We start from the raw sequence: 236359 nt of genomic DNA, 5'->3' as shown, positions 1-236359 counted from the left end.
GAGGCTTAGCTTCCATAATAATAAAAATATGAGCACGTAGTATTTAACACGCATTTCCACGTACGTATACTTATATATCATACTTAGATACCACTACGTATTACTACTGAATTTTTTGAAACCGACAAAACAATTTATTTATCTAGTCAAGTTTCAAGAACAATAAAACTATTAGCTAATACTTTACCATTCTATTGACTATAGGAAGGTACCGGAGCCGCGAGCTACCTAGGTGGTTGACCGGGGCTCCGATTTGAAAAGCTATAATAGGAATGGGGTGGTTTTTAGGCAGTAAAAGTCTGATCTCCCTCTCACTTCGCCCAAGGTGGGAAAAGACACTGGAAGAGTTTTCCACAAAAAAGGGTAGGATGATTACTGAATATCGAAGTTTTTATACCTTTTCCAATTTTCAATTTACGTTCTTACATACTGTTCCACCAGGATTTTCCGAAATTGTGGTTTCTCTTGTATATTCATACGCTTTGGACACCTCATACACGTAGTGAATGTAGTGTACATACATATTAAACACATAGATGGAGGCATATATGAACGTATGTACGATATTCTATCAGACACAGTTAATGGCATTAGGCTGTACAGTCATCAGCAGAATACTACACTGGAATACAATTCCATATTATATTAATTACTATTCTCTTAAAAGTTATTACTTATATTTGTAGTGTCACTTAAATTTAATTAATTTGGAACATTTAGTTAAATATTTTCTTCCATATTTTTACCCAAGGATGTCATGTCAAATAAAACCGATAAAGGAAAGTAGATACCTACAGTAGTTCAATTTACAAATCCCTACATTTAGACATACTAGTTAGTACCTAAATAATATTTTGTACGTAGGTATGTACATAGCAGAGCGTATTGATTAAGTCTACCGACAGAGCGTGTACCCGTTGTCAGCCGTCAGACGTCGAGTCCTTTAGGAGCATTCAAATTGGCGTAGCAAATTAGTTGTTGCTTTGTGCGTTTGTGTAGGAGCCCCTATTCAGCCGGGACGTCATAGACCGTCAGGTTCTCGAATACAATATGCACGTACGTACATTCGTACCTAGATGTCATTCAATACTCGATATCAAAGAGTCTGCACCGGGACTGGCGTTTGTATGCAGCTTCTGGTATGTAGGACGGACGAACCGAACTAATCCGTTGATGTTATGACATACTAAGTGAATTATGTTCGCATTGATAAATATTGCAAATAGTAAATATAGGGATGATGACGGGGTAAAAAATTTTTAATCTACCTATTTAGTTCGTCAGTTAGGTAATGACAGAATATTAGACACATATTTTTTTTTTATAATATAAGATAACAATACTTAGATAAAAGGAATCAAAGATTAGGAGTGGGAGCAAATACTTTCTACTTATAAATTGTACTTAAAAGTGAAATCACACCATATTTCAAATCGGTATATTTACGAAAGTATTTGTTTCCATAAGAAAATAAAAAAAAGTGCTTAATATTATAAATTAATCTACAAGACGCATATTAAAATAAAAATTTGTCATGTACCCGATTGACAATATTTACAATAAGGTAAAAAACTCACTTCAGGTGTGGTCATGGCTTTGGTTGCTTCATTGACTGCATGATTGGTGTGGTCTTTGTGTGATCCACAAATTGTTGTTTCGGGTCTGGGTGTCATGTGTATGTGAAGTTGTATGTTTGTAAATGCAACCACGACACAGGAGAAAGGACAAGTGCGAGGCGATGTTGAAAAAAAAAGAAGATAAAGATGTCTATCCAACATCGGAAAACGATCGACATCAATCAGCATCAGTTGGAAGACATTCCCTGTTAAATATTGATGTAATGATTGGGGATGACACATCTCAGGATGTTGCTGCAATCTCCATCGGTGGTCAGTTGCCATGTAGGAGACGTCATCGTCCATGATATGACAATAGATTTTTGAATAGGGTGCGGTGGCAGGGTTCTGTAATTTATTGAAAGTTGGAGAGAAGAAACGGGGCCACTAGCGCTGTTTTCTTTTTCATTTCTTAATGAATATTATCTTATACAAGCATTTTATTAATTGGTTGCCATTAAAAAGTAATGCCGTTTAAAAGCCAATTTAATTACCTTTTAAATTAAAGTATTTTGTTGTAAAACGAAACGCTAGTGGCTCCATTTCTTTGCTCCTAAGTGTAGTTATCCTTCATAATTATTATAACTTTCAATATTTATTATATTTCTGTACAGTAATTTAGTATTGATGTAACCTCAAGTCTATACATACACTGTATACAAATTAGGGCGCAGCGTGTCGGACGAGGCTCCATTAACTCCCTCTTATTAGATTAGTTCTCGGTAACAAGGTTGTGAATATGTGGGTACCTTAGTTTCATAAGTAATAGATGGATGTGGTAGAAAATAACTTATACTAAATATCTAATTTATTGAAGGAGCGGTATGGAAAGATTGATTGGGATCGTTGTGTCTTTCTTGATTGCTTTTATCGCTGGTACAATTATGTAAGCAGACGAAGTATCTATATATTATGAACAACTTTAACCTACACCGATCACCTTGAAATAATTTGTTTTTAGTATATTACGTGAGTTGAGATAATATGTGCAAACATTACACAGACTACCTGGAATTCTCAGTGTGTTATTTTTGCCCTGAGTTTATTTTTATTCTTCCACAGTAATTGCTCGTGGATCCGTTCGTGTTAAAAAGTTTTTCCAAACATTGACGTTACCTACTTACGTGGTTAGCAATCGATTGATTCGTACAGTTGTTTTTCTTGTTGTGAACTAGCGAGAAGATTAAACAACGGATACTGAGGTTATTTTGATACAAACTTATCAGATTATTCTTAAACTTTTCTAGAAAACGCTTTGAAAACAGTGTGTGTTGTGGCATAATAACATTACCTGTGTAAGTACATAGTAATAGTACCTACACCGACATTCAATGCATAAGAGCAAGCGTATATTTGCTTGTTTACCGGACATTTCGAATTTCGAATATATCTAATTTTACCTACCTAATATGTACTTTGCAACCAAATTCAGACCGCTAGTATCACGCAAATAAGCTTTGAAGAGCTTACTGAAACATGCTTCATAATTTCAAATTATGATTTTGAATTTCTGAACTACGTTATTCAAATGTATTTTGGACATAGATGTAAAACTGCTATGCTTAATTGTATGTATGTAGGTATATTTATATAATAAAATGTAGGTTTTGGATATCACTTTAGAGATGCAACAAGTGTGGTGTGATCTAAAAAGAAGGCACAGTGTTATTCAGGTTATTCTCAGACATTACGAGCTGACAAAACAGTGTAGGTAACTTATATTGAGTAATAATGTTTTCTAAATCCGACCGCGTCCAGAATTAACATCAGAAATACAGGTGTATGAATACCGAACACCGTGAATGTGTAGGTATTATAAGTGCTCGCTATGAATCAGACTGTTTTCCACTAATTGAGAGTCGGTATGTCGTAAGTCCGCCAATAAATTCATTTTGAAATTACAATCCTATTCCATAGATCATATCGTTTAAAATGTATGTTCGCGATATGAATATCATTGTGAGCAGTGCGCGCGCGCAACCGACCTACATCTCCTGGATCGGCGCCAGAGCATAAATACCTAGTGAGACCACCACTCGTCGTCAAGGTGACATTGTACATATGCCAAAAGATCTACAGAACTTGTCGAAATGTTTATAGCGTTGTGTACATTAAAGTTATTAGCGTAAGGACTAAAATTGCAACAACACTTGAGTTTTAAAGGGACGTCTTATGGGATGTCTGCTCACAGAAGGCGAGAAAGAATAATATAGCCGAAGAGTAATTAATACCTATCTTAATTATGTTCGTAGTAATTTGATCGTCATACTGGCAGGTTAGTGAACACGGATCGAGTTCATCAGCCTACAGCTAATATTAAATGGAGATGGAAATATCTACATCTACGTGTCAACACTTATTTTCCTCTTATTTTTTGTGATTGATTCATTTGTACCACATTCTTCAAAAAAAAAAACACCAAAAGTGTACCTATGATTTTTTTTACTAATCGGCTAAGAACTAAACTAGCTAATAAAAATATTAAAAAGTTTATTTGTTTGACACGTAATAAGTGGAAAACGTGAAAATACTTATATTTTAGGAAAATATCATCACAATAATATACGACGGGCCGCTCCGGGCTGCACGGCTGCAATTACCTGAATTTCCCTGTGGAATTTCTTTCAAATAGATCGTGCCTCGACAAATACTTAGGAAGGCAAAACTGTCAGCCAGATCACTCAAGTGATATTCCGGTGTTAATGTAAAATAATTTGTATTTATTCAAATAATTATTGTAATGCAACCTCATGGGATTATCAGACGTCACGAGTCACGAGCAGCGGGCCAGTCATCGTGCAGTCACTCCTCGCGTTAAGCTAGTTTTTGCTGCAAATGAAAGTCGTTTCTATCACTCATTATCTTTCTGCCGATAGATATCTACTCGGGAACGAACTAGCTAAACAGACAAACAAATAAACACAATTCACGAATTAAATGTGTACCTGTAAAGTAACTTACTTCACGCAAAGGTATTCAATTTAATACTGCCTACTTCTTTAATACTCCGAAAAAAAAAACGTTGTGAATTTATAAAATGTAAATTTAATTTTCAATGTTCCTGAATAAAATAAATGTTAACGTGAATAAAATAAATAAATAACCATGTTTGCAGAAATGCAAAATGTAATTTCATATTGCTTTTATCGGAAGCTAAAGTTGTAGCAGAAATATAGAGCTGTTATATTTGTGCAACAACTTTACTGTATTTTAAATTCAACATTTTAAAATGATTCGTTCATTTTATTCCTGATAGCTCTTACTGCTATCGTTTTATTATTGTATCAAGTAAAACAGTTTGCAAAAGCTGGATGCTAGGTGTTGCGGAATAAATTTGTGTAGCAAAAGTCAATATTTGAATGAAATAAATATTGGAATAGTTTGCAAACCCGGGCCGTCATACGGTCTGTTAAATAACGATACACTTGGCAAACCATTTTTTTCCTGTCTGACCGGGAGTATTTTTGAAATAACTATTTTTCATTTCAAAGCTTAGGTATTTGTTTGTTTTTCATGCTTTGCCGATGTACCGTAATAGAAAACATGTTGTCTTTGGTGAGAGGAAATTAAGAGAATTAACAGCAAAATTATACTAATATCTTTGCTTATAGTTAGTTTAATGTCTAGAAATCTTATGCCCTGCTGCCCTAAGTACTTTTTATAGTAAGTATGAAAAAAAAATGGTTAAATTAACTTGGCATTATTATTTAATACATTGGGAATTAGCGCAATAACATAGGTACGATACCAGTAAAAGGTATTGTGACATCGTCGTAGTAATTTTCAAAATGTAAAACAAATATCATTTGTGTAACGTAGAAGCAGGTTAACAAGCAGTACTAAATTCTACGTCGACCTCAGAAACCCATTGCGTGCAAACATTAGTTACTTAATTAAAGTTATCATTTATTTAGGTACATTAACGCCACACAAAATATTGTTTTACAAAATTCACATGAAAAGGATATCGAGGTACAGGGTGTGGCGAAAATAATGGCTTGCTGTATACTTCGATAATGTTGGAGTTTTAAGCTTATATTTATTTTTTAAATTAATGGTATTTAAACCAACAGTTTGGTAGATAAAACTTTAACCTTTTGCGCTTGGTATATTCGTAAACTAAAATGTTTAATTTTGATCTGATCCGGAGTTGCGGACTACCTAGCTGGTTTAACGAGGCTTCGGCTCGAAAAGTAGAATAAGGAACGGGGTGGTTTTTAGTCAGTAAGAGTCTGATACTCCCTCTCGCCTCGCTTAAGGCGGGAGAAGTCATTAAATGATTTCCTCCCCCCCACCAAATGATTGCGTTTATAATTAAAGATGTATCAAGGTAAAAGGAAGTATATAACCATAAAATGTGATGCCATTACGGCATGATTTAAACAGCCAAATTAACAAAATAATTAATTGATTTCTACTATGTAGTGAGTGCTCCGTAGATACTCATGTCACTGTTAATCACCATAATGTGTCTTCCGCTACATAGTTTAGGAGAATGCACTTCGAGTTGCAATATAATTAATATTAAGTTATAGTTTGAGTGTTCACCATTGGCACTACGCCATTACACCCTCTACCAAATTGTAGTTAAGTGAAGTTACCACCTAGAACTATAAATAATTCGATGAAATAAAAGTATGACATCAAAATATTGACTATATTTTAGTAGACAGTCGCGATAAATGTTTATTTTTAAAATAGTGCAAATAAAAATTATTTGCAGCAGACATTATTACACTTTTTATTAAAATAGCATCGCAAATCAAGGTGAATGACATCACAAACATATGAGGCATTCAGTCGCTTTTATTATGGACGATTTTAAACTGAAAAATACTGTGTTTAACTGGAGTCTTTCCAAAAACATGGCGACAGAAAAAAACACAAACGCATCTACGAATCTAGAAATGTTCATGTCTATAGTATAGTTATAGGTATAGTTCGTTTTGTTCTATTCGGGGCAGATATAGATATAATGAAATAGATGTATGAAATATATAAACCCAAGATCTAAATGTTTAAAATAGGTACCTGTGTTGCAAACAGTGTTTTAAGAAGAAGTGATTATGACTGATTAGTGTTAGTACACGCGCCGGCATTCATATTCAGCCACAGCCAAATATAAAACTGAAAGCTCGTTAGTCTGCTGACTATACCAGCTGCTACTTGCAGACAGATACGTGCACATATTACAATTATATTTAACTATAATTGCGATTCTCAACCTACAGCGCAATCGGTACAGTATTGAGATCACCCATATGATTTAAATGAAACTACAAGTATGTACTACAGTACTCGTTCACAGAGGCATACCTACCTAATACAACTAAATATTTCAATAAAAACCGAAAATTCAAGAAATGTTATTGTGGAACAAAATAAATAATGAAATTAATCAAGTATTAAATATAGGATCTGTAGGATAATAAGCTTCATGTTTCTTGATCACAGAAGAGCTGTAATGTTGTAGGTTGCCTAGGAATGTTACGGTACGGACATGCGACACGGCTGGTATAATGCCATATTTGTAAAGAATGTTAAAATTAACTCAATGAGTAAAATAATGCACTTTTTGACTTAATTACTGGGCCTTTTGCTCATTTTTTGTATATTGTCAGCCAAGATGATAAAAAATATGTGGTTTAAATTAAGTCATAAGAGATCTTCCCATACGGTATATTTAAAATTTTGTATATCTTGACTATCCTTTACGACTCTGATTAATGAGTCCATCACCTCTTAGTGATCATGCTCATAACTATAAGCTAGCTCAATAGCTCTCTACTTGCTTTATTCTATATAAAATAACTTCATCGGTACAAAATAAAAATAGCGAAACACACGATGCACAGACACAATAAGTACCTAGTCGGTCTTGTACAACAGACTTCAGAACACAGTTTCCTAAGAAGACTTAGTCGCCGTAGCTCCACAAAGAATAATGAAATGAAAATAGAAATATTCTTTCAAAGCTTCGCTTCCACTCTTGTAATAATGGGATCAATTTAAGAACACAATCACACCGCACCGTGCTGTTTCATTATGTAACATATTCTTTGATAAAATTGATCCTCAAGGCATCTTTGAAAATTCTCTTTGTTGCTTGCTTTAGTTGGCTACTGGAGAATTTCTTCATATTATTTGTTGTCGAAGGAAAATACTTAGGAGCGTAGTGTTTTTATGTTATGTTTTTTTTTTAAACGCCACGCCTTTCTCCTCGAATGGTTAGACCGAGGTGCACATTACCTCAGAGGTACGCAATGCCGCTATACAATGTAGGTACACCCACTTTTCATCATTTGTGTTATGTCCCATGTAATAGGGGTGTACCTATTGCCATATAATGAGACATAACATACTTGGTATAGATCCAGACTCCGTACTGCTACTGAGAAATTTTCGAAAAACCGAAAAAAAACCAGTAATTCTTGTCCGACTCAGGAATCGAACCCGAGACCCCTTATCCGGCAGTCGCACTTGCGACCACTCAACCAACAAATGTTGGTTGAAATTATTATGAAATTGCTGTTGAATCTTAGAAGCTTTAAAGGTTTAAGTGCGTAAGAACGTATTTACAAAGGTGCTTACTACGTCTTTATCGAAGGAGAATATTGTTGAGTAGCAATCTCTGCAAACAATAAGATCGGGGTGGTTGTCTCCGTTTACTGCGGTTGCCTCCATGAGTGTATTGTTGTTTAATGTCTGTAGACGTGCAGACGTGTGGCCGACTCGACAATAGGTCACGGAGGAATGAACAAGGATAACAAGAGTAGAGTTGCTGACTGTGTTTGCCGTATTCGTGATCCCGGGGATAATGTTCATATTATAGTCGTTTACGGAGCAGAGAGTTTACCTACACGTACCACCAGCAAATACAATACAACGTAATACAAAACTTTAACAATAAATGTGATGGTTCATTAATATTTTTGTTACATAAAATATGTATTACTTATAGTGCGATCACTACTGAGCCATTAATGAACTTATGAAAACCGATAATCTGAATCACTTACGGACGCTTATTTTATTCATGATTTTTAATCCTCGCCGTCGGTGTTTTAAGCCAATATATTATGCACTTATGTTGTAAGTATTTTGTATAATCCCATTTAAATTGATTTATTAATAATGTGGTTACTGCTTTTTGTATCGTAGAAGAAAATCAACATTTTAGTGTATGCATGCAGTTCCAAGGAAAATCAAAGTGAGATCATTTATTTTAATTAGACTCAGAATGTGTGCGTCGGTCGGTCAGCCTCTTACTGAAGAAGCATGGAACTAAAGAGTTTTCCTAATGAGTGTAACAGGCTTTTGGTATATAAATAATATACCTACACGTCTATTATGCACGTAATGGGTCTCACCTGCTGTTTCCCGCAGGAGTCGCTAGACGTGTAGGTGTCTAGCCCTGGAATATCCAATTTACGCCAGTTATAATGTTCCGCGTAATTGGAGGCGCGCTTGATGCCAGCCGGTTCTGCTTTGTGTATGTGTGTCTAGCTTTTGTTCATGGCTACAACAATAGCGCTTAGAAAGGATGTAAAGTTTTGTATTTTGACATGAGTCCTTGTGGTTTTTTGATCCTCACATGGGTAGGTACTTCTTTAACCTACTCATTCATGCATCTAGTCCTACAAACATGATGGAAAATGTATCAGAATAACTTCTACTTTGCAAGCTTTTATTTATTTTTTTTATTTTTGTAGTTGTTTATTATCCCTTAATAAATAAAATAAAATAAAACTTGATTCAAGAATATTTGGAAAGGAATTTTCGTGACAAACCGAACAATAAATGCTACCATTACTAATACCTCGTTATTTTTATATTGTACATAGTCAGCTGGGAATAGGTAACGATGTCTAAACGTGAACAAAGAACGCTGACTATTTTAGGAGCACTGTCATCAATATTTGGCGTTGGAGCGTGTGATTATTTTGACGGCGAGGCTACGGAATATGGAATACGATGACGTTCGACAAACTATGCAGACTATTGGCGACATTTTGGCCAAATTATACTCTTGTGCCGTGTACTAATACCAAGTAACGAGCTGACTTTACCTCTGTTTGCAAAGAGAACTGTTGCCACCATCAAAAACCTAAATGCTATGCAAAGCATATCCCTTGGCTTTAATGTATTTATTTTACATCGATCGTTATTCAATACCAGGGCTTGTTAATGTGTAGATTTCCATGCTACTTTATACTCATGTTCGTGTAATGTTTTCAAATTATTAAACACTTTCTTAGTATTAGTACAGATCCTAAAATTATATCCTCTTTACACTGGGACTCACAACATAAAAATGACTGGTCAAAATCAAACTAGTCAAAGGTGTTTTGATAATCTAAATAGGTATGATAATTTCAAGTCACCGCCAAGTTTTTTGCGTTTTATTAAGACATGTCACGTCAATTACATCGAAGACAAAATTAATGTCTTGTAACACTATCCAGGCTCGTTCTGTAGTTAAGTAGTCCGTTCAAATTGAGTGCATCGTATCAACTGCTGTCGCCTGCCGCATTCTGCTTCAACCAACCAAATTAAGCAGTTTGTGTTGCATTCCATATACATAATATATTATTATTTATGGTTATTTCACTCTGTAAAGCGTTAAAAAAATCGAATCAAAAACATTAGGTTGATCCAGGACTGATATTGAGAAATGTCTTTCGGTTTTACTCGATCTGTGTACCTACTGGTAATGTTTCAGTTTCGATTTTAGAAATTCTCAGTAATGACATTTGGTTGACTTTCTACACTATCATCTTACTTATCATATCAACTGCCTATAAGTGGCCACTGTTAATCTAATGCCTTTTCTCACACGGAGACGGTTTGAGTATTAATCACCACGTTTGCTCAATGCGGGTTGAAAACTTATAATTAGAAAATATAAGCCCATGTTTCCTCATCATGTTTTCCTTCACCGTTTGTCAATGGTGTTTAATTAATCTTAGAAAGTACATATAACTCGGAAAAAGCCACATTGGTACTTGCCGATTGTAGGTTTTCAATCCACACCCTCATACATGAGAAGCGGGCGTCTTAAACCTCCGGGCCACCACGACGTAATCATCATCATCACAAAATAATTTAATATCATCGTTATCAAGAACTCTCTTCTCAAAAGAGGTATGCTATAATCCCCATGTTTGTCAGGGAACAGGAAATTTCCAAGATGCTTCTGTCCAATCCGCGCTTGCTGGTGACAGTTTGAGGACATACCGGTTGTCCGTACATTTCATTCATTATCTATCAGATAGACAGAAAAATACTTGCAAAATTTTCGGTCGCTCTCCCCTATTAGTTTATTTTAGTAAATAGGTTAACAAATTCTTTGACATGCTGTGTAAATAAATTAAACTTACTTGAAGTTGACATTTTTCACTGGTTTTGCTAGTTGCTAAATCTAATAACGATATAGTTTATTATTGTCGATGTGTGATGTAGTACCTTTTACACTGGAAATAAAAATAATATCGACCTTAATTAAAAATCGAATCTGTGCGATTTGTTTGACAAAAACTCCATGCACCAGATGTTGATAAATAATCGATCGTAAATCAAAGATTGAGATCGATTGTTAATTACGGCAGATACACATGCGATACGGAGGTTTTTTCTGGTCGTTATAAACCAGGAGAAAGGAGGAGCATTTTGCATACCGAAAACAAGGTTTCCTACTAAAAACAAGGTTTTCTAGTAAAAACATACAATAGTCAAAACCATCGATTTTCCCAATATCTATTCTTCTGTAGATATATTTATCACCTAAATAGTTCATTCAATAACTTCTTAAATAGTAATTATTTACTTATTTATTCGTATTTGTAGTGATTCATTGAAACATGTGAAACCATTATAGATACTCAAAACAATACAATAATCAATTGTCACATTTATTCGTCGGTATGTCGCATGTTTCAAGCAGTTCTGACAAATTGGACACTTCGCATCAGTTTCATACAAATACTGAAATCATTCGTTACCACAAAATGTACAGAAACACGTCCATTGCGTTGTTTTCGAGTAACGTCGTTTTTCTATTAAATATGATCTTGTCAATGGAAATGACTCTAGTTCACCACGAAGAAGCGTTCGTGACAAACATTAAAATAATTTTAGAGGAACGTCTCATCGGCAGAACGCAAAATAGTTTGAACTAATGCCAACGAAACGGGCAATTTTCCAATGTGCTGGGATTTAATATAGGGTGAAAAGCTCAAGTTGCAGGAAACCGCCGTCTGTTGTTGATCGACCAATCAAGTTAACACCAACTCCAAAACTATTGTTTTCACGCCACATTATCAGGAATAATGTTTTCTAGTCCAACCAAATTTAAAATCAGCCGAGATTTTAGAACAAAACTGTTACAAAATATTGCATCATCATTACGCGATGTTTCCATTATTATTTATATGGTTCGATGTACCTATTTTCGGCTTGACTGTATTACATTGAAAAATAACGTTTTGTTTTTAGTGATAGGTATTAGGAAAATTGAAATCTGATATTCCATTTTTGATTGGTTTTGTGTTAGAAATGGATATGTTAGCGGATTCGTTGAACGCTGGAAGTTTAAACTTTATTTACGATAAAGCTTTTATGGCCCGTAAATGTTCAGCTCTGGAATGTGGCCTTTTGACTCCTCCACATTTCACCAATTACGACTTATAACTCAGATGGATCCTAATAAACATCACAATTAAACTTGATCGTAATTCGTAAAACTGATGTCATTATTAATGGATATGTAATCTTGATGTTTTAAGTATTCTCTATTTTCTATTGAACAGCATCATATTAAGAGCTGATAATTTGAATGTAGATACATACTAATTTTATATTAAGTTGTAGTCGTGATCAATGGTTGTAATTCGACTTATTAATATAACCGGTTCTGTTTTGAACAAGCATAAATATGTTTTTGAAAGTTCGCAAGTTTTCGTAAACGTAATCCGGTTCGACTGTTATTTTGGTATGTGTTTGTAATGTAATTGAACATAATATGTACGTACGGGTAAACTTTTCAAGTTTCTGGAATTTTCTATTGCATCATAAAACGCAACACGAGATTGGACGCAGCTCGGATCGCATTCCTAGCCGACGTCAAGGATATTCTTTTTCTATCGCCATAAACTGCTTCACATGAATGCATTATTATTTCAGTGGTTGCAAATAAAATGGGCGAGGCCAGGCCGCGGCTCACTCCTCCGTGTTTCTACATCATACTTTCTGCTTTACTACATAATTGTGGCATTTATTTATATGACATATTATCACCGTAAATTAGTTCATTAAAACACGAATTTCGTACACTAACACAATTCTGGAAACGATACGAAATTAGAATGCTTTGTACTTATTGCAATATTTGCAGATATATGTCTTGCATTTTTTTGCTATACATAAATGTATTTTTACACAATAATATCATTTTGATTAGTGGAAACATCTCACGAACTACTTAGAATCAATGAAAATAAACATGTTCCTAGAAACGTAGTTTACAAAGTTTGATTGAATAGTGTCATTATCTCCGCATTTACTTTAGTGATCTGAGGACTATTTTTTAACATGTTTTTCTATATAGAAATATATTTGTAAGTAATTCTGTGTTAATAATTGTATTGAATATTTTTGGTGATATATAATTATTTCCGCATCTTTGTAAAAAAGTCCCCTTTCGGTTTCCATACCCATTTATTTATTTATACCCAATGGTAGTAACAACTTAGTTGACCAGTGCTCCGCACTATCTGGTCTGTCTGTCACTAGGTTGTATCTCACGAATCGTGAGAGGTATCGGATGTTACCACACATGATGTATTTTTGCTACTAAATATTTAACGGCCCCCTAACTTTCTAATTTTATAGATTCCGTACTGAGTCATTCGTGTTGCATTTTGTAGTACTAAGGAGTCAGTTTTACCAGGTCTCCGGCTCGAAAAGCAGGAGTAGGAACGGGGTGGTTTTTAGTCAGTAAGAATCTGACACTCTCTCACGGCTCACTCAAGGCGGGAGAAGTAATTGAATGATTTTCCCCCCTTAAAGAACAGGGGTCAGCTTTTCGTGAATCAATACTTAGTAATATTTTATCAACACACTTATATACTTACCACCTATTAATATGATGAATGAGTTTCTCCTATATATGTAGATATAGGTAGAGTATGATGATTTCCGTGGCATTGCAGCTGGCAAGCAATCAATACGTTGGTAAATTGTTACGGATGGACAATGCAGTTATGAATGGAGAGATATATTATGTGCACAGAAGATTAACAATAGCAATTCAACCGAGGACCTCTAGGTCACATCAATGATACTTAAGTATGTACTAGGCTTTAAAATCCACAAAGACTATTGCGAGACATACTAAATTAATTAAAAATGTATTATTCACGTACATTAAGAGAAAAGCTCTACTAGTTTCGAGTCGCAGAGGGACTCTTCATCACGAGCAGCGTCCACAGACGCTAGGCGTACGTGATTTTTAGTTAATCCTCAAGGACATTGACTACACAGTACTCTTTGTTTTGGGGTCCAGACTGAAGTAATAAAAGTTCATAAACTGGCCAGCCAATGGCGGGTAATTTAGGATTATTATGATTTACATAAGTCACGTTCAACCAAGACGCCTGTGTCTACGTTATTATAATTACTTCGCTTTAGTCATCGACGCCTAACGTCTGTGTCACACACACAACAATGTAATTAGGTTTGTATTTTGACTATAATTAAATATAGATTTAAAATGTAGATTTGCTTATTGATACCTATTGAAACCTTAACAATTTGATTCACATTAAAATTAATAATACTTTTTATTTAATTTAATTGTAATAATAGTTTTATAAAAAAAAATTAGGTCGATTGACTACTATTATCACAGTACCTACCTATTTAATGCATAAGCGAAAAAAAGTATTTCCACTAAACATAATTTTAATTGCACAGTATTGCATTGAATTACAAGATCAAAAATGGGGCAAAAATGCTGCATCTGTAGCCGTCAATCACAGGCACAATTCGGAACACACAATATTCGACAAAACTGTTTCACTGGTTTACGAGAGCAATTATAAAAATAATATTTATTCATTTTGGCACCAACTCAGCACTGCTGTGTAAATAACCTATATGTATCTAGTATCTACTTACGGGCAAGTCACAGGAGAATCGTCGTAAAATTGATCTCATACAGCATGCATAGCTATGAATAGTTCGAGTTATTCATCATTCTTGTGTAAAATTGAAGGTGTGTGTGATATATAGAAAGATCAGGTAGGTACACATGTGTAATGTTTGGCAGCTTTCGTTAGTAGGTGGTCGATATTCTGGTCGAAAAATAAAAAAAAAACGTATGAGTCGCCCACGGGCGCACACTCGCCCGCTGACTACAGCCTGGTGGCATTCAATGAGTAACCCTTTGCGCAATACAGGTGACCTTATTTTACATACTGGAATGTGTTATCCAGAGTAACGGTAAAAGTATTTTATCAAAGATGTTTTTATTCTAATGGCACGGGGGTGACTGCTGAATTAAATATATATATAGCCTCTAAGAACTGAATAAAAAAAAGCTTTAGTGAGATGAGAAATCAGCATTTTTGGGAAATGCATTTAATTTTGAAATAGTCTTCATTTAGTAAGAAGGTAATTTGGAAAAACGAGAAAAAATATTGTGTAAAAACAAGTGAAATACGATGCGATCTCGTGAATCCGAAGTGGGTTTAATATAGCCGTGCTCTTATTAATACACGGCCCACCTAGAAACAAGCGGCATCGCATAATTCCCCGTGTCTACCTGTGCAACCCGAGAGCCGACACTCGCTCCAAAATAGCGCACTCGCATGAAAAACATGTCCAGTAACCAGCTATTGTGATATGATCACTTATTTTTTTTACATTTAATCTGTTGGCAGCTTTCATCCTCGCCAAGTCATTGTTTGCGTTTTATGACAATATAAATCTAAACATAGAGCAATGATCATCGTTACTCGCCGAAACATAAGGCACTGGGCTGCGGCCAAGTATCTCGTCATAAATTAACGAATAGCTAATCGAGTTGTAATCCAATCGATTACAGTTACACTGTCTACGTACCGATGACGATGCACGATGATTCCATCTAGTGGCTTGTAAACAAACCTGAACATGAGTCGCATGTGCTTTCATATTTTATTCCTATTTTAGGCATGTGTGTCATTCGTAATTGACCAATAAGCAGTGTATATGTGAGTGCATGAGTAGTTAAACTTCTGTAGGTATGTACTATGATTGACATGGACAAAAGTGCATTGGGATTTACGATACAAATTCAGTTCTATGATAGGTTTTGCATTATGAATAACCTTTATAACTTGAAAAACAATTAGCACGATTGAATACAAGTTGTACCAAAATAACAAATAACAATGTCATCAGCTCGAAAAAATGTTAGAGTACATGTTTAGTGTGTAAGTCAGCATACCACCGGCGTCTTGTTTATGTGTATGCGTAAAGTAACAAGTCCACATAAACTTGCAGTCTTCGTTTGAGCCAGTAATAACAGCACACCCCCTTTCCCTGCATTGCGCAGGACCCCACTCCGCAATCGTCCGACAGCTGACTCTTGCATTTCAGCCCGAAATAACCCGTAAATATGCGTCAGCGCATGACTGATCTCGCGATTACTTATGAGAATAACTTGGTGCACTACCAGCGCCATGCAGTGCGGTGAATCAATCTGAGTTTCTTTTTTCAATGACACATTATGATATTTATATTGGTGACAAAGCAATGCGTATGATCTGGATCACAAAATGGACTCACTGAAATACACCCTGTGTAGCACATATAAATAAGCTTGCTGTAATGAGCTCTTGGGATTAATATACAAGTTCATTTATTAAATATTAATATGATGCTTTATTAATATAATGGTTGTAATTTACTGAGAGCGTATTATAATTATACAATATAATTACATTATAATTATAATACGCCTCCCGTAGGTTAATTTCTGGTTGAAAAGTAGAAACAAGGAGTTCTGTTATTTGATTCGCACTTTTATTACCATCTACAATAATTATTTTTAATGATAAAAATGGAAAATTCCTTGGAAACGTTTTGTACAAGAAAATCAAATGCTTATTTGATGCAGACAAAATGACCTGAATAATCTTTGCGCATATTTTCTCTTTAAGTACAGCTTTACGTTAAATATTTCAAACTGAGATCAGGAAACATAATGTAGGTGTATAAGAAGTTCTCCTCCTTCTGCGAAGCAGTTATGCTAGCTAAGGAGGTGGCGGAATGATCCTCCTCACGCCCCAGCCGCCGGCCGCAGAAGACACTTCGGGCGTCGGTGATCGCGTGACGATCTCCGGCCACCGTAAGTGCGGGTCTGCGGACGACGAGCAAGGGTAGCTCGCCGCCGCCGCGCGCGCCTCAAAGAGCCAGACCACCACAGATGGGGCCCAGTAGGACTGATGCCCGATCCGGAGCTGCGGACAACGTAAAAGGTTACCGGGGCTCCGGCTCAAAGCAGGAGAAGGAACGGGGTGGTTTTTAGTCAGTAAGAGTCTGACACTCCCTCCCGCCTCACCCAAGGCGGGAGAAGTCATTGAATGATTTTCCCCAGTCAAAAAAAAAAAAAATAATAATAATAAAAATAAAAAGGTGTATAAGAAGTTCGTTATTACCTGCTCATAAACCACATAGACGAATTAATTGGACTTGTTAAAATTGTTATTTTTTCTTTACGACTGCTTTGCATCTTTTTATGAGTATGAGCGGTTAGCCGCTGTCAGAATTGGAACACGATGGTACTGAAATAAAAAAATATACTTTCTGTGTCAGCCAGTAGATACCCAGTAACCGGCATACGGTCGAACGTGAATCTGTATGCTTTTCCTTAATAGATTCTTAACTTTATTGAAGTGATTTAAGGCCGATAATCCCTTGGAGTTGGTATGTGGTATCCGTCCATACTTCGTCTTCCCTGTTTGGAGTTCCGTACCAAATGCTATGGAAAGTTTAGGTTAGAACTATACAGCCTTAGATGTTTAGGCTTAGCACTATAAAGACCTGCCTAACCGATTACTCATTGTGTCATTAGCTTTATATGTGAAAAGGGCTAAAAAGTATTTTAGTTATATCTATTTTAGTTGTCAACCAAATATTTTATTTAAGGCCCGAACCTAAACTGAATATTGCCAATAAATGCAAAACATTGAAAAAGCGTGTATTTATAAAATTCCTACGAATTCGAATCAAAAGAGCAAAACGTCAGTTTTAATAAAAACTGACTGGGATCTGTTGAAAACTGCGATTCATATTTTTATTGAAGGATCAAGCATGAAATATCAACAGAATTCAATCAACGTCACTTGAAATTTGTGTTTTTATTTTTATCGTTTCACTGCGCCCGAAAGTCACTGTTTTATATTTTTTATAAAACGAAAACGTAGTGAGGCAAACAATTTTCCCAGTAGCTTTATAAAAACACAGCAATATTTTTATTTAAAACTTTATAAATAAACATATTATATATGTACATACAGGACACGTTTAATGCTTTTTGGTATTGTGTAACGGTCGATCTTAAGGTAATATTGTTGTGTATGTGTGATTAACTTACGTATATGCAATTGTGTCGGTCTCGCGTGGAAGTTTTATTTCTCCATTTTGAGTAACTCTGACAATGACATCTTATAAATATCTATTGATTGGACCCAAATACGGCGAGGCCCATAATAATTAAGGAGATCCCTCTATTGAGCTACTGCTGTTGAGCTCGCGTTCTGTAGAATAAAACTGAAAAATAAAGATTTTTTTCTACGTATTTTTCAAGGATAAAAAGTATCCTATTTTATGCTCAGGATAGTAAGGTATAATTATACCAAGTTTCATCGAAATCGAACCGTTAGTTTTCACGTGATGCCTGAACATACAGACAGACAGACAGACAAAAATTTTTTTAATCACATATTTGGGTTTGATATCGATCCAGTAACACTCCCTTTTTTTTTTTTTTTTTTTTTTTTTAACACTCCCTGCTATTTATTCTTTCAATATTTTCGATGTACAGAATTTACCCTTCTACAGATTTATTCTAATAATATGAATGAATGAATGAATGAATGTGTTATAAACGTAAGAGTAGAGAAATATAAATCAGAAAGCTCCGAACTGCTAAGCTATCGAGAGTTATACGTGTTATTGTGAGTCAACCATAAGAGATAGACATTTGCTGTCGTGGAATATTTTTTAAACAATTTTAAGGAGAACATTTCCGTCATACATTATTTCTGTGTAGCTTTAACCATTTAGGCTGCACAGGCGACGGAAGCTTAAAAATCGAGTAAGTTCTCCTGTTTTTCCAACATTTCTCTTCACTGCTCGGCTCCTATTGATCGTAGCGTGATGAAAAGTATCCTATTTTATGCCCAGGATAATAAGGTATAATTATACCAAGTTTCATCGAAATCGAACCGTTAGTTTTCACGTGATGCCTGAACATACAGACAGACAGACAGACAAAAATTTTTTTAATCACATATTTGGGTTTGATGTCGATCCAGTAACACCTGCTATTTATTTTTTCAATATTTTCAATGTACAGAATTGACCCTTCTACAGATTTATTATATGTATAGATTCTTCTGTAAGTGTGTAAGTCTCTGAACTTCTTTTAAACGACGGGACGGGACCGATTTTGATGAAATTTTTTATGTGTGTTCAAGGGGATCTGAGAATGGTTTAGATTCACAATTTTGTCCGCTGGACAAAGTTTTTTTTAATTAATTTCTTATTTATTAGTAGTTGTTGATTTTGGAATGTTTTACATTGGATCCGACAAATTTTCAAATTAAAGACGTGTAGACAGGGCAACGTCTGTCGGGTCCGCTAGTTATTTTAATAAGAATAAAATTGTTGAAATATCTATAGGTATATATCTAGGCAATGGTATCCATCGTAAGCTATGGTATGGGTGACAAAGCACAATATTTTAGTCTAGATTAAAAATTGTGTATGTACAAGTACTTTCTTTAGTGATACATGCCTGTGTACATTCATACATAGTATTATCCTCTGCTACCTTAAATAAGGGCAAAATGTTCTGTTGTGATTCATCTATTAAAACTGTTGACTACCATTTAAATGAAAAGAGACAATTAGTTACATATGCAATAGTACGTATTCGTAGCTGTCACCACAGCAATCCTTCCGATCGGTTGAGTTTGACCACAGCGCGAGGCGACAGAGGTACGAACGCGAATACCAGTTGACAGTTTTGTGGTTTCTTTTGTGCTCAGATGAATACGCTTTCTAGAGTAGGTACTGAGTTAACATAACGGTAGAATAAATTACATATGTATGTTTTAAAGTACATTAAACAAAATTAAGTTAGGTAAGTACATAAATTAAAGTATAATAAAAAAATATAAAAGCCTAGTTACGGTCTGCTCGTAATCGGCACAAATGTTTGACGATAGAAGTAGGCATGCATTATACTAGTGAGTGAAGCAAGTGTTGTAAGAATACTTATGTTCCAATGGTTTCTGCCTAAAGGTTCACATCACACACAAGATTAATTTGTATGGGAATTTTACCTCAATACACCACTCCGGTGACCAGCACTTTTTATAGAATAGGCCGTTAAACTAGTAGTAATAAAGTCAATAAATCGGCCGGCCAAGCATTTTTTCTAAGGTGTAAAGATGTAAATTATTTCTGTGTGGTTGACTAGCCAGTTGAATCCACGATTTGCACGTCACCCCTGCAAGAATAATAGTGGGAAAACGTTTCTACGTAGCGACGTCTTCGCGTAGTGTGGACTACGCGCTACGACATACGATATATGCTGTAGTATTTTGCAGGAACTTATGCAAATGTGTATTAGGTCTTGTAGATTTAAGGTTGGATTAGAAATTGATTAGACGATTAGAAACCATGTAAGTACTGATTTCTTTCTGATATAGTAAGATATATATATAATAATATATATAAAAATGGTCTGGTCTTTTACACAAAAAGGTAGCGCTTCGAGAAAAGGTAGGTACCGTAGTTGCGCTTAGCTTAGCTCGTCTTGGCACTTTCGTGTCCCTAGCTGTATTAATTTTTATTGTAAGTAAATGTTGTAATGTTATACAACTTCTACAATACAAAAGATAATCTGATAATAAAATAAAAATTCTTATACAAAATGTTTAAATGCCGTACAAATTCAGTGATGATTACAACGTATCAATTTACTTGTATCTACATAATATATTTCAGTTAATTAATCAAACCAAACAACAACATCAACTTACATATACTCTGATATTCGATTGACATTATGGTAAACAGGATTATCATGTTGGTTCGTGGTTCAATGAATACTATCGCAATTAGGCCGCTGAAATTAATGCAGTGGTAGGTATGATCTGACGTTACCTGTCCGTTAGGGCTTAATAGCATAAGCTTATTGCCAGCATGGTCCATATCGATAATTGAGCAATGGCTCGTAGAGATTAATCTTGTTTGGTACGATCAAACTGAGATTAGGAAGCCAAGCTTATACTGCAGGTGTGAATATAATCGACGTAAATTCCGACAATTTAAATGATTAATAGGTAGGTATATAATTTTATTTTTACATTTAGAAAACTTACAGCTAAAATAAACAATTGTCCATGTAACCATGATTAAATAAAGCTCAATTACAAGTTTTCGCATATATGTACATTTATGTACATATGTAGGTGAGTATTATGATTTGCTGATAGTAAAATACTATGTAGATATATATTTTTCGAATTGTAGCCACGCGCTAGGGGCACGGTAATTGACATTTAACTGGGAGATTAAATGATTTAAACAAGTATGTAGCAGGAAACAAGTACACAAGTAAGCAGTGAGTGTTCTACTGTCAGTCTGTGATAATGATATTTTTTTTTATCTTCATGCCTCTTATTTCCGTAGATGTAAGCAAGGGTGCACATTACGGCATGTAATGCCACTGTACAACGTACATCCACTTTACACAATTTATGTTGTAAGTCCCATGTATTAGGTGGTGAGCAATCCTGCACGGTATATGGCAATAGTTCCATATACCGGGCAAATTTCATATTTATAAATATAAATAAATACGGCAGTTATGTGATGTGAACAGGTACAGATATCTATATTTTGATGGCTTTCTAACTTTTTTATGGCATAAGCCGGCAAACGAGCAAGCGCTTCACCTGACGATAAGCAATCGTCGCCGCCCATGGACACTTGCAACACCAGAGGCGTTACAGATGCGTTGCCGGCCTTTTGGGGGTTAGGAATTAAAGGTAGGTTATTGAGGAATCGGGGATTGGAAAGGGAGGTAACTTCTGAATTAATGCAATATTTATAAAAAGTATTGTCTATAATTCATTTCAAAGGTGACCTACGTTAGCGGAGTCTTTGCCTTCAACAGTTTCTGGCGGCAGGCAAAGGATTAATCGAAGAATTCAGGTAATAAAATTTCCGACAGTTCTCAAATAATTTATAATTAAATCTTGTTGACTGAATTGATTATCTATATTAGTAATATACCTAATAGTGCGAATGCTGATGTTATAGAATATACCAATTTCTTACGCTAAAAATGAAAGAGAGTTATGTTATAGCTTTCAATAGAAAAAATGTATTTATAAATTTGTAAAACATTTTAAGTTTTTAGCATTAAATATTATACAGGCAACATTACAGTTTTGTGAAACAAAATAAAACACATGCTGTTTTGTAAGAATTATGTTTGTTTTAGATCTAAGATTAGTGTTGAAGAACATTTGCTTCATTGAATTCTTAGATAACTAATATAAATGTTTTGAAATTTCACAACTTTCGTGTTTTCAATTGAAAGAGAAGTTTAAAAAAGAAATATTGTGATGAAATCTTTATAGTTTATAGTTACGCAACATTATAGGATCACCTAATACATTGTTGATTTCAATCTCGGGACGCGGGATTGCCCCCCGCGAAGCAAACAGCAAGGGCACTGCTACCGACCTTTTCTCGGGATGTGTTTCTTTGTATTATATTTTATACTTACACAACTTTTATTATAATTACAAAGTTATATAAGATCTTTAAAAAAATCGTACGATAATCCAATTAATCTAATAATACTATTTTTTATTTTATTTTATAATGAATAATTAATCAGTAAGAGTCTAAAAAACTACTTTTTAGACTTAATGAAACTGCATCAAAAATTCTGTCACGTACACTCGACAACACTGATTAGTTAACAGGCCACACATGAACATTGGACAATACTATCTTTTACAGCGTTATACCCTATACATGATTGGGTAATTTCATACTAATGTGCATAAAATGTTTGTTAAGCTGGAGAAGAAAGTATTGGAAGTAATCCGAATCATCCTTGCATTCGGGCACAATGTCGTGGTGGCTAGACGATGAATTCATCTCTGGGTTTATTTCACGGTTTCGATGTGTTCTATGTCCCATGTTTCCAGAACTTCTATATCAGCCGATCCATTTCTGGACTCAGTGGATATAAAACAAATCAGTAAATTATATAATCATCATTTTTTCTATATGATGTAAATAACGTTATATATTTACATAGACTTCCATTGGTTATATATTTTAGTTAATATGCTTATTATTATATAGACTTATCTTTATATAAATAATTCTTCTGTAATATATTCTTCTGTAAGTGTGTATGTCACTGAACTTCTCTTAAACGACTGGACCGATTTTGATGAAATTTTTTGTGTGTGTTCAAGGGGATCTGAGAATGGTTTAGATTCACAATTTTGTCCGCTGGACAATGTTTTTTTTATTAATTTATTAGTAGTTGTTCAAATTAAAGACGTGTAGACAGGACAACGTTTGTCGGGTCCGCTAGTAAATATATATAACCATGGATATTTAACTCAAGTTAGTTAGATTGATTTATTTATATAAAACATAAAAGCATAAAAAAATTAATAAAATAAATGAAATAGTTATTTGTATAGGTAAAGGACTGTTACTCACCGATATTCTTAATCGCCTTAGAATTTCTTATTACTACGTTTTGTATTTTTAATTTTAATTTGTATGGATAGATCAAAGAAATTAATTTGGCAGGTAGATCTACACTCGCGAGCAACCAAATCGACTCAACCTACCTACATGTGCGCACTCGTAGATGTTTTCTTAAAAAAATACTGAATTGTTTTTAAAAACCGATATACCATTAGAAAGCTTACAATTTCAGCTTTATATTGGTACCATTATTATAAAAATTGCATTAGCACTTTTTAAAATATTTAACTTAATTCAGCGGACAAGAGTATTTGCTCATTACGACTCCAACAAGTTATAACACAAACTACCCCTATAAAACCTCCACATTAAGGTTAACTTTATCTGTAGCTTATCGAAAGTTGATCGTACACATCTCCGCAAAAACGCTTCATTTTATTTCCAAAAATTATGGATAGGACACCAGAAGAAGCCGCTCAACTCGTTGCTCTACTGGAACAAGGACTTAGTCAGCGAAGAGTTGCTGCTCCGCTGAGTTTGAGCCAATCTGCAGTATCAATAGTGTACAGAAGGTATCAAGATACTGGTGCCTTCAATCGAAGACCAAGAATAAGCCGCCACCGGTCCACCTCGGAGAGAGACGACCGTTTTATTATTTCAACTTCACTACGAAATCGTCTCTTGGCCGGTGTCGATGTTCAACAGAAACTCAGAAGAGTTCGAGGAGTGGCTGTTAGCGAGTGGACAGTACGAAGACGGTTGAAGGAAGCCAACCTCACCCCTAAACGGCCTGCCACAGGCCCGAAATTGACGACCCGCCATCGGCAAGCGCGCCTTCAATTTGCCCGAAAACAACTCGATGTAACAATGAACTTACCAGCGGAATACGAACAATGGATTGGCCAGCACTTAGCCCGGACATGAATCAAATTGAACACTTGTGGGACGACTACCGTGCAGACACATTCTGCATTCGTCAGTAAATAAGACTGGGCTCCATTGGTCCATGCTCCAATCGAGTTGTTCTCGGGCAAATTGAAGGCGCGCTTGCCGATGGCGGGTCGTCAATTTCGGGCCTGTGGCAGGCCGTTTAGGGGTGAGGTTGGCTTCCTTCAACCGTCTTCGTACTGTCCACTCGCTAACAGCCACTCCTCGAACTCTTCTGAGTTTCTGTTGAACATCGACACCGGCCAAGAGACGATTTCGTAGTGAAGTTGAAATAATAAAACGGTCGTCTCTCTCCGAGGTGGACCGGTGGCGGCTTATTCTTGGTCTTCGATTGAAGGCACCAGTATCTTGATACCTTCTGTACACTCTTGATACTGCAGATTGGCTCAAACTCAGCGGAGCAGCAACTCTTCGCTGACTAAGTCCTTGTTCCAGTAGAGCAACGACTTGAGCGGCTTCTTCTGGTGTCGTATCCATAATTTTTGGAAATAAAATGAAGCGTTTTTGCGGAGATGTGTACGATCAACTTTCGATAAGCCACAGATAAAGTTAACCTTAATGTGGAGGTTTTATAGGGGTAGTTTGTGTTATAACTTGTTGGAGTCGTAATGAGCAAATACTCTTGTCCGCTGAATTAAGTTAAATATTTTAAAAAGTGCTAATGCAATTTTTATAATAATGGTACCAATATAAAGCTGAAATTGTAAGCTTTCTAATGGTATATCGGTTTTTAAAAACAATTCAGTATTTTTTCAAGAAAACATCTACGAATGCGCACATGTAGTTTGAGTCGATTTGGTTGCTCGCGAGTGTAGAAACTTGGCGAAACCTGACAGATGCCTTTACAACATAACTACTCATCTTGACAACATTTTACATGGAAATGTTTTTGGTAACCACTGGTGGCAATTTTATCTGAATAAATTGCTCCTTTCCCCAATTTCCCCATTCTCAAATACTCTGTAACTCCTCTGGTGTTGCGGGTGTCCATGACCGGTATCGATTGCTTACCATATCGGGTGATACTTGCTTAGATCTAAATTAGGGCCTTGTCGTACTCTCGGTAGCCCTCAGAAGTCCTACACGGTTTTCATTCTCCATTAGATGTTTTTTTTATTAAGATATTATATTTATTTTAATTGATGTTTTCTAACTTCATATTTCGTGCTCATGACTTTAAATAGATACATTTATTCTAAACTAAATAGGATCCCATCAATGTTAACAAACAACGCGCGTAAATAGATAATTAGGTAATTATAACTGCTGTAAACGACTATCTCACAATAGCTGACATAATTAAATACTGAATTCAAACCAAATACGTACGGTAAAAATTTCAAATTAAGAACAATATTTTATTACTTCATTCTTTCTGGGCATACTTATAGGTATGTACATTAATGCCAAGTAATTTGCGATATCTTCTAATAATGAAAGTGTGAAGAGAGAACATTATTTTAAGGAATAGGACCCTTGTACTTGAAACAATGTTTTGATCGGATAGTGCATTGTTTTGTTGGGTTGTTTAGCAATGCAAAATTAGGGAGAGAGGGGGGCCCGACGACGGCGGCGCCCAGTGCTGGCATGCGCGGGAGTGGGGCGCGTGGAGGAGGCATGCGGGAGTGCGCTCGGCTCGAAATAACCCGTCGTATTTCGGTCGAGCCGCCCCCCGCCGCCGCCCTCGCAGCGCCGCCGGCGCAGCGCGCGTTTCTCGTACACCGCACTATCCGCTAACTATTCGCAATCGACCGACGTCTTGGTTGTTGGACTTGGGTTATAATGACTTGACTTCTGCTAAATGAACCCGTGTACTAGTATAAGTTTTTCGCAGTGGCGTATTTATTTCTTAATACACGAGCGCCGAAACGAGGATTGTTGTACAATAAGGACTAGAAGCGTCGAGTGAGAGTTTTTTGTGCGTTGTGCTGCAGTGGCGGCAAAATGGAGAAGCAGTCGAGGTGGTCGGAACAGCGATCGGAACAGCGCGTGCAGCAGCACTCCGAGCGGCGCGAACAAGTGGTGCAGCAGCAGGAGCGCGTGCAGCGCACCGAACAGCACTACACGCGCCAGATGCTCACGCAGCAAGGTTTGTCAGCTTTCTTGTACTACCCGACATTCTGACCCTCACACAAAATCATGCTAATAGCATTGTACTAACCGAGCTGTAAAATTAAGTCTTACTAACTTTTATCATTGCTAATGCGAATATTTTAATGTCATTATCCTGAAATTCATCATGATTGATTGTACTGTGATTGTGGGAGCGCGGCGGGCGCGAGGCTGCTCGCGCGCGCCCACGCCTGCGCCCCAGAATAGCCGTCCTATCTCGCTCGCGGTGGAAAAGCGCTATGCACAAATAAAGTTACGCACCAGGAAGAAACTAAAGACACTCGCAAGCGGGTCGCCTCGCGAGACGGCTCGCTAATCGGGAGTCCCAGTTATCCCACATGACCCATTTATGACTCATAAAAAAACAATGTATGTTTTTACTTCAGCCAAATTTGCAATACATAAGCAGCGAATTGTCTTTCTCTGAACTTGATTATTGACAGGTGAATTCACAGCTGATAACATAAAGCCTTATAAAACTGGTAAAGCCCTGCATATTACTAAATTGAAAACATTGAACCGGCACCAGATCGTGAGTTCGCTCGTCTCTCCATCACAGTTGCATTGCGAACTTGTTTTAGCATTAAGAACTTGTTTACGTATAAGGAGCAAACTCTGATCCTTATATGGAATCTGAACAAATATGTTTCCATTCAAGGATTACTTTTTACCAATACGGCTACTTTAACCTCTAACTTAAGTTGAACAATCGTAATTAAGCTCTAATACACATAATGTACATACACACAACATAACACTAACAACATAAGTTTGCATGTTAGTACTTAACGGGTTTAAATTAGGTGTCTGGATTGAGATCAACATGTTTATATGACGTAAATACTCTTGGATATTAATCTGATATTTCGAGACTTCCAAAAATATAAATGAAAACAGCTCATCTTGGATATTTGATTACCATCAAACAGCTTAACATTTTTATCGCGCGCTATGTCGGAGAATCTTTGTATTTTTGCTCGAAAATTGGCAGCCATACAATTTTTTTTATTTTTCAAATTTGCCGTACAGTTTTATGTGTCATTACTTTTCTTTGAATTTAACAAATCTTGATATAAAGATGAAGCCATGTTTTATTTGTGAAAAAATAAGTAATTGTTATAATGGCACGAAATTGTATGAATGTAACGAGTAGACACTCATCATCGACAGTTGTTCAAACTGAGCGCCGTATTTAGCTTTAATTACTTATGTAAAACTGTAACAGTGAATACAGCACAATACACACACGCTATCACTTAGACACGTGCGTGACTCACACGTGAAAAAACTTGAAGTTGTATCATACAATATCATCACACAAGACCGTTAACAATGAATCAAATTGTAAACATTAAAAATATAAATGTAACTGTAAAATTATAAACATAGTGGTGTGTTAAACTAGATATCTCTTCATCAAGTATCTAATATTTTACAGCCGATATCAATACCTACTTAAATTTTAAAGCATGAGATATGCATCGTGGCTTATACCAACAAAATAAAACTTAAATAACCGATTCTCCTCGACCCATAATAAGACCATAATCTACATATATACGAGTGCAGCAGACATAACAGGGCGTGGCACGTCTAGTTTTTGCTTTGATCAGTTTAATTATCGGTTTTCTATTTCGTCGTATGACTGAGAACTATAGAATAATAGCATCATTAAAGTATGACGTGAAAAACGCCGGTAAAATGCCATCAAGCAACGTTTTCACTCTTTCTTCGCGATCGACGTTCAATAGAAACGGTATAAAATACCTATCTTCGTGAATCACATTCACTTTTTACATTGAACAAACAACATAGCATGTATGCGATGGGTGAATGGATGCAATCGATTATTTCATTTAAAGCTATGTCAATATGACGTACCATGTGACGTTGAGATAATAAAATGTAACCGGTACAGGTTGCTGTTCATACATTTCTGTGTTCATTCGGTACATCCCGCTGGACTAGATGGAGATTATAAAAGAGCGCTTCTCGGCCAACGGTCGGCGCCACAGCTAGATGATCATCTCGATGTGTTTCTGTGTTCCGTCTAGCGCGTAGCTGGAACGTGTTCACCATCCATTATAACGTAACACGTTAACTGTAGCGCGTCGCGGTGCCTGGTGCCTGCTCATTACTCCACAACAAAAATTATACGCAGCTAAAACAAAAAATGATTCGCAAGATTACCTTGACTAAGCACACCACTTTGTTTATAATGTGTTGATTTTTAGTTTACATTAAAAAATAAAAATAATCTCTATATAAAACAAGGAATACTGTACTAAGTTTCATTCGTACATATGTATCAATATACGAATGTATTTATATAGAGACATTAGAAACAAATCATTAAAATGCATCTCGAGAAAAACTTATTACGTTAATGTGAAAATAATATTCGCGTAGATCAATGTCTTCAATTTCCAGTCTGGGAGCGATACAGTGATTTAAATTTCACAACGAAAGTGCAAGTTAAAACTTTCGACCACGCTTACTCCACGGCTGGGAACTATAGATAGATAAGAAATTATTCACGATGAATACTTCTTTGAACAGCTGATTCAGTAATGAACAAAGCATTAGAAAACACTTTTTGCTCAAATGGTCATTGTTCAATTCAATGCGATCGCTTCATAGTATGATATGCCGTGAATTTTACTGACTAACTATTATTATGGAGACACGGATGTTAGTTGACATGCAGATAAGTCACGAATCGTAAACTATTCGAAAGCTCGAGCTCACATACACACTTCGTGGTCAAGATAATGAAATTACGTTCTGTGTCGAGTTCACCGTTCGCAAATAATATGTAACACGGACGAGACAACAGCAACAATGTTCATAGCGCACTTACTTTTACCGGCTACTCTTATCTCCAAATATATAATCTGAGAGAACAGTTAAAACCGTGCTCGGTGGAGCCACTTTCGCTCAATCCGTAATGATTTGCCTATAGAGTTACTTGAAGCGTTATTTTTACCATTGTATTATAATTGATGACGGCCTAAATAACCATACTGTTAAGCTTTGAAGATCTCTATTAAATTTGGCTTTCTTTGTTAAACGAGAATCAAGCTCATTATTACTTAATATCGTCATACCTAAGTACCTACATCAACTTGTAATTAGCTGTCAGCAAGATTCTTAGTAGTAAAAGTATTGACAATGAGCAATGATGTTTAGTATGTGTTATCTTAATTATTCATACATTATCTAAGGTTAATTCGTAATGATTGTATTATTATTCCTGTCAAAATATTTATAGGAAAAGGTTTATATTGATGTTAGGTGTACTGTTTTGTAATGCATTGATTTTTTTATATATACAACTAGCTTCGTCTGCGGTTTCGTGGGCTAAAAAGTATCTTATGTACATACTCGTATATGTATGGTTATGTATTGTTCCGGATCTCCCCTGTTCCAAAATTCATTCCGATTCATCCAGCTATTTTGACGTGTTTGAGTAACAAACTTACACGCAAACTTACACACAATCTTTCACATTTATAATATTAGTAAGATTATCCTATTTTGGATTCGGTCGAAATATATACACAGAAACAGCTCGCACGTCTGATTTGTGACTCACGCAAAAATATATGTTTTTTTACGTGAAATGCTTTCTTATATAAAATTTTAACTAACTGTCATCGTTCCTAGTACCTAACAGGCTCCCGTTATCGAAAAAAAAACCGTTTGTCTTACTGAAGTACTTTTGTCAACAACCAGTTACACTATAGCTGTTGTTTTGTTAAGGTTAAATAAATTCATTAGTATGTACCTATTTATTTACAATTAAGTTTGTTATTAAACCTTTTTATACAAACAACACCTATAGTACAGTAACACTCAGTAACATCCGAGTCTGGGCAAATATAAAGTTTGTAAATGTAATGTTCTAGACATATGAGCTCCAGCCAGGTGGATAGTGCAATTTTAGTAAAAGTTCCTTTGAATATTTTGTTTCTGATGTATCTAGTTACATGCCATGCAAGTTTAACGTGACTTGCTCCGTTTAGGGTTACGTGAATCTCAGTTATTGTCTCGGGCTCGGTAAATTCAAAGTTATAGAAAATAGACCTTTATTTTTAATATTTAGTATTAATATTTAATATTTAGATTTTTGGGTAGAAAGACTAAGTAGTGTAGGATTTTGATCTTACTACAACTCCTCTATATAACCACCATCTGCACCTATATGAGGCTACTCTTATAAGACCAAACCCGGAGGCCCTACTGTGCAATGCCGGTTACGGCATCCCTAGGGAGACGTGCGTCTTCCTTGAGTCTCGCTGTATACGGTAGCTCGTGACGTATGTACCATCGTCTTCTCCGATAACACTGGGTCTCCACTCCGATTTGTTATTTGCTAATGTTACTGCACGTTTATGTTTATTATCTTTAATTAGATTTTGAGCAGTAAAACTAAATAGTCCAGAAAACTGATCATATCGTAGATCCTTCAATTCATTAGTGAATTAACTGTTGGAATGGTGGAATTATCTTCGTTTTAATAAATCTACGTTAGATTAATTAGCGATCTATAGATGTACACGCACTCGTTGTTCAGTAAACGACTAGTGACAGGTATACACATGTATATACGTTTATTTATCTAATACTAGCGACCCGCCCCAGCTTCGCATGGGTGCAATGGTGATATATTATACCTGTATTATACATAAAAACCTTCCTCATGAGTTACTCTATCTATTAAAAAAAACCGCATCAAAATCCGTTGCGTAGTTTTAAAGATTTAAGCGTTCATAGGGACAACATGACACATGACAGAAAAAGCGACTTTGTTTTATACTATGTAGTGAAGTGTACATTTATTTTTATTCAGACGCGTTAGCATGTGAACTTTTAGGCTTTAGGCTGAATAAAATGCATGTAGTTGATGTAGTTGTAAGCGTGTGCCATCAAAACGCTCTCTGAACGCTGGCCTTGTGATCATACACTAATAAAATTGTTGCAGTGTATATTTTTACACTTTATATCGTTAATTTACAGAATTATAAGCTAACTTTTGAATTTAGGCAATCAATATGTTAGATACATTTCTTTTTAATGAGGCCAATTCAAACACCCGAGCAATTCAAATTATAATACTTTCCTCTCTTTTAGATACCTATAAGAAAGTAATACTCTTGTACATATTTCAAGAAAATAAATAAGATACTTTGTACAAAACGATGTTTACCAGTGAACGTTAAAAAGGCCAGTTACAAGGCAGACAAGAGGTATAAATAAAAATGATTAAATTAATTGGTATTAAGAAGCGGTCCGCAATTTCTTTTACGCGCGCCAAGTAGCGGGGCAGGCAATTATATCGGCTGTAATAACTTTGATAGTTGCCCGAGATAGCAGTAGAAAAACATGAAATTTAAAAAAAATGCTTCTATTAATAATACGTGTAAAAAGTGGATACAGTGATGGGCTTGTTTCTAGTTAGGATGAAGTATGTATATACTTAGGTATTCATAAAGGAATTATCTACCTACGTCGCTCGAGTGCTACACAGTCATGTTTTGGCTACTAATGACCATTATTTTAATTCTGTTTGTTTGTAACACATAGGTACGCTTTATGTCATTTAGAATTTCTGAAATCAGAAAGTATGGCACTTTTTCTTTCGAAAAATTAACTGCTAACACGATTTTTATAGCATTACAGACGTAATTTTATTTGATTGTCTTTTGTTTTCCGATTTTACAGAGAAATAGTGGTTGATTCCGATTAGTCTCACCTTTGTGAGTTGCATGTTCCTAATAGCATCGACTTTAGTATTTCTTCTCATAAGAACATGCATTGATACAGAGTTCACTTATATGAGAAATACATTTAACATACTATGTGTAGTGTACGGTGCGTAGTGTTCACCGCGGCTCAAATATTTTACGGCTTAATACCTAAAATGCATTTTAGGTACAATTTTTTATTATAACAATGCCGGTATTACCATATATGTATAAGTTGACTGCTAGTGTTAGGTATTGCTGCTGTTAGTTAGCTGATCGCATTTATTATTCGTGCACGACTATATAATATACACAAAGATATCACCAAGAATACCATCCCCATCGCAAAATTTCAAGTGTTGTGATTATTTTGATCGAACACCACTTCGGATTATAAATATTGTTCTATAAGTACTTAGTAAGGGGTAATAATTTAAAGAATTCCGAATGACTAAAATTTTGTATATATTTATCTTATCTATATGTTATTGATTATTAATTAGGTTTTTACCTGAATATGGTCACAATTGTTTTCGGATTTGTAATTTTATAGTATGGTGTGATTTCTATTGTATGGAATACACTGTATGATTTTATTATGTTTGGTTTCTAAGGCTATGCGAGTAAGACTTTTTTGTTTAGAGGGTACGGCATTTTCTAGTTTGCTTATTAGTAAGCAAACATTTTATTTTTAAAATAAGAAACTATTCGCTTAGTAAATTTAGGCCCTTCTGAGCGTAATCATTTTGATAAAACGTGTTTTACAATACATAGTTTCGTAGAAAGGCGCGTAAGTAATAAAACTAAATTAACGTATGTCTCGTATTCGCCGAGTACATGTATGATTCATAGCGAGGGCCAGTGACCATATGGTGCGCACTGGGTCAGGTTTGACTGTGGTCCGATTGCGGGCGACTGTGTGCCGCTTTAGGGCGCGATGACAACAATAACTCGAATAACTTACCGCCGAAATAAATAACTGATTTTATCCAAAATCTCTGCATCGATTTTGAGTATTAATTTTATTGATATCGAAGTTAAAATTTATATCCAATATGTCTTAATAAGTAATTACATTTCATTTTAATGGCGTATATTTCGAGATGGATGGACAAGCAGTTGAACCAGTTCGAGGCATCTGAATTTATTGAATTTATCATTGTTGGTCACGTGGCCCCAAGTACAACTACCGAACTTCTCGAATTCGAATCGTCTCGTTTAAAGAACTATTGCATGGAAATAAGTTCACCATCTATTATATGGGACCAAGTTTCTTTTTCCGCAAAGAGATTGCGAGAAGAGCACGGAAAATATTACAATAATTAAAACGCGATTCTAGAATAATAAAACGATTTATTGTACATCGATAACCTACATTACTATTTATTACTAAATAGATAAATAATCACATATAATTAATGAAGATTGTAGATTATTTAGATATCATTAATTTCATATTCACTTTATTTGAACTTATAAATACTAATTGTCTTACTGTTTAATTGAAAGTGCCAATAGTTTCCAAACATTCAGCGTAGCGAAGCGGCGAACTTAAATTACTAATTAAAGCGTCTGTTTAATATTGACCGACCAAGGCTTATTTAGGTATTTTCTATACAAAACATGACATGTGTCAGTTAAGCTAACTGCAACTTAAACTAATTAGACATTGTGAAACTAAAGCCTAGTTTACTTACTACCTTTTTTATTTCTACACAATTTCGCACATACCCAATCGAGCTTTGCAATTATTTCATAAATTTTGTGGCTTAGTGCGATTCTATCGTAAAAGTTGGTGAGCTGCCAATTCGGTCCCGGCCACGATAATTATTTTCATAATAGCAAAACATCTGCTGTTACACATACATAAAATGGAAAATTTTCTAATTCAGTCAAGTTCTCGTATGTTTTGAGAAATAAAATAGCTAAATAACGAATTCACATTGCACAGCAGTAGATCTTTTTTAAAAGTAACATGTTTATGAACCCTGTGACCTTGACCTAAAAAGTAAACCTTGAATAGTTAGTTGCCTTGCGTAAACTATGTCATTCGTTATTCATACTATTATGGAAGTCGTACTGGTACTCGTAGTACCTTCGTTTACTTGTTGATACATTGAACTGTTGAGGTGGTCAAATAGAAAAAGCTTGTACTTTTCTTGGAATAAATAATATACCGTATAGCCGCTATGGCATCTATCTCGAGCACCTAATTAGTATCTGCTTGGTGTTCAGTTGTCGTGAGTAAATCCAGTGAGGACAAGTTTCACGACCGACGCGAGACGCCTGCTTGACATAACACCAGCAACGCAGAACCGGTCCTCAGTTCCATGACTTCATCGCGAACTGCTGTCCATTCCTAAATTGAACATTTTACTAAACAAAATATGTAGAATTAAGACAGTCGCAAACAATCTGGACGTTTTGTAAAAAGCAAAAATTTTTCGTTTCATATATGACTTGAAATCTTTTCTTAATTTTAACTACATTGGTATTCTCCAATTACAATGTTTACGGTTAATCGTCACACATGTTACAGATTTATTTTGATATTCAAGGTTTAAAGAACATAAATTAAAGGTATAGAGTGATAGACTTAATGCCAATTATCAAAATGTAGCTACTTAATAAATAGCTACATTGAACAAAAATATAGGTATCTACAAAGGTCTAAGTAGAGAATACTATATAGCTATTCATAGAGAGATATTTTTAATTTAAAAATGTTGAAATCCATAGTTACAGTTGTACGATTTATTTCGGATTTTAACGATCTTTCGAATATATAAGAAAGCGAAAGAGTCCACTAAAATGGTGATCGTAACAAGATCCCAGTGGTGGATACTAAAATAGACGCGCGAAAAGAGCTCGCTCGCCTCGTCACAACCGTGACTCACGCGGTTCGAATCCGAACAGAGAGCTGGAATACCGATGTGCGCGCGTTCCAGGAACATTTCATATTTATTACACGACTATTTACGAACATGGACTACTTTCACATACAAATAAATAAGATACGTAATCACAGCCAAATGTAACCTTTTTTGCATATTTTTACTTTTATAAACAATTCCCAATATTACTTTAGAATTAATTAATATAATCGTCAGTTATTGTTTTTGATTGCGATTGCTGCAACTATGAACCTACCTAATATTAAGTTGAGATTTTCATTATATATTTCTTTGTTACACACAGACAATAACATACCACGTACCCATCTATGTAAAATACTTTTGATTTTGATTGAACCTTATTGGCTATGGTGTCAATGTGGTTACATACAATGTATTTCAAACTGAAGAATATTGGCACCAAAGCAGTAATTAGATATAAGTGTAAGAATTTACTTTAAGTTTAATAGTTTAATTTCCGAAAAATATAGAGGTATTTACATTTAACTAACAGATAAAATAAAAGAAAACTAAATATTACTTACTATTGACAAAGCATCACATTAAAGATATTTATATTCTTTCATTATTTTTTTAGCTTTTGTATAAATTATTTTATGATACCACTGACACTACGTTTGCATCGAGCGAAGTACTACCTTTTCACGCATTTCCATACTACCTATTTACATAGGTACTTATTTACAAAATGTTCATTTCTCTGAAACTTTACAAATGCAAAATATTTATTTTCAATTATTTCTATTGTTACAGTTGAATCTGCTGGCGACCGCTTGCCTGTCACACTAGGCAGGCCTGGTGACCCTTCTCCTCCAATCTTTGAGCAAATCTTCAAAAATGCAAGATTCGCGCAAGGAGGAAATGCAAAATTCGAGGGAAAACTTAGAGGCAATCCTACCCCTGTTGTATCGTGGACAAGAAAGAAAGCACCCCTGGTGGAGTGCAATAAGTATAGTATGAGCTACAACGAACAAACCGGCGATGTGTCTTTATTAATTAAACAGATAGGCCCGGGTGATGAAGGCGAATATACATGCACGGCTCGCAACCAATATGGCGAAGCTATCTGTTCTGTGTATATTCAGCCTGAAGGCGTCCCGGTGCCTGCGCATCAGAGCTCGCAGCAACAAAGCTATAGACACGTCAGTGAGAGCGTGGAACACAAATCGTATGGTACACAGGGGTACTCCACAGAACAGTCCAGTAAAACACAGAAAGTCTCTTACACCAACGGCGCAGACTATTCATCCACAGAAGATTTCAAAGTAGACACCTTTGAGTACAGACTTTTGAGGGAAGTATCATTCAGAGAAACTATCACTAAGAGATATGTCAATGAGAGTGATATTCATATTAGCACGGAGGTTGACAAAACGCTTGGACCAGTATCTCCACCTAAAATTGCACAAAAGCCGAGGAATTCCAAGTTACAAGAAGGTGCAGATGCACAGTTCCAGGTACAACTTTCGGGCAATCCGAGGCCGCGAGTGACTTGGTTCAAAAATGGCCAACGGATAGTGAACTCCAGCAAACACGAAATTATTACAACACAGAATAATACAACTCTTAGGGTAAGAAACACACAAAAGTCTGACTCAGGCCATTACACTTTATTGGCTGAAAATCCAAATGGTTGCATTGTAACGTCTGCATACCTCGCCGTTGAATCTCCACAAGAGACTTATGTGCAAGATCAGAGATCACAATATATCATGGACACTCAACAAACAGGAGTTGAAGAAAGAGTAGAAATAAGTGAAAAAGCTCTCGCTCCGCAATTTGTAAGAGTCTGCCAAGACCGCGATGTCACAGAGGGAAAAATGACGCGATTCGATTGCCGCGTCACTGGCAGGCCTTACCCAGAAGTCACGTGGTTCATTAACGATAGACAAATACGAGACGATTATAATCATAAGATATTAGTAAACGAGTCAGGTAATCATGCACTTATGATTACAAACGTCGAACTCAGTGATAGTGGTGTAGTTACCTGTGTAGCACGCAACAAGAGCGGTGAAACATATTTCCAGTGCAGATTAAATGTCATCGAGAAGGAACAAGTAGTTGCACCAAAGTTTGTCGAAAGGTTCAGCACTTTAAGTGTACGTGAAGGAGAACCTGTTATTTTAAACGCCCGTGCAGTTGGTACACCTACACCACGAATCACATGGCAGAAGGACGGCGTTCCGATAATACCCAATCCAGAATTACGAATTAATACCGATGGTGGGGCCTCGACGCTGGACATTCCGCGAGCCAAGGCGTCGGATGCGGCATGGTATCAGTGCACAGCCCAGAACGTCGCAGGCTCCACAGCTACTCGGGCCAGGCTCTATGTCGAAGTACCAAAAGAGCCACCGCCCGAGCTAAAGCGTCTGCACTTGCCCCGGCCAACAAAGATTATCGAGCCAGAGTAAGTTCTTTTTAGAAATTAAAAATTAGGTTGTTATTTATTTGTGTGGTGTAAGGATGCTTTAAAGTTTTGCTTATATTTTACAGGCCTGCGCCTGGACCGGAAATCATTTACTTGAGGCACGTGGAAAGGGCCAGACCTTACATTCCTCCAGGTGAGGAAGATCGAGTTTATCCTCCGCCGCAGTTTATTGTGCCACTCAAGAGTATTTCCCAGATGGAAGGTGGCAAAATTCACTTTGAAACGAGGATAGAACCTGTCGGCGACCCAACGATGAAAATCGAATGGTTGAAAAATGGACAAAGTATCGAAGCCAGTAAGTAAAATCTTTTATTATCTGATTTATAGATAGGGGTACGTGTCATTTAATATTCTCTAAATTGGGCCTTACACATTGTTCAAGTAGTAGTAAGCGCTACTTACCTACCTACCTTATTTAATTAAATGGATCAAAAGCTACAATATAGGCACACATTTAACAAACCCGATTTTTACTCTCAAGAAGAAGTGACTAGGAGTGTAAATACATCAAAGATTGTGTGGTTGTGGAACAAAATGTATAATGTCATGTAACATTATTATCTTTTTTTGCAGGTTCTAGGTTTACGTCAATATTCCGCTTTGGATATATTTCTCTTGATATGCTCAGTCTAAATATTCAAGATAGTGGAGAATATACCTGCCGAGCTATTAGTGCTACAGGTGTTGCAGAAACTAAAGCAATGCTGCAAGTAACTCCACGAGCGACTATTGAACGAACGAGTCAGCATCCAGAGAGTTTGCAATACATTCAACAGTTGGAAGATTATTCAAGGTATCAACATCAAGAGTCAATAGAAGAACAAATTTCACAGAGGCCTCAATTTATTAGGCCATTGCAAGAACTTGGTGAATTACAAGAAGGCAAAAATGCGCATTTTGAAGCACAACTGACTCCTGTTAGTGATCCTACAATGAGAGTAGAGTGGTACAAAGATGGCAGACCAATTACAGCTAGCTCGCGAATCACGTCAATCTTCAACTTCGGTTACGTCTCCCTTAACATCATGCACCTACGGGCTGAAGATGCAGGTTCGTATACAGTGAGAGCTGTAAACAAATTAGGGGAAGCCATTAGTACTGCTTCTATCAGGGTAGCTGCTAGGAGTACAGTTACAGCAGATCTTGGTATACCAGAACAGCGACGATACATTGAAAAGACTGAACAATTAGAAGCATATCAGCAACAGCAACATCAAAAGTATTATCAGGAAGCTCCTGAAAGTACGCAACGACCTGAGTTCAAAACACCAATCAAAGATCAAATTAACATTAAAGAAGGTGGGTTTGCTCATTTCGAAGCTCGCCTTGAACCAGTAGGCGATTCAACTTTAAGAGTAGAATGGTTAAAAGACGGACGTCCAGTTGAAGCCAGTTCAAGAATTACTACATTCTTCAACTTTGGATACGTCGCATTGACTATAAAATCCGTAACTATACATGATGCTGGTCACTACACTTGCAGAGCCTACAATGCTTTAGGACAGGCAACCACTAATGCCAATCTTACTATTGTGACCCGAAAAGATATAATTGCGGAATCGCAACATCCAGGAGGATATGAAAAAATCCAACATCTTGAAGATTCCAGTAGATATTCAAGACGCGCAGAAGAGGAGGTGAAGGTTACACAAAAGCCTCGATTTTTGGGACCACTTAAAGGCACTAATAAAATAGTGGAAGGACAAAGTGCTCACTTTGAAGCAAGAGTTGAACCACAGAGTGATTTGACTATGACAGTAGAGTGGTATTTCAATGGAAAACAAATCAAGAGTGCCAATCGTATTCAGACATACCATGATTTTGGATATGTAGCGTTGGATATTGCTAGTGTACGCGCCGATGATACCGGTGTTTACACAGTTGTAGCTCGCAATGCAGCTGGAGAAGCTCAATTAAGTGCTTCTATGACTGTCGAAAGTAAGTATTTAGTTATTAAATAATGAGGATAGTATTGAGATTAAGAGAGAGAATTTTAATCAATTTATTTAAATACAAACAGTGAATCCTTTGTTTATAAACGATAATATAATCAGATTCCAGTTAAAGTTAATCAATTTAGTTATTTTTATGCCGAATATTAATTCGAGGGTTTCATTTTCAGCACGTTCAAGTATTGATACGTCAAGTATTCACCGTGGCTTGTATGAAAAAACTCGGCATATTGAAGAATCTAAGTTTGTCGAACCCATGTACGAAATTGAAGAAATTTCTAAGTCGAAACCAGTATTCGTGCAGCCTTTGTCCGATCCAGCACCTATATCTGAAGGAAAGAACATTCACTTAGAGTGTAGGTTGGAACCAATGGGCGATCCGACCATGCGTGTGGAATGGTTCCACAATGGCAGAGCTGTGACAGTTGGCTCCAGGTTTAGGACTTATTATGACTTCGGATTTGTTGCACTGGACATTATCCATGCAACATCCACAGATTCTGGAGAATACACAGTTAGAGCTGTTAACCACTTGGGTTCTGCTCACACTTCTGCCATGGTCCGCGTCATTGAGCGATCGGATATTGTCACGGACACTCAAAATGAACAAGCTGTCGAGCAGATACAAATGTTGGAAGACGCTGCGCGTAGATCGCGTCAAGTTCATGAAGATATAACAGTAAGGCAGGCACCTCAATTTTCAAGAGCCCTACATAATATTGAAACTGTGGAAGGAACTAATGTGCATTTGGAATGTAGACTACAGCCTGTTGGTGATCCAGCCATGAGAGTAGAATGGTTCTGTAATGGAAAGCCAATAAAAACAGGCCACAGGTTTAGGCCAGCCTATGAGTTTGATTACGTGGCTCTTGATTTATTAAGTGTTTATCCAGAAGATTCTGGTGTGTATACATGCCAAGCTACGAATCAACTCGGAGAGGCAGTAACTTCATGTGCTTTACGTGTTATTGCTAAAAAAGACCTAATATTTGAATCTCAGCACCCCTCAGGCCTCGAGAAAATTCAATATTTAGAAGATTCTTCACGTTACAAGAAGAGCGATGTGGTTGATGAATCTATAAACATTAAACCACGCTTTATTACGAAGCCAAAATCTATTGATAATGTTGTTGAAGGTCACCATGTACATTTTGAGTGCAAACTGGAACCAGTAACCGATTCGAACCTGAAAGTAGAATGGTTTAAAAATGGACAACCAGTAACTATTGGTCATAGATTTAGACCTATTCATGATTTTGGTTACGTCGCACTCGACATTATTGATTTAATTGCTGAAGACTCTGGTATTTATACATGCAGAGCTGTTAATCTACTTGGCACAGATGAGGTTAGCTGCAGATTAACTTGCCGTAGCACTGCTGACATTATAAGAGCAACACAAAATGAGGCTGGCCTCAACCAAATTCAGGTATTGGAAGACAGATCGAAATACCATAGGACGGATTATGTTGACGAAGTTACAACACAGGCTCCAATATTTACAACTTCATTGAAAAATATTGAAATCAGAGAGGGTCAAAGAGCACACTTCGAATGCAGACTTATACCTGTTTCTGATCCCACTATGAAAGTAGAATGGTACCATAACAACAAACCTCTAAAGAGTGGATCAAGATTTACAGAAACGAACAACTTTGGTTTCGTTGCCCTAGATATTATGTCTTGTTTGCCCGAAGATTCTGGAACTTATACTTGCCGAGCGATTAATGCTCTTGGTGAGGCGGTTACATCCGGAATTGCTATTGTACATTCTAGGAAGTCTATCTACTTAGAATCACAGCACGAAGGTGCACTTCCAAGATTAAACCAATTGGAAGATTCTTCGAGATATCAAAGACACAGTGCTCAAGAAGAAACTATCACACAAGCACCTGTGTTTACTATGCCTATGAAGGATATACGTGTCGCTGAGAACCAAGCAGCGCACTTTGAAGCCAGACTTATACCTGTCGGAGATCCAAAACTCCGTGTTGAGTGGTTGCGTAATGGAGTTCCCATTGAAGCTTGTGAGTATCACAAATCAAAATTTTCAAACTAAATATTCATTCAGAACGTTTTATTAATATGGTTTTTTTTTTATTTTACAGCAAATCGTTTGACGACTATGCATGATTTCGGCTACGTAGCCTTGAACATGAAATACGTTAATCCTGAGGATTCTGGTACATACACATGCCGAGCTATCAACGAATTAGGAGAAGCTGTTACTTCATCTACCCTGTTTGTACAATGTAAGTCAATCTATTTGAAGACAATATCCCTATTTTTGTGCAATTACTACCGTGACACTAAATTAATTAAAATAACAGTTTATACATGTGAACTATTTGACAAAAGTTCTATAAGAGACTTGCTGTGATTTGAAACTAGTAGACTTTTCTCTAACATTTCAAGTGAGTAAGCTGTTATTTTAAATGAACAATATACCTACGTATATAATAACAACGTAATAAACTATAGCTAACTTTGATTTTATTTTTAGCTAAAGCGTCACTTCAGCTTGAATCACAGCACGAAAGTGCTTTAGAGAAAATTCAGCAGTTGGAAGATTCTTCTCGCTACCAACGCAGAGAAGACGTTGAAGTAGCAGTTAACCAAGCTCCACGGTTCATAACACAGTTGAATGGACCTTCCAAGCTTGTAGAAGGCCAAAGTGCTCATTACGAATGCCGTATTGAGCCTTATCCCGATCCAAACATGCGTGTTGAATGGTACTTCAATGGAAAAGTCTTACAAAGTGGGCACCGCTATCGTACAGCATACGATTTCGGTTTCGCTGCACTAGATATATTGTCAGTGTACGGAGAAGACTCTGGTGAATATACTTGCAAGGTTATAAACAACTTAGGACAAGCAACATCCTCTATTAAACTTAATGTACAGTGTAAGTATAACAATATTTTAGTCAAAGCCACGTGTTCATGACATAATTTACCTATTTATTTGTCAAAAATTTGTAATAATATTCTTTATATTGCAGCTAAGGAATCTATTATAAGAGACACACAACACGAGAGTGCACTTGAAAAGATTCAGTACCTAGAAGACGACAGCAGATACAAGCGTGTAGTCCGTGATGAGAGTTTTGTGGCAGAAAAACCACAATTTGGCAAACCTTTGAAAAATGCTGAAGTATCTGAAGGTAAACCTGTCCACCTGGAAGCTACTCTCACGCCAGTGAACGATCCTACTATGCGCGTAGAATGGTACTGCAATGGCAGACCTATTCAACAAGGCCATCGGTTTAAGACTACATACGATTTCGGTTATGTAGCCTTAGATATTTTGTATGCATACTCAGAAGATAGCGGCACATATATGTGCAAAGCTACTAACGCTGTTGGTGAAGCCGTGACCACAAGCTCTGTGAAAGTAGATGGTAAGTACATAAAATTTTGAAAATACCTTAAACATAATATAACCATAAAAATATCGAAACCAATTTAATCTACTTAGTCTTCATTACGTTAAAAAGAATTACAATCTATTTAAGAAATTATAAAAATTAGTTATTCTAAAAAAGCAACGCAACATCGAAATAAGTCTTGTATTCTATTTCGTAGTCTGTGCTAGGTGAATACCTATTCAAATGTTTAATATAATCGCACTAGTATGTTAACACAAAATATGTACTTAATACTATTTGTAATGTTTTAGCTAAAGCAGGTCTTTACCTAGACACATTAGACGAACAACGCCTCAGAAAGATACAAGAATTAGAGAATTATGAGAGACCTAAGCCAGTTCAAGAAGAACAACCAGGCCAGAGGCCAGTTTTCCTGACTGCTCTTACAAGTTTGGAAAATCTGAAAGAAGGAGACCGAGCTCATTTCGAGTGCAGAGTAGAGCCAATTAATGATCCCGATCTAAAGATTGAATGGTTCCTCAATGGTCAAAAGATAAGAGCTGGTCACAGATACAGAACAACTCACGATTTCGGTTATGTAGCATTAGATATTCTGTACTCTTACTCTGAAGACTCGGGCACATACATGTGTAAGGCCACTAATAAACTTGGCGAAGCAGTTAACACATGCACGTTGAAGGTTGCAGGTAAATATATTTTTATATATTTTGTTAAATTTAAATTAGTAAAATGTTTTGGGTACATGCATATCTAATTTTTTTTTTAATAACAGGGCACCGAAGCATAATTTTGGACACTCAGCATCCAAATGGTTTGGAAAAAATAAGACAACTCGAAGCACAAGGTCACCACACTAGGATGGAAGTTGAAGAACCTAAGATTAGTCCACCTAGATTTGTTACCGAGTTACGGGGCACTACCCATGTCTTTGAAGGCCAAACAGCTCATTTTGAATGCCAGGTAGAGCCCGTCCATGATCCTAACCTAAGGATCGAATTTTATCATAACGGCAAAGCTCTGCAATCTGCTGCACGGTTCCATATCACTTTTGATTTTGGTTACGTGTCATTAGATATTCAGCATTGTGTTCCTGAAGATGCTGGTGAATACTCAGTAAAGGCCATTAATGCTCTAGGACAATGTACCTCTTCAATATCAATGACAGTAACCGCAAAAGGAAGCATTATATCGGAATCTCAACGTCCAGAAGGCTTGGAAAAAATCCGTGAATTAGAATCTGCAGAACCGTTCAAACGACCTGAGATCCCAGAACCAGTTACACGCCAAAGACCTGTATTTACTCAACCTCTCCAAAACATTGATAACATTCAAGAGGGTCAAACAGCACACTTTGACTGTCGACTTATCCCAGTCGGAGACCCAACACTGAAGGTTGAATGGTTTAGAAACGAAAAACTTATTGAAGATAGTTCAAGAATTACTAAAACTCACGACTTCGGATACGTCTCAATGACTATCACGCATGTTCGTGATGAAGATGAAGGAGTTTATATGTGCCGAGCTTCGAATCTTTTGGGAGAAGCTGTAACAACCGCTGCTATGAGAATAAAAAGTAAGTATTCTTATTATGAACTGATTGCATTTTGTGTAAAGTAACAGTACTCTATGTAGGTACAGACTGATATATATTTATTAATTTACTTATTTATTTTACAGCTAAAGCAGCCATCCAGATGGACACACAACATCCAGAAGGTATGAAGAAAATACAGCAACTTGAACAACCACAGCAAAGAAGACCAGACGAACCAGAGCGGGAATTCGAGAAACCCATTTTTACCCAGGTTCTTACAGGACCTTCTGAATTATGGGAAGGCCAACATGCTCATTACGAAGCACGTGTAGTTCCAGTTGGAGACCCAAGCTTAAGATTTGAATGGTACATTAATGGAGTAGAACTTAAAATGGGTAAGTTCATTATTGAAATCAGTATATTCGTAATGTTTATTTTATGGATTTAACCGTTATAAGTATCAGTTACTCCACAAACATATTATTCATTTGTATTATTTTTCACAGGTTCAAGATTCCGCACAACCCATGATTTCGGATTTGTAACACTAGACATCAATTCAGTTGTAGCCGAAGATGCTGGTCTTTACATGTGTAAGGCCATAAACAAGGCCGGAAGTACAGTATCATCTGCAGCATTAAAGGTTAAGACTAAGTCTACCATAGTCGACCAGGCCATGAGACCTGAGGCGTGGGAGCAAATACAGTTGAAGGAAGCTGCTATGAACAAAGTGCCGGAAATGTTTGTTGACTCCGGAGTACAACAAGCGCCTATTTTCACAACGCATCTTAAGAGCTATGACAAACTTGTTGAAGGCCAACATGTGTATTTGGAGGCTCAAGTAGAACCTAGAACTGACCCTAATCTGAGAATTGAATGGTTCAAGAATGGCATGTCTTTAACTACCGGGTCAAGATTGAAGAGTACGTTCGATTTTGGCTTAGTCACTCTTTCTATTAACAGCGTAAGAATTGATGATTCGGGAATTTATACTTGCAAAGCTACCAATCTTATGGGAGAAGCTGTTTCAACTGCTTCCATAAAGGTTGAAGATCGGCACTGGTTACTTGGTGAAACACTTCATCCTGAATCGTTAGATAGAATTGGTGCGTTAGAGCAGCCTAAATCAGGTAAACCTGAAGCACCCGAACCAGTTTACGAAATTCCTGTATTTATTTCACATCTGAACAATATTCTGTGCAAAGAGGGTGACAATATACACTTTGAATGTAACGTCGAACCATCGAGAGATCCTACACTTAAAATTGAATGGTTCTTTAACAATAAACCGTTGCCATCCGGTACAAGATACAAGAGCACACATGATTTCAGCTATGTGTCCCTGGATATTACTCACACTTATGAAGAAGATTCTGGTATCTACACATGTAAAGCTACGAACAGCAAAGGTTCAGCTACAACATCTGGTTCACTAAGATGCACCGGGGACAAAAACATATATTTCGATACACAGCACCCACAAGGAAAAGCTGGGTTGGAAGCTGTGGAGCAGGCTGAAGAAGCAAGATTGTCGAAATCAAGAAGAACTTCAGTACCCGATGTTGAATATCCTAAACCTGAGTGGGTGGTACCAGTAGCACCCGAACATCAGTTGGTTGAAGGGCAAGCGTTACACCTTGAAGGACAGGTTGAACCTAAAAATGATCCAAATCTTAAGATTGAGTGGTACTTCAACGGAAAGGTGTTGGAGCAAGGTTCTAGATTCAAGCTTACTAGTGACTTTGGTTTTGTAACATTAGATGTGACAGATGTTTATGAAAGAGATAGTGGAATATACACATGTAAGGCTTACAATAAGAAGGGTGAAGCGTTTACATCTTCAACCATCTTCTGTACTACTAAAGAAAACCTTATTGAAAGGACACAACATCCTAAAGGTACCGAGGGATTGGAAAAGATTCAAAACCTTGAAGAATCTCTCCGTAGAGAACCAGGTCAGGCTCCTGATGATGACACCGGTAGGCCTCCTGAATTCGTTACTGTTTTCCAGGATATCGTTGACATTAGTGAGGGACAAATAGCTCACTATGAAGCATCTCTGATACCTACTGGTGATCAAAGTATGGTTATCGAGTGGTTCTATAACGGCAAAACCATCGAAGCTAGTCACCGAATCCGTACTGTTTACGCTTTTGGTATGGTAGTACTCGAAATACTTGGAACTAAAACCACCGATTCCGGTGTGTACTCTTGCAGAGCTACTAACAGATGGGGACAGGCTGAAATAAGTGTCAAACTAGAATGTGTTGATAAGAGCAAAGGACAGAAACCAAGATTTACTACACATATTCAAAATGTTGAAGGTTTGAAAGACGGTCAATCAGCTCACTTTGAATGTACTGTCGTACCTGTTGATGACCCTGACTTGAAGATTGAGTGGTATCATAATGGTCAACCATTACGTCATTCTAATAGAATCAAAATGGTTTCTGACTTTGGATTTGTTGTGATGGATATAGCTTACACCCAAAATCATGACACAGGAGAATATGTGTGCCGAGCTTATAATAAATACGGCGAAGACTTCACTAAAGCTACAATAACATGCTTTGGAAGAGGTGGAGTTTATCTTGACAGTCTGCAACCCGATTCTCTGGCTAAGATCAGAGAATTAGAAAGCTTACAAGGTATTCAACAGCAAGCGCCTGCACCTGCTTCTGCTGTGCCACCAAAGTTCATTACTCAAATTCAAGATGTCACTAAATTAGTAGAAGGACAAAGTGCACATTTCGAAGCCAGGTTAGTACCTGTTGACGACCCGGATCTTAAGGTTGAATGGTTCTACAATGGCAAAAAGTTGCCGCATGGCCACAGGTACAGAACATTCCACGATTTTGGTATTGTTATACTGGATATTTTGTACTGCTATGAAGAAAATTCGGGTGTATACGAATGTGTGGCCACTAACAAATTAGGCCGAGACTCTACCAAGGCTACATTGAAATGCACGTCAAAGGAGAACTTAATCTTGGACTCGCAACTACCGCGGGTGAGTACTTTTAGTAAATAAAAACAATTTAGATGAAGGCTTATTTTTTTGCACTGTCTGTCATTAGTGCGAGCAAGCATAGTCCTATCAAACTAATTGGTTTTATCATTATTAGACTTTCGAAAATCTCAGTAACAGCACAATGTCTGAAATTATACAAAATACCCCCTTTGGCCTTTGAGGCAACTTACTACCAAAAAATATTTTTACATTCAACACCTCTGTTTTCTGTCATGTGAAGTAAAACAAATATGTAAATAAAAACTGATTTTAGGGCATGGAAGGTGGATTGGAGAAACTACAAAATCTTGAGGACTCAATGGTACGCAGAAAGGATGTCCAAGAGGAAGAAGAACGAGGCAAGGCTCCAGTATTTACAGTTCCACTATCAAACATCGATAATTTGCGCGAAGGAGAGAATTCGCACTTTGAAGCGAGGTTGACACCCACAGACGATCCTAACTTGAAGGTAAATAAAACATACGCATATTTATAGTATAAAGTACTAACAATGTCCGGTATATGGCAATAGAATCACTTATTAGTTATATGAAATTCATAACATAATAGTGGCAATAGTAGTGCAATGTTACGAATATAACAATTAAGTCATTTGTATAATATTTAGGCATATTATCTCAAATATGATATATCATATAAATCAAATATGATTTATCTACTATCAAAGTACACAATACACATGTAAATACATATATATGCATATGTATATTATTGTAATAAGTAAAATTTGTGTTCTGTTTTAGGTGGAGTGGTACTGGAACGGTAAATCTCTTAAAGCAGGCTCCAGATTCAGGACATTCTGTGACTTTGGTTTTGTAATTCTTGAAATATCTCCGACATACCCTGAAGATTCAGGTGAATATCTATGCAGGGCATATAACAACTATGGAGAGGCTGTAACAACAGCTACTATGAAGGTACAAGGAAAACGTAATATTATTTTGGAATCACAGCTGCCTAAAGGTATGGAGGGCACTATTGACAAAATTGCTGCTCTGGAGGGATATACGGGGTCAGTCGATTCCATGATTCCGGAAGCCGAGACTGGCAATCCACCAGAATTCACTACAACTCCTTCTGATTTGATTCTCTCAGAAAACTCATCGGCTCACTTCGAGTGTCGTCTCATTCCCGTTAATGATTCCAGCATGAGAGTTGAATGGTTCCACAACGGTAAGCCTCTTTTGACGGGATCCAGAGTCAAGACCATCAATGACTTCGGGTTTGTTATATTAGAAATTGCCGGTGTATACCAACGGGATGCAGGTCTTTACACTTGCAAGGCTACTAATCGACATGGAGAAGCAACAGTTTCGTGCAAACTGCAAGTTAAAGGAAGACAAGGTATTATTCTAGAACCACAGTTGCCATCTCATTTCAAATCTGGTACTGAAAGCATCCAGAAATTAGAAGAAACCTTACACAAGCGTGAAGAAATCACAATTGAAGATGAGAAACCTAACCCACCTAAATTCACGGTAGAAATTAAGGACAACCTTGATGTCGCTGAAGGTGGTCCTATTCACTTTGACTGCCGCGTCGAACCAGTTGGCGATCCAACTATGAGAATTGACTGGTTCCACAATGGCAGACCTTTCGCTACCGGGTCTCGAGTGCACATGCTTAATGACTTTGGTTTTATTGCCTTGGACATCGATTACATATATGCCCGAGATGCTGGAGAGTACACGTGCCGCGCTACTAACAAGTGGGGTTCTGCAACAACTACCGCAAAGATTACATGCAGTGCTAAGCGCGATATTGTATTGGAATCTCAGCTACCACAGGGTATGAGTGGAGAAAAGATCAAGGAACTTGAGAGAGGACGTATTAGTGATGCGCCGAAGGAAGAACCTGTTATAAGCAGTCCACCTAAGTTTATTACTCAGATTCAATCACACACGGTTGAGGAATCGGAGAGCGTGCGCTTTGAATGCCGTGTGGAACCGAAAGAAGATCCAAAACTACGTATTGAATGGTACCGCAATGGAAAACTTCTACCATCTGGTCATAGGTACCGAACCGTTTACGATATGGGATTCGTTTCTCTGGATATTTTGTACGTTTACGCTGAAGATTCTGGCGAATATGTATGCCGCGCAGTTAACGATATTGGCGAAGATTTTACCAAGGCAACAGTATCTTGTAAACGTAAGTACACATCATTAACTAGTCCATATATTAATAAGTACAGTTTTATCCGTTTTACTCATTAAAATCCCATCACATTATTTTAGTATTAGTAACCAGAATTTGTAATCGAAGAACGTATCTAGTGGTACCAACTGTATCCTCAGATAATAAATATTTAATATTACATAATACATGTATTTTTTTATTATTTTAGAGTACCTTTGTTACTATACAATATATTTTATGTTATAGAGCTGCCAGACATTATTCTGCAAAACCAAGTTCCTCGGGGTATGAAGAAATCTGAAGCTTTGACTCAAATGGAGGCTACTATCAAGAAATACACTTCAGAAATCTTCCTAACTGAAGATGACTTGTATGATGCTGATAAGAAGCAACCACCACGTTTTGTTACACAAATTGAAAGTCAAACCACCTTAGTAGAAATGGAGTCTACAAAGTTCGAATGCCAATTGGCACCGGTTGGTGACCCTAACATGAAGGTGGAATGGTTCTTCAATGGCAAACCGTTGCTACACAGTAAGTTGGTTTAATATATCGATTTCATAGAACTTAAGGATTTCAGATAGGCACATCAATTATTTTTGTTTAATTTTACAGAGAACCGCTTTACGCCGATTTATGACTTCGGATATGTGGCGATGAACTTTGGTTGGGTTTACCCCGAGGATAGCGGTGAATACCTTTGCCGAGCTACGAACTTGTACGGTATGGATGAAACTCGAGCCATCATAAAAACAGCCGGCAAACCTGGTATTGTCTATGACTCTCAACTGCCTAAACATATGAAGAGTATCGAAAAGATTAGAGAAATGGAAGCTGCATGGCAAACGTAAGTTTGTAGTAAATTCGGTTTATAACAAATTATACATTTTTACATGTAAAAAAATTACTTAATTGAAAACTATAAATATATTCTTAAAGGGTTCCCGAACAAGCAGCTGAAGAATCTAAAGCTAGATCACCACCTGTTTTCGTAAGCCGTCCAGAACCTGTGACCGTTGAAGAAGGCGAGTGGGCTCGCTTCTGCTGCCGTGTCACTGGACATCCAAAGCCTCGTGTGATGTGGCTAATCAACGGCAACACCATTGTTAACGTAATCATCTTAAAATCACCTTATTTTATTGCAATGCTCTTTAACACGTAATATGAAAAATTGATATCTGTTAATAATGATTACAGGGTTCAAGATACAAATTGACATACGACGGAATGTATCATTTTGACATACCCAAAACCAGACAATACGATACTGGTAAAATTGAAGTTATCGCTAGAAGTTCAGCTGGCGAAGCGTTAGCTACGACAGAACTCAAAGTAATACCAAGACATGACGACTACAGAGGAGTTTTGAAGAATGCTCCACGACGTGAGTATAATTATATTATCATGATTATCAGGGTGACAATATGACGCTTAACTATGCAGTTAACTATCTTTATAAAAAATTGTTTTGATTTACACATTAGTACAGCTTATAAACTGCGCTAACATACATTACCAAACTACGCACACATTGACAAACCGCTTAAGCACAAAAGTACCCCCCAGCTTCCCGTTACCTTTCCTCTCTTTATCCAAAAGGAGTGCAGCTAAATGAATTGCTTCTGCCAGCTTTGCCAACGGATTCTGGGAGAGGTATGTCTTTATTATTTACTTATTTTTTAGAAAAATGTTGTATTAATTTGTTATATTTTTCCATAGCATGGTATGATGAAACAACGCAATATCAGCGCTCAGAAACCGACCTGGAAAAAACATTTGAACAAAGACAAGTATTGCAAAGACAAGGTGTTATTGACCACAGGCCTGAGTTGAAACCGAAAGTAATAAAAGAGCCTGAAACTGAATGGCAACAAACTGTTAAGAAGAAGAAGAGCGAAGAGTACTACAACAAACTGCAGGAATTAGAAAACGAACAAGTTATTAAAGAAAGTCGTTTCAGGGAGTCAACACACCAATATGCAATCCCCGGAGAAAAAATTACTAGCAGCTCTCTTGCCAAAGGCATGGCCCAAAGATATGAGGACACTCTGTAAGTCGTACTATTTTTATATCAAAGTAGGAAACCCACTTTTATTTTATAAGAACCTTTTCCTGACCATGAAAAATAAGAAAATATATTTATTTTCTTTAATACTGACTATATGTTGTATAATTATGTCGTCTTGCGTTAAGCTATCTAATATATGGTGTACTCAAATAAATACTTATTTTTACAGAGAACAAACTGAAGTTTCTACGGAACAAGTACAGAGGAAGGTTGTGCCAAAACCCAAGATTCCTCCAGGGCCCTCTGAATCTACCGTTCACGGCAAAGAAGTACATGTCGCGAAACAGAAACAAATTCAGAAGGAAGTGGTAGGAGATACTGAAATTACTCGTAAAATAACTTCTACCGAGACTACTGAAATGGAACATAAGGCGCAAACTCAAGAAAGAGTCGTGGAAGGACCCGTAAAACCCAGTCAACCTCCAGTGTTCACTAAGAAAATGCAACCTTGCCGCGTGTTTGAACACGAACAAGCCAGATTCGAGGTTGAGTTTGATGGTGATCCGTTACCAACTATTAAATGGTACAGAGAGAATTTCCCAATTAAAAATTCTGCAGATTTCCAGATCCACACCTTTAGCACTAAATCTATTCTGATTATCAGGCAAGTCTTCATTGAAGACTCTGCCGTTTTCGCTGCAGTAGCTGAAAACCGAGGCGGAACTGCAAAATGCAGCGCTAATTTAGTGGTAGAGGAGCGCAGACGACAGGGAAGAGGAGGTGTCGCTCCGCCTAGTTTTACATTAACTGCCCAAAATGTTAATGTGACAGCCGGTCAACTAGTGAGGTTTGATACAAAAGTAACCGGGACAAAGCCAATTGATGTTTACTGGCTTAAGAATGGTAAAAAAGTTCAACCAGACATAAGAAATAAGATTCTAGAAGAAGATGGCACGTACACTCTTCTAATTCTCGAAGCGTATCCTCAAGATTCGGGTAAATATGAATGTGTTGCAATAAACAGCGCTGGTGAAGCACGATGCGACGCTGAGTGTTCTGTTAATGCTCCTGCTACCAAAGAAAAACCAAAACCTCAAACTAAAGCCGCTAATGCGCCTCCTGAGATTATTGAACCTTTGAAAGATAAGGTTGTTACAGAGGGTCAAGCGATTGAATTCAGTTGTAAGATTGTTGGAAAGCCAGCCCCAACTGTTCAATGGTACAAAGGAGAGAAACTGATCAAACCTTCCAAGTACTTCCAAATGTCTCGAACAGCTGATGAGTACACGCTTCGTATATCAGAAGCTTTCCCCGAAGATGAGGGTGATTATAAGTGCGTTGCTTATAATTCAGCTGGCCGTGTAACTGTAGCCGCAAAACTAAAAGTAACTCAACCGGATCAGGCTGAGAATTTACCTACTTTAACACCTCTCCGAGATCTAGTTGTCTATGAAGGGCAGCCAGCGCAATTCAAAACCCACATAACCAGCAAAGTCAAGCCAACTATTCAATGGCTTCGAGAAGGTGCTCTTATACCTGAAACGCCAGATTTCCAGGTTAGCTAATCAAATCAATTACTTATTCAGTCTTAAATTTTCAATTAATCTTCAATTAGATAATTAACATATCTATATTTTTTTTCCAGATGATCCACGAAGGAAACAATGCAGTGTTGCTGATCGGAAACACGTACGAGGAAGACACTGGCACCTTCACCTGTCGGGCCACGACTGCCGCCGGCCAAGTCGAGACTTCGGCAAAACTAGTCGTCAAAAGTAAGACATAGATACAGGCAGCGAGCTCGCGTCGCGCACTTTTAATCCATTAATGTAGTGTTTCTTTGTTTCATCTTTATATCACTTTGAGATCGGGTGAAAACTACTGCATAAAGTTAAACTCAGAAAGTTGACATGCGAGGATAAAATTAAATTATATGGCTTTAAAATCGTAGCGGTTACCGCAATAACGACTTACGTCCGCTTAAACACACCCCCACGATCACCATCTTGACAATATGACACAAATGATTGCGAGTTTAGGTTACATTACATGTAAAAAGTTCACCTTTCAAAGAATAGTTCGCGTGAATTATGATAATGCACATTTAATGTGAATGGCTTTGCCGCAATACCATAGCGGCGAACTTGTTAATTTATGGTATAAAAGGAAATATATACATATCTGCGCAAAACATGTTATTGCGTAATATATTGTCTATATTTGTAAATAATGTATGTCTGTGCGGTGTGCACGAACGAACAAGTTATCCTTTCATATTTTACCTTCCCTTACCTTATTTGAGTTTGAAAACCATTTCACCTTTGGACCAAGTAAAGTTTTAAGTCCATGTGGGTATCATTTTCCTATATATAATTTATCTACAAAAGTAAATGAACTTACTATAAAACCTGTTTATGTTCATACTAAACAGAACATCTGTAAAGTCGTGTCTATTGAAACTATTTCCCAATAATAATGCACGTTATTTCTAAGAAACAAACAGTGCTCGCAAGAGAATGAATGTAAAGCCCTTTTTGAGAAAAGAGTGCGATGGAAAAATAACGAGCATGCTCACGATTTTAAATCGATTCCTTCTTTTATTTTGGGCACGTTAATGTATAAAGTTATACTTCTATCTTTAAAACTTTTCTTTCATACCAGAATAACAAAAGTTCGCCGTTGTGTTATGACGACAGAGCAGCACATGCAAAATCTAACATAAACGCAAATCGATTCGATTGTAAATTTAACTCGTAGTACTATTTGGGCGAATTTCCGCATCTAACATCGCTGTATATTTAAGCTTTTTGTGTAAATAGTCTAGTCTTACCAAGAGGCAGGCGACATATGAAGATCATCGAGCGACGGCCAGGAGCTTCCATATAGTTGGACACACGTAACTGTGATTAACATGAACACGAGACATTTTACGACTGTTTTGTTTTGCTTTTACCGCTACGATGTTTACTAAATGTAAATGTATACTTTGACCGATTATACTGTATATTAGAATACATTGCGTTATACTTAAAGCAAAGACGCGTCTTCGATAAAACATCAAATGTATTTTTCACCCAATACTCATTCATAATAATTTATTTTAAGCCTGCTATAGTTAATGAATTATTTATTTGGCCTTATTAACCATAATCAGTAAAAGATTTGACGCTTTTTGTGTTGAGTTCTGTTCAGCCGTTTTGTATAAATTCATTATTGAGTTCAACATTAGGTATCTACATCCGCTGCAGTACATATCTATTCAATGTCTCGTTTACTCTTTACCGCGGATATTCGAGGAACTCATTTAGTGACTTTTACGAAATGTCTGACTGACTTGTGAATCTTATGAAAATGATCTTGGTATTATTTGTCTATTATAAAGGTCATTTCATTTGAAATTCACTTTATCAAATAGTAATTGAAACTTGGACTTTTAATTCTTTAAGTCCTAAAACATACCTTTATTTATTATGCGCTTATGTTCAGAAACATTTTGATACCTGAATTAGTCCCAGTTTCAATGTTTAACCTTGTCTAAGCATGTATCACTGTTTGTACCGTCCGATTTAGATTTTTGGCATTACTTTTAAGTCAATCACAGCTAACAATGTTGCACGTGGGGTGCGGCGGCCGTGCCCTCACCTGATGTTACCTAACAGCTACGACTAACTTTGTCAGTGTCATGGCGTATCAGTAGGGTAATGTCTATGTCAAGGTTTGCGATAGTGAGTGACCCATTACGGGCACTGGACGAGAGGGGGAGGGTCGTTCTCGCGGGCCACAAAGTTAATCGTGGTTGTTTATCTCGCCATGCCTTTAGATCCGCTGTCAACTCTTCTATGACAAAGAAACATAAACTTAGTGTACTAAGTCGCTCACCCTGCGGCTCACCACTTTACTTAAAGTACGCACGTGCCTTGCCAGTTTCTATGTTTTGACAACACTGCCGATATTGATCACCTAATTTTTTGCAAGTACAAATCCAAATTGAATGAGATTTTATAGTTTAACGTTACAGTGATCTTTAACTTAGTTTGTTTTAAGTGCACGATATTGTTAAAATTAAAATTGTGTTGTATGTTTCACCTAATTGTATTAAGTTATTAGGCGTGGCAGTATTTTATGACTAAATGAATTCTTAGACTATTTTAATAATAATAATATATTTATGACGTAAAATTTTTGTATGTTACCTTTATGTGAAATCTGTTTAATAAATGCTATAAATTAATAATAATTTCGCATTATTCTATACACAACAAAACTATCTTCAGTACTTTCAAGTGTGAATCGCTCGTTAAAGCCGTAGGTAGAATAGAGTGACAATCATCTTACATTAAACACGATGCACTTACACCCAGAGCCTGTTATCCATCAGATAAATTGAAGCTAACAATATTCTGACGAAAGTGTGTATGCAGTCGTATAATGCATACACCTTTGATGGATAGCGAGGTCGCTTTGGTTGCTTTCCTTCATTCAACTGGCACAACTCTCTCTAAACTTCTATTTTCTTTCTTCATGCTATTCAAATCTCAGTTGTGATTTAATTAGTCACATGGTTTTTTGTTACTGTTGTCACTAAACAGTTGATTAACTATATTACTATTAAAGACTATTTTAATAATGCCAGTTTGTTGATACTACTAGCTTTATATTTAGATTTTTACACAAATCTAGCATTAATATAAGTAGATTATTTTTGAATGTTATTTAAATTAATATATTATAATCGACATAAAAACTCTTTATATTCAAAATAACGATAATGTATATCTGACATTTAGGTAGGTACACACTACATGACACGAAATGTACTACAAATTTGAATTTTTTTGGCTTTAGAAGTTCGTAGCAATCGTAGCTACTTATAAACTTACTACACTTATGCAGAAATTCAAAGTGAACTGTGTACTGGAAATAAGGTAAGTAACTCGGTAAGTAACAGTTTGTAATCGGAGGTGTATCTTACATGTGCAGAGAGCAAAGAAAGATAAACGTATAAAATAGAGCACGCGTGTGTACACTGCACGTGTACGTCAACCAACCGAAAAAACTATTTAGGTGTCTGATTTCTAGCTAGCTCGTCCACGATTTTGTAAAAAATCTTGAGAAAAATCTATAATCATCACCGGGACCCCCAATAAAAGCAAGAATAAGAATAACCTAATATAAAATCTACTCATCATTTATTCTTCTTTGATGATCACATTTTAGTTTTCTATCGCATTGACTTTTTAATCGATTTTTGTAATTTTTTTAATACTAGGTAAGTTGTGATGATGATGATCTTGATATCCTAAAATGCTTTTCAATGACTAGTGACTCGTTAGGATCAGAAATAAGAAAAATGAAAGAATTTTCCGTCCTTCATTTTTTCTTTCTTTCAACATCCACTGGACTGAGTCGTATTTGTATGATTATAAATGATGATGGGACCAAGTCCCCTAACTATTTTTTTCTTTGCCGTATTTCACTGGTCTAAACAAACTTAGAAAATAAAACGATATAACTCAGAAAAAGTCACATTCTACAGTAGATCAACCATGAAAACACCGGAACTGTAGTTCGGCGCGTTCCAGGGAAATGAATGACTGTTTTGGATCCTACAATAAAATAAACCAGGAGATATTATTAGAGGAGGAGAAAATGAAACCGATAGTTTCCACTTCCCTCGTTGAATTTAATGCAAGAGACAGAACTACTTAAGCCCAAACGCACAAAGAGACTGCACAACTGGGAGAAGCCCAGTCGTCAAGCACCACGGAAATTTGACTTAAAACTAAGTGGGTCCTATGTGTGAGCTTACTTGCCTCCAATAATAGGTATGGCAAAAACGTCTAAACTCACGGAAATTTGGTCTACATTCCACGAGGTCTGTATAATAGACTACACCTGATGAAACAATTAAATTATGTAATATAGTGTTACGCTCAAATTACCACAGACCACACTCCCAGAGTATGTGATAGGCGGACTGCTCGTGTTGCAACTCCGCTGTCGAACATTGGCACTATGGTGAATCAACAAATTTAAATGAGAACAATTTGCTTTTAAAGTTGCCATATCCAGTAAAAATATTGGACATCACAGTGATACATCTCCAACCATGACCTCTCCAGCCACTCATGCACCTATGGAAAGAACTGATAAAAGTGGCGGCCCTTGATAGAAAATTCCCATCTACACTGCCATTCAGTTAGTAGTTCATCCCATACATCTGTTAATTGTACTATAAAATTGCGGAAAAGTTAGGTCTCGCATCATAGTACAGAGAAGCAAGTTTCTTAAGCCTCTAGGCCACCTTAGGTACACTTAAAGCTAAGTAATTGTGACAGACTTCGTGAGGGATCGGTCAATTCGAGTATCATCGATGGCTGCTCGTCTAGGGATTGCAATCCGGTCCGGCGGATCCGGTAATCCGGCGGATCCGGCGTGTTTTTGGACCTACCGGATCCGGTGAGTCGGCGCCGGATCCGTTCAATACCTAACCGAAAGAGAAATAAAATTCTGAGCTCAATATAAGTTCACAATGCGATTGTGTAGTCGTGTATAACTTATTACTTGTTCAGTCAGAATATTTACCTGCTTTTTTTTTGTTAAATTCAGAACGGAAATGTTTATGTATCTAGGGTATAGAGGGAAAGTTAATGCTAAAACAGAAACAGATTATGAGAAAATACTTAAAAAAGAAATGACTGTGTATGAAGTAGAAGGAGTAAAATGGAAAACACATTTCGCTGATCTACAGTTACTTGATGGCGATTAGGCAAACCAGTGTTGAGGCAGAAAGGGCCTTTTCTGCCGCAGGTTATATTTGTAGTGCCATCAGAAGCAGACTAGGAGACAAACACTATTTGTTTTCTTAGATCGTTTTTTCAGGCACAGAAATAATTTTAATTTGAATTTTGCATTGCAGAAAATAAATGCTTCTTGTTTTGTTTCTTAGGATTATGAACTGAAGTTGTTGATTTTATAAGTACAAATTTAAAAGACTGTTTTGTTATATAACTGTGTAGATTATTAATAAGAGTTTAATAGTATTATTATTACTTAAGTACTTTCATATACTTACATAGATAGGTACAGCAATAAGTGAGAGTCAGACTGATTACTTTATTATTAAAATAGTTTCATAATTTGATTTAGTACAAATAGTACCAAAAATTACAATTAATACCAAAAAATATAATTAAAAGTGATTTTATTTTCCATGAATACGTATTTTATCTTCTTTTTATACATTATTATCAAAACTATAAACCACTAAATACTAGGCCCTAAGTAACTTTAAAATCCGGCCGGATCCGTCCGGATCCGGCCGGATTAGCATCAATCCGGTGAATTCCGGCCGGATTGAAAATCATACCGGATTGCAATCCCTATGCTCGTCTGATCAATTTGACATCAACGCCGGAGTCCCTTAAGTGTCAGTACTTCCGGCAACGCTTCTTTTGCTGCACATCAACGATCTTCTTAAGCCCGGTATCTTTGGGTATGCAGATGACAGCACAGTTGTTAAAAGGTATGTGTCCGATGCGCGGACTAGCGGAACACAGATCCGGTCTCTTAGAGAATCCATGCGAACGGTTGAACTCGTCCTTGAAGACGCTCTCCGACTGGGGTGACGCCAACTTGGTCAAGTTCAACGCTGCCGAAACCCAGGCGTGTCTATTCTTCGCCAAACGGAGTCAATTTCCGCTGACTCCTACTTTCCGAAGTGTATCCGTTCTAACATCGGATCATCTTGAGCTTCTAGGCGTAACTTTACCGCCTACACTAAACTTCGGCTAGAACTAAACTAAAACTAGAACTACTTCTTGTATAGAGTCGAAGGATTACAGTTTCAACCACAAGGACTTAGTAATAGGAAACAAAACAATAAAAGATCGTTATTATTGGACGAATACAAATTCACGTAGTACAGTAGTAATCAATAGGGTATCTATGGCTATTATTGTCCCGACTGTGACTGAATTCCTAAATATATGTTAAGGTACTTTTAGATGCACTTTGTACTAACTATACAAAGTGCATCACAACTACCATATTATTTATTAAATTTATCTACGCAGAAGCATAATTGTCATAAATCTTGTAAAGTATACTACGCATCCTGACAGTACATACGAATACTACCGTAGGTGTCGGTACGTATACGCGACGTTGACAGTGCGAAATGTCCTGGAACTCTTCTGACTCTATTGGCAGGTAAATGCATTAAACTTTCTACCTCACACAGCAAAACTGTGGAATGAGCTATCGTCTGCGGTATTTCGGAACCGATACTACCTGCAAGAAAAGGGTCTTTCGGCTTTTTTAAAAGGCTGGCAACGCACCTGTGTCTCCTTTACTGTTGCGGAAGTTCAAGAGCGGCGCTGATCGCTTACAACCAGGTAGACCGCTTGCTCGTTTGCTCCTATTCCATAAAAAAAATTTATGTATGATTTGTCTTGCGTATAGTGAGTTAGTACATTGAACATAAAGTATGGCGGGCGCTTGGAGGAAGGTCGAACCATCAAGTGACGCGTGCACCAGACTAGACACGACCTTCAGTAATGAAGAGAACGACTGAGATGATAGCCCACGAATTTAATTAAAGGGGATTTCTCCTTAATATATAAGTCACGCAGAAAGTAACAGAATACACTCAAACCAGGAGACTCGAACTATAAAGAAAGTGGTGTTTAGTGACAGATAGGTTTACGCGATAACAGCAGATACATGGGTCAGATCTGCTACTTATGGTGTATAATCGAGAACATCAGGAAAGCAAAGTATATAATGCTTGAGGAAGAATAGTGGAGAGATGAATTGTGGCTAATATTAACCATGTACGCAGTTAATATTCGGTTGACTACATTCGGTGTAAGTAAGACATATAAGTATATGTCTCACTTCCTTACTTTAATAAAGTTCTTTCCTTTTCTTAACTGATTCTGCCCATATTTGTTGGTACGTGAGAAATATTAATTTTGTTTGTTTTTTGTACAGTTATATATAACTTGATCGTAAATTTAATAAATAATTAAAAAAGCTACCTAGCTTTTAGCTACCTGGCTTATAAATTAGACAGAGATGGAAAATATTACCAATTTCAAAAATATGAACCTACCTACATACCTACCTATGAACGTTTTTTGGTTAGCCGTGTTTACTATACTAACGCGACGTCCAGTGTGAGCGATCTAGACGCGAAGGCGATGCTGTGCAGCGCGGCGCGAAAACAACAAACTGTCAAAATGTATTGACGTGGCCCACGTGACCATCGCACGTGGCATGCAATGAGGCGCGGGGCGAATGCGATCAATTACTTTGATCGCGAACTGGACATAGTGCCGTTAAGTTTCAGTTTATAATGTCGAAAACAGAAACAAAATGGAACGATTCAGACGCACTAGGACATAGCTGCGGCATCACACCGCACCGCGTTGAATTCGCGTGTTCACTTTCGCTTATAGATTGCTCTCGCAGGACGTCGCGTAACTGACTGGATTCGTATGTTACCGACGATGATTTTCGATATTTACATGGTTCAAGATTTATAGATATAGATAGATTTATAGGCGGTGGTGATTTCACAGGCCATTTTGAAATAATCAGTGAAAGAAAACCAGCCGTGAATGTGGAACATGACATCACGCCAAGAAACAAGGGAATAGAGGAGATATTAATTGGAAAAAAGAATTTGAATCTGTTCTCGCTACTGTTCTTAAAATACAATATTTTTAATTAAAATACAAAGCGCAAGGCTTTTTACTATTTCAGCTGTTGCTGCTGAAAGAGGAGATAATCAGAACGGATTTAGACCATGGATGGATACGCAAGATGGAATTTTTAAGATAAAAATATTTAAAACACCGAAACATCTCAGCACGGACTCTAATAGTTTATCGTGTTTGTAATTGACAGTTTATTGTGTCCATGGGGCGCACTGTCCTTTTACCATCAGAGTGACCTGGTCTGGCTACTTTTTGTCTTTTGTCCTATAAAGAAGCCCTATCCTATAAAGAAGTAGACATTTACACTTACCAACAAACGGGCAAACATGTCTATGATTATTATGCTCTACAATCTGATACTGAGAACTTATTCCTAATAAAATATTTTTTTATTGGGACAAATGCGGCACCATCTTCCAAGACTCTCAAGTAAGCCAAGCCAGAATCTACTGCAGATACCCGTGAAAACACCGGAAAACTGAAATCCGACGCGTTCCAGAGGCATAAATGTCTGTCTTGGATGCCGCAACAAAATAAATCAGAAGACATTATATAGGCAAGAAATAACTAAGTAGTTTCCATTTATCTTTCATATTTTCTCTCACTTTACATTTACTGCAGGAAACAGAATGTCTTCTCTGAAGAGACTTTTATTATGCATTTACGTAATTTAGTTGCCAAATACTACGAAAATTTTACTAAAGCCAAGCTAGTTTTGTGAGCTCTTACACTTATTTGCAATAATAGGAATAAAAAAAGCCCAAAACGCATGGAAATATGTTCTAGATTCCACAATGTGCATATAGTAACCTACACCTGATGAAATAATTTGATAAATTATATTTTATTCGAACTATGTCAGATAATCATCTGACATAGTTCGAATATTTAATAACGTTCATATTGCCAAAGACCACACTCCCAAAGTATGTAATGAACAAAGTGCTATTATACCGCTGTCGAACATTGGCAACCTGGTGAATCAACAAGTAATGAGAACAATTCGCTGTTAAAGTTGCCATGAGCAGGACGAATTTGGGCACCACGATGTTCCACATCGGTCCGCTCGTGTATAGATAAAAGATCCTTATAAAATTTATTGAAATTGCAACCGAAAAGAAGCCCTAGCCTTCCCATACTCTATACAGTTATCGGTCATATTAAATTGGCCATAACTAAATATTGAGCTATGTATCTAACTTGTCCTTCTCCAAGTCAATAGCTAAATATTTTCATTTTACAATTAAGTGTGGTCTTTATTTACATATATAGCACATCAGCACTGTGATATAATTGCAGATTCCGATTTAATTTCCAAATTTTCTGGCGGTTGAGGCTCTGTCTTGCTTTCTGCAGCAAAAGCGCTGAGGTCATGCATCATGGAGTAGGCGTCTTCACCATCAGCATAATATTTAGGCTCAATCTCAAGTATCTTGAAACCAAGACTGTTAGTGTACAAATTGAACGCGGCTCTGTTGCTTTTCCTTACATGTTGTTCCTTACCAGTGGCTAAATACGTATCCCTATAGCCTAATATATAGTATATTATAGTAACCTAGTATATTAAGCCTTGAAACATTCCACCATAGCAAGTGAAGCTTGGTTCATAAGCTTCTGGGCGAGTCCAAGACGTCGTCTTTGCTCGTCTTATCCCTAAGACGTCGATATCCTTAAATATATCGTAACTGTGTATCCTGCTCTTGAATTAGACCACTCTCAATAAAATATCTCTCACGAAAATATATGACGAGAGACGGTTCGACGACCGACGACGATACTTCACACTGGAACAATACGCTTTACTCAGCATGATTTCGGTCGTGTATGAAGTACTGCTCTCATAACTCAGCCTGTTCCGCTAAGTACCAACTAGAAGCAGCCAAAACCATCGACGGACCTGTCAAAAGGCGTATCGATGATGTATACAGAGAAATTGCACAATTTGATTCCCTTCAGTTCATTTCAACTTCGTACCATGCTCCACCCACTGGCACGAAATCTATTTTAGAAGGATAAAAACTAGGTCTGTAGGTTTCGAAAGAATAGAAATGCGTAATCCATCATTGGCCACATCCTCATTTGTACCACTATAAAATTAAATCTTACTTAATCGTCGTTACTTTTCGTATGGATAGGTTCGGAAACTATAAACTATTATCGTTAAGAACGTAAGCTCTAAAATGGTTGGCGGCATTGAGATAGAATAAAATGATTCGCTAGACGAGCTCTGAAATGTTCGTTTCTCACCAAGGTTGAAAAGATCGCTGTAAGACCAATGGCCGAAAAAGCTTTTGCTGAAGGATTCTTGGTGCAACAGTCAGTGTCTGTGTACTTAGTTTTGTCGAATAACCAATACTGGCGAAATTATATACGTCCAAAATTTTAATGACATGCATTTTAAATACAAAATTAAGATTGGACCACGACGTCACAGTACAGCATCCCATTATTTTCAGTTTTTAACAAATTCTTTAAATGCATTTTATATTGCATCTCGGGTACTTAAATTTATCCCTCCGAATAGATTTTAAAATATTGGGAAAAGTAGAGTAGAGATATATTGGTGTGTTGGCTAATAAGTAGGGCTGGTCCCGGTTTCAATCCCGTCCATTATAACTGAGAGGCTGTCTGCTGTGCAGAATTAGTAGACGCAGTCTCATGCAGGAGTAGTGGATCCGAATCTTTAGCTAAAACTGGATACTGAGAAACCGAACTTGAAGATGTGCTAGCACCTTTTTTTACTAAAAGTGTATTTAAAATAGTTCTTTATAGTACACATCATGTATCAATTTTGAAAGATTACAAACGTCATAAATCGATATCAATTATGTCAAGATATTCATCTTCAAACCTTTTTGTCACCGTCAACCGTGAAAAATTCACCAGATATCGACTTAGTGAAAATGCGATCACCTCATGACAGGGGCGTAGCTAGTGCCGAATCTGGCGTATCAATTATACGCTGCCCCAGGCAACGTGCGTAAGCAATAAATAATATATTTCTCAAATTTTTATTTCATTTCAAAAATTACTGAAGTCCAAATAATCAATTCCTTTTTTCCCGCATGAAATCAAAAGTTGGCATCAATTTTAGGAAAATTATCGTCATCATAAGACTGCGAGACATGGGTTCGCTGTTGTAGCATCAGTAACCCCTCTTTGAGGCTTGAGAGACAGGGCAGGAAAAGTCATTGGCCAATGATGATTTTATAAATTCCAAAAAAATAAGACTGTGTCCCATGAGGAGAGCAAAAACAGACGTTATCTTAATACTTCGTATAATGAAGAGTGTGGCTCTCCTTTATAGGGATTATGGTCGAAGAAAATTTACTTATAATACACAGATGAAACATCAGATACTGGTAGCCAAAAGATTGTATAAGAGCTGTCTAATAGATAGAATATTTGAATATTCACTTACATAACATTAACATAACCCAGGTAACATCACACCTCCTTTGAAAAAGATGCTCCTGTCAATATGCATATACGAGACACACTATTATTTATTCTCAGTTATGTCATGAGGCTCACGTTATAACACGTACATATACATATACGTTTACTTATACAGTTGTACCTAATATTATCGTTTTATTGGGGTAGGTAAATTCCAAATACCGAACAGAAAATAAATGTGTTTTACAAACTAATTAACAATAATTCCTTTTTTCAGAGTCGCGACAAGCAGTACGCAAAACGTTTCATGACAAGACCGACGTAAAAATCTCGAAAACTGATGAAACTGACTCTACACAAGTCAGTAGATCATTATATCAATCTACGGAAGAAAGTAACTTATTGAAAATTCAAAGTACGCAAGACGTAAATACACAAAAAGTTGTTTCAAATATCCCGTGGCGTAAACAAAGTCAGATTACACAAGAAACCACAGAAGAAGTTCTTGAAATAAAGCATTGGAGAAAGCCAAAACAGGAGACTAAACTGTCTTCTACGGAGGAAAAATCCATAACAGAAGACTCTTCTATTCTAAAGATACAGGATGATGTTGAAATCGACAAAACTAAGCAAGAGATTCTGCAAGTTAAAAATTGGAGAAAACCTCGCGCTAAAGACGACCAAACAGGGAAAGATAAGATAGTCACTACAGAAGATACTAGTATACTCAAAATTCAGTCAGAAACAAATGAAGAAAAAACACAAAACTTGGAAACCAAATCTTGGAGAAAGCCGCGACGCGAGGAGAAACCTACCGAAACCACATCAATTGAGGAAGATTTATCAATTATGCAAATTGATAAAGATGAGGATACTGAGCAAAAGAAAGTACCTCAGTGGAGAAAACCACGGGATGAAAAGAAACCTATTATAAGAGAAGAAAGAAAAAATTCCATACCTTGGACTGAAGAAAGCATTAAACTCCGGCCAACTAAAGTAGAAAAATCTGTGATCGTCAAAGAAAAAATAGAAGATGTTACTTTAAAACAAGTAAGGAAGGGATCAATAAAACAAGTTGATACTGAAGAAACTGAAGAACTCTTGAAATATGAAGAAGATACAGCGATACTTAAAATTGAAGAAACACAAGACAATGATGTACCGGTTTGGAGACGTAAGTCCAAGAAATTGAAAGATGAAACAGATACAGCGCTAGACAAAAAAGCACCCGATGAAGAAAAAACAGAAGAAGTTACACCAAAACAGAAGAAAACGAAACCAGTTGATGAAGCTACACCTGAAGAACCTAGGTGGTTAACAGGCAAAAGGCGACCAAAAGAAGAAGAAACAAAGGAAGAGGTGGTCCTTAAGCCAGTTCCAAGGCAAAAAGCACCCGAAGAAGAAAAATCAGAAGAAGTAACATTAAAGCCTGTTAAAAAAGAGAAGGTAGTGGAAGAGGCTAAGCCCGAGGAACCTAAGTGGCCGACAGGCAGAAGGCGACCGAAGGAAGAGGAACCGAAGGAAGAGGTGGTTCTCAAACCAGTTCCAAAGCAGAAAGCACCCGAAGAAGAAAAGCCAGAAGAATTACAACTGAAGCCGGTCAAAAAAGAGAAAGTTGTTGAAGAGGCTAAGCCCGAGGAACCTAAGTGGCCGACAGGCAGAAGGCGACCGAAAGACGAGGAACCGAAGGAAGAGGTGATTCTCAAACCAGTACCAAAACAGAAAGCACCCGAAGAAGAAAAACAAGAAGAAATAACATTAAAGCCTGTTAAAAAGGAGAAAGTAGTTGAAGAAGCTAAACCTGAGGAACCTAAGTGGCCGACAGGCAGAAGGCGACCGAAAGAAGAAGAACCGAAAGAAGAGGTGGTTCTTAAACCAGTCCCGAAACAAAAAGTACCTGAAGAAGAAAAACCAGAAGAATTACAACTGAAGCCTATCAAAAAAGAAAAAGTTTTTGAAGAGACTAAGCCCGAGGAACCTAAGTGGCCGACAGGCAGAAGGCGCCCGAAAGACGAGGAACCTAAAGAAGAGGTGAATCTCAAACCAGTACCAAAACAGAAAATACCCGAAGAAGAAAAACCAGAAGAAGTAACATTAAAGCCTGTTAAAAGAGAGAAGGTAGTTGAAGAAGCTAAGCCTGAAGAACCTAAGTGGCCGACAGGTAGAAGGCGACCGAAGGAAGAGGAACCGAAGGAAGAGGTGGTTCTCAAACCAGTTCCAAAGCAGAAAGCACCTGAAGAAGAAAAACCAGAAGAGGTAGCATTAAAGCCTGTCAAAAAAGAGAAGGTAGTTGAAGAGGCTAAGCCCGAGGAACCTAAGTGGCCGACAGGCAGAAGGCGCCCGAAAGAAGAGGAACCAAAAGAAGAGGTGGTTCTCAAACCAGTACCAAAACAAAAAGCACCCGAAGAAGAAAAACCAGAAGAGGTAGCATTAAAGCCTGTCAAAAAAGAGAAGGTAGTTGAAGAGGCTAAGCCCGAGGAACCTAAGTGGCCGACAGGCAGAAGGCGACCGAAGGAAGAGGAACCGAAGGAAGAGGTGGTTCTCAAACCAGTACCAAAACAAAAAGCACCCGAAGAAGAAAAACCAGAAGAGGTAGCATTAAAGCCAGTTAAAAAGGAGAAGGTAGTTGAAGAGGCTAAGCCCGAGGAACCTAAGTGGCCGACAGGCAGAAGGCGACCGAAAGACGAGGAACCGAAGGAAGAGGTGGTTCTCAAACCAGTACCAAAACAGAAAGCACCCGAAGAAGAAAAACCAGAAGAAGTAACATTAAAGCCTGTTAAAAAAGAGAAGGTAGTTGAAGAGTCTAAGCCCGAGGAACCAAAGTGGCCGACAGGCAAAAGGCGACCGAAGGAAGAGGAACCGAAAGAAGAGGTGGTCCTCAAACCAGTTCCAAAACAGAAAGCACCTGAAGAGGAAAAACCAGAAGAATTACAACTGAAGCCTGTTAAAAAAGAGAAGGTTGTTGAAGAGGCTAAGCCCGAGGAACCTAAGTGGCCGACAGGCAGAAGGCGACCGAAAGAAGAAGAGCCAAAGGAAGAAGTGGTTCTCAAACCAGTACCAAAACAAAAAGCACCCGAAGAAGAAAAACCAGAAGAGGTAGCATTAAAGCCAGTTAAAAAGGAGAAGGTGGTTGAAGAGGCTAAGCCCGAGGAACCAAAGTGGCCGACAGGCAGAAGGCGACCGAAGGAAGAGGAACCGAAGGAAGAGGTGGTTCTCAAACCAGTACCAAAACAAAAAGCACCCGAAGAAGAAAAACCAGAAGAGGTAGCATTAAAGCCAGTTAAAAAGGAGAAGGTAGTTGAAGAGGCTAAGCCCGAGGAACCTAAGTGGCCGACAGGCAGAAGGCGGCCGAAGGAAGAGGAACCGAAGGAAGAGGTGGTTCTCAAACCAGTTCCAAAACAGAAAGCACCCGAAGAAGAAAAACCAGAAGAAGTAACATTAAAGCCTGTTAAAAAAGAGAAGGTAGTTGAAGAGTCTAAGCCCGAGGAACCTAAGTGGCCGACAGGCAGAAGGCGGCCGAAGGAAGAGGAACCGAAGGAAGAGGTGGTTCTCAAACCAGTTCCAAAGCAGAAAGCACCCAAAGAAGAAAAACCAGAAGAAGTAACATTAAAGCCTGTTAAAAAAGAGAAGGTAGTTGAAGAGTCTAAGCCCGAGGAACCTAAGTGGCCGACAGGCAAAAGGCGACCGAAGGAGGAGGAACCGAAGGAAGAAGTGGTTCTTAAGCCAGTTCCAAAACAGAAAGCACCCGAAGAAGAAGAACCAGAAGAAGTAACATTGAAGCCTGTTAAAAAGGAGAAGGTGGTTGAAGAAGCTAAGCCCGACGAACCAAAGTGGCCGACAGGCAGAAGGCGACCGAAGGAAGAGGAACCGAAGGAAGAGGTGGTTCTCAAACCAGTTCCAAATCAGAAAGCACCTGAAGAAGAAAAACCAGAAGAAGTAGCATTAAAGCCTGTTAAAAAAGAGAAGGTAGTTGAAGAGTCTAAGCCTGAGGAACCTAAGTGGCCGACAGGCAAAAGGCGACCGAAGGAAGAGGAACCGAAAGAAGAGGTGGTCCTCAAACCAGTTCCAAAACAGAAAGCACCTGAAGAGGAAAAGCCCGACAAAGTAACATTGAAACCTGTCGTAAAGGAGGAGGTGATTGAAGAAGTCATTGTTCAAGAAAGTGCCGTACGTAAAGATGAGCCATCAGAAGAGATCCAGGAAGAAACCACGACTATAGTTAAAACAAAGAAAGTTAAGAAACAAATCAAAAAGGAGAAAAAGAAAGGTATGCTTTTATTTATACTAATAATTTAATTAATCAATCCGTTAGATCCGGTTCTTGATATTATTGATATTTATCATTTTTTTTTAATTGTCTGTAGTCTAGAAACAGATGCATGGTTATTTCAATTAATTGTGCTTAATACGCGATGTATGTATATATCAGAAGATAAAAAAATCTATATACAAAACAATTAGAGGACATTAGAATTTACAGAGTTAATAATAACTGTAATTTGATACATTTAATTTTTTCATAGAAAAGTTAAATGGAAGTTTTGTTCATACTGATTTTATGATGTAAGATTTACAATTTCTAATGTTTTCTACTCATTTTATCCTTAAATAAACCCGAAAGCATTTTTACATGTCACATTTAATGTTTAAAGATAATAAAACTTATTAACAGATATTCTAAAATAAAATTACACAAAAAATATCTTAGAATGAAAAAAAAAAATGTACTAAAGTACATCTCAAGCCCATTATGCAGCGCGGCCGCTACAGATAGTTTTAAACTAATAACGGAATTTAATTTCTATCCAAAACTTTGGAATACGCAAGGCGAAAAGCATTGTGCTTTAGTACTTATATATTTTTTAAATATGTTACGCAGTGTAATTTTATTTTGTGCTTTTTTTGAAATTCTGCAATCAATATTGAATCAGTTTAAATTCACATTTCAAGGACTTGATGTCCTCTATATTAATTTTCGCATACCAAATCCCTGATAATTATTTTTGGTACCCATATCATAAGAGTTGCCTATGGATTTGCCTATTGCCTAAAGGCTTATGTAATTTAAAAAAAAAAACTTCGTCTTATAGGTCGGTAATAGATTATTTCTTGGTATTAATGCGTTTACGAATACAAACATATATATACATCACACTCAGACACAAAACACCAACTCGTGGATAACATTAAAAAATGTTTCATCCGGGAATGGAATCCGCGATACATTATGCAGCAGTTGCTTTCCCATATACTGTGACCAGTTTTTAGTAAAAGTTAAAGTTCTTTACTTAATCGTTATTCCTGTTTTGTGCGCCCTTTTTTATATTATTATGTAAACCATGGAAATGATTTATTTTATCACATATTTTTACTTGCCCCACAATGCGCATCGGGCAAACATTTTGGAAACTAAATGTTTAGCTTTAATATGCAACAAAAGCTTAAGTGAAGTAAAATATTGATTGCAAAATTCCAAAAACACAAATTAACACATTGAAGTAAAACTAGATAAAAGCTTTTGTGAAAACGATTTAAATACAACAGTTTAAATCGTGTAATTTTATATAAAAGCAAAAATTTTAAATTACTCTGTACTTTTTCTAATACAAAACTCCCCATCAAAGTATTTCTTTAGACTTTGGACAAAAATAGACTTAAAAAATTAACTAGTACAAAATTTTGCAGAGGTCGGACCATTCATAATAGAGCCAATCAAGGCTTTAAATGTATTGGAAAATAGTACATTACAATTGAAAGTTGTATATGAGCCTGCTGATAGCAACGTTAAATGGTATCGCAACAATCAACCACTACAACAGAGTGATGACTGTGTAATTCATACTGAAAATGGAATTTCCACAATAAGAGTACCAGATATTGACAAAAAAAGAGTAGGAAAATATGAAGTTATCGTAGAAAAAAATAATGTGATTGTAAAATCAGCAAGTTCAATTAAACTGCTAAAATCTGTAAATGAAGACGAAATCTCACCACCCGTTTTCGTTAAACCTATAAGACCACAAAAGGTGAATTTAGGCGAGATAGTTTTATTAGAAGCTGAAGTTATGTCAAGTCCAACCGCCTCCTTCCAGTGGTTTATAGATACAAGAGAAGTAACCACATATGCTAAACAAAATAAATTAACTAACATATATGTAACAAACAGAGATAATGTATCGTGTTTGTGCATTGAAAATATAAGTAAAGATTTCTTAGGAGCTATTACATGTAGAGCAGAAAATTTTGCTGGTTCAGTTTCGTGTTCTGCTTCTTTGTTGGAACAACCAGATAAAGAATTCAATGGGGAAGCACCTGTAGTTATCACACCTTTAGAATCAATTATTGTAATGGATGGTGAGCCAATTAAACTTTCGTGTAAAATCAGTGGTCAGCCATGGCCAACGATAGACTGGTATCACAATGATGAACCTGTTCAAAGAGCTAGAGACATAACAGTTGCGAGACAAGAATCAGGCCTATGTGAATTATGCATTAAAGAAGCTTTCCCAGAAATGTCTGGGTTATACCGTTGTATAGCTACGAATGACTTTGGAAGTTGTAACAGCGAATGTACTGTACACATTGAAGGTAGTCACGTAATTCTACTTTCATCATTGCATGGATTATATTCTGCATGTATTTTTAGATATTGAATGTATGATTTTTATCACAAAATTCACACGAGGCACCTAATAACAATGTAGCACATAGTTGCCATGCATCTGTAGATCAATTTTACGTTTGGATTTTATTGAACATTGATGACACTGAAGCACCTAGAACGACGTTTTCAAAGCTCAGAACTAAAGCAACTTTACTGAAATGGGTACCTATCATTAAAAACATAGAAAATAATTATTGTAACCATATCTCTCCTTTTTTTTAACTAGTGAAAAACACACACCTTTCCGTTAGTTTATCGAATACACTTTAAAATTAACCGTAGAGAGTTTAATTTTTAATAATTTTGCTTCTTTAAGACATTGTGATGTTTATTTAATACGGTTAGAAGGATGGGATCGTGCGCTTATGTAACGAAAGCTTGATTGATGTTGGTTGCGTCGCATATTTAGTGTACTTCTATTTTTGATTCTTTTATTTATTTTAATCAGAATCTAAATAATAATAAAAAAGCTAAGAAAAATATTTTAACACATTAACGGTCAAACACACGAGTAATGCACAAGAATTATGCACTGTTATGAGAATTTTAAATTGATGTTCCACTTATAATTTAACAAAATATTTAATTTCCTTTTCTAGCATATGAGTATGTGCCCAGTGCATCTGAAGAAGACATACTAAGCGATGAGGTAATACAATTGTTTATAATAAAATTTTATTGTTTTGATGTAGCCACGGCATTTATAACACTCGCTCTATTTTACAGAAAACAAGTGACATAGAAGAGTTTGCTCCACGTATAGTAAAAGCATTGCCTACAGTGGTTAAAACTATCGAAGGTGAACTAACCAGGTTAATATATACTTATTACCTTTTTTATGAAAACTGATCCAAATCTTCCTAAACACTAGCCTATACTAGCCTAAATGTTTTACGTTTCAGGCTTGAAGCAAAGGCTATTGGTATTCCCAAGCCGCAAATAAGGTGGCTGAAACAAGGAGTAGAGATACTCCAGTCTCAGGAATATCAAATAGAGGAAATGGAAGATGGTACATCAATACTAATTATACCAGAAGTTTACCAAGACGACACTGGGGAGATAGTATTTGAAGCCTTTAACCCACTGGGTGTTACGTCCACAATTGCAGCACTTTCCGTAGAAAGTAAGTAGCAGCCGTCACTTAAAAGTTTAAAAATAATAACTGATTTGAAACCATGATTATGTTGGCTTTTTATCTAATTCAAATTATATGCTTACAGCAGCAGCAGGTCGCGACAGCGTCGTATTTAACTATATAAATTGAATATTATGTATCTCCTATTCCTACTTCATTAATTCCATTCCTACACAGCCCATACTTACTGTATTTACACTATTACAAATTAAATGTAATAATTATGCATTTTTACACATTTTTTCTGTTTGTAGGTATACAAAATGTGTTGATATTTTGATCTAAAATTTAAAATTATTTTACTTTTATCTAAATTATTTATTTGTTTTTAAATGTATACTCTTGGCCTCAATGAGAAAACTAAATACTAAGGGTTTTGTAGGACTAATATTAGTATTTAGCTCTGTATAATTAAAATTTCAATATAACTTGGGATATAAAATATATTTTAGTCAGTATTCAGTAAATCTAAATAACAGCTTATAATTATTTTTTTCATTATACAACATTATTAAATATATTTTTTTTATCCTAAAGGTATAATTGGGACGAAGGAATATAGGAAACCAGAATGGGTAACACACATGGAAGAACTACAGGCGGCTTTGAAAGGTAAACCTTTAACAAATAGTTCAAATAAATTTCATAATATATTATTAAAACCATTATTTTTTGGGAAAATACATCATTTGCATATATTTTCTGCTACTATAATATTAACGTTTCTGATATATTTTATAGCAACACAATCGGTGCCTACTTTTGTGAAAGAAATTCTGGGCGAACGAGTTGATGAAGAAGAAACCGTTACTTTTGAAGCTGTGTACAGTGGAAACCCTACACCAGGTAGATATTTGTATTTAGATCAATCTTTTGAGACTAAGATTAAGAAGATATTAAATACAGAAGGTGAAAAGTAACATAAACATTTTTAGTGTCTGTCCGTTGTACTAAAATTAGATTCGAGCTAAAGTGTAGATTTGGATACATTTGGATAGATATAAGTATAACATTAAATATGATGTGATTTGTTTTCAGAAATTATTTGGTACAAAGACGACAAAGTCATTAGAACAGATGAACAGCATATAATTGAAAACATAGATAACCACACGACTTGCACAGTTAAAAAGTGCGTAAAGGCGTCAGAAGGAACATACATGTGTAAAGCAGTAAGTGATATTGGTATGGCTATAACTAAAGCTAAGTTGCAAGTATATGATAGTACAGACAAGTTAAGAAAAGCAAAACATCTGAAACAAAAGGATAAAAAAGAAAAAGTGGTTAAACGAGACGAAAAAGTAGTTGTTGAAGAAGTTTCAGAAGAGGTTCAAGAAGTTCAACCTATAGAAAAACCAAAATCGATTAAGAAAACTGATAAACAGAAAGCAAAAACTGTTATTACTGAGGCTGACTATGTCGAAACTGTGGATGTCGCAACTTATAAAAAAGTTGACAAAAAAGAGAAAATAGAGCCTACTAAAGAGAAAGCCGAACCAATCGTTACTCCACAGGAATATTTAGTATCAACACAACCTGAAAAAGATGAAACAGTACAACCATTTGAAGAAACGTTTGAAACTGAAAAAGTTATTATTAGAATGGTAGAGGGTGACTCACGTGTGGTTGCAGAAATAAATGAATTATTAGAAGTCATTAATGCTAAGGAGTTTGGCCCTGGAGAATCGCCCTTAAGAGAATTGGCTAAAATTGGTTTCATGATGAGAAAGGGTCTCACTACAGAACAAATAGAAAGCTTATATGATTCGCAATATTTCCCAGCCTTAAGAGTTCCACAATCTCAATCAGCTTTAGTACGTTTAGTAGAAAGACAAGGGCATGGAGCACTTATCACTGAGGTACTTACGGAAGAAACTACTCAAGACGAAGATGTTATTGCAGCAAAGGTTGGCTTCCGTGCTTTCTTAAAAATGGTTGAGTTAAAGCATTCCTCGGTTGAAGAAGTCATTGCTCATTTCTATCCTGAAGATTTCAAACCACGATCCTGGGAACAAAAAGAAGCTCATGAGGTATGTTAAAGTCAATTAATATTATGTTTATAATAGCAATGACTTGCTTACTAGTCTTTCAAATGATCTTTATAAATGTGTACTATTTCTGATGTGAAACATATCCTATTCTATCGTGTGTACAGCTAATGATTTTATTTAAAAAAATACATATCCATATTAATATTATAAATGCGAAAGTGTGTGTGTCCGTCTTCCACGGCAAAATGTGTAATTATGACTTTAAAACGGCATGAAAAAATATTTTGTTGTTGAAATTAAAATAGCACAATGCATGTCTTGTAATTTGTATCTCTTATTTATGAATTAGATACGTAAGGTTCTCCACGGGATCTACGTATATTTCTAAATAACTTTGCCAAACTATAATAAATCTCTACCTTTTTTTTTCAATAATGAGATCACAAAAGCGTATTTCATTCCATGGTGGATTTCAGGTCATTGTGGAGTCATCGGCTGAACAGACGGCGGAAGTACATACGACGACTGTAATAAAAGGTACTATTATAAAAACACTATTACTTTTATATATAAAAAATATGATTATTTGATACTACACGGTATCAGTACTAAAACGAATGATAAGATTTTTTTCTAAGACACTAATAAGTATAAGTATGTTAAGTGACTTTCTAAGTTATTAGTTCGAAATCTCTCAACGGTAAGTGACAATGTGACTTTTCCGAGTTATGTGTACTTTCTAAGATTATTTAGACATCACTGACAAATAAACGGTGAAGGAAAACATCGTGAGGACACCTGCTGAGCTTATGATTTCTATTTCTAATTATTATAAGCTTAAATTGCCAACCCGCATTGAGTGAAACCATGCGTGGTGATTAATGCTCAAACCTTCCTCGTACAAGAAGAGGCTTTTAGTTAGCAGTAGCCACTTATAGGTCGTTGATGTGTTCGTTACTGTAGAACATAGGTTTATTTTTTACGGACCCTAGGTTCCTTTTTCGAAGCTATTTGCCCTTCTAATCAACAATTTCCTTGTTTTAGATACCACCGAAATTCAAGATGATGTTGTTCAAGGTAGGTTTTCAAATATTACTTTAAAAACATACGCTTTGAATGGACTATACCTATGCACGAAAATAATGAATGCTTAGATTATTTTATAAACCATGATACACCAGCTTTCATATAAGAAGCTTAATATATGCCGCTTTATTACTGCCGAAATAACATTTAAAAAAAAAGAATTCTTAGGGTTTTTAAGTTAATATGGTATCTGATTATAATATTGTATTCCTTTATTTTTATTATTATTAATATTTCACAAGAGCCCTGAGCAGCCACACTTTTGTAATATTATAAAGGGCAATATGTGGGGCACCTACGAGTTGTAGTGTTTTTATGTGTTATGTATCATCCATCTTTCATCAGTCATCTAGATGGCAAATATCCAGGTACCAAGTATTACAGATCTACTCGTAAAAAAGTAAGCTTTATTTAAGACCATTGTTAATTATTATTATATCAATGGGTTATTTAAATGGATTTTCAATTGTTCTTTTATATTTAAAAAGTATAATTTTGTAATATTGCGATAACCTATATTTACTTAACGAAAGCTCAAAATTAACAATATACAATACAAGTTAGAAGTATCCCTTTAAACGTTTTACTTCGTGTCATAAAAATACCTATATATTATTTAATCTTAGTGACACACATGTTTACCAATACGAAAGCTTTTCGCATAATAATTAAGCTTAATTGTGTGTAATTTTATTTTATGCAGCATTTATTTACTTCGTATGGCTTCAAGAATGTGCTTCGATTTGAATAATATTATTTAACTAAACTGACGTATGAGTCAAGATGCAGTAAAAGTAAGTAATATTAACGTTTTGCTCATGTAAATATTTAAATTACATATTAAACATAATGCCACCCAGTATCCCCACATTCTATCTACATAAAACACTTATACGAAATAGAAACATGTGAAATAATAACATACTTATTTATCATCAGTCCCAACATGTACTATTTTTATTGTGATTCACTTCAAACACTCTACTATAATTTCACAGATATCAAAGAAAGAGAACAAGTCAAACGCAAAAAACACACTAAACAGAAAAGAATTATTGAAGAACACCAGTCAGAAGAAGTAGCAGTAAAGGAACAAATTAACTTAAAAACGATGCATCCAAAAGAAAAACAAGAACATTATGATGAAGATGAAACAGGTATTCTTGAAAGTGACGAGATTCCGTACGTATCTACAATTGCTACAGACATTTCCGAAAATAAGGTTGAAATAGTGCCTTCTAGTGAGGTGACACATATTCTTTCTGATAAGACAGTCCCTGACATAAAAGCAAACTTAAAATTAGATACGAATTATTCTTTGATTGCTGATGTACAGGAAATACATGAGAAAGAAACACAGCTACAAATTAAAGATAATGTCAAATTAAGTATAAAACCGTCATTAAACGAAATCGAACCTTTAGTAGTAACAGAAATCGAAACAAACGCTTCTGTCGATGACTATGAGACAAATAAAGGTATTATTGGAAATATTGCAAACAAAAGTGTTGTACCGTCAGAATCACTTGTCACAACAGAAACACTTGCAAGTATGACAACGTCAGACATTAAAAGCGAAGAGAAACTTCCAGAAACTGCAAAAACTACTGTGTTACTCAAAGATGCAATCAATATTACGGAAGAAATGGTATCTTTGAAAGAAACTCCTCTACATGAGTCACCAACAAAGAAATCAAATGCAACAGTTGCATTTTCGCCGTTGGTAGGTCTAAACGTTCTGGAAATTACTGAACAAATAAAAGAAAGTAATGTGGAAACTATGAACATCGAAAAAGCAGCAACATCTAAACTGAATTTCAATTTATTAGAATCACTACAAGTTGGTGAAGTATTTGTTGAAGATAAATCAGGAAAATATTATCCTGAATTGATAGTTCCCACCGAAATGGCAAGGAAAGATGTACTTGTCTCAAATCAAGTTGTAACAGAAGTTCACGATGTACAAGAGCGTGAAGGGCTTTTATCGGCACTTAAATTGCCACCAGCACAAGAGGCAAACATAGACATTGCATCTAAAGACAGTTTAGTGGTATCTGTCGAAGAACTACATGAAAAAGAAGGCGAATTTCCTGTAAAGGAAATGCCAGCCCTAGTTTCTGTCAATAAAGACATAATGTTACATTCTAGCTTACATAACACAGTTACCACTTCACATATCAAAGAATCAGAATTTGTCCCTGATGCGATGAGTCTTAAGAAAGCCACTATTGGTGTTAATGAACTGCAACACAAGTTTAATTTAGAAACAAATGTACATGATTCTGAGACACTTTTAGAAGAAACACGTCCAAATCTTGGTTCACATGCTGATATTGGAATAACAACATTAGATAAAAATATCGTAAATGAGGTAAATGTTCATGAAAGTGAAAAGGACCTAATTTTGAAGGATGAAAAAGTAACAGCTAAAGCAGATTTAGATTTCAAAGCTTTTGAACCTTTGATTACATCTGAAACATTAGAAATGACTTTTACTGATGACATAAAAACATATGAAAATCCAACTAAAGATTCTGCAACTGAGACTTTGATAACATCGAGCGCTAAAATTGTATCGTATCCTCTTATACACGACAAAGAATCCACAGAAGAATATACATCGAAAAAACCTGAAGCCGTAGTACCGTCCCTTGTGCCCAGTATACCAATAACCGTTTCCGAAATAGAATCCTCAGAATGTGAAAATAAATTGACTTTAAATAAGATTCCAGATACGGTTAATGCTCAAGCCGCATCCAGTCAACCTTTAAAAACTCCAATTTCTCAAGAAATAAATACGGCTGATCAAATAAACTTTTTAGCCCAACAACCAGATTTAACTGAAATGGCGTCGGAGTCTAGGGAATTGCAAAAAGAAATAACCGTTCTTCAAACAAACGTAGAGGACCAAATTCTACAATTGCAAGAAAATAAAGTTACCGAAAGTGAAGCTAAAGCTGTTTATATAGAGAAAGAAAGTTTAAATGTTACAGAAGTAATTACTAGCTTATCCGAACAAGGTTTGGAAAAAGGTGAATCAAAGCCTAATATTTTCGCCAAGTTAGAAATTGATTCAGATCGCAAAATTGCGGTTGTTTCAGAAGTAACCTCCCGTGATACAGTTTCGGATCTTGCACCAATGGTTCCCAATCAAGAGGAAGCACATGTATCTTCTAGTCATTTAATTTCTGTACAAATATCTCAAAATGAACCTTTAGATAGTCAATCCGTCATGCAAAGTGACAAAACACCTGATTTTAAGTCCTTAAAACCTGAAATAATTCCATCAGAGGAAATTCTTAACATCACAGAAACAGTACATCATGAAAAAGAAAGTGACTACGACAAGGATTCTAAACCACAATCATTTAAAGCATCAACCGATATTGTTGGAAGGCCAGTTGCTGTATTGTCCGAGGTCACAGTGGATTCATCTGTAGGTTTCACTGATGTAGCTGCTAAAGAAGCCTTGAAAACAGCCAATGTACAAAACATTACGTATAACGAATTGATTGTTAATACAACTGATTACAATGAGAAAGAAGATGAATTAGATGCTACCCTCAAGGTAAATACATTCTTAGCATCATTAAATATTGATTCAAACCAGGCTATCTTAATTGAAGAAAATAGAACAGAAATAGTACCCGAGGTTTTGGAAGAAAAAAATAATGTTTTACACGCTACAGCTAAACAAGAAGCTACTATAACAGAAGCCATATCACAACAAGAAGTTATGGTTCACTTATCAGAAGAACAGCTTATCAAGAAAGATTCTGATAAATTAACAAAACCGATTATATCGTTAACAACCTTACAAGCTCCTCTATACGATGAAAAAATAGCTATAGAGCAGGAAAATACTTTATCTACTAGTAAAACACCTGACAATCAATTAGCAGAATTATCTATAATTTGTCAACAAAGTTTACAAACTTCAGAAGTTGTTTCTCATTCTGACAATGTGGAGGATAAGAACAGCTTGGTAATGGATTACAAAAAGGCATTACCAAAAGTGGACGATGTGTACACAAAAACAGCCTTTACTGAAGAAGTTATCACCGGTGAGGTACTTGAAGAGTTCAATAATGAGAAAATAGAATTACAAAACTCAAATATAACTCCTATATTCAAAAATACCGTTGAACAAATGGAAATTGTATTAGGTGAAAGCGAAACGATGATAAATGAACAACCGCTTACAACAACATCTATAAGAGGTGACTTTACAGAAACTGAAGCTTTAATAACCAGCTACATGGAAACAATAGACAAAGAAAAAGCTTTAGATGCTGAAACACCACAACCAAAACGAGATGCTTTAATTGGTTTTATTCCTCATAGCAGTTCAATTAACACCGAGGTAATAGCTTCAAGTACTGTTGAAAATATTGAAGATACCTCCTTCAAAACTTCCAAAGCTTTACTAACGCAAGACGATCTACAAAAGCACTTAGAGAGAACTGAAATACTGATTGCGGAAAAAGAAACTACTTTCACAAAGGCTAAAACAGATAAGCATAAAGCCACAGAAAATATTATTGAAGCAACAGCTAAAGAAATAACTGAAATTCTGACTATAGAAAAAGAAAATCAATTCAATCAGTCATCAGAGCCTTTCAGTACAAGTGCCCAGCTCTCAGTAAATGAAAAACAATCTATTCTAAGTACTGAAGTAATAGTTAATCAAGATACTGAAGACTTTATTACGCCTAAAACTACAAAAACATCTGCAGCAGCTACTCATGGGCTACAAGAAGCGATTGAAAAAAGTCAACCATATGTATGTGAATCAGAGGATATCTATGAAAATGTAATGCCCACTATCCGAAAACCAACTGGTATTATTGATGAACAAAAGTCTATCGATATTACAGAAACAATTGTTAACGAAGCCGAAATGAAACTTGATGCCAAGACGCCAACTAAAGGTGAAACAGTTGCTTTAAGTATTCAAAGTGGAAATTACGTTAATGTTACACAAATTACATCTTCTGATAAAGAAGAAGTTTTCCAACCCAACGAGCTACCAGACACTAAATCAGTAACGGCTATGCTAGATGTCCCAATGCAAACAAGTATAGGCGTAAATGAGATAACTGTAAATGAAAAAGAAGAGTCGTTAGAATCACACGGTGAAACTAAATATTCTCATGTCGGTATAAGCGTAGAACCAACCGATTGTTTAAATGTATCAGAAAATATATTAGTTGAAAAAGAAGACATTTTAAAACAAACTCAAGTGCCAAAAGCGGTTACTAATAATGTAAGTTTAACTACACATAAGCATGTAAATGTAGAAGTACTACAGGTATCAGAAGTTGAACAAAATATAGATTTGTTTGATAGTAAAAAAGAAGAAATCGGGAATATTAGTGTAGAATCAGTCAAACCACTGTTCGTTCAAGAAACAAAATACGAAGAAAGAACTACAGAAATTAATACTGTGGAAAATCTAAAGGAACAAATCCCTTCTGTTAAATTAGAAGAAGGTCAGCATCTTACGATTACGGAAGTCGAAATTACAGAGAAGGAACAACTGATAGATAGTAAAGAAAAAACTTCCGTTAAGCAAGTTGAAGAAAGTTTTGTCCCTAATTTACCAATCCAAATTCAAGAAATCACTGTAAAGGAATCAGAAGCAATTTTGCCCAACGAGACTACTCCACAAAAAGAAGTGTCTGGGATTTCAATTGAGCCAAAACAACATATTACTGTAATAAGCACCATAGGGGAAGAGAAAGAGCATGATATGAAGGTTGAAAATATTCCGATTGTAGGTAAACACCAAGTGGATATTAAATCCATTGACCATATTACTACAACGGAAACTGTACCGATCGAAGAATACGAAATTTTAAAAGATGAAACCACCAAAGATGAAAAGGCGTTGGCAAAGCAAGCTCCTTTCAGTGAATTGATTAACCTTCAGCTACAGCCAATGGAAACTTTAAAGAATATGGATGTTAATTTTAAACCCACTGAAGGTGAAATTCGATATGAACTTGAACTGCATAAAAGTTACACTACTACTGAGAATTTAATTCATGAGGTTTCGGACGAGATATCTAGTCGCGATGACACATATAAGAAGGCCGACAAGACGATTAACGAAATGAAATCAGTTCAAAACTTGGAAATCATTACAGGAGAAAAACCAGAATCTTTTGAAACTCCGGGTGAACATAAAACAGAAAAGGCTGCAGAAAGCCACGTACCATTACAAGAAATATCAAAAATGCAACCTGATATTATTGAAAAAGTGGGAGATTTACCTTCCTTTACCAAACCTGAAACAAATACAGCTTCTTTCGAAGTTGAAACTCACAAGTCTTGTGTTGTAAGTGAAAATGTAACACAAGAAACGCCGTCCAACTTAGTAGTTACAAGTGAATCAATAAAAGAAATAACAGAACAGCTGTTGGAAATGAAACCAGTTGAACAAATAGAAGTAATAGCAGGTGAAAATATTTCTTCTTTAAAGCCAGAAGATCAGAAAGAAACAAACATTCTTGGAAAGCATATTGAAATGATACCTATAAATCAAAGTTCCGTAGTCGTCCATGAAAGAGAAGTTAACACCAACTTTGAACAACTCCTGCCTTTGGAAAAAGCATCGATATCTTTGAGTACCAAAGAAAGTATATCAGTTGATGAGGTAATACAAGAAGATTCACCAAACACTTTCAAATCAGATCAAATAAAACCTGTCAAAGCTGAAAAATCTGTAACCTTATTAACACACGTACAGTGCACTGAAAACGTTGCAGAAACTCAAGTAAAAGAATTGGTAACACCAAAAACACAGACTGAAACCACCAAAATCACACCCACGACTGTAACGCCGCTAATAATTACAGACAGCGAAAGTTTTCAACATGAAACAGAGTTACACATACCTGTAACCAAAAAACAAAAAATAAGTAAAAGTTTCACAGTGGCCAATGAAATAGAGGTTTCTACTGAATTCATTGATGAGCAAGCATTACCATACACCGAAAAGAAGCCCTTGCTTTTGGAGAGTAAAACAACCACCACTGAAGAAGACCGTCATGACATTTTGATTACTGAACAGGATTCTCAAATTCAGGGTAAGTTTTAATTAGATTAATTTAATTCAATTCGTCTTAACACTTAAATAATACATAATGATACAAAACTAATAACGGTCCAAACTATATTTATGTAAAATAATCCCATCTTCCTTTAATCACGTACGAATACTCGAGTGTTTTATATTCAGAGGAATGTTATTGTTATTAAAATATAAAATTTTAGGAAAATCATCGGTCTAGTCGAGAAATAGTAACCTTTTGATCCAGATATGACTACAAAAAGCACATAATTTACATCATGAAAGTTAGAATTTAACATAATATCTGATAAAATTTCTGTTAAAATTATAATTTTATACAGAGTATCCTGATATTTAAATGTTGCCCCATACAAGGATTTTCTCTAGTTTCATGGGTGCGTTTACACATTTACAATTTCACATACAGATGAAACCCAGTCCTGGAACCACAATTTGTGGATCACACAAAGAGGTGTTGTACTATGCGAGAATCGAACCCTCTACAACTTGCGTGGCAGCCGGTTGTCTAACCACCGCATCAACCATGCAGTCACGTATAATAAAATTGATCGTAACTTTTAAATCGTTCAGAATTCAACCAGCATCCTCAAAGAAAAAAGTTATAAAATGACTTGCCCTATGTCTCTGTTTAGTTTTACCTTTACGAGTACCAACAGAAACACCCAGTATAAATTATTGGCACATATACATACTTAAAAATATTATAACGCGACATGGCATTGTCATTTATAACTAGGTATATTAGGTATATTTTTGCAAGGTATGGCTCAATTTAACACTTAGTTGGGATATATAAACAGTTCATAAAGAAAATTAAAAAGCATTAATTTTAATTTATCACTGTCCATACCTATCAAATCAATGTACTTTATCTTTTGCAAAAGTGTTTTTTGCTAGTCGAAAAGAAAAGTAAAATACTCTATCTGGAGGCACTTCAGTGCCGGCCAAGTTAAACAAATCAATAATTTTATACAGGATTAACATTAACAAACCATTTCAACATCAAAAACTTAATTTAGGTCTTTGACTGCCAATAAAAAACTGTTGAAGGCAAATCCACCGCTAACGCGGTTTACCGGTGACCACCACGGCGTTAAATGTGCTAATTAACATTCAACCTCACTTCAAAAACAATGCATTCACATAGCACTCACTTGATCATAATGAATATTGCACAATTTGGTTAAATGTCATCAATGACTTTATGAACGTACATGAAATGATAATTTTCAGAGGTAACACAATCTTCAGCAAAATCATCAGACGTAGAAGAAAGTGAAGAAATAATAACAAAGTTTGTCCAAGCTCCAGGTCAGTATGAACCAATTCAAATAAAAACAAAGCGAACAATTTTGAGAAAAAAGAAGAGAACGAAGCATAGTGATTCTGAACAGGGCGACATAGTAATTGAAGAAACATTAGAGGAAGACGATGCAAAGACACCTAAACTAGATATAAGTCATGACTTAAACATCGTAGAATACGATGGAGATGAGGTAAATGAGACTGAAATAACAGAAAAAAGTACAATAGAAATGCCCGACGAATATTTGCCTATACCTAAAATGCAGGCACAAGTTGAAATTGAAGAACTACTGGAAGAAAAGTCACCAACGATCATCGAACAATTAGATGACACTGAAAACGACGAATCGCCAAAAACAAGACAAAAGTTGCGGAAAAAGCACATTAAGAAAGTATTAGACAGCGATTCACTAACAATACAAGAAACAGTAGAGCTACCAGAAGAAACAATTGTCGAAGAAACTACTGCAACTGATGGTAAGCCCAAGCAAAAGAAAATCACTAAACGCGTCATCAAAAAGAAGGTAGGTCCGAAAGTTGAAACAACAGAAATCACCACAGAACAAACAGATGACACACAACCCATTGTAACCGCACACAAAACCGAAGAACTTATTGATGAAACCACGACACCTCTTGAAGACGTACACAAACCTGACAAAGCTGAAACAGTTCAAGAGCAACCTGAAACTGTGCAGATATCACAAGTGCGCACTGAAACTGGAGACATTAAAAAAGTCAAAACCACCAAACGCGTCATCAAAAAACAGAAAGGAGCTAAGAAGGAAGTCACAGAAATCACGACAATTGAAAGAGATGACGAAGCTCCGATAACGACGGTCACAGTAACCGAGGAAAAGACTCCCGAAGAAACAGAAGAAACGAAGCCCGTCGAAATCGTTGAACTGCCTGAGGAAACCACCGTCGAGGAATCCACTGCTCCTGATGGTAAGCCCAAACAAAAGAAAATCACTAAACGCGTCATCAAAAAGAAGGTAGGTCCGAAAGTCGAAACAACAGAAATCACCACAGAACAAATAGACGACTCACAACCCATTGTCACTGTACACAAAACAGAGGAATTCACTGATGAAACTATCACACCTCTTGAAGATTTACATAAACCAGACAAAGCCGAACCAGTCGAGGAACAACCAGAGACTGTTCAGGTCACACAAGTGCGCACTGAAACTGGAGACGTCAAAAAGGTTAAGACCACCAAACGCGTCATCAAAAAACAGAAAGGAACCAAGCAAGAAGTCACCGAAATCACAACTGTCGAGAAAGATGACGAAGCTCCGATAACGACGGTCACAGTAACCGAGGAAAAAACTCCCGAAGAAACAGAAGAAACGAAGCCCGTCGAAATCGTTGAACTGCCCGAAGAAACCACCGTCGAGGAATCCACTGCTCCTGATGGTAAGCCCAAACAAAAGAAAATCACTAAACGCGTCATCAAAAAGAAGGTAGGTCCGAAAGTCGAAACAACAGAAATCACCACAGAACAAACAGATGACACACAACCCATTGTAACCGTACACAAAACCGAAGAACTTATTGACGAAACCACAACACCACTGGAAAGCCTACAAAAACCTGATAAAGCCGAACAAATCGAAGAACAACCCGAAACTGTTCAGGTCACACAAGTGCGCACTGAAACCGGAGACGTCAAAAAGGTTAAGACCACCAAACGCGTCATCAAAAAACAGAAGGGACCGAAACAAGAAGTCACCGAAATCACAACCATCGAGAAAGATGACGAAGCTCCGATAACGACGGTCACAGTAACCGAGGAAAAGACTCCCGAAGAAACAGAAGAAACGAAACCCGTCGAAATCGTTGAACTGCCCGAAGAAACCACCGTCGAGGAATCCACTGCTCCTGATGGTAAGCCCAAACAAAAGAAAATCACTAAACGCGTCATCAAAAAGAAGGTAGGTCCGAAAGTCGAAACAACAGAAATCACCACAGAACAAACTGATGACTCACAACCCATTGTCACTGTACACAAAACAGAGGAATTCACTGACGAAACCACCACACCTCTTGAAGACTTACATAAGCCAGACAAAGCCGAACCAGTCGAGGAACAACCCGAGACTGTACAGGTCACACAAGTGCGCACTGAAACTGGAGACGTCAAAAAGGTTAAAACCACTAAACGCGTCATCAAAAAACAGAAAGGAACCAAGCAAGAAGTCACCGAAATCACAACCATCGAGAAAGATGACGAAGCTCCGATAACGACGGTCACAGTAACCGAGGAAAAGACTCCCGAAGAAACAGAAGAAACGAAGCCCGTCGAAATCGTTGAACTGCCTGAAGAAACCACCGTCGAGGAATCCACTGCTCCTGATGGTAAGCCCAAACAAAAGAAAATCACTAAACGCGTCATCAAAAAGAAGGTAGGTCCGAAAGTCGAAACAACAGAAATCACCACAGAACAAACTGATGACTCACAACCCATTGTCACTGTACACAAAACAGAGGAATTCACTGACGAAACCACCACACCTCTTGAAGACTTACAAAAACCAGACAAAGCCGAACCAGTCGAGGAACAACCCGAGACTGTACAGGTCACACAAGTGCGCACTGAAACTGGAGACGTCAAAAAGGTTAAAACCACTAAACGCGTCATCAAAAAACAGAAAGGAACCAAGCAAGAAGTCACCGAAATCACAACCATCGAGAAAGATGACGAAACTCCGATAACGACGGTTACAGTAACCGAGGAAAAGACTCCCGAAGAAACAGAAGAAACGAAGCCCGTCGAAATCGTTGAACTGCCTGAAGAAACCACCGTCGAGGAATCCACTGCTCCTGATGGTAAGCCCAAACAAAAGAAAATCACTAAACGCGTCATCAAAAAGAAGGTAGGTCCTAAAGTTGAAACAACAGAAATCACCACAGAACAAACAGATGACACACAACCCATTGTAACCGTACACAAAACCGAAGAACTTATTGATGAAACCACGACACCTCTTGAAAGCTTACAAAAACCTGACAAAGCCGAACCAATCGAAGAACAACCCGAGACTGTTCAGGTTACACAAATACGAACTGAAACTGGAGACGTCAAAAAGGTTAAAACCACTAAACGCGTCATCAAAAAACAGAAGGGACCGAAACAAGAAGTCACCGAAATCACAACCATCGAGAAAGATGACGAAGCTCCGATAACGACGGTCACAGTAACCGAGGAAAAGACTCCCGAAGAAACAGAAGAAACGAAGCCCGTCGAAATCGTTGAACTGCCTGAAGAAACCACCGTCGAGGAATCCACTGCTCCTGATGGTAAGCCCAAACAAAAGAAAATCACTAAACGCGTCATCAAAAAGAAGGTAGGTCCGAAAGTCGAAACAACAGAAATCACCACAGAACAAACTGATGACTCACAACCCATTGTCACTGTACACAAAACAGAGGAATTCACTGACGAAACCACCACACCTCTTGAAGACTTACACAAACCAGACAAAGCCGAACCAGTCGAGGAACAACCCGAGACTGTTCAGGTTACACAAATACGCACTGAAACTGGAGACGTCAAAAAGGTTAAAACCACCAAACGCGTCATCAAAAAACAGAAGGGACCGAAACAAGAAGTCACCGAAATCACAACCATCGAGAAAGATGACGAAGCTCCGATAACGACGGTCACAGTAACCGAGGAAAAGACTCCCGAAGAAACAGAAGAAACGAAGCCCGTCGAAATCGTTGAACTGCCTGAAGAAACCACCGTCGAGGAATCCACTGCTCCTGATGGTAAGCCCAAACAAAAGAAAATCACTAAACGCGTCATCAAAAAGAAGGTAGGTCCGAAAGTCGAAACAACAGAAATCACCACAGAACAAACTGATGACTCACAACCCATTGTCACTGTACACAAAACAGAGGAATTCACTGACGAAACCACCACACCTCTTGAAGACTTACACAAACCAGACAAAGCCGAACCAGTCGAGGAACAACCCGAGACTGTTCAGGTCACACAAGTGCGCACTGAAACCGGAGACGTCAAAAAGGTCAAAACCACCAAACGCGTCATCAAAAAGCAGAAGGGACCGAAACAAGAAGTCACCGAAATCACAACTATAGAGAAAGATGACGAAGCTCCGATAACGACGGTCACAGTAACCGAGGAAAAGACTCCCGAAGAAACAGAAGAAACGAAGCCCGTCGAAATCGTTGAACTGCCCGAAGAAACCACCGTCGAGGAATCCACTGCTCCTGATGGTAAGCCCAAGCAAATGAAAATCACTAAACGTGTCATCAAAAAGAAGGTAGGTCCGAAAGTCGAAACAACAGAAATCACCACAGAACAAACAGACGACTCACAACCCATTGTCACTGTACACAAAAAAGAGGAATTCACTGACGAAACCACCACACCTCTTGAAGACTTACACAAGCCAGACAAAGCCGAACCAGTCGAGGAACAACCCGAGACTGTTCAGGTTACACAAATACGAACTGAAACTGGAGACGTCAAAAAGGTTAAGACCACCAAACGCGTCATCAAAAAACAGAAGGGACCGAAACAAGAAGTCACCGAAATCACAACCATCGAGAAAGATGACGAAGCTCCGATAACGACGGTCACAGTAACCGAGGAAAAGACTCCCGAAGAAACAGAAGAAACGAAGCCCGTCGAAATCGTTGAACTGCCTGAAGAAACCACCGTCGAGGAATCCACTGCTCCTGATGGTAAGCCCAAACAAAAGAAAATCACTAAACGCGTCATCAAAAAGAAGGTAGGTCCGAAAGTCGAAACAACAGAAATCACCACAGAACAAACTGATGACTCACAACCCATTGTCACTGTTCACAAAACAGAGGAATTCACTGACGATACCACCACACCTCTTGAAGACTTACACAAACCAGACAAAGCCGAACCAGTCGAGGAACAACCCGAAACTGTTCAGGTTACACAAGTGCGCACTGAAACCGGAGACGTCAAAAAGGTCAAAACCACCAAACGCGTCATCAAAAAACAGAAGGGACCGAAACAAGAAGTCACCGAAATCACAACCATCGAGAAAGATGACGAAGCTCCGATAACGACGGTCACAGTAACCGAGGAAAAGACTCCCGAAGAAACAGAAGAAACGAAGCCCGTCGAAATCGTTGAACTGCCTGAAGAAACCACCGTCGAGGAATCCACTGCTCCTGATGGTAAGCCCAAACAAAAGAAAATCACTAAACGCGTCATCAAAAAGAAGGTAGGTCCGAAAGTCGAAACAACAGAAATCACCACAGAACAAACTGATGACTCACAACCCATTGTCACTGTACACAAAACAGAGGAATTCACTGACGAAACCACCACACCTCTTGAAGACTTACACAAACCAGACAAAGCCGAACCAGTCGAGGAACAACCCGAGACTGTTCAGGTCACACAAGTGCGCACTGAAACCGGAGACGTCAAAAAGGTTAAGACCACCAAACGCGTCATCAAAAAACAGAAGGGACCGAAACAAGAAGTCACCGAAATCACAACCATCGAGAAAGATGACGAAGCTCCGATAACGACGGTCACAGTAACCGAGGAAAAGACTCCCGAAGAAACAGAAGAAACGAAGCCCGTCGAAATCGTTGAACTGCCTGAAGAAACCACCGTCGAGGAATCCACTGCTCCTGATGGTAAGCCCAAACAAAAGAAAATCACTAAACGCGTCATCAAAAAGAAGGTAGGTCCGAAAGTCGAAACAACAGAAATCACCACAGAACAAACAGACGACTCACAACCCATTGTCACTGTACACAAAACAGAGGAATTCACTGACGAAACCACCACACCTCTTGAAGACTTACACAAACCAGACAAAGCCGAACCAGTCGAGGAACAACCCGAGACTGTTCAGGTTACACAAATACGCACTGAAACCGGAGACGTCAAAAAGGTCAAAACCACCAAACGCGTCATCAAAAAACAGAAGGGACCGAAACAAGAAGTCACCGAAATCACAACCATCGAGAAAGATGACGAAGCTCCGATAACGACGGTCACAGTAACCGAGGAAAAGACTCCCGAAGAAACAGAAGAAACGAAGCCCGTCGAAATCGTTGAACTGCCTGAGGAAACCACCGTCGAGGAATCCACTGCTCCTGATGGTAAGCCCAAACAAAAGAAAATCACTAAACGCGTCATCAAAAAGAAGGTAGGTCCTAAAGTTGAAACAACAGAAATCACCACAGAACAAACAGATGACAAACAACCCATTATAACCGTACACAAAACCGAAGAACTTATAGATGAAACCACGACACCACTTGAAAGCTTACAAAAACCTGACAAAGCCGAACCAATCGAGGAACAACCCGAGACTGTTCAGGTAACACAAATACGCACTGAAACTGGAGACGTCAAAAAGGTCAAAACCACCAAACGCGTCATCAAAAAACAGAAAGGAACCAAGCAAGAAGTCACCGAAATCACAACCATCGAGAAAGATGACGAAGCTCCGATAACGACGGTCACAGTAACCGAGGAAAAGACTCCCGAAGAAACAGAAGAAACGAAGCCCGTCGAAATCGTTGAACTGCCTGAAGAAACCACCGTCGAGGAATCCACTGCTCCTGATGGTAAGCCCAAACAAAAGAAAATCACTAAACGCGTCATCAAAAAGAAGGTAGGTCCGAAAGTCGAAACAACAGAAATCACCACAGAACAAACAGACGACTCACAACCCATTGTCACTGTACACAAAACAGAGGAATTCACTGACGAAACCACCACACCTCTTGAAGACTTACACAAACCAGACAAAGCCGAACCAGTCGAGGAACAACCCGAGACTGTTCAGGTTACACAAATACGCACTGAAACCGGAGACGTCAAAAAGGTCAAAACCACCAAACGCGTCATCAAAAAACAGAAGGGACCGAAACAAGAAGTCACCGAAATCACAACCATCGAGAAAGATGACGAAGCTCCGATAACGACGGTCACAGTAACCGAGGAAAAGACTCCCGAAGAAACAGAAGAAACGAAGCCCGTCGAAATCGTTGAACTGCCTGAAGAAACCACCGTCGAGGAATCCACTGCTCCTGATGGTAAGCCCAAACAAAAGAAAATCACTAAACGCGTCATCAAAAAGAAGGTAGGTCCGAAAGTCGAAACAACAGAAATCACCACAGAACAAACAGACGACTCACAACCCATTGTCACTGTACACAAAACAGAGGAATTCACTGACGAAACCACCACACCTCTTGAAGACTTACACAAACCAGACAAAGCCGAACCAGTCGAGGAACAACCCGAGACTGTTCAGGTTACACAAATACGCACTGAAACCGGAGACGTCAAAAAGGTCAAAACCACCAAACGCGTCATCAAAAAACAGAAGGGACCGAAACAAGAAGTCACCGAAATCACAACCATCGAGAAAGATGACGAAGCTCCGATAACGACGGTCACAGTAACCGAGGAAAAGACTCCCGAAGAAACAGAAGAAACGAAGCCCGTCGAAATCGTTGAACTGCCCGAAGAAACCACCGTCGAGGAATCCACTGCTCCTGATGGTAAGCCCAAACAAAAGAAAATCACTAAACGCGTCATCAAAAAGAAGGTAGGTCCGAAAGTCGAAACAACAGAAATCACCACAGAACAAACAGACGACTCACAACCCATTGTCACTGTACACAAAACAGAGGAATTCACTGACGAAACCACCACACCTCTTGAAGACTTACACAAACCAGACAAAGCCGAACCAGTCGAGGAACAACCCGAGACTGTTCAGGTTACACAAATACGCACTGAAACCGGAGACGTCAAAAAGGTTAAGACCACCAAACGCGTCATCAAAAAACAGAAGGGACCGAAACAAGAAGTCACCGAAATCACAACCATCGAGAAAGATGACGAAGCTCCGATAACGACGGTCACAGTAACCGAGGAAAAGACTCCCGAAGAAACAGAAGAAACGAAGCCCGTCGAAATCGTTGAACTGCCTGAAGAAACCACCGTCGAGGAATCCACTGCTCCTGATGGTAAGCCCAAACAAAAGAAAATCACTAAACGCGTCATCAAAAAGAAGGTAGGTCCGAAAGTCGAAACAACAGAAATCACCACAGAACAAACAGACGACTCACAACCCATTGTCACTGTACACAAAACAGAGGAATTCACTGACGAAACCACCACACCTCTTGAAGACTTACACAAACCAGACAAAGCCGAACCAGTCGAGGAACAACCCGAGACTGTTCAGGTCACACAAGTGCGCACTGAAACCGGAGACGTCAAAAAGGTTAAAACCACCAAACGCGTCATCAAAAAACAGAAGGGACCGAAACAAGAAGTCACCGAAATCACAACCATCGAGAAAGATGACGAAGCTCCGATAACGACGGTCACAGTAACCGAGGAAAAGACTCCCGAAGAAACAGAAGAAACGAAGCCCGTCGAAATCGTTGAACTGCCTGAAGAAACCACCGTCGAGGAATCCACTGCTCCTGATGGTAAGCCCAAACAAAAGAAAATCACTAAACGCGTCATCAAAAAGAAGGTAGGTCCGAAAGTCGAAACAACAGAAATCACCACAGAACAAACAGACGACTCACAACCCATTGTCACTGTACACAAAACAGAGGAATTCACTGACGAAACCACCACACCTCTTGAAGACTTACACAAACCAGACAAAGCCGAACCAGTCGAGGAACAACCCGAGACTGTTCAGGTTACACAAATACGCACTGAAACCGGAGACGTCAAAAAGGTCAAAACCACCAAACGCGTCATCAAAAAACAGAAGGGACCGAAACAAGAAGTCACCGAAATCACAACCATCGAGAAAGATGACGAAGCTCCGATAACGACGGTCACAGTAACCGAGGAAAAGACTCCCGAAGAAACAGAAGAAACGAAGCCCGTCGAAATCGTTGAACTGCCTGAAGAAACCACCGTCGAGGAATCCACTGCTCCTGATGGTAAGCCCAAACAAAAGAAAATCACTAAACGCGTCATCAAAAAGAAGGTAGGTCCGAAAGTCGAAACAACAGAAATCACCACAGAACAAACAGACGACTCACAACCCATTGTCACTGTACACAAAACAGAGGAATTCACTGACGAAACCACCACACCTCTTGAAGACTTACACAAACCAGACAAAGCCGAACCAGTCGAGGAACAACCCGAGACTGTTCAGGTTACACAAATACGCACTGAAACCGGAGACGTCAAAAAGGTCAAAACCACCAAACGCGTCATCAAAAAACAGAAGGGACCGAAACAAGAAGTCACCGAAATCACAACCATCGAGAAAGATGACGAAGCTCCGATAACGACGGTCACAGTAACCGAGGAAAAGACTCCCGAAGAAACAGAAGAAACGAAGCCCGTCGAAATCGTTGAACTGCCTGAAGAAACCACCGTCGAGGAATCCACTGCTCCTGATGGTAAGCCCAAACAAAAGAAAATCACTAAACGCGTCATCAAAAAGAAGGTAGGTCCGAAAGTCGAAACAACAGAAATCACCACAGAACAAACAGACGACTCACAACCCATTGTCACTGTACACAAAACAGAGGAATTCACTGACGAAACCACCACACCTCTTGAAGACTTACACAAACCAGACAAAGCCGAACCAGTCGAGGAACAACCCGAGACTGTTCAGGTTACACAAATACGCACTGAAACCGGAGACGTCAAAAAGGTCAAAACCACCAAACGCGTCATCAAAAAACAGAAGGGACCGAAACAAGAAGTCACCGAAATCACAACCATCGAGAAAGATGACGAAGCTCCGATAACGACGGTCACAGTAACCGAGGAAAAGACTCCCGAAGAAACAGAAGAAACGAAGCCCGTCGAAATCGTTGAACTGCCCGAAGAAACCACCGTCGAGGAATCCACTGCTCCTGATGGTAAGCCCAAACAAAAGAAAATCACTAAACGCGTCATCAAAAAGAAGGTAGGTCCGAAAGTCGAAACAACAGAAATCACCACAGAACAAACAGACGACTCACAACCCATTGTCACTGTACACAAAACAGAGGAATTCACTGACGAAACCACCACACCTCTTGAAGACTTACACAAACCAGACAAAGCCGAACCAGTCGAGGAACAACCCGAGACTGTTCAGGTTACACAAATACGCACTGAAACCGGAGACGTCAAAAAGGTCAAAACCACCAAACGCGTCATCAAAAAACAGAAGGGACCGAAACAAGAAGTCACCGAAATCACAACCATCGAGAAAGATGACGAAGCTCCGATAACGACGGTCACAGTAACCGAGGAAAAGACTCCCGAAGAAACAGAAGAAACGAAGCCCGTCGAAATCGTTGAACTGCCTGAAGAAACCACCGTCGAGGAATCCACTGCTCCTGATGGTAAGCCCAAACAAAAGAAAATCACTAAACGCGTCATCAAAAAGAAGGTAGGTCCGAAAGTCGAAACAACAGAAATCACCACAGAACAAACAGACGACTCACAACCCATTGTCACTGTACACAAAACAGAGGAATTCACTGACGAAACCACCACACCTCTTGAAGACTTACACAAACCAGACAAAGCCGAACCAGTCGAGGAACAACCCGAGACTGTTCAGGTTACACAAATACGCACTGAAACCGGAGACGTCAAAAAGGTCAAAACCACCAAACGCGTCATCAAAAAACAGAAGGGACCGAAACAAGAAGTCACCGAAATCACAACCATCGAGAAAGATGACGAAGCTCCGATAACGACGGTCACAGTAACCGAGGAAAAGACTCCCGAAGAAACAGAAGAAACGAAGCCCGTCGAAATCGTTGAACTGCCTGAAGAAACCACCGTCGAGGAATCCACTGCTCCTGATGGTAAGCCCAAACAAAAGAAAATCACTAAACGCGTCATCAAAAAGAAGGTAGGTCCGAAAGTCGAAACAACAGAAATCACCACAGAACAAACAGACGACTCACAACCCATTGTCACTGTACACAAAACAGAGGAATTCACTGACGAAACCACCACACCTCTTGAAGACTTACACAAACCAGACAAAGCCGAACCAGTCGAGGAACAACCCGAGACTGTTCAGGTCACACAAATACGCACTGAAACCGGAGACGTCAAAAAGGTCAAAACCACCAAACGCGTCATCAAAAAACAGAAGGGACCGAAACAAGAAGTCACCGAAATCACAACCATCGAGAAAGATGACGAAGCTCCGATAACGACGGTCACAGTAACCGAGGAAAAGACTCCCGAAGAAACAGAAGAAACGAAGCCCGTCGAAATCGTTGAACTGCCTGAAGAAACCACCGTCGAGGAATCCACTGCTCCTGATGGTAAGCCCAAACAAAAGAAAATCACTAAACGCGTCATCAAAAAGAAGGTAGGTCCGAAAGTCGAAACAACAGAAATCACCACAGAACAAACAGACGACTCACAACCCATTGTCACTGTACACAAAACAGAGGAATTCACTGACGAAACCACCACACCTCTTGAAGACTTACACAAACCAGACAAAGCCGAACCAGTCGAGGAACAACCCGAGACTGTTCAGGTTACACAAATACGCACTGAAACCGGAGACGTCAAAAAGGTCAAAACCACCAAACGCGTCATCAAAAAACAGAAGGGACCGAAACAAGAAGTCACCGAAATCACAACCATCGAGAAAGATGACGAAGCTCCGATAACGACGGTCACAGTAACCGAGGAAAAGACTCCCGAAGAAACAGAAGAAACGAAGCCCGTCGAAATCGTTGAACTGCCTGAAGAAACCACCGTCGAGGAATCCACTGCTCCTGATGGTAAGCCCAAACAAAAGAAAATCACTAAACGCGTCATCAAAAAGAAGGTAGGTCCGAAAGTCGAAACAACAGAAATCACCACAGAACAAACAGACGACTCACAACCCATTGTCACTGTACACAAAACAGAGGAATTCACTGACGAAACCACCACACCTCTTGAAGACTTACACAAACCAGACAAAGCCGAACCAGTCGAGGAACAACCCGAGACTGTTCAGGTCACACAAATACGCACTGAAACCGGAGACGTCAAAAAGGTCAAAACCACCAAACGCGTCATCAAAAAACAGAAGGGACCGAAACAAGAAGTCACCGAAATCACAACCATCGAGAAAGATGACGAAGCTCCGATAACGACGGTCACAGTAACCGAGGAAAAGACTCCCGAAGAAACAGAAGAAACGAAGCCCGTCGAAATCGTTGAACTGCCTGAAGAAACCACCGTCGAGGAATCCACTGCTCCTGATGGTAAGCCCAAACAAAAGAAAATCACTAAACGCGTCATCAAAAAGAAGGTAGGTCCGAAAGTCGAAACAACAGAAATCACCACAGAACAAACAGACGACTCACAACCCATTGTCACTGTACACAAAACAGAGGAATTCACTGACGAAACCACCACACCTCTTGAAGACTTACACAAACCAGACAAAGCCGAACCAGTCGAGGAACAACCCGAGACTGTTCAGGTTACACAAATACGCACTGAAACCGGAGACGTCAAAAAGGTCAAAACCACCAAACGCGTCATCAAAAAACAGAAGGGACCGAAACAAGAAGTCACCGAAATCACAACCATCGAGAAAGATGACGAAGCTCCGATAACGACGGTCACAGTAACCGAGGAAAAGACTCCCGAAGAAACAGAAGAAACGAAGCCCGTCGAAATCGTTGAACTGCCCGAAGAAACCACCGTCGAGGAATCCACTGCTCCTGATGGTAAGCCCAAACAAAAGAAAATCACTAAACGCGTCATCAAAAAGAAGGTAGGTCCGAAAGTCGAAACAACAGAAATCACCACAGAACAAACAGACGACTCACAACCCATTGTCACTGTACACAAAACAGAGGAATTCACTGACGAAACCACCACACCTCTTGAAGACTTACACAAACCAGACAAAGCCGAACCAGTCGAGGAACAACCCGAGACTGTTCAGGTCACACAAATACGCACTGAAACCGGAGACGTCAAAAAGGTCAAAACCACCAAACGCGTCATCAAAAAACAGAAGGGACCGAAACAAGAAGTCACCGAAATCACAACCATCGAGAAAGATGACGAAGCTCCGATAACGACGGTCACAGTAACCGAGGAAAAGACTCCCGAAGAAACAGAAGAAACGAAGCCCGTCGAAATCGTTGAACTGCCTGAAGAAACCACCGTCGAGGAATCCACTGCTCCTGATGGTAAGCCCAAACAAAAGAAAATCACTAAACGCGTCATCAAAAAGAAGGTAGGTCCGAAAGTCGAAACAACAGAAATCACCACAGAACAAACAGACGACTCACAACCCATTGTCACTGTACACAAAACAGAGGAATTCACTGACGAAACCACCACACCTCTTGAAGACTTACACAAACCAGACAAAGCCGAACCAGTCGAGGAACAACCCGAGACTGTTCAGGTCACACAAGTACGCACTGAAACCGGAGACGTCAAAAAGGTCAAAACCACCAAACGCGTCATCAAAAACAGAACACAAACCAGACAAAGCCGAACCAGTCGAGGAACAACCCGAGACTGTTCAGGTTACACAAATACGCACTGAAACCGGAGACGTCAAAAAGGTCAAAACCACCAAACGCGTCATCAAAAAACAGAAGGGACCGAAACAAGAAGTCACCGAAATCACAACCATCGAGAAAGATGACGAAGCTCCGATAACGACGGTCACAGTAACCGAGGAAAAGACTCCCGAAGAAACAGAAGAAACGAAGCCCGTCGAAATCGTTGAACTGCCTGAAGAAACCACCGTCGAGGAATCCACTGCTCCTGATGGTAAGCCCAAACAAAAGAAAATCACTAAACGCGTCATCAAAAAGAAGGTAGGTCCGAAAGTCGAAACAACAGAAATCACCACAGAACAAACAGACGACTCACAACCCATTGTCACTGTACACAAAACAGAGGAATTCACTGACGAAACCACCACACCTCTTGAAGACTTACACAAACCAGACAAAGCCGAACCAGTCGAGGAACAACCCGAGACTGTTCAGGTTACACAAATACGCACTGAAACCGGAGACGTCAAAAAGGTCAAAACCACCAAACGCGTCATCAAAAAACAGAAGGGACCGAAACAAGAAGTCACCGAAATCACAACCATCGAGAAAGATGACGAAGCTCCGATAACGACGGTCACAGTAACCGAGGAAAAGACTCCCGAAGAAACAGAAGAAACGAAGCCCGTCGAAATCGTTGAACTGCCTGAAGAAACCACCGTCGAGGAATCCACTGCTCCTGATGGTAAGCCCAAACAAAAGAAAATCACTAAACGCGTCATCAAAAAGAAGGTAGGTCCGAAAGTCGAAACAACAGAAATCACCACAGAACAAACAGACGACTCACAACCCATTGTCACTGTACACAAAACAGAGGAATTCACTGACGAAACCACCACACCTCTTGAAGACTTACACAAACCAGACAAAGCCGAACCAGTCGAGGAACAACCCGAGACTGTTCAGGTCACACAAATACGCACTGAAACCGGAGACGTCAAAAAGGTCAAAACCACCAAACGCGTCATCAAAAAACAGAAGGGACCGAAACAAGAAGTCACCGAAATCACAACCATCGAGAAAGATGACGAAGCTCCGATAACGACGGTCACAGTAACCGAGGAAAAGACTCCCGAAGAAACAGAAGAAACGAAGCCCGTCGAAATCGTTGAACTGCCTGAAGAAACCACCGTCGAGGAATCCACTGCTCCTGATGGTAAGCCCAAACAAAAGAAAATCACTAAACGCGTCATCAAAAAGAAGGTAGGTCCGAAAGTCGAAACAACAGAAATCACCACAGAACAAACAGACGACTCACAACCCATTGTCACTGTACACAAAACAGAGGAATTCACTGACGAAACCACCACACCTCTTGAACACTTACACAAACCAGACAAAGCCGAACCAGTCGAGGAACAACCCGAGACTGTTCAGGTCACACAAATACGCACTGAAACCGGAGACGTCAAAAAGGTCAAAACCACCAAACGCGTCATCAAAAAACAGAAGGGACCGAAACAAGAAGTCACCGAAATCACAACCATCGAGAAAGATGACGAAGCTCCGATACGACGTTACGGTCACTGAGGAACTCCTGAGGAAGAAAGCCCGTTACTCACCGAAGAAGACCTTCGTCGAGGAAGACGCCAGACGGTAAGCCCGTCGAAACGTCGTTATCAAGAAACCACGTCGAGGAATCCACTGCTCCTGATGGTAAGCCCAAACAAAAGAAAATCACTAAACGTCAGAAGGTACCGAAAGTCGAAACACAGAAATCACCACAGAACACAGACGACTCACAACCCATTGTCACTGTACACAAAACAGAGGAATTCACTGACGAAACCACCACACCTCTTGAACACTTACACAAACCAGACAAAGCCGAACCAGTCGAGGAACAACCCGAGACTGTTCAGGTCACACAAGTGCGCACTGAAACTGGAGACGTCAAAAAGGTCAAAACCACCAAACGCGTCATCAAAAAACAGAAGGGACCGAAACAAGAAGTCACCGAAATCACAACCATCGAGAAAGATGACGAAGCTCCGATAACGACGGTCACAGTAACCGAGGAAAAGACTCCCGAAGAAACAGAAGAAACGAAGCCCGTCGAAATCGTTGAACTGCCTGAAGAAACCACCGTCGAGGAATCCACTGCTCCTGATGGTAAGCCCAAACAAAAGAAAATCACTAAACGCGTCATCAAAAAGAAGGTAGGTCCGAAAGTCGAAACAACAGAAATCACCACAGAACAAACAGACGACTCACAACCCATTGTCACTGTACACAAAACAGAGGAATTCACTGACGAAACCACCACACCTCTTGAACACTTACACAAACCAGACAAAGCCGAACCAGTCGAGGAACAACCCGAGACTGTTCAGGTCACACAAATACGCACTGAAACCGGAGACGTCAAAAAGGTCAAAACCACCAAACGCGTCATCAAAAAACAGAAGGGACCGAAACAAGAAGTCACCGAAATCACAACCATCGAGAAAGATGACGAAGCTCCGATAACGACGGTCACAGTAACCGAGGAAAAGACTCCCGAAGAAACAGAAGAAACGAAGCCCGTCGAAATCGTTGAACTGCCTGAAGAAACCACCGTCGAGGAATCCACTGCTCCTGATGGTAAGCCCAAACAAAAGAAAATCACTAAACGCGTCATCAAAAAGAAGGTAGGTCCGAAAGTCGAAACAACAGAAATCACCACAGAACAAACAGACGACTCACAACCCATTGTCACTGTACACAAAACAGAGGAATTCACTGACGAAACCACCACACCTCTTGAACACTTACACAAACCAGACAAAGCCGAACCAGTCGAGGAACAACCCGAGACTGTTCAGGTTACACAAATACGCACTGAAACCGGAGACGTCAAAAAGGTTAAGACCACCAAACGCGTCATCAAAAAACAGAAGGGACCGAAACAAGAAGTCACCGAAATCACAACCATCGAGAAAGATGACGAAGCTCCGATAACGACGGTCACAGTAACCGAGGAAAAGACTCCCGAAGAAACAGAAGAAACGAAGCCCGTCGAAATCGTTGAACTGCCCGAAGAAACCACCGTCGAGGAATCCACTGCTCCTGATGGTAAGCCCAAACAAAAGAAAATCACTAAACGCGTCATCAAAAAGAAGGTAGGTCCGAAAGTCGAAACAACAGAAATCACCACAGAACAAACAGACGACTCACAACCCATTGTCACTGTACACAAAACAGAGGAATTCACTGACGAAACCACCACACCTCTTGAACACTTACACAAACCAGACAAAGCCGAACCAGTCGAGGAACAACCCGAGACTGTTCAGGTCACACAAATACGCACTGAAACCGGAGACGTCAAAAAGGTCAAAACCACCAAACGCGTCATCAAAAAACAGAAGGGACCGAAACAAGAAGTCACCGAAATCACAACCATCGAGAAAGATGACGAAGCTCCTATCACGACTGTTACAGTCACTGAGGAAGAAACTCCTGAAGAAAAAGAAGACAAGCCCGTTACTGTCACCGAATTACCCGAGGAGACCTTCGTCGAGGAGACAACGACGCCAGACGGTAAGAAAGTACAAAAGAAAGTAACCAAACGTGTTATCAAAAAGAAGGTAGGTCCGAAAGTAGAAACCACACACATCACCACAGAACACACTGACGACACACAACCCATTGTCACTGTACACAAAACAGAGGAATTCACTGACGAAACCACCACACCTCTTGAACACTTACACACACCTGACAAAGCCGAACCAGTCGAGGAACAACCCGAGACTGTTCAGGTCACACAAATACGCACTGAAACCGGAGACGTCAAAAAGGTCAAAACCACCAAACGCGTCATCAAAAAACAGAAGGGACCGAAACAAGAAGTTACCGAAATCACAACCATCGAGAAAGATGACGAAGCTCCGATAACGACGGTCACAGTAACCGAGGAAAAGACTCCCGAAGAAACAGAAGAAACGAAGCCCGTCGAAATCGTTGAACTGCCCGAAGAAACCACCGTCGAGGAATCCACTGCTCCTGATGGTAAGCCCAAACAAAAGAAAATCACTAAACGCGTCATCAAAAAGAAGGTAGGTCCGAAAGTCGAAACAACAGAAATCACCACAGAACAAACAGACGACTCACAACCCATTGTCACTGTACACAAAACAGAGGAATTCACTGACGAAACCACCACACCTCTTGAAGACTTACACAAACCAGACAAAGCCGAACCAGTCGAGGAACAACCCGAGACTGTTCAGGTCACACAAGTGCGCACTGAAACTGGAGACGTCAAAAAGGTCAAAACCACCAAACGCGTCATCAAAAAACAGAAGGGACCGAAACAAGAAGTCACCGAAATCACAACCATCGAGAAAGATGACGAAGCTCCTATCACGACTGTTACGGTCACTGAGGAAGAAACTCCTGAAGAAAAAGAAGACAAGCCCGTTACTGTCACCGAATTACCCGAGGAGACCTTCGTCGAGGAGACAACGACGCCAGACGGTAAGAAAGTACAAAAGAAAGTAACCAAACGTGTTATCAAAAAGAAGGTAGGTCCGAAAGTAGAAACCACACACATCACCACAGAACACACTGACGACACACAACCCATTGTCACTGTACACAAAACAGAGGAATTCACTGACGAAACCACCACACCTCTTGAACACTTACACACACCTGACAAAGCCGAACCAGTCGAGGAACAACCCGAGACTGTTCAGGTTACACAAATACGCACTGAAACCGGAGACGTCAAAAAGGTTAAAACCACCAAACGCGTCATCAAAAAACAGAAGGGACCGAAACAAGAAGTCACCGAAATCACAACCATCGAGAAAGATGACGAAGCTCCGATAACGACGGTCACAGTAACTGAGGAAGAAGCTCCTGAAGAAAAAGAAGACAAGCCCGTTACTGTCACCGAATTACCCGAGGAGACCTTCGTCGAGGAGTCCACGACGCCTGACGGTAAGAAAGTACAAAAGAAAGTAACCAAACGTGTCATCAAAAAGAAGGTAGGTCCGAAAGTAGAAACCACGACATCACCACAGAACACACTGACGACTCACAACCCATTGTCACTGTACACAAAACAGAGGAATTCACTGACGAAACCACCACACCTCTTGAACACTTACACAAACCAGACAAAGCCGAACCAGTCGAGGAACAACCCGAGACTGTTCAGGTAACACAAATACGCACTGAAACCGGAGACGTCAAAAAGGTCAAAACCACCAAACGCGTCATCAAAAAACAGAAGGGACCGAAACAAGAAGTCACCGAAATCACAACCATCGAGAAAGATGACGAAGCTCCTATCACGACTGTTACGGTCACTGAGGAAGAAGCTCCTGAAGAAAAAGAAGACAAGCCCGTTAACGTCATCGAGTTACCCGAGGAGACCTCCGTCGAAGAGTCCACGACGCCGGACGGTAAGAAAGTACAAAAGAAAGTAACCAAACGTGTTATCAAAAAGAAGGTAGGTCCGAAAGTAGAAACCACACACATCACCACAGAACACACTGACGACACACAACCCATTATCACAGTACACACCACACACGAATACATTGACGAAACCACCACACCTCTTGAACACTTACACACACCTGACAAAGCCGAACCAGTCGAGGAACAACCCGAGACTGTTCAGGTTACACAAATACGCACTGAAACCGGAGACGTCAAAAAGGTCAAAACCACCAAACGCGTCATCAAAAAACAGAAGGGACCGAAACAAGAAGTCACCGAAATCACAACCATCGAGAAAGATGACGAAGCTCCGATAACGACGGTCACAGTAACCGAGGAAAAGACTCCCGAAGAAACAGAAGAAACGAAGCCCGTCGAAATCGTTGAACTGCCCGAAGAAACCACCGTCGAGGAATCCACTGCTCCTGATGGTAAGCCCAAACAAAAGAAAATCACTAAACGCGTCATCAAAAAGAAGGTAGGTCCGAAAGTCGAAACAACAGAAATCACCACAGAACAAACTGATGACTCACAACCCATTGTCACTGTACACAAAACAGAGGAATTCACTGACGAAACCACCACACCTCTTGAAGACTTACACAAACCAGACAAAGCCGAACCAGTCGAGGAACAACCCGAGACTGTTCAGGTTACACAAATACGCACTGAAACCGGAGACGTCAAAAAGGTCAAAACCACCAAACGCGTCATCAAAAAACAGAAGGGACCGAAACAAGAAGTCACCGAAATCACAACCATCGAGAAAGATGACGAAGCTCCTATCACGACTGTTACGGTCACTGAGGAAGAAACTCCTGAAGAAAAAGAAGACAAGCCCGTTACTGTCACCGAATTACCCGAGGAGACCTTCGTCGAGGAGACAACGACGCCAGACGGTAAGAAAGTACAAAAGAAAGTAACCAAACGTGTTATCAAAAAGAAGGTAGGTCCGAAAGTAGAAACCACACACATCACCACAGAACACACTGACGACACACAACCAATAATCACAGTACACACCACACACGAATACACTGACGAAACCACCACACCTCTTGAACACTTACACACGCCTGACAAAGCTGAATTAGTAGAGGAACAACCCGAGACTATTCAGGTTACACAAATACGCACTGAAAACGGAGACGTCAAAAAGGTTAAAACTACCAAACGCGTTATCAAAAAACAAAAGGGACCGAAACAAGAAGTTACCGAAATCACAACCATCGAGAAAGATGACGAAGCTCCGATAACGACGGTCACAGTAACCGAGGAACAGACTCCCGAAGAAACAGAAAAAACGAAACCCGTCGAAATCGTTGAATTTCCCGAAGAAACCACCGTCGAGGAATCCACTGCTCCTGATGGTAAGCCCAAACAAAAGAAAATCACTAAACGCGTCATCAAAAAGAAGGTAGGTCCGAAAGTCGAAACAACAGAAATCACCACAGAACAAACAGACGACTCACAACCCATTGTCACTGTACACAAAACAGAGGAATTCACTGATGAAACCACCACACCTCTTGAAGACTTACACAAACCAGACAAAGCCGAACCAGTCGAGGAACAACCCGAGACTGTTCAGGTAACGCAAATACGCACTGAAACCGGAGACGTCAAAAAGGTCAAAACCACCAAACGCGTTATTAAAAAACCCAAGGGGCCGAAACAAGAAGTCACCGAAATCACAACCATCGAGAAAGATGACGAAGCTCCTATCACGACTGTTACGGTCACTGAGGAAGAAACTCCTGAAGAAAAAGAAGACAAGCCCGTTACTGTCACCGAATTACCCGAGGAGACCTTCGTCGAGGAGACAACGACGCCAGACGGTAAGAAAGTACAAAAGAAAGTAACCAAACGTGTTATCAAAAAGAAGGTAGGTCCGAAAGTAGAAACCACACACATCACCACAGAACACACTGACGACACACAACCCATAATCACAGTACACAAAACAGAGGAATTCACTGACGAAACCACCACACCTCTTGAACACTTACACACACCTGACAAAGCCGAACCAGTCGAGGAACAACCCGAGACTGTTCAGGTTACACAAATACGCACTGAAACCGGAGACGTCAAAAAGGTTAAAACCACCAAACGCGTCATCAAAAAACAGAAGGGACCGAAACAAGAAGTCACCGAAATCACAACCATCGAGAAAGATGACGAAGCTCCGATAACGACGGTCACAGTAACCGAGGAAAAGACTCCCGAAGAAACAGAAGAAACGAAGCCCGTCGAAATCGTTGAACTGCCCGAAGAAACCACCGTCGAGGAATCCACTGCTCCTGATGGTAAGCCCAAACAAAAGAAAATCACTAAACGCGTCATCAAAAAGAAGGTAGGTCCGAAAGTCGAAACAACAGAAATCACCACAGAACAAACAGACGACTCACAACCCATTGTCACTGTACACAAAACAGAGGAATTCACTGACGAAACCACCACACCCCTTGAAGACTTACACAAACCAGACAAAGCCGAACCAATCGAGGAACAACCCGAGACTGTTCAGGTTACACAAATACGCACTGAAACCGGAGATGTCAAAAAGGTCAAAACCACCAAACGCGTTATTAAAAAACCCAAGGGGCCGAAACAAGAAGTCACCGAAATCACAACCATCGAGAAAGATGACGAAGCTCCTATCACGACTGTTACGGTCACTGAGGAAGAAACTCCTGAAGAAATCGAAGACAAGCCCGTTACTGTCACCGAATTACCCGAGGAGACCTTCGTCGAGGAGACAACGACGCCAGACGGTAAGAAAGTACAAAAGAAAGTAACCAAACGTGTTATCAAAAAGAAGGTAGGTCCGAGAGTAGAAACCACACACATCACCACAGAACACACTGACGACACACAACCAATAATCACAGTACACACCACACACGAATACACTGACGAAACCACCACACCTCTTGAACACTTACACACACCTGACAAAGCTGAATTAGTCGAGGAACAACCCGAGACTGTTCAGGTTACACAAATACGCACTGAAACCGGAGACGTCAAAAAGGTCAAAACCACCAAACGCGTCATCAAAAAACAGAAGGGACCGAAACAAGAAGTCACCGAAATCACAACCATCGAGAAAGATGACGAAGCTCCGATAACGACGGTCACAGTAACCGAGGAAAAGACTCCCGAAGAAACAGAAGAAACGAAGCCCGTCGAAATCGTTGAACTGCCCGAAGAAACCACCGTCGAGGAATCCACTGCTCCTGATGGTAAGCCCAAACAAAAGAAAATCACTAAACGCGTCATCAAAAAGAAGGTAGGTCCGAAAGTCGAAACAACAGAAATCACCACAGAACAAACAGATGACACACAACCCATTGTAACTGTACACAAAACAGAGGATTTCACTGATGAAACCACCACACCTCTTGAAGACTTACACAAACACGAAAAAGCTAAACCAGTCGAGGAACAACCCGAGACTGTTCAGGTTACACAAATACGCACTGAAACTGGAGACATTCAAAAGGTTAAAACCACTAAACGCGTTATTAAAAAGCCCATGGGGCCGAAACAAGAAGTCACCGAAATCACAACCATTGAGAAAGATGACGAAGCTCCTATCACGACTGTTACGGTCACTGAGGAAGAAGCTCCTGAAGAAAAAGAAGACAAGCCCGTTACTGTCACCGAATTACCCGAGGAGACCTTCGTCGAAGAGTCCACGACGCCGGACGGTAAGAAAGTACAAAAGAAAGTAACCAAACGTGATATCAAAAAGAAGGTAGGTCCGAAAGTAGAAACCACGCACATCACCACAGAACACACTGACGACACACAACCAATAATCACAGTACACACCACACACGAATACACTGACGAAACCACCACACCTCTTGAACACTTACACACACCTGACAAAGCTGAATTAGTCGAGGAACAACCCGAGACTGTTCAGGTTACACAAATACGCACTGAAACTGGAGACGTCAAAAAGGTTAAAACCACCAAACGCGTCATCAAAAAACAGAAGGGACCGAAACAAGAAGTCACCGAAATCACCACCATCGAGAAAGATGACGAAGCTCCGATAACGACGGTCACAGTAACCGAGGAAAAGACTCCCGAAGAAACAGAAGAAACGAAGCCCGTCGAAATCGTTGAACTGCCCGAAGAAACCACCGTCGAGGAATCCACTGCTCCTGATGGTAAGCCCAAACAAAAGAAAATCACTAAACGCGTCATCAAAAAGAAGGTAGGTCCGAAAGTCGAAACAACAGAAATCACCACAGAACAAACAGATGACTCACAACCCACTGTCACTGTACACAAAACAGAAGAATTCACTGATGAAACCACCACACCTCTTGAAGACTTACACAAACCAGATAAAGCCGAACCAATCGAGGAACAACCCGAGACTGTCCACGTTACACAAATACGCACTGAAACTGGAGACGTCAAAAAGGTCAAAACCACTAAACGCGTTATTAAAAAACCCAAGGGGCCGAAACAAGAAGTCACCGAAATCACAACCATCGAGAAAGATGACGAAGCTCCTATCACGACTGTTACGGTCACTGAGGAAGAAACTCCTGAAGAAAAAGAAGACAAGCCCGTTACTGTCACCGAATTACCCGAGGAGACCTTCGTCGAGGAGACAACGACGCCAGACGGTAAGAAAGTACAAAAGAAAGTAACCAAACGTGTTATCAAAAAGAAGGTAGGTCCGAAAGTAGAAACCACACACATCACCACAGAACACACTGACGACACACAACCCATTATCACAGTACACACCACACACGAATACACTGACGAAACCACCACACCTCTTGAACACTTACACACACCTGACAAAGCTGAATTAGTCGAGGAACAACCCGAGACTGTTCAGGTTACACAAATACGCACTGAAACCGGAGACGTCAAAAAGGTCAAAACCACCAAACGCGTCATCAAAAAACAGAAGGGACCGAAACAAGAAGTCACCGAAATCACAACCATCGAGAAAGATGACGAAGCTCCGATAACGACGGTCACAGTAACCGAGGAAAAGACTCCCGAAGAAACAGAAGAAACGAAGCCCGTCGAAATCGTTGAACTGCCCGAAGAAACCACCGTCGAGGAATCCACTGCTCCTGATGGTAAGCCCAAACAAAAGAAAATCACTAAACGCGTCATCAAAAAGAAGGTAGGTCCGAAAGTCGAAACAACAGAAATCACCACAGAACAAACAGATGACTCACAACCCATTGTCACTGTACACAAAACAGAGGAATTCACTGACGAAACCACCACACCTCTTAAAGACTTACACAAACAAGAGAAAGCCGAACCAATCGTGGAACAACCCGAAACTGTTCAGGTTACACAAATACGCACTGAAACCGGAGACGTCAAAAAGGTCAAAACCACCAAACGCGTCATCAAAAAACAGAAGGGACCGAAACAAGAAGTCACCGAAATCACAACCATTGAGAAAGATGACGAAGCTCCTATCACGACTGTTACGGTCACTGAGGAAGAAACTCCTGAAGAAAAAGAAGACAAGCCCGTTACTGTCACCGAATTACCTGAGGAGACCTCCGTCGAAGAGTCCACGACGCCGGACGGTAAGAAAGTACAAAAGAAAGTTACCAAACGTGTTATCAAAAAGAAGGTAGGTCCGAAAGTAGAAACCACACACATCACCACAGAACACACTGACGACACACAACCAATAATCACAGTACACACCACACACGAATACACTGACGAAACCACCACACCTCTTGAACACTTACACACACCTGACAAAGCTGAATTAGTCGAGGAACAACCCGAGACTGTTCAGGTTACACAAATACGCACTGAAACTGGAGACGTCAAAAAGGTTAAAACCACCAAACGCGTCATCAAAAAACAGAAGGGACCGAAACAAGAAGTCACCGAAATCACCACCATCGAGAAAGATGACGAAGCTCCGATAACGACGGTCACAGTAACCGAGGAAAAGACTCCCGAAGAAACAGAAGAAACGAATCCCGTCGAAATCGTTGAACTGCCTGAGGAAACCACCGTCGAGGAATCCATTGCTCCTGATGGTAAGCCCAAACAAAAGAAAACCACTAAACGCGTCATCAAAAAGAAGGTAGGTCCGAAACTCGAAACAACAGAAATCACCACAGAACAAACTGATGACTCACAACCAATTGTCACTGTACACAAAATAGAGGAATTCACTGACGAAACCACCACACCTCTTAAAGACTTACACAAACAAGAGAAAGCCGAACCAATCGTGGAACAACCCGAGACTGTTCAGGTTACACAAATACGCACTGAAACCGGAGACGTCAAAAAGGTCAAAACCACTAAACGCGTTATTAAAAAACCCAAGGGGCCGAAACAAGAAGTCACCGAAATCACAACCATCGAGAAAGATGACGAAGCTCCTATCACGACTGTTTCGGTCACTGAGGAAGAAGCTCCTGAAGAAAAAGGAGACAAGCCCGTTAACGTCATCGAATTACCTGAGGAGACCTCCGTCGAAGTGTCCACGACGCCGGACGGTAAGAAAGTAACCAAACGTATTATCAAAAAGAAGGTAGGTCCGAAAGTAGAAACCACACACATCACCACAGAACACACTGACGACACACAACCCATTATCACAGTACACACCACACACGAATACACTGACGAAACCACCACACCTCTTGAACACTTACACACACCTGACAAAGCTGAATTAGTCGAGGAACAACCCGAGACTGTTCAGGTTACACAAATACGTACTGAAACCGGAGACGTTAAAAATGTTAAAACTTTCAAACGCGTCATCAAAAAACAGAAGGGACCGAAACACGAAGTCACCGAAATCACAACCATCGAAAAAGATGACGAAGCTCCGATAACGACGGTCACAGTAACCGAGGAAGAGACTCCCGAAGTAACAGAAGAAACGAAACCCGTCGAAATCGTTGAACTGCCCGAAGAAACCACCGTCGAGGAATCCACTGCTCCTGATGGTAAGCCCAAACAAAAGACAGTTACTAAGCGCGTCATCAAAAAGAAGGTAGGTCCGAAAGTCGAAACAACAGAATTTACCACAGAACAAACAGACGACTCACAACCCATTGTCACTGTACACAAAACAGAGGAATTCACTGATGAAACCACCACACCTCTTGAACACTTACACAAACCAGACAAAGCCGAACCAGTCGAGGAACAACCCGAGACTGTTCAGGTTACACAAATACGCACTGAAACTGGAAACATTCAAAAGTTTAAAACCACTAAACGCGTTATTAAAAAGCCCAAGGGGCCGAATCAAGAGATTACCGAAATTACAAATATCGAGAAAGATGACGGAGTTCCAATCACCACTGTTACGGTCACTGAGGAAGAGGCTCCTGAAGAAAAAGAAGACAAGCCCGTTAACGTAATTGAATTACCCGAGGAAACCTCTGTCGAAGAAACAACGACGCCAGACGGTAAGAAAGTTATCAAACGCGGTATCAAAAAGAAGGTAGGCCCTAAAGTAGAACCCACACACATCACAGAATACAGTGATGACACACCCTCCATCATCACAGTACACACCACACTCAATTACCTTTTGTACATTTACACAAACCTCATCATTAGGGGAACACTCTGAAACTTAAGGTTACAAATATGCATCTTTCTTGATGTATCAGGTAATGGTTTATATCTGCTGGGGTCGGGTGTCGATAGCCAAATACTAATGCGCCGCCACAGGGCAGTAGCGTTAATATGGTAATTTTTAGTGCGTTAGAGCCTGTCTCTCCCGCCCTAAACGTCATTCGACGATTATATGTTTTTTTTTTGTCTTTCGTTGGTGCACTGTTATTATTTTATTTATAATCTTCAAGTATTTTTTGTTTACGGATCTTTTTTGAGTAATTAATTGGTTGTACATATATATGTATGTAAAATATTTATAAATATGGTAATTAAGTTAATGTAATCATATTTATAAATATTGGTATTGAATGTTCAAGTTGTTTGAAATTTTACCGTATATTTATTAATATCGAATAATATTTCTCCTTACAGAATTTACCGATGAACGGGATGGTGAACAGATAGAAAAACCACATCCTGCAGCTGTTGAACCTGTTAAACGTAAAAAAGTAAAACCAACACCTTTACAAATTGAAGAAATTATTATAGACGAAGCACAACATGCAACAGAATTAGACGGTCCTCAGTTTACTAAACTTAAACTGAAAAAACCTACACAAAAACCTAAACAGGAAGTAAAGACAACAACTTTACCGAAAATTCAACTTAAAAGTCGCATTAGGTATAATTCAGATTGGCCCCCTTCGGAATTAAAACCTGTTATAACATTTTTGGGAAGCGTAAGACAAAATGGCCAACTTTCGAGAAATATTAAGGAAGCGGCTAAATTGAAAAAGAAACCTCTTAAAGTGACAAATATACCTGACTTGGACAAAGTTGAATTGGAAAAACCAGATGAATTTGATTTCACTTCGGAAAAACCAATAGAGGTGAAAAAAGAGGAAACCAACGATTTGAAAGAAATAAATACTAGTGACACTGTACCAGATGTTGATGTTGATAAACCTGTTCAAACTGATAAAATTATTGAAAATGTTCAAAATAAAAAAGATAAGTCACCAAAACCTAAAGAAATTGTAATGCAGAACGATATTATCACAGAAGAAAAACCAGAGGAACCAGAAACTAGCCTACTAGAAAAAGTTGATAACCAAGAAATTGACGAAGATAAATCTGTTCCGATTGAAACACCTAAAGAAATAGATAATATACCTGACATTGAACAAGAATATACTGAACCACAAGAGTTAAAGCAAAGTAAAGAAAAACCAAAAAAGAAAAAATTAAAATCAAGAGATTTAGATGAGCCAATATCAAAACAAATAGATGAAAAACCAGTCTTAAAACAATCAGATGAAATACCACCCTTAAAACCACCAGTTGAAACAGCATCCACAGAACAACCAGATGAAAAACCACTCACTAAACAACCAGATGATGAGCCACTCACTAAACAACCAGATGATGAGCCACTCACTAAACAACCAGATGAAATATCAGTTGCACATGTGCCTGAAAAACAGACACAAAAGAAAACTAAAACTAAACCCAAGGAGAAAACTAGAAAACCTTCGTTACCAGATAAGGATTCGGAAGTTAAACCTGTTGAACCAGAAGAAATACCAGAAGTTTACGAGCAACAAGAAAACGAGAAAGAACCTGAACCCGTTATTACACCTGAGGATGACACTACAGCTTCATTAACTAAAAATAAAATTAAACCAAAGAAAATAAAACAGAAAGATAGTATACCCAAGCCTACAGAATCAGAAAATATTCCAGAAAATGAAGAAAAGCAAGAGAAAAAACCGACTAAAGTCAAACTTACTCCCATTAAAATAGAAAGGAAAGAAGTAGAGATTAGTAAACCACAACATGCAGAAAATGTAGAAGGTCCCCAATTTACTAAGTTGAAATTAAAGAAACCAACAGCAAAACCAAAACAGGAAGCGCCTTTGGTGACCTTACCAAAATTCCAGTTAAAAAGCAGAATAAAATATGTTAAAGATTGGCCACCAAGTTTAATAATGCCCACTGTTACGTTTTTAGGCAGCATTCGTCAAAATGGAATACTATCCAGAAATGTTAAAGAAGCAGAAAAAATAAAGAAGAAAGTATATAAACAGCCAAAATTACCTGAAATTGAAAAAACGGAGCTGGAAAAGCCAATGTTTGGTTATGAAGATATAGTAGAAGCCAAAAACCAAGGAGTAGAAAAAGATGAACCATTACAACTTGAAGAACCAGAGGAAGATGAACCTCAACAATTTACGATTAAACCAAAACGTCCAAGTATTAAAAAAACTGAAGAAATCGAAGATGAAGTAACAATCAAAAAGAAACTGAAATCGATAAGAAAACCTTCAGTTACATTACCTGAAGTCACGGAACCCGAAACAGTTACTTTCAGGCCTAAAACCACGAAGACCAAAGAAGACGTTGAACAAGAATTTAACATACAATTAGATTCCTATGCCGAAGAAGAAATATCTATGTCAAGTAAAGTAAAACTTAAACCACAGAGACGACCTACTTTCAATGAAGAAGCCAATGAAACTTCTATCAAATTTTACGAAGAAAATGACGAACCAGCCGATGTTATAGAAATAATAGAGAGCGACGAGGAAAAATATGAAGAAACATCTAATGTCGTTATGCCTTTCAAAAAGATTAAAGAAGCGGAAGATACGTCATTGGAAGAAATATCTTCTTCTGTCACGATACCAAAGCCGAAGAAAGAAGATAAAGAATCCGATGTTTCCCAGGATGTGAACATTAAATTGGATAGAAAGCCAAAATACGTAGTAGATGAACAAGAAGAGGTAACCTTTGATGTAAAACCACAATCGGAACAATATACTCAAGAAGAATTGTCACTTTCAAGTAAAATCAAACTGAAACCTAAGAAGAAAATAACTATATCAGAAGCTGCCGACGAAACTCTAATTCAACTTAAACAAGAAATTGAGGATGACAGTCAAGCAGAAGAAGTAATACTAAGCGATACTGAAGCCGATGAAAATGTACAAATGATTATTAAACGAAAACCTAAAAAACCGGCATACGAAGTTAGCGAAGTCGAAGAATTAAGCGTTGAGTTAAAACCTAAAAGAATCAATGAGGATGCTTATGAAGAAGAACAAATTACGATTTCAGCTAAAAGAAAGCCCAGAAAGCCCTCAAAATTAGAAGGTATTGCATTTATTTAGACAACAGTGTTAAAGATGCTTAATAATATTAAAATATTATTTTAGTTGTATAATAATATAAGCTTTAAATATAAAATGCAATACATATAATTTATAATATATTTAACTTGTGTTTAAATTAACGGCTTGTAGTTGCGTTATTTTAGCTATCACCTTTATAACCTAAATAATTCAATAAAAGCACAAAACGAGACCTGTATCATAAATACTGGATAAAATATACTCACTCAATTTAAACAATAATAATATTATATTTACGTGTACTATGCATTATGATATATATACTAAACCAATTATTATGATATTAAATTTCGATAATGTACGTAAGGCACATTAAATTTTTTTTATTAAAATTTATGAAAAACAAAAAGTTAAAAGCAATACCGCTAGCATGTTTTAAAATACGCAAAATAATTAGCTTTAAGTATGTCGCTTTAAACAATCTAATATTTACAATTTACAAGAAACCAATTATAAATCACACCTTGACATCTTTGTTTCCAGAAGCCGAAGTATCGATGAGCATTTCTAGAGAACAAGAATTTCCTGGTAAGTAATAAGGATACATAAACAAATAATCATAAAATTTATTTATTTAGACAACAGCTGAGGTCCACAAATGACAATAAGCTGGAGTTACTTAACTAGTACGTAATAGTGAGCAGGGACTTAGTCTGCTGCACTAATTTCCACATTAGTGCACAGTTATGCCTGTCAGCTATAACATATAAGTACATGTTTATGCATTTAAATTATGTAAAAATATCCTATACAGACCCGTGCAGATAATATTTGAAAACGAAAACAGAATAGTATAGGTATAAAATAATGAAACCAATTCAAAGGAAAGACAACACACCAAAAAAAATTAGCAAAATAATTTACCGATTCTTATCAATATTTTTACCCGACTGCGCCAGAAGGAGGGTTATGGTTTTTCGAGAGTATGTATGTATGTATAATTGTTTGGCACGCTCTGCAGCCTAAACAGCTTGATCGATTTTGGCTTGAGAGGTGTCGTTAGATTCGTATTTACTGTGAGAGTGACACTGGATATATCAAAATAATAAAAAAACAAAATGCCGGATTTTTGGCGCCAAATTCGAATATTGCTCACTCTCTAGCCTGTACGACTCGATGGATTTGAGCTTGAAAAAAAAAACCTTAAAACAAGGCGTTTAGGCTATAGACCGTGCCAAACAATTGTACATACATACATACATACTCTCGAAAAACATAACCCTCCTTCTGGCGCAGTCGGGTAACAAGAAAGTCATCGTAAAATTGAAGCAGTCGGGACCCATTCTAGAATGCCAGTATGTCACTAAGTCTTCATATAGAATGGGTCCCGACTGCTTCAATTTTACGATGACTTTTTTTGTTTTAAGGTTTTTTTTTCATTTTCATATTACATATAAAGAAACGCAGTCGGGTTTTTTAGTTTTTTAAATTATCTTTTTTACATTAAAACTTTTTTAACAAAATATTATATTTTCTGTACTCCTTCTCCGCATTCACTTTAACTGCGCCACATTAATTCTTAAGTACATGTGCGTAATTTTCGGTAATAAATAATATCTTCTATTATAATCATCAGGTTTGTGTGACTACTTTTTCAGGACTATTGTTTAGAAAAGTTTAGAGCGTAGGAACGAAGGTTATACTAAACTCTTTCTTTTCCAGAAACTCCTGTTGACGTTCGTAGTGGTGATACCGTTTTTGCTGTCTATTCATATGTTGCGGAAACAGACGAAGCCATTAATTTGGTTGAAGGCGAACGATTGTATATATTAGGTAAAAATAATAGCATTTTTTATAAAGCTAAAATAATTCAACAGAGAAGTAAAGGTTTAAATAACATTTTATTTTCAGAAACTACCAACCAGGATTGGTGGTTTGTACGCAAACATCTGACGGAAGAAAAGGGTTGGGTGCCCGCACAGTATTTAATGGATGAGGCCAATTATACTCTTTATCTACAAAAGAAATTAAATGAAAAAATAGATAAACTTCCAGTATTTGAAAGTAAGTATGAAGCCCAAAAACGTATTCGTACATCGTAGATCGATCAGTTGTCTATGCCAGAAACACTATTCAAATCCATTTTATGTCATTTGATATTTATATTATTTTTTATTATTAATATTTACATTTCAATAACAATGTTACAGAACCAACACCAGAAGAGCAAGCAATTGCACCAATATTCATTGAAAAATTACGTCCTAAGCATACGCCTGATGGATCAACAGTACAGTTTGAATGTCAAGTTGAAGGCTATCCTAGGCCACAAATAACATGGTTCAGACAAACGGCTATTATTAAACCATCACAAGATTTCCAAATGTATTATGATGATGACAACGTAGCTACTTTAGTCATCAGAGAGGTATTCCCTGAAGATGCTGGCACATTTACTTGTGTAGCTAAGAACGCTGCAGGTTTTGCATCAAGCACCACAGAATTGATAGTTGAAGCTCCACTGTCCGATCACGGTTCTGAAATGACCGTTTTATCCAGAAAGAGCCTTTCTAGGGAGTCTTCTTTGGCAGATATTCTTGAGGGTATTCCACCAACATTTTCAAAGAGACCAAAAGCTCAGTATGTTGATGAAGGATCTCAAATATTTTTGGAATGTAGATTGGTAGCAATTCCAGAACCAGATATTGCTTGGTTATTCAAAGGTGAAGAGATAATTCCTAATGAAAATATCTCTATAGCTACCGAATCCGATATGCATATGTACTGCAGTGTTTTGAAAATTTCTGATGTTAAGAAATTCCAAGAGGGTACATACACAGTAGTAGCAGTAAATCGAGAAGGTGAAGCTAGTTTACCTATTGTATTAAAAATTAAAACTGGAGAAAAGGAAAAACCACAAGTCATCGAACCACTAAAAAATATGACAATACGAGAAGGAGAAAGCGTAGTTCTATCAACACAAGTTGTCGGAAATCCTCAGCCATCAGTAACCTGGTACAAAAATAATAAGCCTGTGAAATCACTTACGACAAAGTCTGATGGAGATACTCATACTATTACTATAATCAAACCCAAAAAAGGAAAAGACGACGGAGTTTACACATTGAAAGCAGCGAATTCGGAAGGGTCTACAGAAACAAGTGCAGTAATAACAATAGAAGGTAAGCATATTCCAAATACTTTCTTATATTTTTACTTTCTTATTAGTCCATTGAAATGTTACAATTTGAGGGCCGAATTATTTTTCATTTATTTATTTATTACACTTGTTTATTACATTTAACAAAAAAACATTTCAGTCCTAGTCAAATTTCAAGCTTATTTGACTGGACTAATTTTTGTACTTTTTTAATTATTTATGATATTTTTTTATTTTTTTTAAATGTTTTACTTCCATTTTTTTGCAGAACCTACCGAAGAAAATGCTGAACCACCTCTATTTATAAATAGATTCCAAGAAATTACGGTAAAAGAAAATGGAATCATAAAATTGGTTGCAAAAGTCACAGGAAATCCTGTACCGTCTATTACTTGGTATAGAAACAACCATATAATCACACCATCTGAAACAGTCACACAGAACTTCGATGGTGAAAATATTGAATTAATAATAACAAATGTAGATTCTGAGGTTGACTCTGGTGATTACAAATGTGTTGCATCAAACAGCGCAGGCAAAGCTTCTCATGGAGCACGAGTTACAATAGACGTTGAAAAAGTAAGGTTCGTTAAGAATCTGAAAAAGACTTATGAAACAGAAGAAGGAAAGACTGTGATCCTTGAATGTCATACATCTCATACAGTTTCAACAAAATGGTATCACAACGATAAAGAAGTGAGTGGAATGGACCATAGAGAGATAATTCAGGAGGGCAGAGTTCATAAACTTAGAATTAAAAAGACTAAACTAACAGACATTGGTATAATTAAATGTGTCGTGAAAGATCAAGAGACTAAAACACAGTTAACTGTCCATGAAACGATCCCTGAATTTATTAGACGCTTGCAAGATTTCGAAGTTAAAGAAAGAGACATTGCAATTTTGGAAGTTGAAATTAATTCAGAAACAGCTGATGTAGTCTGGGAAAAGGATGGTGAAAAAATTAAGGCTAAGAAAAATAAATATGAACTTGAAAAACGAGGAAACGTTCGCAAGTTATTTATAAGAAATACTTCAGTTCATGATGAAGGTGAATATACATGTAAACTACGAGACGATTCCTGTACAGCAGAAGTAACTGTTGTAGAATTGCCTCCTGAAATTATATCTCGCTTACAAGATCAGAAAGTAAATAAAGGAAATAAAGCAACATTTGACATTGAACTCACAAAAGGAGATGCTTTAGTACAATGGTTCAAAGATGGCTCAGAAATTCAATTTTCAAATCATATTCAACTGACAATCGATGGGAAAAAACAGAAACTTAAAATCTATGACTGTGAAATGTCAGATGCTGGAGTTTACACTTGTGAAGTTGGAAATGATAAATGTGCAGCTAGGCTGACAGTGGAACAACCTTCCATTGATTTTGTTCTGAGATTACCAGAAGTAACTGTGGTTCCTGCTAACACAGATGCGTATTTGACAGTTGAAATACCAGATGAAACTATGGATGTCACATGGTACAAGAAGAAGGAGATAATTGAAGATACCGAAAAATTCACATTGATATCTGACGTTACCAAACGTACTTTGATCATCAGAAAATGTACAGAAGAAGACCAGTGTGACTATTCCTGTGTTTTGTTTGATGCGAAATGCTCGACAAAATTAAAAGTAGAAGGTAAAATTTCAAGTTTTATGCTAAGATTAGATCAGTAATTTCCAAGATTTTTTACTTGAAATTTGAAATCCGTTTTCACGTAAACACTCTTAATACTAATACTGCATACACGCTCAAAATGTTTTAATATTGTGTATTCATATTTTAAAATTTTTCAGTTGTAGAATTTCCACCAAAGGTACTTGGATACGAGAGAGAATACAGGATAAAACGAGGTGGAGATGTTACTATCCACGTCGAGTATGAAGGTGTTCCTCAACCTAACGATGAGTGGGTGGTGAATTCCAAAATAATTAAGAAAACTAAGCATACCAAACCCTCAATCGACGCAAAGGCAGCAAGTCTCACAATTAAAAAGGTTGAAAACACTGATGCTGGAATTTACAGACTGCGTCTTGAAAACAATTGCGGAGAAACAAATGTAGAAATCAACGTAGTCGTCATAGGTAAGTAAAAAAAAAACCTACATAATACTAATTTCAGAAACATACATATCCATCAAGGGATTTTAGTAGTTACTCGATCGCGTCAGATTAACATACGGGAAATAATATAGGTATTCACTATAATACCCGAACATAGGTGGAGCAAAAAAAAATATTTACAAAAACTTACCTAATACGGTCAGTTTAGTTAGATTAAGAAAAGACAGGATGGTATCATGATAAAGGAATGCAACTGTTCAAGAAATTTTGAATATTTTAACGTAATTTGTAAGAGGGTTTTAAAAGTGGCTCGTTTGTCTTACACGATCAACCCCACTGCGTAAAGCCGCAGATTAATTTTGTTTCATTATGAGATACACCAGGAACACGTACTTATAAATATCTGAAACGCGCGATCACTTAAAAGTTATGTACCCAAATGTACCAATTTTTAAAAACCATTGATTCCCCATTCCTCCACCCAAAGAAGAAAATGTCATAAAACATTTTTTTCTTTCTATCATCCTATCTTGAAATCCAGTAAGTCCCTAAGACACTCGAGTAAATCCAGTTTTAGCAACGTGGGCTCCCCTATTTACAAATGCTAACATTGCAAGAATAAAAAGCTATCTATTCTATTTAATACCGATAATTAACACAAAATTAAAAAAAAAAACATTCATTTATAATTATTTTTTCGTTATGAGCACATAATATACATTGGAATATTCATTGCAGACACAACTGCGCCACCTGGAAAACCTACGGTTCTAGAAACAACAAATAATTCAATTAATTTGTGCTGGGATGAACCAGAAGACAAAGGAAATTCAGAAATTGATTATTATATACTTCAATATCAAGAAATTAATACAACAGAGTAAGTACTCATGAATAATACAATTTTATAAATAACGTTTACAAAGTGAACCATCGTAGGTTTAGAATAGTGGGTAAATGCCATCGATTTTTAAAATAGAGTAATAAATTAATGTACGTAATCAATATTTTCAGATGGGTGTCCATTGAGAATATCAAAAAGACCCAGACCACCGTTAGTGAACTGAAGACCAAGTCCTCATACAGATTCAGAGTGTACGCAGTTAATGAAGTAGGAATAAGTGAAGCTTCTGAAACAACAGAATATATTCTTGTCCAAGAAATACTGAAGGGTCAAGCACCAACTGTTGAAAAACCGCTTAAAGATATCATTAGCGAACCAAATGAAGATATAGAACTCACGTGTATATTCGGAGGTGTGCCAGAACCAAAAGTAACATGGCTTAAAGGGAACAAGAAATTAAAAACCGCTAAAGCAACTTACGTTAATAGAGTGGCTACCTTGGTAATTACGGCAACGGAGACTACTGAAGGAACATATAGTTGCATTGCCAATAATGAGCACGGTGAAACAGAAACATCGTGCAACGTTGAAGTACAACAGAAGCCTACAATCACAGTATCAGACGAAAATATTGAACAAAAATATAGAGTTGGAGAAACCTGGTCTGTGGAAGCCTTTATCAAGGGTATACCCAAACCTACAATTAATTGGTACTGCAACGGCTCCAAGGTAGTAGAATCAGAAGACATTGAAATAACAACTGAAGATAATGTTAGCATCATCAAAATATCTTCCCTGGTTCGTTCCCACTCAGGAAAATACACAATTGAAGCTTCAAATAAAGCTGGCACTACTTCCTTGGATGTCACGCTCAAAGTGTATGGTAAGTCACATAGTTAATTAGAAAATTAGAATGAACATACCTTACTACTAAATTAATTACTTACTAAAATTTATTTTATGTACTGAATCTTATAGTAAAAGTAACTTGATGTTTCAGATAAACCTAGCAAACCTGAAGGTCCGGTTGTAATGCGAGAAATTAGTAGAGAATCGGTAACAATTGAATGGAAACCACCTCGTGATGATGGTGGTTTAGAATTGACAAAATATGCAATTGAAAAACACGAGCCTGACACTAACAAGTGGGTCAAAGTAGCAGATGTAGACAAAGATGTAGAGACCTACTGTATACAAAGACTCAATGAAAATTGTGAATATATGTTCCGCGTCATGGCTCAAAATCCCATTGGGTTCTCGGAAGCTTTAGAAAGTGAACCCATTGTCATTAAGACAGCTCTCGGTACAGTATATTTTTTATACATAAATTATAAGTCGCCAATACCAGTTTCTCTTATAAATGATATAAACATTGATTTCATCAGCCTTATTCTAATCCTTTATATAATTCACAGATGTTCCCTCTCCACCACTGGGGCCGCTGGGCTTGTACGGTATAAACAACGACTCTCTAACTATAACATGGTATCCATCCGAGAAGAATGGAGGATCGCCAATCATCGATTATAGTGTTGAAATTAAACAAGAAGGAAAGAAATGGAAACATGTGGCTACAGTCACCAAGACTACCGCTAAAATAGAGAAATTAACAATAAACACTACCTACCAATTTAGGATAACCGCAAGAAATGAAATCGGAATAAGTCTGCCTTACATATCAGACGAGAAAATTACGATCGGAAAGAGTTTGTGTAAGTTTTTAAATTAACATTATTATATTATATGGCATTATAATATATTTCCTCTAAATCCCTTTCTATTTCCTCAAAATAAAATCTCTTAACCATCTTCTTGTCCTAATCACGGCACATTACCAATATAAAATATAATGTATTTGTATAAACAGAATATAATAAACAATAATTCATTTCAGCACCCCCATCGCAGCCATTAAACTTTGCTGTAAAGGAAACAACGTCAAGATCAGTGACTTTGCAGTGGGCCGCACCTGAGAGCGACGGAGGAAGTGTTGTGACAAGTAAGTGTGGTTTTTATTAATATTTTAATAGCAATCACGTAATTATATTTATTAAGTATATTCGTATAAGTCGAATTATTCTGAGGCTCTACGAGGACCAATAATCAGATAAATTGCAACGCCCTAACAGGGTCATGTACTGTACCAGTAGTGTACTGTATCTGTGTACATTGTCCAATAAATGAATAAATAAATAAATAATAACTTATACGTGTGGTATAGTTTTTTTAATGCTACAGACTTTATATTAATATATTATTATAATATAAAGTATACGTATATAGTATACGAATATATTATTTTTAATACAAACAGAATGTTATACACTATCATTTGGGGACTCTGCTCTATACAGATACAATTTTCTAGTTTCGTCATAAATAGGAAGATGTTGTCCTGAAATAAATTAACGAACTCACGAGTACTCAATAAAAATAGGGTAGGAAGCTCAATATAGGTTTCAATAAAAATTACTTAGGATCTATGTACTATTATAGGTACCGGTGTTAAGTATTCGATATTTTCATGTGTTTATATGTCATTAAAGACTATTCATCAATTGCATTTCAGATTACATCATCGAATACAAGACTACTAAAGCCAAATCTTGGACCAAAGTTATAACGGTCGGTGGAACAGTTTACGAACACTGCATAGAAAATATTAAAGAAAAGGAGGAACTCGTCTTCAGAATATCCGCTGAGAATGCCATAGGAGTCAGTTTACCAGCGGAGTCTCAAGGAGTGAGACTAGAAAAGCATGCAAGTAAGTATTATTTCAACAACTTTAAAATTAGGTTTCTGTATTTTTACACATAAAAATATTAATCTGACACTATTTTCTACTTGTAGCTGTACCATCACCACCAACTGCACCACTTGAGATACGAACAGTTGGTAGCAACATCGTCATGACATCGTGGGGTACACCCGAATGGGATGGTGGGGCACCACTGCTGGGCTATAATATTGCTATCCGTGACGTCACTAAAACAATGTGGATGGAAGTAGGAAAAGTTGACGCACAAACACTTAAATTCAATATCAAAGATTTAAGTGACAATCACACTTACATGATAAGAATTTATGCTCGCAACGAAATCGGAATGAGTGAGCCGTTAGAGTCAGAAGAACCTTACAAGGTTATTCCTGGAGAAGGTAAGCAGGCTTTATTCACTAATTGGATAATTTTCTGTATTAAAATAATTAATCCACTTCTCAATATAATAATATACGAATGGAAAAACTTATTATGTACAAAATTCATAGAAAAGTTAATAATAAATCCTTTATGATATTTCGATATAATATTGGAAGTTGCAAACTGCGTACAATAGCTAGGAATCGTAGTTACGTACGTATACTGATAAAATATTTCAGTAAATATTTGTCTTAGACTAGTACGACTGACGAGATTTACTGCAAAGTGGTCTCAAATTCGATTCTCGGATCAAGCAACATGCCTACCCATTAGTAAGTCTTTGACTGCCAATAGAAAACTGTTGAAGTCAAATCCTACGCTAACGTTGGTCACCGGTGACCACCACGGCGTTCAATGTGTTAAGGTTCAAGGTGTAAGCAAAACAATAAATATATAATGACTAAAATAAATAAAAAATGTAAACAAACTGTACAGAAATGTTTGTTAATGAGTTGCAAATGACAATATTTCCAGACTCCCATGCTGACGAGGAAATTGGCGAGCAGACCGAAATGACGGAACCAACATCGTTCAGCACGCAGACCACTACTTCCTGGATGCGCGAACACAATATGGACGCGGACATCCGATCTTACGCGCGAGGCTCACTACTGAGGCGCGATGAGTACTTCTTCAGGATATGGCACTACGCTAAACAACTATTCAAGTGATGCGACAACACGTCCGCGCATTCATTTACCTGTGATATTTAACGACAAACATTTAAAGTTCATAGTTGGCGGATAGTAATGTATGTTTAGATACAATTACTTCCACTAGACAGTAATCCACACGCGAACTCTGTCATTTTTTTAATTTTATACTATTATGTTTTTTGTATCAGCATGTAATATTTTATTATTATTTATTTTAGATAAGGATGAACTATTTATTTATTTAAATTATTATTATTATAAAACATGTCTGTTGACAACATTTAAGTCTCATTCAATAGTTTTTATGGGAGACGTTTTAAATATAGGTGCAAAATATTTATTCGATAAATTGAATGAGGCTTAAATTCATCACCAGACATTTTAAAAGATTTAATAAATCAAAATTATAAAAATAATACTGTATTTTATTTTAATGGGTTTTTACTTCTAGGCGCCTTAATATGAACTTGCCGTGTTACGGATGTTTGGTGCAATTTGCTCAAATATTAGATAGTACTAAACTTTATATTAGTTAAGAATTATATTTCATTGAAGGATTGGAATAAGTCTCTTATACTGTTTAGCTTTGTTTTTGAGATTAAACCCATCGAAATATAAATATAATAGTGATTGGGTTGTGGGTCTAGTGACCGTAAGAGGGTCAAATTTGGTTTCCTTTTTCCTTCATCCCAATCATACATCTGTACCCTCAGTACGAGTTGGCTTTACGTTGAACGAAAACAAAACGAGAGCATTTTCGGCGCTCTGATTGGTTGGTTCATTCGCACCGGCCAATCAGGATATACAAACGATCTATTTTGAATGAATTTAATTTCATTGCATTGCATTGCAGGTAATTTGGAAATAGATAAATGTTTTTTCAATGATCTAGTACATATTCTGACTTCTATGTATCGAGTGTATACTATGCATTAGAATGTTATCATTATACTTACATAACCTCACGCCTGTCTCCCAAGGGGGTAGACAGAGACAATGAAACGCACAATAGAATATTATCAACAGTTTTTATTACTTTTTAAAGGTGATGTCAGATTCTTACTGACTAAAAACCACCCCATTCTTACTTCTGCTTTTCGAGCCGGAACGCCGATAAACCCGCTAGGTAGTCCGCAGCTCCGGATTAGCCTTGCTGGCCCTCAAACGCAGTAGTTGGAACGGTGGTTTTAAATCAGTAAAGAGTCTGACTGTCTCTCACGCCTCAGCTAGAGAGGGTGCATTTCATGAATTCCCGTTCAAAAAAAAACGTTACAAAACATAATAGGGGTATAAAATAAAACAGCAAATTTATTTAAGTACTTATTTATTTAATTAATTAATTAACTTAATATTAAAGAATTATTATGATTTACCAGCATTAATAAAAGGAATAAGTAAAGATCTACTTAACATTATCTAGTGTTCATACAATTCAATAGTAAGAGATAAATTGTACCGTGAAGTATATTGTAGCTAGTTATAGTAATGATTTTTTGTAAGAAACGATTTAAGAATGTTTTCACTATTTTGGCACTATTACATAAACAGATGCACCAAGATCAATGCAATAAGAAAGTTCAATCATAATTCAAGGGACATCAAATCTTATTGACGATTTCGGCGACCTGAAAAAGAAAAATAATTAAAACCACTTTAGGGGTTTGTTGTATTGTTCCTAACTTGACAAGGTTGTATGTGATAGACCACTAATGTCTTCTAATTCAGAATTCTGGACTGTCGCGATATGCCTTGTTGCGCGCCAATTAACAAGCTACAATGCAAACGTCGCCCTTTGCAACGCGACGTTGCAACTTTACAACATTAGGAGGTTACAACTAATATTCATACAATGTTGTTGAAATTCCCGCAGCCCGCTAATGAAGCCCAAGCATAACTGGAATGTGCTTCGATGCATTTCAGCCATATTTACCACCTCTGTCTGAGCGAATATCACCCATTATTATGTACACAACTACACAACCGCTGTTTGCAAAGTTGTGGAGCGGTACGGTTGGAAGTTTGCCAAAATAACGACAATATGTAGCCTTAGCAGTAGCTACGATACTCTGATTATTTACACTGACTTACCTGAAATTTCGAACCTCTAGATAGACTATATCCATTTAAGTTTTAGTTTGGTAGAGCTAGCAGAAAATGTTTATGTACCTATATATTTATATTTAAAATACTCCACCAGATTAATAATGATGAGAACAAAAGTGTTAGTAAACAAATAGTTAAAATAGTAATGCAGGGGATAACAGACCTTTCTTACCCTTGTCTTTAGAGGTCTTGACCTGTTTGTTCTTGTTGCACTTCTTAGTAACGCGCTTACTTTGGTCGCAACTTGGGTCGCTATTAGCCTTCAACACATCTGTACGAGACATCTCGCCGTTGGGGCTGCACTCGCTCCATGAAGACTTCTCGTAGCGGCAAGCTAAGTACGTAAAATACAATGAAATACGTCAGATCAATTTCAAAAATCACTACCAGCCTACTAAAGGATGCCTGGATACTAGTCAGGGAAGATTTATTAAGTGAAAGTTTTTATAAATCTATCTAGTTGCAGAAATTAATGATATTAATCATCGCATTTACGTTACTCCGTAAGAGTTGTTAGTCGGCATATTAAATAAGGCATAATTGAATGACACATTAATCGTAGAATATATACGAAAAACTTTCATTTTTAAGGAGGCACGTAGTTTCTATAGAAGACTGGAAATGAGTAACAGATAAAGAACTGGGAAACAAAATTATAGAATTGTACACTCAAGGAAGATCATAATTATGCGACATAATATTACTTAAATGGTATATGACTGCTGCCTCGTCCTGAGTGCATAATAACATAAGATAAGAACGTTCTTCTATTTTCTGTCTCAACGAATAACTAAGATTTAATCCCTGTGGCATTCAGACTGTGACATACTGTTTAAGGTACCTTTGCATTTCTTCTGGATAGTTTTAACACTCTCACAGGTAGCCGGGTCTCCCTTCTTCAAAGTGAGTTTCCGAGAGCGAATGTTAGTCTTGGCGTCACACTCGCTCCAAGCTCCCCGAATGTAACGGCAAGTCTCTGTTATTGAAATTTATTGCTTCATTAATCACACAAGTCCAGTTTAAAACTAACTGTCAAAACAAATATCAGAGGTGCAGTATGCAATCTAAAATAAACTTTAGAATAATGAAAATAGAATAGAATATAGTATAATGAATTCATTTATTAAGCATTTCGTTATTGTAATTGTGATCACCTTACAATAACGAAATGCTTAATAAATAATTAGAATAATTCAAGTAATTACATATTTGCCGGTGATAATGACAAGAAAACAATAATTCCTATAGAAACTATAACAATAATGCACAATACATTCCTTTTTACTTTTATTCTTTGCGGATTACTATGCGAACGTAACGGATCCTTTTATCCTGATGTCATTTTTTTTATTGACAAAAACATCGAGTTTTGAAAGCATCCCAACATGTGCAGATGAGCTAGAGACAGCGACCCGAGGGATTTATTTTAAGCTGTCTGGAAGTAGGGTAGCAACATAAATAAGAAAACAAAACATCTTGGTAAATGTTTTGCCATCTTTGCGTCGGTAAATTGTGGTACCAATTTATAAGTTAGAACCTACAACTTCGTTAGTCACAAGGTTAAAGCACCTTAACTAATATCTGCTTTTTTGTAAGTATAGCAAAATAGTTTAAGTATGTACTTAAACTATCTAAAACATTAAAAACTAAAACTAGTCTCATATTTATATTCAATTGAAATAAGAAAGTAAGAGTCTCTATCGATATTCTTAAATTCACTAACTAAAGCTACTTGTCCAATACATGTAGTAACTCGGTCACAATAATACCGAATGTTCTATATTTTATAGACAAAAATCTGCCAAATAAATGTTTCGTTCCTAAACCACGCTTGCAGTTCTAAAAAATACCACGCGATAAACTTCAATAAAAGCAAAATTTGTTTTGGTAGACTGAATGAAAACTACTTGTTTTCACTTTCACATGCTGAAAATGATGCCTATTGAATTTACAGACAGGTAAATCATATATTCCAGAGGTTTATTTCCCTACTAGTTGGCTCTCACAATAGTTAAACACGAAATACTAAAATTAATTCATGTGCATCGGAAGCGTCGTTAGTTTCGAGCGTTCTAAATACTAACCTCTATTTTTAGCACCCCTCTCGCTACGGATGAGGACCTCGTGATCGCTTTCTTCCCATACTTCACCTTCTGCTGTGACCACTGCTGCAGTCAGCAGGATCAGGCCAGCCACCAAACGCCACACGTACTTAGCCTACAAACATTTTTGCATTAACCATTTGTTCAAACTTTATACATGTCACATTACATTACATTCTCCAATTTATTACGCAAAGCTGGTTTATCTAAAATATTAGACGGTCGCAAGCAGAGCATGGTGCAGACTTTTTAATAATTTAACAAATATATAAAACCAATGTTAACAGGAATCCTCGAGTTGACGAGTAAAGAATAATACACATATGAAGTTGTGAACAAAGACGTAGCAATAGTTAAGTAGTCGCGATAACTGGCGATGCTCAGTCAATGACTTTAATTGTTACTCAGTCATGGCGCCCGCTAAAATTAACTGGATGTCTCAGAGGTCACTACCCAGAGTAGTCAGTGCCATTGCGATAGACCAGTCGTTTATCGCAATTCATCGGTTTGAGTTATGTTATGTCTAGATACGCTTGACAGTGTTTCTCATGCCACCTCCGGCTACTAAAATCTATTTTAAACGCGTCAATTATTTAGTAGGTAAACAAAATGTCAGCTGTTAAACACACATTAACACAAACCATTATTAATTTGGTCAATTAAGTTAACATGGTACTCCGGTTCAATAATTTAGTTATTCGAAAAGCCGGTTTAAATATTATTTTAAATATTTTCTTAAACGACACAGTTGACACCAAGAAAATACGATATCACTCTCCACTTTTCTGAGTTAACGCACACAAACAAACAGTAGGCACCCACCCCCAACGTCCCTTTCTGATTGTAGCGGGCTGCTGCGCACTAATTTATATTATGTAACCAAAATATTTCTTCACATTTTCCTAGCACGATATTCCTTTACTCTCATCAAATTTTCAATTGAAATAAAATAATAACTCAATTGTCACTTAAAATAAAAATAAATAAAAAATAAATCCGATAACTGTATTTAAAAACAAAGTACGTAAGCAATAAAACACGCAAGGAACGTGTACAGTTAAAAAAATGCATTAGCTTTGCACTTTTGAATTATTTTTTAACTTGCACAAAGAAATATCTAATTATGGAAAACATTTTTCTACTTTCGCTAAATAACAATTGAAAGAAATGTTAATTTGAATTAAAAAATATGCGCGGTGAGGCACACAGCCAGATGAAATATATTAAATAAAAGTTTTCGTGATGTTAGTTGGTGGTGTAAAGTTAGAGTTCGAGCTTACCTCCATGACTTGGTTTCGCGAGTGTCGGAGCGCGGAGTTCGGATCGCGAGCGTGCTTCTGGAGCGACGAGCGGGCAGCGAGTGGCGCGGAGCGGCGCCGTGGCGCGGTTGGCGCGGCGATGCCGGGCGGGACCGGGGACACGCAGGACGCCTGCCTATTGATCTGCCTCTTGGGCTCTTGCACCCGGGAGCACCTATACACTCGGCACTCAGTCCTGTACGCATATTCACACCCCCACCCCTCAAGTCCGCCCGATCTCTCTATCTGCGGCTAGGCAAGATTTATTATTTTTCCGGGAATAGCCGGATTTCCTCAAGTATGATACGGCGTCAGAGTTTTTGCTTCGAGATGCAGATTACCTTTGAATAGAGACAGATCCGCTCCTAAGGTCCAATAGATACCTCAGTCGCTAAAAGAAAAAAATAACAAGTACAAAAAGTGACAAATTTTATTCAGTAATCATTTAAAAAAACGTCTAAGTACTTACTTCTTGTAGTGTTTTTTCCAGCTTATAAAACACATAATATACACATTTATTAAATAAGTAGCTTAATTGTATTTATTTATACCACTTAAGTACCTAGTGTATAAATAAATACAAAGAACTATCGCGATCGCTTAAAATTAAAAAGAAAATCAAACGATTACAGCTACAATATATGATGAGTCCAAACACGATTCCTCTATTGGCGTAAGTAACGAGCCAGGGATCTGACTGACTCCTAGATGATATTGTAGTAAAGCATAGTACCAGGTCAAGGTTACCGGGTCTAGGCAATATTATGAAAGTGACAGGATATGAGATACCGAATTGAAACGCCCGTAAAAGTTACATAAACTCTCTCATCAACTAAACGAGATCTGACAACTTTGCAAACGGCTGAATAACATGTTTCATGTTTCACTGAAATTATCGTTCAGTCGACTTAGATAGATACTTTTTAAACTAAATAAATAACTATTTATTTTAATTAATATAGGCCCAAAAATAGATAACATTTGATTCGATAATAATTAATTGATTTTGTTTGTTGTGACTAGGAACCTGCCACAAGATACGTGAAATTATTGTAACAACACAACTCATTGAACACTCATTGAAATTAAATTAAAATATAAACACAAAATTTAAAAAGACGGTAAATTTAGCTCAATTTGTACATTCTAAGATTATTTAGACACCATTCACAAATAGTGAAGGAAAACATCGTGAGGAAACTTGGGCTTACAAGTAATTTCTGATTATAAGTTTGAAATCGCCAACCCGCATTGAGCAACCTTCTCCGTGCGAGAAAAGGCCAATGGTCAGTAGTGGCCACATGATCTAAAAAAAATTTGAGGTACATACATACTAATAAAATAAATTAAAATGAAAAACTCCTAAACGATTTCGATACGTAAGACATAAATAGGTACCAGTAATGCGCTGAAAATATCTAAGATATCTAGACTTCGAGCTTATGACCTAATCGCTATGGTACTGAAAGTGTAAGTATAAACTTCAATTAATCATATAATTATAATATATATACGAATATTTAAGTACTCCTACTTAAACGCCAAATGCTGCTCGAAACGCTATTCATGTTTTTAATAGAAATGGTTTCAGAAGATAATATACAAAGCAAAAAACAGCATGTATTTTAATTTTATAAAATACCGATTCATCGAAATAATAAAAAAAAGTTAATCCTTGTTGCAATGTCGGATGAAAAATTCTCATTATCCTTTACCTTTGACGGGATTATTGAGGATAAAAAACATACTATCGCTTGTTTCCATGATTTGCTTCTGTAGCATTAATGTATTTTCTGGTACGGAAAAATAAGTCTTTTTAACATTAAAAGTAATTTTCAAAAGCTTTTAATTCGCTTTGAAACCTGTCCAGTAAGATAAAGCACAAAACTATGAGCCGTGATCAACAAACAATTATATTATGTCGTGTTAAAAATCACTTATTTCTTAAATCAGTAACATTTAATTGAAGGATTCATATTTCAGGCGGTATCGTAATTTTAGTAAAAAAGAGTATGAAAAGGTTAAGTAAACCTAATTACTTATTAATTTCTCAATTCTTCATCAGGTGTGCGGTTCTTTTCGACATATCCCTCAAAAAAAAAAAATATAATGACGTGGGTCAACATTTCTTTTAACGAAAAGTTTAGTTTGTTTTCGCGGTTGGTATTGACCGAGGTTATCTGATACTATATTAATTTTGTACACACATTAATCGGAATAGATCACAAGAGAGTGATTTCATTTTATTGGTCGCTAATAATTGCCGAAAATAAACATAAACGGATTTCCTACAGTCATGAAATGTTGTGTTGTGAAATTTTAATTGTTAATATAAAGGTGAATGCAAATATTCCGTTATCTGAGCCTGTAGCTGTACTTATATCCAAGCTAAAACTAGTCCAAGGCCTCGAATCGCTCACAATTATACCTATTCTTCATAATCTTAAAACATTAAGTTAGCATGCCATAATGAATAGGTATTGTTAAGAGGCATTAATAAAAAAGAGCTAACTGTGGCCGTTTTGCATCCATTCATAAATACACTGCATGCTTTATTCCCGTCTATATCACAAAACACATGTAAAGGCCGGCGCAGACTAACATGTGTTGATTGTATATAACTTCACTTAAATAAAATAAGAGGAAAGTACTAAATAAGCTATATTTAGTACTGAGTAATTGCCTAAATTATACTTTCTTTAAAGATTTTGTAATGATCTTGCTCACACAAGAATCAACTATATACTTCAGTTCATCAATTCGCCAAAAACTGTATCATTTAAAATAAAAACTGACAGAAAAACAACATTCTATATACATGCATCGGCACGGCAGTAAAGTTATGATTCAGTTTGTTTCAGATTAACAGGCCTCGAGCGACGCTCATATTAAAATGAGTTTTTAATCCTCTGCCAGACACAAAAAGCTTGGTTTTGTTTTTAAACTCGAAAAATACTTAAAAATATTTTACTATTACAAGTACGTACGATGATATTGATTGATGTTTGTAAGTTTTACTTATACTTATACGTATTATATGTATGTACATTATTCATGTCAAATTATTGTCAGGGTAAATAAAAATATGTTTTCCCTCCTTTATTACTTGTTAACGATTATATTAATTTCTTTCGACAAATAAAAGATTAAAGGGCAGATGTTTTACGTTCCTTAAGTCATTTACCTAATCTATGAACATTAGTATAAATAATAGAGTAGATGACTAATTTTTAATTGAGTGTCCGTGTCGTAGATCATTTTAAAAATTAGATACGTATTTTTATTTTCTTACGGAAACAAATATCGCGTGACGTCATTTCTAGGAACGTTTTTACGTAGTAATGACGTATTTGCTCCCACTTCTAAACTTTGATTCGTTTTATCTAAATACTAGCTTTCCGCCCGCGGCTTCGCCCACGTGTAATTCCCCGCATTTTCCCGCAGATACGGGATAAACTGAGCCGGGGGCTCAGTTTATCCCGTTTCCCCCCCTTGGGGGTTGACATTTCAAAAATCCCTTCTTAGTGCTCACTTATGTTACTAAAGGAACCTCTGTTCAAAATATATGTTCAAACTATACCGAGCGGTTTCGGCTGTGCGTTAATAAATCAGTCACCCAATCGCACCCCCTAAATCACGATTGGAGGGTAGTTTGAAAAAACTTATAATGTCAAACATATTTACTTGCCTATGTACGTGTTCATGCCAAGTTTCAAGTTTATAAACCCAAGGAATAAGATTTTTCATAGAAACGTTTTTACCCCTTTTCCCCCCTTGGGGGTTGAATTTCAAAAATCCTTTCTTAGTGCTCCCCTACATATCCCAAGGAACCTACATTCCAAATTTCAGCTGTCTACGACCAGTAGTTTCGACTGTGCGTTGTCTGTCAGTCAGTCAGTCACTCAGTAACGGAAGAGTTTTATATATATAGATTGTTATGTTAGGTATATGAAACAAAACAAAAAATACGAGTCTAATATTTTTTCGTTACCTAACTGACGGACCAATTAGATTTTTAATTTTCATACCCCGTCATCATCCCTATTACTCAACAAATAGTAAATGCTTGAGGAAATACAGCCAAAATGGCACTTTTTCAGCTCTCACTGAACACTCTCTAAGTAATAAAACCTTATTTTTAACGAACGCATTATTATCACATTTCGTATTAAATTCAGAGCAGGTTTGTGATGAATTCGTCGCACACCATTATCTTTTATTTTGATGGCAAATTTAACAACCGTACCGCCATTTTAATTAAGCCTAGCCAATTTTTATTTCACTATAATTTTAATTTTCATGTCCTCTGTAACATGATTAGATTAAAAGTATTGTTTTTGATAGGTAGTTTGAAAGTTTTTATATTTATTTAAAATAATTTGTTGTTCGTTTCCTAGTTTAATTGTGTTGTTGTTTTAGGTGCTTGTTTTCTACAGTGTAAGGGGAGAGAACCATTCAAGCCTGCACACGGATCTCTTCCCTTTGTAGTAAGTTTATCTCGCTATGCTAAGTGAATCAAAGAATTATAATATTTTTTTTATCCATTATATCCATTGATAGTATGTACCTATTGGTTAAAAGTATTATATGAAAATGTACACCGATGAAAACGATATTGCTTATAGTCTATTTCGTTTATACCTAGAACCAAAAAATGATTATACTTTTTTGATTTAAAACCACATCTCATAATGTTTGTACTTTTGAATAGGAAACAATTTGAAGGAATAAGAACTATTGAAAAGAAAATTTCTTCTCCTATTCTTTTAAATAGGAAAAGAAATACCATTCTTGTTTATTTACACATTTCTGTAGGTATTGTTAATAGAATTATTGAAGCGTTTTGCAATCTATTCTATACGTTTTTTTGCAATCTTAGAGCAAATTAGTCTAAGCCTATTTAATCAAATTGAGTGAGGCTCCTCCACTATAACTCAAGCAGACTGTATTTTTTACATAATTTCGATATGATAATATAAGATTTTTCAGAAAATCCGTCCACCGTAAATCTCCGGTACACCGTACACGTGTGTTAATGAATCGCCGGAACGTACTATTTTATAACATAATGTTTAAAATTTTTATAAAGTTAAAATGTGTATAATCAGTAAGAACTAGTAGGAATATAATAATAGCATCTCTGAAATAGACACTTGTCACAATTATGGCAAATAATTTTATTTCGTCTGAAGTAATGATTAAGCTTTATACCTAACCAAGTATGGGTTCAAGCTAGAAACGACGAAAGGATGCAGTCATGTAGTCTATACTTTAAAGTCAACTTCTATGTACAGGTTTATTTTCCATCACGCTACCGAGGCCTATGCGTTGGCACTCTGGTGTCCAGAGTGACTGTGATAACAGCCGCCGTGTGCGTGACCAGTCCGAACGCTAATGTCAAGGATACCAGACCCATCAATGTCGTCACTGGAGCTACGTACAGGCATCCACGCCGTGGCATTCGAGTGCAGGTCACTAAGATACTCGTACCAAACCGTAAGTTCCAACTCCACCAAATAACAAGATTTAGGCCCCGGCCACACTACGGCGTAATCGCGGCGGTTTTAACTGCGTAAGGCACCACGTAACATTTGATTCAATGCCATTATTAACCACACTAGAAGTGTCACCACAGCGGTTCTCAACAACGTAATTTTGTGAAACAAAAAACTAAATACACTGGAGATTTTATTCCACGCTCATCTTTTTACAATAAACTGTAAAAGGCTGCAATAGAGCGGAACCTCGAAACTAAAATCAATCATCATTATTATTATTATATTTCTCTTACTTTATACTTTTCTTACTTTTCTCCTGATGGGTATAACCTGGGTGTCTTCAAGGCCCGAGTGAATAGGTTGCTTATGACGTGCTCCACCGTAGGCCGCATCATCACTTACCATCAGGTGAGATAGGGGCCAAACGTCGACCCATTAAATGTAAAAAAAAAAAAAATAGTTTCTATTTCAAATGTTTTCATATATCCACAGCACGTGGCCCGACTATTTATCACATTTAATCTACAGCTACAAATAACATGTATTTGGTTGAATAAATACCAACCTACTTGAATAAAAGCAGCAAACAATAATATTTATTAATTAATTTAAACTATGGAAAACCAACAGCTGCAAAATTTGATTAAAGGATGTGGTATAATGTGACAAAAAGCCAATTATCATTGGTTTTCACAAATAGCAGAAGAAAATAAAAAAACACGCCAAACGAACTATACACTATTAAAGTTACTAATATTAGTTACGATAATTAAACTATAGGCAACCCATAACGCTGCACAAATTATTACATCAGGGACTGTAAGTACAGGTAAATTGAAAAACTGACGATTCAGCTGCCTGCATGCTACGGCGAGTTTTGTATTAAACGGATTAAAAGAAAACTCTTCACAGAGTTTATTAAAACCATCGCTTGCCCGCACAATATACGAATTACTTGTATACTTGGTAGAAGAAGAAGGTATTGATATCGGAGCGCTGAATCTAAATGATTTACGGGGAACATTAAAGTGAAGTCCTTGCAATATGTTAGGGTAGTCAATGTCGCCAGATAGTATATTTTTTATAAATGAAAGGTGCGCCTATTTTTAAAATCTTAATTTAAATGCTAAACAAGTACTGAGGAGCATGAATGAAAAGACTGACTGTAACGATTCGTTGATGAAGTTAAAAAGATAAGTAAGATTCATAACAATTGGCATTCCATAGTAGGTATCTGCCTACCCACACGAGAAACAGGCGTGAAGTTATGTATGAATGTATGTACAAATAAATATTTAAAGATAACAGCAATTATCCTAAAATGATAGCTTTCAAAATATTTTACGTACATGAAATGAAATAATCAAATTATTAATCAAATTACATTAGTAGGTATACGTGCTCCATTTGGCTGAAGCACGCATCAATTGTAAAACAGATAATATTTTCACAAATGTAAAGGCACTTGAGCATTTCGTTCCATCCGTGGTAATGAAAAGCTTTCAACGAAGCACGCTTAATTAATTAAATAGCACCGGTACCACAGTACGAACTGACCATTCACTTCTCTATATTACAATTGCTAACAAAATATGTACGGTACTTTGGTATTCTGTTCATTAAACGTCATAAAATATTTTGTGGAAAATTTAATTTACAGAGTTGTTTCAAACTATATCTTGTAAAGAATTTCTTGCGTTCAACGTCGACGGAGATAAGCTCGTGAACGAAGATATTTGTTTTTAATAAAAATGTTACTTAACTAAAGACGCTACGGCACCTAGGTAAACATGCCTGGAATTTTAAAAGCAAAAGACTTTTAGGTTTCTTTTGGTTGAGGTTTACGCTTCTAATTAATTAGCTAAAAATATAATATTTTACTAGTGCTGGATTAAAGCGTAGGTGTCAATAGGTAGGTATAATTATTTTACTAAGTAACTAAAATTTCACGAAAAAAGAATTCTCTAAATATTTAGCAAATGCACTATCAACAATTTCTCAATGAAATAAACAAGTATTACTTTCCAAATTCTTCAACCGGTAACTAGCACAGTAATGTATCTATATATGGAAATGTCAGCTTTAACCCCAAGATTAGACAGTCTGCTAATGCAAAAATCAATGCGACTCCATAAAAATGAATGTATTTACCTGCCTCAAGTCTATTTACTACGTACCAGATTCACCGACGTTCTATAGAGGAAGAGCGCGGGTAAATCTGGAAAGCGGTCCTATTATAAATGCAAAAGTTTATTCCGTGGCCTTTTCACCACAAAGCGTTGGATCAATGTTTTACATTGAAACAGATTATGGTCTGGGGATTTTTAAAGCTAAGCGTGTTTTCTCTTTCATAGAATACAAGGTCTTCCAGTGAGCACTAGTCGACCAAACATTAATCAATTTTGTTATTTTTACCTACCTATGGATAGACCGTATATTATCTACTTAGGACTAAATAGAACCGTAATTAGTGGTTCGTGGTTAGGGACCAGGCGATGTTCTGTTGACCGCTCATTATCTATGTAGTGTGTGGAACGAAGCGCCCTAATTAAGCTCACTACATTCGCTAACGTTACTTTTTTTATTACTTAGTCTGGAGAAATACTTAGGAGTTAATATGATAGTTTAACAGTAACAAAAATTGCGGAATTGCAGTAATGACTAGTTACAATTAGTTACAGCGTAGGTATTGATGCAACATAATAGTAGTTTTCTAATAATGCCACTACTACATATTATTATGTATTTATTTTAAATACAATGTACACATAGTAATATTTATAATAGTAATATTTTTCACGATGTTAAACTTGTCCACAGTTTTAAAATACGCTTCAAATAACAGGGGTTATTTGATGTCAAAATCGGCAGCATTGCTGCTTCTTAAGCGAAAAGTTCCTGACGTGCTAACGGAAATACCATTGAGGCCCCTTGACATAGATTATAAGGGCGAAGAGGTGTTGAGTCTGCAGGAAGAATGTCTCATGCCCGGTTGGCATTTCTTCTATAAGGGGGTATTGTATGATATCTATTTTCGTAAAGACTATAAATGTATCACCTTGTTTATCATTGGAAGTTTGCGATTGAGGAATCATTTTTGTTCGATGAGGTATACATATATGTACTTAATCTGTTTAATAAAATGTATAGGTACTAACGAGTAAATTTGTTGAAAAATAATGATTCAACTTGATGCACAAATACCGTCCACAAAAGAAAAACTTTAGCGAAGCTTATATCAAACATTTTAACAAACAACTTCCCCATACCAACTGGATGCACATGTTTTAATTTAACATTTGCTGCGCACATGTGTCGTTTCTTTTTATTTTATCAGCAAAGAGAAGGACAAAGCATGTACTGAGCCCTCATTGTTAGGGAGATCCTGTGTCACTGCTAACTGTTTAAAATTTGTTTAAAGCTTTTAACAAAAGTTACGAACGTGTGGAGTCGGAAGTTCGAATCATGTCAAGTTGCGCCTTTGTGCCCGCTACAGAGAGCCGTGCACTGTTATAAAAGCAGCTTTAACTTTTTGCTGCAAACGTTCTAACTTCCCACGTATAACTTTATGCATTCAGAATGAAAATAAAGTCGCTTAAAATGTCACAATGTTATGAAATGTATTTTTCAGTAACTGTTTTCTACGGCATTCTATCTCTCTCAAATAGGATTAAACAGTGTAACTCTAGCTGAAACTAAAACTGTAATACGTATAAATTTTTAACTAGCTACTAACTAACTACCATCATGATTCAAATAAAATAACTGACAAAGAGCAATTTTTCAAATAACTAACATATTTCCCATTTTAGGATAAAATCTACCCTGTCCACAAATTTCTTCTGCAAAGAAACATGCGGGTTCAATTCGTGAACATAGTGAAGAAGACATTGTGGTGTGAAGCATTGACCATAAAATTCCAGAAAGCTCTGAGTAACTTGGGATTCGTGGGTATGTTCGACAAAAGCGCCTGTATCTGCGTAAGAGATGTAAGAAAGTATTTTGTTGTTTTCTTTTCTATACACATTTTGCAGGTGCGAATTCCCTACATTTATTCTATTCTAGTATATAAAGCTGAAAAGTTTATTTGAACGTGCTTATCTCCAGAGCTTAGATCCCAATTGAATAATTATCGTTATCGTTTTTTGGTATTGGATAGCACATTGTATTGTGATAGAAAACAGGCATGACGTCATGTAAATAGGTAAGTTCATTGTAATTAGGTAAAAAATATATAAAATAAGCTTCCAGTAGGTCACAAATTGTAAATATGCATAATTATGTTATGTGTAAATATGCTATATATAGCGATGGCAGGCATCACTAATAAAAATAATAAACATAAGATTTAAATTAGATTTACTTTTTTAATATTTCAATATGTGATAATCCAGTATTAGAAAGAAATAAAGAAGATTTTTAAACTAATCTTAATCACGTTTCATGATGGAAAAAGTACGTTTATGTAGATAGATACATATTTGGCGAAAGTTATTTTTCCTGGATTGGATCAACAAACTTGTAATAGGTTAATCACGTGTAGTAAATAAACTTCAAATAACGATAAAAAATTTCTCAAACCGTGAGAAATGGGTGATGAATTTAAATTTTAAGTAAATATACCTATGTCGTTCTCGAGTGAATGTACTCGAGAATCTATTTAAAAACGTACTTATATTTTATCTTTCAGCCTGACCGAGTAGCGCAGCCATGTCATGTGAGTGACATTTGTTTATAAATATTGTATATAGTATAATATATAGTTACATAGATGTGTGCCGGTAGGTCGTATAGTGGCGACGTAGTAGAATACTTTTACCACCACCCCTACTCTTCCACACGGGTATCATGAGTCGGCCGTCATAGACACCGGGCATCTAATCCTTTTAAACTGCGATCTCCAATTCGCTTGCCAAATGTGGAAATTATGCCAAACCTCTATTTTGTAAAGAAGGTCCATTCAGCAGTGGACTCTCGCGGGCTTTTGGTGATGCATGATGATAATTGACAAAGACGTGTAACATATTATTGTTATTTTCAACAATAAATAAGTAGACAGTAAGGACGTACTAGACCTGGGTCGTAGTCGAATTAGAAGGAACCTTTTGTGATGAACATGCATCGTCTGATGCCTGTAGATTAGGTACTTAATCTACACAACACCAGGCGAAGCCGCCGGAAGACAGTAGATAATAATAATAAGTTTTGTTATCAACAAACAGCATAATAATAAACTTATTAAGTAAACTGGTCCTCTGATCCTACAAATAGCAAACCAATATCAGAAATAGATAACGGAACGACCTAATTGTAACTTCGCAAGATAGAATGACGTTTTCTTGTGTTCAGGGTATGTACGGCGCACCTCTTGTCTGTCGGGGTAGAGGGGTAGGCATGATGATGGCTCCAGATGCCCAGTGGACCAACTGCACAGGCTTCAGTAGCGTTATCCACCTCTTCTCAAGTAATTACCTCAAGGAATTTATGGATTGCGTTAGCAGGTAAGACATTATTCTATAACTGCGCCGTATTTATGAACAAAACTTATCTATGCTTGGTCAAACATCAAAGGTGATGTTTATCAAAGCTGATTTTATTGCATAATTCCGAGGTCGTGTAGTAGTCCTATGCGGTAGTATGCATATTACATAAATAGATACACAGATTGCTATGTATCTTTGTCGTCTTATAGTAATCAGATACTTAGTTTAAAATCTCACCAAGTATCTTGTATAAATCTCTCCAAAGAGAATGATCTAAATGAGTAACTATTAGGACGATTGGGAAGTTTAAATTGTATTTTTTCTGGTATTGGGCGATGTGGTATAGAAGAAACAAAGTCTATTAGTGAAATAAATAAAAATCTTTTCAGGAAGTTGTCATTTGACGATGTTATTCATATTGGAGCTGCAAAATCAGGCTAATGGGGTACTTCAATATCAAAATTGAATGTTACATTGTTTATGTAACAATTTGCTAATAGTGTTTGTTTCGAAGCACGAACGTGATCGCATTGAATTAAAAGACAATGCCTGTTAAAATAATAATAGCAATACTAACGAATGCCAATTTGAAGCTTTTATTTGCGCAGGTGAAACCAGAAACGAATAACGAAATATTTTATTCATCTGAGTCACGTTTTTCAATCTGTGAGGGGAATGAATAAAACCGTGCCGGTGTGTACTACATGTGTACCTAGGTACCTATAGGAACAGGGTGGCGAGTTCGAACTGCAGTCTGACCAGTACCGACAGACTGTACAAATATACGCTTGGCTTATTCACACCTTTATTTCGTGCAGTGGACGCATAAACGTGTTTCTGGTTTTACAGTTGGAAGTCATAGGTTGCTATTTTTCAATCTCCCATACACAAATTTCCTACAATAGAATAATTCGTCAATGGTCACCTAAAATGCCTACGTCACGTTGTAACGTGGCTCTGACTGACTGACTAGTTGTTGCAGAGACTATTCAAAGTCAGACTGATTTGTACAATAGATATTGAAGTGATTTGTTCACATGAAATGTATAAATGTTTTAATATTATAAATAGTAGTGTGGTCGCTGTCCTGAATTGTCCTTTACGAAACCTAATATCTATTGTTAGTTGCATGCATTGCATAATATACCTATTATTTCATTGTGCATCTCGACCGTAGGAACATTCACTATGCTGTCGAGTCGACCCGGCTAATTTTTGTTATTTTTTATTATTCGTCATCTCGACCGAGTACAAAATGTACATTTGAGTAGAAAATGTTTAAAGCATATCATGGAAAGATTTATTTTGTTAGGCCGATTAAAATGCGTGCTGTGCTAACACAAAGATCGTAGATGTTTCATTACAATCACCCTTTAGTTTTGTAAAATGTAGTATTTTAATCATGACCTTACATATAACCTGATTAGTTAAAATAGTTTTGTCTCTCTCTCACAACTTGGAATTTTTATCGGTGGAAAGAAATGAACCTAATGATCAACTGAGCAATGCCTGATTAAAAAACATCTTTTTATCTGTCCTTAATTCTAATTTTAAGTTATTATATATTATATAATATACCCATAGAAGAACAAAAATTTAATTGAAAACGAAACACTTTTGTCAATCACTGTACAATAATGCCTCATATTTTCAATGTCGGTCGAGTTGACGAATACAATACTTACAAATAGCAATACAAAAAAATAGCTTCATCAACTCGACCACGTGGTTCGGCCGAGATGCACAATAAAAAATAAATTAATGTTTAAATTTCCCGACTCGACCTCGCTGACGAGTTTATTGCGGCCGAGTTGACGAATAAGTCTCTTAGTCATTTTGCATCTGCAATATGACTGAGATCATTTAACGTGAGATTCCAACAATATGGTATAGATTTTTTTTTTTTTTTTTTAAAGGGTGGAAAATCATCCAATGACTTCTCCCGCCTTGGGCGAGGCGAGAGGGAGTGTCAGACTCTTACTGACTAAAAACCACCCCGTTCCTATTCCTGCCCGTCGAGCCGGAGCCCCGGTAAACCCGCTAGGTAGTCCGCAGCTCCGGATTAGGCATCAGCCCTACTGGGCCCCATCTGTGGTGGTCTGATGGCTCTTTGAGGCGCGCGCAGAACGCGACGCGCCGCACGCACGGGTCTGGTTCTGGTCGGGCGGCGAGCTACCCTTGCTCACCGTCCGCAGACCCGCACTTACGGTGGCCGGAGATCGTTGCGCGATCCCCGACGCCCGGAGTGTCTCTCGCGACGGCTGGGGCGTGAGGAAGTTCGTTCCCTCACGCGCCCCGCCTCCTCCTTAGCTAGCATGACTGCTTCGCAGAAGGAGGAGACGGCATCCCAGTCCCCCTCGCTCCGCACCATGGCTTGTATCAGTGCCGGGCGCGAGAGGGCGCCGTCGCCGACCACATCACTGAGGACACGGCGGTGCTCAGCCCACGCAGGGCAGACCGCAAGCGTATGTTCCACCGTGTCCTCCGGGCGGTCTTCGCAGTGATGACACCCGGGCGTTTCCTCCCGCCCAATCAGAAACAGGAACCTACCGAAGCTTCCATGTCCGGTAAGCACCTGCGTCAGGCGGTAGGTGAGGACGCCGTGGCGCCTCTCTAGCCACTCCTCAAAGAGGGGACTTACCGCTGCAATGACAGCGAGCCCAATATGGTATAGATTGGGGTGTAGGTTTGGATAAAGTTAAGTTAATTTCAGAATAGTCACAAATAAATACTGATATAATTTGTAACGAATTAATGATTAAATTAAAATTTTATTTATGTCCATTCAAGACTATTTGAGATAGAAGAAAAGCCAAACTGGGTGACAATGAAAAAGCAATTATACGAGGACTTCAAAGATAACACATACGATTACGTACCGGAGATATATGACAAAATCACCAGCTCCAGCGCATCTACAGACGAGCTCTGAATAATATAAACCATATTATATTCATAGATAAATTAAGTAACGGATGCGTAAATACATGTTTGTAATTAAATAAACTGATGGTTTTGATTTCACATTTCCTAAAAGTGGCATAATAAGTACGTTATTTCACCAAAGTCGGTAGACGTGTTCAAAGAATTGTATGTATCTTGCAATAAAAAAAACTGCCATGTGCTAGTCAGACGCGCGCATGAAGTATTCGTTACCATTCGTCCACTTAGTCGTTCGAGCAATGAATTGTTGTATTAAAGCCTCATATTTTATTTAGTATTTTTTGTTGTTATAGCGGAAAGAAATATAAACCAAAAGGGATTTTGATTTTGTTACATCTGCGTTTGGCCGCTATAAACTGAATAATAATAATAATAAATTATATAGTGAAGTCTAAGCGTTCAAGAAAAAGTCCCATTATTATAAGCTGTTATTTGTGTAACATGTTGCTAAAGAGAACCCATATTTAACTGGCACTGTCGAAAAGTAATAACTTTTCATGTAGGTAGATAGCAGTCTGTTACTAACCTATCCACTATCCCTCTTTCTTTCACGCCTCATTATACGCACGAAATACTACAGGCTTAGCTTCGTAGTGCGTAGCTCGTAACGCAGAGTTCACAGCGCGTAGCAGCATTTTCCCGCTATTATTCTCGTAGATACGACAGTGCATACTGTGGAATCAACTTGCGAGTCAGTCGCACGGAAAGAATTCAGTAACTCACTTAAATATTTTGCTATTCGTAAAATAGGTTTTGATATAAATGCTACTGGTATTCAATGTTCTCACTTTTCTATCATATAGTAGTTTTTAGTAACATAATGGTCAGACAAAGAGTATTGAGAAAGGTGTACTTAGTTTGTGACTCTTTCCATTTAGTCGACTCGGCGAATGAGTTTGTTCGAACTTACCTACGAGATAATTAGCGAGAAAAAATTACTACGCACTACGACCTATACCTTCGGACTAAGCGCTACGAACTACGCACTGCCTGATACTGGCTACGAGCTACGGACTACGCGAAAATTGGACCTACATGAGATTTGATAACTTTTAAGACACCGTGAACTTATACATGGACTCGTCTTAGCAACATTTTACTTTAAAATGTGTTTTTGTTATTCATTTATTTATTTTAAAAGTACAGTGGTTAGATTACTGTGTAGTTATCTGTGTGCAGTCCCTGCGGACTAGGTGCTTTCCCTGAAATATACCTAATTCCAAACTCCACTCTTATATAAATTACGAGACCACGCCGAATGGAAGATAATTCTTTATTTTTTAAATGACCATAAATAAATTCAAAAAGTCAAGAAAGGAAATGTACCGCTAATAAAAATAAATAAATAGTTGTAAAAGACATTCGAAATTTCGAGCATCAAGACGTAAAGGTAAATTAGCAACGTTCTCCAAACTATAACTAACCCTGACAGGCAGAACCATCTTTTACCATATAAAGTTAAACACTACAACATATTGGGTAGTACCTAGTTAGTAGCTTTCGCCCCACGAACCACATTTCAAGAAGCTAGTTACACTCTGCATTCATAGATGGCGCTGTATCTTATAAACTTTTAACAGGCGCCCTCTTTACAGCTAGACCTACCTCTGATAGATCGAAATTAAACCAATGCTTTAATTGCTTTGTATTTCAATTAGACTTAGATTTCAGAACTTTAACTTAACTGTATTTATGATAGATAGAGATTTATGTAGATAAATGGTCACATAGGACTATATATTTTTATGAGCGAAATCTGATCTTGACAGCTGATCGGAACCGATCTTCGTATGGCAACAGACAGGGGATAACTGAGACCTTGAAACTACTTGGGGTTCTCACCGACTTGGTAAAGGGTGCTATCGTCAATATCACGCCATTTTACCAAAAAACCAGTACTACTTGAAAGACATTGGTACCTATTGCTAAATGTTTTTTTTTTTACAAATGAAAATAAAATTCAGATATCATTTGCATTACGAAAGGGGTTGGCACTTGGAGACACAGCAACTCGACTCGTAGCCGTGAGTTCTTTTAACCCTGTACAAATCTTGTACTTTTATTTTGTACCTACTGTTTGCTTTTGCAAGAAGTTGAGTATATTGTATCAGGTATCCAGATACAGTTATCGCAATTTTATGCTACCGGTTATGCGGTAGTACCTTATAGTAAGTAATATGACACGACAAGCGTCAATCATATGAGTGATCTCATATGATTTAAATGAAACGAACTACAAACGAACGCACGAATAACACTTACTTGTAGTGGGTAGTATAAGTCTCCTTTTAATCCCCGAGAAGTTATGCAGAGGTGTAAAATTGTACATTTTGAGGGTGCTTTTCCACCAGAAATGTGCTACGTAACTGTGATACGAAGATGCGCCGCCGCAAAGTTGCTGTGCGGGGAAGATGTGCAACTCGAATATGCGATGTATCGATAGTAGGGTAGCCATCCATAGCACACATCTTTCGATATGAAAACAGGTTAGCTAAGTCCATTTGCACCCACAGTGCTAAGCTATGTATACCAAGGAATATAATTGGTGGAAGCAAAACGCATACGCAACGTAGCATAGCACATCTCTGGTGGAAAAGCACCCTCCAACTAAGTTACGTTATGAGTCCCATTTATTATGTATGTATTATATTACAAGAGAATTAGTATAGTATAAGAAATAAAAACCCAAGAGATACAAATATTCATCTTTATAATTATAATAAACATAAATAACTATAATTATATAATTAAACTAGACGGTACATAGGAAGCAATATTAACACAAAATACAATAATTATTACAACAATATCGACATTACAGCTGTCTATGAACATAATATATTATATACGTATCAGGCGATACATTGTCTTGTTCGTATAGGCCGAGAAGCCAGTACTACAAATTACCCAATAAATATTTTAGATATTCACAGACTTCTGTAACACACTAAATACTTACATTGCAACAATACTCTAATTACACAAAGGAATCTATGAAATAAACAATAATAGTAGGGCCCATAATAGATTTACTCGAGCGTCGAATCGACCGAACTTTAAAATTGTTACGCGTAACTTTTGTTCTAGTGGTCGAGCGTGTCAGATATTGATAATATACATGCTACATGCGTCTCCGATACCTTACCCTTAATGGGCAGATTTTTTAAATTCATTTCCTTTATCATGCTATCGACCTCTCTCCCCTTAATCTCACAAAACTGACTCGATTTATTTAGATTTTTTTAATCCCCCCATCTAATCAGCTCGGTATATTGTGGGTAAATTCAACATGGCACTAGGTATAACCCATATATGTTAATCTGACGCACTCGAATAACTACCGAAATCCCTTCATGGGCTCCCCTACCATAATGATGTAGGAAAATAATGTTCTTAAATATAAACAAATGAATATTTCTGTTACTAAACGTAGATACGACTCTAATCATCTCTAATATAATATGATAATCTATTGCCTTGTGTGTAATAGCCGTGTATAAATATAATAGGTATAAAACCATATAGGTATTTATCAAACCATACATGTTCCCATCTTTCTATGTATTCACCCATACTTTACAAGATTTCAAGAAGGCAGTGAAAGTTGCTTCAAACCTTAATCATTATATTATTGGAGTGTATTGTACTTATTAATCAATCAGTAATCTTGTATTCCACATCTCATTACATATTTCCTGCTGGTTTGATAAAATACGTGTGACATAATTATTATAATATTATTGCAAAATTATTACTCACTGTTCTTACCAATCTACATAAAAATATGACGCTGTCTATAATTCTATATAATTCATTTGGTTATTGCTATTTATTGTATAATATATAATAAAATATATAATATATGCGCTCAGCTAAAAGTAACAATCAGTAAAGAGCTGGATCCATCCTAACTACTATCCAATGTAATAAAATATAATCTTTAAATGTTTTCTTCCACTTGTGTTATCATAGGTACATTTTTGGAGTCACTTGGTTTCAATATTAGAATTGTATCAGAAATGTTATACTTAGTAAATACAACCATTTAATCTATAAAATTGCATCTATCCTAAATTACCTATTAAAGTGAGACTGCGAGGCATGTGCTGTGATTACGTAGCCCCAGGCTGAAGCACGCAAGCCATGCGACCAACACTAAAAGGCTTGCAACAATATTCTCAAGGCGATCACTGGCACCAAACCTAAATCGATGCGTAAGGCATGTATATATTCGGGACATGACTTCTCTTCACATGCTAATACTCAGGCTGCACCAAAGCGGAGATGAAATCACCAATAAAATTTCGTTATTCACATCACATCATTTTCTTATTTCATTTCATCTCCTCTACCCTCATTGTCAGTGGCGTTATTTGGCAAAATAATAGCGGAGATGGGTCTCAGCGAGATACTGGTCCCGCTAGTCCCACTCCTTGTCACACAACGATCAATAATAAAATAACACGTACAACTTTACATCCCCGCTTTAGTAAGTCCGGCCAAAACATGTACCACTTCAAAATAACTTTCAAATATACCTTCCGACGTTTGTTTGGGTTTCCCTTGCCCATTAAACTCTTACGAGGTAGTAGTTATCATAGTATCTATGCTAATCTTTGGAATTCTATCTGATTAATAAATATAGGGTTCGTATCAGTTCGTAAATAACCCTTATTGTCCAAATAACCATGAGAATTTTAGACCTGAGTTTGCCTATACTAATCTTAGCTTAATAAAGACTCACTACGCTACTAAAATTAGTCGGAGAGCTAATTTAGTAGTTGGACAAACGATCTGCTGCTGGTCTCCTGTTCAACAATGGCACTATGTCACACAAAACAATCGTGGTTACTGTAGGAAACTTGTCCAGCCGTGGACGACACTAGCGACTATAATAGCGAGGGAAACAACAACGAGGCTTCTAACAACACTAATAACATGAATTAAAAATATAAATTTAGTAAGCCGTATCACACTAGTTACAGTTATAACTAACATCTAACTTAATGCTCACCAAACCAGGGCTTTTTTTTAATCTACATATACTGCTAGACGTTGTCTAGCACAATCTTTCTTAAGCTAAGCAATGTTTCTGCTGTTACCTTATACAATAATAAAACTATTCACGCGACATTTGAGAATATAAAAATCCTATTACCTTATAAAAGGTGCAAACAGGAGTGCTGCTGAAAATGTATGCTGATACATTAAAAATATCTAAATGTTAAAAAATCCCTTTCCTATCTGTGAACGTGAGAATCTTATATTAGCATCGTCATAAATGTAGTACATCAAATACCTACCACACGTTGTAATGTCTTAATTTTTTCAATCTACCTATATATGTATAATTTTCTATTTGGCTTCTTTCAGATAAGACAGGGATATTAAACATATTCTAAACATCAAAATTCAACGGAAGACGGTGTCCAAGCAACACATTCAAACATTTAACTAGCTAGCTAACATAATATAAATAAGACTTAAATGAACAATTCAGTTACAATTCTAATTGATAATATCTACAAAGTGATAGTACAGACAGATTATAGATAGTATGACGTTATCATATAATTATATATCACTTAGCTACAAACATGATTTAACATTTATTGAAACAAAATCTATTTGAAACTTGCTTCAAATTATAACAAATAATATTAATATTATCATTAGAAGGCCTACCAGGATTAATATCGCCAGCCACTGGCGTCGATCTGAAATAAATAAATAAACAACATTACTTAACATTATACCTAGAACAATCTAACGAGACTAATGTATTTGTAACCGCAAGCCACATTCGATGTATCTGAGTCTTATTACACAATTATTTCTGCGATTTAAATATAGAGCTAACATTTAATTTCTTGTAATAAAACACTTAGAAAAGCCACATGTGGACGCCATTGGTCTCGTAGGTGTATGTAGAACTTGAATATCGCGCTATACAACGATCCACATTTAAACATATAGACACACAAGAAATATTTGTTGAAAACTCACCGTTATTCATATGGAGCACCTTAGCGACTTTCTTTAACGTCGAATCTAGTTTAGAATCAGCATTTTCAAGTTCTGTATTCAAATCGTCAAGCATCCTGTAAAAAGAAATACGTAGTTAAGTACACTCCCAACTTGTGGTAATTAAATGTTCTATTAATTTTTGAACCACCATGTTGAATCAATATTATGTATGTACGTAGGTAAAGGTACTTACACTGCTTGCTCGTCCAATTCGATGCCAATCTGTTTAGAAACAGTTTTCAATGACCCGACAGAGTGGCTGATCACTTGCAGCTGGTCATTTTGGCTCGTCAGCATCTTCTCTTGCATGGACATGATATCACTGTCATAGTCGAACCGATTAGGACTGTCGGTCTGGTTGGCAAGTTTCGAGTATTTCGTATATTTAGGCGTAGCTGTCCAAACATTACTCATGTTGTGCACTGGACTTTCGTCGCCCAGCAATGGCTCTCGAGCCGTTCCATCGTTGTCTCGATTTCTGTTCAGGCTCATTTTACTTTTCATCACCTTAAACAAGAACATTGTTAGTACTAAGTACACGATTGTCGTTACAATAAGACGAATGATTAGATACTGAGTGTTTCGCAGTTCAGTCCAAATACTGTGTGGTATTTATTTTACAGCCACTTAATGTACAGTTTTCGATAGCCATTAGTAATAGCTTATCACGGTGAAAAATGTCGAGGTGGCCCAGAGGTATAAGACGCCCGCTTCTCATGCACGGGAGTGCGGATTCGAAACCTATCAACGGCAACTATCACTGTGACTATTTTGTACGTTTTATATACTTTGTAATGCTATTTACCACTGACAAACGGTGAAGGAAAACATCACATTTTTAATACTAAGTCTGAAATCGCCAACCCGCATTGAGCAAACGTGGTGATTAATGCTCAAACCTTGTCCGTACGAGATGAGGTCTTTGGTCAACAGGGGCCACTTATAGGCTGTTGATATCACACAGTTAACAAGTTAAAATTATTAGTAACCTATCGTCATAAGATATTAAAATCAAATAAACTTCATACAGGTACTACAACACTTACCTTCACTTCTTGCTTCGTAGCTTCTATAAAACTCCGTCTTTCCGAAATTTCTTTATTGTCAATTTTGAATTTTGATGAATTTTTTTCTACGATACGTGGAAAGTTTGTTCAGGAAATTATTTTTGTGATAAGATTTTTTGCTTACCGGCAATGAGCAAGCGTGGTGATTAATGCTCAAAACTTCTACGGGCGAGAAGAGGCGTTTGGTCAGCAGTGGCTACTTATAGGTTATTGATGTTGTGTGTGATAAGATTTTTACAACATGTGTGGTCATAAAACATTAACTATGTAATTAGATTTCAAAATAATGAGAATGTGTTTATTAATATTAATTATGATATTAATTAAAAAGGATATTGATAGTATCTTCTAAGTCCTCTAAGTCCCATTCAATACTACGGAGAGCGTTCCTCAACTCCGTTGAAGTCCATTCCACTTCAGGACTATTGGGTATAGTGGGCGCCTTCGAAATCTCCTGCCACCTGAGGTATAGGCCGCGTGTTTTGTTCAATGCTTTGAACACCTCACTGGGAAATAAAAAAGTAGGTAGTTAAACAGTTTTTTTTTTCGCAAAAAGCATTACACAGAGAGGAGTGGAAGGAGGGTAGGGAGGTCTTTGCCCTGCAGTAGGACTATCACGGCTGAAATCTAAATCTAAAGCTAGTTAAACAAAGCCACCTGCAGAGCTGAAACTACTCTTTTAAACTCTTTAAATTAAATGAGGAAATATTTGATCTAAGTGCACCAATGTCTCAAAAACTGTGTCGCAAAGTCATAGTCAAATAATTTATTCCAATTAACCATAAATAGACCAGGTAATTTTGAAATGTCCACAAATAAAGAAATAATAACATGTTCGCAATAAAAGTACATGTTATTTTGTTTAAACACTCCGGTGTGGTATTTTATTTAATAATAATCCTAGCCACTGTGTTGAAAATTTTTTGCGTGTCTTTGTTTTTTTTACATGAGAACCTTTTCCTAGCAATAAAAAAGCTTTTCTCGAGATTTGCGCTTAGCAACATATTTTGTGAATAATTTTTATAATATATAGAAAATTATTGAAAACAAACAATTATAAGTAGGTACATTAATAAGTGAAAAAAAAAACGGAACTAGAAATAACCTAGGTACTCATATATTTCCCAGAATGTATGGTTTAGCGTCAGAGATGCGGCGACACGTTAAAAGTTTAAACGCGGGCTTTTAAAGGTTAATAACACATACAACCACTTGTGTTCTTTTCCATCAGAGATGTGCTATGTAGATATGCTATGAAAATGTTAAGCTGTGAAACCACACCAGAATTGAGGTTGACCGGCCAACTCAATATACGTCGATCGGTTATTTTTGTTTCTTCTAACTGTGTTTGTACTTTAATCAACCACGCTCTGCTAACATGATGATTTTAAGAGGTGGATGACGAATAAAACTGTTAAGAATACGGAAAATAATAAAATAGCTAGGTATATTGAGCTAACCTTTTACACATACAACAGCTTTGCCGCCAAAAACAGAAAAGAGAGAAAAAAATGTTGCCATCCTAACAATAACAATAATTTAAAAAAAAACTTGACATTATAAAAGGTTGCGTTCTTAATTACCAACAAATACCAATATCGTTAGTTTCATTTTTACAATACCGAATTTAGCTTTCTCTTTCTTTAACAGCCAGTGACAATCCACTGCTGGACTATGATAAGAGGACTTTGTCATAGTTTCCACACTGACTAATGGATTACAGATTAAAATATTCAGTTTTATCAGATAGTGCTACGCAAGAGCGCATTCAATATTTGACATAATTATTATGTGTAGGTACTAATGTTTTTTAATGCATATAAGCAGTTCGACCAAAGGTGCTCCGGAGCAAACTCCCACAAAATTATAAAAAAGAATGTATGGCATTTTAAACAATGACTGAATAATGCTTTTTCTACAATTGTTGTAAATATTTAACACACAAGGGGCTGTCCTTTAATCACGTGGTCTTTTCAGCGTTTTTTTACCCCCTTGCCCATAGCATTAACTGCCGAAAGAAAGCTGTTGAAGGCAAATCCTCCGCTATGATGCGCCGACACCAGCGTCTAACGGGGCGATTAACGTTTTAAAATACCTAAGGTTAACATTTTAGGTAGTAAAACGTTAAAAATCTTGCGTGGCGTTTGACGAAAAAGTATATATACGTGACATATTATGTTTATTAAACCCCGTCCCCCTTGTGATGTTACGTCAAACACCCTCCTCCTAACAACGCCTCGCGTAATTAATGTCATTGTTTGTATTTATATTTTTTTATCATGGGTGCATTGGAGTGGTTAACTACCAGAATAGTTAACCACTCCAGTGCTCCCAAGGAGAAACCTAGTAGTCCTTAAATCAGCTTTTAGGATAATTGCGAAACGAATAGGAATGGTAATACCTAAATATATTTTTGCCCTCACTATATGATTCTTATAGAAATTAACTTAATTATTATAATTAAAACCTAAAGGAACAAGTCCTGCCTATCATTACTAGGTTTCAAACATCTTTTTCGTTCACATATTGTGTATCGTTATTATTATCTTCCATAGCGAGCTGTAGGGGCCCAACGAGCCAATGAGGATATGCAAATTGCTCCACTGGGTCCGGATGTGATGCACAGTTGTTTATTTGTTAACCCACGGTTGGAGCATAGATTGCAACGAGACACAGTATACCAGCATAAAGTATATATCTACCAATATTGTAAAGCTTAAGACTTATGTTTATTTGCTTGAAAAAACCAATATTTGGAACTGCTGGTTGGGATTAAATTTCTTTGTGTTGAATAGTTCTTTTATCGAGGAAAGCTATAAACTATAAAACATCATCCTATGATCAATAGGATCCAAGCAAGCAGCAGGTGTAGCTAGTCAACCAACATAATTGCTAGGTACTTAGGATTTGAACATTAATACAAAAACTATAGAAATACCTACATATATTTCTTAGGCATTATGACATACATTGAAATGTGAAATACCACAAGACATTAGACATTGAACAGCAGGTAACAACAAGTTGTTCTGAGAATCTAGACACCTGTATGATTGATACTGAAATATTAATATTGAAGCCTTTGCTCAGAACTGGCTTGGACATCAAAGTAAGACATTGTCTGCCCCATATGAGCTTGTAGTCTATGAATATTTAATGCATTCAAGCCACTTGTATTGATTACTCTACTTTCTGTGAGTTGAGGGGTGACATGTCACCTAGATATACAACCTTGCATGTCAAACCTATTTAAATAAATAATTAGATCCTAAAAACTCAATTTATGATGACATCCAGATAGTTATATAAAAATGATAACATATTATTATTGAAATATCCAATGAGATTCAATGGACAAAAATATTTTTAAAATGTTATCTATAATATAAAAATAAGTCGAATTTTCCTTCCTGACGCTATAACTCCAGAATGCACAAACCGATTTTCACGGTTTGGCATTCGTTGGAAAGGTCTTAGGCTCTGTAAGGTTTATAGCAAAGAAAATTCAGGAAAATTTTCAAGAGAAAAGCAGGAAAACAGGGATAATCATTGGTGGCGAAACGGAGTTCGCTGGGTTTCACTTATAAAAAAAAAAATTATAAGTGATAACTAACATTTATTTTGTATGTCAAATAGAATTTAACGAGTTTTTAATTTGTATGTTATTTTTTAATAATACCACATGCCAGTGGTATTATTCATTGCTTAAAATACCATACCACTATGCCTGATATAATAATAGCACATAATGGTATATAATTATACCACAATATAATAACACAATTTTGTGGTATTATATTCAGCATTTTTTACAATTGAACTAAACAAAATCTGAAATACTAGAAATTGTTTTAAATGCCACAACATAAAAAAAAAATGTTCTTGCAATATTCATAATATTTTTTTAGCTTAAGTATCTACCTAAACAAATTAAAAATACAATACATTTTTTATTAGTTTAAAATCTAAATGAGGCTTTACGATTAAAAATATTATTTAAAATGCAATACAGTATGTCAAGTTTATGAAAATTTAGTTTTAGGTAATACCATAAAACTGAGCAGAAAGCACACTATTTCCACAAGTGCAATTATCAATGTAATACAGTGGTTAGGAGAAGTACTGCAATCGCCAAGCTATGAAAACATGTTTTTGCCACTTACTCTTTGACGACGTAAAATGGATCTTCTAAAGTCATGTCAAACAAGAATAACAACGTTCAAGCACGAGCTGATTCATGTGACGGACAAACTACGCACGGAAACTTGCAAATAAAATTCACACAAACAGATAAACACACAGGTGTATCCAGACGATCCTTCGCCTATCCCACAAAATATCGACAACATGATACGTACCTACTCTGTATATAAGTCGCTCGATGAACAGTATTCTCCGTCCCTTGCTAACTTATGTAAAACAGGTTCAGTTCGAGCTGCGTAACAAGTCAATGTTGCAATGCGCAATCGCACCACGGTCCACGTTAGCGGTGGAGACGGCTAGATGCGACATCACCTCCTCACTCCCTCAATATTATCACAGTGCCCACGCACTTTCCTCCTCTTTTTCCACCCAAAACACCCTAATTTCCCAACCCACGATAGCACCCTCTTATTTATTTACGTCAAACGTCACTCTGGCACCTTTTGTCAGTGACAATGTCAGATATCCACGTTTAGTAATTACGAAGCTAGTCTTATTTAAGACGTAGAACTATAAATAATATAATATGCCAATCTAATACATCACTATGTATGTCTGGCACTATGTCGTTAACCAATTTTATTTCCTATAAAAAAATCCCACGAACAACACATCCGAACCTGAATCGCATAATATTAAGTCGACCTTATAAAATTATCTTCGATTTCGCAGATAAAAACTATTCTAAGCTTTTATCGAGTCTATTCTAACTATCTAAATCTATTTATTATAACCGAGTCCATATAAGCGCCTACTACAGGCTGTTCTGTGCCTAGGTACATGTTTAGTGTAATTTAAATATCTATCTATACTAATATTATAAAGCTGAAGAGTTTGTTTGTTTGTTTGAACGCGCTAATCTCAGGAACTACTGGTCCGATTTGAATAATTCTTTTTGTGTAGGATGGCGCATTTATCGAGGAAGGTTATAGGCTATAAATCATCACGCTACGATCAATAGGAACCTAGCAGAGCGGGTGAAACCGCGCGGAAGTAGCTAGTCTATTATAAAAATAGTACATGGGTACAGCACTGTAGTTATATATGCTGTGTGTGTGTGCTATAGTGTATCTCTATATATAAAAATCAGTTGCTGGTGGTTAGTCTCGCCAAAACTCGAGAACGGCTGGACCGATTTGGATAATTTTGGTCTTGAATTATTTGTGCAAGTCCAGGGCAGGTCTAAAAGGTAAGAAAAAAATGTTTGAGGCGGTACGAAGTTTGCCGGGATTTGCCAAATTTTGGTCTTGAATTATTTGTGGAAATCCAGGGAAAGTTTAAAAGATGAGAATATTTGAGGCGATACGCAGTTTGCCGGGTCAGCTAGTATGATAATATAGTGTAACATCGTATATTATATTTATATAACTATGCATACAATAATATACTAATAACGTCGTAATAATATAACACTATGTTGAGAAGATTTTTTTTTCTTCTAAAACCAAAAATGTTAAACTTGGAAGAAAAAATATCTTCACTATGTTGAGAAGATTTTTTTCTTCTAAGTTTCGTTTTTTTTATCTAAATGAATGACGGAAGAATAATTTTGTCTAATTTCCGGATTTTTCAAGCCTAACAAACGGATATATAAACTGTTGCTATTGGTTCTGTGTTAATTTTGTCAAACTGCCTTTTATCAATGACTAAAACAATTATAGATGGGCAAAAATAAGTTCAAAATGTTTAACTACTTTTTACAATTATTTATTGTAATCTGTAATCATGATTAATAACTACTTAAAGTAGTCGTAGTTAGTAATCAATAGTTAGCAAATTGCCCAACACTGGAGTGGTAATTAAATTTTTGAAGCATCATTATTTTATTCAGGCTGACGGCTGACCAAAATTATAAATTATTGTTAGATATTAAATTATTGTCTGACAAATATGAGTAACGAATATGTAGAATGGGCAAAATGTTAACAAAAATAAATAACTTTTAAACGAGCTTTCCAAGGAAAAAATCATTACATGTTTTCAGTTTACCTTTCAGTTTTGCGATCCGCCACTTGGAATATACAATGCTAAGTTATTAATCTATGTATATTTATTATCAAAAGAGCGTCTTTTAGTCATGAATTGCGTTTATCCCTATGCTAGCGCCATCTGGATTAAGCTTTCGCCGACGCCAACCCCAACCCCATTAAAGTCAAATCACAAGAAAATTTTATATCAATTAGTCAATATCAAGTACCTACATATTTAATTATAAATGTGTCTTGCTGAAGCGTCACCATGCAATAACAACAAAAATGGAGTTGCAAAATTTTTCATGTGTAAAATGATACTAGCTACAACGAACATTTTTATTTCATAAATATTTGGGTACCTACAAATCTAGACCACTTTTTAATAAAATTAAATAGAAATTGTAACCATCTCTTTGAATTTGTATTTAAAGTATTTTCATAGGACGTGCAAATGTATTCATATTTTTTCATACAAGTACAATAATTGATTTTCCGTATGAAAAAAATTATCAAATATTTATATTAAGATATTATTTAAATAAATAATTATTATATTTCGCATCCATAAGATATAAATCAATGACACTCATAGACTAACACACTGGTACGTGACACGACATGTCATGCGACGGCAGTGTATTTTCACCTTTATCCGAAACCATAGATAAGATTGTCTTTGACACCTCTGCTCTTATTATTATTACTCTATGGTCACGTAGTCATAGTGGCGCACACTACTGCACACAGTCACACAATGTAAAGTCGAACTGTCGAGTTAATAACCTGGGTCATCATATTTAATTTATCTATGTTGCTCGCCCTGTCTGCACGGTTCATGCTCGCTTTTACGGAAAGTTAATATTATTTTCTTTATTTTGTCGAAGTAATTTAAACAGTGTTAAAAATGAATTCTGTTCTGAATCCCGAGGCTCCTGAATTTTATCCACATTTGACGACGTTCACACAGGTAAGTGATTCAGCGAGTTCTTTGGTTCAATGACAACATGTATGGTGTTTTTATTATTATAACACCTGATTAGTGCGTAAATTAAGTATTTGGAGGAATTTTATTAAGATGTAGTGTATTGCAATAGAGGTTGCTTCTGAGCTGCTGTACAATGTACGTAATACACGAAATCCAATAACACAAATAGACCTGTAACTTTGGTCTGGTAGTCTTAACTTTGTCTCAACCTATAATATTAAAGTGAAATGTGGAAAACATGTGCATAAACATTGAATGTGACAAAAAAAGTATTGCTAAAATTGACAAATTGAAATGTGATGGGCTCTATGCAATGGTTTGAAATTGTGACATAGTATTGTAAGCAAGGATGGTGTGGTCTCACTAAAAATACCAAAACAGATCCACCTGCTTCAATATTATCCAGTTGGTTGCATATTACAAAATTATTAGTAACATATTACTATTGTGTAATTGATTTAGTAATTCCAGCTAAAGCCCATGTGGTAGGGTTACATTATATTACTTTGAAATATAATAAACTAGATAAATATGTTATAAAGTATAAAAAAGAAACACTTTATACTAATATTGGTGTACTAAAATAAGTAAATTCAAGATTTTATTTTAATTTAGTGAACATGTACTTTCAAAAACTTGGTCATATTAATAAGGCATAGTTTCACATTCTTCATTTACTTGTATTGAATATTAGACTGGATAATTTCAGTCATATCCTTTGAACAAATCTTGATATGTTTGATATATTAATGGCATGTTTATTTACTTTATCTAATATACAAACAAGGAATTCTCAGCCAAGCATTTTAATAACAGCTATAGATGAACATAATTCTTTGACATTCTTATCTGAATACTGAAATACATATAGATTATAGTATAATGGCACATTTATATAATGTAAATAACTTAAAAATTGACAAAATCTTCTTAAAAAATCTGAAATATTTAATTTATAATAATAACAATATAATGGCCATGGTAATTTACACCATAGTGTAAATCACCACCACAATTTTCAAAGATTTGTCATATTTTATTTAACATATATTATATTTGATCTATGTCAATGTACCATTATAAAAGTAAAATGTATATGTACTTCAATATGCAGATAAGCATGGAAGGAAACTATGTTCATCACAATTACACTAACATATATGTTTCCCATGGGAATGTTCATTTAAAAGTTTATTATACAACTAACTTTCAGTCCCTATTTTATCCTTTATTAAGGAAAATATCCAAAATTCCTGAGTAACATATTTGTTTGTGTTAAATCATTAGCTTAAATATGAACTTTAGTATTTCTCAGATCAAAAACAATGCTAGCCCAATACAAACTTAAGACCCCTTATTTCATTGCTTATCATGTAAAATTTTCAAAATGCCTGATACATATATGGCATATTCACTATTGTGTAAATCACCACAATGATAGCTATTATATTTTGGTTTTGGCTGTTATAACATGGTGATTTTCACAATACAGGAAATTACCACATAGCTGTTTGTGGTATTTTTTACCCTGTAGTGAAAATTACCACATGTTTACTGTATGGTAATATTGTCACTACAGTGAAAATCACCACATGGCTATTATATTATGGCAGCATATGTCACCAGCTTTAATCTTCCCATAGTCAATGTAATACCTCACTCATAGGCGTAGCCTGGGAGGGGGGGTTTGGGGGTTCAAACCCTGTTTTTGGCAAAGGTCTCTATGACTGCTACGCCTATGACCTCACTAAGGGACATTTGATTGAGCCAAGACAGCTAAATCTCTGATAAATATGGCTCTGTTTGTTGTTTATAATTAATTTAAAACCAAGTAAGGAAATTCAAAGAGTCCATAGCCTAACTGGATCGTTACCAAGCTATTTATGTTGATGATAAAATTAAATAAGAATACACCTAACATCATCATTTGCCTATAATAGTTCCACTGCCAAAAATTCACCATGCTTGTTCCGAGGAAATTGGAATGTATGTCTACACAAAATTGTGTAAAATACTCATTAAGTAGCAATTATTGTAATTGATTTTTTATGACAGGCTATTTATTATAAAAGGCAAAATAGTCATTCTCTATTAAAGCCTACTATTAGTTAGTTAGTTTTAGTTTAAAGTTTAGATACATTTAATCTCTATAATAGTTTACTCTCTTAAAATTTAAAACTCATGTTAATTTTGAAGTTTACTGACTGAAAATGCTAAAAAATATGAATTACAACATAATCACAATATGCTGTTATGTTATACATATAGACGGTAATCATTGCCATGGTCAATGTCATCAATGTTTTTGTTATTAAAAAACATAATAATATTGCCATGCTAGCATTTCTTCCAAGATTGAATGTTAGTGTCGAATTACACCTACTGTTACTTAACTTTATTAGTAGACATCAATAAAAAATTGATGATTTGTCATAAACATATTATTGGGGCTTTTACAATATTAAGAAAATTTCTCAGTAAAATCATCACATCTTTTATATCATATACATTATTGGAAATCACGACATGGCAGCATTTATCAGAGGTCTGAAAAATTATGTGAACAAGACATTTCACCTTACAACATTTATATAATTTTTTAAACCGTATCTAATTACTTTAGGCATTGATTACTGTTTAACTTGATTATTATAGCTGTACTATCAACGGTAGTGTTAATGTGTGTTTTGCTTTCAGGGTGGCTATGTGAAGGTGCACAAATCTATAAAATCTTCAAACACCTTGCCCGGTGCACTGTCATACGGTCTATTCAAAACATTCACTGATTTCAACATTCTTACCTGCAAGCTAAGTGAAAATGTAGTAGTCCAATCGAACCAAATAATTGCGACTGAGCTACCAGCTGTTAAGTTAAAACAGTAAGTACATAAATAACACTTAACACTTAAACATAAATCCACAATGAGATTTCATGCTAAGCTTTTGAGAATAGTATTGATGCTTATTGTTTCAGAAAATGCAAAAGAAATAGTTTAAATCTGTACATAAACAAGTTTAACTCATCCTAATGCATTGTCTCTTGTGAATCGATTTTCTTAAATCTGTAGCAGCTTAGCATTTTTCATGAGTATTTCTCCGTGAACTTACTATAGTCACATTTATTTACACTAGCTAAAGCCAAGCTCCGATTGAACCATGCCGTCAAAACAACTAAAACCAATTCATGTAATTTTAATATCTTTATTTTACTAACTTCTTCTATCACAATATCCCCATAGTAAAACAGCTATTTTATACCTACTACTTATCAGTACTGCCAGCGAATGCCTTAAAACAATAGCAATGAAAACTTAATTCTTTTGGCCTTGAATTCTGCATGTTCCATTCATTTAATTATTTTGTTTATAAAAACGTCTTCAGATTTGCTGTCTAGAAGACTGCAAGCTAATTCTATGTAGTAGTTCGTAGTATGCTGTTTACAAAATTACAACTTGCGAATTTTCTCTACTTATTCATTTTATTTATTAGCTGTTACTCAAATGTTTGTAATTGACATGTCATTGTTTCTTGTTTACGATAATCACGTATCTATACGATACAAGCTTGTAAAATATTTTTATCGCATCAGAATTGTACACAAAGAACCAGATATCCTTGCGTTGGTCTTTATTTATTATGTACTTTCTATTTAGGTTTTCTTAAGTCATTGAAATTTTTTGCGAAAAGTCCACCTAACAATTTCTGAAGATACTTGACTGAAGGACACGACATGTCTAATTCAGTTCTTTTGCTAAAAGTAAAAAGCTAGGCGACCGTGTATATATGTATTAAGTACTAATCTAAAGGCAGGATGCCTACAACAGTTTGGTCACTTAACTCATGTCATCACCTGGCAAGATCGGCCCTTGCTGGTGCGTACAAGGATAGATTATGATACTGGTATCGTAATTCGTAAATTAGCTGGCGTATTATGTAATTTTATATCATGTTTAGATCAAAGCGAATTTTCGTTACGATCTCGTATATCGTTCACCACCAATAGATAACCAATAGATTAAATATCCCTTAAAATTTATTAAGTATATCCCTTAAAATTTATTAAGTAAGTCTGTTTTGTTTTAGCAACGACCTAGAATCAAATACGGAAAAAATTATAGACGTTAACGACAGTATCCTTGACAGGATCAACATAAACATTGATACTGCGAGTGGCGTCAACAAGACAAGTGACCTTTTCGTAAGAGGAGTCCAAGCGAGGGGAAATCATTGGAACCAGAACTCTCCTGTAGTGGCGAAAATTCAGGTCAGTACTCACTATTATTTTACTTTATTATGTAAGATTATTTTTACCACCAATACCATTTTAGCCAATGGTTTATGATGTGTATTGAGAAGTTTTAAAACATAGAACGAAATGGAAGTGTGGATCAACGACGATACAATCACGACATGGAATTTCCAACCTTATTCTTTATGTGTTTACTCTCTATTCACGTTAGCTGTCTGCACCGCAGACAATGACCAATATCCGCGCAGCATATGGAGCAGGGGAAATATACATATGACCGAATTAACTTCTAGCCTTTGTTAAACAAAGTTATGTTTTCGGGCCAAAGAGATGTGTTGCCTTAAAAAAAAAGCGATCTATGGATTCAGGACATTTAAAATGTTTCTGCAGTTCAAGAGGTTTTAAGAGTCAATGCTTGTTAATAACAAAAATTACTTGCATTTAAATATCAAAAAAACAATTTTGTTTGCGTCTGGTGTCATTCTGCGAACGTCCGATCCTGTGACAAGGTTGTGCGATTGATAGTGATACATATAGGTACTTACTTTATAATACTTTATATATCAGAATCGTATATCAATCACGAAACGCTGCAAATTATATTATCAATCTGTTACTCATTGGCACGTAATAGGACGTTTTGGAGCGTTTTGTATTATAAGACAAGGTTGTACCAGAACAATGAAGATAAAAAATATAACCGCTATAAAACAAATTATGAAAGGAAAACGTTTATAGTCGTTTGATCAAAAAATAATAAAGAATTAACGACGGAACTGTGCTTACCCTTAGATATCAACTGGTTCATGCAACTGACAACAATGTTTATGTACCTAATGCGTTATATACATAATGATCTAGGTATTGAATGAATAATGTTAGGAGTTTCCTCTAGTGGCAACCCCAATCACCTTCGGTTCGTCACAGTCACATATTTCGAACACGTGCTATAGATATATATTTAGTGCATTAAAGTCTCGAATAAGGTCGTGGCCTTGAGCGGCAGGATATGAGGATGCGGCCTCGTTAATTGTGGTGGCGGTGATAAAGACGTTGATAGCGCGCCGGTGCCCAGCCGTGGCGCTACACCGTCTTCGATACCAACCTTATCCACCAATTTGCTTCATTGATTAGTAGTTAAGAGAGCACTTCACCAGTTTTCCTGCCCGGAAAATTGTATGCAAACCTTCTGTGATAAAAATCTTGCTCTTTGTTATTTTTGTTCGACGAGACACTTATTTAAGACGCAGACTCGATTGTTATGCTCAAGGTCTCGGGTTCGATGCCCTTGTCAAGTATAAAGTGAAATTTAGAAATGCACTGTTGTTATATTAGGGTCAAATGTAAACTGGGTGCTGTCAGCCATCTATTACATAGAGCGTATATGTATATATCCCACATTTGTAGTAAACAACTAAAATAAAAGAGATATATATATATATATTCACAAACACAATAAATTGTAATGACTGTACTTTAATTTTGTTTTTCATTAAGATATGGTTTCCTATAGAAATCCTGTTCCAAAAACATTAATGATCAAATGATATACAACTGTCTGAAAGAGTCATCATATAATAATGGCATTCTGTAATCTATCAAGTATTAGTTGGTCGCTCACTAATAACAAGTAACAAGCCGTAATATAGTCATTATCATTATCTTATAATATTTGTACGATAAGCATACGTCAAAATAAACCCTAGTGATTATTTTCGTACGTTTGATATTTTTCTCTATTCGTTTTACTAGAAGGTTTTTATGACGCTACCCCTAACTTTTATACCTATACACGTTATTCGTCTAGTCTAGAATTCAATCATAAAGACATTAGTTATATTTTGCTAACTTAACTTTTGTATTCCAGGTTGGCTCTGCAACATTTATCGGCGCTAAAAATATAACTCGACCTCAAATAAACTTTAAGGACACTATCGATAATTCTGAGAGTTTGTGGGTGCCAAAAATATCGGACAAACCAAACAACATCAAGCCGTTGGCTTTGAATATTTTATACAACGAAGAAGGCGAGGCTGTTGGGTGAGTGCAAATGTCTATATTGACCGTAATTGGTTGTAAATTGGTAACAAAATTGATTAAATTGAATAATATGTCGGTGGACCTGCATGCCGGATGGGTCTGCAATTTACTATGCATCCACAATGCTACAATTCATCAACGCCGTTTATATTCTTGTTACTGCTGCAAATAGCACCTGTATTGAATCTCGTGGTACTTGTATAGTCCATTTTATTGGTCTTCAAAGTTATTGTGCGAGTAAATTCCATTTATTAAGTATTAAATTGGAGGAGGGTCTGTTTACACTCGTAATTGTAATATTATCAAGTTTCAACAATCAGCGTAATAGTGTGAGACCGTTCGATATTTTTATTATATTCCATGTGATTTTGTATGGTACGGATACTTAAGACCTATGAAATAGATATTCTCCATAGAAACCAGTTATTTATTGCTTTGAGCGATACTTCAAGAGGGCTTGATGCCTGAGCCAGATAAGATCAAAGTATTTTAAATTGTCCTTCTTTTTCAATAGTATTTTTGAGGATATTTAGGTATAGATAAGGTATTTGGTTAGGTATTGTATAAATAAATTCTTGTGCTAATTAAACACAAACCGATCTTTACGGTCACTGTAATTGAGACACTAGCTAATGAACTTAATAGCGTATCAGAGATGCGCTGAATTTATTTAGGTATCTACAAAGTACATGAATTGACTGAAGTGGGACCTTATATAATGTTCGTAAACATTCCCAGTAACTTTGCACTCGATATTGGTATCCAATTAAGTATCATGAGAAGCACCAGATATTATTGAACTCAATGCTGCTTGTAATAACTGGTTGCATTTTACATATTAACCTATTGACCACATCAGTGCTTGCAATAAATTGCTATCAATTCGCCATCCGCCAGCCTTTAAATTGACACGATCAATCTTGATAGTTGATGCCTATTAAGTGCATGATGAAAGGTTACAGGAATGGACGCCGGGTGAACAATTCATGTGTTTAAATAGTTGCTACTTGCATTCTGCATAATTTTATAATTACGCACTTTGAAATACACAAACTACTAGATTTCTAAACACGAATCACCATCCAAATTAAAGAAAACTAGGTATATTTTCTGTAAAGTAGGTACAAAGAGCAAGGACCTCTAACTTGTAAAATCATGGAATGAGATTTGAATACAAAACCATGCTAACAACTTATTGAATTTTATAGGCTTTAAGTTTAGAATAAAACAAAGGAAACTAATATTAACAAAATTTTCAGGTATGAACACCCATATAAAGTTGAGTTGGATCTATACCACCCGCCGTCGCAGTTCATCGACCCCGATGTCGAACCCTTGGCTTATCCCGCACCACTCGAAGAGACGATGTTCACTTACGTGGACACCGAAGCTAAGCTCGACGCCCTCGTCGAACACTTGAACACTGTGAACGAGCTGGCCATCGACCTCGAACATCATTCCTACAGGACATATCAAGGTCAATAACCCTATTTTCATTCCAGACTATTTCATTTTAAATTCGCAGTCGCAACCAATTGAAATGCGACCTTATTTTGTTGAATTTAAAATAACTTGTTTATTAACGTCTTAGCTTGGCAAATACTTTAGATGAAAATTGTAGTGAACTGTTAAGTTCTTTGTTTGTATATTGATTAAATTAATTTTCAATAGCATTGTATGTTATTGATTACGCCAGTCTGAGCTATCTTTAATGAAGCTAATGGATTTGTTTCTTTGTTTGGTTGATAGTTATCTGTAATGTCTGATTACAAAAATAAATACTCTTTTGTTAGACTGTGCCTAGGTTGTTACTGTATAGGGGGTAAACTGTTGTGATATGAAATACTGACTGAATAATTTTGTTTTGCAGGAATAACGTGTCTGATCCAGGTCACGACGACGGAGGGCGGTGACTTTATTATCGACGCTCTGGCCATTCGCGAACACATTCATAAGCTTAACTTGGCGTTCACTGATCCTAAGAAGATTAAAGTAAGTCTTCCTTTCAACCCTTGTAATAAAGGGTTGTAATACGAGAACCTTGTATGCACGTAAACATAATTCTTATTACAACAAGAAGTTATGTAACTGTACACTATGATATTATATAGAAAAATATTATGAAATCCGTAGAAATCTACTGCACGGTTGGCGCAGTGATTGGGCTACTGGCTGCTGCACGACTTGGCGCGGGTTCGATTCCCGAACGAAACGTTGTGTTTGTAAAGACACACACGGCACTAGAAGGAATCATAGTATGGGCAACTTTTTTTCAAAATGTTATTTGAATTGAATAATGATTACTTGTTATTTGAAAATAAGAAGAAACCTTTGCCCAGCATACGGCCAGATTGTAGACTGTTTCATTAATGAATCTTATTTTTCTCTCAGGTGTTCCATGGAGCGGAGCATGACGTGATATGGTTGCAGCGAGATTTCGGTGTGTACCTAGTGGGTATGTTTGACACACATCAGGCTGCTACAGTACTCGGCCTGCCAGGACTATCACTTAAATACCTCTTAATGAAGTATTGCCAAGTGGATGCCGACAAGAAGTGAGTTCATTTTTCTTTATATTATTATTTGTGTTGGAATTGATACTTTAAGGTTCTTTTTGTACTAAGAGCGACATGACAATGTCACCAGATCAGTATTGACGATACTTCTAACTAAGAAAACTGGACGAAGACACATTGAGCGTCTGCTGTACACCAATAACAAGAATAATACTAACGTGTTCTATTACTTTTGTTCAGGTACCAGCTAGCAGACTGGCGGATGCGCCCATTGCCCGCCGAGTTGATAACCTACGCTCGCATGGACACCCACTACCTGCTCTACATCTGGAGACAGATGAAGGCAGAACTTTTGAAGAATGGACAGCCGAACCTCCTACTCTCCGTGTTTGAGAACAGCCGACAGATTTGTGGCGCTGTAAGTATTGCGAGGTCTTACTGCTTAATAGCTTTGTTCATTTCGTTTATTGAAATTCGTCATTATTATCAGTCGGAACGTCCCTAATTAAAACGAAATAAACGGCTAAACGAAAGCCTAAGTAACTATTCTATTAATTCAATGTCTTCCTTCTACAACTCAACTTTTTTCTTCTACAAAAAGAACGAAACCCCGCTTGGGTTTTCTCTCGAGGATCCGTCCCGTGTACAAAGAGTATTTATATAGGAGAATATTTAAAAATCTAATGCATTATTATGTTACAGACATACAACAAGGAGGTGGTGACTGAGACGAGCCACATTCCGCTGTACGTGCGCTCCAAGAAATCCTTCAACTCGCAGCAGATGGCGGCTCTTAAAATGTTGTATAAATGGCGAGACGCGCAGGCCCGCTTGCTTGACGAAAGTACAACGTAAGTATTCCTCGTTGCAAAAGAACATTAGTATTTTTTGCTGTGTCGTGCCCAGCCCCTATTTCATTTGTGCCATCATGTTCATAAGGTGCTTTTTGCCAGTAATGTGTACCATGTAATAAGCATGACCCTATTGACATGTGAAATAATTAAACTCTTCAAATCGTTCGTAAAATCCAGAAAATGAAATCAATATAATATTTAGCATTTTGTCTGGAGAGTGATGTTAACATAACGTCACATGTATTTTGTACTTACAATAATAAATAGTATTACACTATTTTCGACCTTATCTAAGGACCATTTATGAAAGAAACCACAAATTAATGTGAGATTGATATTTAATTGCTATAGACATTATAATAACATAACATTATCATTGGCTGATAACAATTACAGTTACAAAATATTTAGTTTCATTACATAATACTTAAAATTCGGATACTCAGAATCTGTTTTGTGTGATATAATAAATAACAACATGTATGTTTTTCCAACAGGTATCTTCTCCCAAACCACATGCTGCTAGCTCTCGCCGAGACGTTGCCGCGAGAAATGCAAGGTGTAAACGCGGTCTGCCATCCGATGCCCCCATTCGTGAAACAAAACCTGATCACTATACATAGAATGCTCCTGTCGGTACGTTTCAATGAAAGCAGGCAAACTTGCACACAGTACATAACACCTACATTCCAACAGAGACATTGGCCTAAGTACCCAAGGTACAATGATACCGTTTACTACTCAAATTATTAGTAAGAGACAACTCATTCAATAGTATAAATATATTAATGTATAAATTTAATACAATTTTATATAAAAGCCAGGCAAATCCAAGATGCCTGGCGCTTTTGTTAGTTTGGAGTTCGAGTTCTAAGTCTATATTAAAACTCTGATGAACCAGAGAACAGGCCAAAGTATTAGAAACGGTCACATGACCAAAAAAGTAATTAATATTGTCAATAATGTACATTCTAAGGAACTGATATTTGTAATTTGTATAAATTTGTTTTGTATTTGTAATTAAAATAGAATAGGTAAGTGTGAAGTTCACACAAATGTGATAATTTGAGAATGTAAAAGATCTGTAATAGGTACACTATACAAAATCATTAGCTATATGTATTAGGTTAACATTGTATGTGTTGTTAGGTTTGTGTCACACACAAATCACGCGTATTATTGAGAATTTCGAAATTGAAAATTTCTTCCTTGACGTGTAGAACAAGCCTGTTATGTAACGAGGCTGTTATTGTTAAGTGACATTGAGATGAGATAATATTTAGTGTCGCGAGTTGCCGAACGAGCCGCAACTGTATCAAATGCCGACAAGTATCAGGAGCATTATGAACACATCGCTGCAACCGCTGTCGTCGTATGGGGTACACGACTTCGCACATTACACGGACTACAGGTAAATGTGCCGTACTTAGCGCACCACACATTCCACGCACTGTTTGTTACTCTTGTTTGTTAGTTAGGTACTTCATGTATGTCATTGTTGTAGTTGTAGTACATAATAAGTGATACAGCGTTTGAGAAAATAAAGATTTTGTGATAAAAAACTCTCAATTTAACTCCTAACCCTTCTATGATTTTTCTTCGAACATAAAAATATGACTGGACACATGTTCGAAATAAATTGTGTAAAACTGTAATACCTAATTTGAATTGACTAAAGTGATAATTCGCACGAACTTAAGAAAAAACTTAGTGCTTGCATGTGTACTTTGTTTGAAGTCCCTAAACTATGTACTTGGCAATTTTCTTCAAACGTATTCTATGAAAGATCATACTTAGACAAAATTGTATCGTGATTGTAGATCAACCATTTGCTTAGTTAACTGTATGTGCACTTAGTTTTAGATAACTGCCTAGTAACCATATCATGCCACCGCTTCTTCAGCTTTCTTCACAACCACGCATGTCCTTTAGTCGCCCTGCTTTCTTAACCTAATTAACCAAAAAAGCAATACTTATCTATCTGATTACAAATAAGTAAGATATTATTTCTATAGTAACTGATCTCATAAGACCACTGGTTTTGTGTTAAACTGCAGTAAAAGATGATCACTATATATTCTTTAGTCTCTATCCGTCTGATGTTCTATCACGAACATGATTCACTGCCCGAGAAATGGTCTTATTGCACATTTTCTTCAGAAGTGCAATAGTTCTACTGCCAATAGACAGACCTTTTGTAGAACGTATAAAAAGCTAATAATAATTTTTCACTCCGTCTGAGTTACCTTTGTTCATGGAGTAGAAGTGAAGCATAAAGGAGCAACAATACTTTAGCTAGTAAAATTGATAGAAGAATTATTGACATTCATACCATGAGACCAGGTTGTCTACTTATTATTAACTTCTATTTCGGAAGTATATTCTATAATTTTTAGATCAAAGCACTGTTTAATAAGGGGATGTTCGTATGAGTAGAGGCTTTATTGTAAGGTCATTCAGGAAAAGTAGTAACAAATCCTAATCAGTTATGTAGTTATATTATCCATTAAGAAAGCGAAGTAAACAAAATCTGCCTACAACCTATCTCAACCGTTCAAGGTTTACAGAAATGTAATAATACTGAAAGACGTGACAGATATATCACAACACTTCTGTAGTTTTCTCTGACTACCAATGACATCATCATCTTGAGCACCAATTTGCTGTAGGCATCCTTCATTTCTTTCCATTTGGTCCTATCTTGAGCTGTTAGCATCCAATTTTGTCCCGCCACCTCTTTGATGTCATCGTGCCATCGCATCTACGGTCTACCAACGTTTATGTTGCAACGGGCACCACTCCAACAGCTCCTTGTACCACGAGTGGCGGCGGATCCTTGCACCAGCTGTGTTTACGGGCTATGTGTCCCGCCCACTGCCATTTCAGCTTGGCTGTTCGTTTGACTATGTCTGATACTTTGTTTCCTCAACCATTTATTGGTCTTGTGATCTATCAAAGTTACTCCTACCACCCTACGTTACATTGCACTTTGAGTAACCGTTAGTCTAAAGGATAGCTTTTGTTGTCAACTTAGTCTCGGCCCCATAACTAAGGACTGGTTGAAGATACGTGCTTTCTGACTGTCAATATATAAAAGGAAGTCCAACTTTACAAAGGTCGCCTATCCTAGGTGGATCCACCTGCTTATTTCTGTTACCTGGTTTTATTTCCAAAGTCTAACTTCTTGACCAAGGTAAATATGCTGACTCGCTGTCGGCTTACCTTTTACAGTTATACTCGCCGTGCTTGCTTAACCTTACCCATGGTCTTAATCTTACTAAGGTTCATCTCTAGTCCTACATCTAATGATGCGTCGTACAGATCATGTACCATAGTCTGAAACTCTTCTGGATGACTAGCGAATAACACAATATCATCAGCGAATCAATGATTGGATAGCCAATAGGATAACCTGATAATGAAAGGCTTTCATTCTCCCAATCGAGATTATTAAACACATCTTCCAAGACCTGCGTACACAGTTTGGACGAGATAGTGTCTGCCTGTCTGACGTCTCTTTGGATCTTTACATGACTAGTGTGGAGACGACGACCTATCAATACTCATACTATTAATTTCTATTCAGTAAACTGACAGCATCTATTAATAATCAATTTGTGAAATATTGGTACCATACTTAACCTAATAGCGATGAGTTTGGTTAGTTAAAATGTACATAAACGATGCACACAAGCACAGAATAATAAGTAAACAGAAGCACCACTCCCCGCAACAATTCAAACTTATAAGAGACTCTTGCTACTAAGCAATAAAGTTCAATTCAGCTCGCATAAGCGCTTTTTACCTACCGAGATATTCACCTATTGTAGTAGTAGTATTGCCGCTCTCTTCAAACTCGTAGCTCTGTCGCTGTCTGGCGCTGAGTGACGTAATACGTATTCGTACTCGTTTCGCTAGGGTTGTGGGCTCGCCGATGCGTTGCGTTACATTACTTATTATTCTGTGGTACTGTACTGTAGTGTAGTGTAGTACTACGTGGTACTACTACTACTATAATATTCATCGTCTATCTATCTACCTATTTGACCACCTATTCTATCTTACGTTTGATGCGTATGATTGATTACTCAGTCAATCAGGTAGATACTAAAACGAATTTTACATCTCATTTGTAATAAAAAAAATGAAAACAAACTCAACTCAAGTAGTACTCATTATAGATACTCATTGAAATAAAAATAAGTTTTGAAGTAGGGACTGTTTTTATTTAATTTACAAGATATACACAGATAATAATACCTAGTTAGTAGTCTGCGATTAGAAACTCGTAATTGTAGGGAACATTTACATTTTGCATTAATTAAAAAGTTGTGGAACAAAAACATAAAAATTTTCTGGTTTGTTTACATTTTTACGATTCTTAATTCTTCTAATTTCGTAACGCGTTGACCCATTTATATGAGTCAAACGGATAAAATAGTTATAGACCTAGGCCTTTCATTTGACACCATAATCGTTAAAAAATCTCAACAAACAAAAAATCACATTTTCAAGTTGCTCTCGTAATTATAAAAAACAAATTCCTTAAATTCAGACATGAGTCCATATTATTAGTAAGTATCAACAAAGTAACTAATTAATGTTAGTAATATGAAGAATGTAAAGGTAGTTTCACAGTTTTAAAATAAATTTGAACTTACATTTTCTCATCTGCAGGTAATGAAAAAAATGACAATCCCTTGTCCTTTTGTCTTGACATACATCCATCAAACGAGCAATACTTTAAGCCAGCCATTCTCTCTTATTTTAAACTAATTTTGTATTAAATGATAATATTAAAAGTTCCACCAAAAATACGTCCGACCTCTACGCGTGAGCACTGAGCAGGGACACCCCGTCCGTCGACGTGGAGCCGGCGCCACACGAATTTGTAGGCATATATCGCTGTAGGTACGGCCGAGTGGCGGTGGCCTGACACAAGTCTATTTTAAATATAAATGAATCAATATCATTTATTTATATGTTATACCATTAAAAAGATAAGGGTGTGTGTCTCATACAAGAAAAATAAATAAGTATGAAAGAGTACTTACTTGACGATATCATAAAAACAAATATAACGACAGACTATTATAATATACTTCACATAATATTGCTCAGGGAAAAAGGACCATTTTACAAGTGTCTGACACTAACACTGTGACACACATATCAAACTTTTGGTACCACTGTTTAATAACTTATCCTCAAACTCAAATCATTTATTGCATCAATGTGTAGATATATATAGTGATACAGTGTAGTCCCTTTAGTACGACTTCGCATATAGCGACCAACCGTTTTTAGCGACGAAAGTTTAGGCATTTGTTTGGTTTTAGTATAAACTTGCATAAATAGACATTCGTTTATTACGACTCCGCTTACAACGACCTTCCGCTTTTAACGACCGAATTTCACACATAATTGTCCGGTTACAACGACACAACGACGACCGTGTTTACAAATAATTCATAGAAAATAATGAAATAAATGAATAGCTATCTCAACTATCGCCCCGCGCGACGCCTCTGATTGGAAATTGACTGTTTATTTTATGGCAGTACGTATTTGTAGGTAAATCCAAGTGACGCGATAAAACGCGAATAAAACCAGAAATAAACAAAAATTACAGACTTTTTGCATTAAATGTAAAGTTGTTAGAATAGATTTACACTTCCATATAAGAAAGCGGTACATTATGTACGTACATTACACATCCTTACATAATTTGAATAATTAATAAATAACTAACTATTTTGATTAAAATGAGTTTTTTTATCTGCTCATCACCTAAACGGACATTTAAATGTAATATCTGTTATATAAAAACAAACTTTTTTATGTCCGTTTAATACGACTTCCGGTTAGTACGACGTAAAGTCACCAGTCCCTTGGCAGTCGTTATAACCGGATTCTACTGTATATAGATATTACATTAGCCGATTAGTTTCAACATGAAACCAGGTTAGGGCAACATATTATATATTTTAAATAAGTATTAATTGCTCACTTTTTCTGCACTTTTCCATATCCACATACGTTGCCACTTATACTGCATCGAATTATAAAAATATATAAAGATCTGTTCTAAAATGACTGCCTACTTATAGTAATCATTAAGATATGCACCATTTACTAATCAAACAGAAATACTAACCAGAGTAAAAACATTGTAGATTGTACGTAACCGTTGTACTACACCTTACAAATCGTACCGAAATGGGGGCCGAGAAGAATATGAGTTCACATTAATGTCTAACGCCCGAAATCAATACAATTTCCTATTTAATATTTTCGTATATACGCCAGTTACACCAGTTGTCGCCATGAGTGTTGACGGCAGACTGACAGAGAGTGCACCAACCGGTTTCCCCCCTCGCTAACTAGGGCGCAGTGCAGCGGTAACAATCAAAGTATACGAATGTCAACCTTATAACATGTGAATAATAATGATTGTATTACAGTGACGAACAACCGATCAACTTGGACTCAGCCGCTGAGCTGTTGGACACCGAGTATAACAACACGGCGCCCGAGATTGAAGCATTCTCGCCGGGAAATTTGATATCATATGGAACTATTGTAAGTTATTATTTTTTTTTACCAAAATACCTTTTTTTTGTTGAGGGGGGGAAACCTTCAAAAGGCGACTAGTTTTCTGGGGATAAAAGACTAGGGAGTGTGGGATTTTTACCTCACTAAAACCACCCCGGTGGCCACCCTCAGCACCTGTAAGGGGCACCGGGTCCTCTAGTAGACCTGCTCCGGAGCCCCCACGATGCAACGCCTATTACGGCACATCCCTAAGGAGACGCGTATCTCCCATTAGCCTCACTGTGCAAATTACACGGCAGCACGTGACCACTGTGCCGCCGTCTTCCCTGGGGTCACTGGGTGGGCGCCTAGAGTCCCCTCTCTATGCGCCCGTGGCCCCAAAGGCATTTTATTACATGAAAGTATTTTACTTACCAACTTCTCTTTCTAATAAATCAGATCAGATTATTTTAAAGTCAGTCTGGTAGATTTATTCAAAATATCTAGCATGTAGTTTTAGCTAAATCAATTAGGATGTTAATTTATTTTAAATACCACATGACAGCACTTGTAATAATTCGTTGAAGTGATGAGCAAGTGATAATGCACTTGCTGTACTTAGTTAGTCATCAGCTAAATGTTAATGCACTATATCTAAATAGTTCTACTTTATTTCAAAATTTATGAAACTAACGTTTTCCTTTCATGTTGACATTTTTTTTATTTTCTTTTCAGGTTTCTGATTTGAACGCAGATGCTCAACTATTTATTCCGCCATACGACAGATACAGAAAGTATCGTTCCATAGCTCAGGTACAGTTGTTTTAAAATGTGTATGTATGTCGCAGCCAACTCGTTGGTTCTAGGCCTGTGTAGGACTTGAGGACTTGTTGTCCTATTACTAGCATTCGTTTACAAAATATAAATCAAAAACTTATAGATGACAACTCAAAAAAACATGATTGTTTCATCTGGGTTAACGTTGTTTATTGTAGGGACTCATGTCGAAATTAATGTTATAGTAATATCTCTTACAAGTTTTAGGTATTCCATTTCACACGAGAACAATTTGATGAAAATCTTGTGAAATAAATATTATCAGAGTTCAATCGAGTTATTCTAGCTGCCTATTCTGGGAAATGCTATAACCATGTCATAAGTAAATCGAACAGAGCGGTTAGAAATAGTGGGGGTAGTCGAAAATTTGTTCTACGATTAAACGCACAAACAAAAGATTAGTTGAGAGGTGTATTGATTCTTAAAAATCAGTCTAAGGGATTCCATTTTATGGATTTCGTCTCTCCAAAGGGATGCCATTTATGTCGTTTGATGGTCGGGGCATTTTTCATCCAACTGGTGGTAGGAGCTGGCGGAAGTCTGTGTCGTGTCTCGCTGCGAGCCTGTAGGACAATTTAAACTGGTTGGCTGTGACATTCGTTCAGTCACTTTTACTTTTGAGTTAAAACTACATAACTAGTTTTAATCAAACAGGTAGTAGACTTATTTGAAATAGTCGGCTTCGATTTCTGACTAAACCATCAGCTTTTTTTTAAAGGGCTAAAAACAATTAGGTTTCTTTGATATCGAGAACATGACTTAAGACCACATTAGATCAGTTATTCATACGTAGTTTCATCTCACTTTGTATGGATTTTAATAAGCTTCTGTATTTCTACAGCTGGAGGAGATGAAGGAATACAAAGAAAAAGAAGCAAAGGTGGCGGCTATTAGCAAGGGCAACGAGTTGATTAAAGCAGAAGTTCTTGCCAAACTACAGCAAGCGCAAACACAGATCGAAAACGAAGACAAGAATAATGCTAAGCCGATTGTGAAGATTGAACCTGAACTTAATGATGACACACAAAAGAAAACTCAACAACGCAAGAGGAAAATATCTGCTGAGAAGGTGGAACCAAAGGAAACAGTTGACCTCACTACCAATGCTAACGTTAAGCAGGAATTAACGAGCAACAACACCAAGAAAGTAGATAACGACGTGAAGCCGTTCGCATACAAAAACGTCGACTATAAGAAGTTTTACAATCACAACGTTGTAAACAACAAAGATCATAAACAAAAACAACCCAAAATGAAATTTAAAAAATATAAGAACTAATGCATATTTATTAAGCGAAACTATACATTAATATATATAGTTCGTTTTATTCTACTCTGTCGTTTTATTTATCGCCGAACGCCGAAATAAATGAAACACCGATAACAATATTGTAAAGTCATACTTTAATTTATTCAAACTGCATGAAATAATATTATTGTACAAAAAATGTCTAAGTTCTTGGCACTAGTCGAATACTTAGCCTGCGACGTGAGTGTCAAGAACCGTGCTGCCCAGACAAACGGGAACCCTAATCGGAAATATCTTCAGAGAGGTCTTCTCTTACCTTTATTTTGTTCTTAGCTGCTCTTCGGTTTGCGTAGGTGCCAGAGTCGTTCCTTTCCTTCACAATCCCCTTTCCCTCCGCTTTGCTTTTACTTTTCAAGTGGAACTTCTTATTACCATTCCTGGATGGTTCTTCTTCCCTCGTCACCTTTTTCCGATGCACGACCCGAGGATGTACTTCGGTTGCTGGTGAAACCTTTTCTTCCTCTGCTGGGACCTCGCGTTTTAATACGCTCTTAAAAGTCTGCCCTCGTGTTGGCTCGTGCAGAGAAAATGTGATTCGATCGTGATGTATCTGTTGGCGTCAGAAAAGAGAATAAAACCTAGCCATATAAAATAAATGTTTAGAATGTACGAACACTTCTACGTGAGTTCATCACGGCCGCATCATCTGCCGTAATGACCTTTCTCGTACGCAGTACCTAACTTAGAGAGAAATAATACTCACCCTGTATTCGATTGTTATAAAGCATTCTTCCTCGTCTTCACAAATTAGTGAATTGACATCAGCCGGCTTAGCCGCGTTGGCGGGCCGGCGTCCAACACGAATGAAACGCCACAAGGAACGAATGCGGGGACCACATGCACGTACTATTTCAGTAACCTGTCGAAAATGTCATTTCAATATAATCTAGCAGTTATTTTAAAAAGACTACAACAAAATATCTAAATAATTTTGTAAGCACTTATGTAAAAATGGCTCTCTATTATTATTATTACTGAGGATTTTCTTAATAGTAGAAACCACATATTTAGTTCGATACGAACCGTAGTTCTCACAACCTATTTCCTCCTTTTTCGCATTTGCATTCACATCATTAGAACACTTGGTAACATATTCCTTATTTTTCGCTGGGCCTATTTTTTGTCGTACTATCCAGTAATATGAACGTAAAGAATAACTATGGACGTACTTTCATCTGTTCAGCACCGTCACAGATGCCTCCTGAATGGGGTTCCACGCCGAAACTGTTGATGCAGCCTCGATCATCCGGTAGTAGTGAATCTATTTGGAAAGCGCATTTTGGCAGCGCGTCCGTTCGTTCCTGTACAGATAATGAACACATAAGAAACAAGTGGGATACAACGTGTCGTTATTGAAGATTGTCTTACCCAGCCTATGTCGTCACAACGCTTAGGTTCATCGTAGCATATGTAGTAATTTATAGCTTTTGAACCGTCATTTCTTTTCTCAGTAGACCAAGTATACCAATTCTCACCGAATTTAAACATACTGTTGACGTGGCTCTGGTGGTAAATTAAGGGAAATATCATTTCGTTTGGGTGTTGCTGTTTTTGTTTCTCAGTGGTAGGCTTTTCTTCGTCGTACTCAATCTGTTTGTCGTCGCCGTGCTTCCGAGTCTTAAGGAAGGGAAGCATGGTGACGTCGAGCCTCTTCTTGTCCCACGACTCAGTGTGCGTACTGTCCTCCTCCTCCATCTTGGAGTCCTCCTGGTCGGAATGCATCACTACCTTAACTTTGACCGCCAGCGCGGCTTGTAGCAGACACACACTAAGCACCAGATACCTTATCCGTCCCATTTTCGAGTGAGCCATTGCTCCGATCTTGTTATCCAGTTTCGCTCGGCTCGAATTGTTTTCATCTTCATAAAGGAAGTTGTTACTAGCAGTTTCTCGATAAGAGAAGTGTTTGTAAATATGTATTCACAAAGAGTAACCATTCAGGAACTAAGAGAAAGAAGAAAAAGAAACTTTGTTTTTGTCGTACGGAGGGCTAGCTTGCAACACGCATGTTGCTGATAAGTGGGGCGAAATGAAAAACAAAGCCATTAGATTATTGCTTTTATTTGGGTACAAAGATGTAGAGTATAAAATAAAAATACTGCATTTGGTATCAACCTTTTTCATAAAACTTTGATTATGAAAATTAAGCATTTTGACAAATACAAGTTATACATCTATAAAATAAAAATTAAAGCATAAGTTGTATTTCTAGACTAACATTATTTCTTTATCTATATAGAAATTGTATAATCGTATAGTACAAATAAAAAAGCGAGTGAAGTTTGGACCATTGTTAGGAATTAAAGTTTTCCATAGTGCTCGATATATTACATCAGCCATAAGAATTCGTATTTACAACATACATTATAATTTCCTTCTAACTTGATATCCGTTCATAGCATTAGGGTAAGAATAGCATCACTAAGGCAGAGAGGGTGTTTTATTGTACATTATTATTATTAGTGCCTAACGTTACTAACTATCGATACATTAGCATGAGGGAATGAGACTTTGTTACAAAACTACTCTTTCTCTCATCTGTACTATCAGCTAGACAGTAGTAATTAACAAACAAATTAAGGCCAGATTGAAAGTAACGTATCTTAGTGTACGATAGTCGTCTACTTAGAAATTATTTAGACCTCTATGTGTTCGATTAGCCTAATTAACATTGGTTCCGTGTACGCAGCCGCTGCGCACGAGACACCCGAACAAGTCGCTTACTGTATAGTTAAGTAACAAGGCTAATATGTCACACTGCCTCTATAAACACTCGTGTATATCCTATAAATTATTCTCACTTACTCTTAGCAATTCTTTATAATATAATATAATTATCACGTCATAAGTTAATTTGTTTATTTCATTGCTTGTATCTAGATAACTCAACAATAGTATTAGGTCGTTGATTTTGTAATAAAATATCTATTACGGAAAGTACAGATTAGCCTTTATTAATTATAAATAAATAAATATGTTACACTAGACAGCCTCACAGTAAGTCTACAATTCCACGTAAAGTATAAATTAAGTATTGTGGTAATAATCAGTAGAGTCGTTCACAATCATAATATATTATCTTAACAACGAACTTTATCAGCTATAGGCTATAGTAATTAAAATGTTGTAAGTACATACGAGTATTGCTTTTCATAAGTAACGCGAAATCAATAAATTCATAGAAGAATATTAAGATATATTTTTTCAATTTCGTTATTTGTGCTATAAATAGTCTTCCCAAAAATATAACATTGGGTGTCATATACGCAGCGGCCATCGAGATTCAAACTTTACTAATTTGCAACCTAAATATCGCTCGCTTACATCTAATTAGTGCTTAATTTATTAGGCCCATTACATTAAGCCGTTTAGGTCCACGAAAGGGGAACGTAAGAACTAGTGATAACACTATAAAGCTTACGTTCGGATACACGCATGATCGTCAACAAGTCTATAAAAATACTAAGCTTATACAAACAAAATAGATAGTCATTTTCACCTTAGATAAAGTTGTATAACAATATGATTTACAAGAAGTTATTCTAATAAATAAAGATGTAAAGATATAAAATGTAAATAAGAATAAATAAAGTTTACAATATAAAACGAATCTCATTTCGGTGGAGTCATCGCATGTATCTAAACGCAACAACGGTCGCGGCCGGCGGCCCCGCCTGATATATTGTCAGAACAACTGCTCGATCTAACTTCAACACAGCAAACTACGGAAAATAGACAAATCTCAACAGCTATATATCTTTAATTATTACTAACAGAGTTTGATTTATTCGATTCAGTTGCAATTATTACTTACTAACACCTTACTATTACAGTAATTATGCCCTAGTTTATTGTTTATAATGAAGTGTTGTACGAAAATAAATGACTATTCGATTTGGTAACTTTACCTTTCAGGATAGACTTAGTACCATGTTCTACGCGGAAGAATCTGGATGTAATTGAACATTATCGTCATTGTTACAGTATAGGAAGCATACGGTGCCATGTAAAGTAAGTATCTAAACAACAACACTGACGGCCAGTGAGGGGGCAGAGAGAAGGAAGATCATTTCTTATGTCTATTATACGTAGCTCACTCGTAAAGTTACGCAGTACACATAAAACTATAATCTATTCACCAATGACTAAGAGCGGTGTAAAGTTCATGAGCTGCCAAATAAATCACATCACGACGAACTGACAGTACGCCCCGTGACCACGCGCACTACATGAATGCTACTGGCTGGCGCGGCCCATCTACTTTTACAAACCAGAGCATTCGACAAAGCCGTGCATGAAGCCGATCGGACGTGTGAAGCCACCTAACAAGAATTTCTATTAAGTACAAAAACCAGCGCGCCAGACAGCAGCATTCCTCGCCTCCCTACGATCACGAGGCTACGAACATTCGGAGCAAAGGCTGAGTACGAAGGTCCCACAGGCGTCGACTGGAGATTTCTTTATTGCACTGTATTGTCCACACAATTATTACTCATTTCTACTTTGATTTAAATACTAATAAATGTATGATAGATATAGGTTAAGTAAATATTCTATCGAATTAAGATATCTCCGTCGGTTGGCCCGTGAACACACCAAAACCTACTACTTTATTCAAAACCTAGTGGCCATTTCGGCACTTTCGTGTGTCTCAGCGGGCTGCATGTTGTAGCAGGCGCAGCCCTGTCCCATCGCACTCAGTTCCAACTCTCAACTTTTGCTCCGACTCGTTCGTTAATAACTCATGCCCGAGTAAATGTTGGGGCATGGTAAATGCCAGGATCACGTGGTCGCATAGTTGAGGCTCTTGCGCTGCAGGAAGAGATGGATCTCCGCGAAGGTGGGGCGCTCGAGCTCGTCGCGGCGCCAGCACTCGCACATGAGGTCGTACACGTCGCGCGGACACCCGGCCGCGCGGTCCACGCACTCGAACAGCCCGTCGTCCGCCTGCAGGTGCGACAGGTTCTCCAGCACCTGCGCAACATGTACCTCGTTACTACTCGTTCTACCTCGCACTAGCAGATACGATAACAGCTAATTAGTTAGCCACTGTATTGTACCTCGTTATCAGTCAAATGTTCGTAAGGCCTTCGTCTGCACAGGGTGAAGATCTCATGCAGAGTGACCCCGAAGGCCCAGACATCGCTCTTGGTGGTATACTTGGCCCTCAGCACAGACTCCCAAGCAGCCCACCGCAGCGGCAGCGGGATCCGACCGTCCACCTTGTAGTAATCACACGCATACGCTTCGTTGTCGGTACCAAAGTCACTGATTTTCACTTGGAAGTTCTTTCCTATCAGACAGTTTCTGAAATAAGAGTACGAATTTTACATGAATATCATAAAATAATCACACATCTGACATAAAAAGACTTGTAACACTAACATTTGCTAATATCTATTATAAATCATAGTACGAACCTGGCAGCTAAATCTCTATGTACGAAATTGAGTGACTCGAGGTATTGCATTCCAGCTGCAATCTGTGTAGCGAGGTGCAGGAGCATGTGCGCGGCGGGAGGCACCGCGTTGCGCAGGAACGCGCACAGGTCGCCGAGCTCCAAGTACTCCAGCACCACGGCCAGGGGCGGCGTCCGGCACGCACCCAGCACACGAGCCAAGTGAGGGGAAGACAACGCAGCCAAGATACGCACGTCACGCTCAAACTCATCCCTATAAGTAACCTTGAGTTATTTCTATGCAACTGTCACCGATCTATGTATGTATGGGTATGGGTGATTGGATTGGGTATGGGTGATTGGACTCATTTATATTTTAATTTTACACAAAAAATACGTTTGGCAAATTCGTTTTAGTGTTGATTCAAAAATTACTTTTACGGTACGGTATATTTTGAAAACAAAGATTTCTCGTGATGAAAGACAAGAATTCTACAGAGTTGTGTAACAATACCGAGTACCTACTCGGTATTCTGCGGTTCAATGACACATTACAGGTACATTATGCAAACTCATTAAACAAAGAAAAATCGTGACACAACTCTGTGGACTGACTTAATCTAATAGATAGGAAAGACGGACAAACACAGAAGGTAGACGGCACACAGAAGTAAGGTGAGGAAGGAAGGAGACATGTAAAAAACATGTATAAATCTAAAGCTCATACATGATATACCTCTCCTTAACAGTGGCGTCGTGGCACAGGAACTTGACGGCCACCAGCCGCTTCTCTGACGTGATCGTACCATTGTACTCGGGTACTCCGTCAGCCTCCGCAACGTATACCTAGAACGGAAGACAAGCGAAATGTTATTAATTAATTCCTTCATTATAGTAAGGAGTACAATATAATATTAAATAGCAGAACTTCGCTTATACATGGCCTTCAATAAAACAGAACGCAAGCCAATGGCGCTATGTCCTTAAAGATAAAATCTACAATAGTAACTAGGAATATGAGGTACATACCGTGCCAAATGCACCTTCAGCTAACTTGGAGATCATTCTCAGTCTATGTCTCGGGAACTCTATCACATTGGTGGTCTCCAGACGTCTCTTAAGATCTATGAATACTTCTTGTTGACTCGGTGACTGAAAATAAATAACAAAATTTTAAGTGTCAACTTACTAAGAGAATTCAGATTTGGTTGGTTGTCATCGATTAAAAGTGCTGTTTTCTAGTCTATCTACATGACGAATAATAGGTAGTGTAGTATTAAAGATATTACCCGAGTGCTATGCTTGGAGCGCACGGACCCGCCCGCAGAGCGGCGTGTGTCGATGTCCTCCACTAGGTCGGTCGCGCGCTCCGACAGCGAGTCCAGGCGCCGCTTCGTCAGCAACGGCGCTGAGCTCAGTTCAGGCACTGCATAGTCGTAGTTTGAGCTGTCTGTTTCACAAATACCACACGTCAATATATATGTTCTGTTAACTTTAAATTGAAATTGATCAATCGGGTAATCCTTACCTGAGAGTGCAGTGTTAGAATCTTTGACGAAATCTTTCATTTCCAACAATACAGTACTATAGCTAAAGTAGGGAGCACACTTGAGCGCTTGATACGGCTCCTGGTACTCGTCGGACTTAACATCTAAGGCGCAGTCTATTATCATCTTGTTCTCCGGCAGCATGGAGGTGCCGCACCCGCTGTAGTTGTCGATTGTGCGCTTCTGGGACACAGTGGACTTGGCCAGCGGCGAGGCGAAACATTTCCTATGTCTATGTCTATGTACTACGAGGAAGATGGCCACCGCCAGCAAGATCACTAAGGCCGTCAGCACTCCCACTACTATCGCCACGTACAGTGGGTCTTCTTGGTGCGCTGTTGATATCGGCACCTCTTTGGTGAGCGTTGTCAGCTTCTTGTCTTTACCGGCAGGTGGTTTCTGGCTTTCTGGTGTGTAGTTTCCTTGTGCGACGTCTGGAACAGAACATTAACATTAACTAATGTTAGTGGCAATCACAGACACAGGTAACACTCGAGTAATGATAGTGTTGGTAGTGGTACTGACCAGAGTCAAAGACGACCTCGCTGATAAGTATCCACCTGGCAGAGAAGCGCAGCTCGATGCGCACCCACTTGCCGATGCGGTGGTGCAGCTTAATGCTGACGTTGCGCGAGTTCTCGAATATGTTGTCCTCCACGTACGTGTAGTGTATCGGCTCGTCTTGGAAGTGCCGCCCGCCAATAGAGAACGATATTATTGCCTCAGAAAAGACCTGCCGGAGCAAAACTTAAATGACTCTAACAGCACTTAGTCAAAACGAACAAATTATTTTCAAAGTACATGAATATTTTACACATTCGAAGAGACATTTCCACCAGTGACGGTGGCTTTTCTAAGTTTTAATCATACGTTTGTTACAAAGTTTCGCGAACGCTACGAATCGTTTTAATTTAGCTGATCGTTTATTAATTCAATAGTGGCGCGGTGACGGCGCGGCCCTAAACAGTCTAAAGATCCAAATTTAACCTGAAGGTAGTTTGAAATGTCGCGACAGTTCGTTAAAATATTCACGAGCTTTGAAATACGTTGAAACTTTGTATAGCGAGGTAACAATGATGTGCGTACCTGAACATCGCGCATGAATTTATTATTGCAGTACAAATGGACTGCGCTGAACTCCCGCACTTTGTCAAACTCAAAGGTGAGGGTGGGCGGGTTGGGGCGGGAGTCGTTCCTCCAGCCGACCCAGGCGGAGTTCTTGGCGGCCTCGCGGATCTCGTCGCCGCCGAACTTGCCGTCCACCAGCTGGCCCAGGCCGCCGCGCAGCTCCTCCCCCCACTGGCCGTCGTACACCATGTCCGTCAGCTCCACGCCGTTACTACGCTTGTCGCCCTTCGGCATCGAGTACGCGACAATCCCCACTGAAATAAAATATTATGACGACATCAGAACATTTCAATACCATAAATATAGCTTCGTCATAAGCACTCAACAAATAAACGTTGAGCAAGTAATGCATACACGTCAGACGACACAGCTAGACTCTCTTAATGAAATAGCTTCCTAGATGCGATAATATCTCATGTTTTAGCGTTCTTGGAGAGAAATATTATGAAACGGGTGTTTTAATGTAGAGGAGAAATATTAATTGAATTATAAAGTTTACCGCTGCCGCTGTTATTAACGGCACAATTTGCCAAGTCGTAACTATTATTGAAGTGATTCATAGTGTTCGTAGCGAAACGTATCGCACTAACTACGAAGGTTAAAGGGCAATTTCAATTCTCAATAGTTTAATATTTAATTACGTTACGTGTAGCTGTCGCTCGCTTGTACCCGCCGCGTCATTCCTCTATTAGGGATCTATCCCATTAATGGCATCGCTGGAAACTAATAATATAACCGAAGAAAAGGAGTAAATAAACATAACTGTAATAATTTCAAAATCGTAAACGTATAGCACAAAATTATTAATTATTTCATTAATGCAGCCACATAACTATTAAATAGGCAACCTGCTAGCACTCCTATTATTCTTCATACCTAATAAAGCTACTTCGATTAATAATCCTATTGCATTACTAACTTTGCCTGACCCGAGGACTGACCCCGAGCTATGCTTATGGTCGGTAATAGAGCTTACAGAACTAGCGAGCTCTAGACCCGTTTAACACATGAAACAGTAAACAGCCGTGATTATGTAGACAGAAACAAACGTATTATAGAAAATTGCTCATGTGTTATTCTCGTGACAAGAGCCTTTGCTGTCAAGTTTTAAACTCCACAATAATGCACTTAGCCTAGAGCTGTGGCAGGTTATTTACCCGCCGCCTTGTAGCGCCGGATCGTTTCCTTCATTTGACTCAAGACAACGTGCGCCGTATAATAAGCACTCGCAACAATTGTTTCTGGATCATTCTTACATCTTCGCTCGACAGACTACTTAACGCCGCGCAACTTGTGTCTTCAATTTATAGCGATAGTCAAAGTCAAAGTCAAAATTATTTATTTCAAATAGACCAGGAAGGCACTTTTGAACGTCAAAGCAAATATAATAATATTATTATATACTAGATACTCCGCCGTTTTACTCGTTGGAGTAATTAATTAAATATAAATCGAAAAACATTAAGTTCTGCCTCACGAAGTTGTAGTTTGTTGTTTTCCGACTCTTCCAACTGAATTATACGTGATTCACTTAAACTAGGAAATTAATGTGTGGCGACCTATTATTATTAAACTCTTTGGAGTTGCGACTCCTGTCAATTGACTTGATTTATTGAAAGAAAATAAAAAAAGTGACAGATGACAGAAGTCGCACGTAGGCCATCGGAGAGTTGCGTTTGTGTTAGACTTCTACTTACTCAGATTTAATTAAAGAGTTTTACTCCGATTCAATTTCGTCGCGCTTTTATATATGCTTTCCTAACTATCGTTTTCATCTATCCGTTCTCATCTAATATTTCACTCCTTCTGTAAACTATACTTGTGTTGTGCTGAACTCTTGTGACTTCTGTATATAAAAATAAATTATATATTTCTACCGTGAGAGACTTTTAATATCTATCTTCTAATTCTTCAATCTTCACACTCCACAACCTACAAATGCTTATAGCATATTATGTATCTTGCACATATGTTCCTATTTGCCGAATGTAAAGCAGAGGTATCTTATTTGAATTTATTATTGCACCTCAATGAAACGTTTGAATTAACGGCAACATTATCTAATAATACACGTATAGAACAACTGTAGAATGGAACCCAACAATTGAATCTCCAACCAATCAACAAACGAGGCAGTTAAGTATCAACATAAATTAAAGTGCATTTTGCACTCAAGAACAGCAGTGAATGTAAAGGAATTAATCTCAACCTCGTATCCCGTTACCCGTAGCCAGAAATAATTACGCTAAATTCCTGTTTCACGTGACGAACATGGTTAATAGTGCTCTTTGAAGCTACTCCTTGTTCAAAGCAACAGTATAAAGGCGTTCAGTCATGCGGTCACTGATTGTACTTATGACATTTCGCACTCAAATGGCGGTGCAATTAACTTGGCAAATGCGGCGTGAGACGACCACTGTCGTCTGCATCTAATATTTTGTTTGCACCCAAGCGCCAATACAATTATTGCACTTTGTGTGCGCGAAATTCTACTAAGCGATCGCCGTATCGGGATAGTTCATCAAGGAATTTCAATCAAAGTGAGACGAAACGGAAAATGATTTAAGTAAAGCAGCGACGATAAAAACATACACCGAACAGTTTCATCTCAATATACGGGACCGCAAATATTTTAAACTGTGTACACCATAATTATTGCGCCGTACAAAGCAAACGAGTTTCGGTACACTTTAGTGCTTAAACTCACTTCGTTTCATTTCGCCTATAAAAGAAGTGAGATCTAAATAAGTACCAAGTTCCATACACAGACCTCAGTTAAAAATGATATAACAAGTTGGCAAGTTTTCACACACTTTGTTATAAAGCTACTAAACGCAATGAGTCAAGTATATAATTTTCTATTAAAACTTGCCAAGTTATATCATTTTTAACTGAGGTCTGTGTATGGAACTTGGTACTTATTTAGATCTCACTTCTTTTATAGGCGCATTCCAATATTATCGAACTTGGCATTTTGGGTGGGATTTCATTTATTTTTGTAAGGTTTATTTTCTTTTTTTCTTATTTTACTTCATTTTGACTAAATACAAACCTTCGTAACGAATTTTAGGTCGGTACGACCATTGGAAGATATAGATAATTTTTTTGTTTTAGTTCCTTAGGGGTATGAATTTACACCTTCATTATTTTTAAAACCGACTCACACTTGGCCATTTTCAGATTTTTTCCTTTACCTTGACCTAAAGACCTACCTCCATGCCAAATTTCAAGTCAATACGACCATTGGAAGTGGTCTAGGTTTTTGATGAGTGAGTCAGTCAGTGAGTGTATAGTAAAATTAGCGATTTTCTGACGTCAATATCTCAAGACCTACAATAGGTACATTAATGAAATTTTGTATTTTAGATAAGTAAGTAGATCTCGACAGATACTAGAAATTTCATATGCGTAGATAAAATAGATTTTGAGTTATAGGTGGGTCGAACTTGGCCCGAAATGGTTCGTGTAATATAACCCACGGCCGGTGTGTCGGTTTTTTTCTCGAACTTGGCGGACACACTGCCGTGTGTCTAGATTAAGGGACCTTTATGAAGAGCACTCAAATAAATACCAATTTGATCCGATCAATCATTTATAATAAGTGGTTTCTCCGAATGTGAAATGCATCATGTTATTGAGTTCGTGAAATGATTGCAGATTAAAATGAATTTTATTGGTACTTCAATATTTTGTGTACTTTGTATGATACATTCCATGATGATAATTGAAGTGGTACTTGTGGATTTTTTAATATAAACAGGCGTATGCATCCGATAGTTATTGCAAATTATTTTAAACTTTAGCTGTTTAAGATGATCCATTTTGAACAATGCCTTGTTATTAAACTTACTTTCTTTTTACGTCTGAATATGAGGCATAAGCAAAGATTTTCTGACATAGCTTAATGACCCAAAAACAAATAAGAATATTAACTAAGTTAAACGCGCTATTCAATGGTTCGAAGAACTATAGTACCGCCTATTATAAGGCAGGATCTAAGCGAGCCGTTTCCCAAGAAAAAAGTCTGCAAATCAACACGACGCGGTGGTTACGTATGTGACGAGGTTCTTAATGTCCGCTCTATGTATCACTGATTTATTTGTCGGCGAATTTCACAAAAACATGCACTTACTTGAAAATGCAAAGTTCGTGTGAGCCTCGACAAAAACACCGTCCGAAGAATAACAACTGCATTTATTTATATTACATAAGGTGTGAATCAAGTGCAGTGTTTTATTTATATTAAGCAAGCACTGCGCACCGACGCTGCGACACCTGGGCAAGCTCTTGTTCTTGGGCGCGTGTTATGTTATGATTCGCGGAAGCTTGTTTATATTAACTTCATCTACTAGTAAGTGATTTTCTTTGTTAAAGGAAATTATGTAATTGTATAGGACACGTCATTGTTTCGAGTTTGAAACAAAGCTCCACAATTATCTGCGATTGAGCGCACGTACGTTGGACATCCTGCTTGAAAGCTAATCACTTCCCTCGTAGCTTATGTAGTACATAAACAGTTCAGACATTCACACGAATATTGAAATGAAACTGGTTTTACAAATTCGCTGTCTGAGGCCGAGCGCTCGCTGCCGCCACTCAGGTCAGGCACACACTCCGCAAATATTGGTAAACTATTTTAATTTCCGTGGAAACGTTACATGTTTGTTATTTTTAGCACTCGGTATTGTGGTCGTTCAAAGCTACGGCAACAAACAAGCACAATTAGTCAACCCCTTCAAGTGCTCTAAATAAAATATGTAGGGGCCTTTAGAAGCGCTACAGGAGGTTGTAGTAAGAAGCGGCTGGCGGGGCTGGCGGGGCGGGTAGTGCATACAAACATTATTTAAATGGGGACGTGTACTTGTGTACACAGCGGCACGGCGCAGGTAATGATACTGACTATACCGAGCTATCAGTAGCGTGCCGGGTCTACAGCAAATGAAAGCAGTTTAAAAATGCAGACGTATGATTAACTCTAGTAATTTGCCAGTTTTTACCTAATGACGCTTTGCATGCGGTCCCTGGCGCACGTTCGATAACAAAATTCCTAGAATTCACTATTATGGCCTTCAACAATGCCGTTGTAGTAGCGACATTAAAACCATGAACACGGCACATTATTATTTCTGTGATACGCTCCATAATTAACGTTATTTTAATGAACTTTGTACACGGCCCGCCCATTATTTTGATTATTTTATGACCTATGGGAATGTAGACGCGTGTAATTACTTTTAGAAGCCCTTTACATTATAACTATGAATACTAAACCTATGTGACAATATAATGGGGCCATTGTCTCTGACGCTGACATGCAGCGTTTACGAGAATTAACTTAGTTCGTGTATGTATGTGTATTTTTTCACTTCTGGAAAGGTACTACCGTAAGCTGGTTTTAATTAACAGTTAAAAGAAATTGCCGTGTTAGTATTTTTCAGTGTAATAGCCGGGACATTTTGTATGACTCGGGCTGCGTGCTCGCTACGCGGATGCTATACACTCTCCATTAAGGTAGGTTGGTAGGATATGCAATAGTCTTTCACGAGTGTGCAACATAATTGTCATTAGACGTCAAGCGTTATTGTGATGAGACAATACCAGATACAATAAACGTGCTCCAAACGCGGCGAGATTGCGCTTCGTATATCAAGTGCCGCGTGCCGGTGCATTATGAATCGGACTGTCAAACGTTCACCACAACTGACATTCGATTAAGCGCTCAGCCCTCACCCCAAGAAGCGCAGGTAAAACGGGAATCAGCTTCCGAACTGCTATAGGAAATAAGCTTTCGGCTTATTGTTTATGCTCGTGACGTTCACATCCTAATGGACGTATTATTTTGTATTCGTACACGGTTAAAGCTCACGGTACGATAGGAAATTGCGTTTTGCATGTCATGTTTATGAACGGACTTTTGAAATGACGTTCGAATACATTTTCTGTGTTGCACAGACGACAATCCTTCGTGACTTTAGCAATAAAATAGTTTTCAATACTCGATGCGAGCGAAAGATTATGACAAAGTCATAAAATTGTTATTTGACAGTACTCACCGCTCCAATAGCAGCCATAGAGCTCGACCCTCATGCAGACGGTGCGCCGGTGCGAGCTGTACGGTATGAATCGTATCTTTGATGCCCAGATCGGCGGCTCAAGGTGGTTCTTCTTCTCTAAGTAAGTGTTCGTGTTTCCTTGCAGAATCTGTAATAAATTTTTCTTTCATTATAATGTATTTTTTTTTTTTAGTTTTTTGATTAAAATATAAAACCAAATATTCGTTTAAGTCTTAAAGAATAAGATAGAAATATAAAATAGAATTTGTTATTTTTCAAGTCGGATATTGGTCGGTCTTGAGGACTTACATAGTTGTATTGAATTTATATAAAAAACACAAATACTTTTGTTGATGTTTTAGAAAAACATGAGATTTAGCTAAGAATTATGTTATGGCCTTATCAACACCGTAATAGTATCAAAATAACAGCTGTTTAGTTGTAAAACACGCGAGGACCTACTACGTTCTATTTTGGGTTTTATTATGGAGCGGTATCATATTTACTTTTTTACCGCGTCGTCGATCGCGCTTGGTTGCTCTTAAACAAGAGGCTTGTACTCATTTAGTACTACAAAGACTGCTACAATGTCGTGTTGCTTGAATAAAATTGAAAAGGTTTACAACAGAAGAAATAGTTTACTACCGTGTCTGCGGTACGTAATTCCCTAGTTTCCTCGTTTGAGTATTAAGTGCTTTCGCAAAGCTTTGTATAGTGGACATTAATGAAAATAGGAACTAAATTAAATGTGCTCCAGGCGAGGACTGTCTTCCAGGCATGTTTTCTTGCCAGGTGTAAAACATTCACAAACACACACACACAACGTCACGCCTTTTATCCCCGAAGGGGTAGGCAGAGGTGCACATTACGGCACGTAATGCCGCTAAACAATGTACACCAGTGGGTATCCATTCGTGTTATAAGTCTAAGGGGGTGAGCCTATTGCCATATCCTGGACACAATACCAGACTCCGTACTACCACCGAGAATTTTTTTTAAATCCGAAAATAGCCCAGTAATACTTAGCACGACCCGGGAATCGAACCCGAGACCCCTTGTTTGGCAGTCGCACTTGCGACCACTCGACCAACGAGGCAGTCACGTTATCAAGGTAAATCTTGTCAGCAAACTTCTAAGTTGGATGTCAATTAACGAGGATATTTCGACAGAACACGACTCAATGTAGCCTACATAATGCGAGTAGTTTGGTATAGTCGAATGCGCTCCAAGCTAAGTGGGTAGAGATGATCGGTATCTTTCGAGGCTAATTTAATTAAGCGAGCTTCGCATTGAAAGCTCTATTAGCCTGTGTATGCGGCTGATATTATGAGCCTAACAAATGCTTTTATCTCCACTATGTCTAGTCTGAGTTTTAATTGGTTAAGTAACAAGCTGTCCGTTACGCGGAAAACGTAAAATGTTGAAGAGGATCAACATAGATTAGTTTAGAATTTTATATGAGGAGGCTGTAAAACAAAGGAGGCGTTTTATCTACAGGACCGGATTTGATCTTTGGATCTTAAGATTAATATCTTAGTTCTTTATCGAAATCTTCTCGCGAAGGAATTTTTGTCATCTGGATGCGTCTGTGATACCTAGACCAAATTATTATCTGTGTATCAAATGAATGATCTCAGCTATTGACGGATGTTGAAAATATCGTTAGGAATTGCACTCGCTCCCGATATCGTCAGCATGTTTGCCAACCAGGACATACACATCACACGTACATCATGTCGCTGTCACAGTCAGGCATACGTTGATATTGTAACAGAAAATCCGTCCTCATATTAGACATAGACACTAGCTACTTTCGCGCGGTTTCACCCGCTCTGCTTGGCTCCTATTGGTCATAGCGTGATGTTTTATAGCTTATAACCTTCCTCGATAAATGAACTATTCAACACAAAAATAATTATTCAAAACGGACCAGTAGTTCCGGAGATTAGCGCGTTCAAACAAACAAACAAACTCTTCAGCTTTATAATATTAGTATAGATAGATTGTAGGTACTGCCCACTAACAACCAGTTTTATGAAAAACTGTGTATTATCTAGTGATCGTCAAACCCCCCCGTTGGAAGGGGCTGGAAATAGTGGCCATAATTACAAGTTAGTGCAAGTCCCGTGCAAATGTCTTGCATTTGTAAGTAGAAGGACAGTGAACTACGACAGGTGACTAAACGCCGTCTTTAACTACAAGTACCCCGGTATTAAATTAATCAGTATAATTAATTCCATTTTTGTCAAGCTATTTTAGCCCTAATTGCTACTCAAATAGTCCAATTGTATGTGCCTACAGTTAAAATATTGTACAATTCGAACCGCAAAAAGCACCTTCGTTCCTAATATAGGAAATGATGTTCAAAAACTAATTTTCATATTGAAAACTGCAGCACAAGTTGTTTGTGAACAGTCATTCATGTTCGTTTGGTAAACATAGGTCGTGTGTGTCGAGTGCATTCCACATTAATATTGTAGATGACAATCAGAAGCTACGTTGTTTTAATGCAATTATCCTAATGAATAGGGACTCAAATCTTAGCTATAGCTACGTATATGTTACATTGGACCTGAGTATTATCAGTGGGGTAGATAATGCAACAAGATCATTAGCAACTATACCACGTATAGTTATTGTTTACTTGTACATGGGGGTCAATGGACCCACGCATACGATCAATTTACGTATGTGTAAAGCGCGGATAACAGCTGGTCAGCCTCAACTGTTTCATTGTTAAACACACAAAATGAAATTGGTATTGAAAAACGTTTTTCAGATCGATTTACTTAAACATTTCGATATTGTTTTAAGCGCATAAACGCACTTAATTAATTGTAGGTGGTTTATTAAACAAAGGCATATAATCGACGTCGCACCGACACTTCGTTTTTCATTAATAGGGCTGACAACGTAAGGTAAAGGAGTAAGGTAAGGTAAAGGTGAATAAACATAGCTAAAATAAATAACTAAAATCGACTAAGTTTACACTGTGCAATACATAATATATACTATCCTGTATTTTGCAATGTCTCAGCAAACTTAATTTACTTCCACTCTACAAACAGCGTTTTAATGCCCTTTTTAATATTGTGTAGAGAAATAAATTGCTGTCTCTTTATAAAGAACTTTGAAAGACTAGCTGAGTAGTTACTAAAAGGCACGTAAGTAGAGTAAAGTAGGGCTTCATTTGATTAGTTAGAGTCCCCGTCGATCGTAGTAATTGAAAATTGTCTGTTGATAAAATAGGTACAGTACAGCATCTAAGTACTTCAATGTATCAGTAGTCAAACTAATTAATTACAGTAAGTCATAAATAAACAATGTACCTTATCTTGAAACTGCATTAATTTTTAGGTCAATTTGGTTATTGTCGCTTGTCGCTAACTATAAATTAAATTTTATCTCTGGAATGAGGTTCGTGTGATTAGCAACACGAATCGATTACATTAAAACTATTAATACATATAAGTATCTGAATGTAATTGTAAAATAGCTACCAAACGAGGTGTACTTTATGGGGTTCGATTTTCTAGACGAGCTTAAAATAGACGCATGAGTGACAACCCTATGCATAAAGAGCTTTGAGTGTGTATGCGAACATTGGCAACTTGTTCCGCCACGAACGGTTCAGTCAAACTCTTTGACTTTCGATGTCACTGCACTTTATAGAGCCATTGTGTCGAGATATCAACAAGTTGACGCAGAATCTGTCGACGGTTTACTTGCATAAAAGTTCTAGGATGGGGGTTTTATCGTAGATTTAAGTAAAATAAAACTTTAGAAATGCAAACGCGATCTTTAGGCGAGTCGCTTTTGTTGTTGTCACATAATTAATTGTACTTAATGTATGTAGTTCAGAATTGAACCACATATTTTATAAGAACAAGAAACGTACTATGGATACCTTACAACGTAAGTTATGTAGAAACAATAGGCCTACATGTTATTCTCTAAGGATGACCAGTCCGGTAGTGGGATGCTACGGACTAATAAGTACGAACCTTCTATCAGTGTTGATAGTTACTACTAAGCTTTCCCCCTAAAAACTAGATATCAATGTGCTGAATTCTTTTCTCATCATCATAACAAAATTAGGTCCGTTTTTGTTATATGTAAGGTTACATATTCTATTATGCTAAGCCTTACCTCTTGTCCTTCGCCGGTCCGGTACCTCACCCACTTGCCGAGTTTGGGGCGCCAGTACTCGATGACGTAGGCCTCCGCGTACTCCTGGCCCTGACCGTTCCCGAACCGGCCTTGCGTACCGGTTCCCGTGATCACGTGTACGGTATGCAGATCTATTTCCAGCCATTCTGTTGACTCAGTCGTGATCTGAGACCTTGGACACCAGGCTCCACCCTTTATATCTTGATTTAACCTGTTATGGTACAATAAACAAGATTTTAGATTTTTTTTAACAAGCAGACGCTTTACCTAAAATCAAACATCCACATGGACACCCACAACACTAGTCTAGACGAATCATAAGTACGTTGTAGTATGGATTAGCCCTATTAAAAACTTTACAAAGAACGCTAACGGCTTCCCTACCATCACATCACATAGTAATAGGAGTATAATATTCAGTTAAACCTTTAGATATGAATGTTGTTAGTGATCTATCAGTTGCAAAGAGCCGTGTGGCCGCATATTCATCACCATCGCAAACGACGCGACGTCCCACCCTGCGGTTGGATGTAACGACTCCCTCTCGTCCCTCTCGTCAAAGGAAATTGACAGCCCATGCTGTGTATTATACATAGATAACGTCATATAGCCACAGCAATTTCACATTACAACCGAAATGCAATCGGTTTCCATAATAGATTTGTCAGATGATTGCGTGATAGGCTTTCCTTGTGTATTCCGTACATTATAGTCAATTTTTGCAAAGGTCTGCGTCGTCTCATGAATTTAAAGTATTCTATCAACAACGACTGAAAATAGAAGTTCACAATGTCTATCTAAATTATATATAAAGCTGGGGATTTTGTTTATTTGGACGGGTTAATCCCCGGGATAGCACGAGTATTATTATGGCCATAGAAATATTATTTGTGAAAATTTCGACCGTTTAGCTATCAAGGTTTCATGATGTAGAATCTGGTCCACCAGAAAATTCCACTAAAATAACAAATAAGTACCACGAAGAATACTCCACCTACAGTGAAATATTTTTAATAAGATCCCGTTTTTACAACTTCGTTACGGACCTTTAAATCTATTGTTTAATACAATAAAAAGAACAAAAAATTAAAATTCAAACAAGAATATTGTAATTAACAATCTGTTACTTTTGATTAAACATACAGCAATGGAATGGACTTCGTTATGCCCGTATATCAAAAAAGAGTCATTAGCCGCAAGTAAAAAGTTTTAAATATTGTTTACGGACTCAAGCCCGGCCGCTTCAGAGTTTATAACCCATGAAGGTACAAAGCGTAATCGCTTCAATACGCCGGCCGTACAAAAACTAAGGCGGCTTTGTTATTTCACAACGATCCAAGATTCCTCATACAATTTATCAATCAAAGCTAATAATAGTGGTGTTGTTATTAGCGCATTCACTTATCATGTGTCACTGAGCAGAGTAATCGTTCGCACCAATCAAATTCCGAGATGGTCAGTCATTAAACTCATTGACGCGCCACCGACCGCTCTCTAGATATCAATGAGGCGTGAACAAACTTTCATAATTTATCACTTAGCATATGCGCCGACTAATAAGTTTGATACTATTTCAACAGCGACACCAGATATGTTGCGCGCTTCCTTTTGTCTAGGCCTAGGGCTGTAATACAAATAGTGCTGCATAAATCATTGATGATATAACATAAACAACGCGCTGGGTGTTCGATAATAAACAAAATAAACATGTCGCACATGAACTTTTATAATTAATGACTTGTAATAAACGGGCTGTAACCATTGGCTCCACCAGCACTAAACTTACACTATAAACAAATGAATCGATTCCATACATTCTCACTAACTACCTCGACAGTAATTTGGCTTTTTAGGTATTATCGATTAAATAGCGACTGAGATCTTGTCACATGTGACTCGTTACTAAGAAATGATGAGTGACGTTTTATTTGCAGCTTTCATCGTTATAAAACAGCAATATTGCACTAAGTTGTAAAGTAAATAATGGAACTGATTCAAAGGCTGTAGACTCTGTAGAGTCCTTTGTATACAGATAAAGCCCTGCGCTGACCACCAATTATGCACTATCTCCCTCCACCCTTCCTAAAGTACCGAGTTCGTCTCGGGGAAGCTCTGAAAATATGGGATATTAAATTCAGCATTGGAAGTTCACTGGTTTGTTATGATCAGGTCCTTCTAACAAGAACTAGACGTTGAAAAACGCCTTGAAAGTTTAAATCGCTATTCAAGTAGTTCAGCTGGCTTGAAAAGACAGCAGTCTACGAGTGCGATAACGAGTTCCACATTTTTAACGGCATTGAAGCAGTGCAAGTTCATGTTGATGCGTAATGGGCTCCGAATCTCGATAGGGTCGTTACCCTTCAACCGTATCGAAATTAAGATATCACGTTGAAATAAATATCTAGTACCTACTTACATCTACAAGTAGACAGGATCTATCAATACTAATGGAAACAAAAAAGTCAAGTTAAGACAATATAATACGAACCTTCCATTCTGCGGGGCCACATTGCCGTCGTTGTAGCAAGAACTAGCGGTGATATCCTTGTCGGGAATCAACCCGCTCTCCATTCCGAGAGGCGCGATACATTGAGCTGCAACAGACATGTAGGCATATAGCACATAATATAATGTGTTGTACTAACGTTCGCACCCCGGTTTATACAGTACACCACACACCGCCCCGCCAGCTACGGCCAACTTAGATGACATTTAGATGCTTGTCTTGCCTCTAGTCAAGATACGCGTAAATCATTCAAGATTCGCCGTCGTGACAGAAGATATTCTACATTGTACACTATTAAAAAAGCTTTCGCTGCTAAGAACAAAGCTATCGCAATTGCAATAATTACAACACATCAGCGTGAAACAACATAATGAAAAATAATTGTCCGATAACAACGGAAAAGATGTCGTACACCAATCATAGCAACGTCAATTCAAAACTTCTTGTAGAGGTGAAAAAACTTTTAATGAATTGACATCGTGCGTTCGGATGGTTCGGATCTAGACACATCTTAAAGGAAACTGTGATAAATACCGCATATGTTTGCATTTACCTACCAATGACAAATATTTTCCGCGGTTCCTCTATGAAAATTGAAAAAGCCTCATAACTGGATAGTTTACAGATTGGCTCGCTTATCATTGCGTGTGTTATATCTTTTAAACACAATAAAAGCTCAAAATTATCACCTCGACCCTACCCAGAACACGTAATGATTTGACACATTAAATTATTTTCATGGCATTCGCAAGGCATTATTTCTATTTAACATACGCATTAGCAAGCTCACGTAGACAGTGGTATTAATTAGTGGAATGTAAAAGAGTAGTAAATTAAATATACACGAGACCAGTTGTCAGGCGAATTTCTCATTGGACTTGTTCAGTGTAATTCTCAACGGGGTCGCTTATTAGTCAATCTATCAAAGGGTTCTTGCGTGCGGTAGGTATTAGACAGAACAAACAAACTGATACACAGTTACATAGTCGCCGTTATATGTATGTTGAATCATTTAATTAGCTGCCAACGACTGATAACTTGTGACACATATGGAGGCTACGCTTCACCGACGAGCGGGCGCGGACGGCACGCTCTATTGTAATGTCCAAATTATCTTATTTCATTGTTCGAATCCTTAACGATTCATAAATGATTTATTGTTACATTTTCATACGTACATACCTATTATTTATTAATACAACCGAAGTTGAACCTGAATTTAACGAAAAAAAAAAATAACAAGACCCTTCCTAGAGTCCGGTAAAATTCAATTTCATGCCAGGAAACCGCTCGCGCTTGTAATTTTTACCTCCATTTGATAAACAATAGCCATCAATCATTCCATACAAGCTCCTACCACTCGTTACGTGGCACTTATTATACGAAAATTAAATTTTGTATTGTTTCACAATCACACATCTCTTGTATGAAATAAAATGGAAATGAGAGCACACGCCGTGAAATATGTAACGACGATAACTCCATCACTAGGTAAACAATAACCAGTGCGTGCTTGTGCGCGCCACACATGCTCGACATCTCTCACTAACTTAACATAAAAAGTGTACTCATTTAATTAAGTCTATTTTTACTTTATGGCCAAGCCATTAACCCAAATGTTAATAATAATGCATGATAGTGAAATTAATCCACAACTTACTAGACGTGGCTATTGGCTACATAATTAAAGCCACGTCCCGCTCTCAGTGCGGAACAGGAATATATTGAAACAGTCATATTGTAGGTTCTTACAACTGTTCAATAGCCTTAATTTATATTCACACAGCGACGGCGCTTACACACACATGGAACTGAACATAAATTTATATCGATGACAAGTCGCACAGCCATTAAAAGTTACATAAGCCGGTGGCAGTCCACGGCTATGAGCTACGCCGCCACGTGCACGTCATAAGAATTGTGCTATGTAAGCGTAATGAATCTCAAATATCCTTAAACAGTAAAATTGGAATCTATTGTGAAGACCGCGTTAAGTTTTCCCCTCCACCAAACAAAAGACAGGCGCTTATGGGTCAAATGCAAATACAATTCGCTTGTTGCGTGTCTCGTTACTTAAGCAGGCCTCTTGTTGCTCAGCGCTTGAGAACAAATTGCAAACGTCATAAAGCCAGTTTTGAATATTAATAAACACGAATAAATGATCTTGGTTTAAGCAAAAGCATTTACTTGGGCCAGCGGTTCACAAAGTGAGCGTGTTCCTGACGTCCGGCAAATTGGATATACTTTTTTCACATCGTCCAGTCTAGCTACCTCCTAACAATTCCATTAAGTGTAATTTTGCTTTTAATTTAATTGTAGCAAAACACTTTTCAGTCGTCGGCTGAGTGAAAGCCGAATGGTAAAATTTAGGTGGAGAAAGTTTCAGAAGCACTGAGCTTGTGCGTGCTTATGCTATTGCGTGACATGTAGTCGTCTAATGAATAATAAACAGCGCAGTGGCGACTCGCTACTCATTCATATCCATCCACGAAAGGCAATATTCTTTTTTACATAAAACGATCGAATGTCAGCTTATACCGCCTACAATATTGGCTTAAGCTCGTATAAATTTGTAAACATCAGTGGCTACAGGCTGCTCCACCGGCGCGCCTGTGCCTGCGTTACCAGGTTACGTGTGCGTTAGAGCGTTCTCACCCATTATACACGCCAACTTACAATGTCACATGTTTTTCTTTTACGACTTAAACCACTTTGCGTGATATCGTCGGACTATTATTTTAATTACTTTCATTGTACGAGGGGGTCGTTAGCATTTTGTTTTTATTTTTCATGTTCAGTAGTTTTCACGACGAATGTGTACGGAACATAGAGCTGACAGCAATAACGGTCCTACGAGGTAATGACTTTCCGAACTATCAACATGCCGCCGACGAGGTCCCTATATACACATTATATACGTGCAGTACAAGTAATAATTACACGGCCATTGATGACAGATCGATGGAACCAGGCCAGCGGCACATTAAATAATTAGTAAAATATACCTTTAAAATGTGCCTCGGGCGGGGCTGTTTTAGACCATTTTAAAGGGTACTCGCGTTTCTTGTAATCGATACCAGACGAATAATTAAACAAAACAGCGACCATTCGGGATGTGTGGTACGTAGCGTAGGTAATACATGTTTTAGTCAAGGGTTACGTGGATAAAGGGTGCCGGGGGCAAATACATACATATGGGCTGCGTATGCACTCAGCTTTGGTGCTTTTAATTAAAATAAGAACATCTTAGTCATGCTGGTATTTCCATTTCCCCTGTATAAATAAAAAATAAAAGGTACATAGCCACTTCAATTAATGAATTAATTAAAACGTATATTTGAACTCCTTCTAATTTATTCGTAGAGCTAGGAAAAGCTTTCGATACTACAAAAATCAAACCTTATTGCGTACATTTCAATGAAACAACATATTTGTATTTCATTACGGTCCCGCAACGTGGTAAGTAAACGAACTGAGTGCCTTTCGCCGTGTAATCGGATACATTAAGCTTGTTTATTAAGACCAACCAACTAATAATTCCGTAAGCTCCATACAACGGAAATAAATTGTACTTTCACTAACCGTTTTATAAATTTTCCTATGACTTAAACCTGTGTACGCATTGAATTATATTATATTCAATGTCAGTATAAAACTACATTATTAGTCATAGCGACTTAGTTTAATAATTATACGTGTGACGCTGCTCCCACAGGTGTTAGTTTCGTTTGATGAAATTATTTAAAGTTTGTGATAATAAAATGGTATTAAGATATAAGTATTACCAATTGGTATAAGTTACTCACGTCTCGAGATGCGCCTACGGTTTCCGTTTCGATTCTTTAAAATCACAGGGCATGACGTTATTCGCCATTGTCACAAACACCGGTCGTTTCTACGTGAACTGATTACTAACGCGTCAACACGCCAACGTGAGCCTTCGTCGCAAATAGTGAACGTCGCAGGGCTCCTAGCTCCTACTCGTGCTTAGGAACAAGCCGTTTATAGCTCGTAGATAAACAGCTTTCGTGCACATATATTAAGCTGCTATCGAAAACCGATTTGCCTACTTCAGATTGGCTAAACGATAAGAAATGTACGAACTTAAATACGTTTTTAACTTACAAACAAACTATTATATCAATAATAGTTTAATTCCTTCTTGCAAGTTGAACGAATACAAGGTATTATTAAGAATTCAGGTTATAGATATAGCATGATAGATCAATTTAATGTAGTAATTACCGTAACTACGGCGCCGTATAGCTACACACATGAGTGTATGCATAGCATAATCTGTAACACAATTATGGTTTAATGAAATAATTTATACGGTAATAAGGAATAATTCCATAATTGTCGTGTATCGACGTTCGATACGTGGGGCTTGTGGAAATATATAAACGCTCCTGCGTTTGAATTGAAGTAAATTAGTGGCAGTCATTAGAATATTATTCTTAACAAGCGTTCCGCCTGCGGGTTCGCCCGTTTATTTTAACTAACTTTTCTTATCCTGATCTTGTGGCAACATCGAGATAAAAACGTAGCTTATGTTATCAGCTGAATTTTCAAATCAGCCGAAATCACTTTTCGGGGCCTATTTAATCCAATCAAATCTTTCCTATAATCTAGAAAAGTTAATACAATACAAGGCTTGCCTACATAACCTTATAGATATAGAGATAGATATAGGTCCCTAGATAATTGTGCCTACATAAGACATTAGAAAAAAAATATAAGAACATTTATTTTCATGATAAACCTTTTTCTCCTTCGTAAAATAATTCAGTAGCAAGAAAGTCACTACCCATATTTTTCCTACATACAAAGGGATATTAATAGCACTTTTTAAGTCGGACAATACTGCACTGCATACGCATACATACGGTATATGAAAACATTTTAGGCGGTCGTTACAACAGTTATGTCTTAGTACAAACAAACAACATTATCTTTTTGTAAAACTGGCGAAGACTTGCGTAATAAGTATGAGTGTTGCGTTGTACTATCCATAAACATACCTAAGGTTCGCGTATGTAACACATAAGTTCAATCATACATAATAGTATTGACGAAAGTCAGCAGTGTCAATCCGTCAATCCCATACATTGATATTTCTATACACTCGTTTTTTATTAGTGGCTATGGTATTTATTAATAAAATTCTAGATAATCTTTTTAGATACGTTATTAAAAAAATATAAATAGACCGCAAATAACAATGTCTCTTTACACAAATTAGGTGAAATACTATAATAAATTATCGTACCGTAATAATCTACAAATTTAATAAGCCCCATGTTTTTCCACAATATACTAAACGCAATTTCCTAAAAGATAAATTGAAATACAACGGTCGCAGTCAAACATGAAAAGCACAAAGTTAACTGTAATAAGAAGTCTACGTCGCTTCCGGTTCCGTTGCACTGAAAGGAATCTTAGCAGTGACTAAAGACTGAAGTTCCCTAGTTCCGTACTCCAGACAAACTCGAGGACCTTTCACAAATATTAGTGTTTTGAATAAAGTCCTTAACATAATTAGTGTTTTCATTAACGTTCCCACATAGAAGTTTTAGTTCAATTGAAATTTTGAAATATAACAACGCTAAAAGCGACTGCTGGAATTTATAATTCTTCGTACAAGTTCACCGAGGCACGGCGTCCCCGTTGCTCTGGGAGAGAACTTTCTAATTAAATATTAAGGCGGTCCATGCACAGACATCGACGGGGGACTACCACTGTAACTTTTTATACTTGTGATATGGTCATCATGCCCCTTGGACCGAGTGAGCCCTCCTTACCGTGTGGCCTGCCGATTGCCCAGGTTATTTTCGCAATCACACGTACATTACGTGCTGCCGGTATATTTTCGCCTTATGTTCTCATTGTTATTTTCTATACATATTTGGGTATTATATCTCAACATAGTATTACCTATACAATGTGATAGGGGTGAGATTTCTAACCCGTAAGGCTGAGTACTACATCTAATTTTATACAAAAGTCGGGGTATACCATTATATTTAGATATCAGACGCTGGAATTGTGCATCTCCAAAGTGCACAATTTCAGATGCACTAAGACGAAAATTCAAAAAACCCGTTTCCTAACCCAGTCCTCGTGCTTTGCGTGCAGTACTAGTGCTCATTAAAGAAACATGAAGAAACTGGAGCATAAGAAACAATGAAAATAAAAGCAAAGTGAAATGACAATTATATTTATTTGCTTTTCAACCTTCAGACTTTAGTCATGGTCGTAATGGCGCAAACGTGACTACAAGAAGCATTATAAAGTAGCAGAAATTTCCCGTTGGGTGGCGGCTAAGTGAAAACTTTTGTTAGTAGGTACTCTCTCAAACAATTTGCCGGTGCGATGCCTACGTACCTAGGTACTAGGTCTCACTCAAATTGTAATTATAAGTACTTGGCCACGTCGATTGCCACCACTAATACATTTCACGACGAACAAAGAAACGTAAGCGGTTCGGAGTGCTAATAATAAATTGGGAATCATTTTTCAGTCGGTTGCTTTTCAAACCGATTTTTGTTTGGTTAGTTCGTCTAAGATTTTTTGTTTCTTTAGAAATGCCCCATTATGAATTGATTGCTGTTCTGCTACAAGTAGACATTAAATGTACAATGTACCTACACGTACAACATAGGTAGGTATGTAGCTTTATTTTAATTTGCTTGAGCTAGTTTGAATACCTAATGGCAAAACTATAAGGGTACTTTTCCACCACAGACGTGCTATGTAGCTATGCTGCGAGGATCCGTTCCCACTTATACTAAGCTATGTGGTGGTGTGAGTAAGATGTGCCGCCGCAAAGTAGCTGCACGAGGAAGATGTACAGTTTAAATGTACAATGTTTCGATAAAGGGAAACCATCCATAGCACATATCATAGCACGCATCTATCCGTATAAAAACATCTTATTTGAACCCATTATCACCAGTGCTAAGCTATGTGTACCAATGAATATGATTGGCGGAAGCCAAATGCCTCCACAGCAACGTAGCATAGTACATCTGGTGGAAAAGCACCCTAAAACTTGCATGTTTTAGAAGCCTGTGTCCCCATTTCCACAAGTTATTAGTTACTTATGAGCAGCCAGTCATTTTAATAGAAACTTCATATATTACTTTTATTGCATGTTAATAAATAGGTCCCTTTTCTACATGAAAACGTTCACATACCAGTACCACATAGATCTCCGAATTGTGCGCTTATTATAATTTTTCATGTTATGTAATAATAGATACTCGACATATTGTTTCAATCATTAGAGACATGTGTTTTGCACATTAACTGTATGTAGTAAGTACATAGTACGTTGGATTATTTATATTTTGGCAGTATTGCTAACCGAACTGGATTCAAAATCTCATCATGATCCAATAAAATACCACACAAACTAATGTCAAAAGCCGATGTGAAACCAAAGATTTCGGATTGAGAACTGTAATTAGTTTTGGCCGTAAGAGCATTTTATTTCTCTAAATCTCTTCGAGAATCGTAGGACTGAAACCCTATCTATCGTAAGGGTTGGATCAATATCTTCGTGCAATCGACGTAATAATCCTGCAAAATATCTCCGTCACTAAGTAGTCGTCTCACCGTTAATTCGATAAACTTCAAGTCGTTAAAAGTTCTTGCAGAAGCCATTCATTCGAAAATAATCTTAGTTACATTCTTGTTAGTCGTTATAAATTTCTATACGAGACTGCATACGTATTGCCAGTATTCAAAACTAAACTTACTTGGAAAATATCTAATAGTAAACATGAGCCAGTGAAACATAACATGAATGTGAATTTAATTAATGTAATGCTGAATATGAAGCGAAATTATTTAACCATCTAACAGAATCTCCGTATGAGACTATTATTGCATTCAAAGCGTATTTCTAACAAACCGAGTGTGCATCTAGTAATTAAGGCAGCGTGGTAAGATGAGAATACGGGCTCCTACACAACATGTTACAATATTTGAGGCAACATTGAATGAACTGTGAGCTATCCTCGAAATTACCAAGCCTTTGAAACATGGTGCCTTTGTATCTTGAACATAGAATCTATCGATCTGGTACTCAATAAACCGAGGCATGTTAACTAAATATTTCAGGAAGCCACTTCACGGAGCGTGTTTCTAACGTGAAGTATTCAAAGTCAATGTTAAGGGTTATCCGGTCCAAGAAACCTCCACTACACGACCTTAATCTCAGCGTTAAGTGCTTCAGCAGATAGTAAAAATACTTCTAGCGTATCGTCGGTATGCCTTGTTGCAAAGCCCACGAAATATATGTATAACAAATAATACTGATATGTTGGTATTCGCGGCGGCGTGTGACATACTCTCGTATTTTGCATTATTTGATTTCAATAGATACGAAAAATTCTTCCTGCTCGCGCCTGTCGTGGTCGTAAAATATCTGCATTGTCATACTTAATCAAGTATCTACTTACCTACGTGCGTTAACCCTGAAACACCGATATTCTTAGCATAACTTCGGCATACACGGGGTGTTGGAATATGAGGCACATATTTCACGTTCTCAGACGCCTGTTTTTGTATGGTTTATTAGGCATCTTAAGTACCTACATATATATAAACGGGGTCCCGACATCGCGACACGAATGTTTTTTGTCTAGCTGTGCTCGTCATTTTCGGTCAAGGCGAGTGAAAAGGTCGGCATTACCCTTTTAATATAAGTATAGGTTTACATTTCCACATTAATTTTATATAGCTTTAACATATTATGTCATCCGCCTAATTTCGCTATCGGGAAGGTGTGGTGTCTTTATTGTAGTCGACCTTACATAATTAATTAATCTATTCTGATAATATTAAACGGTTTATTAATATTCAAAGGCTTCTCTAATTACTTTGCCAATTCGCCAATTATACCTTGTGCGCTGTAACAAGGTGCGGCTGACAGATTCAGTAACGTTTCGTATCACTCTTGAAAGTTGCTGCGATTTAAAAATTATGCCTTAATATTTTAGCTGTATCACATTCGTATTATGTTAAATCATTCGGAAGCGTAGTTAATTAAATTAAAACCAACCGGAATGTTCTAGTATTTAATTAAAATCTAATGAAATGAAAAATAAAGTAAATTGTTATGCGTATAACGTAAAGCCATAGTCGTGTTTAGTGATGGGATGTACGGCTACGATGGATAGGTAGTCGATGTTTTTTTAGAATAAAAAACGAAAATCGTGCGTCGTTCAATTATCATTCTTAAAAAACCTTTAATTATGTGGGTAAATCTACTGTAGACGCGGCTCTCTCTGCCCAAACCACAGTTACATTATCTGAGCAGAAATATGTAGTAGCTATTTTTCTAGACATTTCCGGCGCCATTGATAATGCGTGGTGGTGGTGGTACTTAATCTAACATATACAAACTAATATGCCCTTGTTTTCTTCACGGTTCTGTAAAACTGAAACCCTGAAACACCTCAGGGCTCGGTCATAAAATATTTATTTTGACAAGTATATACACGTAGTTACACTGCACAACTAAATAACACACACATTTAATAAAAAAAATTAAAGAGAATTAAATGTATGCTGCGAGTATCGATAGCGATAAAAAAAGATTTTTCTAATGTCCATCCCTAAAGAGAGACGTCAACGTCATACAGGCATCTGTCAGCCGCACCTTGTTACAGCGCATAAGGTATAAGAAAATGTAACATTCTCCAATAATAGATTCAGGACACAGGTGGTTTCGCATTTGGGGGGTAACATGTAGAAATAGATTGAACACTTACATATATCGAGAGCGTGAAGTGACGTGGCTCCTGCGACCAGTACCACAGCTATCACATACAGCTCCATCGCGCCTCATTCACTTCACCATTCTCCGACACCTCAATTCTGAAACAACACAAACACTGTAAAACGACCCACGGTATCAACAGTATTCGCTATTCTTACTGCATCTCACGAAACTCTATGAATATGATCCATTTTTTGAGTTAGAGCAATCGTAAAATAAGAAACACTATATTATGGTCATCACTCATTACCAACTCAATTCAAAGACAAATGAGGCCGTCTCATTTGAACTTCGTAGTTAGACCAGCTAGTAATAACAAACTTATTATTTAGAGCGCAAATAAAAATAACAAGTTCCACTGGCCAAGCTAGTGGCTTTTCAAAAACTTCGGATTGAAGTTGAAACAGCCGCTGGAAGGCTCAATTTAAAGTACATATCTACCTATCTAAAAAGATAACGAGAAAAATGCTGAAGCTTTCTATCTTTGGGTAGATTTTCTTTTCAGACGAAGCTTCAATTCTTACATGTTAGACACTTGGCTGTGGGTCCTTCAAATGTAAAACAAAAGAATGTCTGGGGCTGGGAAACAATAGCGAATGTCATTTAGATGTAGCGCCGTGTCAAGGTCTGTAGTGTCGCCGGGGGCAATGCACATTTTGAAGTAGTCATCAAAACGCGATAGTGGCATCTGCATGAATGTATAAAAGATATTTATGGTTATAATAAATATCGATAAATACTTAGGTGTAGCGGCGTCGGAACGTAGGGACGAACTAGCACCGGGACGCTGGGGAGACGGCCGAGGCGAGCGGCGCCGGCAGTGGCGAAGGAAATGATTCCAAAACGTAAGGAGATAAACGACGGAGAGTACCGTTCGTACTTAGGTACCTCCTGCGACGTCTGATGCGATTTCAACTTCAGTATTGAAAAGGAAATTTATTTGCAAAACCACACTATCTGTAATAAGTGTATACTTAAGTCTATCTTGTGGAAAATATTACTCGTACCCATAAACTTTCCAAGCGTAGCAACTTTTTAAATCAGGTGCCTACCCATTTAAAATCTTGGTTTTTGTAGAAGTAAGCTCTCTAGTACCTAAGTAGGTAACAAAATGTAATTTTATAAGGCTTTACCTTTAATTACGGTTAATTATACATATAGACTCTCTTTGCATGTGCAAAGAGTGAAGTAAAAACAATAAGATTTATTACAACTTTCAGACCTTATGTAAATTTAGTTTATTACCGGCTACGAAGTAAACACGCAGCCTACTTAGTGTTTCTAAATGTATTTATAAATAGTAATACTACAAAGTAAAAAATAAACAATCACATTTAAAAAATATTTATTTGTGTTGAAGTATAAATAAAATTATACACAACAAAACTGTAAAATTAAAATGTTTATTGCAGGCAATCTTAAGTACACTAATTAACAGGCACAACATTTTACAATAACCAAAATTTGCAACAGAGAATACATTAATACTATCACCATTCATTATCATTACATTACACAGGAAGGGTTCAACGAAAATAAAAATAAACATTTCAGTACCAAACTACGAAAAACGAATTTCAAACTATCTTCATACAACACATTAAAAAAAAATACATTAAGAACTAAGAAATATTAATTACAAATGCTTACTTAAATGACATGCATAAATATTAATTCAAAATAATAAAACAATACAAAATATGAGGACACTTAGGGAATACCGCGACGTACCGTTTATGTTAAAGGCGGGTGAGTGACGAGACTAACGGGGTGACGCAAAGTGCAGCTGAGCCCTGTAGCCCATCCGACGGCCAAAACCCGACTGCGCTCACCATTCAGACTCACCTAAAGGATGGCTCTGGGACGCTACATCGGCTGTACTTCCTCACTGCATTTTCTACCTTAAAGCCCTACTCTAGTAGTATCGAGTGACATGAAGTCGCTGCGTAAAGCAAAACAACAACTGACCAATAAGTACCCCGCGGTGCATTGCGGCCACGTAACCGAAAAACTTTACTTATTTCAATTTACTTCATTATTTCGTAGGATTCGGAATTATTCCTGAAATACAATGTAGGAAATGTACGACGTAAGTAAAAGAATAAAGCATACCATGTGCTTTTATTCTTTGGCGTTATTCTAACGTTTTTGAAAAATAAACAAGATAACCTATGAATATTGAAGTGATATGATAATTTTATACCATTTTATTAAATGACCCGGAATGTGCTAATAAGGTCACAAATCGCATATTTCGTTTGCGGAGTGAACGAGGTAATAATGGCGGACTATTACCTCATTTGCCGGGCAAACTAATTTGGAATTTCGTTTAAGAAGCGTTCGGGAAGCGTTTCGCGAAAAAGTTTGGGCAGGATAGTTAGTTACACCCGTTTATTTTGATACCGTGAATGGCGTGCTCCAAATTGTTGTATTACTAAAGTTATGGGACTTTACAAGGTAATCGACTATTGGTTATTGTGAGCCGGAATTTTTTATAACTAGGTTTCAACAATATAATTATTATATTTGTGCATACTGTTTTGGTTGACCAATAAATTACTGAATGAATCCTCGCGAAATAAGCACAAATTGCATTTCCTAAGACCTCTTTTGTACTTAAGATTTGGAGTGCACCACTCAATGCACTGCAAAGAAAAGCCAGGACTGTCTAAGCTCCATACAAGATCTCAATACTATTGAAGAAAGTATCCTTCTTCAAGTTACCTCAGTCAGACTATTGTTCGTCGGTATTTAAGTTTTGTGGTGGTATAGAAGAGTTGAGATTTCTTTTAAAACAGGTACTACAAAGATATATTCGTTAGTTTTAATTAAGTAAGTACTTTAGTTTATTTATAACGAAGAGTGTAATACATTCTATGATAGAACACTTGCAACTTCAAGCAACTCTTGATGCGAACTAGGGTAACTCCACAGGTGTTCATCGAGCCTCTTGCCAAGAAGGCAATGACTGTTACAACTTCGATACAATGCCTAAGAACTCTTGATCTTTATTACATAGATAAAACTTGAAAATGAAGTTACGAAGACAATAGAGCTTGTACAATAAAATAATTAAAAATATCGCACCGCACACCGCATCGTGTCAGAACGAAATCACAGATGCGAAATTAATTTAGCTGTGCGAACAAGTTCTAATGTGTTTTAATAAGTCGAAAGGGCCGTTGCGTGATATTATTTACAAGGTGCAAATTTTGTAACTCACAAAATATTTCATAACTGCCCAACATTAAAAACAACCCATAGCTGAAGGAAATATTTGCCGAGCAAATTAGTAGTCAATCAAGCAAGTAGGAGACACGTATTTACTGCATGCCGTGACATAAAAGCTGGACCTTATTAAGCTCGTGTACAGACGGTATCAACAGTTTGAGAGCGCGCTTAGCGCCACAGTACGCGACTGTATCGTTCAAAGACCTCTATTGTGCACACAGCGACAGCCCCAGAGAGTAACTATCATCAACAAGTATCGTAGGTATCAAATACTAACCAATTTAATAAAGTAATCTTTGAATACCAACTCGCAGTTTTCTTTTAACTTACATTTTATGAATACTGTATGCTTTAAAAGGACCAGCGGCGAACTAATTTTAATTAGCAAATGAGTTTTCCGTACCACTTCGTCAAATAAATAGACACCAACAAACAGTAAATATTTAATAAACAAGACGAGCGAGACTGGGCGGGTACCCTTTCTATATTTTTTTATTCGGTCGGCTTTGACGTCTATGTGTATAATTTCACAACGAAAAATTTTAACTGAATCCGACAACAGCGTTCCAGTCGCTTTAATTACAAAAAAATAGCAATAAAACGAATGGCACCCCTTACGTTGGGTTATTGAAAATGTTTGGAATTTTAAACAAACTAAACGCTCAGGTTTCTGAACAGATTTAACAACCGAAAAAGTCCTAGTTTCTAGCAGAAAGTCCCTATTCTCAACACACTTGTCGCATAACATGTAAGTTCCAGACTTCCTCTACACTATCTCACACCTTCATAAACTTCCCCTTACAAACTTTGCTCCAGCTTTGAACGAGGTACATAAGAGTCCCTAACATGTTCCTTGAAAAATAATGATCTGAATATAAGTAAAATTAAATACGTAAAATATCTCGGAGTAAATATAATTACGTATTTAATTTTACTTATTTTAATTTCAGAAGTCGGTGTTTCTCGGTATTATTTGTTTGTTACACCGACTTCCGAAATTAAAGTTATTTTTAAATTTTTTAGTGAAGTCGGTTTATTTTTTTGTAAAAAGTATTTTATTTCACACTTTTTAGTTGCGATACTCAGTATCGCAATTAAAAAATTCGGTTAAAATTCTCTATCTCAATAACTACTGAACCGATTTCGGTGAAACTTCAGTATTCCCTAAGTTAAACAATACCTATGTACTACAAAAAAGAATTACTTAAATCGGACTTGTAGCTCCGGAGAAATGCGGGAACAAACATAAAAATATACATACATACACTTTTCTGCTCTAGTCCCATGTTGCCTTTTTTTGTTAATATGGAGAAAAAAAAATAAAAAAGAAAATCGTTAAAATATTTTTTTACGCAAAATTTTGGCGGCGGTTGGAAATAATCAAATATTGAAAATATGCGCCTAAGTATGTTCTATCTGAACATATTTAATTGAAATAGATATCTTGTGTGTTTTTTTTTCCTATGAATTTTTTTTTACCCTAACAAGGTCACGTCAACTTTGCGATTTTTTATAAAATAAACTGTTTAGAACTGTCACTCGGGTGTTCTCGTCGTGCATTTAGAATGGTTAGATTGATCGATTACTGCGATAATCTGAGTAGGGAAATTTTTAGGGTCTAAAAAACACTGTGAGTCATACTACACAATGTTCCTTCAATAGCCCTTTACGTTTTCAGGGTCACGGTTACCCAGGGACAGTACCGCGACCACGGTCCAGCTAACGTAATTAGGACGCATGAAATTTAAAGAGTTTTGTTCATATGTCATCAGAACAAACATCTAATTATGTTTATTTTAGTTTCAGTATTGCGTTTTTTGTAAAACGTTGTAAGTGCCCTTGAACATTTTTTTTTTTCGAAATAGTTTTTATAACCTTTTTAGTGAGTACAGGCGTGATTTATGTTGTGTGATAGCGTAAACAATGCTTAGATATGCTATAGCAACAATCACGGCTAATCTGCTGTTATTTATTGAAGAGTTCCCCCGATTTCTACAAGATCCCATCATCAGATATTGAAATGGTGATAATGGGACCACACGGGAAGCACCAGCTTTCAAATAAAAAAAGAATCATGAAAATCGGTTCACCCAATCGCAAGTTACCAGGTAACAATAAAAAAATACAGTCGAATTGAGAACCTCCTCCTTTTTTTGAAGTCGGTTAAAAATATCTCGGAGTAAATATAATCCGTCTTAAGGAAAACTAACCGGGATTATATTCATTATCAGGCTGTTATTTTGGGTATTACATAGCAAAAGTACAGATGATCCTTTTATAACGATCTTAATAATAATGGGCTGGTTTTGTTTGTCCGAACGAAGACATCAAATCCTTCTTACGTAAGGAATCCTTCTTCTAAGGTACCGTCGCTGCCGCTCAAAAAGTATTTGGTCACCCACCGTTTTCTTTGCCCACATGTTTAAAACTTTTTTATTTCGTGAATTACATTTCAAGTAATACATTTACAAATAAAACCCTCCAATGAAAATGAAATAGTATATTCACCAAAATTTTTATTAATATCATTATGTTCTAGTTAAGGCACGCACCAAAAATATTGCTCAATGTGTTTTAAACGGTCATTTAGAGGAGTGGAAATACGTCCCATAACTAAATATAAAAAATGAAGATAGACGAATAGGATTAAAGTAGATTGGACAAGTTTGCAACTTTTAACGAAGCTGGATAAAGTCGAAAGAAATAATAAGACTACTGAAAACATACCGGCTGAAATACACGTGTTAGCAGTAATTACGATCTTTAGTTATTTTTATCATAAAAACTCATAAAGCATTACGTTATTAAAGTAAAAACGTCGCCTCGTTGTGACATATAGTTTTAAGGAGGTTTAAGACGCCCGCTTCTCATGTATTAGGGCGCAAGGATTTCAAAACTACTAAACGGCAACTACCAATTTGCTTTTTTTTTGGAGTTATATTATATGCTTTCTAAGAATTGATTAATGCTCAAACCTTTGCCATACGATATGAGGCATTTGGTCAGCAGTGGTCATTTATAATCATATAGTCATACATTTTACATATACATACATCTAACTATGTATTTGTTTAAAATAATAAAATAGTTATCTAATTGCCAATTAATATTTGCGGTACCTACCTACTAGTTTTTGTCTTCGTATACGTAGGAATCTTCGTCCAATATGTAAATTACATCAAGGTGCGTTAACAAGAAAAAACAGATCTCACGAGTTAATAATATAGTAAAGGCCTAACCACATTATTGAGATTATTGAACGGGTAAAGGCTCCTTATCTTGCTATCAGGAGCGGCTAAACACGTACGGTTTTAAAGCTTCACCTAGATATAACTCACAATTAGCAGATAATTGAGAATAAACATGTCTGAGTGTGGTTAGCTACGGAGGGTTGAGTGCTAGAGCGCGGTCCGTGGTAGTTACTAATGCTCAAAATCAATGCCGGATCAATTAAGTTAAAGGGTTAATAAGGAGAATCAAATTAACTATTAACAAATTTGAGAGTTTGAGAAGGTAAGCCTTCTCAAACTAATTTGTAAGATTATTTTAATGCCCTAGTTAGGTATATTATCTTCAAATTCTATATAACTGTGAAGGAAGTTTGGTACATTGTATAATTTTCCGTTGAATTCATTCCTTTGAGATTTTTCAAAACATGGACTACAGCAACTTTTAGCTGAATTACCTATATAGGTATTTAGCTTCTGTTCTGGTTAATACACATGTATCACATTTCGATTGATAGGGTCTTAAGATATAGCAAAGGGGCAATGTAAGGTCCCAATACGGCCCGATACGGTAGGCGAAACAAACTTAGTCGAGTACTATCCGAGATTAAAGCTTAGTCGAATACTGTCAGAGTTTGAGTAAAGGTCCAAGTCACAGTCCGGTGCTCTCTTATAGGTCTAGACGGGAACTCAGAATAAAGTATCGGTCCTCACAGCCAACTTTGTGCCACGACCAGTCCAAAGTAATCATGTCCATCAGACCGGCAAGACTGATGCATTGTATAGATGGGTCTATTCACTTTAAATTCTATTACCATTTCATTTCTAACCGTCCCATATTTACATAGTTAAATATAGTTATTTACTCCAGTTGAGTTTAACAATCCAGATAAAATTACCTACGGCTTTCAAGAAAAGTTATTTTACTGTTTCATAAGTAGGTAGTTATTTCAATACCAAGCGGAACGACTACATATGTGCGAGGTGGTGGGTGAAATCAAACCGCCGTACTCTTGAGACATTAATTACTTAACTCTTCAATTACCAATGTCACCAGGAGGTGAAAGAACTTTAAAAGTGATTTTCTACCACTAGCTAATATTTTTTTCTAATTCTGGCATTATAGTGGTAATGCCACTGATCATTACTTTATTTATTTTTATCTGTCAACTCGCATCAACTGCCCAGTAGGTGACAACCTCCTAAAACAGGTCCCTCCTGTTTATGGGTTAACTATTAGGTAATATGAAACAGTTTTTTAAATCTTGTCAAATAGCCTATTGAAGAGGAATTGAATTATTCCTTGGTAAATATTTTGTTCTGAAAACGCTGTCCCAAGGACTGGGCGAAGTGACTATTAAGTGGCTCTGAGTACGGCGGTTTCTCCATTGGGCACTGTAAACTGTCACAAGATTTTCCTTCAAACATAAATATTATTATTTCATAGGGTTTTCCTAGCAAAAGAGAAAATGTACTTCAGACTGTCTTGTGTTCATAAATAATAACATTGAAGCTTGGCTGTAAATATTAAAGTGAATGATTTCCTAGAACGACCACGAAATGAAATTAGTGGATATTGGTGCTGCATTTTCCAACATTTCAAAGTCAATTCAATAACCAGTTTTCAAGATATCTTATTTTTAGTCCACGATTCGATAATATCGCCGTAACAAACCGAACCAAGACGAAATTGGATCTCGGTTGAGGAAACCTGAAGGAAATTCATTATTCATTCTTTTTTTACAGTTTATTCGGTACGAAACTGGTTTATTTAATATGTAAATGTATGCAATTTCTTATTGAGAATCTTGTAGACACCGTAGTCAATCAAAGATCTCATCGTGTACGTTTGGGTCTTAGCGTAGGTACTTAACAGGAGTTTTATTGAGACGTCTGCTGTATTAACTATGTTGTTTTAAATGACCTTAAAGGGTTGAAAACAAGGGGGTAAAGTTTGTATCTATGGTTTGTATAATATGTACCTATAGTAATTACATGAGTGATGAGACAGTATGATCGTTGATTGTATTCAGTCCCCGTTGCGTAAGAATTTTAAAGATATGTATGCAACGTCACGCCTTTTATCCCTGAAGGGGAGGGCAGAGGTGCACATTACGGCACGTAATGCCGCTATACAATGTACCTACACCCACTTTTCACCATTTTTCATCATTTAGTCCTATGTAATAGCTGGTGAGATTTTTTAAGATAATATTTCAATATAGGTAAATAGTCGTTACATATTAGTTATACATTAACCAGAAATTTAGTAAAATAAGCTACCTATAAAATATTATTAGCAAGTTAGTTGAAGATAATAAATACAATTTTGATATCATCGGTTGTAAGGAAACATATCGAAACGATATTCGAATCATATCTACGCAATGCGAGTTTACGTGCTAACATAAGTCGCAAAACTATTTTTATTGGGTGTTCGAGCTATGAAATGTTCACACTACAAAATCTGAACTCAAATGCTATAAGGATCTGAACATTTATTCGATATCTCTTCCTTTCCGTCTCATTTTTAATTCACATACTTATGTGGCGACACTCTGACAAGTGACAGATGACAGACGTCGCACATAGACTATCGACGAGCAAATCAACGGATGACGTCATAACTATCCTGCATCGCACATATGAAGTTTGCATGCGAATTAACACGGATAGAAAATCCCAACGTACAATAGTTGGGCAGAAAGCCCGCCAGGCTGATCACCTCGCCTGGTCGGAGGATCCTCCTTTTCTTAGGGAACTTTACTCTCTGTTCCCTAAAGTGGTGACCCCCGACGTGATTGAAACCAACCTTCACGGAGCAGATCAGCACCGTCATCCTCATCGCCATCTCCCTCACCCATCACTTCTCCGCTGAGCGGTAATCAAGTCGCAGCCAACCAGCATCCTCGGCCTCATCAGGGACCACCACACGCTACATCGAAGATATGCAGCCTGGTTCTTCCCTACGGCCTCATCAGCGTCTAGGCACAGCACTCTGCACACGGTCTGAGGACGTCTTCCTCCCGTCAACGCAGACGCCAGCCACTACGCACCTACCCTCGCAGCATCTATTCCCCGACTCACCGTGGGACACTGCGAGCTTCACTACTCCGACTCACTGGAGTATCACCCTGCACCGCTCACCCGACTCACTGGGCATTCAGCGGCATAGTTCCGACTCACTGGAACTAGGGAATTTCTACACTGGCTCTGGCACCGCTCATCGCAAGCATCGACAGCCGTCTCAACAGGATCGACCTCCGGTCTTGGGGGGGAGTGATGTGGCGACACTCTGACAAGTGACAGATGACAGACGTCGCACATAGACTATCGACGAGCAAATCAACGGATGACGTCATAACTATCCTGCATCGCACATATGAAGTTTGCATGCGAATTAACACGGATAGAAAATCCCAACGTACAACAGTTGGGCAGAAAGCCCGCCAGGCTGATCACCTCGCCTGGTCGGAGGATCCTCCTTTGCTTAGGGAACTTTACTCTCTGTTCCCTAAACTTATATGGCATTCTGCATCGGCATTGTAAAGATTGAAAACATTTTTAATATCTTCAAGAATATCAACTCTTTGCAAATATTTCAGATAAAAGTATTCTTGCCCAATATTGAATTATGAAAAGCTGCACTGTTCCGCATGAATGCTAACTATTGGGAAAATTCAAAATATTTTCTAACTCTCAGTTTACATGAAAAATGCGGCATTATTAGATGGAAATATAGTAGATTGACATAAGTTCAACCCAACAAATGCTCGTCAATTTAGTTTCTTTGCTTACCATATCATAATTTTATCAGAGTCTCTATTTTTCCCATAGATTTAGTTCCTAAGTATAATTAATTAGTTCAGTCTCATAGCTTCGCATCGTACAATAAGGAGGGTCCCTGGTGGAAAGGTTAATTGGAGATTGGCTAACAGGGGTTGTTTTTTTAAGACTTTGCTCGACGCTAGTTTATTGAGTAAAGGATTTGTTAAGAGGAACAGAGTAAGATGGCAATTTTTTCTTTGCTCAACTAATAGTGCATTTTAATACAGAGTAGGGATGATGAAAATTAAATTAATTAGGGCTCTGAATATTAAAAATCTATTGACTCCGTCGGTTAGGTAATGAAATAATATTAGACGCGTATTTTTTATTTTGTCATAACTAGTTATAAGATAACAAAACTTAGATAAAGCGAATCAAAGTTTAGGAGTGGGAGCAAATACGTAATTTCTATAAAAAAATGTTACTACCCAGAAGTGATGTCACACGATATTTCAAATCGATGTCTTTGAATATTTACTAGTAGTTATTTGGTTCCTTAAGAAAATAAAAAATACGTGTCTAATATTTTAAAATAATCTACAAGACGGACAATTAAATAAAAATTGTTTAATTTTTTTTAACGTGTGGTGCCTAACTCGTATTAGTTCGTGTATTGTTCCTGTACTGACAGGATGTAGTTACTTGTATTTGGATAAGATTTGGATTCCAAATCTTATCCGATCTCTTCAACCCCTGTTCTGTCCTGTTGGAACAGGGGTAGATTATGGTCTGGAATAACACATGGGCTACTTTTTATCCAACGGCAACGGAAACACGGGCACAAACTAGTATGCAACTTATGCAATGTCAAGGTTTAAAAAGTTAGTTCGGACATTTCAGTATTTACAACAAACGCTGCCTTTTGCCATTTATATAGAAAATGTTACAGACTGAACCCTTCGTCCACTCCAGTCTGACATGTAGGTACTTGGTTGGATTTTGGCGATAGTTTTTTTTATTAGTTAACTAGTTCACTTTCCGTTTTCGTAGCAAATTATTGAATGCAAGGGATAGAAAATTATTTAGGTATCTTTGGAAACATGCGAGTATAAACTGCAAAGTCAAAGGCGATTAAATTGTATTTGACCCTTTTTATCCCCCGACGCAAATAGAGGGGTGTTATAAGTTTGACGTGTCTGTCTGTCTGTGGCATCATAACTCCTGAACGCATGTAGAGATTTCAATTTAGTTTTTTTTTTGTATTTAAGATGACTTCTGTGCGAGTGTTCTTAGACATGTTTGACTTATTCGTCAACTCGGCCGCAATAAACTCGTCCGCGAGGTCGAGTCGGGAAATTCAAACATTAATTATTTTTTTATTATGCATCTCGGCCGAACCACGTGGTCGAGTTGATGAAGCTATTTATTCGTATCTTTTATTCGTCAACTCGACCGACATTGAAAATATGAGGCATTATTGTACAGTGATACACAAAAGTGTTTCGTTTCTAATTAAATTTTTGTTCTTCTGGGTATATTATATAATATAAAATAACTTAAAATTAGAATTAAGGACAGATAAAAAGATGTTTTTTAATCAGGCATTGCTCAGTTGAGTATTAGGTTCATTTCTTTCCACCGATAAAAATTCCAAGTTGCGAGAGAGAGACAAAACTATTTTAACTAATCAGGATATATGTAAATTGTAAGGTCATGATTAAAATGCTACATTTTACAAAACTAAAGGGTGATTCTAATGAAACATCTACGATGTTTGTGTTAGCACAGCACGCATTTTAATCGGCCTAACAAAATAAATCTTTCCATGATATACCTTAAATTTTCTACTCAAATGTACATTTTGTACTCGGTCAAATTGACGAATAAAAAAAATCACAAAAATTAGCCGAGTCGACTCGACCGCATAGTGAATGTTCCTACGGTCGAGATGCACAATGAAATAATAGGTAGATTTAAATCTTCCCAACTCGACCGTGCGGTCGAGTTTATTGCGGCCGAGTTGACGAATAAGTCGCGCGGTCGAGTTGGGAAGATTTGGCCTTATCAAAATAAATTTTCATCAATAAGTACAGTTTATGTTGATAAAAATTGGTCTTTGAATGATTAAAATTGGACGTTTGGTTTTGAAGTTGAGGTGAAATTAAAATATTATAAATATTTCTGCTGCACGGCCCGTTGCAAAGTGGGCATCACCGCCAGGGGTGCGCGTGCGGGAGAAGGGTGTTTAGATCTATGAGTAATCGGTAAATATTGTAATTTCTTTACGATTGTTTAGTATAATTAAAGCGGTGGTCGAGTCGCTCTTTATTCATTTATTGTTTTTCAAGTCTGTGTAGTTTGTTTTCTAATAAAGAAACGAGCATGCCTAAAAGGAAATCGCAATTGTCCCGACAGACATCACAGACAAGGGCAGCTCGAGTACGCCGTACGGAAGAATCTGCCCCAAAAAATGAGCAGCGCCTCTCAAGAAATAGAGAACATATTTCGCAAGCACACGTCAGAGAATCAAGCTCCGAGCGCTCACAGCGGCTCGCTAGCCTAAAAGTGAGAGCATCGCGAGCCCGTGCTCGAGAAACTAGCGCTGAACGTGCGCAACGTCTCGCTGATTTAAGGCAGCATGTCTCTGAAACGAGGTTTAGGGAGACTAGCGCTCAGCGCTCGCAGCGTCTAGCAACAGAAAGACAGCGAGCAGCTACAGTCATATTGTATATAGAGAAGCATTAAATTAAATAGGTACCGAAGAACGTACGTTCATTCGTTCGTTGGTACGTATTTGACGTAATTATAATTGATCGATATGTGCCATAAATTATTTAATGACATCATCCTACCATTTCAACCTGAAGGTGTCGTAAAAGGCGACTAAGGGACTAACCTTGAGCAGACAAGAAAATTTCGGTAATCTTCGAAATTACTGATCCGATTCCAAAAAATCTTTTACTAATTGGAAGATAGAGAATAGCGCCGAGTGTAATCTTATGTTAAAACAAGATTTTTTCTGCGGACGAAGTCGCGGGCAGAAGTTAGTATATAAATATATATATATATTTTATATAATTATAAGTATGAAATAGTTAGAAGCGGTCCCCCAACGCGACATATATATTTTTTTTTTAATACAAAATATTGAAATCACTGCATGCGTTCAGGAGTTATGATGCCATAGGCAGACACTCCCTTAAAAAAAGGCATGTGTATTATTATTTCTTTTTTCAAAATTTTTAGAACATTACCTACTTAGCTTTTTTGAATGAAATGATATTGATTTCATTTCGTTTCATCAATATCATTTCAGTAATAACTAGTCTTGTGGATAATATAGTATAGGTATATTATTATGTTGAGGTTAAATAAATATAATATGTACTAATAATTGACAGGGTTCCTGAAGTTAGCGGCGGCGCAGCGTGGCGCGGGCTCTTAACGACCACCCGGTCCCGGTTGTCATTACGGGTAATCAGAAATACGAAGTTTGTGGAAGGTAAGGTCAGGCAGAAACTAGAAAAATGTGGTCATTTTTACTAGACTATTTCTTGTTTAATATCAGTAAAGGGCGTGTTTGTGACACCCACTTTACCACAATTATTTTGTGTCTATAAAAGTTAATAAAATATGTGGAATCTGTTGCCATAGGATTTACATACATAGTTACTTATTTCTTTCTGTGCTCCTACAACCGAAAATTTCGGATTGGAGTAGATACGGTTTTTCTAGATCTCGCGTAAACCGACGACATTACTGTGCTTGCAAACGAGTCGGAAGTGGTAACTAATCCTATCCTATGCCGAACGGAGAAGATAAGCGAAGTGATGTGGCTTCGCATGTAGAGAGACAGAAAAACTTTTAGAAACATTTTCTAAAAGTAGCAGATTGCAAACGTATGACGGACGCTAATGAGATGTGGTGTTGGAGGATGGTACTCCTACTTCGTGGACAGTAAAATGGACTAACGATTTTTTCGATACTAGTTAAGTGAACTCAAAATCTTTTAACGAATGCGGGATTTGAGGCAATTTGAGGGTCCTTGAATATTTTGATCACATAGCAAGAAAAGACGGCAACAACCTCATCGGACACCCTCATCCAGAAAAGTGAAGGGAATACCTCGTGGTCGTAGCTAACCAATACATTCGCGTTACCCCGATTAGATCCTCACGCTTTGGATTCTACTATTTACAACGTCCTCCACACCATCAGTTACAGAATTAGAGGGAAAAAGATCGTGCGATGCAAAAGGGTAGGTTACTACGACGCTATAAGCAATCTCTGGAACTATTGGTCTGATTTGAATAATTCTTTTTGTGTTGGTCTATTTATCGAGGAAAGTTATAGGCTATAAAATCACGCTACGATCAATAGGAGACGAGCAGAGCGGGTGACTCCGCGCGAGAGTTGCTGGTGAGCAAAACGACGGGAGTGTTTTTAGATAACTACGGGAAGTAACTAAACCAAAGGTGAAATCACGTTTTCCATTTTCTACTGAATTGGCAGGGATATCGAACGCAATAGTTGAGTTTCGACACTGTACCTAGTTAGGTTTACAATCCATAGTATTATAATTTCTAATTAAACATGTTAGAAACAATTTATTTTATAACTAAACTAGAGGACAATTCTTATTGGAATGAAGCACAGTTTACAAAATACGTAGCAACAAATTGACTGTATTTTGACGCTAACCTAATCCCTGAACAATTATCTTGCATAGCAGTAATAAGTAATGTTTGCTTATGCAACCATTACTTATTACTGGTTACCTCGAGTGCGGTTAGTGGTGTCTTGCCCGGTCGCTGCGGCAAAGAAATTAGCCTTTGGGCAAAAGGTACTAGTGGGATGGGTTTCGGCTCAAGTCAAGTTCCTTGAGCCAATGCCTAGCCGATGTTACAGATGTCTGGAAGAGCATTGGCGAGTTCTAGAGGAGGTAGAGACGGTATCAGATCATCGCGAGGTTTCATTGAGGTTGGTCCACGGTGGGCGCTGAAGATGCTCAAACGAGAACTACTTCGTGAAGCCGCCATCGTCCAAGCTTGGGTGTTTGCACCAGATAAGCTTTATGACATTAAGGCAGAAACGCAGTGGTTCCAGACGGCAATGACACACATTTGTGATGCGGCGATGCTTCGGCATCGCACGCTGCCCGGGCGTACTCAAGTGTATTGGTGGTCTCAAGACATCGAGCACCTTCATGCTGCCTGCATGGCGGCGAGGCGTCAGTATGCCAGATATCTGAGAAGACGGCTCCGCGCACCGGACGCGCACATCGTCGAGGCGGATCGTTATGATGCCTATAGGGCGGCGAAAAAAGCACTCAAAATTGCCATTATGCGGGCCAAGGCCGAGGCCCACAAGTAGCAGCTTGCTGCACTGAAATGGGACCCGTGGCAACGCCCATACCTCGCTGTACGGGGTAAACTTCGCCCTTGGGCGCCTCCATTAACCCAGAGTTTGCGGCCGAAACTACTGCAAAATATTGTGAGTGCCCTTTTACCGGCAGGAGAAGCTCATATACAACCATTTATGGATCCGCCGTAGGCACCCACCGTGAGAGACGGCGAAATACCCGAGGTTACCCAGGTTGAACTAAAAATGGCAGTGCTTCGGCTCAAGGCCAAAAATACCGCCCCTGGGTCCGACGGAATTCCTGGTCGGGTATGGGATGTTTCTGGCAATGGAGGCACTCGGGCCTCGACTGCGAAGTCTAATGAGCGCATGCCTGGAACAGGGACGGTTTCCACCGCAAAGGAAATCCGGAAAGCTGGTTCTGATAAGGAAAGCAGGACGCCCGGCTGACTCTCCGTCTGCCTATCGGCCCATCGTACTGCTGGACGAGATAGGCAAGTTGTTCGAGCGAATCATAGTCCGGCACACCCCCCCCCCATCGTCCCCACGGCGTTGGAAGTCCATGAGGATTTCCATCGAGTTACAAAAAAAAGTGGTGTAGTTATTAAACAATCCTACGAAATTATGGTAACTGATAGCAATCACCTTCATACTGCCATAATGCGTCCTATCTTTCTAAGCATAGTTATTTTCTTACAAATAAATAATTCAGAACTGTTTACTCTGTGTTCTACAAATCTTTAAAAAACGCTTAGGTATTTTTATCACGAAAGTATTATCTAGCGTAGGCAGATACACAGTACACAAACAGATAATAAACAAACATTGAAATGTTGTTTAAGCATTACGATTTGTTCATTTTAAAGATGTTTTAGATGGGTAATAGGTTTAAAGACATAGAGAACATAAAGACAATACGTAAACAACAATTTGAACAGCCACAAACGTAAGGCCTTAGTGACCTAAATTCGATTAGGTTACTTTTTATATTGGTGTACATTCCTTGAAAGGAGTTATTCTAACCAGTTTATACTGTATATAAACAATATATATGTTAACAAACTAATTAAAAGTTAAACAGGTCTTTTATTTATTAGTAATTAACACGGAAACACTCAATAATTAACGCAAAATAAAATTTACAAGCACAAAATTAACAAATACGAAATTCTAAATTTGTAAATCGTTTAAAGCTACATGCAGGCCAGCATATCAATCAACGAGCATAAAGTAGAATGTATTCGTGTACAAGGAAGGCCCTTCATAGCCCTAAACGTAAGTTATTTATGTTAGCGCGAGAGTTGAATGAAACAAAGGCCTCAAGTATTAGCATTCTAACAGAAAAGCTCCAAGTTTTTAATATCATAATAAAGTAAATTACACAAATATTGTATAAGTAAACATCATGCAACGCACCTTCAAGTGCCAGGTACATAGGTGGAACCCGGTGACATGGGGAGTAAATTAACATAACTTCGTCCTTACACTGTTTAAAACACTGGCCATAACTTGTTCAAGTTAACACAAAAAGCTCATTCACGACTGAAAACGTTCGACAGACATCATTCTACATTCACGTTTAGTTATGATACTATGGATAGAATTTTTACACAACGAAATAAAATAATATAACACTTTCAATTAATCGACCATAGCATAAAGCCCTTTGATTTGAAGTACGTTTGTAAAGACCGAAAGCGTAGTCTATGCCGAAATTTCAGGCGAATGAACATCGAACCAAATTAAATCAACCATAGAGTAAATGAACGAACAGAGCGAAATGTAATGAATGAAAATATATTTCATCCAAGCGGAAGTAAACAAGCAAAAACAACGCAAAGTCTATTCTATATTATTCATTACACAACTCAGAAATATAATTCATAAATAGGTTATTTTTACTTATTTTCAACATTTATAAAAGGACGATAAAATATTACTAAAATTCTAGTCCATAGAGTAAGTAATTATTCACTAAAATGTACATTGGCTTAGAAAATATTTTTCATTAATGTGTTATTTTTCTTAATATTTACGTTTATTATTTATCATAAAATGGAATTTAAACAATGCATCAGTAATTTATTATTGGTAGTTAAAAATATTTTATACCATATTCTAACATAATTCTACCAAACGTCAAAAGTGTCAAACTCGATTAAGTAGGATATTTTATCTGAATCTGGCAACATTACATTGGTATCTATCGCTATCTGCCAGTGCCAAATTGCCAATGCCATTCTGCTTGTCCGAGTGCCTGCCTGCTTTGAGTGTTGGTTCTCTTTCGTCTCGGTATCTGTTCTAACAAAATTTAATTTGTAATAATGGCAAATATAGCAGCTAAACGTATAAAACGAGAATTCAAGGAGGTCATGAAAAGTGAAGAGGTGAGCTTAAGCCATTTTTTGTGGTGTTTACATAAAAACATGTATGGCCGCAGTTACTTGCAGTTTTGTTAGATGTCATATTTTTATGAGAACATCGATCTATGCGAGTACAAAGTGCGCTCAAAAGTAATGCGATTCACCCAATTTAAATTTGCAATGATGTTGTGATTGAATGTATTTGTTTCGTTTTGCGATGTGAATGATTCAGCACGTTTGTTATGTCGTACTGATGTTTTATCGCTCCTTTATCAATCTGTTGTTGGCATATTTTTATTTAGTTTTCTCAAAAACTGCATGATAATTTACGAAATTTGTATTTACCTTCACTTGCTTGTTGAATCATATTATTACAACATGTACCCATATAACATTGCTTTGCTGTAACTATTTGTTTTTGCTTGTTCTCATTATTTTCTAATATCATGATGTTTTGGCCTACATTTTATATCATGTGTGTGCTTTTGCGATTAAAGTAGACAAAACCTATTCCTATTAGAATCTAATTAGCATTTCTCATGTACCCTCCGATATCTTAACATTTGGAATAAACAAAATAAATCTATTATTACATTAAATAGTCAGGATGTGATGAATTAGAATATTAATTTATGGATATCAATATATATACAAACAAAATACTATAATTTCTTGATACAATATAAGATTAGTAAACAAATATTGAATTTTGTACACATTTAGACTAAAACGAGTCAAGGAAAAATATAAATAAATTGATTAATGTTTAAAAGTCTGTCTTGTAGTTGCGACTCTGTAGTATGCTGGTCACATTTTGGCTTGTTAAAAGGGTAGTACTCTATACACAGGTTATATTCCTAGTTAAAATTCCATAGCATTTTAACAAGAATAGCTTGAGGTGGTTTGTATCCACAATTCCACATATAGATAAAACACCCACATGTGGTATTATGTGGGTGTATCTCTATGGAATAATAGGGATAGTTTTACCTAGAACCAATCAGATTCAGATGTTTACCTTGAGGTTAATTAGCAATTTGATACTTGTTATGGTTTCTGAAAATATCTTTAACTATAATATTTCTTTTGTTTAATATCACATAGTAACTAAGTTGGGTTGTGGGTAGCTAAGTTGTTTTGTGGAATATATCCAATTACCCTGTTATATATTGATCATTTCTGATGACCTATTATCATACTTAAATTATGTGTGTCTTAAAAATGTTACCTATATTTAGTAAAAATCTTTTTGGAGCTATAAACACATCTGAAATCATTATGACTATACATTTTCTTTGTATATTCGCATTCACATAATGATCTATAAAATATGCAAAGTCAGGTTTTTTGGCACTGAACATACAACTTCTATTTGTCTTCTTTGTTACAAACAAACCTGTTAGTAAACATGTATAGGACATGTGATTGATGCTAGCAGAGATGAAGGTTTTTACAAAATTAGACTAACAGTTCTAATTAATTCAATTCTCTAATTATCTCGATTGTTGATTTATCTGTATGAAAGGAAGAACATTTATCATAAAACAATAAATTGACAGTGTATTACTTAACCTTGATCATTAGTTAAAGCAAATGGATACTTAATAGCTTTTTATTGGCTGTGCATCTCAATTTATTGACTTGATTGAGATTGTTTGTCCTGACCATTGTAACATAACATGTGTTGGTCAATTCTGCATGTACTTGAACTCTATTGTACATGCACATTTCGTTCGTTGACATACAATAAATTAGTGTAGGTTGCATAGTGTAAGCAACATTTGTCTATGAATAGAGAATAGTCTGGAAACAATTTTAGGCTAATTCTTAAATAAGGTATTTCCCACTCTCATTAATATAGAGTTTAAGATATTGCGGATTTTCCGCTATTATTATAATATTAATGAGTTTTCTTGTACATATATCATAACTTTATTTGTTACTGTTATGTTTACATATGCACTATCAACCAGCTAAGGTCGCATTTATACGAATCCCTTTTTGTATGACGTTACCGGAGCTCCGACTCTGTCCGAGTCTGACACTACCTCTCGCCTCTACCCAGGCGGCAGAAGTAATTGGACGATTTTTCCTCAAAAAAATAAAATACTGTCTGGAAAAACATGAAGTTGGAAAACAATACGAAACCATATGACTGAATAACATTTTCTTTTCAAACAAATTGTATTCTCAACTAGTTCTCCTTTTACTGGGCGTTTGTTGTTCGAAAATAAACTGAAAATAATTTGTTGGTACTTGTTTGGTTTCGAGCCCATTCTTTTTTGATAAATATGTAGTGGTAGTAAGTAAAAATAATTCAGTATAATGGGAAATTAGATTATTAGGTCTTGATTATAAGAAAAAATGGAAACGAGCGCAGTATCAGATATAGGTCGTCAGGGGATTCGCCCACTCGGTGGTAGTATGAAATTGCATCCGATACAGAAAAAGACTGGATGATGACTCCCTTACATTACAAGGTCGATTTTAATCACCAGCTACATGCATAAATCGCCGCGCTTCTGAATTCGGATGCTATCGAACTATGGGGCTTTAGTCACTTGAGTCCTAGCCGAATTGCCATTGCCATTTTGATCAAATGCGTAAATTACACTTGGTATCTCGGAATATAAACGTATGGACCAGCCGGGATATCCACTTATGAGATATTCATAACGACACAAAACATTGAATTACAATAATCAATATCAACTTGAGAAAGTGGTAGGTAGATGGTAACCAGGTAGTGAAGGTACTACTGGTACCAGTACATTCTGGTATTTATGGCTATAATGACCTGTCTGAATTCTGGTTTATTTTGTTGCAGGTGGCAGGCGGTAGCATTAAATTGGAGCTGATTAACGACAGCTGGACGGAGCTTCAAGGCGAGATTGCTGGCCCACCGGACACACCATACGAAGGAGGCACGTTCTTACTTGAAATCAAGGTGCCAGAGACATACCCATTCAATCCGCCGAAGGTAAGACAAGGCCTTGTATCAAATTGTTTTATTTTTGAATTGCGTTCAAACATGAACATTGCCGTATTGCCACCTGCCTGCGAAGGGATTAATCTCGCCCACTACAGTTTTTCTAAATGAAACTAGTTATACTTACATATATGCCTTGCGTAGCAAGCGAAATATTTTTAATGATGGGGGTAAGATGGGACATGAATTCTACCTCGAATAATAGCAATATAGCAAATTTTCGGAATCCCCTGACGGCTCGCGAATTAGATCATCTGACACTACTGTTTTAACGGTGGGTTAGTATAAACGGTATCTAGATGATTTTGTATCATCATTAATTTTAGGTCATTATATTTCAGATTCGCTTTATGACAAAGATCTGGCACCCTAACGTGTCCTCGGTAACTGGCGCTATTTGCTTAGACATACTTAAAGATCAATGGGCGGCTGCCCTGACGCTGCGCACAGTGCTGCTCTCCATCCAGGCCCTCCTGTCAGCTGCAGAGCCAAACGACCCCCAAGATGCTGTGGTGGCTAAGCAATACCGTGAGGACATACGGCTGTTTAATCTGACTGCTAGTCACTGGACCAATGTATATGCTGGGGGGCCTACTGTCATCTGGGAGTTCAATCAGAAGGTTCAAGTATTAATAGAGATGGGTATCGATGAAGATCAAGCTAGGGTAGCGCTTTCTACGTTTGAATGGGAAATTGAGAGGGCCACAGAACATCTCTTTAGTTAAGTATTTTATAGTTGACAACCAGTGAGCCAATAATGCTGGCTATATTGTAATTTGATTAAAACACAGAGTTACAATTATTGTTATTCTCAGATGAATTTCCTGTGCTAATTCAAATAATTATGTAATCAATAAACCACCTGGACATAATTCATTGTGTAATCAAATTTAGGATGATAATTTATGTCGTTACTATCATTGTTGATCTTAATGTTGTCAGTGGTCACCACAATGTGAAATCTATCTATTAAACATTCTTACGTTTTCATATTACATGAAACTCTTTAAATAGAAAATGCTAGGAAACTGGCATTAGCATATAGGATACTTTCATCAATTTGTAGTTTAGGGATTTCTTTATATACCATGTATGCTTCACAATGATGCAAGTTCACAAGTTTGATTTGATGAAAATCTTTTGTCATTTTGACAGAACAACTTCTTGTTGCTGAGTAGTGGGTACCGTACGTGTTTACTTCCTGAGCTTATTGTTCAAAACTTTGATATATATTTTATTAAGAAATCAAATTATATATATATTTATTTTCAATAAACATTATTTATAAAATAAACCAGTTGATATCAGGTTTTTCTGAAAAGAAACGAAATCAGAGATCAACCTCTTTCCAAATCCAGATAATGACCCATTGATTCTCTTTTTAACCGACGTTAAATTACTTTATGTTATACTATTTTGTATTTTCATATACCTAGTTTTCATTTGTATGAAATTTAGACTCGATTATGAATGATAGTTTTATTTTGTCTTGGTGTTTGTTTGATTCTGCCAATTCTGCCGTTTTCTCGAAAATATTAAACGTAATGTCATTAGTTTAGGACCTAGATAATAAAGATTCAATTTGTCATTAATATGGATTCATGTACTCCATTACATTATATAGATGAAGTTATAGAGAACCTTAAGACCCCGGTAAGGTTCGATGTTGTGTATTTTATCTAAATGTTGTGGACTTATTGTTATTGCAAACCAAAATTTTATACTATCCATTTAACTACGAATTTTTGTTGCATATTTTAAAATTGAGTACTTTAATATCCCTGTACGTGTATATTTATTTATTTTTACTGTTACATTTAGCCGTCGTTTAAAAATGGAGAAAGTTCTTTTTATAAATTATTTTCCAATTAACAAAATATATTACGTGAAGAAACAAAACAGTTTACATTCTTTTCAAATTATTTCCAATGCCGTCCTCTTAATTATAAATTTGAAGAATCGTTGTACCTATAAACATAATCATTTGATGATGTGTGCCACTGAAATGTGTGTTAGTTGACGGATATTCATTTTGAATGAAAATCAAATCGACGCGGTGTACCTTACATTTCATACTTATGTATAATTACGCTATGCAAGGATGACTAGCAATGCAATGTGTTATAACACCGTTCAATTAATTTAGGTAGTTATTCAATTCCACAAAAAATAATATTAACCATTGATTGTTTTCAAATTACCCTGTAATCTGGGGATGATGACAAAGGCAAAGATCAAAATATATTCCGCTATTTATTGAATAGTTCGATGGCATAAGACAAAATGACGAAATTTTGATAAATTAAAATTAATAATTGATTTTGATATCGTTATTTGGTACCATCGACAAATTTATATTATGACCCACACCCACACATTCCCGTATAAAACATACCTACATTTGTAAGGTAACGCGCTTTGATTTGTCATTACACCGAGAATTATTTGTTGCAAATCTAAATGCCAAAACCATTTTTATTATTATGAACCTGTACACAAGAGTGCAGTTTATGAGTTAAACGAAATATAAATACAAACTAGGTACTTAATTATTTTTTGTGGTCTTTCGAAATTATTAAAAATATGTAAGCGTCAATAAGAGTACAATCGAAGGAGGCAAATCGTTTTAATTTTAAGAAGTGGGTCAAAATTCTAATTTGTCTATAGTACTTACATATTTGTATAGAAGTAGGTAGCTATATCGTCATGGTATATAAAATAATGTGTCCAATGTTTTTATCTTTAAGTATATCGAAAGTTTTAGTCATCACCCTTATTACGGCATGTCGGTTTAATTAACTAAGATACAAGGAGCTACATATTTATAGTCGGCGTTAATCATTTAGGCATAATTGGGTCATCCAAATAGATGCAACTCAAAAGTCAACTCAACACTCAAATAGATGCAAATCAGTCATCAATTCATGGAACCCTATACTTAAATAAAATTCTTAATAGAAGGGTTCAGTAAAAGCGGTTAAATACCCAAGTAAGTACAGTCAACTGCTAATTGTACCTAAGCATTCGAAATGTTCGAATACAGTAAGAAAATGTTATCTTATCTGTATTTTGCATACTACATATATTATGTATAAATGCTTATTTGGATATGGCTAAGTGAGGAATTCCACATTGGGCACCCGTTTAAATGACACCGATGATGTTCCATATTGGTCACCCATATGTATTTATTGGGTATTTTTCGTGGGTGCCATTTGTGGAATAATTTTTAATTATATATTTTATTCCACATATGGCACCTGCGCATAAATAGATAATGGTAGATACTTAATGTCAAACTCCAACTTGCTTATGATACCCTACTTCAAAACACACACTGCTCATTGCTATAGGTTTCACTTGATGAATGATGATAGGTAAGTTTATATTAAAAACTCTACGGGTCATGTTCAATATTATTTAACGTGCTGAGAAACGTAAACTTCCCAACACTAGTATCTACTTATGCGCAGGTGCCATATTGGAATAAAATATAAAATTAAAAATTATTCCACACATGGCACCCACGAAAAATACCCAATAAATACCTACGGGTGTCCAGTATGGAACATCATCGGTGCCATTTAAACGGGTGCCCAATGTGGAATACCTCGGCTAAGTGCCCTGAGAGCCAATAATCATTCGACGCTTACTGTATAAAGCCCTGCATAAAATGCATACGTAAAACAGGGAATTTGAATCTCACCTTGTCTAGCTATGTATAGACATTTGTGTTAAATGACGATTTTAATTTTACAAAGACGACTATGATCAATGCATATCTCTTGTTAAATGCAACAAAAATGATTTATAAATATACCCTATCTTCCTAACATTCACTTTGAAAATATGAAATATTTCTTCGTAGTTTTTACATCTAGGTAGTTTTGTATAGACAGCTAGGAGGATTGAAGCCTGTGCGTAAGGAATTAAAAACAACAATACATGTAAGAAAATTTCATGTGAATCTGTCTTTTATTATAGACTAGCAACCTGTCCCTACCTGTATCCAAAATGTGTGAACTACACAAATGCTGAATGAATAGTTGATGGTAATTACGCTTCTAATCTAACCGACACACGCCAATTCTTTAGTAATTTCGGTGTACAAGGTTCAAAAGTAAGGTAGAGTCAATGAGATTAAATTGACCTACCAAGGTACCAATACTATCAAGCCCTCTACTAAATCTAGTGTGAATGGTATTCACTGGATATTCATTTCAAATGAAGTCCTACCAAAACCCTTCAGGAGCCTACACATACATTCAGCATCGATAAGTAGGTACCTATTATGTTTAACCTTTATGTTTATCTATTATAAGTAAACAGGGGTTTCAAGTAAATAAAAACCAACACAACTGCAATATAACAATAGGTACCGAGTACCTACAAAGTGACCCTACCACACCCTACTATTTTCTATCGTCCATAGTCTATGCGGTAAATTGCGGTATGCTTCGAAAACTTAAATGCTCGGACCGAAGGATTACACAGATTGGATGACGACAGAGAATCAAAATTACGAAGAACGAAGTGAGTAGGAGGTATCTTCATGTGGGTGTGCCATGCATGCTTCAGCACGAGTACTTGGTTGATTGGACTGATACCACGGCTGTTTCACTGATCACGAATCGTGACATTGTGGGGCCCTGGGCTAATTCTACTCGGGGGTCCTTACTTCAATGGTAGTGTATGAGTATCATCGCCTGATATAGGTAATTATATTAATCTATATAAATATTTAATTACAAATCGACTTTTCTGCAACGGCGGCTTATGCGGCTCGGGAATGGTACCTACTCTTCGGGCCAGTTGGTGTTATTAGCGCCCATCTCCCTGAGTGGTTGTTCCCATACCAATAGTTTGACTATGCTGGAAAGGAGTTGCGCAAGCTCTAACGTAAAGCCTGACCTAGCTGGTCCAGGACGCAAGTATGATCCTTCTGCGAACTCGTGAAAGAAGGGTGGGGAAAGGAATTAATTGACATTGATTCCCGCGCCAGACACGCCCACGTGCGACACAGAACACCGTGGCACCGGGGTTGTTTAAAGTTAGTGGCTGACAGTACCCTTTTATCATTCCCGAGGAGTGGGTGCTATGTGGGATTTTCCTCTTTGGGGGTAAAAAATATACAATACTAGCTGACCCAGCGAACTTCGTACCGCTTTCGCGTAGCAATGATGCTCTACTTTATTTTGTATAGCTGAGTTATGTATGAGTCCCTATTCGATTTGAATTGGAATCTATAAATATCCTCCATATAAAAATGAATCTATAATTTCCTGATCTCACTATACCTGAAAAGGAATTCACTAATTTAAAAAAAAACAAAATATATTTTCATAATAGTGTTTATTTCATAGGATTCAATCATTTCACTGTCCTGCAGGCGCCTTATCGGCTCTGATGACAATTTTGTGATTATCTGATGGCATGCGGTCTAATGCATCGGTCTAATGCAACTAATTCATTGTGTTGAAGGAAAAATGTTTGAAGTTGTTCATCACAATGGATCTCTTTACTGAGTTGTTGTGTGCGCAACGCTGATCGACTTCTCTTGCTGAAGTGTCCATAAAATATATTTGCAAAAATGTAGTCTTCAACAGGCACTGGCAATAAAAAACATGTTTGATGATATATTTGAATCCCTGAATCTGCAAGCATATAAATATGTATACAGGTAATTGTATAGCAAATTATACCACCATGTGGCTCGCAAAATACTGCCACAATACTTTACATCATTTCAAATTAAAACTACTTTAAACCTCGACATTAAACAGCCATCCACGGCAGCTTTAGGTAGTAGGCTTTACCAATAACACCATGCTCATGCCACTATAAAATACAACATATTCGCCTTATCGGCTCTGATGACAATTTTGTGATTATCTGATGGCATGCGGTCTAATGCATCGGTCTAATGCAACTAATTCATTGTGTTGAAGGAAAAATGTTTGAAGTTGTTCATCACAATGGATCTCTTTACTGAGTTGTTGTGTGCGCAACGCTGATCGACTTCTCTTGCTGAAGTGTCCATAAAATATATTTGCAAAAATGTAGTCTTCAACAGGCACTGGCAATAAAAAACATGTTTGATGATATATTTGAATCCCTGAATCTGCAAGCATATAAATATGTATACAGGTAATTGTATAGCAAATTGTACCACCATGTGGCTCGCAAAATACTGCCACAATACTTTACATCATTTCAAATTAAAACTACTTTAAACCTCGACATTAAACAGCCTTCCACGGCAGCTTTAGGTAGTAGGCTTTACCAAGTATTGGAACACTTTGCTCATGTCACTATAAGATACAACATGTTATAAAATGTTGCTGATTAAGTCTTCGGATTATAGACTATTATTATTATGTATTTGACTTATTGTTTACAAAATAAATACATGGTTTTAAAACTAAAAAAAAAAAACGTTTGCCATTATACTTACTTGCCCCTTGCTTTTGTTGCCCCAAATGATGTCATTTGAAAGCAATTATTGTACTGCTGGATATGAGTCAAAAAATTAAACCAATGAATGTAGTGGCTCTGGTGGCGGTACCAATGGCGTCAATTTGACTTGGCCGCTGGCGCAACACAATCCAGAGGCTTCATTTTTTAATTTCAATCCCAATGTGGACACACAATGTTCATTAGTCCAATAGCAACAATTTGCTCTGAACTGTAATCAATTGCCACATTATAACTGAATGCAGCTTTGTGGGGATTAAACACAACATTTCTATCTTGATATCGATTCAGTTCAAGTTCATTTCGCGCTTCGCGATGCTCATTAGTTTGATTTGCTCTTATATTTCTTTGACTTGCCGTATTTCGAGTTCTGCGGCCTAAGCTTGTACGTCTGGTTGGTAGCATTGTTTAAAACGAAATTCCAACTGAAAATAAAAAGCTCTCATACATTTTCTGCATAACCGTGTATACCAAATTGTAGTATTTCGTAGTCACCAAAAGTTACTAAAAATCAATAATGAGGATGTGAACTTACCTTGATTAACAAACACTTATTAGCAAATAAAAATCTTCTTAGTCTTTAAAACTCGAAGAAATATTATGATAATCTCTCAGAAATATTGAAAAATATACATTTAATTTTGCATAATAATATTTTAAAAAACGCGCAATACGAATGTCAATGTCATTCACACCAATAGACTATATTGAAAGAGCATCGTTTGTTCGAAAACGTGAATAGAAAAAATTTCTGAACACACGCGTAACTGTTGATAAGTTGTCATTATTTCTGAACGCACGCATAATTCATATTTGAGGAATTTCTATTAATGCTTAATGCACTTTTCAACATTTTCAATAGATTAAAAAAAATACAGACAATTGTTTATTCACCCTTTTCATAGTTTATGCATAAATGTCAATCATTATTTACAGAATTTGAATTTAGAAACAACAAATATTTGACATGTACAAATGAAAATTTATCGAATCTAGCTTTTGCCCGCGACTTCGTCCGCGTAGTGGTGTTAGTGGTCAAAATGCTGCCGTATGTCATCTAAAATGTGAATTACTTGAGAATATGTTACTGTTAGCATTTTTAAAGATATGTATTCCAAAGAAACCACGACCGCCGATTCATAATTTTATAATCATGATGAAAAGTAGCCAAGGTTATCTATATTATTATCCTTTAATTTCCTATATATTGCCTATCAATAAAAAAATACATTGTTTCGTTGTTATATTCCAAAAAAAAACATTCGTGCAAGCGTAACCTCAACACAAACAGGATTACTTTCGCATTCATAACATTAGTATGGTAGTAGGGATATTGGCGATTTAAATAAGTATATGTGTATTTAAATAAGAATCGAACGCGAGTGAAGCCACAGGCAACGTATTAACGAAAATGACGAATTTTCAAGCAAACATTAATCTCCTCTATCAAACATACTACGCCTTATACCCTTTTTATTAAAAAGTAGCCTATGTTCTTTCGCTCCTCATTAAGTGTCTAAATACAAAATTTCACTGTTACAGCTTTAAAAATGACGAATTTCCATATGACCATTCATCCCCTATTTTTACCCACTCTCCAGTATTTTTTGCAATAAAAAGTAGACCATGTTCTTTCGTTTATCTTTAAGTGTCTAAATACAAAGTTTCACTGTTACAGCTTTTAAAATGATGAATTTACATATGAACAGTCATCCCCTCTTTTTACCCATTCTCCGCTATTTTTTTGCAATAAAAAGTATCAAGTAAGGTCTATTCTATCTCAGTACCAAAATCATCATCTTCATCAAAATCGGTTCACTGGTTTATGCGTGAAAGCGTAATTACAGACAGACAGAGTTACTTTCGCATTTATAATATTAGTAGGGAATCTATAGCATTTGTTTTTTAGTATCCAATAGCATTTATCCAACAATGAACTTTATCCAATAGCAATAAAGCTCAAATTGACTCTACGTATTAGTTAGAAAACGTTTGTATGGGATAAAGGAAAGGGCAGTTTTTAGGGTTTTTCCGTCAATTATTTGATATTTTCTCACCTTTTAAACCTTCCCTGGACTTCTACAAATAATTCAAGACCAAAATTTGCCAAATCGGTCCAGCCGTTCTCGAGTTTTAGCGAGACAAAGGAATAGCAATTGATTTTTATATATATAGATGTATGTAGTTTACTTATAAGCTGTACCTACCTACCAATCAAATATTCATTCTTGATTTTCGTCAAACCGTACTATCTGATTTTGTGTCCCTCACCTGTTCACACTGTAGGTACACCATCGGAACAGTTCACCTAGTATTGTCGCGGTGACCTTGAGGTTTAAGATGCCTCCGACCAAAACCTGGGCTTATAATGTTTTATTATACCTACATAGGTAAGTTTGAAATCGC

At 37.2% G+C, this 236359-nt stretch overlaps 8 protein-coding genes and 1 long non-coding RNA gene across 61 annotated transcripts; 4 read left to right on the top strand and 5 right to left on the bottom strand.

The window, feature by feature from the left end:
* The first annotated feature begins 26278 nt into the window (after window positions 1-26278).
* Window positions 26279-124346, top strand: LOC118268179 (titin). Of its 50 annotated transcripts, none has more exons than XM_050704162.1 (64): window positions 26279-26676; window positions 36115-37774; window positions 37861-38090; window positions 38369-39733; window positions 39918-41774; window positions 41856-41999; window positions 42251-42652; window positions 42749-43147; window positions 43426-43821; window positions 43908-44708; window positions 44813-45064; window positions 45176-47679; window positions 47954-48148; window positions 48444-49851; window positions 50086-50373; window positions 50455-50686; window positions 50779-50950; window positions 51037-51223; window positions 51559-51889; window positions 52077-53403; window positions 53493-53622; window positions 65246-68175; window positions 68344-69235; window positions 70654-71556; window positions 72232-72281; window positions 72359-72444; window positions 72535-72755; window positions 73305-73379; window positions 73509-73613; window positions 73806-74797; window positions 75235-75295; window positions 75803-75835; window positions 76843-82935; window positions 84174-86395; window positions 86867-87599; window positions 88542-89182; window positions 89654-89954; window positions 90426-90595; window positions 93422-93931; window positions 96287-96757; window positions 98766-99197; window positions 99683-100192; window positions 100664-101095; window positions 102035-102541; window positions 103009-103908; window positions 104377-105145; window positions 107024-107232; window positions 107704-107962; window positions 108902-109789; window positions 111303-114023; window positions 114545-114589; window positions 115724-115834; window positions 115913-116065; window positions 116212-117183; window positions 117430-118806; window positions 118965-119252; window positions 119970-120111; window positions 120246-120958; window positions 121076-121378; window positions 121491-121787; window positions 121970-122074; window positions 122645-122839; window positions 122926-123231; window positions 123749-124346. In XM_050704162.1, exons 1-64 carry the CDS (start codon window positions 26532-26534, stop codon window positions 123943-123945), a joined length of 44745 nt encoding a protein of 14914 aa, XP_050560119.1. In that variant the 5' UTR covers window positions 26279-26531; the 3' UTR covers window positions 123946-124346. The 50 variants fall into 50 exon arrangements, with proteins under 50 accessions (XP_050560119.1, XP_050560122.1, XP_050560121.1 ...); XM_050704165.1 differs by lacking the exon at window positions 93422-93931 and adding an exon at window positions 91577-92047 and having other exon boundaries at window positions 26280-26676; window positions 90426-90634; window positions 103009-103738; window positions 104678-105145; XM_050704164.1 differs by lacking the exons at window positions 93422-93931; window positions 104377-105145 and adding exons at window positions 91577-92047; window positions 105787-106084 and having other exon boundaries at window positions 26280-26676; window positions 90426-90634.
* LOC126912378 (uncharacterized) lies at window positions 100199-105870 on the bottom strand. The gene is made up of 3 exons (XR_007707070.1): window positions 105722-105870; window positions 103373-103843; window positions 100199-102904 (listed from the first exon to the last, which is right to left on the bottom strand). It is a non-coding gene; the product is annotated as an uncharacterized LOC126912378 (long non-coding RNA).
* Window positions 124347-125237: 891 nt separating the features above from the next.
* LOC118282380 (uncharacterized) lies at window positions 125238-129680 on the bottom strand. Of its 2 annotated transcripts, none has more exons than XM_035603441.2 (5): window positions 129416-129680; window positions 128118-128250; window positions 126875-127009; window positions 126197-126367; window positions 125238-125555 (listed from the first exon to the last, which is right to left on the bottom strand). In XM_035603441.2, the coding sequence occupies exons 1-5, from the start codon at window positions 129419-129421 to the stop codon at window positions 125536-125538; spliced, it is 465 nt and encodes a 154-aa protein (XP_035459334.1). In that variant the 5' UTR covers window positions 129422-129680; the 3' UTR covers window positions 125238-125535. The 2 variants fall into 2 exon arrangements, with proteins under 2 accessions (XP_035459334.1, XP_035459343.1); XM_035603450.2 differs by having other exon boundaries at window positions 126206-126367; window positions 129416-129584.
* A 3965-nt stretch (window positions 129681-133645) lies between these two features.
* On the top strand, window positions 133646-143400 carry LOC118282366 (ovochymase-1-like). The gene is made up of 8 exons (XM_035603417.2): window positions 133646-133777; window positions 133853-133920; window positions 134728-134929; window positions 137752-137945; window positions 138744-138920; window positions 139622-139648; window positions 140281-140432; window positions 143205-143400. Exons 1-8 carry the CDS (start codon window positions 133747-133749, stop codon window positions 143344-143346), a joined length of 993 nt encoding a protein of 330 aa, XP_035459310.1. The 5' UTR covers window positions 133646-133746; the 3' UTR covers window positions 143347-143400.
* A 2650-nt stretch (window positions 143401-146050) lies between these two features.
* Window positions 146051-154803, bottom strand: LOC118282371 (syntaxin-6). Its single transcript, XM_035603431.2, has 6 exons — window positions 154615-154803; window positions 150788-150957; window positions 150431-150525; window positions 149578-149891; window positions 149364-149458; window positions 146051-149074 (listed from the first exon to the last, which is right to left on the bottom strand). The coding sequence occupies exons 1-6, from the start codon at window positions 154647-154649 to the stop codon at window positions 148998-149000; spliced, it is 786 nt and encodes a 261-aa protein (XP_035459324.1). The 5' UTR covers window positions 154650-154803; the 3' UTR covers window positions 146051-148997.
* A 2537-nt stretch (window positions 154804-157340) lies between these two features.
* LOC118264918 (exosome component 10) lies at window positions 157341-175975 on the top strand. Of its 2 annotated transcripts, none has more exons than XM_035577591.2 (14): window positions 157341-157594; window positions 160310-160491; window positions 161756-161876; window positions 163729-163901; window positions 165161-165378; window positions 165772-165893; window positions 166293-166456; window positions 166658-166835; window positions 167120-167268; window positions 167769-167907; window positions 168555-168682; window positions 173736-173853; window positions 174541-174618; window positions 175484-175975. In XM_035577591.2, the coding sequence occupies exons 1-14, from the start codon at window positions 157532-157534 to the stop codon at window positions 175919-175921; spliced, it is 2271 nt and encodes a 756-aa protein (XP_035433484.1). In that variant the 5' UTR covers window positions 157341-157531; the 3' UTR covers window positions 175922-175975. The 2 variants fall into 2 exon arrangements, with proteins under 2 accessions (XP_035433484.1, XP_035433475.1); XM_035577582.2 differs by having other exon boundaries at window positions 161696-161876.
* A 50-nt stretch (window positions 175976-176025) lies between these two features.
* On the bottom strand, window positions 176026-177802 carry LOC118264930 (uncharacterized). Its single transcript, XM_035577603.2, has 4 exons — window positions 177320-177802; window positions 177121-177252; window positions 176655-176810; window positions 176026-176501 (listed from the first exon to the last, which is right to left on the bottom strand). The coding sequence occupies exons 1-4, from the start codon at window positions 177761-177763 to the stop codon at window positions 176172-176174; spliced, it is 1062 nt and encodes a 353-aa protein (XP_035433496.1). The 5' UTR covers window positions 177764-177802; the 3' UTR covers window positions 176026-176171.
* Window positions 177803-177994: 192 nt separating this feature from the next.
* LOC118264898 (discoidin domain-containing receptor 2) lies at window positions 177995-223853 on the bottom strand. 2 transcript variants are annotated; one of them, XM_035577562.2, is made up of 14 exons: window positions 223544-223853; window positions 206533-206638; window positions 196736-196841; window positions 194227-194458; window positions 190078-190225; window positions 183983-184278; window positions 183422-183629; window positions 182878-183330; window positions 182639-182799; window positions 182379-182501; window positions 182086-182195; window positions 181372-181623; window positions 181012-181258; window positions 177995-180925 (listed from the first exon to the last, which is right to left on the bottom strand). In XM_035577562.2, the coding sequence occupies exons 2-14, from the start codon at window positions 206597-206599 to the stop codon at window positions 180734-180736; spliced, it is 2595 nt and encodes an 864-aa protein (XP_035433455.2). In that variant the 5' UTR covers window positions 206600-206638; window positions 223544-223853; the 3' UTR covers window positions 177995-180733. The 2 variants fall into 2 exon arrangements, with proteins under 2 accessions (XP_035433455.2, XP_035433436.2); XM_035577543.2 differs by having other exon boundaries at window positions 182077-182195; window positions 223544-223849.
* A 434-nt stretch (window positions 223854-224287) lies between these two features.
* LOC118264940 (ubiquitin-conjugating enzyme E2-22 kDa) lies at window positions 224288-231446 on the top strand. The gene is made up of 3 exons (XM_035577614.2): window positions 224288-224514; window positions 227318-227470; window positions 227821-231446. The coding sequence occupies exons 1-3, from the start codon at window positions 224452-224454 to the stop codon at window positions 228202-228204; spliced, it is 600 nt and encodes a 199-aa protein (XP_035433507.1). The 5' UTR covers window positions 224288-224451; the 3' UTR covers window positions 228205-231446.
* The last annotated feature ends 4913 nt before the right edge of the window (window positions 231447-236359 follow it).

The sequence above is a fragment of the Spodoptera frugiperda genome, chromosome 25, assembly GCF_023101765.2.
Source record: "Spodoptera frugiperda isolate SF20-4 chromosome 25, AGI-APGP_CSIRO_Sfru_2.0, whole genome shotgun sequence".
Lineage (NCBI taxonomy): Eukaryota > Metazoa > Arthropoda > Insecta > Lepidoptera > Noctuidae > Spodoptera > Spodoptera frugiperda.
Note: the sequence above shows the minus strand (reverse complement) of the source record. Positions and strands in the feature narration are given on the sequence as shown.

Excerpts from the sequence above, each read along its gene's own strand:
- LOC118268179 (XM_050704162.1), top strand. The coding sequence starts at position 26,532 with ATGGAGAAGCAGTCGAGGTGGTCGGAACAGCGATCGGAACAGCGCGTG. Across the intron at positions 42,653-42,748 it reads TATTAAACTTAATGTACAGT|CTAAGGAATCTATTATAAGA; the intron begins GTAAGTATAACA and ends TTTATATTGCAG. Across the intron at positions 89,183-89,653 it reads AACAACCCGAAACTGTTCAG|GTCACACAAGTGCGCACTGA; the intron begins GTTACACAAGTG and ends GAGACTGTTCAG.
- LOC118282380 (XM_035603441.2), bottom strand. Across the intron at positions 127,010-128,117 it reads GAGGGGTGCTAAAAATAGAG|AGACTTGCCGTTACATTCGG; the intron begins GTTAGTATTTAG and ends TTTCAATAACAG. Across the intron at positions 125,556-126,196 it reads TAAAGACAAGGGTAAGAAAG|GTCGCCGAAATCGTCAATAA; the intron begins GTCTGTTATCCC and ends TTTCTTTTTCAG.
- LOC118282366 (XM_035603417.2), top strand. The coding sequence starts at position 133,747 with ATGATTAGATTAAAAGTATTGTTTTTGATAG. Across the intron at positions 133,778-133,852 it reads AAAAGTATTGTTTTTGATAG|GTGCTTGTTTTCTACAGTGT; the intron begins GTAGTTTGAAAG and ends TTGTTGTTTTAG. Across the intron at positions 137,946-138,743 it reads GGCATTTCTTCTATAAGGGG|GATAAAATCTACCCTGTCCA; the intron begins GTATTGTATGAT and ends TTCCCATTTTAG.
- LOC118282371 (XM_035603431.2), bottom strand. The coding sequence starts at position 154,649 with ATGACTTTAGAAGATCCATTTTACGTCGTCAAAGA. Across the intron at positions 150,958-154,614 it reads CCATTTTACGTCGTCAAAGA|TGAGGTGTTCAAAGCATTGA; the intron begins GTAAGTGGCAAA and ends TTTATTTCCCAG. Across the intron at positions 149,459-149,577 it reads GAATTGGACGAGCAAGCAGT|GATGCTTGACGATTTGAATA; the intron begins GTAAGTACCTTT and ends TTCTTTTTACAG.
- LOC118264918 (XM_035577582.2), top strand. The coding sequence starts at position 157,532 with ATGAATTCTGTTCTGAATCCCGAGGCTCCTGAATTTTATCCACATTTG. Across the intron at positions 157,595-160,309 it reads ATTTGACGACGTTCACACAG|GGTGGCTATGTGAAGGTGCA; the intron begins GTAAGTGATTCA and ends TTTTGCTTTCAG. Across the intron at positions 166,836-167,119 it reads GCCGACAGATTTGTGGCGCT|ACATACAACAAGGAGGTGGT; the intron begins GTAAGTATTGCG and ends ATTATGTTACAG.
- LOC118264930 (XM_035577603.2), bottom strand. The coding sequence starts at position 177,763 with ATGGCTCACTCGAAAATGGGACGGATAAGGTATCTGGTGCTTAGTGTG. Across the intron at positions 176,811-177,120 it reads ACGGTGCTGAACAGATGAAA|GTTACTGAAATAGTACGTGC; the intron begins GTACGTCCATAG and ends CATTTTCGACAG. Across the intron at positions 176,502-176,654 it reads TTATAACAATCGAATACAGG|ATACATCACGATCGAATCAC; the intron begins GTGAGTATTATT and ends TGACGCCAACAG.
- LOC118264898 (XM_035577543.2), bottom strand. The coding sequence starts at position 206,599 with ATGGAGCTGTATGTGATAGCTGTGGTACTGGTCGCAGGAGCCACGTCA. Across the intron at positions 183,630-183,982 it reads AATTCATGCGCGATGTTCAG|GTCTTTTCTGAGGCAATAAT; the intron begins GTACGCACATCA and ends TTGCTCCGGCAG. Across the intron at positions 181,259-181,371 it reads CATAGAGATTTAGCTGCCAG|AAACTGTCTGATAGGAAAGA; the intron begins GTTCGTACTATG and ends CTCTTATTTCAG.
- LOC118264940 (XM_035577614.2), top strand. The coding sequence starts at position 224,452 with ATGGCAAATATAGCAGCTAAACGTATAAAACGAGAATTCAAGGAGGTC. Across the intron at positions 224,515-227,317 it reads AGGTCATGAAAAGTGAAGAG|GTGGCAGGCGGTAGCATTAA; the intron begins GTGAGCTTAAGC and ends ATTTTGTTGCAG. Across the intron at positions 227,471-227,820 it reads ACCCATTCAATCCGCCGAAG|ATTCGCTTTATGACAAAGAT; the intron begins GTAAGACAAGGC and ends ATTATATTTCAG.